Consider the following 288,358-nt stretch of genomic DNA (forward strand, 5'->3'; position numbering starts at 1 on the left):
TCATTTCACAAAATATGTACTACTACTTTTGCCAAAATACAAGTTTAAATCTTAAATTCGAATGCTATTTACTAACTGAAAAGACATGCATGTATTACATCTTTAATTTGTGACATTAGGTAATATTTACGATTCGGAATGTACCAATTACCGACTCAGAAGTATACCTTGAAAAGAGAAAAAGAAGTAAAACTATATTTTCAATATATAAAGGCCGAGCCTGTTTTGCATCACCAAGGAAGTAGGAAAAAATATTAGTCCTGAAAACCCTCTCAAGCCGCTCCTCGACAATTTCCTCGACAGAGCTAGCCTTGTGCTGCTCAGCCGCATTGTTGACAAGGATATCAATTTTCCCAAATGCAATCACCACTTGCTCAACAACCCTCTTGCAATTATGGTCATACCCAAGGTCTTCTGTGGCAATCGCAATTGGATCCTTTGCATCCGGGGTTTTTTCTTTCCATAGTATCTCAAGGGTATTCTTTGCATCCCTTTCTTCATGTCCCTTGACATAGGTGAAGGCCACTGTTGCACCTTCCATAGCAAAGTACTCAGCATGCAGATCGACCTATGCCCGAATCACCTCCAGTTACAAGTGCCACCTTACCCTGCAGAATATATAATTCCCTTGTCAATAATTTTCGTCAGATTAATATTTAAACCAATTATCTTCTTTAAGCAGGAAAAATATTTGTGAGAAAGAATCATGAACGTTACTCTGTGCAAGTATCATAGACTTGATAGAAATTGATATAAGGTTAGTGAAAGATTACAATAAGCTTGTTAGATGGTTTGTAGCCCTTTTGAACATGTTGCGGAGGAGGGTGCATAAGATACTCCTTTCCATGCTGACAATGCTGTGTCTGGGGTGGAAACGCCATGCTCTCAATCACTATGATCCGTAGGCTATATATAGCAGCAAAATATATTGTATACTGCTCCTGATTTTCGATTATCAGGTACACCAGGACAATATATAGCGACAGGTAGCTGTAAACGTCACCGTATTTGGATTAAATTTCCTTGTAAGATACTCTATATTTTTGTTAAATAGTTTTGAGCCTTTTCAATTTGGATTGGTACACTACACATTTTTCGACAATTGCAAACTTGAAACGTATTGTTATTCACTATTTTTGGTCTTGTTTTTTTTCCATTTTAAGCACGTCTTGCTTTGGCGTATCTTTGTTAGAACTTTGGTTGGTTTATCAAATTGTGTGTTTTTCTGTTGATGCTAAGCTCATTTCTTTGGTAACCTGTTTAAGCCATTCGTAATGTTTCTAACTTGTTGAAATTAATTTAGCAGCTTGAAATGACTACTCAATCTCTTTTTTCAGGTCACAAGATATAAGTTACGTACTCTAAATCCGAGAAAACTTCAAGAAGCGTTATTCATTTAATATAACCAACAATCTGCCGAAGTCTTGATAAATACGGTAACTAATTTGTGACTAGATTCAACTCAATACACAGATTCTAACATATATAACTAAAATTCAAAAGCTGCCTTCCTATCTTGGTCCTCTGAATTTATGCTGTATAAATAGAACAAGATGACGGAATATCAATATGTTCTACACATTTTCCACGACTAAACTGTGTATAATTCTAGTAAAATCCTCATTACGTACAAGAAAAATGTTGGCCAATTTCTTGACCATTTTAAACCTACGTGTTTTACAACTTCCATCTGCATTACAGTTAGGCAGTAACTTCCCGGTGAACCAACATCAAGAAGTTATCATCATTTCTACAGAAGTATTTAACGAACCCCGAAGCAAGCGCAATACCAACATTTGGGTTTTATAGACCTATAGGTGCAACAGGGTCATTGGGTTGATGTATATTGGCAGCCTCCCCAGCTACGACAACTGCATGCCTCCTTTGTCGCTCCCGAAGATAGAGTACAGTTAAGAGACAAACAAAGAGTGTGAGGATTGTGGCATTTCCTTCTTCCATGATCACATTCTCCACCCATGATTGCACTTTTGGAAAAACTTTAGGCAGGGAATTTATGACATCAACCTACAAGCAAACACAGAAACTATTTGAGGAACAGGTATCTTCTTACACGTTCATAAAATAATATTCTATTCCTAAGAAAAATGAATGAGACCGACACTGATATTTAGCTTGCTAGTTGCTAGGTAAAAGAACCTAATTGATTATGAAACTAAATTACAATATAGCGTGCATGAGGAGTAATATATTTGTTTCCTACTTTCAGCAATAATATGTGCATGCCAGTTCTTACTGTGCAGATAAACACCAAAAGCATGTATGCTAGATAAAATGAACTCACCAGGAAGCTGTCAGCACAGTTTTTCCTTACCCACAAGCTACCGAGAGCCAGGGTTACAGGAAGCTTAGCTGCCGGATCAATCTCTACTGCTTGATCATAATATCGCTTGGCAAGATGAAGATCAAATGGAAGTCCTTGACCATGTTCGTGCATGTACCCGAGATTAAACATAGCCTGCGAATTCGATTGGGACTTGGCATGCATATAAGCCTCTGCTGCACGATCATAATCTCGCTCTGTTCCCTGACATCATGATTAACAAATCAGTTTATGTATGAACTGAAAGACATCTACTAGTTTTAAAAGAATATATCAAGCAAATAGGCATTTAATTTTAAAAAGACGTACCCGACCATAGTAATATGCATCCCCAATCAGCAGTGCAGCATGTTCATTACCCTGCTCAGAAGCTTGCCACCACAAAGAGTGGGCACACTGATGTCTCTCCGCATCTGTACAAAATCCAGATTCTCCTATGCACATGCTTTTTTCCCCATACTTGTCAAGTATCCAGGCAGCATTACTTTGTGCCACCTCATATCCCAACTCTGCCATCCTTGAGTACAAGAGGAAGGCCTTTCCAACATCACCTTTTAGGTATGCTTCGAGGGACCATCTAGATAAAGAACTCCAAGGTCCTCGTTCTGCTACTAATTTGTACAATGCAGTTGCCTGGAACCAAGTGAGATCCAGAGCATTATAAGGACACACGTAGATGTTATATTCAAGCCATTCAGGATTAAGAAAGAAAGACATAGCGCAAAAAACATATAACACCATAGGAACATGATTAATCTTCTTCTATGGTCTTGTAAAAACTGCATTCAATTTGTCTAATTTAGGATTAGTAAACTTTTAAGGAAGTGCAAAGTTTTATACTCTTTTTTTCTAGTAAATCAGGCTAAATCAGCGAATTTCAGCTAAAGCAAAACTTAAGTTTGTTTATAAACAATGAACCCTGCTCTTAAAGACAAAATAGGTTTTGAGATCAGAGAAAAAGGCCTTGTGATCCATCCACTATGCTACAAAAACAACTCTCCGTAAAATTCATTACAAATATTAAATTTAGTCAGTCCCTTGCACCATTTTAAATATAACCATATCAGAACAAAAAAAAAATATTAAGTAAAAATTTATTGATGTGAATCAAAGAGCTTATTTAAAGGGTGTTTAGTTACTGGTATTTTAGCCAAAAATAAAGAGATTTGAATTTCATGCCCATGTGTTTAGAAGGGGATTCCACTCCCTACTTAACCCATGGTATCCAAATCAGTAATGTTCCTTTATCCACCCCCCCCCCCCCCCAATCCCATTCTCTTCATTTTAGTCCCGGTTCTCATCAGCAGTTCAACCACCCACTTAGATGGGGCACTATTACATGCAGTGGAGTCCAACAACAACGAAAGAAATCAACTCCAAAGCATCTCTAAATTTTGTTTAATTTATATGTATTACAAAAACACATATAGGCAATTTCATAGTGATGCTGTGATAAAATGACAACAATACCAACCACATACCTGCTTCTAATAGAATAAAAAGCAACATGAGCATGGAAATGTATAGGGGAAAACCATTTAAAGACTTACCATAGGAAGATTTTTCTTGAGCCCCACCCCTGTGTGAAACATCTTTGCCAACTGGTAGAATGCTTTTGGCTGACCTGCATTAGCAGCAATTATAAAGTACTTGCAGGCTACCTTCACATCTCTCTTAACTCCAATGCCTTTCAGATAGAGAACCCCTAAATTGTAATGCCCACCCGCTTCCTCATTGTCAGCAGCTTTCTCAAAGTATTCTTTTGCCTGAAAGAAAGGAGATCAGCTTTGCGTAATTAGTTGCAACAACATATTAGTAAAATTTTAAAACAATGCATTAAGGGAGTAGAATTTTCATGGAATAAAATAACCCTGTAGCCCTTGTACCTATACACCATTCTACACGTGTAAAAATAAAAGTTATATGCCTTCAAACAACATAGTTTATTCATGGTTTTCGAAGACTACTTTCGTGAAATGCATATGATATAAACCATATATCATATGAATGTCTAATTGTACATACCTTGTTAAGAACTATCCATGCCATGGTTTATAGCCTATAAACCATTATTAAGAATTATCCATGTTGTGAATGCAATTCTTAGCCATGGATAAGCTAGGAGAGAAATATATAAGTTTACTTCTTAACAATGCTTCTAATCACAACTGCTACTGAAATTGACACAATTAAGTTTTTCCTTACCCACCCTCCCTCCTCCCCCCGCCCCAAAAAAAACACCAAAAAAAAAGATCAAGCATGGAAAATTCATTGCAATCTCCAAAAAGATCAAGCATGCAAATTCAACGAAAATGTAATGAAAAAAACTATGCCTCTTACTTTGGTAAAGTTCTTCTTTTCCACTCCATAACCTTTAACATACAAGTATCCCATTCCATTATAAGCTGAATAAAGTTGCTGTTTTGATGCAAGCGTTAGCCACTCGAGTGCCTTCGTGTAGTTTCGTTCAACACCAGCCCCTCTTGCGTAGATCTCCCCAAGAAGTTCCATGGACCTTGGCTCCCCCTTATCCACTGCCTTTAAAAACCAATACAATGCCTTGGCATGATCACGCCTAAGACCTCTAAGTCCAAAGTAGTAAAATATTCCAATCTTGTACATGGCTCCTGCATTCCCTTTCTGTGCCTGGTATTCCAAAATCTGGAAGTCCTCATCCTCTTCCCCTCTAGACTTCCTTAGAGCCTCCTTATTCTCCTCTGCTCCATTGTGGATCCTGACTGGCTCAATCACCGGAGAGTCCTTTGATATCAAAAAGCTATTTACTGCTACCTCTGCTAATTCAGCATATAACTTAACTGCTTTTTCATGCATCTGAAAAGTAGATTAAGCTACATTAGCTACCAGAACAGAACATTTAGCATCTAAATTCATTCCTATAACTACCGAATCTAGTACAAAGTGTAAGACAACAGTAAGCGATGCATAAATTCGGAACACGTGCATAATACGAACATTAAGCCCTCCAAAAACCTTATTGTTTTGGATTTTTCATAATTTAATTCAACCTGCATGTCTCAAGTTCAAAACCTCGAACCCCATACTTTCCAAGTTTAATGTTGACACTACATCAATTATCATCCTAAACACGATTTGCATCCACTCATCAGTCCTTAAAAAATGGGATTTCAAGTGAGAGGAAATTTTAAATTAATCATAATATACATACCAAGACATTTTCCTAACTCTTCAATCTTTTTCATGAGTTCCTAACTTAAAAACCAATTAACAAATTAGTCCATCTCAAATCTACACTTAATCAACCAACTATATTCGTGAAATCAAGATATACATATTAAATCCACCAAACACCTTAAAGTTCTCAAAGATTTGGTAATCTAACACTTACTTTACCCGTAGAGCTGAGTTCTAACCCTCACCCCTCCCTCCCCTACATTCCCGTAATTCAAACACAATACACATTTAAAACTTGTCCTAAATATAGCTTCTCTCCACTAATCAAAATTATCAGCATTACGTAACACTTCAAAACTATCACAATACACAAATTAACAACTCTTTCTAGCTCATTAAACCTTAAACATCATCCTAAATTTAAACTCAACTAGCTTCCTACAAAAAATCCAATCTTTCGAATTAGTTCCTAAAACTACAAAAACCGCAAATGGGGTTCAATTCACCTACCAAAAAATCGACAAAAAACGAAATAACATAAATTTTAACATTAACAAATAAAACAACATTATACAAAACACATACATCTTGTCGAGTATAAGTATAAGCAAGCGCCATTTTCGACTGCATATTCCCAGCTTCAGAAGAAAAATAATGATACATGAACCCCTTTCCTTTACTCCTCTCTCTCAACACCCCCATATTATACAAAAACCCCATCATTGACTGCGCATGCGCGTGTCCCCCACGCGCCTCCTCCTCTATCAACCTCACCCCTTCTTCCATCATTTTGACGTCACCCCTGCTCACCGCCCCCACCATCTTCCGGACCCCCAAGTAGTACCCATCTTCCCGGGTCGGGTCATGGGTCGGGTCGGATTGAGATTCGGGTTCAAAGATGGAGCGCCAGGAGCCCGGGTCGAGTTCGTCGTCGGATTTAGAATCGGAGTCGCCGAACTCGTCCCAGTCCGAGTTGGAATCGGACGAGTCAGAGGCGAGTGGATCGGAGGGAGATGGGTCTTTGAGATCGTCTTGAGAAAGGACGAGAACGAAGGGTCTCGAGTGAATAGATACAGGATAGATACAACAAAGTGTGAGAATTAAGAGGATTTTAAGATGGATTTTTACTCGCCGGGGCATTTTTTTCCGGTTACATATAATTTACAACTGTGTGTTTTTGGTGTGTGTTTTCATATACGATATATGTGCGTCTGCGTGTGCGTGTAATTAATTGGTGGGGGTCTTACACATGGATTTGCGTGTTGTGGCTAATAGGAGCTTGACACGTCAGGTATATGGGTCCATTTTTAAAATTTACACATTAACGTTTTAAAATTAAAACCTTCATTTCTTAAAAGAAAATTAAGCTTCATAGGATTTTATGTTCGACTTAATTTCTTACATAATCAATAGATTCTACATCCATGAAGACCCCGTAGTTTTGATTTATATATATGTCATCAAAATTATCTCGATTATATAAAAAGTTGAGTGAAGGCGAAAAAATATCATTTTTTGGTATAATTCATTAAAATACCTATTTTAAAAATACATGATTAAAATATCAAATACATTTTTAATTGGGTAATGATAATACTCATTTCTAGTTGGATATGTCACAAAGTTATAAAGGATACGCATTTTCAGCTTGGCTATTTTTTTAGACATCCAACTATCAAATGTGTATCAAAAAAAAATTATATTTTTTAATACACATTTGGAAAATGCGTATCTAGTAAAAAATTATGATACTCAAGTATTTCAAATGGTAAAATCAACACCACCCCGTTAGAATTAGTATTTTCGTTAATTTTCACCAAAAAATGTAATTTATAACATTCTTTCTAAAAAATAAACGAGACACTTAAAAATTATTTAATTATCAATATATTCCCAATTTCTGCTAGCATTAGGATTTCAAAATTACTCGTTTTACCCTTCCTTACTTTTTGTCCTCATAGTCGCTTCATGTCCTTCTTGGTCCTCCTGAAAATTATAAATGGATCATTCATCTATACCCGTTGGTTGACCCAAAACTAAAATTTGCACTGGATTAACACTAAAATACTCGGACTATCCATAAAATCTTGGTATATAACTTGTTTTCAAAATCAACAGATCCATCTTCAGTATACTGAGTGATTTTATCTAACATGGTAACTACCCAAAAAACTTCTTAAACACTTCTTTCTTGCTGAACACAATGTTCATCATCTTTTTCTGAGCATCCTTGATATTATAGTGTACTGATTCTTCTCTATTTACACAAAATCGTAGTGAGATGGACAAACCAATTTTGTTTACCTTAAGCATATTCGTTTTCACGTGTAACCACTGTATCTGTAATATAATTTTGATCATCACATACCTGTATAGGATGTAAGCATTTGTCTCTTGGATCATTATCTCCATTATCGGTAAATAATGGTTTGTCTAATTATGTTCTTCTGCTGTTTGGTACATCTTTTTTCTTGGTATAACTTCATAATTTTATGTTGTTAGGTTCGAAGAAAAGATAAAGTCATCTGCCTCTCAGTGCGAATGGTAAAGGCGACTTAACTCTGCAGTCTATAGTAGATGAAAACATGGACCCGACTGTTATGTGCTCAACTAATATTGGTATATTTTCTTATTTAGATTGTGAAGTAAAATTCAAGATGATTGATCCGAATAGTATATTTATCTTTTCCCAGACATATCAAATCCATCAACAATACAGCATGTTGATACATTACAGAGGATATTGATACAATCTGATGGCTCTCAATGGAGTTCGAATAGCCATAAGCATACTTCATCAATAACTGTTCATTAGGTTTGGACATTTGTTTATCGAAAAATATAACCTAATATTTGTCTTTATCAACCAGTAATACCGCCTAACCATATATTTACAAAGAAATGGTATTGATGCAGTGAAACAAATAACTCTATTGCAAAAAAATCTTACTGCAACAGAAAGTGCATATCATAGTGTTATAACCCAACGACATAGATCATCAGGTGTTGCCATCTATAACGAGCAATAATCATTTAATGAACATTGATTTGGCCATTAATTACTATTATGTTCACGTACACATTAAAAATATTTCTGTTCATTCTGATTATTTTGTTACAGACTCTAATGCGGCAAGTACTGTAAGATCTCAACATCACACGATAAAAGAAAATAATGTTTAGTCTCCGGTCGATGGATCCATACAGTTTCAGAATCCCTCGGGTTATTAATCGTTTTGCATTTTCATTTTTTTAATTATTTATCTTTTAGTTGTGTTTTTGGCCCATATTTAACTAAAAGTTACCAAATGACTATCACTAGTTAAATATTGAATTTTTAATTATGTATGATCTTCTGACTATCATGGTAAGAAAAAATGACTCATCATCCAAATCATAACATTTCATATGTAACAACCTCACCAGGTTTATGTCTTAACTTAATAGATTTAGTAGACTGACATTTTATTTTGTACATAATGTATTGATAATTTATTTGAACAAGTAATAGTTGTTTTTCTTTTGTTTTACTTGATATACGAAAAAATACACCAGTTACTGTGAGATGCAATAATTTGTTGGTGTAATGCAAAATCCTTTAACAAACATTATCAACAATAAGTCAGGATCCCAAAACAATCATGTTAGGTTTCAGCTCCCTGCTTTGCGGATATTATTCTTATTGTGATATTGGTCGACAAATTATGGATGATACATTCAACCAAGGTAAAATTATTTTTTCCTGGATTCTACAGTACTATGAAAAATATATTGGTGTGTTGTTTTTCTAATAAATATTTGGTTTCACGTGTGTAGGTCGCAAGAGACTGTCTCTTGGACCATTATCTCCATCATCATCACTAAATGGTACGTCTAACCTAGTTCTTTGTATATGACATATGTGTGTTTCCTTTGCCATACTAAAATTTTATGTTTGGTATTAGGTTCAAAGAAAAGATAGAGTCATCTGTCTCACTGTGGGAATGTTAAGGGAGGCTTAAATTAACAGCCTATAATAAAAGAAAACACATTTCCGAATGTGCAGTCCTCCCCTGATTTTAGTAGTTTTTATTCATTTAGATCATTATGTAGAAACACTTGCAGTCAATATCTAAAATTCTCTTACATCTCCTCAAACATATCAACTTCATCCACACGGTAACATATTAATTAATCAGCTAGGACGTTGATACAATCTATTAGCTCTCAACGGAGTATGATTATGCATGCGCAAAAAATTCAGATTTAGTAAATTGTATATGATGGAGTTATCGACTCCTAATAAAGAATTGCCTTCATTCTGTTCATTTTCCAATAAGTTATTTCCATTCAATTTAATTATGTATTGATACACGTTATACATAAAATCTTAACTTTTTTACTATTTTTTTCTCAGAGCCTATTATTGCATCTTTAAAAATTACCATTAACATTATAAATGAATTGAATGATGAATCCATTAACAATTGTATGTTTGTATTCTTATATATTTCAGACTGATGTCGGAGAAATTTCTGACTTTGGATATACTCCAGGCTCTGCCAAGTCTATCGATATGAAAATAAAAGTGGTAAGATTTTTGGCCTTTTTACGCAAATATAAATTGTTACTCCCAAACAATCTAACAATAGAATTACAGAAGGGGGGTTGAATGTAATTCTTGATTTTTTTTGGAAATTAAGAAAACTCTTTACCAAAATATATATGTGTTTGAATATGCAAGTGTGTGGAAATGAAATATATATGTATTCAAGACACAAAGTAATTAAACACAAGGATTTAAAAACTTTCTGGTGGATTGATCTTTTCCATCAGAGATATATATATTTATTGAGAACTCTATGATGGAAGAATACACACAACTGCTTACAAGTAAAGTTACAAAGAAAGAACATAGAAATTCCTAACAGATGTGGCTTTTTCTATTTCTCAGTTCAATCGATAATTTTAATCTACTTGCTACTCTTGATTTATATATCACCAAGTTACATATGAAAAAGACAAACATATAAAACAAAATGTCTAAGTCTAATCACACGTTTCTTCATCTCTCAATCCAGCATCTTTGTATTTCTTCAAGTAAGCATGGAAATGAAAATGCTTCTTTGTTCTCAAAAACCTGCAAATAGGCTGCAACATTCCTTTTGTATACAATCAACCTATGTGATTATCAAATCACTATCAATTGCTATTTGAATTTGTTATCTTTCGAGACTTTGTAGATTATCCGTTGAGTCTCTATATCCGTTGAGAGTATCTTGAGTCATCCGTTGAAGCCTTGTAGAATCATCCGTTGAAAATATTTCCATAGCAGTTGACACAATTTCATTTATGCAAAATTACAAGGCATCTAATATTTACAATTAGCCAACTTATTTTAGCATATCATTCTAGTAGTGAACATGACTTAGAATATCCTACAACCTTTAATCCTTCAAGACATTATACTATGCAAGAATGTGCTACAAAAACTTATTTAAACATAAGCTACTCTTTCAACGGATGACAAAGTAAAATTATCTGTTGAAAATTACAAACACACTTAATTAAATATACTAAGGTGTTTTGGTGAAATATCATCAAGCTTACAACATATTCCTAACAATCTCCCCCAATTTATGTCTACTAGAGTTTTAGGCATAAATTTAGAAGGACTTGATGATAACAAAACACCTTATACAAAAAGATCATTCAATAGTAGATAAAATGATAAGTGTTGCAAATTTTATTGAAATTGATAGAAGAAATTCACAGAAATCTGACAAGCCTTGTTCGAGGTGCTCCTCTAGACTGAGCAAATTAATTATTTTTCCTTGAGTGTCTAGTCTTCTTTCCCAGCTTCTCATTGTTCTTTTCTGTCTGGTATTGGAGTTGTCTGTTGAACTCAGATTCATCTTCATTAGATATATCCAGCATATCCTGTATTTCCTTGAGAGTCTCATTGCTTGATATTTTTAGTTGGTCTTCTAGTCTGAAGAATCTTCTGGTATTTCTTTCATCTCTAAACTCCATCAACCAGTATGGCCTCAAGTGCACTCTGCTTCCAGTGTAAGGAATAGTTAAGATTCTTGGTAGTGCACTTGGGTCTCTCCAGCTTTGTCTTATTTGTTGAATTTTATTAAGTATCTCTGTTTTGGCCACCTTGGTGAATCCAAAATCCTTCTTGATTGCAGAGAATACTTTAACTAAGACATTGTAGCCTTCATTGAGAATCCTATAAAGAGGCCAAGTGATTTTCTTTCCACCCATTTACCTGAACACCAACCTTTTTGGGAGTCTGTTGTGGGCATCAATTGCTCTTACTTCATCTAGCTCATCCAGGTAAAGTTTAATGTCTGAGAATTCCTTCATGTCACAGTTAAAGAGTTGATCTTCTTTGTCGATAGTTGGCTTGGGTTTAGATGAGATTTTCGATTGAAATGAGACATACTTGACTTGCTTGCTCTATTCTTTCTTCTTTTTGAAATGATTGGAATTGAGATGTTTAGCTTATGTATAGGTAAGCTTTCCCAGTCTATTTGTTCATCCTTAGGAATGATTGGCTCACCATTAAAGTTCACCCCATGATGGACCTTGATTCCAACTTGCTCCATTATGGGCATAGTTTGTTGGTTTGTGGTAGTAGACTGAGTTGGCTTGGGTTCTTCCTTTTCTTCTTCAAATATTAGCTTCCTTTTGGCTCTCTCCTTCCTATACCTTTTTCCTGATTTCGTTGGTTCTTGCTTCTCAGTTTGAGTTATGGTAGCAGGCTTCTCAGTTTCTGACTTGGTAGCAGGCTTTTCAGCTTGTTTCTTTGCTTCTAAGTCAGCCTGCTTTTTCTGAGATTTGAGCCTCAATCTCTCTTCTCTTTTGTCTTCTCCAAATTGAGGATGTCCAGCCATCACACAAATCAGTTTGCCATGCCTATAGATCTTTGTTATCCTTTTTCTTCAAAACTGAGTCTCTTGGATCTTTGTGATTTGCAATAGAGTGACCAAGTAGCTTCTTTTCATTAGGTTTATGAGCTGAATAGACTAGATCCATTGGATTTTTGCTTGAGTGTTTTGATGAGTGTTTCTTAGGTTTCAAAATCACACTAGCATGTTGATGTCTTTTATATGAGGTTTGACCTCTTTCCATGTTTTCCAACTTTATTTCATCTATTGGAATTGGTCTCAATTGAGTGGAGTGCTTCACAAATTTGTCTTGATTGGTAATTGGACCAAATTTCTTCTCAATTCTTTTATCAAGTTTCTTCATTTGCTCTTTCAGCTTGAGTTCAGCTGCTGCTATGTTGATTAGATCAATACTATCTAACACTGGTGGCTTTGTGAAGGTAATGGCTGGAACAATTACCTTACTGACTTGGACATGGACATGCATATCCTTCTCCCCCTTTTTATTATCATCAAGTAAGGCAGGGTTGGATGTTTGAGCAGCCACCAATTGTTGAAGAAGATGTGTTTGAGTTTCTTGATTGGAAAGTATCTTGGCAACTGAGATCTCCACTTGTGTCAGTCTAGAATCCAATGCCTGAACCTTTCTATTTAATTCAGCTTCCTTCCTGCGTTTCTGTTGAATGTCTATCATTGTTGACTCGGGAAGATTGAACTCAATTCTTTCATTGATGTTCTTTTTAACCACTTTAATAGTGTTCTTGATATCATCCACATCTTGATTATGTTTGAGAGCCTGAATTTTGTGCAGTTGTAGAGATTCAAGATGGGCTTGTAGAAGACTTTTGGTACTGGCATTGGTGGTGGCTTGGATGGTTATTTGAGTCTGATGAATGAGCTTGAATAGAGTGGACGTGAAGTGATGATAGTTGTAGTCATTTGTGAACATCCAGACCGGAGTTTCTACATCTCCCCCTATATTCTTGCCAACCTCTTCAGCATCCTCTTTAAGAGATTTATCCCAATTGAATCACCAGAAGCACCATAAGGATAATCAAAATAATCACCAGCTGTAGGTGGAAGAGAATTGATTACATCATTTACCCTTAGCATGGAAGCTATAGTGTGCACCAAGTGTAGAGTCTTCTCAGCATGCTCATTTCCCTGTTCGGTTAGAATCTGATATGCTGGAACAGGGTGAGTAAATGTCTCTGCATCAAAAGAGATAGAATTTAGAACAACTCGATATTCTTGCTAAAATAGCTTCTCTTTATCTACATCATTGACATCCATTAACTCACTAGCAATGGGATCTTCCCATTCTTCTGTTCCTGCCTTTCTCTCATTTTCTCTCTTATTTTTCATCAAGGGTTCCCCTTGGCTCCCCACCCTCACCTTCACCATCTAAGATGGGGCTCCTCTCACTTTCTTTTTCCATGCTAGAAGAAATAACATGCATATGTTCACTCTTTTTCTCTCCTTTTGCCTGGGAGCAACCCAGCCTCTCACTCATATCACTCCCTTTCCTCAGTCCTAGAAGTGATTTTACAGCTACTAAGTCGTCTACACTTGTCACAATTTTAGAAATTTCAAGCTGTGTAGAGATTTCCAAAGGATAAGAGATATCCATCGAAATAGCAGTTGTGAGTATCAACGGATGACTTATGTTAGGCTTATCCGTCGAAGGACAAACACTGATCAACGGATGAGGAATATCCATCGAGGAGGTAGAAATGAAAGAGTTAGGAGTGAAACTACAGTTGAGTTTGTGGTGATTAATTTGAGATTTGTATGCACAGACTAATCAGTAGTTTCAGAAAGAAAGGGCAAGTGAGCCAACAAATCATCAATAAGATGATGCTCACTTGCTTTAGATTTTGGCTCCTCCATGAGTTTCAAAGATGGAGAATCAGGAATTGATGTGTTTATCATATCCATATCTAGTGAGTTTGTGGGAGAATTATGTGTGTGAGGTGTTTCGATTGTGAGAGAATTTGGCCGTGACTCCATATTTATTGGAGCCACATCAACCTGAATTTGAGATGGTTCATTAACCGAGTCTTTGACTGCAGTTGGCACTGTGTGTGCACCCTGTGACTCCCCCAAAGTTTTTAATTTCTTCTTTCAAATGTAGGTTTGAGTTTGGCCTGTAGTGTCCCTACCCCTTTTGTTCTATGCTCTTGGAGATGAGCTATTTTCAATGGACAATGGATACATTCTTTTGGGAGGATACATCTAGCAATGTGCTACTTTCCTTATTAATCACCACTGCTTGATGGGAGACTATGGTGTGGCTAGGCTGGGATTCACTAACCTCTCTCACCTTATCCCTAGGGCTTCTTTTATGTTCACCATGTCCCTCACATTTCTTACTACCCTTCACACTCTCCTCATGTGTTGTGGTAGTTTTTAAAACTAGTTTCTTTTGAGAGGAACTATAGTATTTTTTCTTTGATTTGGATTTATAAGTTTTTGGTTTTGTGGCTTGGTTAGGTATCTGTTTGGTCGCAGTCACAGATACCATAACCATAGTTGAATGCAAAGAAACTGGAAGTCGGGAAAGAGTTGTGACGAAAACAGTTACCTCACTTACCTGAGGTGCTTTCATGATTGGCAGAAAGTTGAGAGGCACTTCACTATAAAGACTGTTCCCGTTCAGATCAGCAAGTACCCTCTTTTCTTGGACCCAACAATCAAGCTTATTTGTTGGGTTCTCAATCAAGAGGTCCTTAGAAATATGGTTTGCTAGTATCATAAGAAACCTAGCATAGTATATGTTCTTTGACCTTTTCTTGATATTTCTTAATTTATACCCTAATTCTATCATGACAAAGTTACTAAAATTAAATTACTTGTCATTTAAAAGCATATAGAGCTTCTTAATCATTGAATAAGTAACTACATCAAAGTTGCTAATTTTAGTAGAAAAGACTTTTATAAAAGAATCACAGAGAAAGCTCCATTCTTTTCGAAGGCCCATTCTCCTAATCTCACCTAGTTTGACAGGAATGAGAGAATAGCCCATAAACATAAGCATGGTGCTCACATATATGTCTGGGTGTGGAACACTAGTGTTAGGAATATGTTGCGTACTTGATGATAAGTCAATCAAAACACCTTAGTAGATTTAACTTAGTGTATTTTGTAGCACCTGACGGATAATCAATTATAGTCCCGACGGATGGTTCAATATAGTCCCGACAGATGACTAATTGATATCCATCGGGTGAGTAGCTTATGTAACAATAAGTCATGTAGCACAATTCTGCAAACAACTTTGTATAAGATTCTGTAGTAGCTTATGAATCATGTAGACTACTAGTAGATGTGCAGAATAGGTTGATTAAATATAAATATAAGATGTCTTGTAATTCTGCATAAATGAAATGGAGTTAAGTGATAAATGGCTACCCAACGGATGATCAACAAAGCTACCCGACAGATGATCAACAAGACTACCCGACGGATAACAAGCATGTACCCGACGGATGATCAATTCAAATATCTGTTGACAGTGACAACATAGTCACATGCGTTGGCTGTTTGCAAAAGGAATGTGGTAGCCTGTTTAGCAGGAAAATAAGAACAAAGAAGCATTACCATTTCCATGCAAGTTATGAAGATTTTGAAAGATGCTGAAATAGAGTAGTGAAGCAACATGGAATTAGACTTGATAGGTTTTGTTTTATTATCTTGTCTTATTCTATGTAATCTTGTTAAAGCAGAGAAATATTTGTAAGCTGTATTCTGTAGAATTTCTCTATAGTTTGTTTGTTCACTTGTAAATATAACACCCTCCAAATCCGGGGTATAGATTTGGGGCATTATTAACAACAATTACCAATTAAACCTGCACAAGCGGAATATAAATATAATAATTACCCCGAACTATCACTACTCGGGATCTTTTAAGGTCTGAGTTGAAAACAAGAACCACATACTACACTTTATTACAAACCCAAATAAATAAAACCTGTCTCAAGAACTCTCTTTGTTAAAAAACTTTATTCTATCTACAATCTCACCACACAACTTTTATTCAAACTACACAAGACTTTTATTCAACCCAACATTACTACTTATCCTGCTACACCTGATCTGGCAATTCAAAGCTCTCTTCAGGAATGGGAAGGAACACTCTTGGTATAAGAGGGTCCCGCTGCTTGACCCGCTTCTTGACTATGCGGGTCCTGATGGGTTTCATTCTCTACCTTAACTGTAAAACAATAGGAATAACAATAAAAGGGGATGAGCCAAAATTGCTCAACAAGCCTGCAACAATATATATAGTATAAGAGAGAAATAAGTGAACCAATAAGCTGCTGGTTGGAACAACCATCTGAATCTGTATAGGATAGTAATTTGCCAATGCTGGCGAGTACCAAATGAACAAGACTGGAAACAAGAACCAACATATGCACTATAACCTGCTGATCAGTCAGAATATAGTGCAGATCTATACCCAACTGCATACACCCAACCAACATAAAGAGTACTCAGGCAACTATGGCCTATTAAATAATGGTCTGGGTAAAACCCAGCCCGTATAGTAACCATCCAGTCCAAGGCTTAGCATCCGGAACAATCAGAATGCTTTTGATATATCCCAACACCAGGATATACCAGAGTATATGTAACAAGGGTAAAAAGGATTGAAATATGAAAAGGGAATTCAATAAATTGGGTGAAATCAAAAATCGAAATAAAATTGAAACAAGCAATAATAAATGGGTAACAGTGTATATGAACAATGATTATCAAAGGTAACTGATACGATAAAAGGAAATATAAATCACTATTCTGAATTTAGAATAGGGGAAAAACTTGCCTTGCGCGTACTTAACCTGGTTCAACTCATCGTCTTCTGATCCTAACTTGCTCTGCCTTGCTAACACTGAACCAATCATGGAAAGCTAGTCGTTTAGATAACTTACTATATACGTGTATCTTGAATTGATATCACGCAACCTTATCAGTCTACCCATGCATTTCTATCTGACTCGCATATATACACATACATTTATACAGCACAGATATTCACATAATCACGTAAAGCACGTAGCACATAAAGCACATAATCAATTTTTAGACTTATAATTATTTTTATAATCGATTCTAGACTCATACCTGCATTAATAGTCCTATCTGATTTTATTATAATTTTTCGGGATTTATTCGACTCAATTATACCCCTATTAGGACCTACGAACTATTAATTATCACCAAACCACTCTTTTTTCGGAAGAAATTATAACTTACAACTATTTTTATTGAATTCATCTCATTTTTCTGAGTCTAGGGGTCTTCGTTTCGCTCAAATCGGACTAACGGTTGAATTATTATGAATTAAACAAGATTTAATTAATTAATAATTAATTATAAATAATTAATTATAATTAAACAATCCTTAAATATATTTTTAAATAATTAATTAATAATTATTATATTTTAAAATAATTAATCCCTAATTATTAGGAATTATTATTATTTATTACAAATTATTATTACTTATTCGATCAGATCGATTATTTACAAATAATCAATCGATTTAATTAACTGATACGCTATTTATCGAATAACTACGAATTACTCGAATTATAAACCAACTTGACGATTAATCACTCGTATAACTACGAGCTACTCGCAATTCTCGCATAATTATCGAACTATTATATTATTATTGAAACTCATACGATTCGCTAATCAATTAGTTACCGATATTTAATTATACGCTATAAATAATTACCGCAATATTATTCGAATAACTATCGCTCGAATACTAATTCTAATTATCGAATTACTATTCGAATTATTAACTAATTATTAGATTATTAATCATATCACTTATTTATTTCTAATTCTTATTTATTAATTAATTACCTAATTATTAATTAATTACCCAATTATTAATTAATTAGATAATTAATAAATAATATGATAAATAATTAAATAATTAATTAAATAATTAATTTCGAATTTATAATTTAATAAAATAATTTAGAAATTAATAATACTATTTTTCAGAATTTAAAACTAATTTTTAATTAATTTTTAGAATTATTAAAAACTGATTTTAATTACTAAAATATAAATAAATAATTAATTACTCAAAAACACAAAATCAGAACAGAGTTTAGGTTCTGAAAGATCAAACCCGGGTCGTTTCCGGGTTGCAAACCAGGTCGACCTCGGGTTAACGGGTCACGAAGAACAGCCGTCACCGTCCCAGAATCCGGCGACGGCGACGGTTTTCGGCGAGGCGAAAACACTCGATTCCAGGCTCGTTCTTCTGCGGTTTCGAAGCACAGCAACTCAACGACGCTCCTAGCACCTTCCTCCTCCTTCCCCCGTCCTCCTCTCGACGAAACGCGGCCGGAAACGCGAAGAACACGGCGGCGGCGGCGTCTAAACTCCGGCGAGCACGAAACCGAAGCCAACGAACACAAACCCGGTGCCAATCGATCCCAAATTCAACGATCTAAACGTCTATGCTAACAGGATCATGAAACAATTAACAGAACTACAAACCCGAATTCAAGAAATTAAACCCGAAAATACAAATTTCAATTCAATCAATCAAACATCAAAAACAATTACATAATCGAAAACTACAGATCATAAGCTTCAAAACGAGTACTCACACGCTCGATTTGGACTCCGGAATCACGATGAAAATCAGCTTTGATCCTCCTGCTCTGTTCTTCACAAACCCTAACCCTAATTCCCTTTCTAATTTTCTTTTTATTTTTCTGATTTTTAATTATAATTAACTGATTTAATTAATAGTAAATCAGGTTTTTATATTTATGAAAATAATACCCCTAAGTAAAATTAAGGGTCTAATTACACTCCTAATAAAAATATTTGGCCCCAATTTTTATAATTTTTGGGTATTAATATTGAATTTTTTAAATATCCAAAAATTACAAAATAAATGCTAAAAATTCCCAAAAATTGTGAATATTACAAAAATACAAAGAAAAATGATATATGATAATTTCATGATCATATAAAAATAAAAATGAATTTTTTGTGGGGGGTTTTTGGTACCCGAAGGGGTCCGGAAAAGTCGTTTTTCGCGAAAAAGGTCAATTTTTAAAACGTCTAAGGGTTCAGAATAGCGATATGGTATAGGGCATTTTAAATAAAATAGGGCCAATGATTTTGTTTGAAATACGGGATTTTAAAACATAGTTTTGAGCTGTACGGGTTTTGATATAAAATATATAACTGACGATAAAATGCTCAATAAATATCCAAAACACGTTTGGATCAAAACAGTCAACACATAACACATAGCAGTTAGGGTTTAATGACTTAACACATTTAATCACATAATAATACACATAATTTATCATTATTATAATATAATATAAACGTAATTTCTCGGTCGTTACATTCTCCCTCCCTTAACAGGATTCTGTCCTCAGAATCACACTATGCAAATAACTGAGGATACTTTTCTAACATTTCACTCTCAAGCTCCCAGGTTGATTCTTCAACCACTGGGTTTCTCCACAAGACTCTCACTAATGACACAGACTTATTTCTTAATACCCTCTCTTGCCGATCTAGAATCCTTATCGGCTGCTCTACATACGACAAATCTGCCTAAAGTTCTACTGGTTCATACTCTATTACATGCCTTGTATCAGGATTGTACTTCTTAAGCATGAATACATGAAATACGTTGTGAATGTGCTGCATATGGGGTGGTAAAGCTAACTCGTACGCAACCTTCCCAATTTTCTTCAAAATCTCAAATGGTCCAACATATCGTGGCTTCAATTTCCCTTTATTGCCGAATCTGGTCAATCCTTTCCATGGCGATATTTTGAGCAATACGTGTTCTCCTTCCTGATAATCCATATCCTTCCTTGCTTGGTCTGCATATTTGCTTTGCCTGTTTTGCGCTGCCTCGATTCGTTTTCGAATAAGTTCAATCTTTTCTTTTGTCTGCCGAATTAATTCTGGACCCAAAATCTTGTGTTCTCCAACTTCATCCCAATACACTGGTGATCTGCATTTTCTCCCATATAGTGCTTCATACGGTGGCATTCCAATACTGGCGTGATAGCTATTATTATAAGAAAATTCCACTAGGGGTAAATGTTCATCTCAACTGCCTTCAAAATCGATCGCACAAACTCGTAGCATGTCTTCAATTGTTTGGATTGTCCTTTCGCTTTGACCATCGGTTTGCGGATGATAGGCTGTACTCATGTTCAACTTCGTTCCTAGACATTCTTGGAATTATCTCCAAAATCTTGAATTGAAATGAGGATCTCGATCCGATACAATCGATACTGGTACTCCATGACGCATCACAATTTCTTTAAGATATAAGTGTACTAACTTGTCCAGTGAAAATATTTCATTAATCGGAAGAAAATGTGATGATTTCATCAATCGATCAATAATAACCCAAATTGCATCGTGATTTGCTTTCGTCCTTGGAAGTCCCACTACGAAATCCATTGCCAGATGTTCCCATTTCTATTCTGGAATGTCTAATGGTTGCAATAACCCACTCGGACGTTGATGTTCTGCTTTAACTCGCTGGCATGTGTAGCATTTACTCACCCATTATGCTATCTCCTTCTTCATATTCGGCCACCAAAAGTTTTCCTTTAAATCGCGATACATTTTTGTGGTTCCTGGATGAATGGAATACTTCGAATTGTGCGCATCTCGCATAATTTCTTCTTTTAACTCTGCCACGTTAGGGATCCAGATTCTTGACGCAAAACGTAAAATTCCTTCATTATCTTTCTGAGTTGTAATCTCTTCTCCCGTTAAGTCGTCGTCTTGACTCATCACTTCATCTTGACAACGGCGAATCTTTTCTAGCAACCCTGGTTGGAAAGTCATAGCGTAGATAGTTCCTACAGATTCATGGGGAATACGAATCTTGATTTCCAATTTGTCGAATTCCTTAACCAATTCTTCGCATGAAGTTAACCGATTCAATCTTTCTTTTCTACTCAACGCATCCGCTACAACATTTGCTTTTCCTGGATGATAACTGATTGTAACATCATAATCTTTAATCAATTCCAGCCATCGATGTTGTCGCATGTTCAGTTCCTTTTGCGTGAGGATATACTTCAGACTTTTATGATCCGTGTAGATTTCGTATTTTTCACCGTACAAATAATGTCTCCAAAGCTTCAATGCAAATACAATTGTTGCCAATTCCAGATCATGCGTAGGATATTCTGCTCATGAGGTTTAAGTTGTCTCGAAGCATATGCAATGACGTTACCATGTTGCATCAATACACATCCTAGCCCACGATACGAAGCGTCACTGTATATGACGAAATTTCCTTGCTCGTCTGGCAGTACTAATACTGGTGCGGTCACCAATCGATTCTTCAACTCTTGAAAACTTTCTTCACACTTACCATCCCATTCGAACTTTTCACTTTTTCGAGTTAACTTGGTCAGCGGTGTTGCTATCTTCGCAAAATCTTTGACAAATCTTCGATAATATCCTGCCAATCCTAAGAAACTTCGAACTTCTGTCGACGTCTTTGGTCTTTCCCAATTCAACACAGCTTCAATCTTTACTGGATCAACTTGAATGCCTTCTCTACTGATGATATGCCCTAGAAATTGTACTTCTTTCAACCAAAATTCGCATTTTGAAAATTTTGAATAAAGCTGCTCCTTTCGTAATATCTCCAATGTCGTTCTTAAATGCGCTGCATGTTCTTCTTCTGTCTTTGAGTAGATCAAGATGTCATCAATAAATATAATGATAAACTTATCCAGATACTTCTTGAATACTCGATTCATCAAATCCATAAACGTTGCAGGTGCATTCGTCAATCCAAAAGCCATCACATGAAATTCATAGTGTCCATACCTCGTTCTGAACGCTGTCTTTGGAATATCTTCGGCCTTGATCTTTAACTGATGATAGCCTGATCGTAAGTCGATTTTTTGAAAACCATGCTGCTCCTTTTAGTTGATCAAATAAACCATCGATGCGAGGGAAAGGATATTTATTTTTGATAGTTAACTTGTTCAGCTCACGATAATCAATACACAGTCGCATACTACCATCCTTCTTTTTCACGAACAATACTGGTGCGCCCCATGGGGATACACTTGGCCTTATGATTCCTTTGTCGAGAAGTTCTTGCAACTGCTTTGCTAATTCCCTCATTTCAATAGGTGCCATTCGATATGGAGCTTTCGAAATTGGTTCAGTCCCTGGCGTCAAGTCAATAGTGAACTCGATTTCTCGATCTGGTGGAAGTCCTGGTAGTTCGTCTGGAAAAACATCAAGAAACTCACAAACTACAGGAATATCTTCAATCTTCGGATTACCCTTGTCAGTATCCCGTACATAGGCTAAATAAGCTTGACATCCTTGGCGTAGCAATCATCTCGTCTGCATTATTGATAAGAATTTCTGCTTTTGCTTCTCACCTTCAAATATTACCGTTTTATTTTCTTCAGTTTATAATTTCACTTTCTTATTTGCACAATCAATCTGAGCATTATTACTAGATAGCCAATCCATTCCTAAAATAACATCAAACTCCCCTAGCCTAAAAGGTATCAAATCAACTGAAAAATGACATCTCCCTATCTCAATATCACAACTCGGGCATACTCGATCTACTACAACCTGATAATCATTCGCTAATTTTATGACTAACACTGCATCTAACCACTGAACCTCACAATTTATCTTAGAGATAAAATCTTCAGAAATAAAAGATCTAGTAGCTCCTGAATCAATCAATACTAGAGCATTTACGAAATTTACAGGGAGTGTACCTGCAACCACATTCGGACTCTATACCGCTTCCTTCATTGACATATTGAAAGTCCTTGCTCTGGGCTGATTTTGTTGTGGTAGTGGAGGTGGAGGTAATGCTAAAACTCTTGGAATACTAGCGGCCATTGCAACTCCTTTGTAGTCTCTAGTGATATGTGCTTTTCTCCCACATTGGAAACAAGTAACTTCTGCTTTTCCCATCGGACATTCTCCAGAATAGTGTCCCCTTTGCTTTCACTTAAAACACGTGATATTTGGCTTGTTGCAAATTCCCGTATGCTTTTTACCACACGTTCTGCAATCAGGTATAGGCGGTCGAATAAGCCTTTGCTGCATGGGGCAGGAAGTCGATTACCCATCCTCTGGTTGTTTTATTCTGGTCTCCTAAAGTTTACTTTTCCTCGATCTTGAAATCCCGGCCTTTTGTTGAAACGATTTTGAAAATTTCCTGGTTCTTTCTCTTTCTGTGCTGCTTCACTTTCACCTTCAATAATCATAGCCTTCTGAACAACAGCCGTATAAGTTGTCAGTTCAAACACAACTACTCTGCTACGAATCCATGGTTTCAGTCCTTGCTGGAATCTCTTGGCCCGCTTCTCATCCGTATCCACTTGCTCTGGAACAAATCTAGCCAATTCAGTGAACTTGGTCTCATAATCCGCCACTGATAAGTTGTCTTGCTTCAGCTCCTAGAACTTGATCTCCATCTGGTTCTTCATAAAATGAGGAAAATATTTCTCCAAAAAAAGATCAGTGATTCTATCCTAGGTCACCACACCTTCTCCTTCCAAAGCTTTCTTCGATTCTCACCAGTAATTGGCTTCGCCTTTCAGAAAGTAGCTAGCAAAATCCGTCTTCTGTTCTTCCTCAACCTTCACCAACGAAAAAGCCTTTTCTATCTCTTTCAGCCAAGCTCTCGCCTTTGTAGGATCCGTGGAACCCATAAATTCTGGAGGCTTTACCGACTGAAATTGCTTGAAAGTGACCGTAGGTACTGCTGGTGGTACTTGATGTCCTGGATGAGCGGCTTGCTGTAACATCTGTTGCTGGAACTGCTGCTGTTGCTGCTGTATTTGTTATTGCATCATCAACATCTGCTGTTGCATGAGATTAAACATCTGATCCATCTGGTTATTATTGTTTTGGCCCTCGGTGTTTCCATTTGATGAGTCGGGTTGTGCTTTTCTTTTAGGTGCCATCTTTCTGGTAAATAAACAATGGGTCTTCTTTAATAACAGTATATTAAACATGTATTAAAACAGTTGATTTGGAAAAATAAAACAGCTTATTAAATAGCTAAATAAATAAAATAGTATAATGTGTAAATAAATAAATAAATAAATATATATATATTTTTAATACTTTAAAATCTTTTTGAAAACATAAGGGTACAACATGATCGTAAATAAAACAACATTTGTAAATATGCAATGGTACTGAAATAAATGTAAATGCTTAAACGACTGGAAATAAAATAAAGAAAACGTGCAAAAGACCATCTCATATATATATATAGGTAGAACACCAGCTGCAAATATCAGTGCTTGGTACAAAAACCTATGATATAACAGTCGTACTGCTACTACTATCAGTCAAGGTCAGTAGCTACACTCATACAAACTAGTCATACAATACTATGCTACCTCTATCTACAAAATGTACATGATACAACACTCCTCGATCTGCTAGTCTCAAAATCCTGGTGGCACGTGGCTCAACTCCTCCTGCAATGCCTCTAGCACTGCCTCGGTAAGTCCCAATGCTCTACGATATGCTGTCTCCACACTAAGATCCTGCTGTCTCAAATCCATAAGCTGCTGAGAACTAATCCGGTGAATCTGATGTAGCCTCTCTCTCAGTATATAATCTGGTCGTAATGCTCTGACAGGACCATCTGCCTGCGTCTCATACAATCCAAGGATCTCTCTGCACTGGTTCTGCCATCGAATCCTCTCCTCTCTCTCCGCCTGAAAGCGCTGATAAGTCACTGTATGATGCTCATGAAGATCCGTGCTAGAACCTCGAGAAGGTAACTGCCCATCTACCACTATCTCATCCATAAACTCTGGCTGAGGAAACTGATAAACTCCAGGAACAGGGCATAAATGGCTAATGGGGCAGGAAATAAGACAGGCTGCTCTATAGGTGCATACACTAGCGGCTCTGCCTCTGGCTCCATCTGTGGCATATCTGGAATCTCAACTGGTGGCATAGGAATTTGAGGCTCTAAATCCTCCCACTGCGGAAGATCAACCATGTCAGGAATATCGAACATCGGAAACTCTAATGGTGGAAAATCTGGTATCTCTGGCTCAAAATATGGAAAATAATCTGCAAAACCTGGTACCTCTGGGGGAGGTGGTATCTCTGGTGCTGGTCCAGGTGGCAATGGTGGAGGTGATGGCAATGGGGTAAGATCTGCTCTGACACTGGAGCTAATACCGGTGCAACCACTGGATCTGTCTCGGTCCGCTCCGTAGACAATGATAAAGAAGCCATCTAATATACATAAAAATAATAACACAAAAACAATCAAATCACAATCCTAAAACTCATAACTTCTAATCACATAAACAGACAATCCTAAAACTCTTACTTTTATCCTATCTCATTTTCCTATCTTATCTTAGCCCTAACGTTCTTGTTTTCAAAGGTCAAACCTAAGCTCTGATGCCAACTATAACACCCTCCAAATCCGGGGTATAGATTTGGGGCATTATTAACAACAATTACCAACTAAACCTGCACAAGCGGAATATAAATATAATAATTACCCCGAACTATCACTACTCAGGATCTTTTAAGGTCTGAGTTGAAAACAAGAACCACATACTACACTTTATTACAAACCCAAATAAATAAAACCTGTCTCAAGAACTCTCTTTCTAACAAAACTTTATTCTATCTACAATCTCACCACACAACTTTTATTCAAACTACACAAGACTTTTATTCAACCCAACATTACTACTTATCCTGCTACACCTGATCTGGCAATTCAAAGCTCTCTTCGGGAATGGGAAGGAACACTCTTGGTATAAGAGGGTCCCGCTGCTTGACTCGCTTCTTGACTATGCGGGTCCTGATGGGTTTCATTCTCTACCTTAACTGTAAAACAATAGGAATAACAATAAAAAGGGATGAGCCAAAATTGCTCAACAAGCCTGCAACAATATATATAGTATAAGAGAGAAATAAGTGAACCAATAAGCTGCTGGTTGGAACAACCATCTGAATCTGTATAGGATAGTAATTTGCCAATGCTGGTGAGTACCAAATGAACAAGACTGGAAACAAGAACCAACATATGCACTATAACCTGCTGATCAGTCAGAATATAGTGCGGATCTATACCCAACTGCATAGACCCAACCAACATAAAGAGTACTTAGGCAACTATGGCCTATTAAATAATGGTCTGGGTAAAACCCAGCCCATATAGTAACCATCCAGTCCAAGGCTTAGCATCCGGAACAATCAGAATACTTTTGATATATCCCAACACCAGGATATACCAGAGTATATGTAACAAGGGTAAAAAGGATTGAAATATGAACAGGGAATTCAATAAATTGGGTGAAATCAAGAATCGAAATGAAATTGAAACAAGCAATAATAAATGGGTAACAGTGTATATGAACAATGATTATCAAAGGTAACTGATACGATAAAAGGAAATATAAATCACTATTCTGAATTTAGAATAGGGGAAAAACTTGCCTTGCGCGTACTTAACCTGGTTCAACTCACCGTCTTCTGATCCTAGCTTGCTCTGCCTTGCTAACACTGAACCAATCATGGAAAGATAGTCGTTTAGATAACTTACTATATACGTGTATCTTGAATTGATATCACGTAACCGTATCAGTCTACCCATGCGTTTCTATCTGACTCGCATATATACACATACATTTATACAACACATATATTCACATAATCACATAAAGCACGTAGCACATAAAGCACATAATCAATTTTTAGACTTATAATTATTTTTAGAATCGATTCTAGACTCATACCTGCATTAACTAGTCCTATCTGATTTTATTATAATTTTTCGGGATTTATTCGACTCAATTATACCCCTATTAGGACCTACGAACTATTAATTATCACCAAACCACTCTTTTTTTCGGAAGAAATTGTAACTTACAACTATTTTTATTGAATTCGTCTCATTTTTCTGAGTCTAGGGGTCTTCGTTTCGCTCAAATCGGACTAACGGTTGAATTATTATGAATTAAATAAGATTTAATTAATTAATAATTAATTATAATTAAACAATCCTTAATTATATTTTTTAATAATTAATTAATAATTATTGTATTTTAAAATAATTAATCCCTAATTATTAGGAATTATTATTATTTATTACAAATTATTATTACTTATTCGATCAGATCGATTATTTACAAATAATCAATCGATTTAATTAACTGATATGCTATTTATCGAATAACTACGAATTACTCGATTTATAAACCAACTTAACGATTAATCACTCGTATAACTACGAGCTACTCGCAATTCTCGCATAATTATCGAACTATTATATTATTATTGAAACTCATACGATTCGCTAATCAATTAGTTACCGATATTTAAGTATACGCTATAAATAATTACCGCAATATTATTCGAATAACTATCGCTCGAATACTAATTCTAATTATCGAATTACTATTCGAATTATTAACTAATTATTAGATTATTAATCATATCACTTAATTATTTCTAATTCTTATTTATTAATTAATTACCTAATTATTAATTAATTACCCAATTATTAATTAATTAGATAATTAATAAATAATTAGATAAATAATTAAATAATTAATTAAATAATTAATTTCGAATTTATAATTTAATAAAATAATTTAGAAATTAATAATACTATTTTTCAGAATTTAAAACTAATTTTTAATTAATTTTTAGAATTATTAAAAACTGATTTTAATTAGCAAAATATAAATAAATAATTAATTACTCAAAAACACAAAATCAGAACAGAGTTTGGGTTCTGAAGGATCAAACCCGGGTCGTTTCCGGGTTGCAAACCGGGTCGACCTCGGGTTAACGGGTCACGAAGAACAGCCGTCACCGTCCCAGAATCCGGCGACGGCGACGGTTTTCGGGGAGGCGAAAACACTCGATTTCAGGCTCGTTCTTCTGCGGTTTCGAAGCACAACAACACAACGACGCTCCCAGCACCTTCCTCCTCCTTCCCTCGTCCTCCTCTCGACGAAACGCGGCCGGAAACGCGAAGAACACGGCGGCGGCGACGTCTAAACTCCGGCGAGCACGAAACCGAAGCCAACGAACACAAACCCGGTGCCAATCGATCCCAAATTCAACGATCTAAACGTCTATGCTAACAGAATAATCAAACAATTAACAGAATTGCAAACCCGAATTCAAGAAATTAAACCCGAAAATACAAATTTCAATTCAATCAATCAAATATCAAAAACAATTACATAATCGAAAACTACAGATCATAAGCTTCAAAACGAGTACTCACACGCTCGATTTGGACTCCGGAATCACGATGAAAATCAGCTTTGATCCTCTTGCACTGTTCTTCACAAACCCTAACCCTAATTCCCTTTCTAATTTTCTTTATATTTTTCTGATTTTTAATTATAATTAACTGATTTAATTAATAATAAATCAGGTTTTTATATTTATGAAAATAATACCCCTAAGTAAAATTAAGGGTCTAATTACACTCCTCATAAAAATATTTGGCCCCAATTTTTATAATTTTTGGGTATTAATATTGAATTTTTTAAATATCCAATAATTACAAAATAAATGCTAAAAATTCCCAAAAATTGTGAATATTACAAAAATACAAATAAAAATGATATATGATAATTTCATGATCATATAAAAATAAAAATGAAAATTTTGTGGGGTTTTTGGTACCCGAAGGGGTCCGGAAAAGTCGTTTTTCGCGAAAAAGGTCAATTTGTAAAACGTCTAAGGGTTCAGAATAGCGATATGGTATAGGGCATTTTAAATAAAATAGGGCCAATGATTTTGTTTGAAATACGGGCTTTTAAAACATAGTTTTGAGCTGTACGGGTTTTGATATAAAATATGTAACTGACGATAAAATGATCAATAAATATCCAAAACACGTTTGGATCAAAACAGTCAGCACATAACACATAGCAGTTAGGGTTTAATGACTTAACACATTTAATCACATAATAATACACGTAATTTATCATTATTATAATATAATACAAACGTAATTTCTCGGTCATTACAGTAAAGCAATTGTGAGCTATTCGAGTTGCAAAATGCTTCATCCGTCGGGAGACAATCTGCTTTATCCGTCGGGAGACAATCAGCTTCATCATTGGTGATGTATCTTCTAGAGTTAATCTATCTCAACAAAGAAAATGGACAAAAGATCACCCATTTGAGCTCATCATTGGTGATGTATCTTCTAGAGTTCAAACAAGGAGAGCAACTCAAGAAGAATGTCTATATAGCATCTTCCTATCTAAGGAAGAACCAAAGAAGGTAGAAGAAGTTTTGTTGGATCCTGATTGGATTTTAGCTATGTAGGAGGAGCTAAATCAATTTGAAAGGAATAAAGTATGGAAGCTGGTACCCAAGCCTAAAGGAAAGAATCCAATTGACACCAAATGGGTATTCAGAAACAAGATGGATGAAAATGGCATAGTGGTCAGGAACAAAGCTAGATTGGTTGCTAAGAGCTATTGTCAACAAGAAGGAATAAATTTTGATGAAACTTTTGCTCCTGTTACAAGACTTGCAGCCATCAGAATTTTCTTAGCCTATGCAGCCCATGCTAATTTCTAGGTCTATCAAATGGATGTCAAGAGTGCTTTTCTGAATGGAGATTTGGAGGAGGAAGTCTATGTCAGTCAGCCTCCTGGTTTTTTAGATCCAAAATTCCCAAATCATGTCTAATATCTTTTGAAAGCACTCAATGGACTGAAGCAAGCACCTAGAGCCTGGTATGACACTTTATCAAAGTTTCTTTTGGAAAATCACTTCACAAGAGGTACTGTGGATAAAACTTTATTCTTTAGAAATATTAATGGATCTAGTATACTTGTTCAAATTTATGTAGACGATATTATATTTGGTTCTACAGATGAAAAACTTTGCAAAAATTTTGCCAAATTGATGGAAAGTAAGTATGAAATGAGAATGATGGGAGAACTAACTTACTTTCTTGGTTTACAAGTTAAGCAAGTTAGTGATGGAATATTCATTAGTCAAACTAAATACAATCATGATCTTTTAAAGAAGTTTGATCTAATGGATTGCACATCTGCAAAAACTCCCATGGCGACTGCAACCAAGCTTGAAGTAAACACTACTGAAAAGTCTGTGGATATTTCAAGTTATAGGGGCATGGTTGGTTCACTTCTGTACTTAACAGCTAATAGGACAGATATAATATTTGCTACCTGTCTTTGTGCTAGATTTCAGGCTGATCCTAGAGAATCTCTTTAGTAGCTTTTAAGAGAATTTTCAGATATCTCAAGGGAACACCAAAACTTGGCATTTGGTACCCTAGAGATTCTGGTTTTGATCTAACTGGTTACTCAGATACAGACTATGCAGGTTGTAAAATAGACAGAAAAAGTACAACAGGAACCTGTCAATTTCTAGGAAACAAGCTTGTGTCCTGGTTCAGTAAAAAGCAAAATTCAGTTTCTACTTCTACAGCTGAAGCTGAATATATTTCTGTTGTGTATAGATTTTGTGGATGAAAAATCAGTTGTTAGATTATGGTCTACAAGTGGATAGGATTTTTATTTTCTGTGATAACACAAGTGCAATTGCCATCACTGAAAATCCAGTACAACATTCAAGAACAAAGCACATAGACATCAAGTACCACTTCATAAGGGAACATGTGATGAATGGTACTGTGGAACTGCATTTTGTTCCAAGTGAAAAACAGCTTGCAGATATATTTACCAAGCCACTGGATGAATATACCTTTTCAAGGTTGGTAAGTGAATTAGGTATGCTAAATTTTTCTTGAATCATTTCAAATATTTTGCAAGTTGTTATGAAGCCAGAAATTTAATTAATTTTTCTATTTTGGATGAAATTTTGGCTAAGTCAAAATTTACATCCCGACGGATGATCATTATCCATCAAGTTTGATCATCCGTCGGAATACAATTTGTCAATCAAAACAATTATTTTTCTGGAATATTTTATAACTCGACGGATAACTGGATTATCCTCATCCGTTAAATTTTCTCAATCCTAGCCGTTAATTCCCTAAACATTATCCATAGAGTTTACTTACAGACTGTAAGCATGACACGACGGATAAGTGGCGGAATTTTTATAGTTTATTTGTTTTTAAATGGCTATTTTGGGAAATTTTTATTGGCTACTTTATTTTACTTTATTATTTTTGACAATTATTTTCTGAGATAGTATAAAAGCAAATTCACTTTTATTCATTTCTTTTATCATTCTCAAGATTCAATTGCTCTAATTTTTTTCTTCTCAAAAGCAAAACTCTCTCTCTGCAAATTCCAAATCTCTAACAATGGCACCTGTAGTGAAAATCATGTCTCAAACCGGTTATATCTATGAGAAAAATAACTTCTCAGCTTTGGTGAACAAGGAGATTCAACAGTCTGGTGACTATCATAAAATGATGGATTTTGTGAAGAACTGCAAACTCAATTATGCCATGCTGGAATCACCCACCATTTACAGTGAGGTTGTTGAAGAGATATAGACAACTGCAGTGTACAACTCGACAGACAAGACCATCACATTCACTCTGAAAGGTAAGCAGTTTTGCATAAATAATGATATTGTTAAAGCATGCTTGAAGAATCCTGATAATACTGTAACTGCTCCACACACAAACACTGACATTAATATGCTTAATTCCATGGGCTATGCACTCACTACTTCTAAACTAAATGAAATTAGGAGGTTGGGTCTTAGGAAATAATGGAGTTACCTGTGTGATGTAGTAACTAAGGTGTTTTCTGGTAAGTAACTTTGACTCTATAAACATTTATATGCTTAACATGCTTTACATGCTACTTACTGATAAGTACTTCAATTTCAGTGATTTAGTTTTGTTTGAGTTAGGCTTTAAGTTAGGAGAGATCAATAAGAGAGGTAAAAGTGTCTATTATGCTAGATTCTTTATGATGCTTGCTAACCATTTTATTGAAGATATTGTGATTGAGAACCCAACCAACAAGTTAAATTGTTGGGTTCAAGAAAGAAGGATCATTGCAGATTTAATCAGAGCAAACCATCACAAGGAGGTTCCCTTATACTACTTCCAGTAATGGAGGGACCTCAGGTAAGTGAGGTAATTTTTTCTGTCTCCACTCTTCCAACCTCAAAAATTTCTTTGTTTTCTAGTATAGCTATGGAAACTGTAACACCCCCAAATCCGGGGTCGGGGATCCGGGTTGTCACGAGTTCCATTTTCCTTAATAACACACAATCTTAATAAATAATCAACTACTCTGTACTGTGACCCCACCATAAACACACACACCACAAGTTATAGTCTCAGAGATGAATATCCAAAAATAATCACAAGACGTTTTATTCCACCATTATATGCCAATACACTTTAAAAGGGTTTCTAAATAAATTTACATTTCTTTGCCATTATTACAATTCATAAATATACATAAATCTGGTACATCAAAAGTTGAAAGCCTAGCCTATTGGTAGTTCCTACCTCAGCTACAACGACATCAACGCCTAAAGGAAACTGCGGAACGTTTCCTATCCGCTCGCGAATTGGGAGCTTGGTCCTGTTCATCTTGTCTATCTGATGTTGTGTGATGAAAGAAGAAAGCAAGGGTGAGCAACAAGCCCACCAAAATAATATGTATAATGATTAACAATATATGAGCATTCTCATAGTACTCATGAAAGTCTTGGTCAAAAGAAATGAACCAAGTTTGATATCTTACCGCGACCAAGTCGCAAAATATTCAGTATATATGTATATATACTTTTCAAAATCTTGGAAGTCCTCTTCCATGCATAATATACACAGAGTTCCAGTTTATAACTGTATAAAAAATATCGTTGCAAGGTGATCTCATATATCTAACCTTGTCTCAACGTTTTTCTGAAAATCTTTGTCATGCATAAGATAATCAATAACCAGATATAAGTTGAAAAGATGAAGTTACAAGATACCCCAATATACTTATATCTTTCCCAAATACTACTTGAACTACCACCGTTCAAGTTATAATCAGTTTCAAAAGTTCATCACATAGATGAGACTACAAGATAAGACTTGAATAGATTCAATCCTTGAAATATTATTATAAATAATGAAGTTACGAGATACTTCATTAAGTCCCGATATATATATACACCTATATATATACATTCATACACTCCTTTAAAACCTCTGTTATGAAAATAATAAACAGAGTTGCAATATCCAATGAATTTGGAAAGGAGAAAACCTTGGCATAAACCTGATATCTTGCTGATCAGGCAAAGATACCAATAAGTAACCTTTTCTACTAGTAGATGGACGAATCCCCCCCTGGTCATCACCCTGGCCGCAATAGGACCTTATGCTGGACTGCCACTCAGCCACTTACGCATTTGATGGACTCCCACTGAGCCACTTACACTTTCATGGACGCCCACTGAGCCCATGTTGCTTATGCCGACTCGATAGATGGACTTACTTCCCGAACGTTGGGTAAGTAATCAATTCATTTATCAAAACAGCAACCTCGTTGCGAATATAAAATACACCACAGAGCCGGATCCCTTAATTTAAAAGCGAGTATTTAAATCCCCTTCGAAAGGAAAATCTTAAATTTGAAAACGAGTTTTGGGATCCGCTCTAACTTTTAAAATTATTTTGAAGACTCGAAAACATTTTTAAGAATGTTTGGAGTAATGCTGATTTAATGAAATAAATCAGTCCCGATATATTAGAAAATATCTGAATATTATCATTTAAATAATATTCCCTTAAAGAATAATCTTTATACAAATAATTGAAGTAGAAGTTGTAAAACTTATACTTGAAATGAGTATTAAATAACCAAAGATATACTTATACGAAAGTACTATCTTTATTTGAATAATCAAAAGAATAAGTTTGATTATCGACACCTTATTCTTTAGTAAAATAAAGAATACAATTCAGAAAATAATCGGAGTCATAGGTCCTCATATGAATATTCAAATAATATTCAATTAAATAATATAAGCGGAGTCATCTGTCCTCGAATGAATATTCAAGTAATATTCATTAAATGATATAAAGTGAGTCACAATTCCTCGAATGAATATTCAAGTAATATTCATTAAATAATATAAAGTTATCGAATAAACCTTATTTGATCAATAGTTTTGAAAACTGTATCTATATATATAAATATATATATATATATAATATACTCGGGAACATCGACTCCCGGTTTAGAAATATGTTCACCTTGGGGTCCCCTTTACTAAGGGTATATACAAATTACCGCTTATCTCTAGCATAGGTATTATGTAACTAATAAGCATTTGAACCAACATATATATAAATCAAGAATACGAAACAGGCATGCATATATACCATATCACATGCTCCAATATATCGCAAGAATTTGCTAATAACAAATATGCATTTATCACAAGATCATGCATATACACATATACATCACACAACAGTTATACGGGTAGAAAACTTGCCTGAGTGCTCCCGGATGGACTTAAGCTTAGAGTGGGTCCGATAACCTATGAACAACAACATAAGTCGGAATTAAACCTCGGTCGCTTAAGAAACTAGACTTTAGCTATTTAGAGTCCTAACGTTCGCTTTCGCGCTTAACGATTCACTTAAGTCGCTCGAGTACCCTCGGCTCCACTATTTTTAATAAATTAACCATTAAGGGTTTTAAGGCGATTCTTTTGCGAGTACCTTACCAACTGCCTAATCCACTTTACATAAATGTTTCATACCCCAATTAGTCATTTAAGGTCCTTAACCAAGGTTTCAAAGTAAGGCGAGGGATAATGGTTCGGTCGCGAAACGTCGTTACTTAAAACGACCGTTTCTCCTAAACCGTACATCGGAATCAAACGAACTACATATCAAAACGAAGCTCGTAACATGAACTATCGAATCATGGCAATGGTCAAAACCTAGCAGTGAGTTCACGGGTCCTAATGTTAAGAACAAAAACAGCCTAAAGTAAATCGAACATTACGACGGCTATGTTTACGCGATTTCCCAAATTTATACCATTCCAAATCAACCACCAAACCATCACCAATCAATCCCAATACAACCATATGACAATATCACTCATCCACCACTTTAAACCATTTAAACGAAGCCCAAATCATACCATGAATCATCAAGAACAACTTGTGCTAATCTTAACTCCCAAAATCAACAAAAACACTTAACAACTAAGATCCTAACATGACCAAACAACTACTACACTTAACCTATCATTCCATCATCATAATCATTTATACCAAACAACTTAATGCTAAGATAATTTAGAGTTATACCTTCCTTGAAGCTTTTAATCAATGAAAGATCCTTGGAATGCCCATGGAAGCCTTGATCTATGCCTAAGCTACCTTGAACTTTCATAAAAAAATCAAGAAAACCAAAGTTATTTCTTGAAGGTTACTATTCACCATCTTCTTCCTTGATTTATTGGAAGATATTGTTAAGGAATTAGAAGCTTAAACTCATGGGATAGCTATATCTATGTATAAGGAACCTTAGATAATTACCTCATGATTTAACAAAGCTTGGATCTTGGTTTTGGATTTTTCTTTCCTTTGAAAATGTAAAAAGCCGAGAGCTTGATGAAGAAATGAGATAGCTTTTTGTTTTTTTTGGTGAAAATGAAATTTTTTGGCTTGGTTGGTTGCTTTTGATTTGCTTTGTTACCTTTTTACCATGGTAATTTTTATGTGGTTCACAATCATCCAACAATTCCTTCCCTTATGTCATGCTTATGTCATCATGTGATGTCACCCTCCCTCCTTTTTCCTCTTCTCATTGGTTGGATGACATCATCCCCTCTAATCTCTTTGATTAGCTTCTAATTACTTGGATAATGACCGCTGATATGTTATACGGTTCGCTTAACTTTCGTTTTTGTTTATCGTTTGAGGGATCATACCCGAGATCTTATTACTTGGGTTTCCTTAACCTTTCTCAATACATTATAATGCTTTTATGATCCTCTCTTATAATCCTTTAATTTAAATCCTTTTTATCCTGTTACCTTATACTCAATTCTTTCCATATCTAGTGGATTTCCGGGAAAAATCAAAGTGTTCGGATCTGGATTCTGACGATCTTTACATACACTTATATACCACATAGAGTACTAATAATATCCCAGAAGTTCAATAAAAGAACCCCTACATAGTGTGGCATGAAAGGTTTTCTTATTCAGCATAATCTGCAAAATCACTATTCATAAGGGTTTCAAAAATTTCCAAAAATTGGGGTTATTACAACAACTGTGTCAATGACCCAATAGTTGCCTACCCAAGCTACCAAACCAACAAAATTTCCTAAATCCAAAGCTAAAAAAGCCCCCTCTGATTTCTTTCAAAAGAAATCAGTTGTAAAATCCACCAAACCTAAAGAAGGGAGTGTGAAAGTGGGCAAGAAAGGTGAGGGATAGGGTGAAAATTAAAGAAGCCCTAAGGAAAAGGTTGGAGAGGTGAGTGTTTCCCAGCCTAGCCATACTGCAGTTTCTCAAGAAACTGCAGTGCTTAATAAGGATAGGAATATGTTGCGTACTTGATGATAAGTCAATCAAAATACCTTAGTAGATTTAACTTAGTGTATTTTGTAGCACCTGGCAGATAATCAATTATAGTCCCGACGGATGGTTCAATATAGTCCCGATGGATGACTAATTGATATCCATCGGTGAGTAGCTTATGTAACAATAAGTCATGTAGCACATTTCTGCATACAACTTTGTATAAGATTCCGTAGTAGCTTATGAATCATGTAGACTACTAGTAGATGTGCAGAATAGGTTGATTAAATGTAAATATAAGATGTCTTGTAATTTTACACAAATAAAATGGAGTTAAGTGATAAATGGCTACCCGACGGATGATCAACAAAGCTACCCGACAGATGATCAGCAAGACTACCCGACGGATAACAAGCATGTAACCGACGAATGATCAATTCAAATATCTGTTGACAGTGACAACATAGTCACATGTGTTGGGTATTTGCAATAGGAATGTGGCAGCCTATTTAGAAGGAAAATGAGAATAAAGAAGCATTAACATTTTCATGCAAGTTATGAAGATTTTCAAAGATGCTGGAATTGAGTAGTGAAGCAGCATGGAATTAGACTTGATAGGCTTTGTTTTATTATCTTGTCTTATTCTATGTAAACTTGGTTATATATAAACCAAGTGTAGCAAGTAGAACATAACAACTAACAAACTAAGAAAATACATTTTTAGCAGGGAAATATTTGTAAGCTGTATTCTGTAGAATTTCTCTGTAGTTTGTTTGTTCACTTGTAAAGCAGCTGTGAGCTATTCAAGCTTCACAGGGTTCTCTTGATATATATATATATATATGGTGGATACATTCAAATCCACCAGAAAATTTTAAAGACCTGAGTTTTTATTACTTTATGTTTGATTAACTTAACTCTGCATTCCGTACTTTGCAAATCAAACAGTTAGAACCATTTTTCATAAATCTCAAAAAGAAGCCAGAATTACATTCAACCCCCCTTCTGTAATTCTTGTTGTATTGTTAGGGAATAACACAAAGCACATTGACATCAAGAACCATTCCATTCGAGAACATGTCATGAATGGTACTGTGGAACTTTATTTTGTTCCAAGTGAGCAGCAACTTGTAGACATCTTTACCAAGCCACTTGATGAGTCAACCTTCACTAGGTTGGTAAGTGAGTTAGGTATTCTTAATTATTCCTAAGTTATTTTGATGTCTAAGTAATTTGTAATGCAGCTAGAAATAAATTTGACTTTTCCTAAAGAAATGAAATTTTGGCTAAGTCAAAATTTATATCTCGGCGGATGTTCATTATCCGTTGAAAATGAATATATGTTGAATTTCATTATCTGTTGAAAATCAAATATTTTTCTGGGTACTTTATATCTCGACGGATAATTGTTTAAACTATATTAGCTGAATTGCTTTAATCATAGATGTTAATTCTATACCATATCCGTCGAATTTACTTACAATATGTATGTATATGTCGATGGATAATCTTTAGAATTTCTACAGTTTATTTCATTTTTAAACGGCTATTTTTGGCAATTTTCATTGGGCACTTTAATTTTTTATCTATTTCTGAGAAAGTATAAAAGCGCATTATAACTTTTCATTTTACTTTTTATCTTTCTCTTCATTCTCAAAGCAATTTTACTCTCTTCATCTCCAAAACCCTCTTTCTCTCTAACTGCTTTTATTCTCAAAAATGGCACCTGTAGTCAAGATTATGTCTCAGTCTAGATTTGTCTATGAGAAGAACAACTTCGTGGTACTGGTGGACAAGAACATTGCTGCTTCTGAGGACTATCACAAGATGATAGACTTCATTCGCAACTGCAAACTAAGCTATGCTATGCTTGAGTCTCCAGTAATCTACTGTGAAGTTGTGGAGCAGATCTGGACTACGACTGTGTACCACTGCAAGGATAAAACCATTGCCTTCTCTCTCAAATATAATGATTACTGTGTTAATTGTGATGAAATACAAGCTTGCTTTCATTTTCCTGAAAATAACACTAGTTGTTTCCCTAACAATACAACAAGAATTACATAAGGAGGGTTGAATGTAGTTCTGGCTTCTTTTTGAGATTTATGAAAAATGGTTCTAACTCAATTTATATCTAACTGTTTGATTTGCAAAGTGCGGAATGCATAGTTAAGTTAATCAAACATAAAGTCATAAAAACTCAGGTCTTTAAAACTTTCTGATGGATTTGAATGTATCCACCATATATATATATATATATATATATATCAAGAGAACCCTGTGAAGTTTGAATAGTACACAGTTGCTTTACAAGTGAACAAATAAACTACAGAGAAATTCTACAGAATACAGCTTACAAATGTTTCTCTGCTAAAAATGTGTTTTCTTAGTTTGTTAGTTGTTATGTTCTACTTGCTACACTTGGTTTATATATCACCAAGTTTACATAGAATAAGACAATATAATAAAACAAAAGCAATCAAGTCTAATTCCATGCTGTTTCACTATTATATTTCAGCATCTTTGAAAATCTTCATAACTTGGATGGAAATGGTAATGCTTCTTTGTTCTCATTTTCCTGCTAAACAGGTTGCCACATTCCTTTTGCAAACAACCAATGCATGTGACTGTGTTGTCACTGTTAACAGATATTTGAATTGATCATCCGTCGGGTACATGCTTGTTATCCGTCGGGTAGTCTTGTTGATCATCTGTCGGGTAGCTTTGTTGATCATCCGTCGGGTAGCCATTTATCACTTAACTCCATTTCATTTGTGCAGAATTACAAGACATCTTATATTTACATTTAATCAACCTATTCTACACATCTACTAGTAGTCTACATGATTCATAAGCTACTACAGAAGCTTATACAAAGTTTTTTGTAGAAATATGCTACATGACTTATTGTTACATAAGCTACTCACCCGATGGATATCAATTAGTCATTTGTCGGACTATATTGAAACATCCGTTGGGACTATAATTAATTATCCGTCGGGTGCTACAAAATACACTAAGTTAAATCTACTACGGTGTTTTGATTGACTTATCATCAAGTGTTAGGCCTCAATGATACTATAGAAGGGGGTTGAATATAGTATCTACAATCAGTTCGATAATGAACACAAGTATGTAACACAAAACAAGTTTATTCAATATATCAAACTCTGTTATAGTAGGTTAATCTACTCTCTCAGTGATGTATGATATCACTAAGAGCTGTTAGGGTTACAAAGAATAATCTTTCTCGTGAATGATAATACATCTAGTGTAAACCCTAATCTGTGTTTATATAGTACACATTTACAAGATATCTTCTAAGTAATATGAAATATATCTCTTTGTAAAATATATCAATCAGATATTATCTTCTGGAGTCCTTTAGCTATCCAACTCTCCATGCATATCTTTATTTGTTTAAATCTAGATCCTCTCCTATAAATCAGCCGCTTTTCATCCCTGAAGTGTATCTGCACTTAAGTTCTGATATAAGTTCTGACAACTTCCTGTCTTTAGTAAGTTCTGATTTCCAGTTAAGTTCTGATATTCTGATAATAAGTTCTAAAACTAAACAAATCATATTAGACATGACATCACAAATATATCTAATAATCTCCCCCAACTTGTAAATTATGAAAAATATACAAGTTAATAGATTTGATGATGTCAAAAACATTTAAGTACAAATGCAATGAGATATTATTTTAAACAGCTAAATACAACTTACAGTACATGTAGCTTTACCAATATCACTGGATCAATCTGTATCCAAAGTGATTTCTTGTAAAGTCTGTTACTAGCTTGTCCTCAGCATTTCTCAGAACTTCAACTAACTGTGCTTTGACTTACATCAGTTCTTTATCTTCAGTATCACCAATCTGATAAATGGCTGCTCTGAGTGCATGAATTGATGTTCTTTCAAGTCCATCTCCAAGTTTGATAACTCTGGGATGTGAAGAGTCTTCATTGTAACATAAACATCTTCCTTTCAGAATTACTTCTACCTTAGCAGAATTCTTCCTCATAGGAATTTCTCTTCCATCATCTTCAACTATCTTTGGAATAAATTCTGCAAACCTAGATCCAGAGATTCTGGCTTTATCCCTTATGGTCTTCATCAAGAAATTTGACCATCTTCTGGTAACCTCAGACTTTATCTCCAAAAGATAATGAATGAATTGAAGTTCTTTAAGAGATTTTTTCAGCACATCTGATTCTGACCTTCTGTATGTTCTTCCATCTTTAATAAATAGAATCAGCTTTTCCTTGACTTTACTCTTATCATGAGTGTAATAACCCCAATTTTTGGAGATTTTTGAAACCCGGATGAATAGTAACTTTTGCTGACAATGCTGATTAAGAAAAATTATCAGACCACGATATATAGGAGTACTGTTATGGAAATTCTAAGATCGTATTAGTATTCCATAAAGAAAATAAGTGTAAGTAAAAGCTGTCGGATTTTGAAAACGAGCACTTTTATTTTTCCCCGAGATTTCCACCAGACATTAAGGGATTTAACGAATTAATATTAAGATGAAGGATTTTAAATTCAAGGATTATAAAGGAGAATTAATATAGGTATTAAAAATACCAAGAAGATTTTATCAATAAAACCATTAAGGTATTTAACCAAACGATCAACGAGATTGAGTGATAACCGGACAAAGAAATGAATAACGACTCTTGTAAATACCTTTGCAAGTGGCAAGGCAAGTGGATGGTTGATCAAACAAGAAACCAAGTGATAGTTAGGAAGGAATGGCTAGTTAATTATATAGTTAACTAGGGATGATCTCATCTCACCACAAATCACCAACACATGGCAAATGGTGAGATCATCTTCCACTAACTCCTTTGTTTATTATTAACCTAGCAAAATATCAAGACAACCCATCATTATCCACCACATTATTCCACCAACACAAGAAAGCAAAAGCATTTCCTCCCCCATTTCCATTGCTCTCGGCCAAAACAGAACCAGCACACTAAAACTGCTGTATCTCCTTCATTTCTCACTCCAATATTGTGTTCTATAGCTCATTGGAAAGGTATTGAGATGGCCTACAACTCTTGTTCACAAGTCTTGTCCAAATAATCATGGTAAGACCCTCATTTTTACAGTTCTTTAAATCAGACTTTTAGAAACTTCAAAGCCTAACTTTATGTTCTTGATTTCTTTGGAAAGATCAAGCTTGTAGGAGGCTCCCTAAGGCTTCCTAGCAACTTAACACCTCCCAAGGAAGGTATAAACTTCAAACCCTAGCCTTTACTTTATTTGTTAGTAAGTTTAATGGTTGGTTTTGTGAAATGAGAAGCATGGATTGTGATTATTAGTAGTTTGGTTTGATTTGGAAGTGTTTTGGTAATTGAAGCTTGATTACAGTTCATAGGTCTTGATTGTGGTTGTTTGAGTTGAAAACCTTGGAGATTATGGACTGATGTGGTATGGTTTAGGTGAAGTTTTGTTGTATTGATGGTTATGAGTTGGTTGGTGGTTAATTGGAGTAGTTTAAACATTGGTAATCGCGTAAACATAGCCGTCGTAATGTCCGATTTACTTTAGACTGCTTTTCTTCATAACATTTGGACCCGAGAACTCCCTTCTAGATTATGACCATTTCCATGTTTAGATAGTTCATGTTACGAGCTTCGTTTTGATATGTAGTTCGTTTGATTCTGATGTACGGTTTAGGAGAAACGACCGTTTTAAGTAACGGCGTTTAGCGAACGAAACTTTTCCCCTCGCCTTACTTTGAAACATAGGTTAAAGACCAAAAATGGTTAATTAGTGTATGAAACAATTATGGTAAGAGTGTTAGGCAGTTGGTAAGACACTCGCGAAGGAATCGCCTTAAAACTTGTAATGGTTAAATTATAAAAAATGGTGGAGCCGAGGGTACTCGAGTGACTTAAGAGAATCAGTGAGCGCAAAACGAGCGTTAGAGTCTAAGTTGGTTAAAGTATAGATTTACAAGTGACTTTGGTTTAATTCCAACTTACTTGTTGTTTATAGGTTACCAGACTCGTCCCGAGCCATTCGTAACCCCCAGTCGCTCAGGCAAGTTTTCTACCCGTTATACTGTTGTTGTGATGTATACACTTGTATATGCATTATCTTGTAATAGATGCATGATGGTTATATTAGCAAATTCTTGCGATATATTGTAGCATGTGATATGGTACATATGCATGCCTGTTTCGTATTCTTGCCATATATATCTGTTGGTTCAGTTGATAATACCTATGCTAGAGAATAGCGGTAATTTGCATATACCCTTAGTATAGGGACCCAAAGGTGAAAACATTTTCTAAAACCGGGAGTCGAGGATCCCGAGTAGATTTTATATATATATATATATATTTATATATATATGGTTATAGTTTTCAAAAACTATTAATCGAATAAGGTTTATTCCATAACTTTATTTTATTAATGAATATTATCTTGAATATTCATTCGAGGATTTATAACTCCTTTTATTTTATTTAATGAATATTACTTGAATATTCATTCGAGGATTTATGACTCCTTTATATTATTTAATGAATATTACTTGAATATTCATTCGAGGACTTATGACTCACTTTATATTATTTATTGAATATTATTTGAATATTCATTTGAGGACCTATGACTCCGATTATTTACTGAAATATATTCTTTATTTTATTAAAGAATAAGGTGTCGATAATCAAACTTATTTTTGATTATTCAAATAAAGATAGTACTTTCGTATAAGTATATCTTTGGTTATTTAATACTCATTTCAAGTATAAGTTTTATAACTTCTACTTCAAGTTATTTATATAGAGATTATCCTTATGGGAATATTATTGAATAATATTCAGATATTTTCTAATATATCGGGACTGATTTATTTTAATAAATCAGCAGTACTCCAAACATTCTTAAAAATGTTTTCGAGTCTTCAAAATGATTTTTAAAGTTAGAGTGGACCCCAAAACTCATTTTTTTATATTTAAGATCTTCCTTTCAAAGGGGATTTAAATACTCGCTCAAAACCTGGGGGATCCAGCTCTGTGGTGCATTTTACATTCGCAACGTGGTTGCTGTTTTGAGAAAACAAATGAATTGATTACTTACCCAACGTTCGGGAAGTAAGCCCATCTAATTGAGTCGGCATAAGCGACAGGCCGGGGTACGGTCTATCAAAGTGTAAGTGGCTGGGTGGCAGTCCATCAACGCATAAGAGGCCGGGTGGCGGTCCAGCACAAGGTCCTTATGTGGCCAGGGTGATGACCGGTGGGGGATTCATCCATCTACTAGTAGAAAAGGTTACTTATTGGTATCTTTGCCTGATCAGCAAGATATCGGGTTTATGCCAAAATTCTTTTCCTTTCCAAAATTCATTGGATATTACAACTCTGTTCATACTTTACATGACAGAGATTTTCAGGAAATGTATGAGATATATATATATATGGATATATATATCAGGACTTAATGAAGTATCTCGTAACTTCATTATTTATAATGATATTTCAAAGATTGAATCTATTCAAGTCTTATCTTGTAGTCTCATCTGGGTGATGAACTTTGAAACTGATTATAACTTGAACGGTGGTAGTTCAAGTAGGATTTGGATATAAGTATATTGGAGTATCTTGTAACTTCATTTTTTTAAACTTATATCTAGTAAATGATTATCTTATGCATGACAAAGATTTTCAGAAAAACGTTGAGACAAGGTTAGATATATGAGATCACCTTGCAACGGTATTTTTATACAGTTATACACTGGAACTCTGTGTGTATTATGCATGGAAGAGGACTTCCAATATTTTGAAAAGTATATATGTATATATATATACTGAATATTTTGCGACTTCATCGCATTAAGATATCAACTTGGTTCATTTCTTTTGACCAAGACTTTCATGAGTACTATGAGAAGGCTCATATATTGTTAATCATTATACATATTATTTTGGTGGGCTTGCTGCTCACCCTTGCTTTCTTCTTTCATCACACAACATCAGATAGATAAGATGAACAGGACCAAGCTCCCAATTCGCAAGCGGATAGGAAACGTTCCGCAGCTTTCTGGAAGCGTTGAGGCCGTTGTAGCTGAGGTAGAAATTACAATAGGCTAAGTTTTCAACTAATGATGTACCAGACTTATGTATATTATGAGTTGTAATAATGGAAGAGAAATGTAAATTTATTCAGAAACCTGTTTAAGGTGTATTGGCATGTAATTATGGAATAAAACGACTTGTGATTATTTTTGGATGATCATCTCTGAGACTATAACTTGTGGTGTGTGTGTTTATTGTGGGGTCACAGTACAGAGTAGTTGATTAATTATTAAGATTGGGTGTTATTAAGGGAAATAGAACTCGTGACAACCCGGATCCCCGACCCCGGATTTGGGGGTGTTACAGAAGTGGTATCAGAGCTAAGCGTTATAAACCTCAGAGATGATGTGACGTTAAGATAATAACTAAGATAATAAGAACTCTTGCCAAGTTCATAGTCGGGCTACCTAACGTAGTACTGACAGTTAAAACCCTTATGGGAACCCTTATAAATATCGTGATAGAAGAGTAGTTCATTATCGTATATGGTAGCGGGACTCCGAACCCTGAGGTTGAGGAGCAACAACGCGATGACGTTTTATTACTAATTGGAGATCGGATTGTGGATCCGATAGAGCGTCCTAACGCAGGACCGAATGATGTTTATATTGAGGATGTAGCGGTTGAGGATGTTGTCCTAGAAAGGGATTATTGCTGAGGAGGATCCTGTGGAGGATCCTGACAAGAATGAATAAAGGACCACTGAGGAATTGATGACCATGGTTAGGGAAACTACCAGAGGTAGGATTGGCCGGTCACTACCGGAGGTTCGTTCAAGTTTGTAAAGATAGTAGCCCCTTTAACGCGGCTTACTCGTAAGACTGAGAAGTTCGAATGGACAGAGAAATGCGAGAACAACTTTTAAGAACCGAAGCAAAGGTTGGTGACGTTCCCTATGTTGGCGTTGCCGGATGGAAAATGAGATTTTGTGATGTGTAGTGACGCTTCGCATAAGGAATTAGGGTGCTTCATATACAGCACAACAAGGTAATCGCGTACGCGTCAAGACAATTAAGGGAATATAAAATTCGATATCCCCACCCATGAGCTTGGGCTCGTGGTAATAGTTTTTCCCTAAAGATTGGAGGCACTACTTGTATGGAGAGAAGTGCAAGATTTACACAAACCATAGGAGCTCTAGTACATTTTTACGTAGAAAGAGCTCAACATACGCCAGAGGAGGCGGTTAGAGCTAATCAAGAATTATGATTGGGAGATTCTTTATCATTCGGGGAAAGCCAATGTGGTGGCTGATGCCCTTAGTAAAAAGGAGAGACCCAAGATGATAATGTCTTTGGGATAGTTTATAAGAGATTTTGAGAAAATGGAAATAGAAGTGAAGGTAACCGGAGCCGGTACCGAAAAGTTGTTTGAGATTGCAATACAGACCGAATTTTTGGAAAAGAACATATTGTGCCAGAAAAAGTGATGAATGAAGGCAGAGAGTCAATGACTGGAGAAGAGATCCACACCGAGAAAGATGATAAGGGGATAGTGAGGTGTTCCTACAGAAATTGGGTTCCAAAAGTTCAAGAGCTTAAGGATGAGAACTTAGATGAGAGCCATAGTTTGAGGAATAAGATTTAGGGCAAACCCTGAATGTGATAGTCAGGGAGGTTGCCATCAAGAAAGAAAGAACTCATAACATAATAGAGTGGAAAACAAGGTTTTTAATGTATAAGATGACCCCAATTATGGGGAGTAGGAAGAAATATTTAGACTGAGAAAACAGAAGTCGAGCGAGGTCAGGAGACCCGAGACGGTACTCCTATACGGAAATTCATGGACCTGTCTAAACAGAACTTATACTTTATTCCCAACCACCACCTTGAGGGAAACAAGGTAGTGGGAAATTCTTTCAGGACCTCTAAGTCGCTAAGCTCTCCGAGTTCCAAGGAATAAGCTGGCCCAGTCGAGGCAAGAGCCTGGCTAAAGGAAATATAGGAATCATTTGAGATTCTAAATGATGGACGAACGACAAAATACTATTTTTGTCACTTACCCTCCTAAAAGAGAGGCCACCCGCTGGTGAAAGGCCAAGGAAGGCACGGAGCAAGAGATTATAATAAACTGATTTAAGTTCAGACAATTATTTTCGGGAAAGTACTTCCCAAGGTTATGGAGGTAGTGTAAAAGCTTTGGAGCTAGAAAAAAAGCGGATGAGTATGATGAATTATGAATCTAAGTTGTTAAAGTTATCAAGATTCGTTCTGAGGACACGAATCCAGAATGACGGGATATTTGAAATCAATGCTTATGTTGTGTTAGTTCATGAAATAATGATAAGAGAAAGGAAATTAAAAAGAAACTGAAGTGGAAAGGAATATAAAGGCAATAGAGTTTGAGGAATGATAAGGAAGTTGGGTATGAGGAAACCCTAAAGACTCGTAGCAATAGAAATAGAAAAGTATGTAATCGTCGGGATGAGGGTGATTCACCATGAGTTAAAATTGATGGTTGAGGGCATAAGAGATACATATATATTATCCCCTGTAAGTTGGGAGGATTCGAAGAAACCTTGAGATAGTTCGAAGGATAAATAATGAGACGCGGATAGACTGAGGAGACAAGAAAGTAAGAAATTAAGAAAATTGGATGAAGGAAGTGACCTTCAAGAATGTGAAGTGTAAGACCGGTGGCTTGATACCCAGGAAGGGAGACGCCAGGTATGAAAGATATCCCAACATTGAGATGACTGTTGAGATAAACAACAAAAGTAAATAAGGATTTATTAAGAAGAAGTTCACGTTGAACACGACCAATATCTTCCAGATCATCCATGTGATCATTACCAAATCAGGAAAGAAAAGCGGATAACCATTTTTATCTTTTGGAGGCCATGTGGATTGACCTTAACTTGAACAAAGGATGCTATTGTGAAATTCGGTATAGACTATCGAGGTGGAAATGATTGAATAAGATACCCTTATCAGGGATATATGACTTTATTTATCCATGGAAGGATGCTTGTACCTTTTTAAAGGTGGAATTAAGGATAGAACATCGGTAACTTAAAACGAATCCTAGGGGAATGCATAAAGGTTGGCATTTCACCCTTAATAGGGATAGTATGAGTTTTGACAGTATGAATTGGAAAGGATTAAGGTAATAATAACCTTTAAGGATCAGTGGAGAAATTTTTCAGAAGTATATAGACAATGGTTCTATTATTAGTAAATGGTATTTTGATATGCCCTGTATATAGGGAATACAGGAGGAACGATTGAAGGATAACCTTAGAGGTTTTACAAGGAGAAAGGAAATATTCGAAATTCTCAAGAATAAAAATGTTGATAAAGGAAATATGACATAATTATAATGATGCCAAGTGGGGCACGTGTTAAACCACGAGAAAGTATGGATCGAACCAGTAAAGGTCAAAATTGTTCAGGGCAATTAGGACCTAAGATAAAAGATGTTCTAAGTATGATTGAGAGTCAGTCGTGACAGTGATTAACCTCTAAAGACCGAGGCAATAACTTATGGAAAAATGGTGATATTTTTTTTTTTTACTCATCAGATTTTAAGGAATACATCTTCACAAAAGCAGTGATTGAAATAAGGTAGAAAATTTATTTGGAGGTGGTTAAAATGACATTGACTGTAAGGAAATTTTACTATCAGGAAAGGCCAAAGAGGTGGCCGACACTTTAAAGGTAAGAGGATAATTATAGGCGCTTGTGCCAGAGGAGTACAGTGATAATGGTTGAAGCCGTAAAGGTTGTATTATGGTTTGAAAGATTGACATTCCTTCTGATGACTGTGCAATACCCAACCGTAATAGTAGTTGGTAAAGGTTTAATTCGTGTAATCGCCATGAGCGGGCTATCTATCTCAGGAGATACTATCTTGAGAATGAGCCTGGACCATGTTTCAAAAAAAAAAGGACTAAACAAACCTTTGAGTTAGGTCTTCTATTGAAGGCATATGATTAAGAATGGTATTAACCTGCTATCATTGCTTTCATTGAAACTCTTCTACAATTTTATCTGTTTCACGTCATGAATGTACGTCAGGATCAGGAGTGTTCTTCATGAATCAAGAACGGTGATCATGTTACCTCCTTAGAAGAATTCGATATGATATGAATGGACTCCGTATGGTTAGCTATTAAAACTTCATGGAAAACGAATGACTACAGTAGGTCAACGGTGGGCCATAGTAATGCAGCAATGATTCTGCGAGTAATGAGCTGATTACAACCGTGAGAGTTGTATTGGAATGGATGTTGAGATTGAGTACCACTAATCGGGTCGTGGTAGTGTATAAGTTATCATTGATAGACTAATTAAGTAGAGTATCTACCTATTGAATATTTATTCCCTCTTATGAAAAGAGAGTCGTATTACTATATGAGGAATGATGCGGTGCAAGCATAGAATTCTAGTAACGATGATGTCTAGAATGAGATCCCGGATTCGATTTTCGATATCGAGGGAGTTTCAAAGGTGATTGTGTATAAGCTCGAGGAAGAGCATGGGTCCATAGAATGATGGACGGAATAGCAAAAATATTAAGCATGTGAAATACGATGCTATAATACTTGATGTTGATATAAATACATTTATGTTTTGTTCTCCTATGACAAACCTCTATAGTTCAGAGGTAGGTTCCAAGCCAGATATTTTGTGGCAGTATATTTTTTCATATATACAATTCTCTTCAATTCGTTCTTTTCTCTTCTTTTCATTTCATGTAAGCTGAGAAGAACAACCCTTCCAGAAAGGGGAGGTATTGCCGAATGACTATCTATCTGTGTGATAGAAGCCTAGTAGGATACCATCTATTGTTTAATTGCTTGTCAAGTACTAAAGGCTGGCCACCTTCTGTACTAACTATGCGATATAACAAGTGTTCATGATCATATTGATCTCTCAATAAATTTTTTTACTTCTATATGAAGGATTAAGCTTTCGAAAATAGAAACAGCTGAAAAAGGAGTAATAAAGTTGTGGTAGTATTCGGAATGGAAACAATTCATGATACTAAGGTTGGCATGGTTATTAAAAGGTTATAGAACGCTAACGAGCAAAAGTATAACCAGTATAATATTAGGAACGGAAGGTAGTAGCGATTACGAACTGGAAAAGAATGGGTATTGAGAAGCAAAAGCTCTAATGTTAAAAGCTATAATGAGAGTCTGTGCAATAGACTTGAAAGAATTTGGAATGATCACTTAACACGGATTGAGTTTTCTTACGATAATAGATCATATGTCAGTATTGAGATATCGCCTTATGAGATCCTTGAGGGAAGACAATGTCGATCTCCCTTATGTTAGGATGAAGTTGTAGAGCGCAAGATGCTCGGACCCGCAGTAGTCCAAAGGATCAAGGATATAATAGATTTTAATCAAAGGACGGCTGGTAGTATCCCAAGATGGGAACACGAAGTATGTTGATTTGACACGAAAGGACAAGGAATAGGAAGTGGGGGACCTAGTGTTGTTATAGGTATTCCCTTGGAAAGGAAGGATGAGGTTCGGAAAGAAAGGGAAGCTAAGTCCACGAATTGTTGGACCCTTGGATATATTAAGACATATTGGGAAGATAGCATATGAGCTAGCCCTACCCCCGAATATGTAGCAAGTTCATAACGTGTTCCACGTATCAATGTTAAGAAAATGTAATTCGGATGCCAGATAAATAGGGGCATATGAGCGCATAGACATGCAACCAGACGTAACCTATATGGAGCAACCAGGAAGGGTTATAGATCGAAAAGGGACAAGTGCTTAGGAGAAGGGTTATCAAACTAGTCAGAGTTTGGTGGTAGAACCATAATGTGGAAAATTGACTAGAGAGTTAGAAGGCACAATGCTAGAAAAGCATCCCCAACTGTTTTCTATCTGATTCCGGGACGGAATCCTTTTAAGGAGGGGAGACTGTAATAACCCCAATTTTTGGAGATTTTTGAAACACGGATGAATAGTAACTTTTGCTGACAATGCTGATTAAGAAAAATTATCAGACCACGATATATAGGAGTACTGTTATGGAAATTCTAAGATCGTATTAGTATTCCATAAAGAAAATAAGTGTATATAAAAGCTGTCGGATTTTGAAAACGAGCACTTTTATTTTTCCCCGAGATTTCCACCAGACATTAAGGGATTTAAGGAATTAATATTAAGATGAAGGATTTTAAATTCAAGGATTATAAAGGAGAATTAATTTAGGTATTAAAAATACCAAGAAGATTTTATCAATAAAACCATTAAGGTATTTAACCAAACGATCAACGAGATTGAGTGATAACCGGACAAAGAAATGAATAACGACTCTTGTAAATACCTTTGCAAGTGGCAAGGCAAGTGGATGGTTGATCAAACAAGAAACCAAGTGATAGTTAGGAAGGAATGGCTAGTTAATTATATAGTTAACTAGGGATGATCTCATCTCACCATAAATCACCAACACATGGTAAATGGTGAGATCATCTTCCACTAACTCCTTTGTTTATTATTAACCTAGCAAAATATCAAGACAACCCATCATTATCCACCACATTATTCCACCAACACAAGAAAGCAAAAGCATTTCCTCCCCCATTTCCATTGCTCTCGGCCAAAACAGAACCAGCACACTAAAACTGATGTATCTCCTTCATTTCTCACTCCAATATTGTGTTCTATAGCTCATTGGAAAGGTATTGAGATGGCCTACAACTCTTGTTCACAAGTCTCGTCCAAATAATCATGGTAAGACCCTCATTTTTACAGTTCTTTAAATTGGACTTTTAGAAACTTCAAAGCCTAACTTTATGTTCTTGATTTCTTTGGAAAGATCAAGCTTGTAGGAGGCTCCCTAAGGCTTCCTAGCAACTTAACACCTCCCAAGGAAGGTATAAACTTCAAACCCTAGCCTTTACTTTATTTGTTAGTAAGTTTAATGGTTGGTTTTGTGAAATGAGAAGCATGGATTGTGATTATTAGTAGTTTGGTTTGATTTGGATGTGTTTTGGTAATTGAAGCTTGATTATAGTTCATAGGTCTTGATTGTGGTTGTTTGAGTTGAAAACCTTGGAGATTATGGACTGATGTGGTATGGTTTAGGTGAAGTTTTGTTGTATTGATGGTTATGAGTTGGTTGGTGGTTAATTGGAGTAGTTTAAACATTGGTAATCGCGTAAACATAGCCGTCGTAATGTCCGATTTACTTTAGATTGCTTTTGTTCATAACATTTGGACCCGAGAACTCTCTGCTAGATTATGACCATTTCCATGTTTAGATAGTTCATGTTACGAGCTTCGTTTTAATATGTAGTTCGTTTGATTCTGATGTACGGTTTAGGAGAAACGACCGTTTTAAGTAACGGCGTTTCGCGAACGAAACTTTTCCCCTCGCCTTACTTTGAAACATAGGTTAAAGACCAAAAATGGTTAATTAGTGTATGAAACAATTATGGTAAGAGTTTTAGGCAGTTGGTAAGACACTCGCGAAGGAATCGCCTTAAAACTTGTAATGGTTAAATTATAAAAAATGGTGGAGCCGAGGGTACTCGAGTGACTTAAGAGAATCAGTGAGCGCAAAACGAGCGTTAGAGTCTAAGTTGGTTAAAGTATAGATTTATAAGTGACTTTGGTTTAATTCCAACTTACTTGTTGTTTATAGGTTACCAGACTCGTCCCGAGCCATTCGTAACCCCCAGTCGCTCAGACAAGTTTTCTACCCGTTATACTGTTGTTGTGATGTATACACTTGTATATGCATTATCTTGTAATAGATGCATGATGGTTATATTAGCAAATTCTTGCGATATATTGTAGCATGTGATATGGTACATATGCATGCCTGTTTCGTATTCTTGCCATATATATCTGTTGGTTCAGTTGATAATACCTATGCTAGAGAATAGCGGTAATTTGCATATACCCTTAGTATAGGGACCCAAAGGTGAAAACATTTTCTAAAACCGGGAGTCGAGGATCCCGAGTAGATTTTATATATATATATATATATATATATTTATATATATATATGGTTATAGTTTTCAAAAACTATTTATCGAATAAGGTTTATTCGATAACTTTATTTTATTAATGAATATTATCTTGAATATTCATTCGAGGATTTATAATTCCTTTTATTTTATTTAAATAATATTACTTGAATATTCATTCGAGGATTTATGACTCCTTTATATTATTTAATGAATATTACTTGAATATTCATTCGAGGACTTATGACTCACTTTATATTATTTATTGAATATTATTTGAATATTCATTTGAGGACCTATGACTCCGATTATTTACTGAAATATATTCTTTATTTTATTAAAGAATAAGGTGTCGATAATCAAACTTATTTTTGATTATTCAAATAAAGATAGTACTTTCGTATAAGTATATCTTTGGTTATTTAATACTCATTTCAAGTATAAGTTTTACAACTTTTACTTCAAGTTATTTATATAGAGATTATCCTTATGGGAATATTATTTAATAATATTCTGATATTTTCTAATATATCGGGACTGATTTATTTTAATAAATCAGCAGTACTCCAAACATTCTTAAAAATATTTTCGAGTCTTCAAAATGATTTTTAAGGTTAGAGTGGACCCCAAAACTCATTTTTTTATATTTAAGATCTTCCTTTCAAAGGGGATTTAAATACTCGCTCAAAACCTGGGGGATCCAGCTCTGTGGTGCATTTTACATTCGCAACGTGGTTGCTGTTTTGAGAAAACAAATGAATTGATTACTTACCCAACGTTCGGGAAGTAAGCCCATCTAATTGAGTCGGCATAAGCGACAGGCCGGGGTACGGTCTATCAAAGTGTAAGTGGCTGGGTGGCAGTCCATCAACGCGTAAGAGGCCGGGTGGCGGTCCAGCACAAGGTCCTTATGTGGCCAGGGTGATGACCGGTGGGGGATTCATCCATCTACTAGTAGAAAAGGTTACTTATTGGTATCTTTGCCTGATCAGCAAGATATCGGGTTTATGCCAAAATTCTTTTCCTTTCCAAAATTCATTGGATATTACAACTCTGTTCATACTTTACATGACAGAGATTTTCAGGAAATGTATGAGATATATATATATATATATATATATGGATATATATATCAGGACTTAATGAAGTATCTCGTAACTTCATTATTTATAATGATATTTCAAAGATTGAATCTATTCAAGTCTTATCTTGTAGTCTCATCTGGGTGATGAACTTTGAAACTGATTATAACTTGAACGGTGGTAGTTCAAGTAGGATTTGGATATAAGTATATTGGAGTATCTTGTAACTTCATTTTTTTAAACTTATATCTAGTAAATGATTATCTTATGCATGACAAAGATTTTCAGAAAAACGTTGAGACAAGGTTAGATATATGAGATCACCTTGCAACGGTATTTTTATACAGTTATACACTGGAACTCTGTGTGTATTATGCATGGAAGAGGACTTCCAATATTTTGAAAAGTATATATGTATATATATATACTGAATATTTTGCGACTTCATCGCATTAAGATATCAACTTGGTTCATTTCTTTTGACCAAGACTTTCATGAGTACTATGAGAAGGCTCATATATTGTTAATCATTATACATATTATTTTGGTGGGCTTGCTACTCACCCTTGCTTTCTTCTTTCATCACACAACATCAGATAGATAAGATGAACATGACCAAGCTCCCAATTCGCAAGTGGATAGGAAACGTTTCGCAGCTTTCTGGAAGCGTTGAGGCCGTTGTAGCTGAGGTAGAAATTACCAATAGGCTAAGTTTTCAACTAATGATGTACCAGACTTATGTATATTATGAGTTGTAATAATGGCATAGAAATGTAAATTTATTCAGAAACCTGTTTAAGGTGTATTGGCATGTAATTGTGGAATAAAACGACTTGTGATTATTTTTGGATGATCATCTCTGAGACTATAACTTGTGGTGTGTGTGTTTATTGTGGGGTCACAGTACAGAGTAGTTGATTAATTATTAAGATTGGGTGTTATTAAGGGAAATGGAACTCGTGACAACCCGGATCCCCGACCCCGGATTTGGGGGTGTTACAATGAGTATCCAGTACCACTTGAGCAGATATAACCTTGTCAAGGTGTTTCTGTATAACTTCCTCAAGTGGTTTGTCAGTTAATAAAAATGGATCTTTGATAGTTACTTCAACTCATGTTTTGATCTTGGCTTCGCTTGATCCTAACCCAGATTTGTCTCTTGCTTCTCTAGCATTCAATCCAACAGTCATGAAATCAGATAGCAATTGACTTTTCTTAGGATCTGATGGTTTAACATTTTTCCATAGGAGTTTCTTCTTATCAGCAATTGTCATCTTGTTCAAATCAACTTGAGCTCTGTCAGAGGTTGATGTCTTGATGACTTGTTCAAGATTTGCAGATTCTTCTGTAGCTTGCTGTTCTAAAATATCTTCACTCTGAACAACTTGAGCTATGTCAGAGGTTGTCTTAGATTCTTCTGTCATCTTCTTTCTCTTCAGAGTTTCAACAGTTTCATCTTCAGCAGCTATATCATCAAAGACTTGAACCATCTTGCACACAGGATCCATCAGAATTTGAGGAATCTTCATTTTTTGCTTCTTGACTGTCTCCCCAACTTTTCCTTTTCCCTTGTCTTTGGGATCAGTAGTAGTTTGAGATCTAGTCCTTGATGTAGAAATCTCTGTGGCAGATCTTTCTTTTATCACTATACCTTTCTCCTTAGGTCTGGGAGGATTCTTTACATTAGAAGCTTTAGATTTAGGATTTGTCTTCTCAGCAGCAAATCTAGCTTCTTCCTCCTTTGGAGTCTCTAAATCCATTCCAGGATTATGCTTGACAAATAATCTTTTAGCAATTTCTTCATCAAGAGTCTGAATCTTGGGATCCTTATAGTAGACAGTAGTCTCCCTTTCCTTAAGCTTCAGAGTTCGTAAAAACTTCTGAGAGTCTTGACTTCCAGACTGAATCAGAATATCAAAACTTGATATCAGAGTTTGAGCATTCACAACTTCAGAACTTGTATTCTTCTGTATAGAAGATTTGCTAGAATCAGAAATTAGTTTCTGTGAAGAAACTTTGTTGCGTTGCTTGCCTTGACTTTGACCTTTGCCCTGACAAGGGTGTCCCTGGTCATCTTCAAAATCATCCTTTTTCTTCAGTGTTTGGTTTGGTGAGCATTTGGACTTAACTACCTTCTCCCCCTTTTTGGCATCATCTGACAGGAGTAGAGAAAGAAGGAGTTCCACTGAAGATTGGATTTCATTGAGCTTTGTTTGTTGAGAGGCTTGATTCTGCAAGACCTCATCCAGTTGTGCCTGCTGCTTTTCTTGAACAAGCTCAATAGCCTCCACTTTTTCTTGAATTGGTCTGATAAACCTATTCTTTTCTAGTTTAAGCATCAGGTCTAGCTTATCAGCTGCTTCCTAAAGTTTATCAACCTTTTCATGAGTCTTGGAGTGTAGACCTTGAAGATTTTTAGTACCGAGAGCAGTGAATTTTAGTTGGTTCTTGAAATCAGAACTTGTCAGCAACTCATCAGCTTTTGAAATATGTTCTGACAGAACATGTGAGCTGGGAATGAAGTCAGGTTCATTCCACTTCTTTGTCCATTCAATTCCTTTAAAGGTTTCCTCCCATGGAACAGGAGCATCTTCTTCATTAAATTTAAGTAGTGCCTCCTTGCCAAGAATTGGAGCATTTACTGGAGCACTTGCTGGAGCACTATCTCCAGAATCTGATAAAATCTCATCATTTTCTGATAACACCAGAGTGTGTGTTACTGAAGGAGATTCTGGAGCTTCTATTTTTAAATTATGATCTTCAGGTTCCAAATTCAGAACTGGTGTAGTAGGAATTTCAGCCTATAGAAATGGTGAAACAGGAGATGTTGGCTTTTTTGCTGGTGGAGCTTCTAGATAGAGTACAGAAGGTATATTCAACCTGTGAATGTCAATTTCAGGACTTAACCCTGAATCTTCAACTGGAGCAGTTTCTTGGAATGGAGAGATAGGAGGTGTGATCACTGTGTCATGAACAATGTCTTTAGGTTGAGGTGGAGCTGTCAAAGCTTCAATGGCTGTAGGTTCTGATGAGATCAAAGATTCCTGATCCCCTTCCTCAGCATCTTCAATATACTCATATTGAATTTGTGCAATATGCACACCTGCTCTAGTCTTCCTTGATCTTCTAGATGGAGGAGTGACTTTATCTGCATCAGAACTTGAAGGTCTTTTCCTTTTCAAAATTCCAGAACCCTCAGCTTCATTCTCTTTTTGAAGAGTTGACTCTTCAGCTTCTACTGTCACAGGTTCTAATGCAGGACCTGGACTTTTTCTTCCTCATCAGATTCATCTCTCAGAATCATCCTTCTTCTCCTTGGTGGAGATTTAGGCACATAGATAGTTCTTTTTGTTTTGGGCCTAGAGGATGTATCAGATTTGACAATTGGCACCTTTTGAGAAGTACCAGAGGTTGGATTGGTTTTGGATTTGAGAGGTGAGGTTCTGATAGTAGGTTATGGTTGAGTATTGGAAGGCTGGGTTGGTAGAGGTTGAGAAGTAATAGGCTGTGTAGGTGCAACATCAGGATATATGGTTGTGTATGTGTGAGGATCAGAATTCACTAAGAACTATTTTACAGATTGAAGAATTTGAAGAGATCTTAGTATGTCTTTCTTATTATCAGCAGATAACAAGTCTGTGAAGCCCTTTTATGAAGTTTAAAAGGTTGAATCAAGTCACTAAAGGCTTGGGGCTTATCAGAACAACAAAAACTATAAATAAGCTGACGAAACCTAGCAAAGTAAACAATATTTGGGTCCTCCTTCAACCTATCCCCAATAAAATTCAAAATAACAGTTGCATAATCAAAATGAGTTTGATTAAGAAGTGCATACCCTATTTGCTGACCTAGAATTGGAATAGCATCAAAGTTTGAGCATTTGTTGGCAAAGGCTCTGGTGATGCAATCGAAAAAGAAGCTCCACTCCCTTCTGATGTATGGCCTCTTAAGTTGTCCCAGCTTGGACATAATTTTCTCGTAGCCAAGACTGGCCATCATACTCTGTAGAAGTGGATCCTTAATCTGAGCATTGAAAGTACAAGTTTCTGGCAAATGCAGAGCTTGTCAAACAGTAGACAGGGTAACCAGGTGCTCATCTTCTCCAGTTGTAAAAATGATGCTTGGAGACCCATCTTCACCACCATCATCATAGACTGCAGTCCTCCAAAACTCCAGAATTTGTGTTCCTGAGAGTGCTTGTGGTTGGGTCAAAGCATACCCAATCTCACTGTGAGCCAAAAAATCTTAAATAAAGTGAAGATCTGAAGGAGCATCGTCCTTGCTGAGAATAACCATATAGTTGTTGGGGACGAACTTAGCTCCATTAAAGATAACGTCCTTTGGTGCCATTTCTGTGAGAAATTAAGTGAAATAATGTGTGTTCGCAAGGTGTTTGATAAAATGCATGTAAGAAAGTCCGTCAGAAAATAGAGAGAGAAAGAGAGAGAGTAAAAGAAATAAGAGATAAGGTAAGGGAGAAGTTAAAAGATTTGTATAATCTTTTATCTCTAATATTTATACTCTTTCCACTCAACATCTCTTTTTGGAAGTAAAACCGACATAGTTACACCTGTCACGCAGTAAATAGTCAAGGCAGTAATTAGTGGGCACGAGAAATGTGCAGTAATTATTGCACACATGCATATGCAAAAACCAACATGCAACCTATTAACCAAATGATTATCACTGTATTTATCTCACTTAATTATTTTCTGAAAATATGACCGTTACAGTAAATATCAAGAATAAGTCAAGTAAATAAATAATGCCATGTAAGCATCAGAGTTTGCATCATAACTTGACTATTATCAGAATTTAAAGGTCATCTGAACATGACTTTTGTACTCAAAAAGTGAATGACTGTTTCTGTAATTCTTCACACAAATACTGACTGATTTCTTCAGAGTTTAATCATCTGAACATAATCAGAACTTGTCCTCAAAATTTATGCAAATAATGCTTAACTATTTATCAGAAACAACTTAATCACCACAGTAATTTTCATCATTCATATGGAGTGATAGTGTGTGTATGTGCAAATGTTCAGATAAAGATTAAAGTATGATAAACTTCAGTATATCTTAGAAAAAAGGCATAACTAAGAAAAATGCTTAAAATCTATCTTGAATTTTGAAGTCTACTATAGAATAAAGTCATGTCAGAATCCACCTCAACTGTTTGTGCTTATTTTATGCATCTTTTGAAATTCTTTTGACAATGGCTTCTCAATGTAAATGAGTTACAACTGCCGTAAGAATTTATGCTGTTATCATAATATTTCTCCAGTAATCAGAGAATGTGAAAAGTCACCAAGAAAAATAAACTTGCTTTTCTAATGCATATTACTTAATACCAGCAATGCACTTGGATCTTCCCTTTCACATATTTACTCTAGATCTCAAAGGAGTACCTGATTTCAATTTTTCTTGTCTTTTATTTTCTTCAGATACGTGAGGCTTATCAAGCATGTAATTCATCCTTAAGATTTACTGACAACAGAATTTGATAGATAAGAAGCAATAATCTAGTTTGTGACTTAGTAATAAGATACACAAAGTAAATTTGACTAAGATCAAAATCATAATTTTACTTGTGTTATTGATTTCCACATAAATAACTAATTCAAACATGGGACACATAGTTTGTTAAAGACTACTAAGTCAGTATTTAACAAGATAATCCTCATTGGACTGAATAGTCACAGAATATTCAAAACACTTTCAGAGTTTATAGAATCACATCTGATAATAAGCAGTGTTTAATATGTTACAATTTAAGTACATATTACATTGAGATAAGAAAATCTGTAAACACTGATCATAAAGTCTGATGTATGAGAACAAAAACTAAACAGATTTTGAGAAAGAACCTAAAACCATTCCAAGTTCATTTACCAGTCTTGTAAAAGTAGCTTCATATAGTGGTTTTGTGAAGATATCTGCTAGTTGTTGATCTGTTAGAACAAAATGCAATTCCACTGTACCTTCCATCACATGTTCCCTTATGAAATGGTACCTAATGCTGATGTGCTTTGTCATTGAGTGTTGAACTGGATTTCCTGTCATAGCAATAGCACTTTGAGTATCACGGTAAATAGGTATTTTAGAAAATTCTAACCCATAGTCCAGTAACTGATTCTTCATCCAAAGAATCTATGCACAACAACTTCCTGCAGCAATATATTATGCTTCTGCAATTGATGTCGAAATTGATTTATGTTTCTTTCTAAACCAAGAAACTAATCTGCCTCCAAGAAATTGGCAGCTTCCACTAGTTCTTTTCCTGTCTATTTTGTATCCTGCAAAATCTGTATCTGAGTAACCTATTAGCTTAAAATCTGATTCCCTAGGATACCATAATCCTAGATCAGCTGTACCCTTGAGGTACTTGAAAATTCTTTTCACAGCTATTAGATGAGGTTCTCTTGGATCTGCCTGAAATCTTGCACAAAGAAAGTAGCATACATGATATCTGGTCTACTTGCAGTTAAATAGAGTAAAGAGCCAATCATACCTCTGTAGTTAGTAATATCTACTGATGCTCCAGTATCTTTATCTAACTTGGTGGCTGTGGCCATAGGAGTGGATGCAGTTGAACTGTCTTGCATTCCAAATTTCTTGAGTAAATTTCTGGTGTACTTGGATTGATTTATGAAAGTACCTTCTTCAGTTTGCTTGACTTGAAGTCCCAGAAAGTAACTTAACTCTCCCATCATACTCATTTAATATCTTGACTGCATTAACTTGGAAAATCTTTCACACAGTTTTGTATTTGTAGAGCCAAAGATGATATCATCAATATATATCTGTACCAAAAGTAAGTCATTTCCATGGTTGAGGTAGAATAAAGTCTTGTTAATTGTGTCTCTCTGAAATCCACTTTCCAGAAGGAATTGAGTCAGAGTCTCGTACCATGCTCTTGGAGCTTGCTTAAATCCATAAAGTGCTTTGGAAAGCCTATAGACATGATTTGGAAATTTTGGATCTACAAAGCCTGGAGGTTGTTCAACATATACCTCTTCTTCCAATTCTCCATTGAGAAAAGCACTTTTCATATCCATTTGAAAGACTTTAAACTTCTTGTGAGCAGCATAAGCCAAAAAGATTCTTATTGCTTCCAATCTAGCAACTGGGGAAAATGTTTCATCATAGTCAATACCCTCCTATTGAGAGTAACCTTTAGCAACAGCCTTGCTTTGTTTCTTGTAATTATGCCATCACTGTCAATTTTGTTTCCGAACACCCATTTTGTGCCAATAAAGGACCTATTCTTGGGTCTTGCACTAGGGTCCAGACTTTATTTCTTTCAAATTCATTTAACTCTTCCTGCATTGCTTGCACCCAATCAGCATATTAAAGAGCTTCTTCTGCTTTCTTTGGTTCAGTTTGTGATAGAAAGGAATGATAGAGACATTCATTCATTATTGCTGTTCTAGTTTTGACACCTGCTTCAGGATCTCCAATTACTAAGTCAGGTGTGTGTGATTTAGTCCACTTCCTTGCAGATGGAAGTTGATCTCTAGAACTGGATCCTCCCCCATGATCCATGCTGTCTCCATCAGCATTTTCTAATTGATAGGGATAAATAAATCCTGATTGTATAATTAAATATTGCATTAATTGTACAAGGTATGGGCTGCTAGGCCCAATAAGAAGATGTATGACATTCAAGACCAGAAATGTTAACATGTCGATCAGGCCTGATGGACCAGATCAGGCCTGATGGAACAAAGAAGGCCCAAAAACCCTGATTATTTATTAATTTCGTAATTAATAAATAAGCGAGAAAAACAACTATTAAGATAAGTCCTAGTGAGGATATAAATCCTTGTTGATTGGCCTCCAAGGAACCTCATGGGATAAGGAATCAACTTCCTACTCCCCAGGACTCCTAAGTCTATCATAATTCAGAGACTTGACCACCAAGTCTCCTATACCAAGTCCAATTCAAGGACTCCCAACATCTATATAAGGGGCCTCACCCCACAGATCAGAACTACATTTTATGACTTGATCCTTGGCAATCAGCAAGGTACGTAGGCATCTTGTTAAGGCAGATTGAGTCACGAAACACAAGAGCAGTCAAAATCGAGCCTTGAAGCTCACATTCCTTAGTATTAAATACAACAATTATATATATTAGTTTTAATCCATAACACTAATACTCCCCCTAAAGTTATGCTCTCTGAGATTCCAAAATTTGAGTTGGATTCTTCAGGAAATAAAGAATCGGAGTTTCCAGAATTGTTAGAATTTGGCTCATCAGCACTTGATGAATCAGAACTTCAAGAGCCAGTGACTGGTTCTGATGCTTCTTGAGAGTCTTGAGATGTGGTATGATCATCAACTTGCTCCCCCTGAACAAATGCATTTTCCTTTGGAGCAGTTACCACAGTTTCAATGACATCAGAATTTAACTCATCAGAACTTACAGGATCAGGATTTAGGTCATCAGAATTTACAGAATCAGAATTTATATCTTCATTTTCAAATCTCAGCTGATCATGATCATTGAAATCTTCAAGTCTAGTAATCTTTTTATCATCAAAAGATATATTGATAGATTCCACGACAACCCTTGTTCTTAAATTGTAGACACTGAAGGCTTTTGTGGAAAGTGGATATCCAATAAAAATTCCTTCATCAGCTTTTAGATCAAATTTTGACAGCTGTTCAGGATGAGTCTTAAGAACAAAACACTTGCATCCAAATACATGAAAGTATTTCAGGTTTGGCTTCTTTTTCTTCATCATCTCTTATGGTGTTTTTCCATGTTTGTTTATGAGTGTAGCATTCTATGTAAAACAAGTAGTCCGCACATCTTCAGCCCAAAAATAGGTTGGTAGCTTTGCTTTATCAAGCATAGTTTGTGCATCTTCAATAAGAGTCATGTTATTTCTTTCTACAACTCTATTCTGCTGTAGAGTTCCAGGTACAGAAAATTCCTGCTTTATTTCTTGCTCTTTGCAGAACTCTTCCATGATTGAATTCTTGAACTCAGTGCCATTATCACTTCTTATTATTTTAACAGAATCTTTGACTAACTTGTCCAGCTGTTTGACATGATCAGATAGAGTAGATGCAGTTTCATTCTTCTTGTGCAAGAAATACACCCAAGTGTATCTGGTGAACTCATCCACTATAACCATAGCATATTTTTTCTTTGCAATAGACATGACATTGACTGGACCAAATAGATCAACATGCAGTAAGTGATAAGGCTCAAGAATTGAGGATTCAGTTTTGCTCTTGAATGAAGATTTTCTTTGTTTTGCCTTTTGACATGAGTCACAAAGACCATCAGGAGCAAATATTGATTTTAGCAGTCCTCTCACAAGATCTTTCTTTACTAGCTCATTTATGTTGTTGAAATTTAAATAAGAGAGTCTCGTGTGCCAATTCCAGCTTTCTTCAATTGATGCTCTGCTTAACAGACAGATTGCAGAACTATCATAATTTGTTGAAAGTATGGCTTCATAAATGTTACCATATCTGTAACCTTTCAGAACCACTTTGCCTGTAGAATTACTTACAACTTCACAGTGTTCTTCAGAGAAATCCACATGATAACCTCTGTCACAGATTTGACTCACACTTAGCAGATTGTGTTTAAGTCCTGAGACAAGAACCACTGTTTCAATTATGACATTCCCAAGATTGATATTGCCATATCCCAGAGTCTTTCCCATGTTGCCATCTCCATAAGAAACTTCTGTGCCAGCTTTCTCCATAAAGTTTGATAGGAGGGCTTTATTTCCAGTCATATGTCCTGAACATCCACTGTCCAGAACCGAGATGTTTTTCCTGTTTCCCTGCAATCACAAAAGCCACTATTGATTAGTTTTAAGGACCCAGACTTGCATGGATCCTTTGGCCTTGTTAAGTTTGTTAGCATTTGCAGTGGATTTAGTTTCAGAGTTTATGCTAACATGCTTTTTATCAGACTTTATATAAGACTTTGCATTAGAATTTACACTAGAAGGAATTACACTAACTTTATTTAAAGAAGATTTTATTTCATAATAATCATAGTACAAACTATGATATTCCTTACAAGTATAAATAGAATTCCATAAAAAACCACAATGAAAACAAGGATTTTGTGGTTTAAACCTAACAGACTAACTCTTAACTCCTGATCAAGGAGGTAAAGAGTTTATATCTTTATTTTTCCTGTAAAAAGAAGCAAAATGGTTAGAGTTTCCACAATTATAGCATTTCTTTCTAGGAGCATTAGGAATAGGCATATAATTGTTACTTTTATTCACACCTTCTTTTCCATTCCTATTTTTCTTAGCTTCATTTACCTTGTTTACATTTCTAATCTCTTTCAGCTTATACTTAAGCTACTTCTTTGTCATTAAGCCTATATTTACTACAACTGGTTTATCCTGTTTTAATTTGTCAGAAGTTGACTTTTCTTTGACTTTTGTCTTAGAGTCTTTCACCTTTTCAGAATCAGACACAACAGTTTTTGCAACAAATTTAATAGGATTTACCTTTGGCTTAATTGGCATAGTCCCTTTCTCATTTTTGCCATCTTTATAACGTAACCCCTCTTTCCAGTTTCCACTACTTAGAATATTCTGAGTTGTTTTGCCTGAGTTAGTCCAAGTCCTGATGATTTCTCTTTTTTTTTTCTAATTCAGATTTTAGATAATCATTATGTTTAAGCAATTCATTCTTAACATACATAGCATTATCTCTCTCTGTATGAATAGTGTTCTAGTGGACTAACTCTTCTTCAAGATAGTTATTTCTATTTTTGTACTTTAGATTTTCAGATTTTAATCTTTCATTCTCTAAAGTCTGATCTCTATAGCTAATATAAATGTTTTTTAGAAATAATCTCAACTCAGTAATATCATCTGTATCAAAAGAAAGAGTTGATAGAGGTACCTCTAGTTTAGTAGCATCAGAACTGCTATCAGCATTTGCCATTAAGGCATAATTCACCCCTTATTCAGATTCTGAAGTGTCTGCCCAGTTTTTCTTCTTTGTGATAAGTGCCTGACCTTTATCACCTTTTCGCTTCTTGCAATCAGGAGAGATGTGGCCTCTTTCATCACAATTGTAGCATTTGACATTTGAGTTGTCTCCTCTGTCAAACTTTCCTCCTTTGCCTTCAGACTTTCTGAACCATTTCTTGTCAGAACTTCCACCTTTCCTGGAAAACTTCTTACCATTTCTGAATTTCTTGTAGGCTATATTTGTGATACCCTTCACCATAAGAGCACACAATTGTATCATCTCTGCATCAACATCCACTTCAGATAAATTTTAGGTTCTGAATCATCATCATCAGAATCTGATGACTCCGAATCAGACTGTATGATTAGAGGCTTTCCTTTTGCTTTCCCAGAGACAATTGGCTTTTCTTCAGCCTTTAAAGCAACTGTCTTAGACTTCCCTCCATGCCTCTTCTTTCTTTGCTCCATCTCAAGTTCATGAGTCTTGAGCATCCCATAGATTTCATCAAGAGACATATCAGCAAGTTCATAGTTGTCTCTTATTGTAGTAGCTTTCAAATCCCACTTTTCAGGAAGAGCTAGTAGGAATTTTAGATTTGAATCTTCTTGATCATATTCCTTATCCACTAGTGACAGATCATTTAACAGCTTTGTGAATCTGTCATATATATCAGTCAGTAACTCATCAGATTTTGAGTCAAAGTGCTCATACTCTTGTGTGAGTATTGTCTTTCTGTTCTTTTTTATGGCATTGGTTCCTTGACATCTCACTTCTAATGCATTCCAGATTTCTTTTGCATTCTTGCATACAATCACCCTGTTTGACATGACATTGTCAAGTGCACTATGAAGCAAGTGTTTTACTTTTGCATCCTTGCCTAGTGAAGAGATGTCTTCAGTGGTGTATTCTCTTTTTTCATTGGGAATCATCCTTTATGGCTCATTCCCAACTGCAACAGAAAGTTTTGTGGGCTTGTGTGGACCATCATGAATTCTATCTAAATATTCTGGATCTGTAGCTTCCAGAAACATGGCCATCTACACACTCCATATAGGGTACTCAGACACCCTGAGCAAAGGAACCCTGCTAGTTTCATATCTACTGGTGTTTTAAATGGGTTGAACCTTTGCAGGTTCTTGAGGGTCTGGTATTTTTGCTTGTTGAGACATGATTGATTGTTTGTTTGGATCTTAACTGTTTGTAAGCTTAACAGATTGGCTCTGATACCACTTGTTAGGCCTCAATGATACTATAGAAGGGGGTTGAATATAGTATCTACAATCAATTCGATTATGAACACAAGTATATAACAGAAAAGAAGTTAATTTAATATATCAAACTCTGTTACAATAGGTTAATCTACTCTCTCAGTGATGTATGATATCACTAAGAGCTGCTAGGGTTACAAAGAATAATATTCTCGAGAATGATAACACTTATAGTGTAAACCATAATATGTGTTTATATAGTACACAATTACAAGATATCTTCTAATTGATATGAAATATATATCTTCCTAAAATATATCAATCAAATATTATCTTCTGTAGTCCTTTAGCTGTCCAACTCTTCATCTATATCTTTATTTGTTTAATCCAGATCCTCTCCTATAAATCAGCCGCTTTTCATCCCTGAAATGTATCCACACTTAAGTTCTGATATAAGTTTTGACTCCTTAAGTTCTGATAACTTCCTATCTTCAGTAAGTTCTGATTTCCAGTTAAGTTCTAATATTCTGATAATAAGTTCTGAAATTAAACAAATTAGATTAGACATGACATCACAAATATATCTAACATCAAGTACGCAACATATTCCTAACAATCTCCCCCAATTTATGTCTACTGGAATTGTAGCCATAAATTAAGAGAAACTTGATGATAACAAAACATCCTAAAGATACAGATTGAAAAATAGTAGATAAAACTGATAAGTGCTACAAATTTTCTGAAAGTTGAACAATGCAAAGTACACAAAGAAATTGCTCACAATTGTTATCAAGATGCTCATCTAGTCTGAGCAGATAGATCTATTTCCTTGATTGTCTGGATTTCTTCCCAAGCCTTCTGTTGTTTTCTTCAATTTAATTCTGAAGTTGTCTGTGGTATTCAAGTTCATCAGCTTCTGAGAGATTTAGCATTTCCTGCATTTCCAAAAGAGTCTCATTGCTAGAGATACTCAATTGGTCCTCCAATCTGAAGAATCTTCTAACACTTTTGTCATCCATGAATTCCATCAGCCAATAGGGCCTTAGATGCACTCTTTTTCCTGTAAAGGGAATAAATAGAGTTTTTGGAAGTGCATCTTTGGCTCTAATACTTCTTAGTTCCTCAATCCTCTTTAGAACTATTCTTCTTGCAGTCACATTGTATCCAAAGTTCTTTTTGAAGGATGAGTAGACTATAATCAGAATAGATTGGCTTTCTTGGAGATTCCTGTGAAGAGGCCATGTCATCTCTTTCCCTCCCTTGTATCTAAATACGAGTCTTTCAGGAAGATGTCTGTAAGCATCAATTTTGCTTACTTCTTCCAGTTCATCCAAGTAGAGATTCAAGTCTGAAAATTCCTTGATATCGCAAATGTACATGATATCTCGCTTGTTGACTGTGGGTTGGGATTTGGTTAGAGCTTTGGATTTGAGAGATACAGGCTTCACTTTCTTGCTAGCTCTAGTCTTTGTCTTCTTTGTCTTGAAGATGGGTAAATTTAGCTCAGGAATTGGTAAACTATCCCAGTCTACAGGCCCATCCTTAGGAACAATTGGTTCACCATGGATATTTCTTGTTGGATCAACCACTTTGAATTCTTTAAATACCATTGAGGGTTTTGATGTCTGAGTTGTAGTTGTAGGCTTTTTGGGAAATTGGTCTTCCAATTCCTCATCATTAAAGTTCACTTTCCTCTTGGAATGGAGTTTGTATCTAAATCTTCTTTTCTGCTTTGATTCTTCTTGCATTTTCAGATCCTTAGGTTCAGTAATTACAGTTGGTTGTAAAGGAAGTTCTGTTGTGGTTTTTAGAGCTTGAAGCTTGGCCAAGATAGCAGCTTGTTCTTTCTTTTGCTTTTGCTTCTTAGCATCCAAAGCAGCTTGCTTCTTTTCTAGCCTGATTCTTTCTTTCTCTTCCTTCTTAGCTTCCATAAACAGTGGGTGTCCAACCACCACACAAATCTCCTTATCATTTCTATAAATCTTGGCAATTCTTCTTTTCAATGCTGAATCAGGTGGATCCTTGTAGAATGCAATAGACCAAGCCAGCAGCTTCTTCTCATCTGGCTAGGTGTTTCAAATACTGTATCCATAGGATTCTTTTCTGAAAACTTAGAGTAGTTCCTTTTGGCCTTCATGATGAGATCTTTCTTTGGAGATTTGATGCAGGAAGTTTGACCTCTTTCCAGATAGTTCATACTTATGTCATTCACATAAATTTTCATGACTTTAGAATGATGATTGAAGACTTTGTCTGGCTTCTGAATTGGCCCAAACTTTTATTGAATATCTGCATCTATTTTTCTCCGTTTTTCTTTTATTTCCTTCTCTAGAGCTGTAACATCAAGCATCTTGGGATTTGATTTCAACTCAAGCTTTTTAGCTGCTCTTTGGATTAGATCAATTATATCCAACACTGGTGGCTTTGTGAAAGCAATTGTTGGCACAATCACTTTGCTGACTTGTATGTTTAGCACTTTTTACTCCCCCTCACTTCTTGATTCCCCTTGACTGAATAAGATAATTGAGCTTGCTTTATCCCCCTTAGAAAAGGTTTCTTTCTCCCCCTTTTTATTATCAGCAAGTTGAGTAGAAGAAGGGATTTGTGCTGCCACTAGCCTTTGAAGCAAGTCTGTTTGTTGTGCCTGATGTAGAGGTATAGCTGTTAGAGAGGCTTCCATTGCTGTCATTCTTTTCTCCAAGGATGACAAGATCAATGTGCTTCCTTAGTTATCTTTTGATATCAAGCATTTAGCCTCTGAAAGTTTTGAATCTAATCTATCAGCTATATCCTTCTTCACTTGAGTGATCTCTGTTTGAATAGAAGTGATATCCTGATTGTGTTGGAAGCCTTGGATTTGCTGTAGTTGGAGAGGAGCAAGATGTGCTTGTAGAAGCTTTTTGGTGCTAGCATTTTTGGATTATTGAAGAGCAGACTGTGTTTGACTAATAAGTTGGATTAGTGTGGTTTTGAAATGATGTTCATCACATTTCTTTGAGAAGGCCCATGATGGCATGCCTGATCTGGAACTAGGGCCTACTTCTCCCCTATGTCCAATGGCTCTTCTTCACTTTCTTCATCCTCACCACCAAAGAAATCTTCTGAACCACCAATTTCATAGTCAATATCACCAGCTATAGAGGGTAGAGCTGTGATTACATCCTTTTCTCTTTGCATAGACTGTGTGGTGTGCACCATGTTTAGCATTCTTTCTGCATTGTCATTGCCCTGTTCAGCTAGAAGTTGATATGCTGGAACAGGGTGAGTAAATGTCTCAGCATCCAAGGAGGTAGAATCTATAACAGCTTGACTTTGCTGAGATAGTCCCTCCCTGTCTGCATCCTGGACATTCATTAACTCACTTGCAAAGACATCCACCCTTATTTCTCCCGTACCTGTATTTCTCTCATTATCTCTCTTTTCTTGCATCAAGGTCTCACCTTGGCTCCCCACCCTCACACCCTCACCTTCACCATCTAAGGTGGGACTCCTATCACTCACTTTTTCCAGTCCTGAAGAAATGGACTGCATTAGATCACTCTTTTCCTCTCCTTTTTCCTGGGAGCAACCCAGACTCTCACTCAAATCACTCCCTTCCCTCAGTCCTAAGAGTGATTGAACTACTACTAAAGTCTCCTGTACTTGTAAGAATTGATGAAATTTAAAGTTGTGCAGAGACGCCCGACGGATGAGGAATATCCATCGGGTTAGCTATTTGACTATCCGATGGATGACTGCTGTTAAGCTTATCCGTCGGGATACAATCACTACTCGACGGATGATAAATATCCATCGGGATAGAAGAAATAATTGAGTTTGGAGTGGAGACTATTGTAGACTCTGTGCAGATTGTTGAAAATTTTGGCACAGATGTCTCAACAGTCTCAGAAAGAAATGGCAAGTGAGACAACAAATCATCTAGAAGATGATGCTCACTTGCATGGATTTTTGGCTTCTCCAAGAGAGTTATAGTTGGAGAATTTGGAAGTGATGTATTGATCATGTCAACATCCAATGAGTGTGTGGGAGAGTTTGGTGTATCAGGTGCTTCAATTATTAGAGATTTTGGCTGTGACCACATTTATTGGAGCCACATCAACCTGACATTGAGAAGGTGCAGTGACTGGGTCTTGTGTACCACTTTGCACAGTGTGTGAGCCCTGTGCATCCCCAAGGGTTTTTGGTTTCTTCTTTCTGGTATAAGTTTGGGGTGAGCTTGTGTCCCTTACCCTCTTGGCCTGTGCTCCTGGTTGGGAGCTTGTTTCAATGGTAACACCCTTTTGGGAGGATGAAACCAGTAATGAGCTAGTATCCTTATTAAGCACTGCAGTTTGTTGAGAAACTGCATTGTGGCTAGGTTGGGAAACACTCACCTCTCCAACCTTATCCTTAGGGCTTCTTTAATTTTCACCCTGTCCCTCATCTTTCTTGCCCACCTTCACACTTCCCTCTTTAGGTTTGGTGGATTTTATAACTGATTTCTTTTGAAAGAAATCAGAGGGGGCTTTGTTAGCTTTGGATTTAGGAACAATTGTTGGTTTGGTAGCTTAGGTAGGAAACTGTTGGGTCATTGACACAGTTGTCATAGCTACACTAGAAAGCAAATAAATTTGTGAGGTTGGAAGAGTGGAGATAGAAGAAATTACCTCACTTACCTGAGGTCCCTCTATTACTGGAAAGTAGTATAAGGGAACCTCCTTATGATGGTTTGCTCTGTTTAAATTTGCAATGATCCTTCTTTCTTGAACCCAATAATTTAACTTGTTGGCTGGGTTCTCAATCACAATATCTTCAATAAGATGGTTAGCAAGCATCATAAAGAATCTAGCATAATAGACACTTTTACCTCTCTTATTGATCTCTCCTAACTTAAAGCCTAACTCAAACAAAACTAAATCACTGAAATTGAAGTACTTATCAGTAACTAGCATGTAAAGCATGTTAAGCATATAAATGTTTATAGAGTCAAAGTTACTTACCAGAAAACACCTTGGTTACTACATCACACAGGTAACTCCATTCTTTCCTAAGACCCAACCTCCTAATTTCACTTAGTTTAGAAGTAGTGAGTGCATAACCCATGGAATTAAGCATATTAACAATGTCAGTGTCTGTATGTGGAGCAGTTACAGTATTATCAGGAATCTTGAAGCATGCTTTAACAATATCACTATTTATGCAAAACTGCTTACCTTTCAGAGTGAATGTGATGGTCCTGTCTGTCGAGTTGTACACTGCTGTTGTCTTTATCTCTTCAACAACTTCACAGTAAATGGTGGGTGATTCCAGCATGACATAATTGAGTTTGCAGTTCTTCACATAATCCATCATTTTGTGATAGTCACCAGACTGTTGAATCTCCTTGTTCACCAAAGCTGAGAAGTTATTTTTTGCATAAATATAACCGGTTTGAGACATGATTTTCACTACAGGTGCCATTGTTAGAGATTTGGAATTTGCAGAGAGAGAGAGTTTTGCTTTTGAGAAGAAAGAAATTAGAGCAATTGAATCTTGAGAATGATAATAAAAGTGAATTTGCTTTTATACTATCTCAGAAAATAACTGTCAAAAATCATAAAGTAGCCAATAAAAATTTCCCAAAATTGCTGTTTAAAAATAAATAAACTGTAAAAATTCAGCCACTTATCCGTCGTGTCATGCTTAGAGTCTGTAAGTATACTCGATGGATAATGTTCAGGGAACTAACAGCTAGGATTGAGACAATTCGACGGATGAGGATAAATCAGTTATCCGTCGAGTTTTAAAATATTCCAGAAAAATAATTGATTTTATTGACAAATTATATTCCGACGGATGATCAAACTCGATGGATAATGATCATCCGCCGGGATGTAAATTTTGACTTAGCCAAAATTTCATCCAAAACAGAAAAATTATTTAAATTTCTGGCTTCATAATAAGTTGCAAAATATCTGAAATTATTCAAGAAAAATTTAGCATACCTAATTCACTTACCAACCTTGAAAAGGTGGATTCATCCAGTGGCTTGGTAAATATATCTGCCAGTTGTTTTTCACTTGGAACAAAATACAGTTCCACAGTACCATTCATCACATGTTCCCTTATGAAGTGGTACTTGATATCTATGTGCTTTGTTCTTTAATATTGTACTGGATTTTCAGTGATGACAATTGCACTTGTGTTATCACAGAAAATAGGAATTCTATCCACTTGTAGACCATAGTCCAACAATTGGTTTTTCATCCACAAAATCTATGCACATCAACTACCAGCAGCAATATATTCAGCTTCAGTTGTAGAAGTAGAAACTGAATTTTACTTTTTACTGAACCAGGACACAAGCTTGTTTCCTAGAAATTGACAAGTTCCTGTTGTACTTTTTCTGTCTATTTTACAACCTATATAGTCTGTATCTGAGTAACCAATTAGATCAAAACCAGAATCTCTAGGGTACCAAATGCCAAGTTTTGGTGTTCCCTTGAGATATCTGAAAATTCTCTTAATAGCTACTAAATGAGATTCTCTAGGATCAGCCTGAAATCTATCACAAAGACAGGTGGCAAACATTATATCTGGCCTACTAGCTGTTAAGTACAGAATTGAACCAACCATGCCCCTATAACTTTAAATATCCACAGACATTTTAGTAGTGTTTACTTCAAGCTTAATTGCAGTGGCCATGAGAGTTTTTACAGATGTGCAATCCATTAGATCAAACTTCTTTAAAAGATCATGAATGTATTTAGTTTGACTAATGAATATTCCATCACTAACTTGCTTAACTTGTAAACCAAGAAAGTAAGTTAGTTCTCCCATCATGCTCATTTCATACTTACTTTGCATCAATTTGGAAAACTTTTTGCAAACTTTTTCATTTGTAGATCCAAATATAATATCATCTACATAAATTTGAACAAGTATACTAGAGCCATTAACATTTCTAAAGAATAAGTTTTTATCCACAGTACCTCTTGTGAAGTGATTTTCCAAAAGGAACTTTGATAAAGTGTCATACCAGGCTCTAGGTGCTTACTTCAGTCCATAGAGTGCTTTCAAAAGATAGTAGACATGATTTGGGAAATTTGGATCTTCAAAACCAGGAGGCTGACTGACATAGACTTCCTCCTCCAAATCTCCATTTAGAAAAGCACTCTTGACATCCATTTGATAGACCTTAAAATTGGCATGGGCTGCATAGGCTAAGAAAATTCTGATGGCTTCAAGTCTTGCAACAGGAGCAAAAGTTTCATCAAAATCTATTCCTTCTTGTTGTCAATAGCCTTAGCAACCAATCTAGCTTTGTTCCTGACCACTATGCCATTTTCATCCATCTTGTTTCTGAATACCCATTTGGTGTCAATTGGATTCTTTCCTTTAGGCTTGGGTACCAGCTTCCATACTTTATTCCTTTCAAATTGATTTAGCTCCTCCTGCATAGCTAAAATCCAATCAGGATCCAACAAAGTTTCTTCTACCTTCTTTGGTTCTTCCTTAGATAGGAAACTGCTATATAGACATTCTTCTTGAGTTGCTCTCCTTGTTTGAACTCTAGAAGATACATCACCAATGATGAGCTCAAATGGGTGATCTTTTGTCCATTTTCTTTGTTGAGGTAGATTAGCTCTAGATGAAGAGGCCTCATTGTTGTCTTGATGTGTAACTGAGTTTTGATTATTAGAAACTCCCCCTGGGTTTATGGATTTTTAATTTGAGAAAGGGGAACTTTCTGTAAGTTATCTATTATGATTTTCAGCTTCTTTTGATGACCCGGCGGATGGTGCATTTTGAGTTCCGACGGATGAAGCTGATTGTCTCCCGACGGATGAAGCATTTTGCAACTCGACAGATGCTGAATTTTGTGCTTCATTAGTAGTAGATTTTTCTGCATTATCCTTTGCCATTGTTTCATGTTCACTTTCATCATCACTGTCATCACTAACCATCTCCACATTATCAACTTTGAGGCTCTCATGAGAATCTTCATCTTACAGTCCTTCAATCTTTTTATCATCAAACACAACATGTACTGATTCCATAATAATGTTGGTTCTTAGATTGTAGACTCTATATGCTTTTGCCACAGCATATCCAACAAAAATTCCTTCATCTGCTTTAGCATCAAACTTCCCATGATGATCGGTTTGATTTCTCAAGATATAACATTTGTAGCCAAAGACATGAAGAAAATTTAGAGTTGTCTTCTAGATCTTGAATAATTGGTAGGGTGTCCTACATTTTGCTTGATTAACCAAAGAAATATTCTGAGTGTAGCATGCAGTATTTACAGCTTCAGCCCAGAAGTATGTTGGTAACTTTGATTCTTCAAGCATTATCCTTTCAGCTTCAATAAGTGATCTGTTCTTTCTTTCTACTACTCCATTTTGTTGTGGAGTTCTTGCTGCTGAAAACTCATGCATAATCCCATTCTCTTCACAAAATACCCTCATAACAGAATTCTTGAACACAATTCTATTGTCCTTCTTCTAACTTTGAAATCAGGATGATTGTTGACTTGCCTTATGTGATTGATGATGATTTCACTAGCCTCATCTTTAGACTTTAGGAAATATGTCCAAGAGAACTTTGAAAAATCATCTACAATCACTAGGCAAAATCTTTTTCTTGAGATGGACAACACATTGACTGGTCCAAACAAATCCATGTATAACAATTGCAGAGATTCTTCAATTGTTGAATCAAGCTTCTTCCTGAATGATGCTTTAATTTGCTTTCCTTTCTGGCATGCATCACACAATCCATCCTTAGAAAACTCCACTTGAGGAATACCTCTAACCAGTTCTTTCTTGACAAGCTCATTCATGGTCTTAAAGTTTAGATGGGACAACTTCTTGTGCCACAACCAACTTTCATCTTGACTTGCTTTACTGAGAAGACAAGTGATATATTCTGCATTTGATGAGTTGAAGTCAGCTAGGTACACATTTCCTTTTCTCACTCCAGTGAGAACCACTTTGTTGCTCCTTTTGTTTGTCACAACACAGGCTTCTGAATTGAAGGTTACTGAATTGCCTTTATCACAAAGCTGACTGATACTCAACAAATTGTGCTTGAGACCATCCACTAAGGCAACCTCTTCAATGATGACATTGTCTTTAGAAATCAATCCATATCCCACAGTATAACCCTTGCTGTCATCTTCAAAAGTAATACTTGGGCCAGCTCTCTCCTTGAACTCTGTGAGCAGGGTAGAATCTCCATGCAGGTGTCTTGAACAACCACTATCCAAATACCACAGATTCTTTCTGTTTCCCTGCACACATCAAAACCAAATCAAGTTGATTTTGGTACCCAAGTTTCCTTGGGTCCTGCCTTGTTAGCTTTCTTTTTTTGTTTCTTAGGTTTGATCTCATTTGACTTGGGGATATGAGATTCATCCTTAGTCATTTGAGTTGGACCTTTGAAACCAGTCATTAAAACAAAATTATCACGCACATTTTAATTAACAGGAAAATGCATGTTGTTTGCAAACATGTTATTCCCGTAGGGCATGCTAAATGGCATCTGAGGCATACTAAATGCAGCATAATAAGGATTAGGTACAAATGGCATATTAGCAAATTGTGCATTCATATTCTGTGCAGACATATCATTCATAGGCATATAAGGCATGGCATTCATGTTGGGAAAAGAAGATGGTACAAATATAGGAGTAGGCATAACAAGTTTGCAATTAACAGACATATGATTAACACTACCACACTTAGCACAGATTTTTCTTGGAGCATATTTATCAGGTGTGTAGTTGTTATGTTTGTTAAACCCTACTTTCCCATTTCTATTATTTTTCTTTTTAGTTTCTGTTTTAACCTCAATCTTTTCTAATCTGTCATTCAATTGCTTGATAGAAAGATGACCAACATTCACTCTCTTCTCCTTCTTCACTTGACTTGATTCTCCTGGAACAAAGTTTTTGGAAACTGATCCATACTTATCATTTAACTTGGCAAGTTTGGCTTTGATCACAGGTTTGCACACAGCCGACGGATGAGGATTTGTGTCACTCGACGGATAATCCTTTTGATTATCCGACAGATGACTCTCATCATCCGTCGAGTCCACATCTGTTAGCAATCCTTCAACCAAATTGGATTCCATCTTCTCCTTACTCTTTTTCCAGGCTGCATCACAAAAGGACTCAATACCTTGAACTTTAGTGATTTGAGCATGAACATCTCTAGATGATTTCCATGCCTTAATCACCTCCTGTTCTCGTTCAAGTTGCTTCTTCAAAATCTCTTTTTTCTTCAAGGACTCAGTTAATTCCTCCTTAGCAATATTACAGTCTAATTTCAATTTCTCAAAGTCAATAAACTAAGACTCTAGCACATTATTCCTCTCACTTAAAAATAGATTATTTTATTTGATTTTAGCATTTTCCTTAGTGAGAGACTTAAGTGTAACACGCAAATGATATAATTCTATAGACATGTCATTAATTGCATCATTACACTCAGCTTTAGATAAATGTGCTAGGTTAGTGGTGATTACCTGATTACTTGAAGAACTTGTTTATGTTTCATCAGATTTGGCCATTAGGGCTAGATTTACATAGCTGACATCTTCATCCTCATCCAAACCATCTGTTGCCCAGTCATTTTCTTGTGTAATAAAAGCCCCTTCCTTTTGTTTGAGCAATCAAAATAATTCTGTTTATAATCCACATGCTCAAACTTCTTCTTGCTGGAATCTGACTTTCTACACTCACTGGCAAAATGCCCTGCCAAGCCACATTTGAAACATTTGAATTTTGATTTATCCACCATGTTTCTGTTTGGCTTAGATGCTCCAAAGTTCTTCTTGAACTTGAGCTTGGAAAATCTCCTGAAAAGGAATGCAAGATGTTCATCAATATCATCCATATCATCTTGGCTCAAAGAATCTTCATTTTCAGCTACCAGCCCCTTGCCCTTGTTTTCACAGACCTTTGTTGTAGACTCAACAACTTCTACCTTCACCTCTTTCTCTTTCTCCAACTCAACAACCAGTGCTATGGACCCTCCTTTCTTCCTTTCTTTCTCCATCCTCTCATCTTGCTCTATTTCAAGTTCATAAGTTTTCAGGATGCCATACAGTCTCTTCAAAGTAAACTCCTTGTAATCTTGAGAGTTTCTCAATGAGACTGTTATTGGTTTCAATTCCTTTGGAAGAGATCTAAGGAACTTGAGATTTGAGTCTTTTGTCTGATAGACTCTTACATGCAACTTCAGAGCATTTAGCAGTTTTTAAAATCTACTAAAAATGTCAGTGAGAGACTCACTATCTTCACAATGAAAGTGCTCATATTGCTGAATTAGCAGCTGCATTTTATTCTCCCTTACTTGCTCAGTACCATCACAGATAATTTGAACTGTCCCAAACCTCCTTGACTGTTTTGCAGTTAATGATGTTATCAAACATATCACCATCAACTCCATTGAATAATATATTCATGGCCTTCTTGTCTTTCTTGACTTGCTCAATATCAGGATCTGACCATTTATGCCTAGGCTTGGGAACAAATGGTTCATTGCCTGTTGCAGCTCTCATTGGCACATGAGGACCTCTCTCTATTCAATCCACATAGGCCTCATCTTGAGAAAGAAGATGTAGGTGCATCTTCACCTTCCAGTGGTGATAATTGTCTTTGTCCAGAAATGGAATCTTGACTCCAACATCATTCTTGTTCATCTTGCTGTTTTGTTGTGATCTTTAAACTCTTTGTACTTCAAGATCTTGCTCTGATACCAATTGTTATTCCCTAACAATACAACAAGAATTACAGAAGGGGGTTAAATGTAATTCTGGCTTCTTTTTAAGATTTATGAAAAATGGTTCTAACTCAATTTATATCTAACTGTTTGATTTGCAAAGTGCGGAATGCAGAGTTAAGTTAATCAAACATAAAGTAATAAGAACTCAGGTCTTTAAAACTTTCTGGTGGATTTGAATGTATCCACCATATATATATATATATTAAGAGAACCCTGTGAAGCTTGAATAGCTCACAGCTGCTTTACAAGTGAACAAACAAACTATAGAGAAATTCTACAGAATACAGCTTACAAATGTTTCTCTACTAAAAATGCATTTTCTTAGTTTGTTAGTTGTTATGTTCTACTTGCTACACTTGGTTTATATATCACCAAGTTTACATAGAATAAGACAAGCTAATAAAACAAAACCTATCTAGTCTAATTATATGCTGCTTCACTACTCTATTCCAGCATCTTTGAAAATCTTCATAACTTGCATGGAAATGGTAATGCTTCTTTGTTCTCATTTTCCTGCTAAACAGGCTGCCACATTCCTTTTGCAAACACCCAACACATGTGACTATGTTGTCACTGTCAACTGATATTTAAATTGATCATCCGTCGGGTACATGCTTGTTATCTGTTAGATAGCCTTGTTGATCATCTGTCAGGTAGCTTTGTTGATCATCCGTCGGGTAGCCATTTATCACTTAACTCTATTTCATTTGTGCAGAATTACGAGACATCTTATATTTACATTTAATCAACCTATTCTGCACATCTACTAGTAGTCTACATGATTCATAAGCTACTACAGAATCTTATACAAAGTTGTTTGCAAAAATGTGCTACATGACTTATTGTTACATAAGCTACTCACCGATGGATATCAATTAGTCATCCATCGGGACTATATTGAACCATCCGTCGGGACTATAATTGATTATCCGTCGGGTGCTACAAAATACACTAAGTTAAATCTACTAAGGTGTTTTGATTGACTTATCATCAAGTACGCAACATATTTCTAACAATTTGTTCTTGAATGCTATACAAGATTTTCAGTAATGGCAATGGCACTTGTGTTGTCACAGAAAATTGGAGTCTTGTCCACATGTAGACCATAATCCAATAGTTGATTCTTCATCCATAAAATCTGTGCACAAAAGCTACCAGCAATAATGTATTCAGCCTCATCTACGGAAGAAGAAACTGGGTTTTGTTTCTTACTAAACCAGGACACTAGTTTGTTTCCTAGAAACTGACAGATTCCTGTTTTACTTTTTCTATCTATTCAACAACCTGAATAACCAATTAGATCAAAACCAGAATCTCTAGGATACCAAATGCCAAGTTTTGGTATTCCTTTGAGATATCTGAAAATTCTCTTAATAGCAACTAAGTGAGATTCTCTAGGATCATCCTGAAATCTAGCACAAAGACAAGTAGAAAACATTATATCTTGCCTACTGGCTGTTGAATATAAAAGTGAACCTACCATGCCTCTATAAGTTGAAATATCCACCGACTTTTCAGTTGTGTTTATTTCAAGTTTAGTGGCAGTGGTCATGGGAGTTTTTGCAGATGTGCAATCCATTAAGTCAAACTTTTTTTAAAGATCATGAATGTATTTGGTTTGACTAATGAATATTCCATCACTAACTTTCTTAACTTGGAGACCAAGAAATTAAGTTAGTTCTCCCATCATGCTCATTTCATATTTAGCATTAATTTGGCAATCTTTTTCATATGTAGATCCAAAGATAATACCATCTCCATAAATTTGAACAAGTATACTAGAGCCATTAACATTTCTAAAGAAAAATGTTTTGTCAACAGTACCTCTTGTGAAATAATTTTCTAAAAGGAAATTTGAAAAGTGTTCATGGGAAAGAAGGAAATAATTTTCTATAAGATGACAAAGTGAAATACCAGGCTCTAGGTGTTTACTTCAATCCATAGAGTGTTTTCAAAAGGTATAAACATATTCTGGAAAGTTGGGGTCTTCAAAACCTGGAGGTTGACTAACATAGGCTTGCTCCTCCAAATCTCCATTTATAAAGGCACTCTTTACATCCATTTGATAGACTTTAAAATTGGCATGGGCTGCATAGAATAGAAAAATTATGATAGCTTCAAGTCTTGCAACAGGAGCAAAAGTTTCATCAAAATCTATCCCTTCCTGTTGACAATAGGCTTTAGCAACTAATCTAGCTTTGTTCCTTATGACTATGCCATTCTCATCCATCTTGTTTCTGAATACCCATTTGGTGTCAATAGGATTCTTGCCTTTTGGTTTGGGTACCAGCTTCTATACTTTTTTCCTTTCAAATTTGTTTAGCTCTTCTTGCATAGCTAAAACCCAATCAGGATCCAACAAATCTTCTTCTACCTTCTTTGGCTCTTTCTGTAACAGGAAGCTGCTATAAAAACATTCATCTTGAGTTATTTTCCTTGTTTGCACTCTTGAAGATGCATCACCAATAACTAGTTCAAATGGGTGATCTTTAGTCCATTTCCTTTGTTATGGTAAATTAGTTCTAGATGAAGAGGCCTCAAAGTTGTCTTGATGTGTGACTGTGTTTTTATTAGGAAAAACTCCCCTGAGTTTGTGGATTTTTGACTTGAGGTTGGGGTCATTTCTGTGTGTGATCTAAAATGATTTTCAAAACCTATTGATGGCTTCGGATGTTGAATTTTGCCTTTCGACGGATGATGTAGTTTGTTTGTCAACGGATGATGCAATTTGTCTTTCGATGGATGTAGAATTATGTGCTTCATTTGTTGCTAATTTTTCTACATTTTCCTTGGAAATTATTTCTTGATCACTTTCATCACATTTTATCTCAATATTGTCAAATTTAAGGCTTTCATGGAAACCTTCATCTTGCAATCCTTCAATCTTCTTATCATCAAACATGACATGTACAAATACCATAATAATGTTGGTTCTAAAATTGTATACCCTATATGCATTTCCCATAGCATATCCAACAAATATACCTTCATCAGTTTTGACATCAAACTTTCCATGTTGCTCAGTTTGATTCCTTAGAATGTAGCATTTGCACCCAAAGACATAAAGAAAGTTAAGTGTTGGTTTCACGTTCTTGAATAATTGATAAGGAGTCATGCATTTTGCTTGATTGACCAAAGAAATATTCTGAGTGTAGCATGCAGTATTTATAGCTTCTGCCCAAAAATAAGTTGGTAACTTTGATTCTTCTAGCATTGTCCTTACAGCTTCAATAAGAGATCTATTTTTTCTTTCCACCACTCTATTTTATTGTGAAGTCCTTGCTGCTGAAAACTCATGCATGATCCCATTTTCTTCACAAAACAACCACATTGCAGAATTCTTGAACTCAGTTCCATTGTCACTCCTGATTCTTCTAACTAAGAGATCAGGATGATTATTGACTTGCCTTATATGATTGATAATGATTTCACTAGCTTCATCTTTAGATTTGAGGAAATATGTCCAAGTGAACTTTGAGAAATCATCCACAATCACTAGGCAATATCTTTTCTTTGAGATTGATAACACATTGACTGGTCTAAATAAGTCCATGTGCAATAGTTTTAGTAATTCTTCAATTATAGATTCAAGCTTCCTTTTGAATGATGCCTTGATTTATTTTCCCTCTTGACAAGCATTACACAATCCAACCTTTGAGAACTCAACTTGAGGAATCCCTCTTACTAGGTATTTTCTGACTAATTCATTCATAGTCTTGAAGTTCAAATGGGACAGCTTCTTGTGCCATAGCCAACTTTTATCTTGACTTGCTTTGCTAAAAAAGACAAGTAATAGAGTCTGCTTTTGATGAGTTGAAGTCAGCTAGAAACACATTTCCTTTTCTCACTCCAGTAAGAACCGTTTTGTTGTCCTTCTTGTTTATAACAACACGGGCTTCTGAATTGAAGGTTGTAGAGTTGCCTTTGTCACATAGCTGGATGACACTCAAATGATTGTGTTTGAGTCCATACACTAGAGCAACTTTTTTAATGATGACACTCTTATTAGAAATCAAGCGATATCCCACAATATACCCTTTGTTGTCATCTCCAAAAGTAATACATGGGCCAGCTCTCTGCTTGAACTCAGTAAGCAGGGTAGAGTCTCCAGTCATGTGCCATGGGCATCCATTATCTAGATACCACAAACTTTTTTGTTTCCCTACACACATCAAAATCAAATCAAATTGATTTTGGTACCCAAGTTTCCTTGGGTACTGCCTTGTTAGCCTTCTTTTTAGGTTTCTTGGGCTTTTCCTCACTTGACTTAGTTGATTGAAATTCAATCTTGGTCATTAGAGTAGGGCTTTGAAAACCATTCATAATTGCAGAATTATCATACACATGTTGGTTAACATGAAATGGCATATTATGTGCAAACATGTTATTCGAGTATGGCATGCTAAATGGCATTTGAGTCATATAGAATACAACATAGTAAGGATTTTGTGCAAATGGCATATTAGCAAATTGTGCATTCAAATTTTGTGCAGACATAACATTCATAGGCATTGTGGGCATGTTGAGAAATGAGGGAGGTGTAGATATGGGTGCAGACATAGCAGATTTGCAACTAATAGACAAATGATTAACACTACCACATTTAACACATATTTTTTCTAGGTGCATATTTATCAGGTGTGTAGTTGTTACGTTTGTTAATTCCTACTTTTCCATTCCTGTTGTTTTTCCTTTTGGAGTATGTCTTGACCTTAATTTTCTCCAATCTTTCATTCAGTTGCTTCATTGACAGATGCCCCATATTCACTCTTTTGTTCTCCTTTACTTGACTTGATTCTCCTATAATAAAGTTCTTGGAAACTGGTCCATATTTCTCATCGAGTTTAGCAATTTTGGCTTTATTAATTGGCTTCTATTCTTTCAATGGATGAGCATCCTTTTTTTCACCGGATAATTTCATTTATCTTTTGATGGATAAACTTCATCATCCGTTGATTCCACATCCATCAATAGTCCTTCTACCAACTCAGGATCCAGTTTCTCCTTACACTTTTTCCAGGCTTCTTCACAGAATGATTCCATTTCTTGAATTTAGCAATTTGGGCATGTACATTTCTTGATTACTTCCAAGCCTTGATTACCTTTTGCTCTCGTTCAAGGTGCTTTCTCAAAGTTTCCTCTTTTTTCAAAGATTCAGTCAATTCATCTTTTGCAATCTTACACTCTATCTTTAGTTTCTCAAACTTAATAAATTGAGTTTCTAACACAGTATTCCTCTCACTTCAAAATAGATTATTATCTTTAATTTTTTATGTTTTCTTTAGTGAGTAACTTAAGTGTAACACGCAAGTGATATAATTCTATTGACATGTCATTTATAGCATCATTACACTCATCTTTAGAAAGGTGTGCTAGATTAGTATGATTACCTGATTGCTCGAAGAACTGACCTCTGTTTCATCTGATTTGGCCATTAGATCTAGATTGACATAGCTTGTTTCTTCATCTTCATCTACCTCATCAGCTACCCAGTCATTTTCTTGAGTATGGAAAGCCCTTTCCTTTTGTTTGAGCAAATCAAAATATTTCTTTTTATAATCCACAGGTTCAAACTTTCTTTTCTCAGAATCAGGCTTTTCGCATTCATTTGCAAGGCACATTTGAAACACTTGAATTTAGATTTATCCACCATATTTCTATTTGGCTTGGTTGCTCTAAAATTCTTTTTGAATTTGAGCTTGGAAAATCTTCTTGATAGTAAAGCTAGATATTCATCTATGTCCTCCATGTCATCCTGACTAAGATGATCTTCATGCTCAGCCATGATCCCTTTTCCTTTGCCTTCACAAACCCTTGAGTTTGGTGCATATTGCACAGCTTCAATCTTCATCTCGTTCACTCTCTTGTTTAGCTACCAATGCAATAGATCCTCCCTTCTTTCTTCCTTTCTCTAAATGCTCATCTTGTTCCAACTCAAGCTCATAAGTTTTTAAAATTCCATGCACTCTCTCCAAAGTAAACTCCTTACAATATTGAGAGTTTCCAAGAAAGACAGTCATAGGCTTCCAGTCTTTTGGTAGAGATATAAGGAATTTCAGGTTTGAATCTTTTGTCTGGTAGATTCTTCCATGCAGCTTCAGTGTATTTAGTAGTTTTTGAAACCTACTAAAAATGTCACTTAAAGATTCATTGTCTTCATAATGAAAGTGCTCATACTGCTGGATTAGATGCATCTTATTTTCCCTCACATGTTCAGTTCCATCACATATGATTTGAATTATATCCCAAATTTCCTTATCAGATTTATAGTTGATGATATTGTCAAACATATCTCCATCAAGACCATTGAACAGAATGTTCATAGCCTTTTTATTTTTGTGCACTTGCTCAATGTCTTCATCTGTCCATTCTAATTGTAGCTTTGGAATGCTTTTCTCATTGCCTACAGCTCCTTCAATATCTGTAGCATCTCTTTGAGGAACATGAGGGCATTTCTCAATGCAATCAACATACCTTTCATCTTGAGAGAGATGATACATGTGCATTTTCACCTTCCAATGGTGATAATTGTCTTTATCCAGAAAGGGGATCTTCACTCCAACATCCTTCTTACTCATGTTGTTAGTTGTTTTGATCTTTAAACTCTTAGTGTGTCAAGAGTGTGATCTGATACCAATTATTACTCCCAAACAATCTAACAATAGAATTACAGAAGGGGGTTGAATGTAATTCTTGCTTTCTTTTGGAAATTAAAAAACTCTTTACCAAAATATATTTGTGTTTGAATATGCAAGTGTGCGGAAATGAAATATATATGTATTCAAGACACAAAGTAATTAAACACAAGGATTTAAAAAATTCCTGGTGGATTGATCTTTTCCACCAGAGATATATATTGATTGAGAACTCTATAATACAAGAATGCACACAACTGCTTACAAGTAAAGTTATAAAGAAAGAACAGAGAAATTCCTAACATATGTGGCTTTTTCTATTTATCAGTTCAATCAATAATTTTGATCTACTTGCTACTCTTGGTTTATATATCATTAAGTTACATATGAAAAAGACCAATATATAAAACAAAATGTCTAAGTCTAATCACATGTTTCTTCATCTCTCTATCCAGCATCTTTGTATTTCTTCAAGTAAGCATGGAAATGGAAATGCTTCTTTATTCTCAAAAACCTGCAAATAGGCTGCCACATTCCTTTTGTATACAATCAACCCCCATGTGACTGTCAAGTCACTATCAACTGCTATTTGAATTCATTATCGGTCGAGAGTTTTTAGATTATCCGTTGAGTCTCTATTGGATCATCCATTGAGAGTATCTTGAGTCATCCGTCGAAGCCTTGAAGAATCATCCGTTGAAAGTATTTCCATAGCAGTCGATACAATTTCATTTATGCAAAATTAAAAGGCATCAATTAGCCAAATTATTTTGCATATCATTCTAGTAGTCAACATGACTTATAATATCCTACAACCTCTAATTCTCTAAGATATTACAGTATACAGGAATGTGCTACAAAAACTTATTTATACATAAGCTACTCTTTCAACGAATGACAAAGTAAGATTATCCGTTGAAAGTTACAAACACGCTTAATTTAATCTGCTAAGGTGTTTTGGTGAATATCGTCAAGCCTACAACATATTCCTAACATAAATGTACAATAACAATCCATATTTTTGATTTATATATCATTGTTTATTATGTTGTAATTTTTTCCATATGTTTCTTATGAAGGAGAAGTACATGGGATCTATTATCTGGTCGGGTTTATGCTTGGCGCCAAAGTTGTGACCAACAATTGCAGCATTCTGACCTTCTAGTCTTTTCTCATTGTTAAAACTATGATATTTACATGTTCTTAGATTATTATTTTCTAATTTAATTTGTTGTATTCAAACTTTGTTGACGTGACATATGTTGTGAAAGACATGACTGTACATAACAAGACTAAGTCAAATTGACATCCCTGAGATTAAGTTGTATGATAATCTATAATTGTCTATTGTAACTATATTCCTTGAGTCTGTAAAAATGTTTAGTAGATGAGAGACTAGAGGATTTCTCTGTGAACAACCTTTAAGCTAAGGAATAAACTCTAGAAGAAGATCAATTCCTGATCATGCCTCAGAGAGAAGTGTAGCAGCTTGGATTTGAATAAAACTATGCTTAGAAAAATGTTTTAAATCATATATCGACAAGTCACAGATCAAGGGATATAGAGAAGTATGTCGAGAAGTATAAAATGACTTGTAGAGAAGTATTCGGAGATATCGACAAGTCCTTTCTGCATGTAGAGATCTCAGAGATATCGATAAGTCATTTCTACATGTAGAGATCTCGAAGATATCGACAAGTCGAACTCTTTATGTAGAGATCTTAGAGATATCGATAAGTCATTTCTGCATGTAGAGATCTCAGAGATATCGACAAGTTAAATTCTTTATGTAGAGATCTCAGAGATATCAAGAAGTCATTTCTGCATGTAAAGATATTGACAAGTCAAATTCTTTACGTAGAGATCTCAGAGATATCGACAATTCAAAAACACATATAGAGAACTCAAGATATCGATAAGTCATTTTACTTATCGATATATCACTTCTCTACAGAACAAAATGAGATCTCAAAAAACTATCTCAAATTTAGAATACAGACAAGTTCAAGATTCAAGATTATCAATCAGCAAACAATTCATTTACTAAATTGGAAAGACTACAAAAGCAGCTTGAAGAATACAAGATCAATGGTCAAGATTTACTGGACAAAGGATGGTCACAGACCTACAAGATTCTTCACATATTTGCTAACACCAGAAAAGGAAATAGACAAGATAGCTTTAGAAAATATTTGGTACATTTTAGTGCAAATTTTGTAATCCCATATTGTTGGTCTATGAAACATGCACGGGCCCTTATTTTAGAGGTAACAAATAGATCTAGAAAAGTCTTGTATTCTCTCTCAAAATTTGTGGCTGAGTTCTTATTTCCAAGAACACAGTTTTGTAGTAAGATAAACTTAATTGATACAATTAAGTGGGTTTTTGATAAATTGTTCTGTGTGTTTACTGTCAGATAATTTATCTTTACGAATTCATATTTGCTTTGTTCAGAATAAGCCAAACACTTTAAAAAGAGGATTAAAATTTAAAAAACAGATTCACCCCCCCCTGTGATATATTTTTTTTATCCCAAACAATTTAACAATAGAATTACATAAGAGGGGCTGAATGGAATTCTGGTTTATTTTGGAAGTTTTAAAACTCTTTTGAATATATATAATCGTGAATGAATATGCAGAAGTGCGTATTAAAAGAATTCAAGTATTCAAACACAAAGTAAATAAATAAGACTGTATAAAAACTTTCTGGTGGATTGATCTTTTCACCAGAGATATATATAGATTAGAGAACTCTGTGATGCAAGAATGTACACAGCTGTTTATAAGTACTTTTTAAAGATAAAACAGAGAGAATTCCTAACAGATGTAGCTTTTTTTATTTCTCTTTTCTTGGTCATGCTTTAACTACTTGCTACACTTGGTTTATATACTACCAAGATACCTATGAATAAGACAAATAGTAAAAACAAGTATCTAAGTTTATTCACATGTTGCTTCATTTCTCTATCCAGCATCTTTGAATATCTTCAGTTAAGCATGGAAATAGAAATGCTTCTTTATTCTCTAAAACCTGATTCCAGGCTGCCACATTTCTTTTGTATACAATTAACCCATATGACTGTCAAGTCACTATCAAGTCACTTTCAACTGTTATTTGAATTGATTATCAGTTGAGGCTTCATAGGTGTTATCCGTTGAAACTTTATCTAATATCCGTTGAAACTTGACTTGACTTATCCTTAGCAGTTGATACTCTTTCACTTATACAAAATTACAAGGCATCTTCTATTTACAGTTAACCAACTTATTTTGTATATCTTTCTAGTAGTCAACATGACTTTGAATTTCCAACAACTTCTAAACCTCTAAGTAATTACAGTATACAAGAATGTTCTACGAAAATTTATTGAAATATAAGCTACTCTATCAACGGATGAACAAGTGTGGTTATTTGTTGATAGTTATAAAATCATTTAACTTATCTACTTAGAGTGTTTTGTTAAGTTATCATCAAGCCTACAACATATTCTTAATAATCTCCCCCAATTTATGTCTAATAGAATTATAGGCATAAATTTAGGTTAACTTGATGATAACAAAACACCCTATTAGAACTAATACATTAAACAATAGATATATTGCTAAATGCTTCAATTAAAATTTGAATAAAGGAAGTGAAGTATAGCTACATGTCATTTCAAGGTGCTCCTCTAGTCTGAGCTGATCATTACTGTCTCCTTGAATCCCTAGTCCTCTTTCCCAGCCTCTTATCATTTTCCTTAATTTGATTTTGAAGTTGTTTAAAGAATTTAGCCTCATTTTCATCATTGAGATCTATCATCTACTGCATGTCTTTGAGTGTGTCATTGCTTAATATTTGTAGCTGATCTTCAAGTCTGAAAAAACTTCTGACACCCTTTTCATCTCTGAACTCCATCATCCTATAAGGTCTCAAATGCACTGTATCACCATTTTATGGGATAGTTAAAACTCTAGGCAGTGCATTTGGATCTCTCCAACTTTGTCTGATTTGACTGATCTTGCCGAGTACTTCTGATTTGGCAACTTTGGTGAAGCCAAAATCCTTCCTCATTACAGAGAACACCTTCACTGGGATAATGTAGCCTTCATTGAGAAATCTGTGTAGATGCCAATGATCTTCTTGCCTCTATTATAATTAAACACCAATCTTTCTAGAAACTTTGTAAGTATCAATTCCTTTACTTCATCCAGCTCATCTAAGAAAAGATTGATATCTGAGAATTCTTTGATGTCATAGATGAATAGTTAATCCTCTTTGTTGACTTTGGGCTTAGCTTAGAGACCACTTTGAATTGAGGTGGGTTTGACTTGACTCCTTTACTTTTCTGCCTTGGATTTCTCTTTTTGGCGGGTAATGGTAGATTGAGCTCAGGTAAAGGAAAACTGTCCCAATCTATTGGTTCATCCTTGGGAATTATTGGCTCACCATGAAAATTCGCATCATGATGGACCTTAAGTCAACTTGCTCTATTGTTGGCACAATTGTTTAATTTGAGGTTGTAGATTGTGTTGGCTCAGCTTCCATTTCTTCATCATCAACAATCTTCCTTTTTTCCCTAACCTTCCAATACCCTTTTCGCAACTTCTTTGGTTCTTGCTTTTCTTTAGATAAGGGTTTCTCAGTTTTAGTTGAAGTTTCAAGCATTTCCAATTTTCTTTTTACTCATTTAGTGGCCCGCTTCTTCCTTCTATTATGAGCTCCTAGTCTTTTATTTTCCTCATCTTTAGCTTCTTCAGATTGAGGGTGCCCAGTCATCACACAAATCATCTTGCCATATTTGTAGATTCTTGCAATTCTTGTTCTTAAAAAGACATCTTTCGTGGTCTTGAAACTTGCAATTGATGTACCCATTATTTTATCTTTATCTGGCCTAAGAGGAAAATAATCAACCAACAATGGGTGCTTTTTTTTGATATTATGATACTTGCTTGTTGTCACACCCCAACTACATCACACACACACACACACACACACACTGAATAAAAGAGAACCATAATTATTACAAACTTATAAGTCCAAAGGACGATAATGATCTAATAAACCCCAACCAAAATAATAACAATTCCAAGATCTTTACAAGTTTAGAGTTTGGAACAACCCTTCTAACTAATACCACGATTACATACTAGCGGATTTCACCTAAACTATATATATTCTACCTGCACCCTCAAATGGTCTTCACCCTGCCTAGCGGTTGACTTACGGGCGGTCTGCTTGGTATGAACCATGATTGCTAGCTGTAGATCATGGTTAAACACAAGAAAGTGAGCTACAACGCTCAGCAAGTACTAATCATTCTACTAAGAATGACATTATCTCAAAATCACGAGTTCATAAATCAAGGGGGATGTGGATACTTGTGAAAATGACAATAAGAAACATGAAGTTATAATATGAAGACATGGTAGAACTATAGCAATTAAAATAGGGTATACAGAATCATGATATCGGGCAATATGCAATACTATAAAGACATGGTATAATCAAAATAATCAAAACATGACATATGGTATCATGACATCGGGCAATCATGTTATAAATATCAAATCATCAAAATCATTTTAGGACGTTACAGATTACAGTCGGTGATCAGCCGCGAAGTAATCCCAAACCGCGCTGGGTTCTCAAATATAATGGGATCCCTAGGCTATATGTGAGCCTATCAATAACGTGAAAAGGACTTGCGTCTGGGTCCAATCCACTAAGATAAGAAAACATTTATTTTATTTTTATTGATTTATAACATGGATGCCGGGGAAAGATTGAGTATCAACTTAACTGAATTAGATTCAAGGGAAGAATATTTGAAGGTAAAGTTCGAATCAAGCTAAGAGTGATTAACAGAAGTATTGGAAATAATTTTGGTCATGGGGTTGTTATAACTAAGCATTCATGGGAAATGTATGTATGTGCAACGATTATAAGAATAAAGAGGTAAGTAACTTGCCAATAATTTTAAGTATAAGAAATTAGTAACTTGCCTACAATTTTAAGAATAAGAATGTAGTAACTTGCCTTCCAATAGTTCTAAGATTATTTGATCTTGACGGCACGAGTCTTCCCCTTCGCTTCGGAACCTACACATTATATTAATCTCATTACTATTCATTTTTTATCGACTAACCTTTACCCCTATTATAATTATGATCACACAAACTTAGGATTACACATAACTTAATCTCATACAAATCAATTAATTCCACATAGTCACATAATCACATAACGGCATTGGCATATACTACTAGTTATTTATACTATAATATCATCTAAACACCTAAGCATATAAGCAAGTAACACATATGAACTATTATTGGCCTTAACTTAACCCTAAAGATGATGTGCAACACTCGGACTCTTCACTTCTAAGTCCTAATTACAATGAACACCGCTAAGGTTTCCTAATGCCACTCGAAAGGGTGCTCTCGAGTTTCTTGGTGGAAATGGGGTGTCTCCACCTTGGGCCTTCATTCCAAACCACTTCCTACAGGTTGTCAAGACTCTAAAATAACTTCTAAAGTTGGTGAGACTCAAAGGCCTCACTCCTAAAGGTTTACAAAGGTCAAGACTCTCACCGAAGTCCCCTGCGAGCAACAGTTTGCACATCCTGTGCTCTTTAGCTGATATCTCAACTTCTCCTCGGGGAATTCTAACAAAACCAATTCCCATAGATTCTTAGGACATGCACCTAACTCTCAGACTTTGTTTCAGGCCAAGGTCTCACCTAGGCCTCTCTAGACTTCTGCCCAAAGTTAACACTTGACCAGCCTCCCTCGAATTCACTCTGCCCTGTTTTCACTCACATAAAATTCACTTTTTTCATTCAACTTTTAATTCTAAAGGTTTTTTAAGCTTCCTAGGGATGAATTACACTTAATTAAGCCAATTCCTCATGAAGGCCTAGCTCAGGGCATGGTTAAAGTTGACCAAAGCTCAAGCTTACGCAATTATGCCCTATTCTAAGTTACTCTCAGAAATGTGTGTGTGCCTACCTAAATGCAAGTTTCTTGTTGAACCAAGGCTACTGGACTCAAGTATAACTCAATTCCTAAATCCAGTACACTTGGGCCTAGCAAGGCCTTACCACAACTCACCTAAAACAGCCTATACTTGTGGTGAAAAATTCTGCTACAAAGTGCCTAGTGTACCTCCTTCCACTTTAACTCCCAAATCAACGCAAAAACCAACATGCAAGCCCACAAATCTATCCTACATTGTATAAAACCCTACTAAATATCATTCTATGGAAAAATACGAGCATAAAATTAAACATAATAGTCATTAACTGAGGCAAAAACAAAGAGCATAGCAGAACAGATTTTACATATGAACTTCTAAACAAATTTTCGAACTAAAAATACAAGGTAACAACTAGATGGCTACAAGATTAAATCCTAACTCATTAAAGCACATAACATAATAGCATTTTAGAGCGAAAATCGTGGCATGCATTGCACAAAATCTCATATTCAAATCATATAGCACATTTGTTCGAAATATCACTTATACTACGACATGCAAGCATTAACTTCTACTTTTAGTGTAAAAATAATAGCATGCAAGGATAGAAACTTTGTGAAAACACATTTTAAAAGATCATAGGTTCTTTAAAAGTCACATGCAAAACTTCTTTCTTTTTGAAATCAAATAAAACTAACACACAAGGCACAAATACTCATTCGGCTCCTTGGAGTCATTGCTAAATGCTTGAGGCCAAGATTATGGCTCGAAAGTAGAAACATAACACTTCATCAAGACCATCTCTTGCTCAAGTTTTATAAGCCACAATTAGTTCAACTCTAGATTCACAAGAATCAAAGTTAAACCCTTGGCTTTAGCTACATGCAACTAAGAAAAACTCACCTTAAATGATGATATAAAACCAAGTGAAATTAACCTTGCTTAGAGGGGTTAAAAGATGCAAGAGGATGAAGAAATGAAAAAAAAAATGAGAGGGGATGGGTTTTAGGTTCGGACGAGAGAGAGAGGAGAAAGAGAGAAGAAGGTGAGGTGAAGTGGTGGTGGAGAAAATGAGGTGAGTGGAGTGTATATGTTTCTTTATATTCCATTAAAATGGTAGTGGATGTTGAACTTACCAATTTGTCCTTTATCCACTAATAGCCAACTATTGCATGCAAGGTTTTATTGGTCTTTTGCTTGATCAAATAGAGTTAGTGGGGAGTGAATTGATAATCCTATCCTTGACTTCTATTTGAGTGGAAATTGCATGCAAGGGTATGCTTGTAATTTGATAATTAATAAAAGTAAAATTTAAAAGAATGATTTTTAGTAATTAAAATACAAATCCATAAACCACCAAATAAATACCATAAATACTATGAGATTTTAGAAATTTAATAAAATTGTTTTCAAGAATTGTGAATAAAATTTATATTAAAATAATTTTTCGAATATTAATATACTACCAAAATAAATCATGAAAAATATAATTAACACACTATAAATAACACAAATAATTGCAAGTAACTTGATTATATCCCATAATAATAAAATAAAAATTTATCGCCTAATCGCAACTATTCAAATATTACTATATCGCTAGAAATCTCTATTATTTACTAATCGCGTAGCGAAAATCCTACTCGTATACGAAAATTACACGCTTAAAATATTTCAGCAATACTCGCAATGCCATACAACTAAATTACACACAATATATAACGAATTCGCATAATCAGCCTTATAATACAAAATATTTACGAATATATATATATATATATATCGTATTTATAGAAAAAAACTCTAATATTTACCTGTTGTCACATCCTCTCCCCCTTATAGGATTCTGTCCTCAGAATCTAGGAGAATAATTGAGGATACTGATTCCCAATTTCAGATTCTAATTCCCACGTTGCTTTTTCGACTTTAGGATTCCACCATAATACTTTTACCAAACTTACTGATTTATTCCTAAGAATTCTCTCTTGTCGATCCAGTATCTGCACAGGTCACTCTTCATACGATAAATCAGCCTGAATCTCTACTGGCTCAATCTCTATCACATGATTGGCATCTGGATTATACTTCTTTAGCAATGAGACATGAAACACATTATGCACGTGCTGATATTGTGGCGGTAAGGCTAACTCATAAGCAACTTTACCTACTTGGTTCAAGATTTCAAAAGGTCCAATGTATCTTGGCGCTAACTTCCCTTTCTTACCGAATCGGGTCAAACTCTTCCATGGTGATACTTTTAGTAACACAGCTTCCCTAATTTCAAATTTCACATCTTTCCAGGTGAGGTTTGCGTACTTCCTTTATCTATCCTGAGCAGTAATGAGTCTCTTCTTGATCACAGTGATAGTATCCTTCATTTGCTGAATCAATTCAGGTCCTTAAATCTTTCCTTCTCCAACTTCATCCCAACTCGTCGGTGTTCTACACTTTCGTCCATATAACGCTTCGTATGGTGGCATGCCAATACTGGAATGGTAACTATTGTTATACGAGAATTCTACGAGTGGTAGATGATCGTCCTAACTTCTCAAAAATTCAATTGCATAGCTTCACAACATATCTTTAATGGTTTGGTTTGTTCATTCGCTTTGGCCATCGGTTTGTGGATGATATGCCATACTCATATCTAAATTCGTTCCAAGGTTTTCTTATAATTGCCTCCAGAATCTTGAGTTGAATCGCGGGTCTTGATCCGAAACTATTGATATGGGTACACCATGATGTAACACGATTTCGCATACATACATATAAACTAGTCTGTCTAACGAAGACTTCTCATTGATTGGAAGAAAATGAGCCAATTTCCTAAGGCAGTCAACTATCACCCAAATCACGTTGTGTCAAGAATGTGTTCGCGGTAAAACCACTACAAAATCCATGGAAATATTTTCTCACTTCCATTCTGGAATCTTCAATGGTTGAATTAAACCACTTGGTCTCTAATGTTCTGCTTTCACTCTTTGGCACGTGTCGCATTTTGAAATCCACTCCGCAATCTCCCTTATCATGTTCGGCCACCAAAAACTCTTTTTCAAATCATGGTACATTTTGGTACTTCCCGGGTGAATCAAAAATCTTGAGTTTTGTGCTTCTTTCAAAATATCATTCTTTAATTCAGTCACATTTGGGATCCAGATTCTTGTTGAAAATCTCAACACACCTTGTTCATCTTTTTGGGTACATATCTCTTCTCCTGTTAACTGATTATTCTCTTGAGTCATTACTTCATCTTGGTATTTCTTTATCCTTTCTAGTAGTGTCGGTTAAAAAGTAATGGTATACCACATTTTTTTCACTCTTCCATGATCATAAAGCTCTAATTGCAATTTTTCAACTTCATCAAATAATTCCTTCGACATTGTTATCATATTTAACCTTTCCTTCCTACTTAAAGCGTCCGCTACCACGTTGGCCTTTCCCGGATGATACTGTATCGAACAATCATAGTCTTTGATCAATTCCAACCATCGACGCTGTCTCATAGTCAGCTCATTTTGAGTAAAGAGGTACTTCAAACTCTTATGATCTGTGTATATCTCACACTTTTTCCCATATAAGTAGTGTCTCCAAAGCTTCAAAGCAAACACTATCGCAGCTAACTCTAAGTCGTGAGTCAGGTACTTCTGTTCATGTGGTTTAAGTTGTCTCGAAGCATACGCTATTACCTTCCCGTATTGCATCAATACGCATCCAAGTCCTTTGTGAGAGGCATCACTGTATATCACAAAATCTCCCTTGTCATCTGTAATGCTAAAACCGGAGCAGTTACCAATCTTTAACTCTTCAAAACTATTTTCGCACTTCTCCGTCCATTCAAACTTTTCATTCTTCCTTGTCAATTTGGTCAGTGGTATGGCAATCTTCGAAAAATCCTTTACAAACCTTCTGTAGTATCCCGCTAGTCCCATAAAACTTCTCACTTCTATTGGCGTCTTCGGTCTCTCCCAATCATTACAGCCTCGATCTTTTCAGGATCTACTCTAATTCCTTCTCTTCCAACAATGTGTCCTAGAAATCTTACTTCGGTTAACCAAAACTCACAATTCGAGAACTTGGCATACAATCTCTCCTTCCGCAGCACTTCCAAGAGTATTCTTAGATGTTCTGTGTGATCAGCTTCTGCCTTTGAATATACTAGAATATCAACAATGAAAACTATGACAAACTTGTCCAAATACTCCTTGAATACTCGATTCATTAAATCCATGAAAGCAGCTAGTGCATTCATTAACCCAAAAGCCATAACGAGAAACTCGTAATATCCATATCTTATTCGAAAAGTTGTTTTCTGTATGTCTTCAGACTTAATCTTTAATTGGTGGTATCCCGATCGCAGATCAATCTTTGAAAAATAAGAGGCTCCCTTGAGTTGGTCAAATAGATCATTAATTATAGGAAAAGGGTATCTATTCTTAATCGTCAACTTGTTCAATTCTCGATAATCCATACAAAGTCGCATGCTTCCATCCTTCTTCTTCGCAAACAACACTAGCGCGCCCCATGGTGAAACACTTGGTCTTATAAATCCCTTTACTAGTAATTCTTGTATTTTCTTTGTAATTCCTTCATCTCCGTTGGTGCCATCCTATATGGAGCTTTCGAAACGGGTTCGATGCCGGGTGCAAGATCTATTGTAAACTCAATTTGTCTCTCCGGGGGTAAGCCAAGAAGTTCTTCAGGAAAAATGTCCAAAAATCCCTTACCACTGGAATATCTTCCGGATTTGAAACTTCTCTACCTTTATCAACTACATACGCCAAATACGCCTCGCATCCATTTCGAATCAACTTATTTGCTTGCATCAAGGTGAGAAATGTCTGAGTTTGCTTTTGGCCCTTGAACGTCACCTTCTTACCTTGAGGTGTACTTAATACTACTCTTTTATCCTTACAGTCTATTTGAGCATTAAAACTTGTCAGCCAATCCATTCCTATAATCACGTCGAATTCACCTAACTGGAAGGGAATAAGGTTCGCAGGAAAAAAGTGTATGGCTATCTCTTTCGAACAATGAGGGCAAATACGATTTACAGATACTCTATATTGATTAGCTAAGATAATGGATAAGGGTTCATGCATCAATTGGGTTTTACAATTTAACTTATCAACAAAAGATTTTGAAATAAATGATCTGGTGGCTCCCGAATCAATCCGTACTTTAGCACTAGCGGCATTCACAGAAGGCGTACCTGACACCACATCGGTACTTTGAATTGCATCCTTCACATTCATATTGAAAGTTCTTGCTTGAGCTGGATAAGTCAGAGCTGGGCGATTTGAAGATGATGTTATTTGGGGTTGATTGAAAAATATTGAGAATGATGGGGTTGGTATTGAAGTTACTTGATTCACATGGTAGGGTACAATAGTCAGTCGCATCAATTGGTTATTAACCACTCCTTTGCATTCTCGTGACACATGTCCTGGTTTCCCACACTTATAACACGTGATGTTGGCCTTCTGATTCTTATATTCATGAGAATAATGGCCCTTCGTATGACACTTGAAACAAACTATATTCGCCTTATTGCAGATTCTCGTATGTCGCCTATTACAAATCTTACATTCCGAAACTGATCCTTGCGGGGGGTTCTGTCCACTGGTTGATTGAGATCTTATTTCTTGTGACTTATTCCAAAATTCTCTCTTCTTAAAGTTTTCGGGTCCACTCCGAGGTTTAAACCTTTGATTAATCCTCTGATTCTGGCCCTTATAACTTGAGCCTTCTTCTCCTGTTTCAAATCTTCTCTTCTTGTTGCCTTTCTCCTTGATTTTGCTCACTCTCGCCTTCAATTACCATCTCCTTCTGAACCATTTCAGCACATGTGGTCAACTCAAAAGCTGCCACACGACTCCTAACCAAGGCTTCAGTCCCTGCGGGAACCTTTTTGCCCTTTTCTCTTCAGAATCAACATACTCTCCCACAAACCTAGAAAGTTCTGTAAACTTCTTCTCATATTCACCGACCGTCATGTTGTCTTGCTTTAACTCAAATAATTTCATCTCCATTTGTGTTTGCATATAGCGAGGAAAATACTTATCCAAGAGCATTCTCTTAAACCTATCCCAAGTAATAACTTCAGCAGCTTCTAAAGCTTTCGCCAACTCCCACCAATAGTTTGATTCACCTTTAAGAAAATAAGTGGCATGCTCCACCTTCTGATTATCTCCAACATTTGTTAAGGAAAAGGCCTTTTCTATTTCCTTAAGCCAAGCATGAGCTTCTACCGGGTCTTATGTTCCTTTGAATTCTGGGGGTTTTACAGATTGAAATGTTTTGAAAGTAGTGACACCTTCTGGGGGTGGTTGAGGGGGTTGTATTTGTTGAAGAAGTAGTTGTTGTTGGGCTATGGTAGCGGTTTGTTGGCGTACCAACTCCACAAGTTGTACTATATCGGGGTTTTGGTTTTGTCCGTCATTTTCTTGGTTATTTATAGGTCTTCCTCGGGCTCTTCTAGGTGCCATTTTCTGAAATAAGAGTTATACAGTTTGAGGGATACATAATTAGGGTATTATTTACAGTTATCATGGTAAGCAGTTTTCAAACAATAAGGGCGATGCATGGTGATAAACAAGAGATTTCAAAGGAATCAAAGAAAGTGCATAACTGAATTTAACATGGTTCAAGTCAAAAGGTACGAATCACAGGGTTCAAATACGATTACAGATCCGAATTAAACAGTACGAGGGTCTAGAATTGGAAACAAATGACGTGGTAAATAAAAGGAACAACCTAATCCAAGCAACTAAAGGTCAAGCCCCCTAGAACTCATCCCAAGCCTCCTCCTTATATATGCCTCCTCCTTGGACTGCTCCTCGGGTTCCTCCTCAGACTCCTCCTCATGGGTTCTCGCAATGTCGGGGGTAGTATCCTCACGTAGCATCTTAACCACACTCCCAAGCTCATCCACTATCATCTGCACAGTAATCTGGCTGGTCTGGTCGCGGTGCACGGGCATCTCCTCTAATCTTGATGTGGCCACCTGGATCAATGATTCAAGCCTCGAAATGGTTTTCCCCTTAGGTCCATCACCCATTACTTGCTTACTAGCATAGAGCTCCTAAAGACGTTCCATCCTCCTGATATACTTTCCTTGGAGAAAGTCATGATGCATCCTTAAGTCAGCATAGACAGAGAAAGCAATTGTGTCGCTCGGCGAAATCGAAGATGAAGAATGCGCACATTGCTGTCAAGCAATACATATATACAAAGGTCAGATATGGTCTATTCGAATATCGCGTATTAGCACTCCTGATATAATAATATATACTTATACTTCCTATGGTCCTAATTGGGCTGTCCAGGGACTCTAAACCTAGGCTCTGATGCCAAAAATTGTCACACCCCAACTATATCACACACACACTGAATAAAAGAGAACCATAATTATTATAAACTTATAAGTCCAAAGGAAAATAATGATCTAATACATCCCAACCAAAATAATAACAATTCCAAGATCTTTACAAGTTCAGAGTTTGGAACAACCCTTATAACTAATACCACGATTACATACTGGCGGATTTCGCCTAAACTATATATATTCTACCTGCGCCCTGAAATGGTCTTCACCCTGCCTAGCGTTTGACTTACGGGCGGTCTTCTTGGTACGAACCATGATTGCTAGCTGTAGATCAGGGTTAAACACAAGAAAGTGAGCTACAACGCTCAGCAAGTACTAATCATTCTACTAAGCATGACATTATCTCAAAATCACGAGTTCATAAATCAAGGGGGATATGGATACTTGTGAGAATGACAATAAGAAACATGAACTTATAATATGAAGACATGGTAGAATTATAGCAATTGAAATAGGGTATATGGAATCATGATATCGGGCAATATGCAATAGTATAAAGATATGGTAGAATCAAAATAATCAAAACATGACATATTGTATCATGGAATCGGGCAATCATGTTATAATTATCAAATCATCAAAATCATTTTAGGACGCTACGGATTACAGTCGGTGATCATCCGCGAAGTAATCCTGAACCGCGCTGGGTTCTCAAATATAATGGGATCCCTAGGCTATATGTGAGCCTATCAATAACGTAAAAAGGACTTGCGTCTGGGTCCAATCCACTAAGATAAGAAAACATTTATTTTAATTTAATTGATTTATAACATGGATGCCGGGGAAAGATTGGGTATCAACTTAATTGAATTAGATTCAAGGGAAGAATATTTGAAGGTAAAGTACGAATCAAGCTAAGAGTAATTAACGGAAGTATTGGAAATAATTATGGTCATGGGGTTATTATAACTAAGCATTCATGGGAAATGTATGTATGTGCAACGATTATAAGGATAAAGAGGTAAGTAACTTGCCAACAATTTTAAGTATAAGAAATTAGTAACTTTCCTAAAATTTTAAGAATACGAATGTAGTAACTTGTCTTCCAATAGTTCTAAGATTATTCGATCTCGACGGCACGAGTCTTCCTCTTCGCTTCAGAACCTACACATTATATTAATCTCATTACTATTCATTTTTTATCGACTTATAAGCCTATAAGCTTCTAGACTAACCTTTACCCCTATTATAATTACGATCACACAAACTTAGGATTAGACATAACTTAATCTCATACAAATCAAGTAATTCCACATAGTCACAAAATCACATAACGGCATGGCATATAGTACTAGTTATTTATACTATAATATCATCTAAACATATAAGCACATAAGAAAGTAACACATAATAAATATTATCGACCTTAAATTCACCCTAAAGATGATGTGCAACACTCGGACTCTTCACTTCTAAGTCCTAATTACAATGAACACCACTAAGGTTTCCTAATGCCACTCGAAAGGGTGCTCTCGGGTTTCTTGGTGGAAGTGGGGTGTCTCCACCTTGGGCCTTCATTCCAAACCACTTCCTACAGGTTGTTAAGATTATAAACTAACTTCTAAAGTTGGTGATACTCAAAGGCCTCACTCCTAAAGGTTTACAAAGGTCAAGACTCTCACCGAAGTCCCTTGCGAGCAACAGTTTGCACGTCTTGTGCTCTTTAGCTGATATCTCAACTTCTGCTCGGGGAATTCTAACAAAATCAATTCCCATAGATTCTTAATACCTATACCTAACTCTCAGACTTGGTTTCAGGCCAAGGCCTCACCTAGGCCTCTCTAGGCTTCTGCTCAAAGTTGAAACTTGACCAGCCTCCCTCGAATTTACTCTGCCCTGTTTTCACTCACATAAAACTCACTTTTCTCATTTAATTTTTAATTTTAAAGGTTTTTTAAGCTTCCTAGGGATGCATTACACTTATTTAAGCCAAGGACCAATGAAGGCCTAGCTCAGGGCATGGTTAAAGTCGAACAAAGCTCAAGTTTATGCAATTCTGCCCTTTTCTGAGTTACTCTCAGAAATGTGTGTGTGTGCCTACCTAAATGCAAGTTTCTTATTGAACCAAGGCTACTGGACTCAATTATAACTCAAGTCCTAACTCCAGTAAACTTGGGCCAAGCAAGGCCTTACCAAAACTCACCTAAAACAGCCTATACTTGTGGTGAAATTTTTTGCTACAAAGTGCCTAGTGTACCTCCTTCCACTTTAACTCCAAAACCAACATGCAAGCCCAAAAATCTATCCTGCATTGTATACAACCCTACTAACTATTATTATATGGAAAAATACGAGCATAAACTTAACCATAATAGTTATTAACCGAGGGAAAAACAAAGAGCATAGCAGAGCAGATTTTACATATGAACTTCTAAGCAAATTTTCAAACCAAAAACATAAGGTAACAACTTGATGGCTACAAGATTTAATCATAAATCATTAAAGCACATAACATACTAGCATTTTAGAGCAAATAATTGCAAGTAACTTGATTATATCCCATAATACTAAAATAAAAATTTATCGCCTAATCGCAACTATTCAAATATTACTAAATCGCGAGAAATCTCTATTATTTACTAATCGCGTAGCGAAAATCCTACTCGCGTACGAAAATTACACGCTTAAAATATTTCAGCAATACTCGGAATTCCACATGACTAAATTACACACAATATATAATGAATTCATATAATCGGCCTTATAATACAGAATATTTACAAATATATATATCACATTTATAAAAATAACTCTAATATTTTCCCGTTGTCACATCCTCTCCCCCTTATAGGATTCTGTCCTCAGAATCTAGGTGAATAATTGAGGATACCGATTACGCATTTCAGATTCTAATTCCCACGTTGCTTCTTCGACTTTAGGATTCCTCCATAATACTTTTACCAAACTTACTGCTTTATTCTTAAGAATTCTCTTGTGTCGATCCAGTATCTGCACAGGTCGCTCTTCATACAATAAGTCAACCTGAATCTCTACTGGTTCAATCTCTATCACATGATTGGCATCTGTATTATACTTCTTTAGCAATGAGACATGAAACACATTATGCATGTGCTGATATTGTGGATGTAAGGCTAACTCATAAGCAATTTTACCTACTTGGTTCAAGATTTCAAAAGGTGCAATGTATCTTGGCGCTAATTTCCCTTTCTTACCGAATCGTGTCAAACCTTTCCATGGTGATACTTTTAGTAACACAGCTTCCCCAATTTCAAATTTTACATCTTTCTGGGTGGGGTTCGAGTACTTCCTTTGTCTATCCTGAGCAGTAATGAGTTTCTTCTTGATCACAGTGACATAATCCTTCATTTGCTGAATCAATTCAGGTCCATAATTATTTCCTTCTCCAACTTCATCCCAACTCGTCGATGTTCTACACTTTCGTCTATATAACACTTCGTATGGTGGCATGCCAATACAGGAATGGTAACTATTGTTATACGAGAATTCTACGAGTGGTAGATGATCGTCCCAACTTCTCGAAAAATCAATTGCACTGTTTCACAACATATCTTCAATGGTTTGGATTGTTCGTTCGCTTTGGCCATCGGTTTGTCGATGATATGCCGTACTCATATGTAATTTCGTTCCAAGGTTTTCTTGAAATTGCCTCCAGAATCTCGAGTTGAATCGCGGGTCTCGATCCGAAACTATTGATATGGGTACACCATGACGTAACACGATTTTGCGGACATACATATGAACTAGTCTGTCTAACTAAGACTTTTCCTTGATTGAAATAAAATGAGCCGATTTTTTAAGGTGGTCAACTATCGCCCAAATCGCGTTGTGTCCAGAACGTGTTCGCGGTAAACCTACTACAAAATCCATGGCAATAATTTCCCACTTCCATTCTGGAATCTTCAATAGTTGAATTAAACCACTTGGTCTCTGATTGTTCTGCTTTCACTCTTTGGCACGTGTCGCATTTTGAAATCCACTACGCAATCTCCCTTTTCATGTTTGGCCACAAAAAACTCTTTTTCAAATCATGGTACATTTTGGAACTTCCTGGGTGAATCGAAAATTTTGAGTTGTGTGCTTCTTTCATAATATCATTATTTAATTAAGCCACATTTGGGATCCATATTCTTGTTGAATATCTCAACACACCTTGTTTATCTTTTTAGGTACATATCTCTTCTCCTGTCAACTGATTAGTCTCTTGAGTCATTATTTCATCTTGGTATTTCTTTATTCTTTCTAGTAGTGTCGGTTGAGAAGTAATGGCATAACAAATTTCTTCCACTCTTTCATGATCACAAAGCTCTAATTACAATTTTTTAACTTTATCAAATAATTCCTTCGGCATTATTATCATATTTAACCTTTCCTTCCTACTTAAAGCGTTCGCTACCACATTGGCATTTCCCGGATGATACTGTATCAAATAATCGTCTTTGATCAATTCTAACCATCGACGCTGTCTTATATTCACCTCCTTCTGAGTAAAGAGGTACTTCAGACTCTTTTGATCTGTGTATATATCACACTTTTTCCCATATAAGTAGTGTCTCCAAAGCTTCAAAGCAAACACTATCGTAGCTAACTCTAAGTCATGAGTCGGGTACTTCTGTTCATGTGGTTTAAGTTGTCTCAAAGCATACGCTATTACCTTCCTGTGTTGCATTAATACGCATCCAAGTCCTTTGTGAGAGGTATCACTGTATATCACAAAATCTCCCTTGTCATCTGGTAATGCTAAAACCGGAGCAGTTACCAATCTTTAACTCTTGAAAACTATTTTCGCACTTCTCCGTCCATCTCACTTCTGTTGGTGTCTTCGGTCTCTCCCAATTCATTACAACCTCAATCTTTTCAGGATCTACTCTAATTCCTTCTCTTCCAACAATGTGTCCTAGAAATCTTACTTCGGTTAACCAAAACTCACACTTCGAGAACTTGGCATACAATCTCTCCTTCCGCAGCACTTCCAAGACTATTCTTAGATGTTCTGCGTGATTAGCTTCAGAATATCATCAATGAAAATTATGACAAACTTGTCCAAATACTCCTTGAATACTCGATTCATTAAATCCATGAAAGCAGTTGGTGCATTCATTAACCCAAAAGCCTTTACAATCTTGCCATTAATTTTTCTCCTCCTTTTCTCTTTTATCTTGAGCTCAGCTGCTGCAAGATTGATTAGATCAATATTTTCCATGGCTGGTGGCTTAGAGATAGTAATAGCTGGCACTATCATTTTGCTGACTTGAATATGCACATCCTTCTCCCTTTTTTGTTATCATCAAGTAACACAAGGTTTGAAGTTTGAGCAGCCACCAATTGTTGAAGTAGCTGAGTCTGTGTATCTTGTCCTTCCAGTATCTTGGCCACAGAGTCTTCAACTCTTGATAATCTTGCAGTGATGGCCTCAATCTTGCTTGACAAATCACTTTCTTTTCTTAACTTCCGCGGTACTTCCTTCATTATGGCTGCTGGAAGTTTTTCCTTAATCTGTTCAGATAGCTTCTTCCCAACTTCCTCAATAGTATTCTTCATATCATCCACATCTTGAGTATGTTTTAGATTTTGAATTTTATGTAGCTGGAGAGACTCAAGAAGGGATTCAAGAAGAGCTTTGGTGCTTGGATCCGTAGTAGCTTGGAAGGTGTATTGAGTCTGATTGATGAGTTTAAACATTGTGTGAGTGAAGTGATTATAGCTGTAATCCTTTCCTAGTATCCATGCTGGAGTTTGATTAGAAGAACTAGGGCCTTCATCTCCCCCAAGTTCCTGTCACCCTCATCTCCATAGCTTTCACCATCACTTTCACTATCATCATACTGAAACTTTAACCAACATTAGAAGGTAGAGAGGACAAAGCATCTTTGGACCTTTGCATTGATGTTGTTGTGTGTACTAGATTAAGTGCCCTCTCAGCCTCCTCATTGCCCTGACCAACCAATTATTGATAGGCTATAATAGGGTGAGTAAAAGTCTCAGCATCTAAAGAGATAAAATCTATAACAGCTTGTTATTCTTGCTGATATAGCCTCTCTTTTTCAATATCACTGACAATCATTGACTCACTTGCAATGACTTCCATCCTTATCTCTCATGTACCTACCTTTCTCTCATTTTCTCTCTATTATTGCATCAAGGGCTCCCCTTGGCTCACCATCCTCACACCTTCACATTCATTATCTAAGATGGGACTCCTCTCACTCACTTTTACCATGCTGGAAGAAATAGCATGTGGAAGTTCACTCATATCCTCTCCTTTTTCCTGAGAGCAACTCAGCCTCTCACTTAAGTCACTCCCTTCCCTCAAACCTAAGAGTGATTGAACAACTACTAAATCATCTACACTTGTAACTAATTTAGAGATTTCAAGTGGTGCAGTGACTGTCAACGGATAAGAGATATCTGTTGAAATAATAGTTGAGGTCATCAATGGATAACTGTTATAAAGCATATCCATTGAAGGGCAATCACTTGTCAACGGATGAAGAATATCCGTTGATAAAGTAGAAACAATGGAAGTAGGAATTGAAACTATTATTGAATCTGTAGAGATTGATTTTAAGTTTAAATGCACGATTCCTTAATAATTTGAGCAAAAATGGGCAAGTGAGCCAACAAATCATCAATAAGATGATGCTCACTTGATGTAGATTTTGGCTCCTCCAAGAATTTTAAAGATGGAGAATCAGGAATTGATGTGTGTATCATATCCACATCTAGAGAATTAGATGGATAGTTTTTGTATGTGGTGTTTCGATTATGGGAGAATTTGTCCGTGACTCCACATTTATTGGAGCTACATCAAACTGACTTTGAGATGGTGCTGTAACTGAGTCTTTGACTTCAGTTGGCACTGTGTGTATGCCCTGTGACTCCCCCAAGGTTTTCAACTTCTTCTTTCTAATAAAAGTTTGAGTTTGGTCTTTGGTATCCCTACCCTTTTGTTCCGTTCTCTTGGAGAAGAGCTATTTTCAACGGTCACATCCTTTTGGGAGGATGGAACTGGTAATGTGCTAATTTCCTTATTAAGTACCACGACCTTTTGGGAGACTGTGGAGTGGCTTGGCTGGGAAACACTAACCTCTCTCACCTTATCCTTAGGGATTCTTTTATTTTCACCATGTCCTCACTTTGCTCACTACCCTTCACACTCCCCTCAGGTGATGTGGTAGTTTTTAAAACTAGTTTTTTTGAAAGAAACTAGAGTGTGGCTTCTTTGATTTGAGTTTAAAAGATTTTGGTTTAGTAGCTTGTGTAGGCATCTATTTGGTCACAATCATAAATGCCATAACCACAGTTGAACTCAAAGAAATAGTAGGTTGGGAAGAGTTAGAGACATGAACATTTACCTCACTTACCTGAGGTGCCTCCATGATTGGCATGTAGTGAAGAGGCACTTCATCATTGAGATTGTTCCTGCATAAATCAACAAGCACCCTCTTTTCTTGGACCCAACAAGCAAGCTTGTTATTTGGGTTCTCAATTAAAAGATCTTTAGATACATGATTAGCTAGCATCATAAGAAATCTAGCATAATACACATTCTTTAGTCTTTTATTAATGTCTCTTAACTTATACCCTAACTCTAGCATGGCATATTTTCTAAAAATTAAAATACTTATCATTTAAGAGTATGTATAACATATTAAGCATGGAAGAAGTAATTGCATCAAAATTACTTATTTTACCAGAAAATACTTTTATGAAAGAATCACACAGAAAGCTTCATTCTTTTCCAAGACTCTTTCTCCTGATTTTACCTATATTAGCAGAATCAAGAGAATAACCCTTAAAATTAAGCATGTTACTCACATCATTGTCTGTGTGGAACAGATGTTTTATTTTCAGGAAATTTAAAACAAGCTTGAAATTTATCACAATTAACACATAAATCATTACCTTTTAGACTGAAAGCAATGGTAATGTCTGTAGATTTGAAAACGGTTGTGGTCCAAACTTGCTCCACAACCTCGCAGTAAATCACAGGAGACTCGAGCATAAAGTACTTCAACTCGTAGTTACTAATGAAATCCATTATCTTGTGAAAGTCTTCAGAAGAAACACTCTTATCCACAAGTGCCACGCAATTGTTTTTCTCATAGAAAAACCCAAATTGAGACATAATTTTGACTACTGGTGCCATTTTTGCTTAGTATGCAGTTATAGAGCGAAAGGGGTTTTTGGAGATGAAGAGAGTGAAATTTGCTTTGTAAATCCAGAGAAAGATAAAAGTGAAATACATAAATAGAAGGGGTTTTTATACTTTATCAGAAGAGACAGACAAATAATTAAAAGTAAAATAAAGTACCCAATAATAATTGCCAAAAATAACCGAAAATTAAAGCAGTCTGTAAAAATTCCAAAATGTATCAATAGACATATACATACACACCGTAAGTAAATTCGACGGATAGGGTTTAGAATTAACGGCTATGATTGGAGAAATTCTATGGATACATAATGTACCATTACCCGTCGAGGGATAAAGTACCCAGAAATATGTTTAATTTTCAACGGATAATAAAATTCAACGAATATTCATTCTCAACGGATAGTGAACATCCGTCGAGAGATTAATTTTGACTTAGCCAAAATTTCATCTTTTCAGGAAAATTAAATTTATTTCTGGTTGCATTCCAAATTGCATGGACATAAAAATGAATTAAGAATAATTAAGCATACCTAACTCACTTACCAACCTAGTAAAAGGTGAATCATCAAGTGGCTTGGTAAATATCTCTGCAAGTTTTTGCTCACTTGGAACAAAATGAAGTTCCACAGTACCACTCATAACATGCTCTTTTATGAAGTGGTATATGATGTTGATGTGCTTTGTCCTTGAATGTTGCACATGATTTTCAGTAATGGCAATGGCACTTCTGTTGTCACATAAAATAGGAATCTTGTCCACATGTAGACCATAATCCAATAGTTGATTTATCATCCATAGAATTTGTGCACAACAACTACCAGCAGCAATATATTCAGCCTCAACTGTGAAAGTGGAAACGGAATTATGTTTCTTACTAAACCAGGACACAAGCTTGTTTCCTATAAACTGACATGTGCCATTTTTGATTTTCATGTCTATTTTGTACACTGCATAATCTGTATCTGAATAACTAATTAGATCAAATCCAGAATCTCTAGGGTACCAAATGCCAAGTTTTGGTGTACCCTTGAGATATCTAAAAATTCTCTTAATATCTACTAAATGAGATTCTCTAGGATTAGCCTGAAATCTAGCACAAAGATAAGTGGCAAATATTATATCGGGTCTACTAGCTCTTAAATATAAAAGTGAGCCAACCATGCCTCTATAGTTTGATATTTCCACAGATTTTTCAGTAGTGTTTAATTCAAGATTAGTAGCAGTGGCCATGGGAGTTTTTGCAGATGTGCAATCCATTAAGTCAAACTTCTTTAAAAGATCATGAATATATTTAGTTTAACTAATTAATATTCCAACACTAACTTGCTTAACTTGTAAACCAAGAAAGTAAGTTAGTTCTCCCATCATGCTTATTTCATATTTACTTTGCATCAGTTTGGAAAACTTTTTGCAAAGTTTCTCATCTGTAAAGCTAAATATAATATCATCTATATAAATTTGAACAACTATACTAGAGCCATTAACATTTCTAAAGAAAAGAGTTTTATTAACAGTACCTCTTGTGAAATAATTTTCTAAAAGGAACTTTGATAAAGTATCATACCAGGCTCCAGGTGCTTGCTTCAATCCATCAAGTGCTTTCAAAAGATAATAGACATATTCTAGGAAATTGGGGTCTTCAAAACCAGGAGGCTTACTGACATAGACTTCCTATTCCAAATCTCCATTCAGAAAGGCACTTTTTACATCCATTTGATATACTTTGAAATTGGCATTTGCTGCATAGGCTAGAAAAATTCTGATGGCTTCAATTCTTGAAACTGGAGCAAATGTCTCATCAAAATATATTCCTTCTTATTGACAGTAGCCCTTAGCAACCAATCTAGCCTTATTTGGGTACCAGTTTCCATACTGTATTCCTTTTAAATTGGTATAGCTCTTTATGTATAGCTAAAATCCAATCAAGATCCAACAAAGCTTCTTCTACTTTTTTTGGCTCTTCTTGTGACAGAAAGCTGATATATAGACATCCATCTTGAGTTGCTTTTCTTGTTTCCACTCTTGAAGATGCATCACCAATAATTAATTCAAATGGGTGATATCTAGTCCATTTCTTTTGTTATGGTAGATTAGCTCTAGATGAAGAAGCCTCATAGTTGTCTTGATGTATGACTGAGTTTTAATTTGAAGAAACTCCACCCGAGTTTATGGATCTTTGATTTAAGGTAGGGGTCCTTTCAGTCTGTGATCTACAGTGAATTTTAACTCCTATTGGGGGTACAACAGATGCTGAATTGGAGGTTCAACAGATGCTAATTTTTTCTTTCAATGGATGATGCACATGTCTTTCAACGGATTCCGTACTCGATCTTTCGACGGATACAACATTTTGTCTTTTAATGGATGTAGAATTTTGTGCTTCATTTGTTGTTGATTTTTCAACATATTCTTTAGTAATTATTTCTTGTCACTTTCATCATCACTGTCATCACAATTCATCTCAACATTGTTAAATTTGAGGCTTTCATGGAAATGTTCATCTTGCAGTCCTTCAATCTTCTTATCATCAAACACAACATGTACAGATTCCATAACAATGTTCGTTCTTAGATTATAGACTCTATATGCTTTTCCAACTGCATATCCAACAAAGATACCTTCATCTGCTTTGGCATCAAACTATCAAACTTTCCACAGTTTGATGCCTTAGAATGTAGCATTTGCATCCAAAAATATGAAGAAAGTTCAGTGTTGGCTTCCTATTCTTGAACAATTGATAAGGAGTCATGCATTTTGCTCGATTAATTGAAGAAGTATTCTGAGTGTAGCATGCAAGATTGACATCTTCAGCCCAAAAATAAGTTGGTAACTTTGATTCCTCTAGCATGGTTCTTGCAAATTCAATTAGAGATCTATTCTTTCTTTCCACAACTCCATTTTTGTGTGGAGTTCTTGCTGCTAAAAACTCATATATGATCCTATTTTCTTCAGAGAACAGCCTCATTGTAGAATTCTTGAACTCAGTTCCATTGACACTCCTAATTCTTCTAACTTTGTGATCATGATGATTGTTGACTTGCCTTATATGATTGATAATGATTTCGATAGCTTCATCTTTAGATTTAAGAAAATATGTCCAATAGAACTTTGAGAAATCATCCACAATTACTAGGCAATATCTCTTTTTTGAAATTGACAACACATTGACTGGTCCAAATAAGTCCATGTGCAACAGTTGTAGTAGTTCTTCAATTATAGATTCAAGCTTCCTTTTAAATGATGCTTTAATTTATTTCCATTTTGGACAAGCACCACAAAAACCATCCTTTGAGAATTCAACTTGAGGAATGCCTTTTACTAGGTCTTTCTTGACCAATTCATTCATAGTCTTGAAGTTCAAATGAGACAGCTTCTTGTGTCATAACCAACTTTCATCTTGACTTGCTTTGCTGAAAAGACAAGTAATAGAATCTGCATTAGATGAGTTGAAGTCAGCTAGATACACATTTTCTTTTCTCACACCAGTGAGAACCACTTTGTTTTTTTTCTTGTTTGTAATAACGCACACTTCAGAATTGAAAGTTACAGAGTTACCTTTGTCATATAGCTGACTGACACTCAAAATATTATGTTTAAGTCCATCCACTAGAGAAACTTCTTCATAGTGACATTCTAATTTCAAATCAAGCCATATCCCAGAATATACCCTTTGTTATTATCTTTAAAAGTAATACTTGGTCCCGCACTCTCCTTGAACTCAGTGAGCAGGGTAGAATCTCCAGTCATGTATGTTATTCCCTAACAATACAATAAGAATTACAAAAGGGGGGTTGAATGTAATTCTGGTTTCTTTTCAAGATTTTAAAATAGTTCTAACTTAATACATATAACAGTGTTTGATTTGCTTTAGTGTGGAATAGAAAGATAATGGAAATCAAAACACTAAGTAATAAAACACAAGCTTTAAAACTTTCTGGTGGATTAGAAAGTATCCACCAGAGATATATATATCATTTTTAGAACTCTGTGAAGTTTTGAATGGCTCACAGCTGCTTTACAAGTTGAACAAACAAACTACATAGAAATACTTACAGAATACAACTTGATATGTTTCTCTGAGAAAATGTATTTGCTTAGTTAATTATTCTACTTGCTACACTTGGTTTATGTAACACCCCCAAATCTGGGGTCGGGGATCCAGGTTGTCACGAGTTCCATTTCCCTTATCAATACTTAATCTTAACAGTCAACCAACTACTGCGTACTGTGACCCCACAATATACACACACACCACAAGTTATAGTCTCAGAGATGAATACCAAAAATAACACAAGTCATTTTATTCCACAATTATAAACCATTTCACCTTAAAAAGGGTTTCTGAATAATTTACATATTCTTTGCCATTATTATAATTCATAAATATACATAAGTCTGGTACATCGAAAGTTGAAAGCCTAGCCTATTGGTGATCCTACCTCAGCTACACGACATCAACACTTACAGGAAATTGCGGAACATTTCCTATCTGCTCGCGAATTAGGAGCTTGATCCTGTTCATCTTGTCTATCTGTTATTGTGTGATGAAAGAAGAAAGCAAGGGTGAACAACAAGCCCACCGAAATAATATGTATAATAATTAACAATATATGAGCATTCTCATAGTACTCATGAAAGTCTTGGTCAAAAAGAAATGAACCAAGTTTGTTATCTTAACGCGACCAAGTCACAAAATATTCAGTATATATATACATATATACTTTTCACAATCTTTGAAATCCTCTGACATGTATAATATACACAGAGTTCTAGTTTATAACTGTATAAAAATATCGTTGCAAGGTGATCTCATATATCTAACCTTGTCTCAGCGTTTTTCTGAAAATCTTTGACATGCATAAGATAATCATTTACTAGATTTAAGTTTAAAAGATGAAGTTACAAGATACTCCAATATACTTATATCTTTTCCGAATACTACTTGAACTACCACTGTTCAAGTTATAATTAGTTTCAAAAGTTCATCACACTGATGAGACTACAAGATAAGACTTGAATAGATTCAATCTTTGAAATATCATTATAAATACTGAAGTTACGAGATACTTCATTAAGTCCTGATATATATATACACACCTATATATATATACATTTTATACACTCCTTGAAAACCTCTGTTATGAAAATTATAAACAGAGTTGTAATATCCAATGAATTTGGAAAGGAGAAAACCTTGGCATAAACCTGATATCTTGCTGATCAGGCAAAGATACCAATAAGTAACCTTTTCTACTAGTAGATGGACGAATTCCCCACTGGTCATCACCCTGGCCGCAATAGGACCTTATGCTGGACTGCCACTCAGCCACTTACGCATTTGATGGACTCCCACTGAGCCACTTACACTTTCATGGATGCCCACTGAGCCCATGTTGCTTATGCCGACTCAAATAGATGAACTTACTTACCGAACGATGGGCAAGTAATCAAGATTTTTTCTCAAAACAGCAACCTCGTTGCGAATGTAAAATACACCACTGAGCCGGATCCTTCAGGTTTTGAGCGAGTATTTAAATCCCCTTCAAAAGGAAGATCTTAAATATCAAAATGAGTTTTGGGATCCGCTCTAACTTTTAAAAATCATTTTGAAGACTCGAAAACATTTTTAAGAATGTTTGGAGTAATACTGATTTAATGAAATAAATCAGTCCCGATATATTAGAAAATATCTGAATATTATTATTAAATAATATTCCTATAAAGGATAATCTTTATAAAAATAATTGAAGTAGAAGTTTTAAAAAAACTTATACTTGAAATGAATAACGAATAACCAAAGATATACTTATACGAAAGTACTATCTTTATTTGAATAATCGAAAATAAGTTTGATTATCGAAACATTATTCTTTAATAAAATAAAGAATAATATTTAGTAAATAAGCGGAGTCATAAGTCCTCAAATGAATATTCATAAATAATATTCATTAAATAAAATAAATGGAGTCATAAGTCCTCGAATGAATATTCAAAAATAATATTCATTAAATAAAGTAAGCGGAGTCATAAGTCCTCGAATGAATATTCAAAATAATATTCATTAAATAAAATAAAGTTATCGAATAAACCTTATTCGATTAATAGTTTTGAAAAATATATCAATATATATATATAATATAATATATATATATATTATACTCGGGAACATCGACTCCCGGTTTAGAAAATGTTTACCTTTGGGTCCCCTATACTAAGGGTATACGCAACTACTGCTTATCTCTAGCATAGGTATTACGCAACTTATAAGCAATTGAATCAACAGATAGATAACCAGATTACGAAACAAACATGCATATATATACCATCTCAGCATGCTCCAATATATCGCAAGATTTGCTAATAACCAACATGCATCTATCACAAGATAATGCAGATACATATATACATCACAACAACTGTATAACGGGTAGAAAACTTGCCTGAGCGACTGGGGGTGGTAAAAGGCCTGGGACGAGTCTTGTAACCTATAAACAACATATAAGTTGGAATTAAACCAAAGTCGCTTAAGAATCTAGACTTTAACCAATTAGACTCTAACGTTTGCTTTTGCGCTTAACGATTCACTTACGTCGCTCGAGTACCCTCGGCTCCACCATTTTTAATAAATTAACCATTAAGAATTTTAAAGCGATTCTTTCGCTAGTATTTTACCAACTGCCTAATACACTTAACATAATTGTTTCATACCCCAATTAGTCATTTAAAGTCCTTAAACAAGGTTTCAAAGTAAGGTGAGGGGTAATGGTTCGGTCGCGAAACGCCGTTACTTAAAACGGTTGTTTCTCCTAAACCGTACATCGGATTCAAGCGAACCACATATCAAAACGAAGCTCGTAACATGAACTATCTAATCATGGCAATGGTCAAAACCTAATAGTGAGTTCTCGGGTACTGATGTTAAGAACAAAAACAGTCTAAGGTAAATCGGGCATTACGACGACTATGTTTACGCGATTACCAAGTTTTAAACCACCCCAAACAACCACCATCAACTCACAACAAATAATACAACCAACCCTCATCCAAAACTTACTACATCAGTCCCCAAACCTCAAGATTTTCCAATTTATACAATCCCACACATGAACTACTAGCTATACTTGAGTTTCATTAACTATAAACAAGATTTCAACATCCAAATCACTACAAATCCAATCCAAACTCTAAACACACAAGCATCATGCTTCTCATTTACTATAAACATCAAAACCATCTTAATACTCAATGTAAAGTTAGGGTTTGGAGGTGTTATACCTTCCTTGGAGTGATTAGAGTAGCTAGGAAGCCTTAAGAAGCCTTGAGAAGCCTTGAGATAGCTTAGGAATGCTTGGATCTTAAAGGAAATCAAAGAAAATAAAGTTAGTAATCTTGAAAACACTATTCATCATCTTCTTCCTTGATTTATTGGAAGAGATTCATGAAGAAATAGAAGCTTAAACTCCTAGGATATGCTTATCTAATCATAAGGGACCTTGGGTAATTACCTTGCAAATAAACAAAGCTAGAAACTTGATTTTTGGAATTTTTCTCCTTGAAAAAATGAAAAAGCCGTGAGCTATGTGTTCTTGGGAGAGTATTTGCTTTGTTGAATGTTTTTGTGGTGGAAAATGAAGTGAATGGGATATTTGGATGATTTGTTGGTTGTTTAAAGTGAGTGGAGTATGACTAAGCATGACATCATCTTGGTGACTTCATCTCTTGCCACTTGTCATCACTTGGTGGTGGAAGCATCTTCTTATGCTAATCCTTGCTTAATTGTTTGGTTAATGACCGCTTATCTGTTATACGGTTCGCTTAATTTTCGTTCTCGTTTATCGTTTGAGGGATTATACCCGGGATCTTATTACTTGGGTTCCCCTAAACCTTTCTCAATATATTATATTTCTTATATGATCCTCTCTTATAATCCTTGAATTTAAATCCTTTTTATCCTGTTACCTTATACTCAATTCTTTCGGTATCTGGTGGATTTTTGGGAAAAAATCAAAGTGTTCGAATTTGGATTTCGACGATCTTTACATACACTTATATACCATATAGAGTACTAATAAGATCTTAGAATAACAATAAAGAACCTCTACAAAGTGTGGTATGAAAAATTTTCTTATTCAGCATAATCAGCAAAATCACTATTCATAAGGGTTTCAAAAAATTCCAAAAATTGGGGTTATTACAGTTTATATATCACCAAGTTTACATGACAGTAAGACAAGATAATAAGACAAAATATACCCAGTCTAACTCCATGCTACTTTACTACTCTATTCCAGCATCTTTGAATATCTTCACATTTGCATGGAAATGGTAATGCTTCTTTGTTCTCAAAATCCTGCTTAACAGGCTGCCACATTCCTTTTGCAAACACCAAACGCATGTGATTGTGTTGTCACTATCAAAAGCTATTTAAATTTGATCATCCGTCGGGACTATATTTGTCATCCGTTAGGAGTCTTGATGATTATCCGTAGGGAGCTTAGTTGATCATCCGTTGGGAGTATTTTAGATCATCTATCGGGAGTCTATCTGCCACTTGACTCTATTTCATTTACACAGAATTACAAGACATCTCATATTTATAATTGGTCAACCTATTCTGCATATCAATCTAGTAGTCAACATGAATTAGATAACCCTTTACAATCTACTAGACTAAAACATGTTGTTTGCAGAGATGTGTTACAATACTTATTTGTTATATAAGCTACACTCTCGATGGATGATCAAATTATCATCCCCCGGGACTAAAAGTTCATCCGTCTGGACTATATTAGATCATCCGTCGAGAGCTACAAATTTTCACTAAATTAAATCTACTAAGGTGTTTTGTTTTGACTTATCATCTAGTCCATAACATATTCTTAACAATCTCCCCCAATTTATGTCTACTGCAATTGTAGCCATAAATTAAGAGAAACTTGATGATAACAAAACACCCTAAAACACAGATTAAAAAGTAGTAGATAAGACTGATAAGTGCTACGATATTTATTGAAAATTGAACAAAGCAAAGTGTACAAAGAGTTCTCACAATCATTATCAAGGTGCTCCTCTAGTCTGAGCAGATAATTCTATTTCCTTGATTGTCTGGATTTCTTTCCAAGCTTCCTGTTATTTTTTTCTATTTGATTCTGGAGTTGTCTGTGGAATTCAAGTTCATCAGCTTCAGATAGATCCAGCATTTCTTACATTTCCAATAGAGTCTCATTGCTGGAGATACTCAATTCGTCATCCAGTTTGACGAATCTTCTAACTCCCTTATCATCCATGAATTCCATCAGCCAATAAGGCCTTAAATGCACTCTCTTTCCTGTGAAGGGAATTGTAAGAGTTCTTGGAAGTGCATTCTTGGCTTTATCACTCCTTAGATCTTCTATCTTCTTTAGAACCAACTTATTTGCAATTATATTGAAACCAAAATTATTCTTGAAGGATGAGAAGATCTTAATTAGTACAGAGCAGCTTTCTTGAAGAATCCTGTGAAGTGGCCATGCGATTTCTTTCCCTCCCATGTACTTGAACACCAGTCTTTCAGGAAGATATCTGTGAGCATCAATCCCTCTTACTTCTTCCAATTCATCCAAGTAGAGGTTTATTTCAGAAAACTACTTGATGTCACAGATGTATAAGAGATCCTCCTTATTGACTGTGAGTTAAGATTTGGTTAGGGTCTTGGATCTAATAGTCACAGGCTTCACTTTCTTGGTTGCTCTAATCTTTATCTTCTTTGGCTTGTTGAAGATAGGTAAGTTGAATTCAGAAATTGGCAGACTTTCCCAGTCTAATGGCTCATCCTTGGGAATAATAGGTTCACCATGAAAGTTCTTTATTGGATCCACCTTGAATTCCTCATGCACCGCTGAGGGCTTGGATGTTTGAGTTGAAGTTGTAGACTGTTTGGGAATATAGTCTTCCATTTCCTCATCACTGAAGTCCAATTTTCTTTTAGAATGAAGCTTGTACCTGAATTTTCTTTTCTGTGGAGGTTCATTTTACATTTATTGATCTTGAGCTTTAGTAAATCCAGGTGGTTTTTCAGAGATCTTAGTTGTAGATTTGACAGCTTGAAGTTTGGCCAAGATAGCAGCTTGCTCCTTCTTATTTTTAGCTTCTTAGCATCTAAAGCAGCCTGCTTTTTTTCTTGTTTGATCCTTTCTTTTTCTTCCTTCTTAGCTTCTACAAAAAGGGGGTGTCCAGCCACCACACAGATCTCTTTTCCATTCCTGTAAATATTGGAAATCCTCTTATTTTAAACTGAATCAGATGGATCCTTGTAAAATGCAGTTGACCTTGCCAACAACTTCTTTTCATCTGGCCTAGCTGTCTCAAAGATAAGATCCACGGGATTGTTGTCTGAGAACTTTGAATAGTTCCTTCTAGGCTTCAAAATCATATTAGCTTTTGGAGATTTGATGCATGAAGTTTGGCCTTTTTCCAAGTTGCCTAGACTCATTTCATGCACTGAGATATGTTTGACTTGAGAATGGTGATGAAAAGTCTTTTCTGTTTTCTGTAGATGACCAAATTTCTTTTGAATATCTGTATCAATCTTCTTCCATTTTTCATCTAGTTCCTTCTCAACAGCTGCAACATCAAGCATCTTTGGATTTGTCTTTGAATCAAGTTTAGCAGCTACTATTTGGATCAGATGAATGCTATCCAATACTGATGGCTTTGGCAGAGTAATTTCTGGAACAATTACTTGACTGATTTGAACATTTACCACATGCTCCCCGTCACTGGTTGGCTCTGTATGATTGACTTGGATTGTTGATTCTTTCTCCCCTTTTTGTTATCATCAAGTAGAGTAGAGGTAGAAGTTTGTGCAGCCACCAGCTTTTGTAGCAACTGAGTTTGCTGTGCTTGATAAAGATGAATAGCTGTTAGAGAGGCTTCTACTGCTTACAGTCTAGTTTCCAAGGAGTCCACTTTGGTTGCAAGATTAGAATTTCTCCTCAACTGTCTATTGATGTCCAACATTGTAGTATTTGGAAATGTAGCATCCAATCTTTCAAAGACACTCTTTTTGACTTGGTCAATCTCTGTCTTGATTGAAATAACATCTTGGTTGTGTTGAAGAGCTTGGATTTAATGGAGTTGCAGAGAGTTAAGATGTGCCTGTAGAAGCTTCTTGGTGCTAGCATTGGTAGTGGCTTAAAGAGCATTGTATGTCTGTTGGATGATATGAAAAAGAGTTGTTTTAAGATGCTGCTCATCACACTCTTTAGAAAACACCCAAGGAGGAATGCTTGATCTAGAGCTAGGGCCTGCTTCTCCCCCTATGTCCATGAACTCTTCACCATCATCACCATCATCTCCAAAGAAGTCTTCAAACTCACCAGTACCATAGTCAACATCATCACCAGCTCTAGGTGGCATGGCTGTTGTTATTCCCAGTGGACTAACAATGAGATTTACAGAAGGGGGATTGAATGTAAATCTCAAAACTTTTTCAAGTTTTGAGCAGTTTGTAAGGCTAAGTGTTTGAGTGATCAAATATGTGTGAATTGCTTGGAGCTGATGCAGACAGATATATATTCAAACACAAATGTAATGAACACAAAGAACTTAAAAACTTTTCTGGTGGATTTGTTGTTCCACCAGAGATGTGTTATTTCAGAAAATCTGTGATTCAAAATTAAATCACAGCTGCTTCCTAGTACAAACTAGATGATTTTCTCTCTTGATATTTCTAAACAGCTCAGGGAAAATTCACATCTAATTACTAGCTACTACTTGGTTTATATATCACCAAGTTTACAAGTGAAGACAAAGATAAAGTACAATAAGAAAATAGTTCTCCACTTGTTTCTATTCCATTTTTATCCAGTGTAATATGAAATTATCTGTTGACTTTCCATTTTGAACCAGACTAAAAACGGCTGCTTTTTCTGCTGTTCCTGAAATAGGCTACCACATCTCTGTCAATCCATGTGCCTCTGTCAGCTTTGTTAACTGTCACTATCAACTGCTATGAGATTGAGCATCCGTTGAAGCTTTCATCCGTTGATGGCTTTATCCGTTGATGCTCTAGCAGTTGAAGCTTTATCCGTTGAAGCACTTATCCGTTGATGGATATTTATCCGTTGAAGCATTAGAGACATCCGTTGAAGCTTTGTTTCTTATCCGTTGAAGGTCTTCAATATCCGTTGACACTTCTTCACTTATACAAAATTACAAGGCATGAAATATTTACAATTAGCCCTCCTATTTGTACATCCATTAGTAGTCAACATGACTGATTATTTCCTAACAACATCTAAGAATTACAGCTTGAAACCAGAGAGTGAAATGTGCTACAATACAAAACTTATTGCTAAGTAAGGCTACTCCTTCAACGGATAGCCAAGATGGTCTTATCCGTTGAGGCTACAAACACTAGATTTCTACTTAAGTGTTTTGCTTAACTTATCATCAAACTAATACACATATTCCTAACAATCTCCCCCTATTTATATCTACTAGAACTGTAGGCATAAATTTGGGTTTAGCTTGATGATAACAAAACACTTAACAAATATATAAACTATAACAAAGCAGAAATTCAAAAGTGCTACAAAAGTGTATATGCTGAGATGAAATTGAAGAAATACATTATTTCCAAGGGTGCTCCTTTAGCCTGAGCAAATTACTTTCTTTTCCTTTGATCCCTGGTTTTCTTTCCTAGCCTCCTGTCATTCTCCTCTATTTGAAGTTGAAGTTGTCTGTAGAATTCAGCTTCATCTTCTTCATTGATATCTAACTTAGATTGCATATCCTTGAGAGTTTCATTACTGGCAATCTTTAGCTGATCTTCAATTCTGAAAAATCTTCTGACTCCTTTGTTGTCTCTGAACTCCATCAACCAATGAGGTGATTTGTGAATTGTAATACCTCTCTCTTGAATGAGTAAAGTTCTAGGCAAGGCATTGGGCTCCCTCCAAGTTTTCCTTATGTTGGCAATCTTGTTGAGAATCTCAGTCTTGGCAGTCCTGGTAAAGCCAGAATCCTTTTGTATGGCTGAGTAGACTCTAATCAAGGTAGAGTAGCCTTCATTCAGAATTCTGTGAAGAGGCCATGTTCTTTCCCCAGCTCCTTTGTATTTGAACACTAGTCTTTCTGGTAGCTGTCTGTAGGCAGCTATTCCCCTTACATCCTCCAGCTCATCCAGATAGAGTTCAATGTCTGAAAATTCTTTTATGTCACAGATGTGAACATAATCATCTTTAGAGGTTTGAGGTTTAGGCTTAGGCTTCTGTGTGAATTTGATTGAGGCTTTAGGGGGTGTTGATTTGATTCTTCTTTTCTGCTTCTTTGATGGTGTAAAAGAGGTTAGGAAGGTGGGCAATTTGATGGTGTCCCAATCAATTGGTTCCTCCTTAGGAATGATTGGTTCACCATGAATGTTTATGAAGGGGTCAGGCACAATGGGTTCAGGAATAGAGGGTAGTGGTTTGGATATTGATTGGTTTTCTTCAGTCTCATCTACCATCTTTCTCTTTGCATTGACCTTCTTTCTATTCCCTTTCTGCCATTCTTCCTTACTTCTTTCCTCCATCTCAGTACCAACCATGTCCCCCATAGCTCTATCTTCACCTTTGTCTTCAATTTCTTTCTGTTCTTCAGCCTGACTTAACTTTAGCTGTTCTTCAAGCTTTGCTTGTGCTCTTTTGTTAGCCTTTAGCTGTTTGGCTTCTTCCTTCAACCTCTTGGTTTCTTCCCTCTTGGCTATTGAGAATTTAGGATGTCCTTGCATCACATAGATGCTCTTTCCCTCTCTAAAGATAACAGCCATGTTCCTCCTTACAGCCTCATCCATGTTCTCTTTGAGCTTTATGATACTTCTACCCAAAAGCTTGTCTTCATCAGGCTTTGGAAGAGGAAAATCCACTCCTTTCATCTGAGCAAGGCTTAGAGGGTTCTTTGTAGAGTCCTTGTTGAAGCTGTTGTTGGGTTTGAGAACCATAGGTTGCAGATCTTTGGAAGAAGTTTCTCCATCCTTATGCCTCCCTACTGGCTTGAGTTCCATAATAATTGATTCCACTTTTGTGCTATGCTTCACAGATTGTGATTGAGAAGTTGTAGAACCAAATATTAGTTGCATCTTTTCATCAATCTTCTTTCTTTGCTCTTTGACTTGTAATTCAGCTGCTGCTATCTGGATTAGATCAATTCCATCTAGCTTTCCTTTGACTTGAATTGGTGGAGAAGTTGTGATGACAGGAACTAGCACTTGAGAAATCTAAACTGTTGTAGATGGCTCTCCTTCCCCTTCCCCTTTACTCTCCCCCTTTTTGTTATCATCAAGGGTAGGGGTCAAGCCTTGTGCTTTTTCCAGCTGCATGAGTAGATTTGTTTGAGTTTGTTGATTCTGAAGAATGGTGACCATAGAGTCTTCAATGATTTGAACCCTATCTTCCAATCTGGCCAGCCTCTTGTCAGCATCAGATGCTTTCCTCAGTCTCCCCAACAAATCTTGCATAGTACCATAGGGTATAACTGAATCCAATTTCTCAGCATTGTAGGATTTCAGATCAGCAATGTCCTGCTTGAGCTCATCCACACTTAGATTTTGCTGGTAATGCTGCAACTGCAAGAGATGCAGAGATTCCAGATGAGCTTGAAGAATTGCCTTGGTACCAGCATCTTGAGTCTCCTGAAAGGCCTTCTGAATTGTCATGACTTGTCTGACCAAAGTGACACCAAATTCTCCTGGTGTTGGTGATTTGGCCAGTGCCCATTCAGGAAGAGCAGGAACAGAACTTGGGCCTTCTACCCCCCCTAAGTTCATGCTCTCATTCAAAGAATTAGAGTCATCATCATTAGAATTTACTCCAAATTCTTCAGATGGCTCACCAGCTTGAGAAGGCAGCCTGTTGACAGCAGCTTTGTCTCTGAGAAGAGATTCTGAAGTGTGTACAATGTGTAGTGTCTGTTCTGCCTCCACATTGCCCTGAGCAGCCAAAATTTGAAAGGCTGAAACAGGGTGAGTAAAAGTGTCAGCATCCAAGGAAATGTTATCAATGACAGCTTTGTAATGTTACTGAAATTGTCTTTCCTTATCTGCATCATCCACTTTCATTAACTCACTGGCAATGGCTGGATCCACCCTTATAGCTTCTGTACCTGCCTTTCTCTCAATTTCTCTCTGTTCTTGCATCAGGGGCTCCCCCTGGTTCACACACACCCTCACACCCTCACCTTCACCTTCTAAGGTGGCACTCCTCTCACTTATTTTTGCCATGCTGGAAGAAATAGCATGCATTTGGTGACTCTCAACCTCTCCTTTTGCCTGGGAGCAACCCAGCCTCTCACTCAAAAAATCACTCCCTTCCCTCAAACCTAAAAGTGATTGTACAGTTGCCATGTCCTCTACAGTTGGAATTGGTTCTGTTAAGTGTGTAGAGGCCATCAACGGATAGGGAGTATCCGTTGAAGTAGAAACTGATGGTATCAACGGATAACTGCTGTTAAGCTTATCCGTTGAAGAACAACCACTTGTCAACGGATGAGAGATATCCGTTGAAGAAGGAAATGATGTAGAGATAGAAAGTGACATAATTATTGAATCTGCGTGGATTGATTTTAAGTGAGGTAACACAGAATCTTCAACTACATCTGAAAGAATTGGCTGATGATCCAACAAATCATCAAAAAGATGATGATCATCAGGTTTTGAGTGGGGCTCCTCCCTGAGTTTTAATGAGGGAGAATCAGGAATTGATGTGAATATCATGTCCACATCCAGAGAGGGTGTTGGAGAGCTTGATGAATGGTGTGTTTCTATATTAAGAGAATGGGACTGTGATTCCACATTTGCTGGAATCACATCAAGCTGAATTTGAGAAGGCACAGATACTGGTGGATGTATCTGTGCTGTGTGTGTCCCTTGTGTGGAAACTAGGGTTTTGGCCTTCTTCTTCCTTGAAAAGGCTTTAATTGGTGAATGTGTAGCTTCAGTGTCCCTCCCTCTTTTGTTCTGTGTCCCTGGTTGGGGACTATTTTCAATAGTTACATCCTTTTGGGAGGATGCAACTAGGGATGTGCTGGACTCCTTTTGAACCACCACAGTCTTTTGAGAGACCGTGGCTTGGCTGGTTTGGGTACCACTCACCTCTCCCACCTTATCCTGAGGGGCTTTTTGATGTTCACCCCTCCCCTCACCACTCACACCCTGTTCACTCCCTTCAGGGTTTATGGTAGTTGTTACAACTGTTGTCTTTTGAGAAACAACAGAAGTAGGTTTCTTTGACTTGACTTTGGAAACTTTAGATTTGGTGGCTTTGGTAGGAGCCTGTTTGGACAAAGACACAGGTTCCATAGCCACACTAGAAGGCAAAGAAACATTGGGGTTGGAAATAGTAGGAGTTATAGAAACATTTATATCACTTACCTGTGGTGCATTCATGATTGGCAAGTATACCAATGGCACTTGGCTGTTGAGGTTCATTCTCAAAAGGTCTGCAAGGACCCTTTTCTCTTGTGTCCAGCATTTGAGTTTATTATTCTCATTGGATATAACCAAACCTTCAGCAACATGGTTAGCCAATAACATAAAGAATCTAGCAAAGTAGATGTTATGTGGTCTATTAGCTTTGTTGCCTAATCTGGAACCTAATTCTAGCATAACACAGTTGCTAAAATTAAAGTACCTATCAGAAACTAGCATAAAGAGCATATTAACAAGAGATGAAGTGATAGCATCAAAAATGCTAATCTTCCCAGAGAAAACCTTAATAAAGGCATCTCCAAGAAAACTCCATTCTTTCCTAAGGCCTTTCCTTCTAATACTGCCTAAACTAGCAGAATCAAAAGCATAGCCTATGGAATCTAGCATTGCAGAGACATCTTTATCAGTGTGTGGTGTCATGGCATTATTCTCAGGCAACTTAAAGCAAGATTGTATATCATCACAATTAATGCAATAGTCCTTACCTTTGAGAGAGAAGGCAATAGTCATATCTGTGGAGTTGAACTCTGCAGTTGTCCAAATCTCCTCAATCACCTCACAGTAGATGGTTGGGGCTTCCAGCATTGCATAGCTCAGTTTGCAGTTCTTGATGAAGTCCATCATCTTGTGATAATCAGAATGGGCTTCATTCTTTTCAACCAAGACTATGAAATTATTCTTTTCATAAACAAATCCTGTTTGAGACATAATTTTGACTACTGGTGCCATTGTTGTGAGTAGAGGTTGCAGAGAAAAACTTGAGAATTGAGAGAGAAGGAGAAAGATAATTGCAAGAAAACGTAAAGTGAAAATAAGAATTCAATTGGGCTTTTATACTTTCTTGAATTAAAACATAAATAAAATAATTAAATGATACTTTTAAGTAAGTGACAGCCGTTCAGGAATAAATAAAACTGTAGAAATTCTGAAAACAACCGTAAATACAAATACATACAACACTGTATATTTGTATCAACGGTTGAGTAAAAGAATCAACGGTTGTGACTCACTGACGTGACACATCAACGGATAAGGTAAATAGTTATCCGTTGATGAACAACACCATTTTATCCGTTGAAGGATAAAATTACCAGAAATGTATTTGTCTTTCAACGGATGACGAATATCCGTTGATAGAACAATTTTGGCTTTCAACGGATAGGGAATATCCGTTGACAGGATAAGTCTTGATTAAATCCAACTTTGTTCTTGCAGCAAATTCATTTCAGGCTACAAGACAGATTACATAGATGACATAGATTATGAATAGTTAAGCATACCTAACTCACTTACTAATCTTGTGAATGTTGATTCATCAAGTGGCTTGGTAAATATGTCTGCAATCTGCTTTTCACTTGGAACAAAATGAAGTTCCACTGTACCTTTCATCACATGTTCCCTAATGAAGTGGTACTTGATATCAATGTGCTTGGTTCTTGAGTGCTGCACTGGATTTTCAGTAATGGCAATGGCACTTGTGTTATCACAAAATATTGGAATTTTGTCAACAGTTATACCATAGTCAAATAACTGGTTCCTCATCCATAATATTTGTGCACAGCAACTACCAGCTGCAATGTACTCAGCTTCAGCTGTTGATGTGGAAACAGAATTCTGCTTTTTGCTGAACCATGATACAAGCTTGTTCCCTAGAAATTGACAGGTGCCTGTTGTGCTTTTCCTGTCTATTTTGCAACCTGCATAATCTGCATCTGAGTAGCCAATTAGATCAAAACCAGACTCTCTAGGGTACCAAATTCCTAGATTTGGAGTCCCCTTGAGATATCTGAAAATTCTTTTAATAGCCACTAAGTGAGATTCTTCAGGGTCAGCTTGAAATCTAGCACAGAGACATGTAGAAAACATAATATCGGGTCTACTGGCAGTTAAATATAAAAGTGAGCCAACCATGCCTCTATAACTTGTAATATCCACAGACTTTTCAGCCTTGTTTAATTCAAGCTTGGTGGCAGTGGCCATGGGAGTTTTTGTAGGTGAACAATCCATTAAGTCAAACTTCTTTAAAAGATCATAAATATATTTAGTTTGACTAATGAAAATTCCACCACTAACTTGTTTAACTTGTAAACCAAGAAAGTAAGTTAGCTCTCCCATCATGCTCATTTCATATTTACTTTGCATTAATTTAGCAAACTTTTTACAAAGTTTATCATCTGTAGATCCAAATATAATATCATTTACATAAATGTGTACAAGTATCTTAGAGCCATTAACATTTCTAAAGAAGAGAGTTTTGTCAACAGTACCTCTTGTGAAGTGATTATCTAGAAGGAACTTTGACAAAGTCTCATACCAGGCTCTAGGTGCTTGCTTTAGTCCATAGAGTGCTTTCAACAAATAATACACATGGTCTGGAAAATTTGGATCTTCAAAACCTGGAGGTTGGCTTACATAAACTTCTTCCTCCAATTCCCTATTTAGAAATGCACTCTTGACATCCATCTGATAGACTTTGAAATTAGCATTAGCTGCATAGGCTAGAAAGATTCTGATGGCTTCAAGTCTGGAAACTGGAGCAAATGTTTCATCAAAATCTATTCCCTCTTGTTGAGAGTAGCCTTTAGCAACCAATCTGGCTTTATTCCTTATGACAATGCCATTTTCATCCATCTTGTTTATGAATACCCATTTTGTGTCAATAGAACTCTTGTTCTTTGGCTTGGGTACCAGCTTCCATACTTTGTTCCTCTCAAATTGATTTAGCTCTTCTTGCATTGCTAAAATCCAATCTGGATCCAAAAGAGCTTCTTCCACTCGCTTAGGTTCGTCCTGTGATAGAAAGCTACTATACAGACATTCATCTTGAGTAGCCCTTCTAGTTTGTACTTTTGATGTAGCATTACCAATGATCAGTTCAAAAGGATGATTCTTGGTCCATTTCCTTTGAGGTGGTAGATTAGCCCTTGATGAGGTTGCCTCAGTATTGTCATGATGTGAGATAAAATGTTGATTTGTTGAAACTCCCCCTAAGTTGCTGATCCTTTGAAAGGAATTGGGAGTTCTATCAACTGATGAGGTGAATTGATTATCCGTTGACAGACTGTGATCAACGGATGCTTCGTTATGAACTTCAACGGATGATGCACTTTGTCTTTCAACGGATGCTGCATTGCTTCTTTCAACGGAAGCTGAATTATGACTTTCAACGGATGTAGCATTCTGTGCATTATCCAAAGGCAGACTCTGGTTTCTTCTTGAGATGCCTTCTTCATCATTCTCATCTTCACTATCATCACAATATATCTCAATATTGTCAAATTTGAGTCCTTCATGATGTCCCTCATCTGTTAGTCCATCAATCTTTTTATCATCAAACACAACATGTACAGATTCCATGACAATGTTGGTTCTTAGATTGTAGACCCTATATGATTTTCCAGCAGAATAACCAACAAATATTCCTTCATCAGCCTTTGCATCAAACTTTCCTTTGTGATCAGATTGATTCCTTAAGATGTATCATTTGCAACCAAAGACATGTAGAAAGTTTAAAGTTGGTTTTCTTCTCTTGAATAATTGATAGGGAGTCATGCATTTTGCTTGATTGATTAGAGAAATATTCTGAGTGTAACATGCACAGTTAACAGCCTCAGCCCAAAAATAAGTTGGGAGTTTTGACTCCTCAAGCATTGTCCTTGCAGCTTCAATTAGTGATCTGTTCTTCCTTTCCGCCACACCATTTTGTTGTGGAGTTCTTGGAGCTGAGAACTCATGCATGATCCCATTTACTTCACAGAACATCTTCATGGTTGAATTCTTGAACTCAGTTCCATTGTCACTCCTAATATTCCTTACTTTGAAATCAGGATGATTATTGACTTGCTTGATATGATTGATGATGATTTCACTAGCTTCATCCTTTGATCCAAGAAAATAAACCCATGAAAACTTTGAGAAATCATCTACAATCACCAGGCAGTATCTTTTCCTTGAAATTGACAATACATTGACTGGTCCAAAAAGATCCATGTGTAGAAGTTGCAGTGGTTCATCAATTACAGATTCAAGCTTCTTACTGAATGATACTTTCTTTTGCTTTCCTTTCTGACAAGCATCACACAGTCCATCCCTTGTGAATTCCACTAGAGGCATTCCTCTAACTAAGTCCTTTTTGACTAGATCATTCATTGTCTTGAAATTCAAATGGGACAGCTTCTTGTGCCATAGCCAACTTTCAACTGGACTTGCTTTGCTGAGAAGACAAGTAATGGATTCTGCATCTGTAGAGTTGAAATCAGCTAAGTACACATTCCCTTTTCTAACTCCAGTTAGAACCACTTTATTGTCCTTTTTACTTGTGACAATACAGGCTTCAGAATTGAAGGAAACAGTATTCCCTCTATCACATAGTTGACTGATGCTCAATAAATTGTGTTTGAGACCATCAACCAATGCAACTTCATCAATGATGACATTTTCTCTTGAAATCAAGCCATATCCCATAGTGAATCCTTTGTTGTCATCTCCAAAGGTTATGCTAGGGCCAACTCTCTCCTTAAACTCTGTGAGCAGGGTGAAATCTCCTGTCATGTGTCTTGAACAACCACTGTCCAAGTACCATAGATTCCTTCTTTGTCCCTGCACACAACAAAATCAATCAAGTTGATTTTGGTACCCAAGTTTCCTTGGGTCCACCCTTGTTAGTCTTTTTCCTAGACTTCATTCCTCCTGCATCTTTTGACTTAGGTAACTTTGGGTCAACCTTGGTCTCAGATGTGGTTGGTTGAAGTGTAGGGTTAGTCACAGAATCATTTAACACATTTGATTGAATTTGATAAGGCATATATTGTGCAAGCATGTTATTCCACATAGGCATACTGTATGGCATTTGAGGCATACTAAATGCAGTAAAATAAGGATTGTTAATGTATGGCATGTTTACAAAATGTGCATGGGGATTCTGGTGAGACATAACAGGCATAACATACAGAGATGACATAGACATGTTAGGTATGGAGGGATTTGAAGGCATGTGAGCATTTTTAACAGATTTGCAATTATCAGATAGGTGATTAACACTTTTACAATGCACACAGCTTTTTCTAGGAGCATACCTATCAGGTGTGTAATTGTTGTGGTTATTAATCCCTACCTTCCCATTTCTTTTAGATTTTCTTTTAGTTTCCTTCTTATCCTCAACCAACTTAAGCCGATCTTTTAGCTGATCTAAAGTCATATGTCCTATATTCACCTTACTAACATCTCTGGATGTGCTAGCTCCTTCTTTGACAAAGTTCTTGAGAGTTGAATCATTCTTTTTATTTTTAAAAGAACTTGCCTGTTTTAATTGATGAGCCTTCAACGGATGCTCCTTTTCTTCCTTCAACGGATAACTTTCATCATCCGTTGACAATCCATCAATTAATTCTAACTTCTTTTTGTTTTTCTTCCAGGCATCCTCACAGAGTGATTCAATTCCCTGGACCTTTACAATCTGAACACTGACATCCCTAGATGTTTTCCAGGCCTTGATTACCTCTTGCTCACTTTCTAACTGTTTAGAAAGAATTTCCACTTTCTTAACAGCTTCTACTAGTTCACTCTCAACAGTCAGGCATTTAAGTTTTGTCTTTTCAAGCTCAATTACCTGATCCTCTAACACAACATTCCTATCACTTAAAAACACATTATTCTCCTTGATCCTAGTGTTTTCTTTTGCTAGAGATTTAAGGGAAACACGCAAATGATATAATTTATTGGTCATATCATTTATGGCTTTATTGCATTCATGTTTAGAGAGCTGAGAGAGATCAGTAGTAATTATTTGGTTGCTTGATGAACTAGTTTCATTTTCATCAGAATTAGCCATCAGGGCTAGGTTGACATATTCCACATCATCATCTTCGTTTGCCCCATCTGCTGCCCAATCATCTTGAGTGAGAAATGCTCTTTCCTTTTGTTTGAGCAAATCAAAATACTTCTTTTTGTAATCAACTTGCTCAAATTTCTTTTTCTCAGAATTTGGCTTCCTACACTCACTTGCAAAGTGTCCACTAATGCCACAGTTGTAATATTTGAACTTTGATTTGTCCACCATGTTTTTGTTTGGCTTAGTGAACTTTGTATTTTTCCTGAACTTCATCTTTGCAAACCTCCTGGACAGAAAGGCCAAATGTTCTTCAATATCATCAGATTCATCCTGACTGGAATTGTCTTCATCCTCAGCAACTTGCTCTTTACCCTTGCTTGATTCTGATTTGCTTGTGCCAACTTTGAGACTTGGCATTGTCTTCTCCTCATTCCTGGCTTCCATCTTCTCACAGTCAGCTACAAAAGCAATTGTTCCTCCTTTTCTCTTTCCCTTTTCCAACAGCTCATCCTGCTCCATTTCAAGTTCATAAGTCTTCAAAATTCCATATAATCTTTCAAGTGTGAAGTTCTTATAATCTTGAGAGTTTCTCAAAGAAACAGTCATGGGCTTCCATTCCTTTGGCAGAAACCTAAAAAATTTTAAGTTGGAATCCTTGACTTGGTACACTCTACCATACAGCTTCAATCCATTCAACAGTTTCTGAAACCTGTTGAAGGTATCATTTAATGATTCACCTTCTTCAAAGTGAAAATATTCATACTGTTGAATAAGAAGCTGCATTTTGTTCTCTCTGACATGCTCAGTACCTTCACAGATGATTTGTACAGTGTCCCAAACTTCCTTTGCAGTTTGGCAATTGATGACATTGTCAAACATATCTTGATCTAAGCCATTAAACAAAATGTTCATGGCTCTCTTATCCTTGCGGATTTCTTCCATGTCTTCAATAGTCCATTATGCTCTTGGCTTGGGAATATACTGTCCAACAGCAACTGTTGCAGTAGTAGCTGTGGCTACCTTGTGAGGGATGTGAGGACCATTTTCAATACAGTTGATGTAGCTTTCATCTTGAGAAAGAAGATGTAAATGCATCTTCACTTTCCAGTGATGATAATTATCCTTTTCCAGGACTGGAATCTTTACACCAATATCCTTCCTATTCATGATGGTAACAGGAGAGTTCTTCTGTGCACTCATGATGTTAGCAGAATAGATCTTTAAACTCTTTATATGTTAAGAGCTTGTTCTGATACCAATTGTTATTCCCAGTGGACTAACAATGAGATTTACAGAAGGGGGGTTGAATGTAAATCTCAAAACTTTTTCAAGTTTTGAGCAGTTTGTAAGGCTAAGTGTTTGAGTGATCAAATGTGTGTGAATTGCTTGGAGCTGATGCAGACAGATATATATTCAAACACAAATGTAATGAACACAAAGAACTTAAAAACTTTTCTGGTGGATTTGTTGTTCCACCAGAGATGTGTTATTTCAGAAAATATGTGATTCAAAATTAAATCACAGCTGCTTCCTAGTACAAACTAGATGATTTTCTCTCTTGATATTTCTAAACAGCTCAGGGAAAATTCACATCTAATTACTAGCTACTACTTGGTTTATATATCACCAAGTTTACAAGTGAAGACAAAGATAAAGTACAATAAGAAAATAGTTCTCCACTTGTTTCTATTCCATTTTTATCCAGTGTAATATGGAATTATCTGTTGACTTTCCATTTTGAACCAGACTAAAAATGGCTGCTTTTTCTGCTGTTCCTGAAATAGGCTACCACATCTCTGTCAATCCATGTGCCTCTGTCAGCTTTGTTAACTGTCACTATCAACTGCTATGAGACTGAGCATCCGTTGATGGCTTTATTCGTTGATGCTCTAGCAGTTGAAGATTTATCCGTTGAAGCACTTATCCGTTGATGGATATTTATCCGTTGAAGCATTAGAGACATCCGTTGAAGCTTTGTTTCTTATCCGTTGAAGGTCTTCAATATCCGTTGACACTTCTTCACTTATACAAAATTACAAGGCATGAAATATTTACAATTAGCCCTCCTATTTGTACATCCATTAGTAGTCAACATGACTGATTATTTCCTAACAACATCTAAGAATTACAGCTTGAAACCAGAGAGTGAAATGTGCTACAATACCAAACTTATTGCTAAGTAAGGCTACTCCTTCAACGGATAGCCAAGATGGTCTTATCCGTTGAGGCTACAAACACTAGATTTCTATTTAAGTGTTTTGCTTAACTTATCATCAAACTAATACACATATTCCTAACAGCTGTGATGACATCCTTTGCTCTTTGTATTGATTCGGTTGTGTGTACCAAGTTAAGCATCTTTTCTGCAGCCACATTATCCTGTTCAGCTAGAACATGATATGTTGACACAGGGTGAGTAAATATCTCAGCTTTAAAAGAGACATAGTCTAAAACAACTTGATATTCTTGCCGAATTAGATGTCTCTTGTCAGCCTCATTGACATCCATTAACTCACTTACAATGGGCTCTTCTCATTCAGATGTACCTGATTTTCTCTCAATTTCTCTCTGTTTTTGTATCAAGGGCTCCCCTTGGTTTCCCACCCTCACACCCTCACCTTCACCATCTAAGGTGGGACTCCTCTCACTCTCCTTTTCCAGGATGGAAGAAATAGCCTGCATGTTTTCTCTCTTTTCCTCGCCTTTTTCCTGGGAGCAACCCATCATTTCACTCATTTCACTCCCTTCCCTCAGTCCTAAGAGTGATTGCACAATTACTAACTCATCTACACTTGTAACAATATTTGAAATTTCAGTGTGTGTAGAGAGTACTGACAGATGAGGAACATCCATCAGGATAGTAGTTAGGCTAACCGACGGATGACTGCTGTTAAGCACATCTGTCGGGATACAATCACTAGCCGATGGATGAACAATATCCGCCGGGATAGAAGAAATGAGTGAGTTTGGAGTGGAGACTATTGTAGACTTTGTGCAAATTGATGAAAATTTGGGCACAGATGTCTCAATAGATCCTGAAAGAATTGGCAAGTGAGCCAACAAATCATCCAAAAAATGATGCTCACTTACACCAGATTTTGGCTTCCCCAACAGAGTCAAAGAAGGGGAATCAAGAATTGATGTGTTTATCATATCCATATCCAGAGATATTGTGGGAGAGTTTGGTGTTTGAGGTGCTTCTATTACAAAAATTTTTGGATGTGACTCCATATTTATTGGAGCCACATCAAGCTGAATTTGAGGTGGTGCAGTGACTGAGTCTTTTGCTCCAGTTTGCACTGTGTGTGTTCCCTGTGCATCCCCAAGGGTTTTAGATCTCTCCTTTTTGGCATAGGTTTGAGGTGAACTTGTGTCCCTTGCCCTCTTGGCCCGTGCTCCTGGTTGAGAGCTTGTTTCAATAGTGACATCCTTTTGGGAGGATGAAACTAGAGTTGTACTAATTTCCTTATTAATCACCCCAGTTTGTTGGGAAACTATGGTGTGGCTAGGATTGGGTGCGCTAACCTCTCTAACCTTTTCCTTAGGGTTTCTTTGATTTTTACCATGTCCCTCACTCAACTCACTACCCTGCACACTCCCCTTTTTAGGTTTGGTAGATTTTGCAACTGGTTTCTTTTGAGAGAAACCAGAGGGGGCTTTCTTTGTTTTGGATTCTGAAGATTTTATTTTGGTAGCTTGGGTAGGAATCTGTTGGGTCATTGACACAGATGCCATCACTACACTTGAAGGCAAAGAAATTTGTGAGGTTGGGAAAGTAGAGACAGTGGTGTTTACCTCACTTACTTAAGGGCCGTCCATGATTGGAAAGTAGAAAAGGGGCACCTCTTTGTGGTAACTTGCTCTGTTGAGATCTGCAATGATTCTCCTTTCTTGAACCCAACAATTCAGTTTGTTGGTTGGGTTCTCAATAACAATATACTCAATAAGATGGTTAGCAAGCATCATAAATAATCTAGCATAATAAACACTTTTACCTCTCTTATTAACTTCCCCTAACTTATAACCTAACTCAGACATGACGATGTCACTGAAATTAAAGTACTTATCAGTAACTAGCATATAAAGCATGTTAAGCATGGCAATATTAACAGAATCAAAATTACTTACTTTACCAGAAAATACTTTGGTAACTACATCACATAAATAACTCCACTCTTTTCTATGACCTAGCCTCCTAATCTCACTTAACTTAGATGTAGAGAGAGCATAGCCAATAGAATTAAGCATGGTAACTAAATTAACATTTGTGTGTGGAACATTAGTAGTGTTATCTGGAATTTTAAAGCATGCTTTGATAATGTCACTATTAATGCAATGCTCCTTAACTTTAATGGTGAGAGTGATGGTTTTGTCTGAAGACTGGTACACAATAATTGTCCACATCTCATCCATAACTTCATAGTAGATTGTGGGTGATTCCAGCATAGCATAATTGAGTTTGCAATTTTTCATAAAATCCATCTTTTGTGAAAGTCTTTAGATGCCGGAATTTCCTTGTTCACAAGAGCTACAAAGTTGTTCTTTTCATAGATGAATCCAGACTGAGACATGATTTTGACTACTGCTGCCATTGCTAAAGTAGAGAAATTTACAGAGAGAGAGAGTATTTGCTTTGGAGAGGACGAGAGTTAGAGCAATTGATTTGAGAGTGATTAAAGAAAAGAATGAAAATGAATTTTACTTTTATACTGTCTCAGAAATAAACTGTCAAAAGTAATAAAGTGAAATAAAGTAACCAATCAAAATAGCCCAAAATAGCCATTTAAAATAAATAAATTCTCGAAATTCTATCAATTATCCGTCGTGTTATACTTACAGACTGTAAGTATATCCGATGGATAATGTTCAGAGTTCCAACGGCTAAAATTGAGAAAATCGACGGATGAGAATAAAACAATTATTCGTCAGGTATAAAATAATTCAGAAAAGTAATTGATTTTTATTAAGAAATTCTATTCCGACGGATGATCAAACTCAATGGATAATGAGCATCTGTCGGGATGTAAATTTTGACTTATCCAAAATTTCATCTAATCAGAAAAATCAATTAAGTTTCTGGCTGCATCATAACTTGCAAGAAAATATCTGAAATGATTTAAGAATAATTAAGCATACCTAACTCATTTACCAACCTTGAAAAAGGTGGATTCATCAAGTGGCTTGGTAAAGATATCTGCAAGCTACTTTTCACTTGGAACAAAATGAAGTTCCACAGTACCATTCATCACATGTTCCCTAATGAAGTGGTACTTGATATCAATGTGCTTTGTTCTTGAGTGTTGTACTGGATTTTCAGTGATGGCATTTGCACTTGTGTTATCACTAGAAAATAGGAATTTTGTCCACTTGTAGACCATAGTCCAACAATTGTTTTTTCATCCACAAAATCTGTGCACAACAACTACCAGTAGCAATATATTCAGCTTTAGCTATAGAAGTGGAAACTGAATTTTGCTTTTTACTAAACCAGGACACAAGCTTGTTCCTTAGAAATTGACAGGTTCCTGTTGTACTTTTTCTATCAATTTTATAACCTGCATAATCTGCATCTGAATAACCAGTTAGATCAAAACCAGAATCTCTAGGGTACCAAATGCCAACTTTTGGTGTTCCCTTGAGATAACTGAAAATTCTCTTAATAGCTACTAAGTGAGATTCTCTATGATTAGCCTGAAATCTAGCACAAAGACAATAGCAAATGTTATATCTGGCCTACTAGCTATTAAGTACAGAAGTGAACCAACTATGCCCCTATAGCTTGAAATATCCACAGACTTTTCAGTAGTGTTTAATTCAAGTTTAGTTGCAGTGGCCATGGGAGTTTATGCAGATGTGCAATCCATTAGATCAAACTTCTTTAAGAGATCATAAACATATTTGGTTTGACTAATAAATATTCCATCACTAACTTGCGTAACTTGTAAACCAAGAAAGTAAGTTAGCTCTCCCATCATGCTCATTTCATACTTACTTTGCATCAATTTGCAAACTTTTTATAAAGTTTTTCATCTATAGAGCCAAATATAATATCATCTACATCAATTTGAACAAGTATACTAGAGCCATTAACATTTCTAAAGAATAAAGTTTTATCAACAGTACCTTTTGTGAAGTGATTTTCCAAAAGAAACTTTGATAAAGTGTCATACTAGGCTCTAGGTGCTTGCTTTAATCCATAAAGTGCTTTCAAAAGATAGTAGACATATTCTGGAAAATTTGGATCTTCAAAACCATGAGGCTGATTGACCAAGACTTCCTCCTCCAAATCTCCATTCAGAAAGGCACTTTTGACATCCATTTGATAGACCTTGAAATTGGCATGGGCTGCATAGGCTAAGAAAAGTCTGATGGCTTCAAGTCTTGCAACAGGAGCAAAAGTTTCATCAAAATCTATTCCTTCTTGTTGACAGTAGCCCTTTGCAACCAATCTAGCTTTGTTCCTGACCACTATGCCATTTTCATCCATCTTGTTTCTGAATACCCACTTAGTGTCAATTGGATTCTTTCCTTTAGGTTTGGGTACCAACTTCCATACCTTGTTCCTTTCAAATTGGTTTAGCTCCTCCTGCTTAGCTAAAACCCAATCAGGATCCAACAAAGCTTCTTCTACCTTTTTTGGTTCTTCCTTGGAAAGAAAGCTGCTATATAGACATTCTTCTTGAGTTGCTTTCCTTGTTTGAACTTTAGAAGATGCATCACCAATGATGAGCTCAAAAGGGTAATCTCTAGTCCATTTTCTTTGTTGAGGTAGATTAGCTCTAGATGAAGAGGCCTCATTGTTGTCTTGATGTGTGAATGAGTTTTGATTATGAGAAACTCCCCCTGAGTTTGTGAATCTTTGATTTGAGAAAGGGGTATTTTCTGTAGGTGATCTATTCTGACTTTCAGCTTCTCTCATTGTTCCGACGGATGATGTACTTTATATCTCGATGAAGCTGATTGTCTCCCGAAGGATGAGGCAGATTGTCTACTGACGGATGAAGCATTTTGTAACTCGACAGATGTTGAATTATGTGCTTCATTAGTTGTAGATTTTTCTGCATTATCCTTAGCCAATGTCTCTTGATCACTTTCATCATCACTGTCATCACTAACAATCTCCATATTATCAAACTTGAGGCTTTCATGGAAATCTCCATCTTGCAGACCTTCAATCTTTTTATCATCAAACACAACATGTATGGAATCCATAACAATGTTGGTTCTTAGATTATAGACTCTATATGCTTTTCCAACAGCATATCCAACAAATATTCCTTCATCTGCTTTAGCATCAAACTTTCCATGTTGATCAGTTTGATTCCTTAAGATATAACATTTGCAGCCAAAGACATGAAGAAAATTTAGAGTTGGCTTCCTATTCTTGAACAATTGGTAGGGTGTTATGCAATTTGCTTGATTAACCAAAGAGATATTATGATTGTAGCAGGCAGTATTCACAGCTTCAGCCCAAAAATATGTTGGTAACTTTGATTCTTCAAGCATTGTCCTTGCAACTTTAATAAGAGATATGTTCTTCCTTTCCACTACTCCATTTTGTTGTGGAGTTCTTGCTGCAGAAAATTTATGCAAAATCCCATTCTCTTCACAAAATGATCTCATCATAGAATTCTTGAACTCGGTTCCATTGTCACTCCTGATTCTTCTTACTTTAAAGTCAGGATGATTATTGACTTGCCTTATGTGATTGATGATAATTTCACTAGCTTCAACTTTGGACTTTAGAAAATATGTCCAAAAGAACTTTGAGAAATCATCCAATTACGAGGAAAAATCTATTTCTCGAGATGGACAACACATTAACTGGTCCAAACAAATCTATGTGCAATAATTACAAAGGTTCTTCAATTGTTGAATTAAGATTCTTTCTGAATGATGCTTTGATCTTCTTTCCTTACTGTCAGGCATCAGACAATCCATCCTTAGTAAATTCCACTTGAGGAATACCTCTAACCAGTTCTTTCTTGACAAGCTCATTCATGGTCTTGAAGTTTAGACGGGACAATTTCTTGTGGCATAACCAACTTTCATCTTGACTTGCTTTACTGAGAAGACAAGTTATTGATTCTGTATTTGATGAGTTGAAGTCAGCTAAGTACACATTTCCTTTTCTCACTCCAGTGAGAACCACTTTGTTGTTCTTTTTGTTTGTCACAACACAAGCTTCTGAATTGAAAGTAACCGAGTTGCCCTTATCACAAAGCTGGCTGATACTCAACAGATTATGTTTGAGACCATCCACTAGGGCAACCTCTTCAATGATGACATTATCTTTTGAAATCAAGCCATATCCCACACTATAACCCTTGTTGTTATCTCTAAAAGTAATACTTGGTCCATCTCTTTCCTTGAAATCAGTGAGCAGGGTAGAATCTCCAGTCATGTGCCTTGAGCAACCACTATCCAGATACCAGAGACTCTTTCTGTTTCCCTGCACACATCAAAATCAAATCAAGTTAATTTTGGTACCCAAGTTTCCTTGGGTCCTTCCTTGTTAGCTTTCTTTTTTGGTTTCTTAGGTTTGATCTCATTTGACTTGGGAATTTCTGATTCATCCTTAGTCATTTGAGTTAGACCTTTGAAACCAATCATTAAAACAGAATTATCATGCACATTTTGATTAACAGGAAAAGGCATGCTATTTGCATACATGTTATTCCAGTAAGGCATGCTAAATGACATTTGAGGCATACTAAATGCAGCATAATAAGGATTAGGTGCAAATGGCATATTAGCAAATTGTGCATTCATATTGTGAGTAGACATAACATTCATAGGTATCGTAGGCATGGCAGTAATGTTGGGAAAAGAAGAGGATGCAGACATGGGAGTAGGCATGGCAATCTTGCAATTAACAGACAGATGATTAACACTACCACACTTAACACATAATTTTCTTGGTGCATATTTATCAGGTGTGTAGTTGTTATATTTGTTAATTCCTACTTTCCCATTTCTATTGTTTTTTTAGTTTCTGTTTTAACCTCAATCTTTTCTAATCTGTCATTCAATTGCTTGATAGACAAATGACCAACATTTACTTTCTTTATTTTTCTGGCTTGACTTGATTCTCCTGGAATAAAGTTCTTAGAAACTGATCCATATTTCTCATTCAATTTAGCTAGCTTAGCTTTGCTAACTGGTTTACTCACAGCCGACGGATGTGGCTCCTTGTCACTCGACGGTTAATCCTTTTGATTATCCGACGGATGATTTTCATCATCCGTCGAGTCCATATCTGTAAACAATCCTTAAACCATTGGACTCCAAGGTGAACTCCTTGTAATCCTGTAAATTTCTGAATGAGACGGTCATTGGCTTCCACTCCTTTGGAAGAGATCTAAGGAACTTGAGGTTAGAGTCTTTTGTTTGATAGACTCTACCATGCAACTTCAGAGAATTTAGTAGCTTTTGAAATCTACTAAATATATCAGTGAGAGACTCACTTTTTCACAGTGGAAATGCTCATATTGCTGAATCAGTAGTTGCATCTTGTTCTCCCTTACTTGCTCAGTACCATCACAGATAATTTGTATTGTGTCCCAAACCTCTTTGGTTGTTTTACAATTAATGATGTTATCAAACATATCACCATCATCTCCATTGAATTATATATTCATGGCCTTCTTATCCTTCCCGACTTGCTCAAAATCAGGGTCTGACCATTCATGCCTAGGTTTTGGAACAGATGGCTCATTGCCAGTTGCAGCTCTCATTGGTACATGAGGACCTCTCTCTATACAGTCCACATAGGCCTCATCTTGGGAAATAAGATGTAGGTGCATCTTCACCTTCCAGTGGTGATAATTATCTTTGTCCAGAAATGGAATTTTAACTCCAACATCCTTTTTGTTCATCTTGTTGTTTGTTGTGATCTTTACACTCTTTGTACTTCAAGAGCTTGCTCTGATACTAATTGTTATTCCCTAACAATACAACAAGAATTATAGAAGGGGGGTTGAATGTAATTCTGGTTTCTTTTCAAGATTTTAAAATACTTCTAACTTAATACATATAACAGTGTTTGATTTGCTTTAGTGCGGAATAGAAAGATAATGGAAATCAAAACACTAAGTAATAAAACACAAGCTTTAAAATTTTCTGGTGGATTAGAAAGTATCCACCATATATATATATATGTCAGTTTGAGAACTCTATGAAGCTTTGAATGGCTCACAACTGCTTTACAAGTTAAACAAACAAACTACAGAGAAATACTTACAGAATACAGCTTGATATGTTTCTTTGAGAAAATGTATTTGCTTAATTAATTATTCTACTTGTTACACTTGGTTTATATATTACCAAGTTTACATGACAGTAAGACGAGATAATAAAAACAAACTTATCTAGTCCAACTCCATGCTACTTCACTACTCTATTCCAGCATTTTTGAATATCTTCACATTTTCATGGAAATGGTAATTCTTCTTTGTTCTCAAAATCCTGCTTAACAGGCTGCCACATTGCTTTTTCAAACATCCAACGCATGTGACTGTGTTGTCACAGTAAAAAACTATTTGAATTTGATCATCCGTCGGGACTATGTTTGTCATCCGTCAGGAGTCTTGATGATTATCCGTAGGGAGCTTAGTTGATCATCCATCAGGAGTCTTTTAGATCATCTGTCAGGAGTCTATCTGCCACTTGAATCTATTTCATTTACACAGAATTACAAGACATCTCATATTTACAATTGGTCAACCTATTCTGCATATCAATCTAGTAGTCAACATGACTTAGATAACCCTTTACAATCTACTAGACTAAAACATGTTGTTTCCAGAGATGTGCTACAGTAATTATTTATTACATAAGCTACACTCTCGATGGATGATGAAATTGTCATCCGTCGGGACTATAAAGTTCATCCGTCGGGACTATATTAGATCATCCGTCGAGAGCTACAAATTTTCACTAAGTTAAATCTACTAAGGTGTTTTGTTTGACTTATCATCAAGTCCACAACATATTCCTAACAATGTACCTTGCGCGACCACTATCTAGATACCAAATATTATTTCTGTTTCCTTGCACACCTCAAAACCAAATCAAGTTAATTTTGGTACCCAAGTTTCCTTGGGTCCTGCCTTGTTAGCCTTTTTCTTAGGTTTCTCAGGCTTTCCATCATCAGACTTAGGTGATTGAGAATCAACCTTAGGCTTAGGGGATTGACTGTGAATCCCTTGATCAATTTTAGAATTATCATGCACATTTTAATTAAGATGATATGGCATGGATTGTGTAAACATGTTATTCCAATAAGGCATGTTAAATGGCATTTGAGGCATATTAAATGAAGCATGATAAGGATTGTGTGCAAATGATATATTGGCAAATTGTGCATTTAAATTCTGTGCAGGCATAACATGAATGACATTCATTGGTAATGTGGGCATGTTGGAAAAGGAGGGAGGTGCAGATATTGGTGTAGGCATAACAGATTTGCAATTAGCAGATAAATGATTAACACTACCACACTTCACACAAGTTTTTCTAGGTGCATATTTATCAGGTGTGTAGTTGTTATGTTTGTTAATTCCTACTTTCCCATTCCTGTTGTTTTTACTCTTAGAATCTTCCTTGACCTCAATTTTCTCGAATCTATCATTCAACTGCTTCATTGAGAGATGCACCACATTAACTTTCTTTGTATCCTTGACTTGACTTGATTATCATGTAACAAAGTTCTTAGAAACTGATCCATATTTGCTTTACTAATTGGCTTCTTTTCTATCAACGGATGTGCATCGTTGTCTTTCAACGGATATTTACTTTCATCTTTTGACGGATAAGCTTCATCATTCATTGACTCCACATCCATTGATAAACTATCAACTAAAACAGGGTCCAGTTTCTTCTTGTCCTTTTTACAGGCTTTTTCACAGAAAGACTCAATTTCTTGAACTTTGGCTATTTGGGCATTTACATCTCTTGATGATTTCTAGGCCTTGATCACCTATTGCTCACGTTCAAGCTGCTTTCTTAAGATTTCCTCTTCCTTCAAAGATTCAATCAGTTCATCCTTTGCAATATTGCACTCTATTCTTAGTTTCTCAAACTCAATAAGTTGAATTTTTGACACAACATTTATCTCACTTAAAAACAAATTATGATCTTAAATTCTTGTATTTTCTTTAGTGAATGATTTAAGTGTAACATGCAAGTGGTATAATTCCGTGGACATATCATTTATGCCATCATTATACTCATCTTTAGAAAGGTGTGCTAGGTTTGTAGTTATTACCTGATTGCTTGAGGAACTGACCTCTGCTTCATCTGATTTGGCCATTAGAGCTAGGTTGACATGGCTTATTTCTTCATCTTCATCTTCCCCATCTGCCTCCCAGTCATTTTCCTGAGTCAGGAAATCCTTTTCCTTTTATTTGAGCAATTCAAAGTATTTCCTTTTATAATCTACTAGCTCAAACCTCTTTTCTCAGAGTTAGGCTTTCTGCATTTATTGGCAAAATGACCACTCAAGCCATATTGATACAAATCATATTAATTGAGTCTTTTGATAATGTGATATACAATAACATTATTAATGCGAGTCTGCTAAACAGATTTGGGAGAAAATATAAATATTATGTGAGGGAACAGAAGAGGTTAGATCTAATCAAAGAAGGATCTTGGTTTCACAGTATGAGGGTTTTATGGAAATTATGCTCTTATGGCTCTAGAGAAAGGAGAATCATCTGCATCCAAATCAGAGGTACCAATTATGACAAAAATTGAATTAAATGTCACTCAATATAAAGAAAATGTTGAGAAAATAAGCATAGAGATGTTTACTATTCACACAAACATGATGGCAGCTACTGGGAAGTGAGTAGACTACCAAAAATAAATGAGAAGCTTGAGATTAAAAAACAGGAGCTAGAACTGTAGTTTGTTGGTCTTGAAATAGTCAAATAGGAAAATGAGTACCTCAAGAACAAGCTGAAGTGTGCTAGAGAAGTAGAGGCAGTGTTAAGAGAAAGAATTAAGAAAAATGATTTGAAGCTCAAATCATTCAAGAATGCATCTCAATTGATTGATCAGTATCATGAGAAAAACAAACCATGTGCTAACATAGCTATTGGTTTGGACTATGAGGCCCTAAACTCTCACAAGAAAATTGAAGCTGACAAAGGAAAAGAAATTGAGAACCAGGATGTTCCTGTGATGCTGAAAGAGTAAATGCACCTTTGTTTAAAGCTTGTGAAATACTATTCAGTGAAGTGGAGTTGGAAATCATGTAAGAAATTGCAGATGAAGACAAAAAAATGATAGATGTATAATCTACTCCCATAATTAAATGTGAGAAGAAGCCTGTAGTGAATCAAGCTACTAAGAAACCAACCAAAGTGATCAAGACTGAGAACACTGGGAAAAAGAAAAAGAACATGAAGGGAAAAATTGGTGTAAACAAAAGTAACAATTATTTCTATCTTGCAGATGCTCCAAGGAAAAACTTTCAGAAATGTGGCTCAACAAATCATCTAACTCACCTTTGTAGAAAGGCTGTTAGTAAGCCAAAAGTTGGAAAATGCAAGTACAATGAGGCTGTGGCTGAGGACCCCTATTCCTTCTGTAATAAGTTTGACTACATTCCTTGCAATATAAAGGTTATGAAAAGTTGTCATAAATTGAGAAAAGATCTCAAGGAAGCCAATCTTTGATCTGAGATTAAAAAAGACAATGCTAATCAAACTATGAATGTTGTTCTTTTTGAGAATTCAAATTCTACTTCTGTAAATTCTGTGAAAAAAAAGAAAGTTCCCAACACTATTTGGGTAGCTAAACACACTTAATCCTCATTGTGTGCAGGAAAATAAAAATAAAGTCATATGGATAATTGACAGTGGATGTTTCAGGCATATGACAGGTGATAAAGCTCTGTTATCACAATTTGAGGAGATGGCTGGCCCATTGGTGACTTTTGGACACAAGAGCAAAGGATTCACAATGGAATATGACAAGTTCATTTCTGGAAATGTTGTCATTGAAGATGTAGCACTGGTTGCTGGTCTTTAGTTGAATCTTCTAAGTGCCAGCCAATTTATAGACAGAGGTTTCAAAGTAATATTTGACAAAGAAGACTGCTTAATTACTAGCAAAAAACTGGTGAAGTTGCTCTGAAAGGAGCAAGGAAAGGAAGCCTGTTTGTTACAAACTTGAATTCAGTAAAAAACGATGGAATATGTTGCTTCTACACCAAAACATCCATTGAGCAAAGCAAAATATGGTACGAGAAACTCTCACATAAATTATAAAGAAATCAATACCTTGGTAAAAAAAGAATTAGTGAGAGACATTCCAACTCTGGAATTTTCTCAAGATAAAGTTTGTGAGGCTTGTCAAAAAGGCAAAATGAAGAGGTCCAGTCACAAGAGCGAGACTGTATCTATAAGTGCTCCATTGCAGCTTATTCACATGGACCTATTTGGAGCAGTTAATGTCTTATCTATATCTAGAAAGAAATATGCATTGGTGATGGTGGATGACTACTCAAGATACACTTGGGTGGAATTTATACATTCAAAAGATGAAACTCCGCACATCATCATTGGACACATAAAGAAAGTTGAGAAGCGGGCTGAGGATCAAAATTGTGTTAAAAGATTGAGAAGTGATAATGACACAAAATTCAGGAATGTAGCCTTAAGTGAATTCTGCAAAGACAAGGGCATTGTTCAAGAGTTCTTAGCTACAAGAACACCTCAACAAAATGGCGTGGTTGAAAGGAAAAATAGAACTCTAGTTGAAGCTGCAAGAACAATGCTGCAAGATGCCAATTTTCCAACAAATTTTTGGGAAGAAGCAGTCAACACTGCATGCTACAATAAAAAAAGATATATAGTCAACAAAAACCTTGTCAAGTCACCTTAATCAATTTTATCAAAAAGAAAGCCTACTGTAAAGCATCTCATGTGTTTGGAAGCAAATGCTTTGTGCTCAAAGACTACTCTAAATATGTTAGAAATTTGACTCTAAAGTATTTAAACCTATTTTTCTAGGATATTCATTCGAAAGAACTGCCTACAAAGTTTATATGGAAAGCAAAGATGTGAACTTTGATGATGATAAGTATCCATGCTTGGAATGCCTTAATGAAAATGAAATTGAAGCTCTTAAATTTAAAAATCTGAACATTGATAGTGATTCTGAAGATAATGCTGAGATCAACATAAATAATAGGATGAATGATGAATCAAATGAACCAGTGAACTATGAATATGAGAATTCATCTAAAGGTAGAAACTCACTTGAATTTGATGGCACAAACTCAGGGGGATGAAGAGATGATAGTTCTGCAAGTTATGCCAATAATGAAAAAATGCAGACAACTCTAGTCAACAAGATCACACCATAAAATGGGATAGGAGTCACACAAAAGATGTTATTATTGGTGATCTAAATACTGGAGTGAGGACTAGGAGTGCCACTGCAAATTAATGCTTCCATACATGTTTTTTTTTCACAAATTGAGTCTAAGAAAATTGAGGAAAAGCTCCCCTTGATCCTGACTGGATAACTTCCATGTAAGAAATAAAGTTTGGGAAATGGTTCCTGCACCAAAGAATAGAAGTATCATTACGAACCAAAATGGGTGTACATGAATAAAATAGATAAAAATGGAATTGTGACAAGGAACAAAGCAAGACTGGTTGCCAAAGGATACTTACAAGAAAAAGGAATTGATTATGATGAAACTTTTGCTTCAGTTGCAAGACTTAAAGCAATAAAAAATTTTCTTGCATTTGCTACACATTCAAATTTCAAGTTGTATCAAATGGATGTGAAAAGTGCATTCCTTAATGGTTAATTGGAAGAAGAAGTCTATGTGCAACAACCACCTGACTTCGAAGATCCATAATTTCCAAACTTTGTGTATAAACTATTGAAGGCTCTTTATGGATTGAAGAAAGTACCTAAAGCATGGTATGACATACTGTCAGAATTTCTACTCAAACATGGATTCACCAGGGGGCAATAGATAAGACTCAATCCTACAAACAACATGGTGATGACGTTATCCTAGTTCAAATCTATGTGGATGATATCGTTTTTGGCTCTACAAATAAAAAGCTATGTCAAAGATTTTCAAAACTCATGCAGAGTGAATATGAGATGAGCATGATGGGATAACTAAGTTACTTCCTTGGTCTTGAAGTTAGCCAAAAAAGTAATGGAATCTTTATCAGTCAAACCAAGTATGTCAAAGATCTGTTAAAGAAATTTGGAATGGTTGACTGTTCACCTGCATCAACACCTATGTCTACAGCTACCAAGCTGGATGAAGATAAGAAAGGAAAAAGTGTAGACATTTCAGGTTATAGAGGAATGATTGGAACTTTATTGTACTTAACTGCTAGTAGACCAGACATCATGTTTGCAACATGTCCGTGTGCTAGATTTTAAGCAAATCCTAAAGAATCATATTTGATGGCTATCAAGAGGATTTTCAGATATTTAAAGGGGACAACAAACTTGGGATTATGGTATCCTAAGCGAACTAGTTTAGAAGTTGTTGGATACACAGATGCATATTTTGCTGGATGCAGGGTAGACAGAAAAAGTACAAGTGGAAGTTGTCAATTCCTTGGTGAAAGACTTGTATCTTGGTATAGTAAGAAACAACAATCTGTGTCAACTTTCACATCTGAGGCTGAATATATAGCTGCTCAAAGTTGTTGTGCTCAAGTGCTTTTGATTAAAATCAATTAATGGACTATGGCCTAGTGTGACATAAAATTCCAATCATGTCTGGCTATAATAGTGCCATATCTACTGTTGTTAATCCAGTTATTCATTGCAGAACTAAGTAAATTAATATAAGGTACCATTTTATTAGAAAAATATGCTACAAATCGTACTATTGAGCTTATTTTTGTTCCAACAGAAAAACAATTAGCTGACATTTTTACTAAATCTTTGGATGAAGCAACCTTCACTAGACTTGTAGGTGAAATTAGTATGTTAAACTCTTCATCCTAAAGGTAAGAACTCAGCTAATGTGTTGAAGCAGATTAATTCCTAAAAATTCAAAATTAATCGGATTTAATTGGAAATTAACTGGAATATGATTTATAAATATTTCAAAATTCTCTATATATTTATTTTTCAAAATTCAAAATCAACTTGGAATTTTTCAAATTCTAAGAAAAATAGTCTAATTGTTAATTCACATTTTTAATATGTGAAATTAATATAAGATAAAACTGAAAAAGAACAAAAGCATGTAGAGAACTGAGTTCTCGATAAGTCTAAATGACTTCTTGACAAGGTATTTTGAGACTTCTCGACAGAGTTCTTGATAAGTCTTTTTCATGACTTCTCAATGGACTTCTCGACATGCCTCTTTATGACTTCTCGATAAGTATTGTAAAGATCTTGATATAAGTATCAATAAGGAGTTCTCTAAAAGTATAAATTTTAGACTTATCAATAACTCAGAACTAGAATTATTTAATTCAATAAATTATTTCAATAAAATACTTTTGACATAAAATCAATTATAATTGTATGTTGATTTATTCAATATAAATTGGAATAATTCAGTCCAATTAGGACAAACTGTGTATTTATTCTACATCTCGATAAGTCAATATCTAGTTCTCGATAAGAGTCATGATAGTGGCACCTTGACATAAGTTTTCTAATTCATGTGACTTCTTGATAAGCAAATATCAACTGTTTATTCCTACTTCTCGACAAATCACATCTCTAGCCTATAAATACCCAGACATCTCGACATACCCCTCTTTATGCTTTCGAGATCTCAATTGACCTAATTTTTGCAAGTTTCCACCGGTCTCACTCTCTTCAAGCTCTTTCTTCCTCTAACCACTTACCCACTCAAATTCAAACACTTTCAATGGTTGCCAACAATGTTAGAGCTATTATCCCCAATGATGGAACCAACTACTTGGCATTTGTGGATGCAAATCAAGCACTTGATAACTTCAAGTGTTTTGTTAAATTCCTTTCTGAATCCTATCTTGCAGGAGCTTTGACTTATAATCTTGTGCTGTACTTGGATGTGCTTAATGAGTTTCGGAATTCAGCTATTGTAAACACAATTATCCATGAGAGTAAAGCAGTCTCATTGGTGGTTAACTGCACAATTCAAGGTGTTGCTGTGGAGTTTGGTGCTGATGATGTTAACCACGCCTTGGGCATACCCACAGACAGTATCGTGGAGGCTCCAACAACATAGGAGTTGGATGGGTTTATGGATTTCATAAACTAAAGTGAGAAGATTAATATGGCCAAGCTGAAAAAGAAGAATCTCAAGAGAGAATGGTCCTTTATCTTTGACTCCATCGTTAGAGCTTTCACATGCAGAAAGACTGGATATGACAAAATCTCCAGTGTGGTGCAGAAGTTAGTGCATTTCATAGAATATAATATGCACCTCAATGTTGGTATGTTGATCCTGGAAGAACTCAGCATAAAGTTGACCATGCCTTTGGTAAGTAGAGGTAAAGAAATGTTCTTTCCTAGGTTTATCATGTCCACTTTAAATAATAAAGTAGCTAAAATTCATATGCTTGAGGAAATAGATAGCAATCAAATAGGCAATTGTAAACAGGTGTCCAAAATTTTATTTGGTTCATTGACTACAAAGAATCAGGTAAAGGTAGCTCTAAATATCACTGACTTCATGTTGGAGAGATTTAGAACCTACCCTCACCCTATGCCTGACATGAGATCAAGTGCTATAACTAGTACAACTATGGCCTTTGCACCTGTAGAAGTACAAAAATAAGATAGCATAAAGGGGCCTTCCACTGCTGAGACCTTTCTATCGCAATCATTAGAAACTAGGAAGCCAACCGCTTCATCCTCTCAAAAGGATGGAGTTAGTTAAAAAATAGAGAAAACAAACACCTTTGGTAGTTGTGACTGAGAGTGGTGAAGATAAAACAAACATTGAGTCAACCCTGGTCAGAAAGCCAAAGAAGCTAAGGAAGTTTGATTTGACCACTCAAATAGCCACCTCTGCATCTTCTCAAAAAGATGATGTTGTAACAAAAGGGCATCAACAGACTCTAGCAGCACCTTCTCAACAAGGTGTCACTATTGAATAAAGCATTTTCCACAATACATCCTTTATTGAGTCTGCACCAACTCTTGAGCACTCTCAAGAGGTTGAAATAAGTCATTTGGATGGTACACACAGTAAGAGCACATCAATTGAAACTCCCTCATCAAATCAGGGGGAGTTGCCAAAAATCAATCTTGAACTCACTCATCTCATCTCAGAAATTTCTTCTTTATATAATGAAAGGCTTGAATCCACTTCTCGAGCCATGCCAATATCATGTAAAATAGTTCAAAAAACTGTGGTTACCACTCAGAAACAATAGTTCGATGGTGAGGAGCTACATGCTGAGGTAGACCTTGATGACACCATAAAAAATACAGGGGTTTCATCAGTTTTTACTAAAGACCCTATGCAGGTTCCTATTGCACCTTCATCTGCACCACAGTTTTCAGAGACTGCTAGGTTTGAGGGTAGTACCCTTAAGGGGGAGCTACTCAAATCCTCTCCAATTCAATTAGAGGTTTCTCAAGCAGGAACAACTCCCCTCATAACCCTGGCTGAAATTGCTTTGCCAATTGAAGCTGGGAGTCCAATTGCCAATAATCCAATCATTGAGGAGGCAATTCTAGCATATTCAGGTGCTAGTTCCTTGCAATACAAACAAGGGTTTGAGGCAATGGTACATGATAGTAACATGGTCAAATTCCCTCCAATTTAAATGGAGATTCACTTCTCTAGTGAACAACACACTATCACAATCACAGTTCCTATTGTGAGTCAAACTGTGACACCTGTCACAGAAATAGGTACCACCTCTATCCTATCCACTTCAAACACTTCCAACCAACTATCAACATCAAACACCACACACCAACCTGAACACCTCATTTCTCAATGGATGCAAGATGTCAAGCCCAACCAACCATAGTCAATGATCTTTTGGTTGATCAACTTGCAGGCCTAGCCAACATAACCCATAAACTCCTTACCACTGACATGTCTAACCAAGACTATCAGGCCATTCTGCTCTCATACAAGGAGGATGTTAAAGAGTAACAAAAGAATATTGCAGATGAAGCAGATGGTAATGTGGATGCATAATTGTCAAAAGATTTCACAGTAAACATGGAGGAGGCTTTGGCTAAATTTAGAGAGGAATATGTCACCATTCTGGGAAGCAATTCCAAGGTCCTCACTCCTCAAGAGGTTTATGATGCTATAACTTAGGTGTACAAAGCTCAACTGAAGGCCTTTCATCATATTGGAAGAGCTGTGGAAAACACTCTAGACAAGCATCAAGCTAAAGTCAAGAAAATTATAAATAATAGGATTGATGAATTAATGCCTACTTTCTCAGCCATAAAGTCACAGTTCAACAAGTTTTCAGATAAGCTTCAAGCTCTCTCTCTTACACCAGTTAAGAAAGTGTTACAAAACTGATGGAATCTTTCATAGCCTTGCATGAGGTGATCCGGAAGCAAATAACTCAGAATAATGACTCCAAGGTCAAACTGGATTAATTGTACAAGGCTATGTATGAACCATCATCTTTGGTAATGTAGGAGATCTAGAATGCCGTTCAGAATTCTTTTGGAACTTTATCTACATCAAGTTCACAACCTATACCTTCCACCTCAACCAACCTTCAAATCCAAAATCTACAAACACAAGTCTCAAATCTCCAAACCTCAAATGACTCTGTATCTGCTCAAGTTTCTCAGCTAACTTCTCTTGTACAAACCAGCAACAGGACATCAAATCCTTAAAAGACTCCCACAAATATCTACAAATGCAGAATTCAGTATTTTTGGGAGCTATATGGGAGCCTTGAAAATACCCCCTTAGGAAACACCTCAAGCTATAGGGACCCAAATCTCTCTACCTACAACTACTGTTCCTGCTATCAAGACTTAGGGGGAGATGAAGTCTCAGCTATAATCCAGCCAGGCTATTATTGAAAACTAGGAGGATGTTGGTATGGAGAGGCTCATGAAGGCAGCTGAGGGACCTTGTCTTGATAAGGAATTTGATGAACTCTTAAAAGACCTCAAAATATCTATAAATAATAATCACTTTACATACAAGAAGGCTTTGGATAGAATCATAAATTTCCTGAGGGTGGTGATGGTGATTAAGGAAAACTTCAGGGAGAAGAGGATTGTTGCCAATGTGAATGACTCAGGTGTTGACAGATGCATGCAGGTGTCTTTCTTCAGGGAGAAGAGGATTGTTGCCAAGAAAAACATTTGAGCTGGACATCTTTATTAACAAGGTGAACATGGTGATTTCAGAGGACACTCTCTTGCTCAATGAACTCTAAAAGGGTCAAATGGCTGTATGCCAGAAGCCTACCTTCAACCAAGCAAGGGAGAGGTCTACATATGTTGTAACACCAAATAGTACAAACAGTTTCAAATTCCAAAGTACTGTGTCATGGGGAACAAGAAATTGCTGATGATCATAGAGACAGATCTAAAGTCAAAGAAAAATAAGACTTTTGAAGATAGAGAAGCCTTGAAGATTATTGGAAAATATATAAAGAATGCTGAGACTATGTTGATAAAAGCTCAAGTTAACACAAAAGATGACTTGGATGATGATGAGCAGAAAAAAGATGAGCACAAATCTTATGGCTCAAATCCAAGTCAGTCTAGCAGGGCAAGTGGCAGCAAAATGGATGATAAGAAGAAAGGGAAGGAGGAGAAGAAAGGGATGATGGAAAGAAAACAAGAAATGATGGAGAAGAAGGAGAGACGATTCAGAATGTCCCAAAAATCCAAATGCCAAAAACTCTACCAACTCAAACCTCTAAACCTAGCCAAACAAACACTACACTATTCAAACCTCAAAGCCTAATTACATATACAAGCCAAATACACATTCCCTACTCAAAATACCTTTTACAGCTAGCCAAATCTCACTCAAGAAAATATCTAAACCACCCTTATTTAAACCTCCAACTAAAACTCACTTCAAGACGAAAGAAAAACAAAAGAAATTCAAGCTAATACTAGTGCTATCTGGAACTGCTTCAATCATGATAACTTTCTACCGGTTTCTAAGAGCATAACAGATAATGATTATCACCAACAATTAGCTGAGGAGATAGTCAAATTTTATGTGGTTTCTCTGAGAGAAGTCAGAATTTACTACAAGGATGTCACCTTTATTTTGTTGAATAGAGAAGTCATTGAAACATCTTCAACTGCAAAATTGGAGAGAGTGATTAGATTAATAAATGCAAGGGATTCTAGTATAAGTATATGGAAGGCAGTATTGGCTGAGAGGTTAAGAAAAAGGGATATTAGGCATGCAAAACAAAAAGCTGAAATGAAGGAAAGAGAAAGGAAATATACTGAAGAGATTGAGATGTTTGAAAGAAGATCTAATGAACGAAAGGCAAAGGGGTTGAACATAGTTTCTAAAGATGGAGATTTTTTTAAAATATTAAGGCAGGAAGAGTTTCAAAATTCAAGATTTATCTTCTCAATAGTTACTCATTAGATGAATGGCTCAAACTAGTGGAAGCTCTAAGAGGGACATAGATTATTCAAGAACTTGGATTACTAGTTAAACTCAAGGACCTCATTAGAAAAGAACCTAGTTATGAGAAATTTACCTAAGCTTTGTAATAATGTATTGATGTAACTATAAATTGTATGAAAATTGTATTTTTTTTAATCTGTCAATCTTACTATAATTAATTTTAGCATGGGGTTAGTCTTGTTATCAGACATGAATTTGTGATAAGCAATCTTCTCACAAATTGGGGGAGATTGTTGTGCAAGACATGCATGTACATAACAAGACTAAGTCAAATTGACAACCCTGAGATTAAGTTGTATGATAATCTATATTTTTATTTTGTATAATTTGTAATTGTATTCATCTAGTTTGTAAAAATGATTAGTAGATGAGACTGGAGGATTTCTCCGTGAACAGCCTTCAAGCTAAGGAATAAACTCCGGAAGAAGATCAATTCTTGATCATACCTCAGAGAGAAGTTTAGCAGCTTGGATTTGAATAAAACTGTTATAGGAAAATTAATCTAAGTCAGATATCGACAAGTTACAAATCAAGGGATATAGATAAGTCTATCAAGAAGTCCAAAATGACTTTTAGAGAAGTCTCGGAGATATCGACAAGTCATTTCTGCATGTAGAGATCTCAGAGATATCGATAAGTCATTTATGTATGTAGAGATCTCAGAGATATCAACAAGTCATTTCTGCATATAGAGATTTTAGAGATATCGACAAGTCAAATTCTTATGTAGAGATCTCAGAGATATCGACAAGTCATTTCTGCATGTAGAGATCTCAGAGATATTGACAAGTCAAATTCTTAATATAAAGATCTCAGAGATATGGACAAGTCAAACATGTACATAACTCAAGATATCAATAAGTCATTTTAATTATCGATATGTCACTTCTCTACAGAACAAAATGAGATCTCGACAAACTATCTCAAATACAAAATACAGAAAAGTTCAAGATTCAAGAATATCAGTCAATAAACAAGTTATTCACCGAATGGAAAAGACTACAAAAGCATCTCGATGAATACAAGATCAAGGGCCAAGATTCACTGGACAAAGGATGGTCTCGTACCTACAAGATTTTGCACAGATTTGCTAAAACCTGAAAAGGATATAGACAAGATAGCTTTAGAAAATGGGTTAGTACTTTCTAGTGCAAGTTTTATAATTCCGTGATGTTAGTCTATAAAACATGCATGGGTCCTTAGTTTAGAGGTAAAAAATAGATCTTAAAAAATTTTGTATTCTCTCTCAAGATTTGTAGCTGTATTCTTATTTCTAAGAACATAGATTTGTAGAAAGACAAACTTAATTAATACAGTTAAATGAGTTTTTGATAAATTGTTCTGTGTGTTTACTGTCAGATAATTTATCTCTACAAAATCATATTTTCTTTGTTCATAATAAGTCAAACACTTTAAAAAGAGGATTAAAATTCAACAAACACATTCACCCCCCGTGTTATATTTCATTGCCCTCAATATCTGACAACATGCTTTAATCAATTTTATCAAGTACATTTGGATAACATTAATAATTTTGTGATACTTGGAAGTAGATATCATATTGTCTAATTTTGTTCATTTTTTTACCACAAAAAGTCGAGTAAATTATGTTCGCCGTAAACATTTTTTAATGTAACATATTGACTCATCAAATTTGCGAAGCATTATTAATAACATTTTTCTACAGCATATCCCTCTATATTTCAGTTGCAAAATTTGCATTTTACTGCCTTATTAGTTGGCGTTTCTTTGTCATTTTAAGCAAACAAATATGCAGCGTATTTATACTAGATTAGATGCCTTATTAGTAGTATTTGCATTTATATGTTTATGCTACATATTCAAGCATCAAATTTGGTATTTTTTTCTAGTGTAATATAACAACATCTATCTGCAAATTAGAAAAGGTAATTCTGTGCATTTTATAGAAGATTTTTTGTTTTTCTACATCCATGGTAACACCCCCTTCTTAAAATTGGAAGAAGCTCACTTAAAATCCATAAACCGGCAAACAAAGTACTAACATATTCTCTTAATAAAATTTAAACAGTCTAAAAATCTCCATAGTAATTTATTAAATCTCTAAACAGTTCAAACCAATAATATAAATTTTAAAATCTCTAGTAAATAATTCAGTCTAAATAATGATAGAAGTCAGAAATCCTAAAATGAAATAAAGGGGGAGCTCTCCATCACACAGCCCTAGATCTCCGTAAGCACCTGCCAGAAAAAGAATACGACATGAGCCAAACGCCCAGTACGGATTTGGATTACAGTTTATAAAACAAAAAATTAGAATTGAATATTTCACGGTTTATAATAAAATAACAGTTTTAAAATAAAGTATGGCTGAAACAACGAGGGGTTATGATATTTCATATCGAGATCAGGACAGATATAAATACAGACATCATAGGGCACCTAATGCTTGCAAAAGACTGGATAACGTGTACGGCATATACAAAGTCATCATAAATCAAATCATAAATCAAACTCTGGATGCACCCACATATCTAGAAAAAATAACAAATGGCCAAAACTCCTCACAAGAGGTAACAGAAGGATACGCCGTGACCAATCACACTGTCACGGAAGTGTCATGTCACTTGTGCCACAATGACATGGTTGTAGTACCCCTACAGTTGGTTAACTCGGTATACCCTATATCACACTAAGAGTCTAAATTAAAAATAATATTTTTCACAAAATTTAAAAATCAACTGAGACAAATAATTTAGATTTCCTAAGCATACAGTGTCATAAATAATTTATGAAAACCACATAAACAGATATTTAAAATTTTCCAAATTAATTTTAAAATAATTTTCGGAAGTAAAAATGATCAAAAATTATTAATGAAGTGAATAAAATATGGAATTGAAAAAAAATCAGAGATACTTAATTTCTAAAAGGGATAGCGCCGAATAAAAAGGGGACGTAATCTATACCTCAAATATCGCAAACTATAACAATCACGACATCCGCAAACAGTCTTCTAAACTCTAAGCTCCCGACCCAATTACAAAATTAAAATTTATTATTAATATAATTATTTCTTAGATTAATTTGCAGGTAAACGTTATTTAAAGTTTATGAGCTATTCCTGCATGGATCCTAACTATTTTTATGTTATCAAATTTGACACCAAAACCCGAGACCATACCATCTTTAAATTCAGAAAATAAAGCCAATAAATATATGCACTAGTCCTACTCTCTGTTAACTAATACAATTCCCTACAATAACTTGACATAGCTAGATAGCAAATTAAATATTATGGTACGCAAACACCAACTAAAGGATCTTTATGACAACTTATATATTAATAGAATTAACTTGAACTAATTAATAAATTTAGAGTATAAAGTAGTGAAATAACCTCCATAATTTCTAATATTGCGTAAGTAATTTGACTAAGTTTAATGGTCATGAATTTTAAATAACATATTTGACACATTTTAATTGTAATTTAAGAATATAAAAAATTAAGTCATATTAACATGAAACTTGACATTGAACAAAACTTAACCATTTAAGCAAATATAATATAATAATTAGATAGAAAAATCATGTGCAACAAAATTTAATTGTAGTCATATACTTTAACTGAGGTACGATACATAATAGATTGACTTCACCTTGTTTTATAATAAAGTAAATGGTATGGCCTCAGTCTTAATAACTAAACAAATTAATGCTTTAATATAACTCTAATTGTATAGATTTCACTAGAGCGACTTGAACTCATTACGTTATACTAAAGTGTTACGTATGAAGTGTAATAAGGAGGGGGTGAATGTATTTTCTTAATTTTCTTGATTATCAGATAGTATTTTTGGATTTTGGAACTTAATAGCTAGATTTGAATCTGTAGTGATAATGACTGAATGTCACTACTAGAAAAAGTAGAATAGATATCGCCTATTAGACATCAGTTGTTGATAGCACCGATGTAAAATGTAGTTTTTACATCAGTTTATGACAACCGATGTCTTTGAGTAACATTGACATCAGTTTTTTAATTTTAACTGATGTTGTAAGTTTATTTTAAAAAATTGAATCCACACGTTCCTTCCCCGTAACCAAATATTTCAACTTCCTCTTAAATCTCCCCCTTCCGCCTTAGAATTGTTTCAAACTCCCCCCACTTTTCAACTTTACACCCCTTTTTAACTTTACACATTAAAATTAAAACATAAACACAGATCTGATATCACTCTCTCTCTCTCTCGTAACCAAATATTTCAACTTCCTCTTAAATCTCCCCCTTCCGCCTTAGAATTTTTTCAAACTCCCCCCCACTTTTCAACTTTACACCCCTTTTTAACTTTACATATTAAAATTAAAACATAAACACAGATCTGATATCACTTAAACACAGATCTGATATATCTATCTCTTTCTCTCTCTCTCTGAAACTCACCCCTTTACGGAAAAACCTAAATTTCACCTAACTCTATATCTATCTCGACTTCCATATACCATCAAGCTAAAGCTACTACACCCTAACTTGAATTTGGAATCTCGAAACTCAATTTGTTCGAGTAGATTAGTTAGAAACTCAATTCGATTTGTTCGAAGCTACAAAGCTTGAATTGGTTAGTGGGTAATCTTGCATTTATATGTAAAACCAATTTAGTTTCATATAGTGGAATTTTTAATCCAAACTTGTAGTTTTTTTAATTTGTTCTTTCTTACTTTTGATACTTGAAGGAGGTTGTGAGAACCCTAACCTTTTGTTTAACTAATATCTAAATTTCTAATTTTTGATTTTTTTGTCCTTTAATTTTTACAAAATTTCGTATATGTTTTGTTAGTGTTTGAAAGCCCTAATTGGTATTGTGCATCTAGATTTCTAGGGTATGAGATACAAATTCCTTGCTTTCTTTTATGTTTAACTTGTATTATTGCTTATGTACCGTTGTGGTTGAATTCAGGAAGAGGAAAAGAGTTGCGGAAAATGAAGGTTGAAATAATGGTGAAGTTGATTCTATAATTATGGTGAGTCTTTAATATTTACAGTGATCACTTACTGTCTTACTGAAGATATAAGGAACGCTGAGCAACTACACAATGTGTATTCTCTTATTGTACCTGGTGCAGAAAGCACCATTATGGCCAAGCTTGCTGAGTTGAATAATCTCGTTTCGACATTAATTTACATAATGCTGACCTTTCATTGCTGGGAGTTTGTTGTTTTGGTAATCTATCTATGTGTGTTTGTGTACTATGTATTGATGAATATAGTTGAATGCATTTCTTGTAATTTGTGTTTAGATCCATGTATGTTGTCATTGCTATTGATTGATTTTACAAATTATGTTAATGTATGTTGTTGTTCTAGTAGGTAAAGTTTGAGAATTTTACATATATTAAAGACTTGCTTTCTAGAATTCTGATATTTGTGTTCTAATTTGACTTTAATACCTTTTTGTTAAGGTTTTTAATCTAAAACAACCATCCATGTTTATCCTTCATGCTATTGTGGTACCCATTTTGAGATGAGCTGCTTCTAATTTGGCTGTTTCGAGATTATAACTGTTTGGTTTAGCCTTTTCTTGACTTTTATTTCAAGAACCGTTGCTTTGTGGGTTCTAGATTATTTTTCTGTTATAAATTTCAGAAAATTAAATTAGAATGCTTAGTATTTGAGATAGCCTGCAGACCATATCTTGTTTCGAAAAAGTATTTTTTATTTTTTGTATTTGCAATTCACATTAATGGTTATGCCTGAAGCCTCGAGCGTTTGATATTGTTCTCTTTCACATATGAACACACATCATGCAACTTCCTATACTTTATGCACCATTTAGTTCCCTGTGTTGATGTAATTTATTTTACTTGAGATTAGCATTGATGTTTATTGCTGAAGCCATATGTTTCTATTTTACATATGAACCTATGTCATTGAGGTTCTTTAAAGTTTATGCATTATATAGTAACATGTGGTAATGAATATACTAACTTCTTACCTGTTGCTTACTGATTTCACACTTGTAGGAAAGGTGCTGGAGAGGGGTTTCTGAAGTTACCTGGCATTAAACTTCCTGATGCAAAATTTTCTAGATTTTATGGTAATCTCAGCTTACAACAGTGTGAAGAAGTTTGTTTAAAGAGCTGCAACTGCACTGCCTATGCCAGCGCAGATGTCAATGTTGGTGGTCGTGGTTGCTATGCATGGTTCGGGGAGCTTAATGATGTCAAACAATATCATTATGTAGATGGACAAGACTTCTACTTAAGATTAGATGCAGCAGAACTCGGTTTGTACATCTAATTAGCTCAATCTTTAGCTCGTTGTCATTATCATTAAAATTAGTATTTTGCAATTTCTTGTAACAGCAGCTAATCTGATGCTGAAGAGGAAGAAAAGTAACAAAAAGAGAATGCTTATAATCATCATTGCAGTGGTTGTTCCTGTAGCATTTCTATTCTCTTATTTTTCGCTTTACTGGTGGAAAAATAAAGGATATAATGAGGAAAGGTAAACCAAATCTTTAACTTGTTTCTTTGTAATAGTAGAAGAGGCCTTAAGGATTTTTAAAAAGATTATGTAGTATGAGTTATCAAATATATCTAATATTTACAGAAAGAAATAAAATCGCTGAGGGCAGAAGAAAACTTATTGAGAAAAGATATTTTCAGATTTAGTAATCTAATATAAACTTGTCTGGTAGCCAAACTTTGAAGAATGACATCAACATAGAGTTGACATTTTTCAGTCTGGAAACTATCTTGATAGCAATTGCTAATTTTTCTTCTCCAAACAAGCTAGGACAAGGTGGTTTTGGCCCAGTTTACAAGGTAATGATTTGGCTTAATGATCACTTTAACCTGCAGTTTTGGTCTTAATTAATTGATACCGATACTTGAATCATAAAACATATATAATATAAGGCACCACCGTTTAAAAACTGTATAAATGGAACTGTTAAACAAAGGAATGTAGCAACTTTGAATGAGTTTTAGTGAATTTAGGGATAATTTAAATCCGTGGAACTGACTTTAGGAAGCCAAGAATTAATAAAACCAGGGGAATGCAATGTAAAATTCCCAGTCGTGTTCAGTATGTCCATTTATGGTCTAATGTACATGTTTTACGTCTACTGACATAACGAATCCCTCCTCATGTGCAGGTTTTCTTATAATATCCAAACATGATAGGATCATAATATAGGCACATTTTAAACTTGATATATGGCAAGAGAAGCTTGTTATTATTACTTATTCTCAAGTACAACACGCTTACAAAACCAGCTTCCAGATTATATGTCACTCAATAGTACTGCATTTACCTGTCTAAATTCTACCAATTCAGAAGGACAAAATGTGAGTGTAGGTATTATGCCTCAATCTAGTTATGTTGTTGCGCAAAACCTTCTTCATCACAGTGGACAGAATTTTGAGCTTGTATGGGCGTCTTCAATGATTAGTTCTTCTGGAGTTGGTCCAATCCGACAAAGTGAACCCGCAAATGTTTATCCTATGAATCCTGTTAGTTACAGTAATAATCAGATTGCAAATAGTCCAATGTTTGTGCAGATTTCTGTTGTTTCTCAGGATTTTAACATGAATGCAGGATTTGGGGAACATGGTAGCGAGGGTAGTTGGATCAACAAATGCTAAAGAGCACAGTAGTCGATCCCATTGGTGAGTTTACTAATATGAATATCATTACTATTAAAATCATTCTTGAAGTTCAGTTTACTTTACTTTGTCATATATCGTGTTATGGTGAAGGGGGAGAATATTAATCGGTCTCTTTCTGCACTTGGAGATGTTATATCTTCTCTTGCAACCAAGAGTCCTCATATTCCTTTCAGGTAGAAAATAAGAAATGCAAGTCTTTACTTATGGCTTAGATTCAATTTTATTTTTGTAACTTATTCTTTGTGTGTAGGAATTCCAAGCTTACTCACTTACTTCAAGACTCATTAGGTACTTTGTCCATTTTTGGTTCTGAGTTGAGGAATAAGGAACTTTTTTCTGTATTCATATTAATAAACTGTTATATATGTAGGCGAAGATTCGAAAACATTAGTGCTGGCACAAATCAATCCTAATGAAAATGACTTGAGTGAAACTCTTCGTGCTCTCAACTTTGCAAGTAGAGTAATTGGGATAGAGTTGGGGCGTGGAAAGAAGCAATTCGATAGCACTGATCTTATCTAATCTTCACAACTCCTGGAAAATTTTGCTTACTTTCCAGTTTGGTTTTTGTTGTTAGTATTGCCAGTACCAAGTCAAATTCTTTATATAGACAGTAGTAGAATATATGGATGGATATGTGTAGTATTTGATGTTTGGACTAGATGAATCTGTTGTACCAGATGTTTGAAAATTGGTAGTTAGATTTATAGAATACTGGTATTGTGCAATTTTTGGTAGTTCATTGGTATGGAAAATTTTTGGTATCTATATTTTTAAAATGTGCATTAATAAAATAGGTATATACATCATTACAATGGAAAATGATGTATGTCAAAGCTTAATACATCAGATTTAGACATCGGTATTACCGATTAAAATCGATGTTAAATACTACAATAAAAAAAATCTTAAAATAGAAAACCGATGTTATTATGCTTTATAGACATCGGTTTGTCACCAATAGATATCGGTTTGAAATAAATAACTGATGTCAAAAGTTATGTTTACATTGGTTTATCTTGAAAACCGTTGTTACTGGTATTAGTAACATCAGTTTAATGGGTAAATAAAAATATTTTGCTTATCTCACATATGTTTAAATTGATAAAAATATCATATTATGATAATATATGAAAATTAGATATGCATTAAAAATTTAACATCTTTGAAAATTGATGTTATACGTCTTCTTTAACATTAGTTTAAAACCGATATTAAATGAGAGGTCTTTAACATCACCCACGAAGACATCAGATTTTTTTGTTCATAGACATCGGTTTTTAGCCGATGTCTAATCTGTTTTTTCTAGTGGTGTGTAAAGACACAAGTAATTTATCAAAACTTAGTTGATTCATACTAAATCAAATTTGTTTATGCTACAAATCCATTTTCTTGAAAATAAGAACTTAGCTACTTCTCTTTAGATAATACAATATTTCTAGATCTATTTTTGTTACCTCTAAACAAAGGACATGTGACATGTTTTATGGAATAACATGCACAGCTTACAAAGATTACACTGAAATGGACTAACACATATTCTAAAGTCCATTTATCTATTTCTACTTTAAGTGCAGCAAATCTTCATACAATCTTACAGATCTGTGACCCACCTTTGTCCAATTCATCTTTTCCCTTGATCTTGCATTCTTCAAACTGCATTTGTAGACTTTCCAATTCAATGATAGAATTGTTTGTTGACTGATAATCTTGGATCTTCAATTTGTCCGTATTCTGAATTCTGAAGTTGTTGTTGAGATCTATTTTACTATATAGAGAAGTCACATATCGATAAGTAAAATGACTTCCCGATATCTCTACTTTTCTATAAGTATTATGACTTATCGAGATCTCCAGTTTTCTACAAGTAGATTGGCTTGTCGATATCTTTAGTTCTCTACATAGGCTTTTGACTTGTCGATATCTCCAGTTCTCTACAAGTAGATTTTGACTTGTTGATATCTCCACTTCTCTACAAATAGATTTTGACTTATCGATATCTCTAGTTCTCTACATGAACTTTTTGACTTATCGATATCTTCACTTCTCTCAAAGAAAATTTACTTGTCGATATCTCTTTGGACTTCTCTATAAGTCATTTTTGACTTCTCAACATACATCTCTATACTTCTTGATCTGTGACTTGTTGATGTGTGACTTAGAACATTTTTTTAAGAACAACATTATTCAATTTCAAGCTTCTACACTTCTCTCTAAGGCATGATCAGGATTGAACTTCTTCCAGAGTTTATTCCTTAGCTTGATGGTTGTTCATAGAAAAATCCTCCAGTCTAATCTCCTTAGCATTTTTACAGACTCAAAATATATAAATACAAATACAATAAGATTATCATACAACTGATTCTTAGGATTGTCAAAGTGACTTAGTCTTGTTAGTGCATGCATGTCTTGCACAATGATCTCCCCCAATTTGTGAGAAGATTACTTGTCACAAATTCATGCCTGATAACAAGACTAAACCCAAGCTAAAATTTAAACAAAAACTGAGAGATTGATAAAGTACAGATTTTATACATTCTTGTAGTTACATTCATAATTGAAATTACAGAATCATCTAAATGTCTCAAATCCTGGTTGTTCTCTAATCAAATATTTGAGTTTGACAAGGCACTCAAGTTCTCCAATTATTTCAGTTTCTCTTAGAGCTTCCACCAGTTTGAGCCATTCTTTTAATGGATAACTATCAAGATATTTTATTATGAACCTTAATAATCTATGAGTCTTAATATTCAGAAACACACTATCAGGAGAAACTCTACTCGACCCTTGTGCTTTAAGCATATTTGACCTTTGCTCAAACATCTCAATTTCCATAGCATAATTCATCTCATTTGCTTCCCTCTCAGCCTTCTCCCTTGCATGCCTTTTGTGACGGCCTCAACCCCGGGGTCAGGAGATGATGTCATCCACAACACAACAAGTAACATAATAAAGTTCACTTCACTGATAAAACATAATCACGACCCCTCTTACGAAGATCTTTTCCAGGTTTAAGTATGACTTAGGTTATAGTTTACCACATTAACTAATTCATGACAACCACCTTGACATTACTATCTTAGTACAGCAACTCAACAAACCATTTCTGGTTTGTCACAACCACCTCAGAGGAGCCTGAAACGGAAAGAATTGGAACTTTGCCCCGACTACTACTGAAGAATCTCCTAGGTATCTGCAATACATATATAAAATATTTTGCAAGGGTGAGCAATCAATTGCTCAGTAGTACCACTATATGAATAATAATCAAAAACAATTTATGCTAAACATTTATAGGAACAGAAATCATAACTCGTATATAGAACAAGTAAACATGTGAAAACCGATAAAACTGATGAAAACTGGATTACCAATAGCTAGCATGCTCTATAAAACATTTCATTAATTGTGCTGTGTAAATACCAGAGTTAAATTTTTAGCATGCTACTTTCATTTTCAAATCTTCCGTCCCATCACAGGACCCATAAAACCATTTGTCCCGTCACGGGGACCATAAAACTCATCCCATCACAGGACCCATAAAACCCGTCCCATCACACGACCCATAAAATCACTTGCTCATATATAAATGTATTGGATGATCCCTGGTGAGACAGCTGATCAGGTTATCTCCATTGACAACTCTATCTTGGCCATCCTATGAAATTTGTTCCCAAACTCGGAGACTAGCTAGGTCTCTGTCACGCTGGGCTGGTGGTTATAATAGGGTGTGCAACCACTTCGCCTCTTACGATATCTTCCTGGATGTTACGAACCCTTGCGCACGCTCATCCAATTATCTGATCATTTTTATCCAGTTTTCCAAATCACTTACCTATCTCTTGTCAAAACAATTATATCACAGCACACTTTCCAAACCATTTTCATTTTATTCAAAATTTAGAGATAGGCATTTTCAAAAGTTACTTTTCCCTCAAAACAGAAGTTAACAATTTGAACACAGGGGATACGTAACTTAAAACATTCTGTTCCATTACGATATTAAAACATTATCTATTCATATATATTGAACCTTAAAGAATGGTCAGGGGTACTTGCCTTGCAGAGTTTTACAAATATTAACGATTGACCTTGAGCCGACACGGACGCTCAGGCTTTATCGCCTAACCACTAGATCACCCTGGATTCGACTTTCACACTCAGGTCCTTCAATTGGAACCTTACTGAGCTCGTCGACTGTCCACTAGGCTATCATTAGACCAACGCCAACTCTTGGGCCTTCCGACTTGAACCTACAGAGTCGAAATACCCTAATTTAGACATTCGATTATGCTTGACATATCCTCGCTATAATCTACCCGTACCTTAACAAAACCCGACTCGTAACATACTCAATATTATAATACAGGTATCAATTATGGTTCACGTTCTCGAAAGTCAGTTCGGTGTTCGTTTTCAAAAAAATACGTATACTCGTCATTGTACGAAATTAGGGTTATTGGTTTTGGCAAAATATTTCATCACAACATACAATCAGGTTTCACATAAAATATTTATATATATTTATGCATATTCGTTCGACATCCCGATAATTGCCAGCTACGCTCCCGTATTTCCATAGTTCGATTTCCTGGAAATCGGCAGCGCTTCCTTTGTTTATGGGACTACCCGTCGAAACAATTCGACGTCGAACAAGTCAATTACAACCAATCACAATCCAATTCCTAACCACCGATTTCAACCATCAATATAAGTCCAAAATTCTCAATTACCAATTAAAAACAATTATCAATTAATACTCGCATTTTTACGTTTTAATTCGTATTTTATATTTTTAAATCATAGGACTAAAAAATACTCATCATAGTCCACCGTCGGCTCGCCGATGCTCATTGCCAACGGCGGCGAAATCGCGATTACCCCATAAAATCGGGTTTCCAACACAGATTTCACCGATATAACTTCGAATAATTAAAACAATTAGTCGAATAATCATCATAATTCCATTCGAATATTTTGTGAATAATTCAAATAAATCAGATACACCAATCGACACCACATCACAAAAACAACGGAACCGCATCAAACAAACACACAGAACCATACACCACGCGCCACCGCCTCGTAGGAAAACAGCGAGGGGCGGCGGCGGAACAAGGGGAAAAATGGAGCAAGGAAAAAACGGAGATGAAAGACACAGGCACACACATATACACACGTATAAACACGCATCACCGTGACCAAAAAGAAACAGACCGAAACAATAACAAGAGTGGTCGGAAAAATGAGAAACGGCCGGGAAAAACAGAGGCGTTACCACTCACCTGAACCGAAGGAATAAACGGGGAAGAAAAGGGCGAAATAAGGAGGGATCGAAGGAGAGGAATTGAGAGACAACAGAATGAAGAAATTAGAGAGAGGGCTGAGATAGAGATGAGAGACGGGGGTTACAGGGGAGGGTTTTATTATTTTTTTTCTTTGTCCGCAACTCGAACTCTGAAATGCCCGGAAAACACGAAACACATATACCTTAACGAGCAAATTACGAGTAAAAATAATTCTAAAATTTTACCGAAATAACTTTAAAATTATCGTATTAATTAAAAATTAATTAAAAAAGTTTTTACGATTTTTAAATCATTTTTAAGACGTACCTTTAACCCACATTTTTACAAATAAACGAAATAACACGCGGGTCAAATAAATCCTAAAAATCTCAAAACTAATTTTAAAACTCCCGAAATATTCCAAACTTAATAAAATATAAATTTCGTAATTTTTGAAGAATTCTAGAATCAAATACTGATTTTACAATTAAATGAAATAAGAAAATCATTTAAAGATAAGTAAACAATAAAATATTAATTTCTAAATTTTATAAAGTCCTAAAAATAATAAATAAAATTGTAAAGTGATAAAAATGATTTTAGAGACAGTCCAAATATTTATGGAAGTAAATTTTGAGTAAAATCACCTTTAACTATAAAGCAAATAACATAACATCACAACTAAATACACAAATGACCCCCGAACACCAACAATCACACATAATTAATAAAAATATTAACAAAAATAATATCCAGCTGACAGAACCCATATACATATTTTATTTATTTACTTATTTAGTAATTACACATTTAAATAATATAGAAATATACGAGTCATTACATCCTTCCCCCTTTAAAAAGATTCTGGCCTCAGAATCTCATATAATTAAACAAATGAGGATATTTGTCAAGCATATCTGACTCTAACTCCCAAGTGGACTCTTCTACTCGAGGATTCCTCCACAATACTTTAACTATGTGAATAGACTTATTTTTAAGGAGTCGTTCTTTGCGATCTAGGATCTGGATTGGCCGTTCCATGCAGGACAAATATGGCTGAAGCTCGATTGGTTCATATTCAATAACTCGGTTCGAATCGGGGATGTAACGCTTCAGCATAGACACGAGGAACATATTATGGATATGTTGTAACTGCGGTGGCAATGCCAATTCATAGGCAATTTTATAAACTTTCCTCAATATTTCAAAAGGTCCGATATATCTAGGACTTAACTTGCCTTTTTGCCCAAATCTAACCAATCCTTTCCAGGGTGACACTTTTAGCAACACCAACGATCCTATCTCCATATCCATATCTTTTCGATAAAGGTCCACGTTCTTTTTCTGTCTATCTTGAGCTGCTTCTAACCTTATTCGAATCAATACAACTGCGTCCTTGGTTTGTTGAACGAACTCAGGGCCTAATAATTTCTTTTCTCCTACTTCATCCTAATAGAGAGGAGATCTACACTTACGTCCATACAAAGCTTCGTAGGGCGGCATGATAACTTTTATTATAAGAAAACTCAATTAACGGCAAGTGATTATCCCAGCTTCCTTTAAAATCCAAAGCACAAACCCTAACATGTCTTCTATTGTTTGAATTGTTCTTTCACTCTGGCCATCTGTCTGGGGATGGTAGGCGGTACTCATCTTCAACTTAGTCCCTAAACATTCCTGGAACTTCACCCAAAATCTTGAATTAAATCTCGGATCTCGATCAGACACAATTGGAACAGGGACTCCATGCTTGGTCACAATTTCATCCAAATACAACTTGACTAGCCTGTCCAAAGAATATTTTTAATTGATCGGGAGGAAATGTGCAGACTTGGTCAATCTATCGATAATTACCCAAATAGCATCATGATTCGATTTCGTCTTTGGTAGTCCTACTACAAAATACATTGTGATTTCTTCCCATTTCCATTGTGGAATCTCCAAAGGTTGCAATAATCCACTTGGTCTTTGATGTTCTGCCTTCACTTTCTGGCATACATGGCATTTGTTAACCCAATTTGCAATTTCCTTTTTCATTCCTGGCCACCAAAAGTTCTTCTTCAGATCTTGATACATCTTAGTGCTCCCCGAGTAAATGGAAAATCTAGAATTATGAGCTTCTCGTAAAATCTCATTCTTCAGTTCAGTCATATTAGGGATCCACTTTAATTCCATCTTTTCCCGCTACATGACCTAAGAATTGCATTTCATCTAACCAAAATTCGCAGTTCGAAAACTTTGCATACAACTGCTTCTCTCTTAGCCTTTGCAGGGCAATCCTCAGATGGTTAACATGATCTTCTCTAGTCTTTGAATAGATGAGGATGTCATCAATAAATAAATTACAAACTTATCCAAGTACTCTTTATACACTCGGTTCATTAAATCCATGAAAGCAGCTGGTACATTGGTCAATCCAAACGACATCAATAAGAACTCATAATGTCCATATCAGGTTCTGAATGCAGTCTTTGGTATGTCTTCAGGCTTAATCTTTAACTGATGGTAGCCCGATCTCAAGTCAATCTTCGAAAAACAACACGCTCCCTTAAGTTGGTCAAATAGATCGTCTATCCTTGGTAAGGGATACTTATTATTGATGGTCAATTTATTTAACTCCCGATAATCGATACACAATCTCATACTCCCATCCTTCTTCTTTACGAATAGTACTGGAGCACCCCACGAAGATACACTTGGCCTAATTACGCCTTTGTCCAATAATTCCTGGAGTTGCTTAGCTAGTTCTTTCATTTCTACTGGAGCCATGTGATAAGGAGCCTTTGAAACTGGTTCTGCTCCGGGAACTAAATCAATGGAAAACTCAAATCATATCAAACTCCTCTAGTCCGAAGGGTGTCAGATCAGCTGCACTATGTCCGAATTCTAAACGCTCGATCTTTTGGTCACTCTGGAAGTTTTGCCTCTAGCCGTGCCGGATATTGGCCCTTGTGATGTAGTACCTTGAGTAATCATTCCACAACTCCTTGTAATATACCCAACCTTACCACAATGGTAACAAATAACTCCTGGATTTTCTGGGTTGCATTCCGGCGCATAATGACCCTTATGACCACATTTAAAACATTGAACATTATTTGTTTTCGGATCTGAAAATCATATCAGAATTTAACTTAACCTAATTGAAACCAACTTCTATCTAACCAACCATTAGATGGTAAAATTAACCAACTCTTCCTTTTAATTGACCAATTGGAGTATCAACCGAAATACCACTAACACACAAAAGTATACGTTGTATCCTTAAAAGTAGGGTATTTTTCCAAAAATTTTGGTAGCATCTCCTCTGTATTATTGATTACCAGTCGGACTCAAGCCGACACCAACAATCAACCAACAACCATATCCATCCATCAACATCAACCAAACCACTAACAAATATACTAACCAACTACCACCACTCTACTCCATGATTTATAATACTGTGACACATAACATACTAATAACCACATGTATCACTACCCAACATAACAAAACGGGGTTGACTATATCAGCCACAACTACCAAAAAGCAGCCTCGCAAACCAGGTCAGATTTAAGGAACTTTGAATCCTGCTGGACATACTAGTCCCATTTCAACCACCCATTCTTCTAAGGGCGGTTCCTTATCATTTTCCATAGACTCGCGTACCACTAAATTAACTTTTTTAAAGATGAAAACCTTCTCCAATGGATCACCAATCCTCTGCTATCGTTATTCTAAAATAGCAACCAGATACAGAACTTTTAATTTTCCTGACGGTCAACTCTTCATTTAATTTCCATAACTAGGACGGTCTGACCACAGAAGTTACCGAAGGAAATTCATTGCCATAAAATGCCAAATAAAATTTTGAAATCAAGGTAATCCATTCTGAAAGAAAAGTGAAAAAAATGCGGATATGACTGGGAGCAACCATACAAGTACGTAAGATGGCCAATCTTAGTACTATACAGTTTATAACATATAATTCGGTGGCGTCCCACCAAACCCTTTTCCATACAGACAAATAGTCAAATTATATGTATTGTTTGCCCCAATCAACCGATAGAACCTCCGAGGAAAGAAATATAAGGATTCAAGATATAAACCACAGTACTGATCCACATTTACTATGAGACTCGGCTGTCATAGCAGCCCCTGACTATTACTATTCCATCTGAACTTCATGGCCAGACTCGCTTTCTCGAGAAAGAAAACTAAAACCTCTACCAGGCATTGCCAGTGATACCTATATACAAGGGAGACTTACTACAACTCGGGCAGTTCCAGCTAATACTCAAAAGACATCAGGATTACACCTCTGAAACCCTTAACTGAACTCATAGACTCGCTCCTCTGATTGAGTTGCTGATTCACATCTATTTAAACATTCCTGTAATCTTTTAACTCTATTACTAACCTAAATTAGGGACTCAAACCTGTACCTCTGATACCAACTGTGACGGCCTCAACCCCGGGGTCAGGAGTTGATGTCATCCACAACACAACAAGTAACATAATAAAATTCACTTCACTGATAAAACATAATCACGACCCCTCTTACGAAGATTTTTTCCAGGTTTAAGTATGACTTAGGTTATAGTTTACCACCAAAACTAATTCATTACAACCACCTTGACATTACTATCTTAATACAGCAACTCAACAGACCATTTGTAGTCTGTTACAACCACCTCAGAGGAGCCTGACACGGAAGGAACTGGAACTTTGCCCTGACTACTACTGAAGAATCTCTTAGGTATATGCAATACATATATAAAATATTTTTCAAGGGCGAGCAATCAATTGCTCAGCAGTACCACTATATGAATAATAATCAAAAATAATTTATGCTAAACATTTATAGGAACAAAAATCATAACTCGTTTATAGAACAAGTAAACATGTGAAAACCGATGAAACTGATGAAAACTGGATTATCAATAGCTAGTATGCTCTATAAAATATTTCATTAATTGTGCTGTGTAAATACCAGAGTTAAATTTTTAGCATGCTACTTTCATTTTCAAATCTTTTGTCCCATCACAAGACCATAAAACTAACAGGGACCATAAAACCTGTCCCATCACAGGACCCATAAAACCCGTCCCATCAAAGGACCCATAAAATCACTTGCTCGGATATAAATGTATTGGATGATCCCTGGTGAGACAGGGATCAGGCTATCTCCATAAGACAACTCTATATTGGCCATCATATGAAATTTGTTCCGGAACTCTGAGACTAGCTAGGTCTCTATCAAGCTGGGCTGGTGGTTATAATAGGGTGTGCAACCACTTTGCCCCTTACGCAATCTTCCTGGCCGTTACGGGCCCTTGCGCACTCTCATCCAATTATCTTATCATTTTTATCCAGTTTTCCAAATCGCTTACCTATCTCTTGTCAAAATAATTATATCACAGCACACTTTCCAAAATGTTTTCATTTTATTCAAAATTTAGAGATAGGCATTTTCAGATTTTACTTTTCCCTCAAAACACAAGTTAACAATTTGAACACAGGGGATACGTACCTTAAAATGTCAAGTTCCATTACGAGATTAAAACATTATCTATTCATATATACTGAACCATAAAACACTACGCCATAAGTTGGCTATTTTAATGCCTAAATGGTGTTACAATAGGCCCTAAAAGTGTTACAATAGGTCTATTGTAACACCAGGGGGCATTACATATACGAGCATTACAATAGACACCCTAATGTAACACTTCACTGATCTATTATAACAGAGAGGAAAACGTTATAATAGGCACCTAATGTAACACTAACTGACCCAAATGTAATACAAAATGAGTGATACAATAGCTTGATCAATATTGCATAAGTGGGACCACCTGTGGGTCCCATATAACTTATTGTAACACTATTTTCAATCAATTGTAACACCAATCTTTTTAATTAAGCAGCACTAGCATATCTAATATAACACTATATGTAAACATATATTACACTTGAATAGTCAAATGTAACAGTTATTTTTAATTTTTTTTTAATAATATACTCAATCCAAAGAACAATCCCATAATCAATAAAATATCAAATTTACATACATAAGCCTCAATTTTTCAAACCAAATTATTCAATAACAGTCTCAATTCTCCAAACTATACCACTACATAGGAGTCTCATTTCTAACGCTAACAACTACATCATAACATCCAAGCTATCCTTGGATAGGAAAAAACTGCTCTTCGATATCAGCAAATCCAGCACAATGAACAAAGTGTACCTGCATCAAGGAAAGAGTTCCAGTCAATCTATGTTAACTTGAAAAAATTTCACTTAGACTAGCAAGTACCAACTAGAAAGGGTACAATAAATGTGCATTCTCTAACAAAAATGTCAAATCTGAGGTAAGTGAGGATAGGTGGTGATGTACCAAAGCAATTCAAAGCATAATTTGGGTACCTTACAACCTGTTATATGAATCAGTTACCAGATCAAGGTAATGTTGATACGTAACTGAAAAGAATTATCAGGATAAAAATGCCCCTAGTCGTGTGTGGTTCCTCTAAAAAAATGGGACTTGCAGTTGCACTTTCACAGAACAATAGAGATATTAACAGTGAACAAGCTTTTCGTCTTTTAAACCGAATATCAGATATATACTAGCTGAATATGCACTTTTGACAGTCTGATTTACTGATAATAACTGCCTTTATAGTGGCAAACCATGCATAACATTTTACGCATTCTATCTTGTTCAATGTTGCATTTAGATTTTTCATATATTTCTTCATAACATTTAATGGAAATGAAATCTTGTTGTAGTAGTCTAGATTGGCATTAATCTTGATATGAACCAAAACAAATAGCAAAACTCTTCATCTAAAGGTACCACATAGCAAATAACGTCAACCAGATTTGCAAATTGATTATAATCAAATTAAACATAGATTTAGATTATCAGTTTTAACATACAATCCCCTGTAGAGAGGGATGAAGGGGGATGCTACCTCAGTGATGCACCATGCAACAAATATTATAAAAATGGATGTATTCTCCTGCACCTACATACAAAAACATAGAAAGTAACACAGTAAATAACAAATAAACCAACCTATCCTTTAACAAGTGAAAAATAGTCAATAACACAGTAAAAATACTAATTGACAAAGTTCAAGCCACACTGCTACAAAACCAGATTTTAGTGAGCCACATGTTTCATCATTTTAATAATCCTCTGAAACAAATACACTTTGGTATATCATATATAGCCTATATTATCAATTAATGAAACTGTTATTATTTGAGGTGGTTACACTTACATGTATTTTATAACAAATCATAGCTACATCTATCCTATACAGGACCAAGACCTATATTTCAAGTTTACAATATCTTTATAATGGAAGTCAGGAGGGCAAAAGCTATTAGAAGGAAGCGGTGTTGGCGAACTATAATTCTTAAAATTCGTGCAACTGGTTAAAATGTAATATAAGCTTACTGATTATCATAAATCCTACTGGGAAGTTCAATAAGGAGGGGGGCTTCTGGAATTTTAAAGATAACAACTGCTCTTTCCTGCACCAAATTAATATTTAGAAATTAGTATCAGGCATAAAGACAATGACAATAAAATTTAATTATCCAGTATATAAACAAAAAAAAACACACATTATATAGATAGAAAAGTTTGCAATGAAGTTATGGAAATTTGTACAGATATAGCAGGCTAATTATCTATTTTAGTTATTTTCTTTGCATTTAGTCGACTATAGTTACAAAAATTACCCACCCTGTTCTAAGTAATTGGAAATGAAGTTAGGATTGATTATGTCTCGCGGGATTATATAGAATTCTAGTTCTAAATTTGTGAAGTTAATTTTCTATCATTTTGTGGAACTTGAATACTTGATCAGGGTGTCATAACATGCAAATCAGTCCATTGCGACAAAATCACCAACACCACAACTGGTATTCTTCAAGTCCTGAAGATGAACAATGTATTATTCAGAAAAACCTACCTTGAGACTATTTGAAAAGAGCAACTCCTGGTGCATAGAAAAGTCGTCAAAAGTATCAGGTTCACGAGAGTGGGGGGGGGGAGCAGTAGATGATTTCATTATTTCCATTCTTGAAATATTTGTACTTGGTATCTCTTATCCTGAAACCACCACTTTCAACAATATAGGTACTAACCAGTAACATGCCCAATAATCTTAAAGGCTGACTTGTAATACTAGTTCTAATTTTCTGCAAGACCCGGTAATTTACTTGGTCTTCATATCAATATAACAACTTCAATTCTGCAATTAGAGTTATGAACTCGACCTCCTATAGGAAACAAGTATTAGAATGCAACATCAGACTGAATTCCATTTGTTTGCCTAGGTCAGCTACACACTACTTACAAATCAACCAAAAAATGAGTTTTATTACTTACTACTTGCTAGTCGTAGTCTGTAATAAATAAGTCCATTTTTTATTTTGTACACACTATTTTACAAAATGAATTGTCAAAAAATTCAGTATCATAATAGCTTGAAAAGGTTTAGAAGAGGCCAACTTATAGAGAACATATTATGTAAAATAGCAAAGGCAGCAACATTCCTTAATCTTACCCTTCATGTACAACCTTGTTATAATGCAGTTGCAGAAACTTTCTGGACATAGTGCAACGCAGCAGACTACAGTTAGCTTCAACTTTTTTTGCCTCTTCATTGCTGTAACAAATATCACAGCAAATCGCTGACTCATGCTTTTCCACGCAAACCATTCAATGTCTTTGTGTTATAAAAGCGAATTTCGATAAAACAGAGACCTTTCGTGAGTAAACAAGTAAATATAATATTTCAGAGAGGAAGACTAAAACTAATACTAAATGATTTCATACCTGCCTAATGTGAAGTGTCATACCAAATGTATTGACCAAAGACTGAAAAAAATTCTCTACCAGCTACATATAACAACAATGCTACATATCAGTTAGGCACAAGTAGACAAGGAAATCAAATAAAAATACGCAACTTATACAGCACACTGATACTTACTAGTTATAAAACCAATGCTACTTTGTGAAAACATTGCCTAAAGTATACAGATAGAATTAATGCCTGCTGGTTCTCCACTGGGAGATTAGGCTTTTTATCAAAATTTTCTAATTCAGCACATAGATAAAGTATACAGATAGAATTATAGATATTGACATAAAAGCATACCTTAGCACATGAAAAACGAGCTGTAAGAGTGTATCTCCTCCCTGTATCAATTCTTAGCTTCTCAATGTACCAAAAACTCCTAGTATCTACAATAAAAGGTAAATCAAATTATATGAGTAAAAACCAAAGACAGTCACCAACCCATCAGCTATTAGTAAAACAATACTTTATACGGGAATACTTTCAGTATGACAAAGAAACTTGCAAGGACCTCTCTAAGCAGGAAACTCCTTAATAATTAGTACACAACTTAAGCAACCAACTCAATTACCCAACTCGACCAAAAAATAAACAAAACAAAGGTAAAATTTAATTACCCAACTGAATACAAATCCCTAGCCAGTCAAATAAAAAACAATTACTAATTGAAGCTTGATGGGGAAGAAGGATGCTAAGAAGTTCCAAGCCCTAAATATTACCTGCAAAATCAAATTAAAAATTAGAAAGTCTATTGGGAAGAAGAAGATGTTGAAAAGTTCAATTATCAGGGAGGGAAGATGTTCGTCAAAAGAGAGATATGATAAGGAGGAGAGAGGATAAGGGTGAGTGAGAGAGGCGAGGGTGAGTGAGAGAGAGGAGGGTAAGGAAGAGAGAGACTTGTGAAAAAGGGGTAAATATTAGGGCAAAATTTTTGCAGGGGAACTATTTTTATTAAAGCGGGAGAAATGCCGCCCAATATTTCACATACTAAAATATGTATAATTTTTTATTTTTTTCTTATAACTTTTTTATTTTAATTAAAAAATTATTATTTATTAAATAAATAACTAAAAAAAGTCTTTTATATTTTTATATATAATATATTTTATATTTTATATTACATTCTACATTCATTAATTAACCAAAATATAATTTTAATACTAGTTTATGATAATAATTTCACTTTAATATTTTAAAAATTAAAAAAAGTACCTAATGTAACACCAGGTGCTTGTGTTATATGTTATGCAACACCGTCATTTCAATGCAACACTAGATTTATAGTTATTGTAACACTAATTAAGAGGTGTTACAATAGGACAAAATTTTTTAGCTAATGTAATGCTGCTTGTAACACTTGCATTACAGTAGCCCACTTATGGCGTAGTGAAAGAATGGTCAGGGGTACTTGCCTTGCACATCTTTACAAATATTAACGATTGACCTTGAGCCAACACGGACACTCAGGCTTTATCGCCTAACCACTAGATCACCCTGGATTTGACTTTCACACTCAATTCCTTTGATTGGAACCTTATTGGGCTCGTCGACTGTCCACTAGGCTATCATTAGACCAACTCCAACTCTCGGGCCTTCCGACTTGAATCTACAGAGTCAAAATACCCTAATTTAGAAATTTGATTATGCTTGACATATTCTCGCTATAATCTACCCGCACGTTTACAAAACCCGACTCGCAACATACTCAATATTATAATACACGTATAAATTAGGGTTCACGTTCTCGAAAGTCGATTCAGTGTTCATTTTCAAAAAAATACGTATACTCGTCATTGTACAAAATTAGGGTTATTGGTTTTGGCAAAACATTTCATCACAACATACAATCAGGTTTCACATAAAATATTTTTATATATTTATACATATTCGTTCAACGTCCCGATAATTGCCAGCTAAGCTCCCGTATTTCCGTAGTTCGATTTCCCGGAAATCGAGCAGTGCTTCCTTTGTTTATCGGACTACCCGTCGAAACAATTTGACGTCGAACAAGTCAATTACAACCAATCACAATCCAATTCCCAACCACTGATTTCAACCATCAATATCAGTCCAAAATTCTCAATTACCAATTAAAAACAATTATCAATCAATACTCGCATTTTTACGTTTTAATTCATATTTTATATTTTTAAATCATAGGACTCAGAAATACTCATCATAGTCCACCGTCGGCTCGCCGATGCTCATTGCCGACGGCGGCGAAATCGCGGGTACCCGATAAAGTCGGATGTCCAACACCGATATAACTTCGAATAATTAAAATAATTAGTCGAATAATCATCACAATTCCATTCAAATATTTCGTGAATAATTCAAATAAATCAGATAAACCAATCGACACCACATCACAGAAATAACAGAACCGTATCAAAGAAACACACAGAACCATACACTACGCGCCACCCCCTCGCCGGAAAACAGCAAGGGGAGGCGGCGGAACAAGGGGAAAAACGGAGCAAGACAAAAATGGAGATGAAGGACACGTGTGTGCACATATACACACGTATAAACACGCATCACCGCGACCAAAAAGAAACATACCGAAACAATAATAGGAGTGGCCGGAAAAATGAGAAACGGACGGGAAAAACAGAGGCGGTACCACTCACCTGAACCGAAGGAATAAACGGGGAAGAAAAGGGCGAAATAAGGAGGGATCGAAGGAGAGGAATTGAGAGACAACTAAAAGAAGAAATTAGAGAGAGAGGGCTGAGATAGAGATGAGAGACGGGGGGTTACAGGGGAGGGTTTTATTATTTTTTCTTTGTTCGCAACACGAACTCTGAAATGCCCGCAAAACACGAAACACATATACCTTAACGAGCAAATTACGACTAAAAATAATTTTAAATTTTACCAAAATAATTTAAAATTATCGTATTAATTAACAATTAACTGAACAAAGTTTTAAATATTTCTAACTCATTTTTAAGACGTACCCTGAACCCACATTTTTATAAATAAATGAAATAACGCGTGGGTCAAATAAATCCTAAAAATATCCAAACTAATTTTAAAACTCCCAAAATATTCCAAATTTAATAAAATATAAATTTCGTAATTATTGAAGAATTCTAGAATCAAATACTGATTTTACAATTAAATGAAATCAGAAAATCATTTAAAGATAAGTAAACAATAAAATATTGATTTCTAAATTTTATAAACTCCTAAAAATAATAAATAAAATTGGAAAGTGATAAAAATAATTTTAGAGACATTTCAAATATTTATGGAAGTAAGTTTTGAGTAAAATCACCTTTAATTATAAAGCAAATAACACAGTGTCACAACTAAATACACAAATGACCCTCGAACACCAACAATCATACATAATTAATAAAAATATTAAAAAAAAATAATATCCAGCTGGGGGAATCCATACACATAATTTATTTATTTAATTATTTAGTAATAAGACATTTAAATAATATAGAAATGTACGAGTCGTTATACCTTTCATCTCTTTCTCTTAACCTTCCTGCTAATTCAACCTTCTTCATCTTGGTAAAAGCATCATTTCCATTCATCAAGCTAATTACTTTTTCAGGTTCTACAGTTGAGTAATTTTCAATCACTTCTCTGTTGAGCAAGTTGAATGTGCCATTTTAAAAATAAATCTTCACTTCTCCCAGAGTTTCTACATAGACTTTGACTATTTCTTCAGCTACTTGTTTGTTGTAGTCATGCCGAATTGGATCAGTTTTATTAATACTTAGCTATTAAGAATTCTATTTTTATATCCGGTATGATTCAACGGGGTACCAATATTCCGTAAATATAAATAGCATTTATTGTACGTTATTCTGTACAGATAAACACAACTAGACAGTAAAATTCTACAATTATTGAGAGAAAATATAAGTATTGGTCGCGTTCTTTATAATCAAACTAAGATTCAAAGGCGTTAGCGAAGTCCGTTTCCGAAGTACAAGTAACCGAATCAAAGCTTTCGACAAGTAGAATCAAGTTCTAGCAACCATATCACTGCATAAATTTCTGGTAATTTTTTATTTTTTTATATAATTGGAATTAGTTAGGATTAAAATAGGGTTTTAAAATATAGAAGTGTTTGATATGATTTGATGATTGCATGTTGTAGATTTTTGAATTTTGATCATTTTGGTATGTCATATGATTGATTTGGAGTTCCCTATTATGTCCAAAAGTGTGTTTCATTCTTTGAAATTGAAATTACGTTCTTGAATAGTATGAATATTTTCAATTAAAATTTGGGGTTTTCTTACCTAGGGGTTATTGATGAAATTGGTTGATACCATCATGTTTAGAATGATTCCAAGAGTCGAATCATATCTTTTAATTCATGGGAGGGTACCATAATCAAGATGACCGGAGAAAAGAAGAACTCCCCGGTCGACGAGTTTTCTTCGAGTTTTTCGGCCAACCCAGAGATTGTTTGATGATTTTGATTGCATGTTTAGATTCCTTGTAGTCTGTATATTAAATATGGAGCTTGTAGTGGCCTGAGGTGGCCATAATCGTCAACTCCGGCGACCTCCGGCGAAAACGACGACGACCACTGTAAAATTGCAGTTTGGTCCATATAGTTTGGAAAACAATGCAATTCAGTCCCTAAAGTTTCCAGTATTTGCATTTTTAATATTGTCTTTTTAAAATCTTTTAAAAATTGTTTTATTTATTTATTTTAATTTCAAAAATACTTTTTAATTATTTATAAATTCCAAAAATATACCTGAATTAATTAATTAATTTTAATTAGTAATTAATTATTTAAATGGTCAAATAACTTAAATATTAATTGATTAATTAATTTAATTATTTATTAAATAATTTTAGTTGATTATTGAATTGGATTTAATTATTCTTTTTTATTTAAAAATTATGGAAAATAGTTTGAAGTCTTAAATATTTTTCTAAATTATGTTTAATGTTTGATAATTATTTTAAAGCTAATTTGAGGTATTCAAACTTCGTTATATATTTATAAAATGATTCTTTTACCTATTTTAGTTCCTAAAAATCTTCAAAAATTCATATTAAATGCCAGAAAAATCATTTTGACCCTAAACCTTCTTTGTAAAATTATTTTTATCAAATACCTTACGTGTTATATGTTATGTGCTATCTGATTAATTTGTTATATACTTATGTGATTGTAGTTGGACTGTTTTGATTGTATCTTTTAAACCGTTAGTCGGATTTGGGTGAAACGAAGGGTAGATAGAAGTTTGTGTCGACTGTGTGACGATTAGAATGCTATGGGATTAAGTATTAATAGATGATTATTATGTCTAGCAGAAGAAGCGAGGCAAAGGTGTAAAGTCCCATAAGAGGGTTATTTTAAGCTAGAAGGGGAGTTGAATAGTCTAATTACCAATTTCAATATTGTTATGGCATTTTTAAAATAATTTATCCCTTTTTAAAACTTAACCGGGTGGTTATGCACTTTACATGTGCAGAAAATAAAGTGCAAGAAAAGAAAATACCACAGGGTGATTTTATCTTGGTTCGCGATGGCGCAACCTCTAATAGATTCGCTCACCCCTACGTCCTGTCCACGAGCTCCTCTCCCGGACTCAGGATTTTCCTTTATAATAACTCGCTCCTTTAGTAGGCGGAGAAGCCTGTACACCCTTACAAGTATTTGTCTTGGTGCGTAACACAAGGGTCACCACCTCAAAATAAATATAATACGTAGACAACTTATCTTAGACAATAACTCCCCGCTATTTCTTCAAAGTTGATTTAGAACCTTTGTGTGGACTTGGCTTCCTTAGCTTTTGTCAATCTGGGATCTTAGTGATCTGGTCTTGGGTCTTTCTTCTTCCCCACGGTGTGAAGACTACTAACTCCCTGTTAGTACGTCTAGGACTTGGGTCTTAGAACGAGAATCACCTCACGTCACTTCACTTTACTACAAAACTAATAAGACAATCCACAAAACAAACCAAGTAGCAAATGATTTTTTTGAACTAGTATGTTACGGTACTATCCCACAAGATAGTATAATATTCAAATAAGAATATTAAAACTAAATAAGAATACTTGACTTAAGATTATAAATAACTAATAGTCCAAGTATATTTATGATTACTCATTTATAGATTAAATAGATAGATGGAGTAATATGAGAAGTCTTTTTATATAAAGCTCTTATGGCTTATGACTTATTTAGTATTCTTCTTCTTTTGATTATGTATTTATAGATCGAAGAATACTTAAATTACAACCTCGGAGTTGTAATTTACCTTTAAGTATGTTAACTTAAGGTGTTAAACTATACTTGCATATTGACGATTATATGGTTAAAGTATACTCTTTAACTTCAAGCACGGTTTATAAGATTTATGAGTCTTAGCCAAGATCCAAATAAGTTAAGTGCAAGTAATTGGCTTAAGATTGTGCTTTCGAAGTTTGGACGAATAATTACGAGTATTTTATAGATATCGTATTATAACCCCGCGGAACATTGAAGATGTTAGAAGGGGCTTATATGATATGACTCGTAATTGTTTATATACACAATATGTGTTAGCCAAGATCCAATTAAATAGCGTGAAATTAATTGGCTAACTCGTGGATTTGATTCGTCCATAAATTTAACGGATGATTACAAAGTGTTTATAGATTGAGTTATAATCCCCTGGAACACTAAAGATGTTAGGAGGGATTAAACTATGCTTCTTGATATTTTATGTGCATGAAATTTGTTAGCCAAGATCCAATTAAATAACGTGAAAGTAATTGGCTAACTCGTGAACTTAATACATTTTTATATTTGACAAATTACGAAGTGTTTAATGATCGAGTTATAATCCCCTGGAACACTAAAGATGTTAGAAGGGATTAAACTATGCTTCGTAATTATTTTATGTGCACGAATATTTGTTAGCCAAGATCCAATTAAAGACCATGAAAATAATTGGCTAACTTGTGAACTTGTGTCAAACATAATCTCACCTTTGGATATTAAGTACTTATCTTTATAGATCTTCTTGATGAAATGATTTTTTGAAGATCAGGTACTTATTCGAATTCCGAGTTCAAATCTTAGTTCTCTTTTTGCTTGAGAACTTTCTTTACAAGAGATCTCGTATTAGAGCTTAAGATGAAGTAGAGAAGTTAAGTACAAAGCTCAAATAAAAAAAACTCAAATTAGAAGCTAAAAGTTACCACTTTTGAGAAACAGTCGGAAAAGTTTGTCGGAGGTTCGGCCGGATTTTGACACTTTGGTCGAACTTGGGCAGCCCTTCGGGAGGCCGGGAAGTGGTAGTGGATGAGCTTAATTGGTAGGATAAAGCTTGGTTGGGTGAAGCTAAGCTTGGGTTTCAAAAACTTTGTATATATGCAAGTATATAGAAGAGAGAGAAGGTTTTTGAGAAGAAGTGTGTGTATAGAATTTGAAAGAGATGAAGAGAAGCACGTCTTGAAAAAATCCCAGCAACTTTGTGGCTTTTTAGCTCGAAGAAAATGGGTTGGGGTGGGGGGTTATTTTTAGGAGAAGTTGGGTGGATTGAATGGTGGAGATTTGAGGAAAATGGATGGCGGATGTTGTATGCCACATGGATTGATGACTTGGAAAGTAGGTTGTGTTTCTTTGACATAGCCATATAAGACAAACAACTCTATGGGTTTAAAAACTCAGCTGATATATTTGAATAAATATATATTTTCCTTTTCTTTTAATCATTATTTAATCACTTAATTAAGGATTAAACACCATTAATTATGATCACCTTAAAAACTCCTAAATAAATACCATAAAAATTGTGATAATTACTTAAATAATATAAAATGATGTCCTGAATGGTTTGGTCAACTTTGGTCAATGGTAGCTAGGTCAAACATGGTCAACTGTGGGACCAATTGCCTCGATTTTTGTTCCCAGACGAAAATTCTCTGAATATTATGAAATTTTTACCATACTTATAAAATACCATTTAAATGATCCATACAAAATTACAAGTCATTTTAGGATGTGAAAGTATTTTATCTAGATTTAAAATGATTCAATCAGCCTTTTTCTTCCGAGTAAAAATACCATTGGTCTTGAAATGAAGGAGATGGATCGTTTGACCAAAGTTTTGACTTGAATAAATACTTAAAATATATTTCCTAATATATAAAATACATTTGGATGATATGAAATGTATTTAAGTATTTTTGAATACTTTTCTCCTGAAAATGCTGATTTTACGAAACGGGAGAAAATTACTGTAATTATACATTAATGAGTTGTAGAACCAGATATTAATATTCCAACCATGAATATTAATAAACTTTGAATAAAACTCATTTTGATTGATGTGAGAATATATTTTTGAGCGAAAAGTAAAATTTGTTTGATATAGCACGAGATCTCTAAAGAATATTTCTGCAATATTCCTTTTTCGAGCTTGTTGCCATATTCCTGTTGCAGTACAGATCTAAGAAATGTCATATCTTGATATTTCTTCTTTCATCATATTGCCTTAGAGATATATTACATAATAGATATAATTTTGATATTTTAAAAAACTGGAATATCTCTTTTATATGTTTAAAAGAAATAATTTTGCTAGTTTGAATTTTTGACTTTGATTTGGAGCTATTAAATTCATGTCCTAATGGAAAGGATCTACGTGTAATTAAATTTTATATTTAATCGTACAAATACAAAAATAAATAACATATCGATGACATCCTTTCAATCTTCCCCTTTTTGGTATTTTCCAAACAAACATAAAATTTAATTTTTGCAAGTGTATCATTCCCCTTGGTGTATGCATGAATTTTTGAAAAATAATATTTTGCACATAACACATTTAATCACTTAGAGGGTTTAAGCTCTTCTTTAAATCCTGCAAAATAATTTGTTAGATGTATCATAAAGTATATAAGCACATGCCAAAAGACTATATATATAGTTTATCAATGCATATTTGAGGAAGAGTTTAAGAAATAGCAACTTTAAAAGCTTGGCATTTAGTTGTACTATTTATGTTTAAGGTATGCATGGCAACAACAAGTCATGCATTCATCTCATTATGTGTGTTAAAATTAAATCAAATTGATTATAATGTGAGTGGTATTATTTTGACCAGATGTAATGCTAGAAAGTCATGTTCAGGTTGTTCTTCAAAAAACACTTTGATGGTATAATCCGTAATATGAACTTTATCAACTGCATAGATGGTACTTAAAATTATTTTAGGTACAACATTCATTTTAACTTATACTTTTGAGTCAATTATGAACAGACGTGTTTACACTATGCATGACAGATTATTTTGGACTTTGTAAAATTCTGTTTCTTAAAAGAATTTACTCGATTTAACATAAAGTGATGATATCGTGTATTATACCTGCTTGAAATGAATTATTAACATAAGTTCAATAAGAGAGTTATAATAAAAATTATATTTCGAGTTCAAGTTAAAGAGATTTGGAATTATCACAAACTGTACTTTAAGTAAGTATAAATTTTTACAGTCTTGAGAAACTAATACATTTTAGTTGATATCATTACATTGCACAAAGTCTAATACAATTTAGAGTTGAGGTTTCAACTTGATACAAATCATTGACTAATACATTCTAAGTTGACTGATTTTCTTAAACATATACTTTCACTAGCACAAACTGTTCAAAGCCAGAAATCATACACAATACATTTTATGAACTCAAGATACAATGTAGGGTTGGTTTAATTTTAAAAATCCAATATATCAGTCTTGTGAGCATAGGAAAATAAGATCAGGATTGAGTGAATAATTTACCTTTCATACCTTAGCCGAGAGGTCTGAGAGTAAGGCTTGCAGATTTAATCAGAATGCTTCAGGAAACTGAGCTGATCAGACTTGCATTTGGAGCTCACTAGGTGCCTTTGGTTGACCTGCAGTTTAGATTAGATGGCACAAGAATACTAGTTGTCTATTTCCTGCAATCTCGACTTAACCAAGAGCAAGTGAATCAAGCAAATTAAGTCATAGATTTCAGCATGAATTACTAAGTGCATTGAATATTAGTAGTATAGTACATGGACATATATATGTGCAACAACCTGTTAGAGAATATTAGTAGAACAGTTTAAAACAAACATGCCATATATATTATAGTGAACTAAAGAGTTCTTTTCAATCAGTGTAGTTCACTGGTAAACACATATTTCAATGATATATCAAGTATGAATCCTGCACAAGAACTGAATTATACAAGTTCATGTATTAATACCAGAAAGATAAGTTTTTAAAGTCATATTTAACTTTTTTCCTGCATATACATATTAATCATTACATAATAAAGAGTCAGAATCAAGATAAGCTAGCAGGTCATGATATATTAACAAAAGTGTTCTCAATAATCAGTGTTGTTGACTGATTATCTAGAATAAATCCTGAATCCGTTTTAAGTTATTACAGACCAGAGAGGTGCATACACTTCTTAAATTCAAGTACATAAATGAAAGTTTAGATTAACAGCAGATCATTACAAACAAGTCTTCAGACAACACAAAGTCTGTTAAGCTACAAATACATCAGAAAATAGCAAAAGAGGTACATAACTGTAAGTACCAGCACAACATCACGAAGCAGACCTCATCAAACAGCAGAATCAGGCAAACTTAACCAATCACATTTCCATCAGCATTACAGAGATGGATTAAATCAGGTAGATTATCAATCAATTGACCTCCAGCTCCCACACCTACTTCTTCTAACTCATGAATCATTGCAGTGTTCTCACTTAAAGGGACTTGATAGGAATTGACAATTTATTGGTTAGTCATGCAATTGGTTCCTAGTGTAGATGCAACTACATTTTCTAAATAGGCAATCCTATGTTTGCAAGATACAGTGATACCCTCTAGTTCTCCTACCTTTTCCTTAACCTCATCATTTTTAGTTTTTACTCTCTTAAGTTCCATTTTTAGTTCATTAAACATGGCCTTGACAAACTCAAATTTAGAGAAAAATACATCTTCCTCTCTGATGAACTGAGAAATGACAACAGGAGTGACCTCTTGAGGTTCACAGTGCATAAGGGGCACTTGTGGCCTAAAATGGTCATTGGTGATTTGAGAATCAACCAGATTTGTAAAGATTTCAGGCATTGGAATATTGTATATTGCAAAGAGAGAAGAAATTAACATACCATGTAGCATATAATCAATAAGATGAGCATTTATCATGTTTAAGAGAATAAAATAGGAGATAGTGAAATTGATTTTGTTATTGTAACGCAGATGCATGATTTTCATATCAAAGAAGTCAAAATACTTGGTCTGATTAGGTTTAGGCATAACATTAGACCATCACAGATATCATCAGACACATAAGACTTACAAAATATACCTACCATAAGTTCAAATTCAGACTTATTAAACACAAAAAGAGAGAATATGTCCTCACATGGCAACTCACACCGATGAAGAGGTAAATGCAGTGCTCTATTGATGCTTTTGTTATCTACACTGATAACCTTCCTATTCACTGTAGTAGTGAAATGCAAGATGCCCTCTACCCCTTTTATTATGTTCATGTTGTAATAAAATTCCCCCATTAGATGAATGAAATACGGCTTTCCTAGATTGTACATTAAACCATCCTACTTAGCCCTTCTAATGATAAACTCCACTTCACCTTTAACATCCACACAAGTGTCAGGTTGGACATTTTTTATGAGTTTAAGAAACTTTTTAGAGTTTGATGGATTTGACAGTTTTGGTGGTAGTGGTTTTGTTTTGTTCATGTTTGGGCTTGGGTTTGGTTATTGTCTGAGATTGGCTTTTCTGGTGTAAACCTTTGCTTGGAAAGGTTTAGTTGGTCTAGGGTTAGAGGAATGAGGATTTTGAAATTTTCTGTTTTGGTAGAAAGGAATGGTGTGATTTTTATATCCCTTTCTGATTTATCTAGGTGGAAAGTGTCTTGTGTGATAGTGTTTAGGATAAGAGGATTGAACAATTTTGATGGCAGAGGTTTTGTGATGGTGAAACTGATTTTTCTCCATATCTTCAAGAAGATATGGATTTTCAATTAGTGCTTTGGGCTTGGGGTAATAATGATTGACATTTGGATTCATGCTTCAGGTGGAGTGGAATTGACTCAAGTGTTCAGTGTGTGTGAATGCAATTATGCAGCAAGTAAAGTGCATATATATATATATATATGAACCACATACACAAATTTTAAGTGTAAAGTAATTTTTCTGAGAAATTTTACTGTTTATGAACAGTACAGTTTATTAACTTTTGATGCAATAATCATGGTTGTGTATGCATAAGTCCAAAATGTAGAGTGCATGAGGACTAAATGTTGCAGCTATATGAGGTGATGCAATGCAGACAGTAGCTGACCCTACTTGAATCAGTCTATACATATTAGTGCAAACTGCATATATTACACAAAATCATTTGTACAAATGGTCATTTAATCCCAATGATTTTTAGAAATTTAATGCTATAAAACTTGGATTTTATGTGTATGAATGCAACTAACATATTTATGGATCAGTTAAGAATTTTTGAAAAGTTCTTATTTATGATACTAGAATATATTGATTACAAGATATCAAGAGCATACCCTAGTTATAATACACAAGTAGTCCTAGGTCTGAGAAACATTTAAGGATTTAGGATTTTGAAATTTGTGCAAGGGACAACTAGGCTTTTTGTTATTTTTTTTAAAGAAAAAGTACAAGTATAGGTAAGATGTAATCCGGATTATGCATGCATATTGTACTTGACAGAGAATGAGAACAAGAATATCCATTTGTTTTTAAAAGAAGGTACTGGTCATGAACAGTTAAGACAGACATGTGTGAAATCAACCAAGACAGATGATATCAGTTCAAGGTAGACTCTATGTGTTAAAGCCTATAAGTGAATAGTGTTTTAGTACATTTCATTTAATGATATTCACATCAGTTGAGGTAATATAGAAAGGTGATGCACATTAGTTGTATCAATAAATAAAGTAGTACAATTTTTATAACACAAAGATCACAAATACATATAACTATTGTTCAGCAAATTTTAATCAAGCAATCAAAAGAACAATGTGGCCGTTTATCACAATGGTGATCCAGATAAAGAATAGCTCAAGACTTTTCTGCCAGGTCCTATTGTGAGGGCTTGTGTGTGCTTGTGTTAAAACATCAATCCAAAACCTTATTAATCTCAAATAACAATGTTATACAACTGTATTCAACACATCAATTTCCTCTTACTAGGCAATTTCATCATTTAAAAACATAGGGATTATGAAATACCATAACATGTTTTTAAGATCATCAAGGAACTTATAATTATTTTAGTCATCAAATCAACCAGCACACCGAATATACCGGACTAAAGTTGATAGGGATAAATAAATCCTGATTACATATTATTATAGTTTGGGCTGCAAGGCCCAATAAGAAGATGTATGACATTCAGACCAGAAAGGTTAACATGTTGATCAGGCCTGATGGACCAGATCAGGCCTGATGAAATAAAGAAGGCCCAAAAACCCTGATTATTAATTAATTTCGTAATTAATTAATAAGGAAAAAATCAGCTATTGAGAAGAGTCCCGATAAGGATATAAATCCTTACAGATTAGCCTCAAGGGGACCTAAAAGGATAAGGAATCAGTTTCCTACTATCTAGGACTCCAAAGTCCATTCTAATTATGAGACTTGCCCACCAAGTCTCCTATACCAAGTCCAATTCAAGGACTCCCAACATATATATAAGGGACCTCACCCCACACATCAGAACTACGTTTTTTGGCTTGATTCTCTGATTCATAGAGATACATAGGCATCTCGTAAAGGCAGAATTAAGCTACGAAACACGAGAGCAGCCATTAAAGGCCTTGAGCTCCCGAATCTTAGTAATAAATACAGCAAATAATAACCTTAGTATTTTATCCATAATATTTGGCACCGTCTATGGGAAGCACAACAACAATCATGGCGAGAACACGGAGAACAATTAGAGCTCTAGAGGAAGGAACACCATCAGAGACAACCCAGGTGATTTCGTCAACCGTGGAGGTTCCTCCCCATTCAACTTATGCATCTACTCAGGGGGAAGCCCAAATAAGGGCAACTCAACCTCAGCCACAAGGGACAACTCCCCCGACTATTCAAGGTACGAATCCTCAAGTTCAACAAGTACATATACCTGTGAATTCTCGACCCATCGGGTATGAATATTCAACTATTGTTACTACTAACCCCCCTTATGGGATGCCCCTTCACCCTGAGGTTGGAGGAAGTGGATATGCTGGGCGAAGCGAAGCACGAGGGCAGTCGCCCCCCTATATACGAGGTTTGGCTCCTATCCCCGAGGATCAGGAATTTTCTGGTCCTTACACTGAGAGAGACTCTGAATCTTCGGATGATGAAGTGGCCCCGAGAAGGAGGCGTCCTGGAAAAGAGCCAATGGCCGATGGAAGGCAACGCCCTCAAAGCACCCCAAGGGCGAATCCCCAAGAAGTGCAGGAAAGGATCAGGGCTCATGAGGCTGAAATCCAAAGGTTGAGGCGTGATTTAGAGGCTCACCAGGCCACCATACCCCAGATACCTCCTAGGGGGAGAAATCCTCCTCCTGTCATAGACCTGGATGGTCTGGTACGAAGAAGGGCTGTTGTCCCAAGAACTGATCCAAGCAATCTCCTTCCCCTTGGAGATCCTGATGATCCAACTCCACCCTTCACAGAAGAGATAATGAATGCCCATATCTCAAGGAAATTCAAGATGCCCACTATCAAAGCCTATGATGGCACGGGAGACCCCGCTAATCATGTTAGGACATTCTCTAATGCACTGCTGCTGCAACCCGTGAATGATGCTATAAAGTGTCAGGCTTTCCCTCAAACCCTGTCGGGTATGGCTTAAAGATGGTACAGTCGCCTTCCCCCAAACTCTATTGGATCATTCAGAGAATTAAGTCAGGCTTTTATTAAGCAATTCATCAGTGGAAGAGTCCATGAGAAAAGTTCGGCATCTCTTATGAGTCTTGTGCAGGGATCTAAGGAATCCTTGAGAGATTACCTGAATCATTTCACAAAGGAGGCTTTAAAAGTCCCGGACCTTGATGATAAGGTAGCCATGATAGCACTGCAACAAGGAACTAGGGACGAGTTTTTTAAGATGTCCTTGGCCAAACGTCCCCCTGAAAGCATGTTGCAGCTCCAAGAGAGGGCAGGGAAGTATATCAAGGTTGAAGAAAGTATGAGGAAGACCGTAGTAAGTAATGAGCCCACTGGAGGCAAGAAGCGGAAAACTGATTTAGAATATATTGCAAAGGACAAATATCCTAGAACCGAACAAAACCCTGATTCAACCCCCAAGAAGGGAGGACCTGGGCAAAAGTTCACTGAATACGCTAAGCTGAATGCTCCTAGAAGTCAGATTTTGATGGAGATTGAGAAAGATAGAGATATTCGCTGGCCTAAGCCCTTGAAGGCTGATCCCGCCAAGCTAGATAAGAGCAAGTATTGTAGGTTTCACAAGGATGTTGGCCATGACACCGATGAGTGTAGGCAATTGAAAGATGAAATTGAGTTTTTGATTTGAAAAGGAAGATTAAACAAGTATACTGGAGATGGAGGGGACAGAAACAATAATGGAAGGAAGAACTTTGAAGATCGTAGGAGGGACCAAGACGATCAGGGGCGGAATCCCCAACCTAGAGGGCCGGTTATAAATGCAATTTTTGGAGGACCGTGACGCCCTCGAGGACCTGTGATAAACACGATCTTTGGAGGTCCAACTGCTGCTGGATTGTCCAAAAATTCCAGAAAGGCATATACTAGGGAGGTTATGCATATTATTGGAGAAGCCCCGAAGAGGGCCAGGACAGAAGTAACATTGGCTTTTGATGATTCCGACCTAGAGGGTGTGAAGTTTCCCCATGACGACCCGCTGGTCATAACACCGATAATAGGAAATAGCCCGGTTAAGAGGGTCCTTGTGGATAATGGTGCTTCTGTGGATATCTTGCTCCACAACACCTTTCTAAGGATGGGGTATAACGACTCCCAGTTGACACCAACCGACATGCTGATATATGGATTTGCTGGAGTAGAATGTCCTGTGGAAGGGATAATCAAATTGCCGACCACCATAGGTACGGAACCAAGGCAAGCAACGCAGATGCTGGATTTCGTGGTGGTAAAGGCTAGTTCAACTTATAATGCTATCATGGGGAGAACAGGGATACATGCCTTCAGGGCAGTCCCCTCTTCCTACCATTCAGTCATGAAGTTTCCCACTCGAAACGGGATTGGAGAAGAGAGATGAGATCAAAAAATGGCTAGAAGCTGTTATGTGGCCTCTTTGAGGGCTGATGGAGTCGGGGGGCAGGTTCTTCCTATTGAAGATATGGATGTTCGAGAAAATGACGAGAATAGAGGAAGGCCAGCAGAAGAATTGGTTTCGGTTCCTTTAGACCCCGAGAATCCTGAGAGGATGACTTTTATTGGAGCCACGTTAGGGGAGCCCCTTAGAGGGAAGTTAGTGAAATTTTTACAAGAAAATAATGATGTGTTTGCATGGTCAGCAGCTGATATGCCAGGCATAGACCCGGAGTTAATTACTCACAAGCTAAACGTGGATCCAAGCCGGAAGACAGTGAAACAAAAGAAAAGAAATTTTGCCCCGGAAAGACAAGAGGCTATAAAACAGGAAGTAGAAAAGCTCTTAGAGGCTGGTTTCATTGAGGAGATCCAATTTCCGGAGTGGTTAGCAAATCCTGTAATGGTAAGGAAGGCTAATGGAAAGTGGAGGATGTGTATAGACTTTACTGATCTGAATGATGCATGCCCTAAAGACTGTTTTCCGCTGCCAAAAATTGATACTTTGATTGATGCCACTGCTGGACATGAGATGCTGAGTTTCATGGATGGATTTAGCGGATATAACCAGATCAAAATGCATAAGGATGACATTCCAAAGGTATCATTCATCACTGACTTTGGTGTTTATTGTTATCTTGTTATGGCGTTTGGTCTCAAGAATGCAGGAGCCACCTATCAAAGGTTGGTAAACAAAATTTTTAAAGATCTTATTGGTAAGACTATGGAAGTCTATGTTGATGACATGTTAGTCAAGAGTCTAGTAAAGACTGATCATATAACCCATTTGAGGGAAGCTTTTGAGGTCCTGAGGTACAAGATGATGTTGAATCCTACGAAGTGTGTTTTCGGAGTAGGATCTAGAAAATTCTTGGGATTGATGGTCTCAAAGAGGGGAATTGAGGCTAACCCCGATAAAATAAAGGCGATCCTGGACATGGAAACACCAAAAATTGTCAAGGATGTTCAGAAGCTCACAGGAAGGGTTGCTGCGCTAGGACGATTCATCTCCAAGTCAGGAGACAAGTGCTTGTCATTCTTCAAGTCACTAAAGAACATCAAAGACTTTGTATGGAGTGAGGAAAACCAGAAGGCATTTGAAGAGTTAAAGAAGTATATGGCCCAGGCCCCGTTGTTGGCCAAGCCAGTTCTGAGTGAAGTTTTATTCTTGTACTTGGCTGTTTCAGAGAGCGCCTTGAGCGCGGTGTTGGTTAAGGAGGAACTGAAAGTCCAGAAACCCGTATACTATGTCAACAAAATTTTGCATGGTGCTTAGTTGAATTATTCAGCTATTGAGAAATTCGCTTTAGCCTTGGCAATGGCTTCGAGAAAGCTGCGTCCTTATTTTCAGGCTCACCAGATTGAGGTGCTAACAAATTAGCCCCTGAGAAATATCATTCACAGTCCCAAGGCAAGTGGGAGATTGATTAAGTGGGCAATAGAGCTGGGAGAGTTCGATCTCAAGTATAAGCCACGTACGGCAATAAAAGCCCAGGCACTAGCTGACTTCGTGGTGGAATGTACCATACCCAACCAAGAAGTCGGGGGGCAGGAAGATGCCATACCTCAAGACAAGGGAGTCGATAATGGGGGCAAAGAGAAGGATGATAGAGAATATTGGGTTCTCTATTTTGATGGAGCATCAAAAACGAACTCCAGTGGACCAGGATTAGTTTTGCAAAGCCCTGATGGGTTCTTAATTGAGTATGCTATGAAGCTAGACTTTCCAACCACAAACAATGAGGCAGAATATAAAGCCCTGATAGCTGGCCTTGGCCTAGCTGGAACACTTAGAGTCAAAAACTTAAGGGTCCGTGGAGACTCGAAGCTGGTCATATCCCAGGTAAAGGGAGAATTTGAGGCAAGGGATGAGACGATGGCTAAATATGTCCGCCTAGTAAGGGCTGTGATGACCCAATTTAATGAATGTCATGTTGAGCACATTCCAGGGGAAGAAAATGCTAAGGCAGATGCGTTATCAAAGTTTGCTTCATCTGAGATTGAAGAAAGTTCAGGAAGTGTGTACTTTCATATTTTAAAGACACGAAGCATAGATGTTAAGCTTGTGGCTCCCATAGGCCTAGGGACGTCATGGATTGATCCCATCAAGGCTCACATTTAGACCGGTTGGTTGCCAAGTGATGCAACTGAAGCACGGAAGTTAACTATTCGAGCACTAAGGTACTCTTTGATAGATGGGATTCTGTATAAAAGATCTTTCGTGGTTCCTTACTTAAGGTGTCTCAGGCCCGATGAGGCACGCTTGGCTCTTGAGGAAGTGCATGAAGGTATTTGTGGGCAACACTTGGGGGGCAGGGCCTTGGCTCCTAAGATAACCCGTTTAGGCTTCTATTGGCCAGAAATGATGGATGATGCCAAAGAATATGTGAAGAAGTGTGATCGCTGTCAGAAGCATGCACCAGTTGTTAGACAACCCCCCGAGATGCTGACCTCTATCAACTCGCCTATTCCCTTTGCTATGTGGGGGATGGATATTCTAGGGCCTTTCCCTATGGCCACGGCACAAAGGAAGTTTCTGATTGTAGCCATTGATTATTTCACCAAGTGGATTGAAGCCAAGCCCTTAGCCAAAATCACAACTAAGCAGGTTGCACAATTCCTGTGGGAAAATATTATGTGCCGATATGGAATTCCCCGTATCCTCGTCACTGACAATGGAACACAATTCAACAATGAGGAATTCAAGAAGTATTGTGAAGAAAATGAAATTGAGTTACAGTTCACCTCTGTGGCTCACCCGCAAGCCAATGGGCAAGCGGAGGTAGCAAATCGGATAATACTGGATGAACTAAAGAAGAGGATCGAGAAGTCAAGAAATAATTGGGTGGATGAAATACTTCCAATATTATGGGCCTACAGGACTACCTGTAGAGTCACGACAGGAGCAACTCCCTTCATGTTGGCATATGGGGCAGAAGCAATTGTTCCAGTAGAGATATCACATTCCTCTCCAAGGATTCAGGCTTTCAATGCAGAAGAAAATGAAGAAGGGCAGAGGTTAGCCCTGGATTTAATCGATGAAGTGCGAGACAAGGCACATGCAAAGATAGTAGAATATCAGAAAAAGGCTTCATTCTACTACAACCTAAGGGTTAAAGAGAGGTTTTTCAAATAAGGTGACCTAGTCTTGAGAAAGATAGAAGCTTCTGGTGTCGGACAAAAAGGAAAGCTTGCCCCGAATTGGGAAGGGCCGTACAAAGTCAAGAGCGTTCAGGGTAGAGGAACCTACAAACTGGAAACTATGGATGGTTTTGAAGTCCCGAGAACCTGGCATGCATAAAACCTGAAGGTTTACTATGTGTAAGATAGTCGAAGTATGATTCTTGCTTGTCATTATGACAAGCAGGTTTAAAAGCACCATGAAGCTTTGCTTGCGTAGGACTTTATATTCTATTAGAGTTTACATTGTCAAGTTATTATTGATTAGGGTCGAACCCATGTTATGTAAGGTTTTGGAAAACCAGACTTCGTATTAAAGAGTTTGAAATTATTTCAATCTAAGGATGCTTAAAGTTTAAGTGCATATTAAGTATTGTAAAGAAGAAAGAGGCAAATAAGGAAAACAGCATATCTAATATAGCCCCAAAGGGTAACAACTTCTGAAAAACTAAATTCACATATTGTCTCGAAAAAAAGATATACAAAAAAAACTTAGGCCTCGAAAGGCTGAGATTCTTCGGAACCACTATCCGAGGTCTCCTCGGACGTCTCAGTGGTCCCTTCAGAAGTCCCTGCAGAGGTTCCGTCAGAACTGCCTTCAGATGCTTTGGAGGATGCGGGAGATACTGGATTCTAAGGCGCAGCCCTTGGAGGCTCTTCGACCCTTATCTTCTTCGCAGCAGGCGTAGGATCTTCTTCGGATGAAGCCTCCTCCTCCCCAGAACTGAACTCCAGTTCTTTCCTCTTGTGGCCTGGGCTCCCTGAAGGGCCGTCTTTGATCATATCAGCTAGCTTGTTAGTAACACCCCCAAGCTCCGGAACTCGCACAGGGCAAGGAAAGGAGGACTGCTCGAGGACCTCTGGAAAATCATCCTGGATGGCCTCCACAGCAGCATCCCAACCCTCTTTATAGCTAACTGGGTGAAGAAGGGCATCATGCTCCACCATCAAGTCTTTGAATTCCTGGGTGTCCATTCAGCCGTCAAAGGCTTTGTCCTTCTGCGCCTTCAGAATAACATTTTCGGCCCGGGCCGTTTCCAGGTCAGAAGTGGAAGAGGCCAGTTGAGCTTCAAGGGCCTCTATTCTTTGGTTGGCCTCCTCCAACTTCTTGTTAGCATCTTCCAGGCCAACCTTCCAAGCCTTAGCTTGGTGAATTACCCCTTGGAAATGGGCGTTAGCCTGTAAGAGAAGCAGCAAAAGTATAAGAAAAGAAACATGAAAAGGCAAGTATGAAGGGCATAGGTAAAGGACGTACCGTCGCCAAAGCCTGGGCTCCAAAAAGCTCATTCCCCTCTAAGTCCTGTTGAAGGACAAAGTCTTGATAGTCCACCGGGGAGATGGAATGCTTAGACCATTCCTTGGAAAGCGTCATGCCGCCCACGATTGAATCCTTGCCCCGGATCCCCCAAGCAGGTTAAAAATAGGCCCCTGGCCTCTGCTTGGTGCGCAAAACTTGGCTGGGGCCTTCCTCGCTTGGCTCCTTTACCTGGAGGAGGAACTCAGGGAAGCGGTCACCAAGGCGAGGGTCTCTAAAGACCTTCCCAGCCCTCTTCATCCTGGTTGTCTCCAGGTCCTTAGGCTTGGTAGCCTCCTCAATCTTCTCAGCCACTGCAACAAACGAAGTCAGTTGAAAAATCAATGGAATAGAAAATGAAGGAAATAAAAAAGAGGTAAGAAAGGGAACTTACTTTTCTTATGAATGGGCGAGAGGCCGCGTTCTACCAGGACGGTCTCCCGGGTAAGGTCCCAAGAATGGGAAGTCCCATTGTCTTGCGTAAGGAGGTTGAAAGCTCTAGCCTCCTCCTCAGACAAAGTTATATCATTTGGGCTCCCATCCACGGCCAGCCCAAAGGACGATCGAAACAGGGAGCCCCAATCTCCACCTTCCCAAACAATGAACAAAAAATCTTTCTTCCACCCCAAGTTGTTGTCGGGGATGGACTTCCCATTCACGATATGGGGAATAGTGGGGCGCTGGTTTAGAGAAACCCAACCCGGACTTTTATCAGGGCTGTTCTTGAACTGAAAAATCTTTCTGAAGACAGCAACAGAAGTGGGGACATTGTGCTTGGCGCATTGCGACAGATAGCACAGAATGAGCCTCCAAGAATTAGGGGGGTGTTGGCAAGGGCTGATGCCCACATCAGCCAGTAACAAAGGAATGAATGGATGAAAAGGGAGTCTGATACCTGCCATTAGAGTATCCCTATAGACGCATAACGCGTCCTTTTTCCACTGATAGACCCTGTCGGCCGGACCTGCAAGAACCAGCTTAAAAGGTTCCTTGATTTTGAAGCAGCTGCTCAACTTTTCCAGCTCCTTGGGGTCCCGTAAGGCACTAATATGATCGTGCGCGTCCAGATGTGCATCAGATGGGTACTCGTCCCCTCGGGTGTTGATCATGTCGATTAAAGAAGTGTACCTCGATCGGATAGGGAACTCATTGGACTTTCTAGCCACGTTCATCTTGGCCAAGCGAGTCATTTTCTTGTCGATCCCATTGGTGAGTTTACTAATATGAATATCATTACTATTAAAATCATTCTCAAAGTTCAGTTTACTTTACTTTGTCATATATTGTGTTATGGTGAAGGGGGAGAATATTAATCGGTCTCTTTCTGCACTTGGAGATGTTATATCTTCTCTTGCAACCAAGAGTCCTCATATTCCTTTTAGGTAGAAAACAAGAAATGCAAGTCTTTACTTATGGCTTAGATTCTATTTTTATTTTTATAACTTATTCTTTGTGTGTAGGAATTCCAAGCTTACTCACTTACTTCAAGACTCATTAGGTACTTTGTCCATTTTTGGTTCTGAGTTGAGGAATAAAGAACTTTTTTCTGTATTCATATTAATAAACTGTTATATATGTAGGCGAAGATTCGAAAACATTAGTGCTGGTACAAATCAATCCTAATGAAAATGACTTGAGTGAAACTCTTCGTGCTCTCAACTTTACAAGTAGAGTAATTGGGATAGAGTTGGGGCCTGGAAAGAAGCAACTCGATAGCACTGATCTTATCTGATCTTCACAACTCCTGGAAAATTTTGCTTACTTTCCAGTTTGGTTTTTGTTGTTAGTATTGCCAGTACCAAGTCAAATTCTTTGTATAGACAGTAGTAAAATATATGGATGGATATGTGTAGTATTTGATGTTTGGACTAGATGAATCTGTTGTACCAGATGTTTGAATATTGGTAGTTAGATTTATAGATTACTGGTATTGTGCAATAATTAGTTTTGGTAGTTCATTGGTATGGCAAATTTTTGGTATCTATATTTTTAAAATGTGCATTAATAAAATAGGTACATACATCATTACAATGGAAAATGATGTCTGTCAAAGCTTAATACATCAGATTTAGACATCGGTATTACCGATTAAAATCGATGTTAAATACTACAATAAAAAAAATCTTAAAATAGAAAACCGATGTTATTATGCTTTATAGACATCGGGTTGTCACCAATAGATATCGGTTTGAAATAAATAACCGATGTCAAAAGTTATGTTTACATTGGTTTATCTTGAAAACCGTTGTTACTGGTATTAGTAACATCAGTTTAATGGGTAAATAATAATATTTTGCTTATCTCACATATGTTTAAATTGATAAAAATATCATATTATGATAATATATGAAAATTAGATATGCATTAAAAATTTAACATCTTTGAAAATTGATGTTATACGTCTTCTTTAACATTAGTTTAAAACCGATATTAAATGAGAGGTCTTTAACATCACCCACGAAGACATCAGATTTTTTTGTTCATAGACATCGGTTTTTAGCCGATGTCTAATCTGTTTTTTCTAGTGGTGTGTAAAGACACAAGTAATTTATCAAAACTTAGTTGATTCATACTAAATCAAATTTGTTTATGCTACAACTCCGTTTTCTTGAAAATAAGAACTTAGCTACTTCTCTTTAGATAATACAATATTTCTAGATCTATTTTTGTTACCTCTAAACAAAGGACATGTGACATGTTTTATAGAATGACTTGCACAGCTTACAAAGATTACACTAAAATGGACTAACACATATTCTAAAGTTCATTTATCTATTTCTACTTTAAGTGCAACAAATCTTCATACAATATTACAGGTCTGTGACCCACCTTTGTCCAATTCATCTTTTCCCTTGATCTTGTATTCTTCAAACTGCATTTGTAGACTTTCCAATTCAATGATAGAATTGTTTGTTGACTGATAATCTTGGATCTTCAAGTTATCCGTATTCTGAATTCTGAAGTTGTTGTTGAGATCTATTTTACTATGTAGAGAAGTCACATATCGATAAGTAAAACGACTTCTCGATATCTCTACTTTTCTATAAGTATTATGACTTGTCGAGATCTCCAGTTTTCTACAAGTAGATTGGCTTGTCGATATCTTCAGTTCTCTACATAGGATTTTGACTTGTCGATATCTCCAGTTCTCTACAAGTAGATTTTTACTTGTTGATATCTTCACTTCTCTACAAATAGATTTTGACTTATCGATATCTCTAGTTCTCTACATGGACTTTTTGACTTATCGATATCTTCACTTCTCTTAAAGAAAATTTACTTGTCGATATCTCTTTGGACTTCTCTATAAGTCATTTTTGACTTCTCAACATACATCTCTATACTTCTTGATCTGTGACTTGTTGATGTGTGACTTAGAACATTTTTTTAAGAACAACATTATTCAATTTCAAGCTTCTACACTTCTCTCTAAGGCATGATCAGGATTGAACTTCTTCCAGAGTTTATTCCTTAGCTTGATGGTTGTTCATAGAAAAATCCTCCAGTCTAATCTCCTTAGCATTTTTACAGACTCAAGATATATAAATATAAATACAATAAGATTATCATACAACTGATTCTTAGGATTGTCAAAGTGACTTAGTCTTGTTATGTGCATGCATGTCTTGCGCAATGATCTCCCCCAATTTGTGAGAAGATTACTTGTCACAAATTCATGCCTGATAACAAGACTAAACCCAAGCTAAAATTTAAACAAAAACTGAGAGATTGATAAAGTACAGATTTTATACATTCTTGTAGTTACATTCATAATTGAATTTACAGAATCATCTAAATGTCTCAAATCCTGGTTGTTCTCTAATCAAATATTTGAGTTTGACAAGGCACTCAAGTTCTCCAATTATTTCAGTTTCTCTTAGAGCTTCCACCAGTTTGAGCCATTTTTTTAATGGATAACTATCAAGATATTTTATTCTGAACCTTAATAATCTATGAGTCTTAATATTCAGAAATACACTATCAGGAAAAACTCTACTCGACCCTTGTGCTTTAAGCACATTTGACCTTTGCTCAAACATCTCAATTTCCATAGCATAATTCATCTCATTTGCTTCCCTCTCAGCCTTCTCCCTTGCATGCCTTTTGTGACGGCCTCAACCCCGGGGTGAGGAGATTATGTCATCCACAACACAACAAGTAACATAATAAAGTTCACTTCACTGATAAAACATAATCACGACCCCTCTTACGAAGATCTTTTCCAGGTTTAAGTATGACTTAGGTTATAGTTTACCACATTAACTAATTCATTACAACCACCTTGACATTACTATCTTAGTACAGCAACTCAACAAACCATTTCTAGTTTGTCACAACCACCTCAGAGGAGCCTGAAACGAAAAGAATTGGAACTTTGCCCCGACTACTACTGAAGAATCTCCTAGGTATCTGCAATACATATATAAAATATTTTGCAAGGGTGAGCAATCAATTGCTCAGTAGTACCACTATATGAATAATAATCAAAAACAATTTATGCTAAACATTTATAGGAACAAAAATCATAACTCGTATATAGAACAAGTAAACATGTGAAAACCGATAAAACTGATGAAAACTGGATTACCAATAGCTAGCATGCTCTATAAAACATTTCATTAATTGTGCTGTGTAAATACCAGAGTTAAATTTTTAGCATGCTACTTTCATTTTCAAATCTTCCGTCCCATCACAGGACCCATAAAACCATTTGTCCCGTTACGGGGACCATAAAACTCAACCCATCACAGGACCCATAAAACCCGTCCCATCACACGACCCATAAAATCACTTGCTCATATATAAATGCATTGGATGATCCCTGGTGAGACAGCTGATCAGGCTATCTCCATTGACAACTCTATCTTGGCCATCCTATGAAATTTGTTCCCAAACTCGGAGACTAGCTAGGTCTCTGTCACGCTGGGCTGGTGGTTATAATAGGGTGCGCAACCACTTCGCCTCTTACGATATCTTCCTGGATGTTACGAACCCTTGCGCACGCTCATCCAATTATCTGATCATTTTTATCCAGTTTTCCAAATCACTTACCTATCTCTTGTCAAAACAATTATATCACAGCACACTTTCCAAACCATTTTCATTTTATTCAAAATTTAGAGATAGGCATTTTCAAAAGTTACTTTTCCCTCAAAACAGAAGTTAACAATTTGAACACAGGGGATACGTAACTTAAAATGTTCTGTTCCATTACGATATTAAAACACTATCTATTCATATATATTGAACCTTAAAGAATGGTCAGGGGTACTTGCCTTGCAGAGTTTTACAAATATTAACGATTGACCTTGAGGCGACACGGACGCTCAGGCTTTATCGCCTAACCACTAGATCACCCTGGATTCGACTTTCACACTCAGGTCCTTCAATTGGAACCTTACTGAGCTCATCGATTATCCACTAGGCTATCATTAGACCAACGCCAACTCTTGGGCCTTCCGACTTGAACCTACAGAGTCGAAATACCCTAATTTAGACATTCGATTATGCTTGACATATCCTCGCTATAATCTACCCGTACGTTAACAAAACCCGACTCGTAACATACTCAATATCATAATACAGGTATCAATTATGGTTCACGTTCTCGAAAGTCAGTTCGATGTTCGTTTTCAAAAAAATACGTATACTCGTCATTATACGAAATTAGGGTTATTGGTTTTGGCAAAACATTTCATCACAACATACAATCAGGTTTCACATAAAATATTTATATATATATTTATGCATATTCGTTCGATGTCCCGATAATTGGCAGCTACGCTCCCGTATTTCCATAGTTCGATTTCCTGGAAATCGGCAGCGCTTCCTTTGTTTATGGGACTACCCGTCGAAACAATTCGACGTCGAACAAGTCAATTACAACCAATCAGAATCCAATTCCTAACCACCGATTTCAACCATCAATATAAGTCCAAAATTCTCAATTACCAATTAAAAACAATTATCAATTAATACTCGCATTTTTACGTTTTAATTCGTATTTTATATTTTTAAATCATAGGACTCAAAAATACTCATCATAGTCCACCGTCGGCTCGCCGATGCTCATTGCCGATGGCGGCGAAATCGTGATTACCCCATAAAATCGGGTTTCCAGCACAGATTTCACCGATATAACTTCGAATAATTAAAACAATTAGTCGAATAATCATCACAATTCCATTCGAATATATTGTGAATAATTCAAATAAATCAGATAAACCAATCGACACCACATCACAAAAACAACGGAACCGCATCAAACAAACACACAGAACCATACACCACGCGCCACCGCCTCGTAGGAAAATAGCGAGGGGCGGCGGCGGAACAAGGGGAAAAATGGAGCAAGGAAAAAACGGAGATGAAGGACACATCCACGCACATATACACACGTATAAACACGCATCACCGTGACCAAAAAGAAACAGACCGAAACAATAACAAGAGTGGCCGGAAAAATGAGAAACGGACGGGAAAAATAGAGGCGTTACCACTAACCTGAACCGAAGGAATAAACGGGGAAGAAAAGGGCGAAATAAGGAGGGATCGAAGGAGAGGAATTGAGAGACAACAGAATGAAGAAATTAGAGAGAGGGCTGAGATAGAGATGAGAGACGGGGGGTTACAGGGGAGGGTTTTATTATTGTTTTTCTTTGTCCGCAACTCGAACTCTGAAATGCCCGGAAAACACGAAACACATATACCTTAACGAGCAAATTACGAGTAAAAATAATTCTAAAATTTTATCGAAATAACTTTAAAATTATCGTATTAATTAAAAATTAACTAAAAAAAGTTTTTACGATTTTTAAATCATTTTTAAGACGTACCTTTAACCCACATTTTTACAAATAAACGAAATAACACGCGGGTCAAATAAATCCTAAAAATCTCAAAACTAATTTTAAAACTCCCGAAATATTCCAAACTTAATAAAATATAAATTTCGTAATTTTTGAAGAATTCTAGAATCAAATACTGATTTTACAATTAAATGAAATAAGAAAATCATTTAAAGATTAGTAAATAATAAAATATTATTTCTAAATTTTATAAACTCCTAAAAATAATAAATAAAATTGTAAAGTGATAAAAATGATTTTAGAGACAGTCCAAATATTTATGGAAGTAAATTTTGAGTAAAATCACCTTTAACTATAAAGCAAATAACATAACATCACAACTAAATACACAAATGACCCTCGAACACCAACAATCACACATAATTAATAAAAATATTAACAAAAATAATATCCAGCTGACAGAACGCATATACCTATTTTATTTATTTAATTATTTAGTAATTACACATTTAAATAATATAGAAATGTATGAGTCATTACATCCTTCCCCCTTTAAAAAGATTCTGGCCTCAGAATCTCATCTAATTAAACAAATGAGGATATTTGTCAAGCATATCTGACTCTAACTCCCAAGTGGACTCTTCTACTCGAGGATTCCTCCACAATACTTTAACTATGGGAATAGACTTATTTTTAAGGAATCGTTCTTTGCGATCTAGGATCTGGATTGGCCGTTCCACGCAGGACAAATATGGCTGAAGCTCGATTGGTTCATATTCAATAACTCGGTTCAAATCGGGGATGTAACGCTTCAGCATAAACACGCGGAACATATTATGGATATGTTGTAACTGCGGTGGCAATGCCAATTCATAGGCAATTTTATAAACTTTCCTCAATATTTCAAAAGGTCCGATATATCTAGGACTTAACTTGCCTTTTTGCCCAAATCTAACCAATCATTTCCAGGGTGACACTTTTAGCAACACCAACGATCCTATCTCCATATCCATATCTTTTCGATAAAGGTCCACGTTCTTTTTCTGTCTATCTTGAGCTGCTTCTAACCTTATTCGAATCAATACAACTGCGTCCTTGGTTTGTTGAACCAACTCAGGGCCTAATAATTTCTTTTCTCCTACTTCATCCTAATAGAGAGGGGATCTACACTTACGTCCATACAAAGCTTCGTAGGGCGGCATGATAACTTTTATTATAAGAAAACTCAATTAACGACAAGTGATCATCCCAGCTTCCTTTAAAATCCAAAGCACAAACCCTTAACATGTCTTCTATTGTTTGAATTGTTCTTTCACTCTGGCCATCTGTCTGGGGATGGTAGGCGGTACTCATCTTCAACTTAGTCCCTAAACATTCCTGGAACTTCACCCAAAATCTTGAATTAAATCTCGGATCTCGATCAGACACAATTGAAACAGGGACTCCATGCTTGGTCACAATTTCATCCAAATACAACTTGACTAGCCTGTCCAAAGAATATTTTTCATTGATCGGGAGGAAATGTGCAGACTTGGTCAATCTATCGATAATTACCCAAATAACATCATGATTCGATTTCGTCTTTGGTAGTCCTACTACAAAATACATTGCGATTTCTTCCCATTTCCACTGTGGAATCTCCAAAGGTTGCAATAATCCACTTGGTCTTTGATGTTCTGCCTTCACTTTCTGGCATACATGGCATTTGTTAACCCAATTTGCAATTTCCTTTTTCATTCCTGGCCACCAAAAGTTCTTCTTCAGATCTTGATACATCTTAGTGCTCCCCGAGTGAATGGAAAATCTAGAATTATGAGCTTCCCGTAAAATCTCATTCTTCAGTTCAGTCACATTAGGGATCCACTTTAATTCCATCTTTTCCCGCTACATGACCTAAGAATTGCATTTCATCTAACCAAAATTCGCAGTTCGAAAACTTTGCATACAACTGCTTCTCTCTTAGCCTTTGCAGGGCAATCCTCAGATGGTTAGCATGATCTTCTCTAGTCTTTGAATAGATGAGGATGTCATCAATAAATAAATTACAAACTTATCCAAGTACTCTTTATACACTCGGTTCATTAAATCCATGAAAGCAGCTGGTACATTGGTCAATCCAAACGACATCAATAAGAACTCATAATGTCCATATCGGGTTCTAAATGCAGTCTTTGGTAAGTCTTCAGGCTTAATCTTTAACTGATGGTAGCCCGATCTCAAGTCAATCTTCGAAAAACAACACACTCCCTTAAGTTGGTCAAATTGATCGTCTATTTTGGTAGCATCTCCTCTGTATTATTGATTACCAGTCGGACTCAAGCCGACACCAACAATCAACCAACAACCATATCCATCCATCACCATCAACCAAACCACTAACAAATATACTAACCAACTACCACCACTCTACTCCATGATTTATAATACTGTGACACATAACATACTAATAACCACATGTATCACTACCCAACATAACAAAACGGGGTTGGCTATATCAGCCACAACTACCAAAAAGCAGCCTCACAAACCAGGTCAGATTTAAGGAACTTTGAATCCTGCTGGACATACTAGTCCCATTTCAACCACCCATTCTTCTAAGGGCGGTTCCCTATCATTTTCCATAGACTCGCGTACCACTAAATTAACTTTTCTAAGATGAAAACCTTCTTCAATGGATCACCAATCCTTTCTGCTGTCGTTATTCTAAAATAGCAACCAGATACAGAACTTTTACTTTTCCTGACGGTCAACTCTTCATTTACTTTCCATAACTAGGACGGTCTGACCACAGAAGTTACCGAAGGAAATTCATTGCCATAAAATGCCAAATAAAATTTTGAAATCAAGGTAATCCATTCTGAAAGAAAAGTGAAAAAAATGCGGATATGACTGGGAGCAACCATACAAGTACGTAAGATGGCCAGTCTTAGTACTATACAGTTTACAACATATAATTCGGTGGCGTCCCACCAGACCCTTTTCCATACAGACAAGTAGTCAAATTATATGTATTGTTTTCCCCAATCAACCGATAGAACCTCCGAGGAATGAAATATAAGGATTCAAGATATAAATCACAGTACTGATCCACATTTACTATGAGACTCGGCTGTCATAGCAGCCCCTGACTATTACCATTCCATCTGAACTTCACGGCAAGACTCGCTTTCTCGAGAAAGAAAACTAAAACCTCTACCAGGCATTGCCAGTGATACCTATATACAAGGGAGACTTACTACAACTCGGGCAGTTCCAGCTAATACTCAAAAGACATCAGGATTACACGTCTGAAACCCTTAACTGAACTCATAGACTCGCTCCTCTGATTGAGTTGCTGATTCACATCTATTTAAACATTCCTGTAATCTTTTAACTCTATTACTAACCTAAATTAGGGACTCAAACCTGTACCTCTGATACCAACTGTGACGGCCTCAACCCCGGGGTCAGGAGTTGATGTCATCCACAACACAACAAGTAACATAATAAAATTCACTTCACTGATAAAATATAATCACGACCCCTCTTATGAAGATTTTTTCCAGGTTTAAGTATGACTTAGGTTATAGTTTACCACCAAAACTAATTCATTACAACCACCTTGACATTATTATCTTAATACAGCAACTCAACAGACCATTTCTGGTCTGTTACAACCACCTCAGAGGAGCCTGACACGGAAGGAACTGGAACTTTGCCCTGACTACTACTGAAGAATCTCTTAGGTATCTGCAATACATATATAAAACATTTTTCAAGGGCGAGCAATCAATTGCTCAGCAGTACCACTATATGAATAATAATCAAAAATAATTTATGCTAAACATTTATAGGAACAAAAATCATAACTCGTTTATAGAACAAGTAAACATGTGAAAACCGATGAAACTGATGAAAACTGGATTATCAATAGCTAGCATGCTCTATAAAATATTTCATTAATTATGCTGTGTAAATACCAGAGTTAAATTTTTAGCATGCTACTTTCATTTCAAATCTTTTGTCCCATCACAGGACCATAAAACTATTTGTCCCCTTACGGGGACCATAAAACCTGTCCCATCACAGGACCCATAAAACCCGTCCCATCACAGGACCCATAAAATCACTTGCTCGGATATAAATGAATTGGATGATCCCTGGTGAGACAGGGATCAGGCTATCTCCATAGGACTACTCTATATTGGCCATCCTATGAAATTTGTTCCGGAACTCTGAGACTAGCTAGGTCTCTGTCAAGCTGGGCTGGTGGTTATAATAGGGTGCATAACCACTTCGCCCCTTACGCTATCTTCCTGGCCGTTACGGGCCCTTGCGCACTCTCATCCAATTATCTTATCATTTTTATCCAGTTTTCCAAATCACTTACCTATCTCTTGTCAAAATAATTATATCACAGCACACTTTCCAAAATTTTTTCATTTTATTCAAAATTTAGAGATAGGCATTTTCAGATTTTACTTTTCCCTCAAAACACAAGTTAACAATTTGAACACAAGGGATACGTACCTTAAAATGTTCTGTTCCATTACGAGATTAAAACATTATCTATTCATATATACTGAACCGTAAAACACTACACCATAAGTGGGCTATTGTAATGCCTAAATGGTGTTACAATAGGCCCTAAAAGTGTTACAATAGGTCTATTGTAACACCAGGGGGCGTTACGTATACGAGCATTACAATAGACACCCTAATGTAACACTTCACTGATCTATTGTAACAGAGAGGAAAATGTTACAATAGGCACCTAATGTAACACTAACAGACCCAAATATAACAAAAAATGAATGATACAATAGCTTGATCAATATTGCATAAGTGGGACCACCTGTGGGTCCCATATAACTTATTGTAACACTATGTTCAATCAATTGTAACACCAATCTTTTTAATTAAGCAGCACTAGCATATCTAATATAACACTATATGTAAACATATATTACACTAGAATAGTCAAATGTAACAGTTATTTTTTTTTTTTTAATAATATACTCAATCCAAAGAACAATCCCATAATCAATAAAATATCAAATTTACATACATAAGCCTCAATTTTTCGAACCAAACTATTCAATAACAGTCTCAATTCTCCAAACTATACCACTACATAGGAGTCTCATTTCTAACGCTAACAACTACATGATAACATCCAAGCTATCCTTGGATAGGAAAAAACTGCTCTTCGACTATCAGCAAATCCAGCACAATGAACAAAGTGTACCTGCATCAAGGAAAGAGTTCCAGTCAATCTATGTTAACTTGAAAAAATTTCACTTAGACTAGCAAGTACCAACTAGAAAGGGTACAATAAATGTGCATTCTCTAACAAAAATGTCAAATCTGAGGTAAGTGAGGATAGGTGGTGATGTACCAAAGCAATTCAAAGCATAATTTGGGTACCTTACAACCTGTTATATGAATCAGTTACCAGATCAAGGTAATGTTGATACGTAACTGAAAAGAATTATCAGGATAAAAATGCCCCTAGTCGTGTGTGGTTCCTCTAAAAAAATGGGACTTGCAGTTGCACTTTCACAGAACAATAGAGATATTAACAGTGAACAAGCTTTTCGTCTTTTGAACCGAATATCAGATATATACTAGCTGAATATGCACTTTTGACAGTCTGATTTACTGATAATAACTGCCTTTATAGTGGCAAACCATGCATAACATTTTACGCATTCTATCTTGTTCAGTGTTGCATTTAGATTTTTCATATATTTCTTCATAACATTTAATGGAAATGAAATCTTGTTGTAGTAGTCTAGATTGGCATTAATCTTGATATGAACCAAAACAAATAGCAAAACTCTTCATCTAAAGGTACCACATAACAAATAACGTCAACCAGATTTGCAAATTGATTATAATCAAATTAAAAATAGATTTAGATTATCAGTTTTAACATACAATCCCCTGTAGAGAGGGATGAAGGGGGATGCTACCTCAGTGATGCACCATGCAACAAATATTATAAAAATGGATGTATTCTCCTGCACCTACATACAGAAACATAGAAAGTAACACAGTAAATAACAAACAAACCAACCTATCCTTTAACAAGTGAAAAATAGTCAATAACACAGTAAAAATACTAATTGACAAAGTTCAAGCCACACTGCTACAAAACCAGAGTTTAGTGAGCCACATGTTTTATCATTTTAATAATCCTCTGAAACAAATACACTTTGGTATATCATATATAGCCTATATTATCAATTAATGAAACTGTTATTATTTGAGGTGGTTACACTTACATGTATTTTATAACAAATCATAGCTACATCTATCCTATATAGGACCAAGACCTATATTTCAAGTTTACAGTATCTCTATAATGGAAGTCAGGAGGGCAAAAGCTATTAGAAGGAAGCGGTGTTGGCGAACTATAATTCTTAAAATTCATGCAACTGGTTAAAATGTAATATAAGCTTACTGATTATCATAAATCCTACTGGGAAGTTCAATAAGGAGGGGGGCTTCTGGAATTTTAAAGATAACAACTGCTCTTTCCTGCACCAAATTAATATTTAGAAATTAGTATCAGGCATAAAGACAATGACAATAAAATTTAATTATCCAGTATATAAACAAAAAAACACACATTATACAGATAGAAAAGTTTGCAATGAAGTTATGGAAATTTGTACAGATATAGCAGGCTAATTATCTATTTTAGTTATTTTCTTTGCATTTAGTCGACTATAGTTACAAAAATTACCCACCCTGTTCTAAGTAATTGGAAATGAAGTTAGGATTGATTATGTCTCGCGGGATTATATAGAATTCTAGTTCTAAATTTGTGAAGTTAATTTTCTATCATTTTGTGGAACTTGAATACTTGATCAGGGTGTCATAACATGCAAATCAGTCCATTGCGACAAAATCACCAACACCACAACTGGTATTCTTCAAGTCCTGAAGATGAACAATGTATTATTCGGAAAAACCTACCTTGAGACTATTTGAAAAGAGCAACTCCTGGTGCATAGAAAAGTCGTCAAAAGTATCAGGTTCACGAGAGTGGGGGGGGGGAGCAGTAGATGATTTCATTATTTCCATTCTTGAAATATTTGTACTTGGTATCTCTTATCCTGAAACCACCACTTTCAACAATATAGGTACTAACCAGTAACATGCCCAATAATCTTAAAGGCTGACTTGTAATACTAGTTCTAATTTTCTGCAAGACCCGGTAATTTACTTGGTCTTCATATCAATATAACAACTTCAATTCAGCAATTAGAGTTATGAACTCGACCTCCTATAGGAAACAAGTATTAGAATGCAACATCAGACTGAATTCCATTTGTTTGCCTAGGTCAGCTACACACTACTTACAAATCAACCAAAAAATGAGTTTTATTACTTACTACTTGCTAGTCGTAGTCTGTAATAAATAAGTCCATTTTTTATTTTGTACACACTATTTTACAAAATGATTTGTCGAAAAATTCAATATCATAATAGCTTGAAAAGGTTTAGAAGAGGCCAACTTATAGAGAACATATTATGTAAAATAGCAAAGGCAGCAACATCCCTTAATCTTACCCTTCATGTACAACCTTGTTATAATGCAGTTGCAGAAACTTTCTGGACATAGTGCAACGCAGCAGACTACAGTTAGCTTCAACTTTTTTTGCCTCTTCATTGCTGTAACAAATATCACAGCAAATCGCTGACTCATGCTTTTCCACGCAAACCATTCAATGTCTTTGTGTTATAAAAGCGAATTTCGATAAAACAGAGACCTTTCGTGAGTAAACAAGTAAATATAATATTTCAGAGAGGAAGAATAAAACTAATACTAAATGATTTCATACCTGCCTAATGTGAAGTGTCATACCAAATGTATTGACCAAAGACTGAAAAAAGTTCTCTACCAGCTACATATAACAACAATGCTACATATCAGTTAGGCACAAGTAGACAAGGAAATCAAATAAAAATACGCAACTTATACAGCACACTGATACTTACTAGTTATAAAACCAATGCTACTTTGTGAAAACATTGCCTAAAGTATACAGATAGAATTAATGCCTGCTGGTTCTCCACTGGGAGATTAGGCTGTTTATTAAAATTTTCTAATTCAGCACATAGATAAAGTATACAGATAGAATTATAGATATTGACATAAAAGCATACCTTAGCACATGAAAAACGAGCTGTAAGAGTGTATCTCCTCCCTGTATCAATTCTTAGCTTCTCAATGTACCAAAAACTCCTAGTATCTACAATAAAAGGTAAATCAAATTATATGAGTAAAAACTAAAGACAGTCACCAACCCATCAGCTATTAGTAAAACAATACTTTACACGGGAATACTTTCAGTATGACAAAGAAACTTACAAGGACCTCTCTAAGCAGGAAACTCCTTAATAATTAGTACACAACTTAAGCAACCAACTCAATTACCCAACTCGACCAAAAAATAAACAAAACAAAGGTAAAATTTAATTACCCAACTGAATACAAATCCCTAGCCAGTCAAATAAAAAACAATTACTAATTGAAGCTTGATGGGGAAGAAGGATGCTAAGAAGTTCCAAGCCCTAAATATTACCTGCAAAATCAAATTAAAAATTAGAAAGTCTATTGGGAAGAAGAAGATGTTGAAAAGTTCAATTATCAGGGAGGGAAGATGTTCGTCAAAAGAGAGATATGATAAGGAGGAGAGAGGATAAGGGTGAGTGAGAGAGGCGAGGGTGAGTGAGAGAGAGGAGGGTAAGGAAGAGAGAGACTTGTGAAAAATAGGTAAATATTAGGGCAAAATTTTTGCAGGGGAACTATTTTTATTAAAGCGGGAGAAATGCCGCCCAATATTTCACATACTAAAATATGTATAATTTTTTATTTTTTTCTTATAACTTTTTTATTTTAATTAAAAAATTATTATTTATTAAATAAATAACTGAAAAAAGTCTTTTATATTTTTATATATAATATATTTTATATTTTATATTACATTCTACATTCATTAATTAACCAAAATATAATTTTAATACTAGTTTATGATAATAATTTCACTTTAATATTTTAAACATTAAAAAAAGTACCTAATGTAACACCAGGTGCTTGTGTTATATGTTATGCAACACCGTCATTTCAATGCAACACTAGATTTATAGTTATTGTAACACTAATTAAGAGGTGTTACAATAGGACAAAAATTTCATAGCTAATGTAATGCTGCTTGTAACACTTGCATTACAGTAGCCCACTTATGGCGTAGTGAAAGAATGGTCAGGGGTACTTGCCTTGTACAGCTTTACAAATATTAACGATTGACCTTGAGCCAACACGGACACTCAGGCTTTATCGCCTAACCACTAGATCACCCTGGATTCGACTTTCACACTCAGTTCCTTTGATTGGAACCTTACTGGGCTCGTCGACTGTCCACTAGGCTATCATTAGACCAACTCCAACTCTCGGGCCTTCCGACTTGAATCTACAGAGTCGAAATACCCTAATTTAGAAATTCGATTATGCTTGACATATTCTCGCTATAATCTACCTGTACGTTTACAAAACCCGACTCGCAACATACTCAATATTATAATACACGTATAAATTAGGGTTCACGTTCTCGAAAGTCGATTCGGTGTTCATTTTCAAAAAAATACGTATACTCGTCATTGTACGAAATTAGGGTTATTGGTTTTGGCAAAACATTTCATCACAACATACAATCAGGTTTCACATAAAATATTTTTATATATTTATACATATTCGTTCAACGTCCCGATAATTGCCAGCTAAGCTCCCGTATTTCCGTAGTTCGATTTCCCGGAAATCGGGCAGTGCTTCCTTTGTTTATCGGACTACCCGTCGAAACAATTCGATGTCGAACAAGTCAATTACAACCAATCACAATCCAATTCCCAACCACTGATTTCAACCATCAATATCAGTCCAAAATTCTCAATTACCAATTAAAAACAATTATCAATTAATACTCGCATTTTTATGTTTTAATTCATATTTTATATTTTGAAATCATAGGACTCAGAAATACTCATCATAGTCCACCGTCGGCTCGCCGATGCTCATTGCCGACGGCGGCGAAATCGCGGGTACCCGATAAAGTTGGATTTCCAACACCGATATAACTTCGAATAATTAAAATAATTAGTCGAATAATCATCACAATTCCATTCAAATATTTCATGAATAATTCAAATAAATCAGATAAACCAATCGACACCACATCACAGAAACAACAGAACCGCATCAAAGAAACACACAGAACCATACACCACGCGCCACCCCCTCGCCGGAAAACAGCAAGGGGAGGCGGCGGAACAAGGGGAAAAACGGAGCAAGACAAAAATGGAGATGAAGGACACGTGCGCGCATATATACACACGTATAAACACGCATCACCGCGACCAAAAAGAAACAGACCGAAACAATAATAGGAGTGGCCGGAAAAATGAGAAACGGACGGGAAAAACAGAGGCGGTACCACTCACCTGAACCGAAGGAATAAACGGGGAAGAAAAGGGCGAAATAAGGAGGGATCGAAGGAGAGGAATTGAGAGACAACTAAAAGAAGAAATTAGAGAGAGAGGGCTGAGATAGAGATGAGAGATGGGGGGTTACAGGGGAGGGTTTTATTATTTTTTCTTTTCTCGCAACACGAACTCTGAAATGCCCGCAAAACACGAAATACATATACCTTAACGAGCAAATTACGACTAAAAATAATTTTAACATTTTACCAAAATAATTTAAAATTATCGTATTAATTAACAATTAACTGAACAAAGTTTTAAATATTTTTAACTCATTTTTAAGACGTACCCTGAACCCACATTTTTATAAATAAATGAAATAACGCGTGGGTCAAATAAATCCTAAAAATCTCCAAACTAATTTTAAAACTCCCAAAATATTCCAAATTTAATAAAATATAAATTTCGTAATTTTTGAAGAATTCTAGAATCAAATACTGATTTTACAATTAAATGAAATCAGAAAATCATTTAAAGATAAGTAAACAATAAAATATTGATTTCTAAATTTTATAAACTCCTAAAAATAATAAATAAAATTGTAAAGTGATAAAAATAATTTTAGAGACATTCGAAATATTTATGGAAGTAAGTTTTGAGTAAAATCACCTTTAATTATAAAGCAAATAACACAGTGTCACAACTAAATACACAAATGACCCTTGAACACCAACAATCACACATAATTAATAAAAATATTAATAAAAATAATATCCAGCTGGGGGAATCCATACACATAATTTATTTATTTAATTATTTAGTAATAAGACATTTAAATAATATAGAAATGTACTAGTCGTTATACCTTTCATCTCTTTCTCTTAACCTTCCTGTTAATTCAACCTTCCTCATCTTGGTAAAAGCATCATTTCCATTCATCAAGCTAATTACTTTTTCAGGTTCTACAGTTGAGTAATTTTCAATCACTTCTCTGTTGAGCAAGTTGAATGTGCCATTTTTAAAATAAATCTTCACTTCTCCCAGAGTTTCTACACAGACTTTGACTATTTCTTCAGCTACTTGTTTGTTGTAGTCATGCCGAATTGGATCAGTTTTATTAATACTTAGCTATTAAAAATTCTATTTTTATATCCGGTATGATTCAACGGGGTACCAATATTCCGTAAATATAAATAGCATTTATTGTACGTTATTCTGTACAGATAAACACAACTAGACAGTAAAATTCTACAATTATCGAGAGAAAATATAAGTATTGGTCGCGTTCTTTATAATCAAACTAAGATTCAAAGGCGTTAGCGAAGTCCGTTTACGAAGTACAAGTAACCGAATCAAAGCTTTCGACAAGTAGAATCAAGTTCTAGCAACCATATCACTGCATAAATTTCTGGTAATTTTTTATTTTTTTATATAATTGGAATTAATTAGGATTAAAATAGGGTTTTAAAATATAGAAGTGTTTGATATGATTTGATGATTGCATGTTGTAGAGTTTTGAATTTTGATCATTTTGGTATGTCATATGATTGATTTGGAGTTCCCTATTATGTCCAAAAGTGTGTTTCATTCTTTGAAATTGAAATTACGTTCTTGAATAGTATGAATATTTTCAATTAAAATTTGGGGCTTTCTTACCTAGGGGTTATTGATGAAATTGGTTGATACCATCATGTTTAGAATGATTCCAAGAGTCGAATCATGTCTTTTAATTCATGGGAGGGTACCGGAATCAAGATGACCAGAGAAAAGAAGAACTCCCCGGTCGACGAGTTTTCTTCGAGTTTTTCGGCCAACCTAGAGATTGTTTGATGATTTTGATTGCATGTTTAGATTCCTTGTAGTCTGTAGATTAAATATGGAGCTTCTAGTGGCCTGAGGTGGCCACAATCGGCAACTCCGGCGACCTCCGGCGAAAACGACGGCGACCACTGTAAAATTGCAGTTTGGTCCATATAGTTTGGAAAACAATGCAATTCAGTCCCTAAAGTTTCCAGTATTTGTATTTTTAATATTGTCTTTTTAAAATCTTTTAAAATTTTATTTATTTATTTATTTTAATTTCAAAAATACTTTTTAATTATTTATAAATTCCAAAAATAAACCTGAATTAATTAATTATTTTAATTAGTAATTAATTATTTAAATGGTCAAATAACTTAAATATTAATTGATTAATTAATTTAATTATTTATTAAATAATTTTAATTGATTATTGAATTGGATTTAATTATTCTTTTTTATTTAAAAATTATGGAAAATAGTTTGGAGTCTTAAATATTTTTCTAAATTATGTTTAATGTTTGATAATTATTTTAAAGCTAATTTGAGGTATTCAAACTTCGTTATATATTTATAAAATGATTCTTTTACCTATTTTAGTTCCTAAAAATCTTCAAAAATTCAAATTAAATGCCAGAAAAATCATTTTGACCCTAAACCTTCTTTGTAAAATTATTTTTATCAAATACCTTACGTGTTATATGTTATGTGCTATCTGATTAATGTGTTATATACTTATGTGATTGTATTTGGACTGTTTTGATTGTATCTTTTAAACCGTTAGTCGGATTTGGGTGAAACGAAGGGTAGATAGAAGTTTATGTCGACTGTGTGACGATTAGAATGCTATGGGATTAAGTATTAATAGATGATTATTATGTCTAGCAGAAGAAGCGAGGCAAAGGTGTAAAGTCCCATAAGAGGGTTATTTTAAGCTAGAAGGGGAGTTGAATAGTCTAATTACCAATTTCAATATTGTTATGGCATTTTTAAAATAATTTATCCCTTTTTAAAACTTAACCGGGTGGTTATGCACTTTACATGTGCAGAAAATAAAGTGCAAGACAAGAAAATACCACACGGTGATTTTATCCTGGTTCGCGATGGCGCAACCTCTAATAGATTCGCTCACCCCTACGTCCTGTCCACGAGCTCCTCTCCCGGACTCAAGATTTTCCTTAATAATAACTCGCTCCTTTAGTAGGCGGAGAAGCCTGTACACCCTTACAAGTATTTGTCTTGGTGCGTAACACAAGGGTCACCACCTCAAAATAAATATAATACGTAGATAACTTATCTTAGACAATAACTCCCCACTATTTCTTCAAAGTTTATGTAGAACCTTTGTGTGGACTTGGCTTCCTTAGCTTTTGTCAATCTGGGATCTTAGTGATCTGGTCTTGGGTCTTTCTTCTTCCCCACGGTGCGAAGACTACTAACTCCCTGTTAGTACGTCTAGGACTTGGGTCTTAGAACGAGAATCACCTCACGTCACTTCACTTTACTACAAAACTAATAAGACAATCCATGAAACAAACCAAGTAGCAAAAGATTTTTTTGAACTAGTATGTTACAGTACTATCCCGCAAGATAGTATAATATTCAAATAAGAATATTAAAACTAAATAAGAATACTTGACTTAAGATTATAAATAACTAATAGTCCAAGTATATTTATGATTACTCATTTATAGATTAAATAGATAGATGGAGTAATATGAGAAGTCTTTTTATATAAAGCTCTTATGGCTTATGACTTATTTAGTATTCTTCTTCTTTTGATTATGTATTTATAGATCGAAGAATACTTAAATTACAACCTCGGAGTTGTAATTTACCTTTAAGTATGTTAACTTAAGGTGTTAAGCTATACTTGCATATTGACGATTATATGGTTAAAGTATCCTCTCTAACTTCAAGCACGGTTTATAAGATTTATGAGTCTTAACCAAGATCCAAATAAGTTAAGTGCAAGTAATTGGCTTAAGATTGTGCTTTTGAAGTTTGGACGAATAATTACGAGTATTTTATAGATATCGTAGTATAACCCCGCGGAACATTGAAGATGTTAGAAGGGGCTTATACGATATGACTCGTAATTGTTTATATACACGATATGTGTTAGCCAAGATCCAATTAAATAGCGTGAAATTAATTGGCTAACTCGTGGATTTGATTCGTCCATAAATTTAACGGATGATTACAAAGTGTTTATAGATTGAGTTATAATCCCCTGGAACACTAAAGATGTTAGGAGGGATTAAACTATGCTTCTTGATATTTTATGTGCATGAAATTTGTTAGCCAAGATCCAATTAAATAATGTGAAAGTAATTGGCTAACTCGTGAACTTAATCCATTTTTATATTTGACAAATTACGAAGTGTTTAATGATCGAGTTATAATCCCCTAGAACACTAAAGATGTTAGAAGGGATTAAATTATGCTTCGTAATTATTTTATGTGCACGAATATTTGTTATCCAAGATCCAATTAAAGAGCGTGAAAATAATTGGCTAACTTGTGAACTTGTGTCAAACATAATCTCACCTTTGGATATTAAGTACTTATCTTTATAGATCTTCTTGATGAAATGATTTTTTGAAGATCAGGTACTTATTCGAATTCCGAGTTCGAATCTTAGTTCTCTTTTTACTTGAGAACTTTCTTTACAAGAGATCTCGTATTAGAGCTTAAGATGAAGTAGAGAAGTTAAGTACAAAGCTCAAATAAAAAGAACTCAAATTAGAAGCGAAAAGTTACCACTTTTGAGAAACAGTCGGAAAAGTTTGTCGGAGGTTCGGCCGGATTTTGGCACTTTGGTCAAACTTAGGCAGCCCTTCGGGAGGCCGGGAAGTGGTAGTGGATGAGCTTACTTGGTAAGATAAAGCTTGGTTGGGTGAAGCTAAGCTTGGGTTTCAAAAACTTTGTATATATGCAAGTATATAGAAGAGAGAGAAGGTTTTTGAGAAGAAGTGTGTGTATAGAATTTGAAAGAGATGAAGAGAAGCACGTCTTGAAAAAATCCCAGCAACTTTGTGGCTTTTTAGCTCGAAGAAAATGGGTTGGGGTGGGGGGTTATTTTTAGGAGAAGTTGGGTGGATTGAATGGTGGAGATTTGAGGAAAATGGATGGCAGATGTTGTATGCCACATGGATTGATGACTTGGAAAGTAGGTTGTGTTTCTTTGACATAGCCATATAAGACAAACAATTCTCTGGGTTTAAAAACTCAGCTGATATATTTGAATAAATATATATTTTCCTTTTCTTTTAATCATTATTTAATCACTTAATTAAGGATTAAACACCATTAATTATGATCACCTTAAAAACTCCTAAATACCATAAAAATTGTGATAATTACTTAAATAATATAAAATGATGTTCTAAAAGGTTTGGTCAACTTTGGTTAATGGTAGCTAGGTCAAACATGGTCAACTGTGGGACCAATTGCCTCGATTTTTGTTCCCAGACGAAAATTCTCTGAATATTACGAAATTTTTACCATACTTATAAAATACCATTTAAATGATCCATACAAAATTACAAGTCATTTTAGCATGTGAAAGTATTTTATCTAGATTTAAAATGATTCAATCAGCCTTTTTCTTCCGAGTAAAAATACCATTGGTCTTGAAATGAAGGAGATGGATCTTTTGACCAAAGTTTTGACTTGAATAAATACTTAAAATATATTTCCTAATATATAAAATACATTTGGACGATATGAAATGTATTTAAGTATTTTTGAATACTTTTCTCCTGGAAATGCTGATTTTACGAAACGGGAGAAAATTACTGTAAGTATACATTAATGAGTTGTAGAACCAGATATTAATATTCCAACCATGAATATTAATAAACTTTGAATAAAACTCATTTTGATTGATGTGAGAATATATTTTTGAGTGAAAAGTAAAATTTGTTTGATATAGCACGAGATCTCTAAAGAATATTTCTGCAATATTCCTTTTTTGAGCTTGTTGCCATATTCCTGTTGTAGTACATATCTAAGAAATGTCATATCTTGATATTTCTTCTTTGATCATATTGCCTTAGAGATATATTACATAATAGATATAATTTTGATATTTTAAAAAACTGGAATATCTCTTTTATATGTTTAAAAGAAATGATTTTGCTAGTTTAAATTTTTGACTTTGATTTGGAGCTATTAAATTCATGTCCTAATGGAAAGGATCTACGTGTAATTAAATTTTATATTTAATCGTACAAATACCAAAATAAATAACATATCGATGACATCCTTTCAATCTTCCCCTTTTTGGTATTTGCCAAACAAACATAAAATTTAATTTTTGCAAGTGTATGATTCCCCTTGGTATATGCATGAATTTTTGAAAAATAATATTTTGCACATAACACATTTAATCACTTAGAAGGTTTAAGCTCTTCTTTAAATCCTGCAAAATAATTTGTTAGATGTATCATAAAGTATATAAGCACATGCCAAAAAGACTATATATATAGTTTATCAATGCATATTTGAGGAAGAGTTTAAGAAATAGCAACTTTAAAAGCTTGGCATTTAGTTGTGCTATTTATGTTTAAGGTATGCATGGCAACAACAAGTCATGCATTCATCTCATTATGTGTGTTAAAATTTAATCAAATTGATTATAATGTGAGTGGTATTATTTTGACCAGATGTAATGCTAGAAAGTCATGTTCAGGTTGTTCTCTAAAAAACACTTTGATGGTATAATCCGTAATATGAACTTTATCAACTGCATAGATGGTACTTAAAATTATTTTAGGTACAACATTCATTTTAACTTATACTTTTGAGTCAATTATGAACAGACGTGTTTACACTATGCATGACAGATTATTTTGGACTTTGTAAAATTCTGTTTCTTAAAAGAATTTACTCGATTTAACATAAAGTGATGATATCGTGTATTATACCTGCTTGAAATGAATTATTAACATAAGTTCAATAAGAGAGTTATAATAAAAATTACACTTCGAGTTCAAGTTACAGAGATTTGGAATTATCACAAACTGTACTTTAAGTAAGTATAAATTTTTACAGTCTTGAGAAACTAATACATTTTAGTTGATATCATTACATTGCACAAAGTCTAATACAATCTAGAGTTGAGGTTTCAACTTGATACAAATCATTGACTAATACATTCTAAGTTGACTAATTTTCTTAAACATATACTTTCACTAGTACAAACTGTTCAAAGCCAGAAATCATACACAATACATTTTATGAACTCAAGATACAATATAGGGTTGGTTTAATTTTAAAAATCCAATATATCAGTCTTGTGAGCATAGGAAAATAAGATCAGGATTGAGTGAATAATTTACCTTTCATACCTTAGCCGAGAGGTCTGAGAGTAAGGCTTGCGGATTTAATCAGAATGCTTTAGGAAACTGAGCTGATCAGACTTGCATTTGGAGCTCACTAGGTGCCTTTGGTTGACCTGCAGTTTAGATTAGATGGCACAAGAATACTAGTTGTCTATTTCCTGCAATCTCGACTTAACCAAGAGCAAGTGAATCAAGCAAATTAAGTCATAGATTACAGCATGAATTACTAAGTGCATTGAATATTAGTAGTAGAGTACATGGACATATATAAGTGCAACAACCTGTTAGAGAATATTAGTAGAACAGTTTAAAACAAACATGCCATATATAGTATAGTGAACTAAAGAGTTCTTTTCAATCAGTGTAGTTCACTGGTAAACACAGATTTCAATGATATATCAAGTATGAATCCTGCACAAGAACTGAATTATACAAGTTCATGTATTAATACCAGAAAGATAAGTTTTTAAAGTCATATTTAACTTTTTTAATGCATATGCATATTAATCCTTACATAATAAAGAGTCAGAATCAAGATAAGCTAGCAGGTCATGATATATTAACAAAAGTGTTCTCAATAATCAGTGTTGTTGACTGATTATCTAGAATAAATCCTGAAGCCGTTTTAAGTTATTACAGACCAGAGAGGTGCATACACTTCTTAAATTCAAGTACATAAATAAAAGTTCAGATTAACAGCAGATCATTACAAACAAGTCTTCAGACAACACAAAGTCTGTTAAGCTACAAATACATCAGAAAATAGCAAAAGAGGTACATAACTGCAAGTACCAGCACAACATCACGAAGCAGACCTCATCAAACAGCAGAATCAGGCAAACTTAACCAATCACATTTCCATCAGCATTACAGAGATGGATTAAATCAGGTAGATTATCAATCAATTGACCTCCAGCTCCCACACCTACTTCTTCTAACTCATGAATCATTGCAGTGTTCTCACTTAAAGGGACTTGATAGGAATTGACAATTTATTGGTTAGTCATGCAATTGGTTCCTAGTGTAGATGCAACTACATTTTCTAAATAGGCAATCCTATGTTTGCAAGATACAGTGATACCCTCTAGTTCTCCTACCTTTTCCTTAACCTCGTCATTTTTAGTTTTTACTCTCTTAAGTTCCATTTTTAGTTCATTAAACATGGCCTTGACAAACTCAAATTTAGAGAGAAATACATCTTCCTCTCTGATGAACTGAGGAATGACAACAGGAGTGACCTCTTGAGGTTCACAGTGTATAAGGGGAACTTGTGGCCTAAAATGGTCATTGGTGATTTGAGAATCAACCAAATTTGTAAAGATTTCAGGCATTGGAATGTTGTATATTGCAAAGAGAGAAGAAATTAACATACCATGTGGCATATAATCAATAAGATGAGCATTTATCATGTTTAAGAGAATAAAATAGGAGATAGTGAAATTGATTTTGTTATTGTAACGCAGATGTATGATTTTCATATCAAAGAAGTCAAAATACTTGGTCTGATTAGGTTTAGGCATAACATTAGACCATCACAAATATCATCCGGCACATAAGACTTACAAAATATACCTACCATAAGTTCAAATTCAGACTTATTAAACACAAAAAGAGAGAATATGTCCTCACATGGCAACTCACACCGATGAAGAGGTAAATGCAGTGCTTTATTGATGCTTTTGTTATCTACACTGATAACCTTCCTATTCACTGTAGTAGTGAAATGCAAGATGCCCTCTACCCCTTTTATTATGTTCATGTTGTAATAAAATTCCCCCATTAGATGAATGAAATACTGCTTTCCTAGATTGTACATTAAACCATCCTACTTAGCCCTTCTAATGATAAACTCCACTTCACCTTTAACATCCACACAAGTGTCAGGTTGGACATTTTTTATGAGTTTAAGAAACTTTTTGGAGTTTGATGGATTTGACAGTTTTGGTGGTGGTGGTTTTGTTTTGTTCATGTTTGGGCTTGGGTTTGGTTATTGTCTGAGATTGGCTTTTCTGGTGTAAACCTTTGCTTGGAAAGGTTTAGTTGGTCTAGGGTTAGAGGAATGAGGATTTTGAAATTTTCTGTTTTGGTAGAAAGGAATGGTGTGATTTTTATATCCCTTTCTAATTTATCTAGGTGGAAAGTGTCTTGTGTGATAGTGTTTAGGATAAGAGGATTGAACAATTTTGATGGCAGAGGTTTTGTGATGGTGAAACTGATTTTTCTCCATATCTTCAAGAAGATATGGATTTTCAATTAGTGCTTTGGGCTTGGGGTAATAAGGATTGGCATTTGGATTCATGCTTCAGGTGGAGTGGAATTGACTCAAGTGTTCGGTGTGTGTGAATGCAATTATGCAGCAAGTAAAGTGCACATATATATATGAACCACATACACAAATTTTAAGTGTAAAGTAATTTTTCTGAGAAATTTTACTGTTTATGAACAGTACAGTTTATTAACTTTTGATGCAACAATCATGGTTGTATATGCATAAGTCCAAAATGTAGAGTGCATGAGGACTAAATGTTGCAGCTATATGAGGTGATGCAATGCAGACAGTAGCTGACCCTACTTGAATCAGTCTATACATATTAGTGTAAACTGCATATATTACACAAAATCATTTATACAAATGGTCATTTAATCCCAATGATTTTTAGAAATTTAATGCTATAAAACTTGGATTTTATGTGTATGAATGCAACTAACATATTTATGGATCAGTTAAGAATTTTTGAAAAGTTCTTATTTATGATACTAGAATATATTGATTACAAGATATCAAGAGCATACCCTAGTTATAATACACAAGTAGTCCTAGGTCTGAGAAACATTTAAGGATTTAGGATTTTGAAATTTATGTATGGGACAACTAGGCTTTTTGTTACTTTTTTTTAAAGAAAAAGTACAAGTATAGGTAAGATGTAATCCGGATTATGCATGCATATTGTACTTGACAGAGAATGAGAACAAGAATATCCTTTATTTTTAAAAGAAGGTACTGGTCATGAACAGTTAAGACAGACATGTGTTAAATCAACCAAGACAGATGATATCAGTTCAAGGTAGACTCTATGTGTTAAAGCCTATAAGTGAATAGTGTTTTAGTACATTTCATTTAATGATATACACATCAGTTGAGGTAATATAAAAAGGTGATGCACATTAGTTGTATCAATAAATAAAGTAGTACAATTTTTATAACACAAAGATCACAAATACATATAACTATTGTTCTGCAAATTTTAATCAAGCAATCAAAAGAACAATGTGGCCGTTTATCACAATGGTGATCCAGATAAAGAATAGCTCAAGACTTTTCTGCCAGGTCCTATTGTGAGGGCTTGTGTGTGCTTGTGTTAAACAATCCAAAACCTTATTAATCTCAAATAACAATGTTATACAACTGTATTCAACACATCAATTTCCTCTTACTAGGCAATTTCATCATTTAAAAACATAGGGATTATGAAATACCAAAACATGTTTTTAAGATCATCAAGGAACTTATAATTATTTTAGTCATCAAATCAACCAGCACACCGAATATACCGGACTAAAGTTAATAGGGATAAATAAATCCTGATTACATAATATTATAGTTTGGGCTGCAAGGCCCAATAAGAAGATGTATGATATTCAGACCAGAAAGGTTAACATGCTGATCAGGCCTGATGGACCAGATCAGGCCTGATGAAATAAAGAAGGCCCAAAAACCCTGATTATTAATTAATTTCGTAATTAATTAATAAGGGAAAAATCAGCTATTGAGAAGAGTCCCGATAAGGATATAAATCCTTACAGATTAGCCTCAAGGGGACCTAAAAGGATAAGGAATCAGTTTCCTACTATCTAGGACTCCAAAGTCCATTCTAATTATGAGACTTGCCCACCAAGTCTCCTATACCAAGTCCAATTCAAGGACTCCCAACATCTATATAAGGGACCTCACCCCACACATCAGAACTACGTTTTTTGGCTTGATTCTCTGATTCATAGAGATACGTAGGCATCTCGTAAAGGCAGAATTAAGCTACGAAACACGAGAGCAGCCATTAAAGGCCTTGAGCTCCTGAATCTTAGTAATAAATACAGCAAATAATAACCTTAGTATTTTATCCATAACATTTGGCGCCGTCTGTAGGAAGCACCACAACAACCATGGCGAGAACACGGAGAACAATTAGAGCTCTAGAGGAAGGAACACCATCAGAGACAACCCAGGTGATTTCGTCAACCGTGGAGGTTCCTCCCCATTCAACTTATGCATCTACTCAGGGGGAAGCCCAGATAGGGGCAACTCAACCTCAGCCACAAGGGACAACTCCCCCCACTATTCAAGGTATGAATCCTCAAGTTCAACAAGTACATATACCTGTGAATTCTCGACCCGTCGGGTATGAATATTCAACTATTGTTACTACTAACCCCCTTATGGGATGCCCCTTCACCCTGAGGTTGGAGGAAGTGGATATGCTGGGCGAAGCGAAGCACGAGGGCAGTCGCCCCCCTATATACGAGGTTTGGCTCCTATCCCCGAGGATCGGGAATTTTCTGGTCCTTACACTGAGAGAGACTCCGAATCTTCGGATGATGAAGTGGCCCCGAGAAGGAGGCGTCCTGGAAAAGAGCCAATGGCCGATGGAAGGCAACGCCCTCAAAGCACACCAGGGGCGAATCCCTAAGAAGTGCAGGAAAGGAACATGGCTCATGAGGCTGAAATCCAAAGGTTGAGGCGTGATTTGGAGGCTCACCAGGCCACCATACCCCAGATACCTCCTAGGGGGAGAAATCCTCCTCCTGTCATAGACCTGGATGGTCCGGTACGAAGAAGGGCTGTTGTCCCAAGAACTGATCCAAGCAATCTCCTTCCCCTTGGAGATCCTGATGATCCAACTCCACCCTTCACAGAAGAGATAATGAATGCCCATATCTCAAGGAAATTCAAGATGCCCACTATCAAAGCCTATGATGGAACGGGAGACCCCGCAAATCATGTTAGGACATTCTCTAATGCACTGCTGCTGCAACCCGTGAATGATGCTATAAAGTGTCGGGACTTCCCTCAAACCCTGTCGGGTATGGCTCAAAGATGGTACAGTCGCCTGCCCCCAAACTCTATTGAATCGTTCATAGAATTAAGTCAGGCTTTTATTAAGCAATTCATCAGTGGAAGAGTCCATGAGAAAAGTTTAGCATCTCTTATGAGTCTTGTGCAGGGAGCTAAGGAATCCTTGAGAGATTACCTGAATCGTTTCATAAAGGAGGCTTTAAAAGTCCCGGACCTTGATGATAAGGTAACCATGATAACACTGCAACAAGGAACTAGGGACGAGTTTTTTAAGATGTCCTTGGCCAAACGTCCCCCTGAAAGCATGTTGCAGCTCTAAGAGAGGGCATGGAAGTATATCAAGGTTGAAGAAAGTATGAGGAAGACCGTAGTAAGTAATGAGCCCACTGGAGGCAAGAAGCAGAAAACTGATTTAGAATATATTGCAAAGGAAAAATATCCTAGAACCGAACAAAACCCTGATTCAACCACCAAGAAGGGAGGACCTGGGCGAAAGTTCTCTAAATACGCTAAGCTGAATGCTCCTAGAAGTCAGATTTTGATGAAGATTGAGAAAGATAGAGATATTCGCTGGCCTAAGCCCTTGAAGGCTGATCTCGCCAAGCTAGATAAGAGCAAGTATTGCAGGTTTCACAAGGATGTTGGCCATGAAACCGATGAGTGTAGGCAATTGAAAGATGAAATTGAGTTTTTGATTCGAAAAGGAAGATTAAACAAGTATACTGGAGATGGAGGGGACAGAAACAATAATGGAAGGAAGAACTTTGAAGATCGTAGGAGGGACCAAGATGATCAGGGGTGGAATCCCCAACCTAGAGGGCCGGTTATAAATGCAATTTTTGGAGGACCGCGACGCCCTCGAGGACCTGTGATAAACACGATCTTTGGAGGTCCAACTGCTGCTGGATTGTCCAAAAATTCCAGAAAGGCATATACTAGGGAGGTTATGCATATTGTTGGAGAAGCCCCGAAGAGGGCCAGGACAAAAGTAACATTGGCTTTTGATGATTCCGACCTAGAGGGTGTGAAGTTTCCCCATGATGACCCGCTGGTCATAACACCGATAATAGGAAATAGCCTGGTTAAGAGGGTCCTTGTGGATAATGGTGCTTCTGTGGATATCTTGCTCCACGACACCTTTCTAAGGATGGGGTATAACGACTCCCAGTTGACACCAACCGACATGCCGATATATGGATTTGCTGAAGTAGAATATCCTGTGGAAGGGATAATCAAATTGCCGACCACCATAGGTACGGAACCAAGGCAAGCAACGCAGATGCTGGATTTCGTGGTGGTAAAGGCTAGTTCAACTTATAATGCTATCATGGGGAGAACAGGGATACATGTCTTCAAGGCAGTCCCCTCTTCCTACCATTCAGTCATGAAGTTTCCCACCCGAAACGGGATTGGAGAAGAGAGAGGAGATCAAAAAATGGCTAGAAGCTGTTATGTGGCCTCTTTGAGGGCTGATGGAGTCGGGGGGCAGGTTCTTCCTATTGAAGATATGGATGTTCGAGAAAATGACGAGAATAGAGGAAGACCAGCAGAAGAATTGGTTTCGGTTCCTTTAGACCCCGAGAATCCTGAGAGGATGACTTTTATTGGAGCCACATTAGGGGAGCCCCTTAGAGGGAAGTTAGTGAAATTTTTGCAAGAAAATAGTGATGTGTTTGCATGGTCAGCAGCTGATATGCCAGGCATAGACCCGGAGTTAATTACTCGCAAGCTAAACGTGGATCCAAGCCGGAAGACCGTGAAACAAAAGAAAAGAAATTTTGCCCCGGAAAGACAAGAGGCTATAAAACAGGAAGTAGAAAAGCTCTTAGAGGCTGGTTTCATTGAGGAGATCCAATTTCTGGAGTGGTTAGAAAATCCTGTAATGGTAAGGAAGGCTAATGGAAAGAGGAGGATGTGTATAGACTTTACTGATCTGAATGATGCATGCCCTAAAGACTGTTTTCCGCTGCCAAGAATTGATACTTTGATTGATGCCACTGCTGGACATGAGATGCTGAGTTTCATGGATGGATTTAGCGGATATAACCAGATCAAAATGCATAAGGATGACATTCCAAAGGTATCATTCATCACTGACTTTGGTGTTTATTGTTATCTTGTTATGGCGTTTGGTCTCAAGAATGCAGGAGCCACCTATCAAAAGTTGGTAAACAAAATTTTTAAAGATCTTATTGGTAAGATTATGGAAGTCTATGTTGATGACATGTTAGTCAAGAGTCTAGTAAAGACTGATCATATAACCCATTTGAGGGAAGCTTTTGAGGTCCTGAGGTACCACAAGATGATGTTGAATCCTACGAAGTGTACTTTCGGAGTAGGATCTGGAAAATTCTTGGGATTGATGGTCTCAAAGAGGGGAATTGAGGCTAACCCCGATAAAATAAAGGCGATCCTGGACATGGAACCACCAAAAACTGTCAAGGATGTTCAAAAGCTCACAGGAAGGGTTGCTGCACTAGGACGATTCATCTCCAAGTCAGGAGACAAGTGCTTGTCATTCTTCAAGTCACTAAAGAACATCAAAGACTTTGTATGGAGTGAGGAAAACCAGAAGGCATTTGAAGAGTTAAAGAAGTATATGGCCCAGGCCCCGTTGTTGGCCAAGCCAGTTCTGAGTGAAGTTTTATTCTTGTACTTGGCTGTTTCAGAGAGCGCCTTGAGCGCGGTGTTGGTTAAGGAGGAACTGAAAGTCCAGAAACCCGTATACTATGTCAGCAAAATTTTGCATGGTGCTGAGTTGAATTATTCAGCTATTGAGAAATTCGCTTTAGCCTTGGTAATGGCTTCGAGAAAGCTGCGTCCTTATTTTCAGGCTCACCAAATTGAGGTGCTAACAAATAAGCCCCTGAGAAATATCATTCACAGTCCCAAGGCAAGTGGGAGATTGATTAAGTGGGCAATAGAGCTGGGAGAGTTCGATCTCAAGTATAAGCCACGTACGGCAATAAAAGCTCAGGCACTAGCTGACTTCGTGGTGGAATATACCATACCCAACCAAGAAGTCAGGGGGCAGGAAGATGCCATACCTCAAGACAAGGGAGTCGATAATGGGGGCAAAGAGAAGGATGATAGAGAATATTGGGTTCTCTATTTTGATGGAGCATCAAAAATGAACTCCAGTGGAGCAGGATTAGTTTTGCAAAGCCCTGATGGGTTCTTAATTGAGTATGCTATGAAGCTAGACTTTCCAACCACAAACAATGAGGCAGAATATGAAGCCCTGATAGCTGGCCTTGGCCTAGCTGGAACACTTAGAGTCAAAAACTTAAAGGTCCGTGGAGATTCGAAGCTGGTCATATCCCAGGTAAAGGGAGAATTTGAGGCAAGGGATGAGACGATGTCTAAATATGTCCGCCTAGTAAGGGCTGTGATGACCCAATTTAATGAATGTCATGTTGAGCACATTCCAAGGGAAGAAAATGCTAAGGCAGATGCGTTATCAAAGTTTGCTTCATCTGAGATTGAAGAAATTTCAGGAAGTGTGTACTTCCGTGTTTTGAAGACACGAAGCATAGATGTTAAGCTTGTGGCTCCCATAGGCCTGGGGACGTCATGGATTGATCCCATCAAGGCTCACATTCAGACCGGTTGGTTGCCAAGCGATGCAACTGAAGCACAGAAGTTAACTATTTGAGCACTAAGGTACTCTTTGATAGATGGGATTCTGTATAAAAGATCTTTCGTGGTTCCTTACTTAAGGTGTCTCAGGCCCGATGAGGCACGCTTGGCTCTTGAGGAAGTGCATGAAGGTATTTGTGGGCAACACTTGGGGGCCAGGGCCTTGGCTCATAAGATAACCCGTTTAGGCTTCTATTGGCCAGAAATGATGGCTGATGCCAAAGAATATGTGAAGAAGTGTGATCACTGTCAGAAGCATGCACCAGTTATTAGACAACCCCCCGAGATGCTGACCTCTATCAACTCGCCTATTCCCTTTGCTCTGTGGGGGATGGATATTCTAGGGCCTTTCCCTATGGCCACGGCACAAAGGAAGTTTCTGATTGTAGCCATTGATTATTTCACCAAGTGGATTGAAGCCAAGCCCTTGGCCAAAATCACAACTAAGCAGGTTGCACAATTCTTGTGGGAAAACATTATGTGCCGATATGGAATTCCCCGTATCCTCGTCACTGACAATGGAACACAATTCAACAATGAGGAATTCAAGAAGTATTATGAAGAAAATGAAATTGAGTTACGGTTCACCTCTCTGGCTCACCCGCAAGCCAATGGGCAAGCGGAGGTAGAAAATCGGATAATACTGGATGGACTAAAGAAGAGGATCGAGAAGTCAAGAAATAATTGGGTGGATGAAATACTTCAAATATTATGGGCCTACAGGACTACCTGTAGAGTCACGACATGAGCAACTCCCTTCATGTTGGCATATGGGGCAGAAGCAGTTGTTCTAGTAGAGATATCACATTCCTCTCCAAGGATTCAGGCTTTCAATGCAGAAGAAAATGAAGAAGGGCAGAGGTTAGCCCTGGATTTAATCGATGAAGTGCGAGACAAGGCACATGCAAAGATAGTAGAATATCAGAAAAAGGCTTCATTCTACTACAACCTAAGGGTTAAAGAGAGGTTTTTCAAACAAGGTGACCTAGTCTTGAGAAAGATAAAAGCTTCTGGTGTCGGACAAAAAGGAAAGCATGCCCCGAATTGGGAAGGGCCGTACAAAGTCAAGAGCGTTCAGGGTAGAGGAACCTACAAACTGGAAACTATGGATGGTTTTGAAGTCCTGAGAACCTGGCATGCACAAAACCTGAAGGTTTACTATGTGTAAGATAGTCGAAGTATGATTCTTGCTTGTCATTATGACAAGCAGGTTTAAAAGCACCTTGAAGCTTTTCTTGCGTAGGACTTTATATTCTATTAGAGTTTACATTGTCAAGTTATTGTTGATTAGGGTCGAACCCATGTTATGTAAGGTTTTGGAAAACCAGACTTCGTATTAAAGAGTTTGAAATTATTTCAATCTAAGGATGCTTAAAGTTTAAGTGCATATTAAGTATTGTAAAGAAGAAAGAGGCAAATAAGGAAAACAGCATATCTAATATAGCCCCGAAGGGTAATAACTTCTGACAAACTAAATTCACATATTTTCTCGAAAAAAAGATATACAATAAAAACTTAGGCCTCGAAAGGCTGAGATTCTTCGGAACCACTATCCGAGGTCTCCTCGGACGTCTCAGTGGTCCCTTCAGAAGTCCCTGCAGAGGTTCCGTCAGAACTGCCTTCAGATGCTTTGGAGGATGCGGGAGACACTGGATTCTGAGGCGCAGCCCTTGGAGGCTCTTTGACCCTTATCTTCTTCGTAGCAGGCGCAGGATCTTCTTCGGATGAAGCCTCCTCCTCCCCAGAACTGAACTCCAGTTCTTTCCTCTTGTGGCCTGGGCTCCCTGAAGGGCCGTCTTTGATCATATCAGCTAGCTTGTTAGTAACACCCCCAAGCTCCGAACTCGCACAGGGCAAGGAAAGGAGGACTGCTCGAGGACCTCTGGAAAATCATCCTGGATGGCCTCCACAGCAGCATCCCAGCCCTCTTTATAACTAACTGGGTGAAGAAGGGCATCATGCTCAACCATCAAGTCTTTGAATTCCTGGGTGTCCATCCAGCCGTCAAAGGATTTGTCCTTCTGCGCCTTCAGAATAACATTTTCGGCCCGGGCCGTTTCCAGATCAGAAGTGGAAGAGGCCAGTTGAGCTTCAAGGGCCTCTATTCTTTGGTTGGCCTCCTCCAACTTCTTGTTAGCATCTTCCAGGCCAACCTTCCAAGCCTTAGCTTGGTGAATTGCCCCTTGGAAATGGGTGTTAGCCTGCAAGAGAAGCAGCAAAAGTATGAGAAAAGAAACATGAAAAGGCAAGTATGAAGGGCATAGGTAAAGGACGTACCGTCGCCAAAGCCTGGGCTCCAAAAAGCTCATTCCCCTCTAAGTCCTGTTGAAGGACAAAGTCTTGACAGTCCATCGGGGAGATGGAATGCTTAGACCATTCCTTGGACAACGCCGTGCTGCCCACGATTGAATCCTTGCCCCGGATCCCTTAAGCAGGTTGAAAATAGGCCCCTGGCCTCTGCTTGGTGCGCAAAACTTGGCCGGGGCCTTCCTCACTTGGCTCCGTTGCCTGAAGGAGGAACTCAGGGAAGCGGTCACCAAGGCGAGGGTCTTTAAAGACCTTCCCAGCCCTCTTCATCCTGGTTGTCTCCAGGTCCTTAGGCTTGGTAGCCTCCTCAATCTTCTCAGCCACTGCAACAAACAAAGTCAGTTGAAAAATCAATGGAATAGAAAATGAAGGAAATAAAAAGGAGGTAAGAAAGGGAACTTACTTTTCTTATGAACGGGCGAGAGGCCGCGTTCTACCAGGACGGTCTCCCGAATAAGGTCCCAAGAATGGGAAGTCCCATTGTCTTGCGTAAGGAGGTTGAAAGCTCTAGCCTCCTCCTCAGACAAAGTTATATCATTTGGGCTCCCATCCACGGCCAGCCCAAAGGACGATCGAAACAGGGAGCCCCAATCTCCACCTTCCCAAACAATGAACAAAAAATCTTTCTTCCACCCCAAGTTGTTGTCGGGGATGGACTTTCATTCACGATATGGGGAATAGTGGGGCGCTGGTTTAGAGAAACCCAACCCGGACTTTATCAGGGCTGTTCTTGAACTGAAAAATCTTTCTGAAGACAGCAACAGAAGTGGGGACATTGTGCTTGGCGCATTGCGACAGATAGCACAGAATGAGCCTCCAAGAATTAGGGGGAAGTTGGCAAGGGCTGATGCCCACATCAGCCAGTAACAAAGGAATGAATGGATAAAAAGGGAGTCTGATACCTGCCCTTAGAGTATCCCTATAGACGCATAGCGCGTCCTTTTTCCACTGGCAGGCCCTGTCGGCCAGACCTGCAAGAACCTGCTTAAAAGGTTCCTTGATTTTGAAGCAGCTGCTCAACTTTTCCAGCTCCTTGGGGTCCCGTAAGGCACTAATATGATCGTGCGCGTCCAGATGCGCATCAGACGGGTACTCGTCCCCTCGGGTGTTGATCATGTCGATTAAAGAAGTGTACCTCGATCGGATAGGGAACTCGTTAGACTTTCTAGCCACGTTCATCTTGGCCAAGCGAGTCATTTTCTTGTCAGCCATCTACAAAAAGGACACATACAGGATATTATAAAAGGGCACACAATAAAATAAATAGACACGAAAAGTAAAGGGAGGGATTTTACCTGAAGAAGCGCTCCTAAAAAAGGCTTTGAGCTTTGACTTGCTGTTATTGCTTTGAGAATCTTAGCAGGAGGAGAAAGAAGAAAACTTAGAAATGAGAAGGTGATAAGTAGTAGCCTCTCCTCAGTCCTTTATATAAGAGAAAAAGGAAGTTGAAGGGACAAAAGCCCATTAAGGACAAGGGCCCATGAGAAAAAGCCCAAAAAAAGGGAATATTCCAGAATATTCCTAGGAATTCTAGAGGATCTGAACAGGGAATATTAAGCCCAGTAAGATTTGGAAAAAGCCCAATAAAAGAGGCCCAGTAAATTTTGGAAAAGCCCAATAAAAGAGGCCCAGTAAGATTTGGAAAAACTCAATAAGGCCCAATAAAAAAGGCCAGGCCCAAATCCAATTAGGATTTGGAAAATACAATACCTTAAATTAAAGCCAAATAAAAAAGGCTAGTGGAAGACCAGGATTCAGGTCGAAATCCAGGTCGTGAATCCTGCTCGAAAACTTTCGAGCAGGCACCCGAAAATAACGGGTAAAAAAGACCAGGATTCAGGTCGAAATCCAGGTCGTGAATCCTGCCCGAAATTTTTCGACTAGACAAACGAAAACAATGGAAAAAATAGGACTGAATTGAGGTCGAAACTTCGACCAGGAATGAGGTCGAATAAACCAAGCATCTTTTAACAATGAGGATTAAAAATCCAGATCGAAATTCGACTAGGATCCTGGTCGAATTCCAGGTCGTGGATCCTAGTCGAAATCCTTCGACCAGGAAGCAAGAGAGACAAAGAATCTTCGAACAGGATTCAGGTCGAAATGTCGACTAGAATCCTAGTCGAAATCCTAGTCGATAGGCTCAAGACCAGGAGCTAAAAAGTGGGGGAATTTTTGACTTAGATCCAGGTCGAAATTTCGACTAGGATCCTGGTCGAATTCCAGGTCGTGGATCCTAGTCGAATTCCTTCGACCAGGATGGCAAGGCTGACCCCTATTTCGACTAGGATCCAGGTCAAAATTTCGACTAGGATCCTGGTCGAAAAAGGGGTAGAAATCTGAAAAATCCAAAAATTGAGGATAAATCCCAGAAAATTAGGGAAAAATCCTAGAAAATTAGGGAAAAATCCCAGAAAATTAGGGAAAAATCCAGAAATTGAGGATAAATTCCAGAAAATTAGGGAAAAATCCCAAAAAATTAGGGAAAAATCCAGAAATTAAGGATAAATCCCTGAAAATTAAGGATAAATCCTAGAAAATTAGGGAAAAATCCCAGAAAATTAAGGGAAAAATCCAGAAAATTAAGGATAAATCCCGGAATTAAGGGAAAAAATTCCTGGAAATTAAGATAATTCCTGAATAAAAGGAAAAATCGTTGTAAACGTGTAGGTCGCTCCACACTTTACGCAAAAACGAAACCCTGTAAGGGAATGAATAGACTTAACTTCTGCGAAACCTAATCAATGTTTCCCAAAAGTTGGGGGGCAAATGATAGGGATAAATAAATCCTGATTACATAATATTATAGTTTGGACTGCAAGGCCCAATAAGAAGATGTATGACATTCAGACCAGAAAGGTTAACATGCTGATCAGGCCTGATGGACCAGATCAGGCCTGATGAAATAAAGAAGGCCCAAAAACCCTGATTATTAATTAATTTCGTAATTAATTAATAAAGGAAAAATCATCTATTGAGAAGAGTCCCGATAAGGATATAAATCCTTACAGATTAGCCTCAAGGGGACCTAAAAGGATAAGGAATCAGTTTCCTACTATCTAGGACTCCAAAGTCCATTCTAATTATGAGACTTGCCCACCAAGTCTCTAATACCAAGTCCAATTCAAGGACTCCCAACATCTATATAAGGGACCTCACCCCACACATCAGAACTACATTTTTTGGCTTGATTCTCTGATTCATAGAGATACGTAGGCATCTCGTAAAGGCAGAATTAAGTTACGAAACACGAGAGCAGCCATTAAAGGCCTTGAGCTCCCGAATCTTAGTAATAAATACAACAAATAATAACCTTAGTATCTTATCCATAACAAAAGTTATTTAGCACATAAACAATAATCTATTTTCACAGTTATCATCAACATTTATCCAATTATCAATAAATCTTACATCATTTTTCTTTCGAATTTCATAACTGATTTAACAAATAATTTCACAGACACCTTAATAATTCACTTCGATCACAGATTTTAACTCAACCAAGCACATTAGTTCCACGAATTTAAATACAGTTGACTTATCAATTTCCCAAGTAAATTATCAAATAAATTAAATTAAAAACTTACCTTTTCTCGGTGGCCCTTGACACGTTACACCTGGTTGCCGAGGCACCGCGTCATAAAGGGGCGTTAAATAGCCTAGCCAAGCATACACAGGACTTACCTGGTTGATTCGGTCACGGACTGAGTCAACCTCCGAGTTAGTGAATTTCAAACCGCATGCAACTCGCTCCTGTAATCATTCGAATATATCAAACCTTTTTTCGTCTTCTCCCATCTTATCAACACATAAATTAGGTTAGGGTTTCATGAATTAACCGAATAAAAACAAAAGAAGTGAGTGTGTATTTGTGTGTGAGTGAATCGTATGTTCGATTTAATGTTTTTCAACAATTTATAGAGAAATTATTGATTTGAGTACGGCGAATTCATTTTTGATTTAACCAACCCAACACTATTGTCATCAATTAGATCAAGTAATTGATGAAATAGATGTATATATATGTATAGTGTTTCAAAAATTTAGTTTAAGAGTCGCCGAAATAGTGTTTTTGATCAGAAACGACTAGGGTTTCGAAGAGAGAGGACGAGAGCGGCGAGAGAGAGAGAGACGAATAGGTTAGGGTTTGATGTGTGAGAGATGTACTGTAGATACAGTTTTAGGGGTATATATATTTTATGATATAAACGGCTGGGATTAATCCATTTCTAAGATGAACGGTTCAGATTTGGGATTTTTAACTGGGTTTTTTATTTTGGGACTGGGCCTTTTTTTAAAAATCAATTTGGGTCAAAAATAGTTGGATTATTATATATTTATCCTTATATAATTTTGCTGAATTTTTTTTGGACTTTATAAAAATATAGGCCTAAAAGATTTCCTTGTTGGGCTGGTCCAAAAAAATATTTCAGAAAATATTTATATATATATATATGTATATATTTATATGTTTATAAAATTGTTTTTCAAGAAAATATTTATATATTTATATGTAAGTAAATATGTGAGAATAATTATATATACATATATATTTGTAATATTTTTCAAGATCAAATAGGTACGTATATATATTTGAGATATCAATATAATATTTATTTTTATGAGAGTACATTAGTTGCATTTAAAGAATCTCATGGAATAATAATATTCACTCTATTAGGTGTATTTTCCCGGTTAATCTGGGCTATTTAAGTTACCTTAACCCGATCAATAAATTTTTTTATTGATAAATCTGAGTTTTAGACAAACTTAATAACTTGATCGGGAAAATATCCTTATCGCTGAGATTACTTTATAATTCTCAACTGTTCTTTATATAAACCATTATTTCACAGATTCCAACATTCCTAAATCCAAGCGGAGTTTAGTGAATCTTTCGGAATTTAATGGTTTTGTGAATATGTCAGCGAGATTGATCTCAGTATCAATATGAGTCATTTTTATATCGCCTTTATTGACATGATCACGTAAAAAATGATGTCTCACATCTATATGTTTAGATCTTGAATGTAATACGGGATTTTTGCTAAGATCAATAGCACTCGTATTATCACGTAAGATTGAGATCACATCAAATTTAATATTATAGTCAGCTAGTGTTTGCTTCATCCATAGTATTTGAGCATAACACTTTGCAGCTGCTATATATTCAGCCTCAGTTGTTAATATGGATACGGACTTTTGTTTCTTTGAAAACCAAGAAACTAAACATCCATCGAGAAACTGACACGCACCATTAGTACTTTTTATGTCGACTAAATGCCCGGCATAGTCCGAATCAGAAAAATATACTAAGTCAAATGGCATTCCTTTTGGATACCAAAGACCAACATCAGTGGTTCCTTTAAGATATCTCAATATCCTTTTAACTGCGGATAAATGAGATTCTTTTTGTGCTACTTGAAACCTAGCACACTTATAAACACTATATTGAATATCGGGATGACTTGCAATTATATAGAGCAAGCTACCAATCATTCCCTGATATTTCTTGGTGTCTACATGAATTCCTTTTGGATTTTCCGTTAATTTATCGGATGTAGACATAGGACTAGATATGGGTTTGGCATTATCCATTTCAAATTTTTTCAACATCTCTTTACAATACTTGGATTGAGAGATATGGATGCCTTCATCAGATTGCCTTATTTTCAATCCTAAAACGAAATTTAATTCTCCCATCATACTCATTTCGAATTCTTTACTCATGTTTTCAGGGAATTCTTTACATAGTGCATCATTGGTTGAGCCAAATATGATGTCATCTACGTATATTTGTACGAGTAATATATCATCTTTATCTTGTCTTGTAAATAAGGTTTTATCGGCCGTTCCCATCTTAAATTTATTGTCTAGTAGGAACTTGCTCAACCTTTCATACCATGCTCTTGGGGCTTGTTTTAAGCCATATAGAGCTTTATACAATTTATAGACATAGTCGGGATGTGTTGCATTTTCAAACCTGGGAGGTTGTTTCACATATACATCCTCTTCCAAAATCCCATTTAAGAATGCAGATTTCACATCCATTTGATAGACTTTGAAGTTTTTATGACAAATATAAGCCAATAGCATTCAAATTGATTCAATTCTTGCTACCGGTGCATATGTTTCATCAAAGTATATACCTTCTATTTGGGTATATCCTTGTGTAACTAATCTTGCTTTATTTCGGATTACCGTTCCATTTTCGTCTAATTTATTTTGAAATACCCATTTTGTACCAATTATGGAAGTATCATGAGGCTTTGGGATAAGTTCCCATACTTTACTACGAGTAAATTGGAGTAATTCATCTTACATGGCAGAGATCCAATCCTCATCTAATAAAGCCTCTTTCGCAATCTTAGATTCTATTTGAGATAGAAAACTAAGATGATTCAGAACGTTTTGAATTTGTGACCGCGTTTGAACTCCCTTCCTTTAGTCTCCAAGCACATTATCTAGTGGATGACTTTTTATAGTGAGACTTGCTTTAAGAAGTTCATCTTTCTTTTCATCCAATTCTAATGGATTTTTATGTACGGGAGTCCTGAGATCCATATTTTTGAATTGTCGAATAACCTTTTCAATATCATCTTGTTCAACATTTTCTTGATCAACAAGATCTCTATATTTCGCCGGTGGTTTACTTTCATCAAAAGCGAAATTCCTAGATAGTCTTCGTCTGATTTAAACACTCGGAAAGCTGTACTATTGTTCGAGTATCCAAGAAATATACCTTCGTCTGATTTAGGATCAAACTTTGTAAGGTAGTCTTTTGAATTTAATATGAACCACTTGCTTCCGAATACTCGAAAGTATCTTAGTTTTGGAGTTTTGCCAAAATATAGCTCATAAGGAGTCTTTTGTTTTATAGGTCGTAGCAAAACCCGATTAAGAATATGGCAAGCGGTTGACATAGCCTCGACCAAAAAATATTTAGGTCGACGATATTCATTTATTATTGTGCTAGCCATTTCTTGGAGTGTTGTATTTTTCTGTGCAACTACTCTGTTGGATTGAGCAGTGTATGGAGCGGAAAAATTATGTGTGATGCCATGTTCATCACAAAAGTTGGTGAAACTAGAATTCTCAATTTTTTTACCATGATCAGTCTTTATATAGACTATGGTTTTATTTTATGGATTTTGAATCATTTTACATAAAGATGACAAGGATTCAAAAGCATCACTTTTGGCTTTGAGAAATTTAGTCCATGTAAATTGTGAATAATCATCCACAACTACCAACGTATATGAACAACCTCCGAGATTTTGTATAGGAACTGGACCGATAAGATCCATATGTAGTAGCTCGAGAGGTCTCGAGGTACATACCATAAACTTTGCTTTGTGAGATGCTCGAATTTGTTTACCAACTTCGCAAGCTTCACAAGTATGATCTTTATGATAGTTTAGTTTTAAAATTAATCAGACATGGTCTTTAGTTGATATATTTTTAATCAAATTTATGTTGGCATGTCCTAATCTTTGATGTCATAGCCATGGATCATCATTTATAGTGATTAGGCACACTTTCACTTGCTTACTCATGTCACATGTATAGACATTTTTATTTCTGGGGCAAGTGAGAACCAACTTTCCAAATTTATCTAATATAGAACAATGAGTAGTGTAGAAAATTACCTTATATTCATTTTTGCATAATTGACTAATAGAGAGAAGATTGTACTTTAATCCGATGCCTAACTGTATGTCAGAAATTTTAACCTTCTCTATCCAATATCTCTGATGCCGACGATGTTTCCTTTACTACTATTACCAAATGTTATGCTCCCCGCGATAACCTTTTTAATGTTATTCAAGAGTGACTTGTTACCGGTCATATTTCTTGAACATCCACTATCAAGGTACCATATGTCTTGTTTCGCGACAAGACAAACCTACAAACATGATTAGTTAAATTTATAGGTACCCCTTTTTCTTGAGGGTCCTGGGGTTAGTACATCATATATAATATTTTATTTTTCATCAAAGAATCTAGGCATGATATTATTATCATTAGGCACATAAATATTTCTAGATGCATACTGCCTAGTTTGAGGTTGATAATATCTAGAGCTATCATGAAATCTTGATGGAGCATGATAAATAATATATCTATTATTAGCATGGTAAGTAACATAAGAATTTCTATTAAGAGGTTGTTGCCTTCTAAATATATTACCATTTACGTGATATTTTGTGTTTCTATTTTGAAACATAGTAGGTTGATAAGACCTCTGTTGCCTTGGATTTTTATATTCTATATTTTTGTAAGGCACATGTTTATCATCTTTCTTGTATGATTCCTTGTGAATCAATACATGCTTCCCCTTAATTTCACCATTCTTGAATTTGAAATATTGAATGGTATGTCCCATTTTATTGTAATACGAACATTTATAAGATGGTCATTCGGGTGAAGTCTTTATTGGTGATACAAATATCCAAGTATTTCCTCTAGGAGGAGAATTCTTATTATATCCCAAATCTTCATGATTATATGAGGTTTTTGAATGCACCATTTGATCCAACATCTTATTGCTTTTTGTAAATCTTTGAATGACTTCTTCAAGATTTTCATTTTCTTTCTTTAAGGCATCAATCTTGTTGTTAGGGATTCTTTCTTGATCCTTAACTTGAGCTATGCGTTTATGATTTTCTTCTTTTAACCTTAGAGCTTCACTTTTAAGTTCATTTGTTTCTAATATCTCCTTTTCTTTATCAAGATTGTCTTTATAAGATGTTTCTTTATCTTGAACATTTGATTCGTTTAAAATTTGTAAGTTTAATAGATCAACGTGAAGTTTACAAATATTATCAATCAATTGTATCTTTTAACGTTCCATCTCTTCGTCTTTGAGGATTAATGATCTATTCTCCGTCTCAAGATTGAGTATATTTTTTTGAAGTTTATTTACCTCAATCTTGATGAGATGGTTTTGATCTTTTAAAGATGCAATCTCATTCTCATCTTCGACTTTTGAGTCCATCATCCGAGTATATTCTTTATTTTGAGTATGATGAATTTCCTCAATTTTAATTTTCTCGGACCATGGCAAGTGAAACCTTTGTTCAACATCTTTATACTTATTTTTAAAACTTACTACAAGTTCAATTAAATCATGCTTATTCATATCAAAGAGGGATAAGTTAGATTCATATAATAAATATTTAATTGAGACATAGTTAGATGTTACCTCTTGATTTAAAGAGGAGATTTCATTTGAGGTAGTTTCATCTCCGAGAGCCATTAAGCATAGATTGACCACTTCTTCACTAGCTTCAGGAGCTTCTTCATCTTCACTTAGATCCCAACCATTTTCGGCCACGAGACTTCATCCCTTTGAGAGTTTAAGACATTCTCTTTATAATGACCGAGTTGTTTACACTCAAAACACACGTCTTATGTTTCCTCCGAACATGGATCTTTAGGTTTTGGAGGAGTGTAAACAGATGGTTTGTAGAGGCATTGGCATTACTATAGGTATTTATATTTTTATTACCTTTGCTTGTATTTTAGCTCGTTGACGGATAATTACTTTTATAGTTGGAAGAATAATTTTGAGAGTAATTTGGCCTTCCATTAGAGTTAAAAACTCTTTGTTGATTATTTGATTTTAGGAAACCTTTTCCGTATCTTTGAGCTTTGCTTTGAAGCACACGACAAAGTTGTCTCGTGAGTAGAGCAATTTCACTCTCATCAAGATTTTGGAGTTCCTTGTTTAACTCCTTATCATTTTCATCTTCATTAATTAATATGGCCTTTAGAGCCATATTTTTATTTTTATCCTCCACTTTTGGAGCAACCTTTTTCGGAATATTATCTTCTTCGTAAGCACGAAGATTTCCGAATAGGTTATCAATATTGTACTCATTTAAGTTGTGTATCTCTTTTATAGTAGTGACTTTAATTTTCCAACTAGGAGGTAGAGATTTGAGCATTCTTCTATTCTTTTCATTTTGAGTATAATTTTTTCCAAGTTGAGATAACTCATGAATAATACCAGTAAATCTTGTTTCCATATCGATGATATTTTCTCCTTCTTGGAGTTTAAAGTTCTCGTACTCTTGGATCAATGTATTCATCCGAGGATCTTTTATACCAGTGGTTCTTTCGTAGGTTATCACTAATTTGTTCCACATTTCTTGTGCCGACTTGCAATTATTTACTCTTTTATATTCTTTTTCTGCAAGTGCACTTGTGAGAACCATTTCCGCCTTCGCGGCTATATTCATTGTGGATTCTTTCTCTAAGTTGTATTTACTAACCTTCTTTTTGACGATGATGTCATCGACAGTTTTGATAGGTGTTAGGTCACACACACTGTAGAGGGGGGGGTGAATACAGTGTATAGCACAATCAAATCGAACTCTAATAACTCAAGTAACAGAAAACAAACTTTATTCAAAACAATAAACTCTGTTACAGTATGGAACTGTCCTCTCTCAGTGATGAACAAATATCACGAGAGCTGCTAGGGTTACAATGAATAATCTTCTCGATAATGATAACACTTATAGTGTAAACCCTATGTCTGTGTTTATATACTACACAGTTACAAGATAATCACTAATTGATATGGAATATAATTCTGCTTCCTAAAATATATCAATCAGATATCTTTTCTTCCAAGTATTCCATTCTTCACGGAATTCCTTCTTCATACATATCTCTTCTTACGTTTGCCTAGATCTTCTCTTCCTGTAAATCAGCTGCCTTCCTTATCTGAATATTTCCTTCAAGTCCTGATATTATCTTCTAATAAATATCTCCTGAACCTTAAGTACCGATGAATTAAGTTCTGACTTCAGTATAAGTACTGATTTCAGTTAAGTACTGATTTGTCCTGTTTAAGTAAAATCTGAAAAACTAAACATAAATCATATTAGTCATGACATTATCAAATATATCTAACAATCTCCCCCAACTTGTAAATTAGCATAATATACAAGTTTAATAGATATTTGATGATGTCAAAAACATTAAGTACAAATGCATGAGAATTTGACTAGATAACTACAACTTACAGTCCTTAAAGCTTTACCAATTTTAACTTCTGATAACAACTTCAGTCTGCATACATATCATAATTTGAGCAGTTGTAGATCTTGACTTGGCTTCACTTTCTGATCTCTCTGATGTCAGGTGTTGTTCTGAGATAGTTCTTTAACAAACATCTCTCATCATATCTGAGTTCATCAATGATCCTCCTTTTAGCATCTTTAAGTTCTGCAGAATCTTCACCAGTTTGAAAGATTGCAGCCCTGAGATCATTAATTTTAGCTTTCCTTATGTCCTGATCCAGTCTGATCAAATATGCCTTGTCAGACTCAAGATTGAATTCCACAGCCTTGTAACCCAGAAAGGTAGTTATAATCTTAGCAGAGTTAGGCTTCATCTCAACAATATCACCCTTGTGATCTCTGTACTTTGGAAGATATGTGCTGTCAGACTTTACAGAGTAAAGCCTTTTCTGTCTCCGAATTTGACTCTTCAAATAGTTTGTAGCACTTTCTGTTATTTTGTCATTCACTTGAAGTAAGAATAATACATGTTCCAATTCTTCAAAATACTTCAGTGGAATGGCATTTTCCCTTATATGATAAACCCTACCATCTGTCATGAAGTACAACAAGATATGTTCTCTCAAGTAGGTATGATAAACCATCTGTACAGATTCTAGTTGATTCAATCTTTCAGGAGTTGCTCCAATACCTGGTTCACATAAGGAAGTTGGATCATTGGTTGTGTTCTGTATTCTTCTTTCATCAGCACTACCCAATCCAGATTTATCTCTTGCTTCCTTTCTAGTAACAACTCTTGCTTCAAAACCACTTGCAGCAGTCTTCAAAGGTTGAGTCTGTTTGGCTTTGGTGAATCCTGGTAGGAGTATCTTTGAAGGTTTAATATGAGCAATGTTAGAGGTTACGTTTGATTTATCTTCTGATATCAAGTTAACTTGAGATATGTGAGAGGCTACTTGCTTCTTTGAAATATCAGAACTAACTATATCTTTACTCTGAACAACTTGAGCCATGTCAGAGGTTGTCTTAGAAATTTTTCTTGAAGTCGGAGCAAGATCAACATCTTCAACAGTAATTTCTTCATCCACAGGAGGCACATAAACCTTGATAGGTTCACCAACTTTCTCTTTGCCCTTGGACCTTGGATCTATCTGCAATTGTGATTTAGCCTTGGTTGCTTCAGGATTTGTTCTTTCTTTTATCACAATGCCTTTGGCCTTTGGAAGTTTCTTTTTACCAACAGAAGCTTCAGATTTAGAATTGACTTTTTCTGACTTAAGTCTAGATTCTTCTTCCATCAGACTTTCCAAGTCCATTCCTGGATTTTCTTTCAGAAATAACTGTCTTGATATTTCTTCATCAAGATCCAAAAGTTCATCAGAACTTATCCTTTTACCAGTAGCAGAAGTAATTCTTTTTCCAACATCAGAACTTGACCTGTGACTTGTAATTTCAGCTCTTCTTGATGAGAAACTTCTACCTTGACCATGACCTCCACCCATTCCAGAGTTTCCCTGGTCATCTTTTTCATCATCCTTCCCCTTCAGTGTCTTTACAGTTTTGCATTTGGACTTAATTACTTTCTCCCCCTTTTTGGCATCAGCAGGTAAGAGAAGAGAGACAAGCAATGCCACTGAGGCTTGGATTTCATCGAGTTGAGATTGCTGAGAAGCTTGATTTTTCAAAATATCATCAATCTGAGATTGTTGCTTCTCTTGGGTCTTCTCAATGTAAGCAACTCTGTCAAAGGTAGGTTGGAAGAATTTTTTCTTATCAATTTTCTGAGTCGTTTCTTGCTTGAGCAATTCATCCTGAATTTTATGTAACTCTGCATGAGTTGTTGAATGGAGACCTTGCAGATGTCTAGTACTCAATGCATTGACTCGAAGCTGTTTCTTGAAATCATCATTAATTAACATTTAATCAGCTTTTTCCAAGTGCTCGGCAAAAATCTTTTTAGATGGGACAAAGGTAACTGAGTTCCATTCCTTAGTCCACTCCTGTCCTCTAGGAGTTTCACTCCAAGGTACTGGTGCTGCTCTTGTAACAAACTTCTTAACTAGTTCAGATTTATGAACAGTTTGTTGAGATGCATGTCCTGAAGGACCAGCTTCATCAGCATCTGCATTAATAGCGACATTACCAGTATCATCAGCATTTGAAGCATCAGAACTGACAGAATCAGCATCTTCTGATAAAACAACAGTATGAGAAACAATTGAGGCTTCAGCATCATCCTCTAAGTGCTGATCTGTTTCCAAGTTCTGATCAACAGCCATATCCTGATGCTCACCTATATTCTGATCATCAACATCTAGATGCAGAGAAGGTGTTGTAGAAAATTCTGGAGTTTGAGCAGCATCAGGAGAAGGTGTTGTTGATGGATTAATTGATGTTGGAGCTTCTAAGTAGAGAACCTCAGGCACAACCAGGTTGTGAATATCAATTTCAGCACTTGTGCCTGGGTCTACAGGAGATATAGTTTCATGTACAGGAGACACATATGGTGTGTTTGCCTTATCTGTAGCAGCTTCCTGAGTTGGGGACAATGAAGAGGGAGATGCAGTAGCTTCAGCAAATTATGGTTCTTTTGAGATCAGAGATTCCTGATCTCCTTCCTTAGTTGCTCGCTTCCTCATCATCTGAAGCTGGCCTTTTAGCTCTCTGTTTCTTGTATCTCTTTGAAGGTGGGGATTCCTTGGGAGGTTCAGCAGAAGTCATTCTTCTAAGCCTTTTGAGAAGCTTAGATCCCCCAATTCCAGAATCCTTCTGAGAAGGGACCTTCTCAGCTTCTTTAACAACAGGTTCTGATGCAGAAACCTGTTCCTCACTGTCTGACTCATCTCTCAGAACAATCCTCCTTCTCTTCTGTGGTGTCTGAGGAACAGTCTTTGTCCTCTTGGGCTTGGAAGATGAAGGCTTCACAGTAGGTGCTGAGGATGAAGGTTGAGCTGTCTGTGAAGGTGTGAGATAAGTTTTGAGTATGTTCTGAGAGAGGGTTGAGGTATAGATGTATGTGTGGTATGTTCTGATGGTTGGTGTGGTGTTTGGGATGTGGTTGTAGGTTGAATATCAGGATAAACACATCTATAGGTTTGAGGATCAGCAGTTACCAGGATCTGTTTTACAGACTGAGGAATCGGTAAAGGTCTAACCACCATTTTCTTAAGGTCAGCATTTACCAAGTAATTAAGGGCCTGTTTTGCAAGTTTAAAGGGTGGAAATTGAAAGAGATATGTTCTAAGTCCAATAATGTATGAGGATTTAGGAATAACTTTTATGTAATCTGTTTTGATTTCATGATATTAATAAAAGACTTGTTTTGTTTTTATTGCGGGCTCTATCTATTTAAATGTTTAAATAAGATATACCACAGTTTAGAGTAAAGCTTTTTATGGATTGTAATGAGACCATAATAATGAGACCTAAAAAATGATAACTCTAAACTTAAATAGTTCCTGGTCGTAGGATTACTAACTGGTAATTAATAATCCGCAAAGATCGGTACATACTATGCTTGCTTCATTATGAAGGATGTCTGTTCTCATAGACATTTGTGTGGTGACACTATAGCTAGTATGTAGGTTCTTATTATAGAATAAGTTCACTGAACATGACTCACACAGCTGAACAACTGATGGAGTTCACTCACGTGTCAGCAGTTGTTCACATAGTGATAGTTGTACAAGTATCCTTAGACTTGAGGTCATCATAGTCATCTTGTGTACACTGAACTATGCTTTGGTTTAGTTCTTAGTCTCAAGGGACAATTAGAAGGGCTCTACTGGGTATAGGAATTTGTACACGAATATAGTGTATGATCAATAAAGGATCTACCCCTTCCAGTGTAGGAAGAGAATGTTCAATGCTGATCCACTTATGTTAGTTCAGGAATCTCTGGCCAGAGTGAATGAAATTAGAAAGGAGTTTCTAATTTACATTAAATAGAACTAAGCATAGTGAATGGGAAAGCAAGTGATTAAATAAGATAGGCTTGACACAAGTTCCATGTCTTGTATTTAATCATGACATTGCAGGGTAAAAGGAATTAATTGTACGGTAACTACTCACTGAATAGGTTCTTGGTATTCTAAGCAGTGAATTTGTATTATCCGGATAGTCGCGATATGCTGAGAAATATCCCTCACGATATAAAATAAATATGATTAATTAATTAATCATATTTAATGAATTAGAGAATTTATATAAATAATGATAAAATAGTTTTATTATTATTTATTTCTACTACCGGCTTAATATTGAACCTACAGGGTCACACTATAAAAGAGAATGATTTAATGGTGGAGAAATTAATTAATAATGACTGATAATTATTTATTTATGAAATAAATAAATTGGAAAATTTAATAATTGAATAAATGAGATTTAATTGATTATAAATAAATTAAGAAAAGGTTCTTAATATTATTAATTAAGAATTTAATTTTTGGAAATTAAATCAAGTGAGAGAATTATTTCTAAAGAGTTTAGAAAAAGGATTAATAATTAAAAGATGTTTTAATTATTAGTGAGAATAATAAAGGGTTAATAATAATAATATTTTATGGGAAAATTTTCAGCTGAAAATTTTGCCTATAAATATACTATTATAGACCCTATTTTTGCCTCAACCAAAAGATTTACAAAACCCTAATTCTCTCCATCTCCTCCTCCTTCATTACATTGTTTTCTTGGTGGATACCGGTGGAGTGCTGCACACTTGAGGAACAACTGCTAAGGATCTCCGTTCATCATTTTTGGATTGCCATTAAAGACCTCCATCTTTCCATTAACGTAAAGCTTCTTAAGGTAAACATACTGAACTACGAATTAAATATTATTTTTCACATGGATCCTGCGGAGGGTTTCGGTTTTTTAAGATTAAATTTACGTTTTCGCTGCGTTTATGTGCTATAAACCCTTCAATGGCATCAGAGCTACTTGCGAAAAGTTTTTAATTCATTTATGTGTTTAACTGTTTTCGATATATGAGCATGTACGTGATTCGCCATGATTTGATGTTGATATAATATGCTTATATATGTATGATTTTGAATATATGATATTCATGTGAGTTGTATAATCATAAGATGATTATGTAATCTGTATATATACTGATATATACATAATTTATGTTTGTTCTAATTATGAGAATAATATTAGATACGGATTCTGAATTGGCTGTTGCAGATTTGCTGAAATATGTGTCTGGTGTCCGATTTACGCAAACGAATACCCTATTCCATAGGTAAACGAGCGTCTGAACAAAACTGATAGCTAAAGCTATTAACGACTCGTCGGTAAGGCGTTTGACGTCATTTACTGCCCGCAAACAGTGATTCTTATTTTTCTGATTTGATTCTGATTTTTGTCATATTTTCTTTTTATGATTAGATCAAGGATAATATGATATGTTAAGATCAGATAATGTGTTTTAACATGCTTTTATGTGTTGTATGAGCATGGTGGATGGTTATGGCCTTTCAACTTTAGTGTAATGGTTTTGGTTTTGGTTTTAAATACGACTTGCATGTCATCAATCTTTGTAATCATAAATCTCGAATGTAACTCAAGTTATTCTTGTAAGTTCATTAGATTAGTTTTACTTTCAATCATGTAATGTAATTGAAGACTCAAGAAGGCTATCCAATGGAGGTGATACAAAGAAGAAGACGAGGCATACAAGAAGTCTAAACAAAGAAGAAGACTTATGTAATAAGTAGTTGTATTTATTTCCATCACCATATTAGATTGACCTTGATCTTTATCATAAGCTTGATAAAGATCACATAGGATGGGGCCATAACCAAACACATTTACTTTATTGCACTTTACATTTACTTGTTGATTTAATTTTATATATTAGATATATGCCTATGTTTACCATGCGATGATAGATTTAGGTGAACTTAAATCAATATAAGGCGTGCTCTATAAAATCCAGAATAGGAATCGTTTCTTGCCTTACCAATAAATATTATGAATATGATCATGAGATTTTTGTGTTTATGAAACACGTAATTGAATATGAATTTTCAATATTAAGAGAAAGGATGATTCTGTCAATAACATATTTCAATCTGTAAGAAAGGGTTATTAAGTGACGTCTCTTGACAATGCTCCACCCGATCTGGGAATCATCTGATTATCGATTATTGATTTGAAGTATTTAATTTAAAAGGAAGAATCTCTTTATAATATGATTATGATTGTAACGTAATACAATCCCTCTAAAATTAAATAACATCAAGTAGTAATTGGCCAATGACACAACGGGCTTATGTCGGTCATAGCCTTCCAACATGGTAGAAAGTGGTTCTTATTTTTAAATCATTGTCATTTCGTGCTATAGCCGAGGGCTTTGATTTCGAAATAAGAAATACTTGTCTATTACATAGAGATGTGTACATTGAATTAGAATCTATAGGTCGGTACGTGCTACAGCCGTGGGCCGTTGGAGACTGATTCAATTATACGAAATGTTGGGTTAGACTTGACTTAGAATATTGAGTTTGTCGTGCCACAGCCGTGACTCAATTATTCAAGAGGCTAAACTTATATTAGGGAATAACATAAGATGTAATTGACAAGAGTTGTCAGCCTATTGAACATCACATGACGTTTCGTGCCACAGCCGAGGTTGTGTGATGGAATGTAGGATCCCTATTCCCACTAGCATTATGAATGCTTAATTTTCACTTAGGGGGTTGTAAAAAAAAATTAGATAAACTAGTGGGAGACACTTATGAATAAAGACCCGATTCATTTAGTGTTTTGAAATGAAATTGAATATTTGCTAAGTGTTGTTATGTGTTTATCATTTACAGATTTACTATATTCGTCATGTCTTCTGCACTATCACTCCGGAGCATACTAGATGCTCACAAGTTGACTGGTCCTAATTTAGCTGTTTGTTTTCACTGTAACAAGTTGGGGCACTGGAAGAGGAACTGCAAGGTTTACCTTGCAGAATTGAAGAAGAAGAAGGGTAGTAAGACTACCGCTTCTGATTCAGGCATGTTCATGATCGAAGTTAATATGTCACTAGGTCAAATTTCTACTTGGGTATTAGATACCACCTGTGGTTCTCATATTTGCAATTCATTGCAAGGACTAAAGGGAAGTAAGACTCTTGAAAAAGATGAGGTGATTCTACGTATGGGCAATGAAGCAAGGGTTGCGGCCATATCTGTAGGATCATTTAGTTTACATATGCCTACGGGCAAGCCTATTATTTTGAATAATTCTTATTACGTTCCCTCTATTGTGAGGAATATTGTTTCTATTCCTATGTTGGATGTGGATGGTTTTTCATTTATTATTAAGAATAATGAATGTTCTATCCTTAGAGATAATATTTTTTTTGGATGTGGTATTTTAAATAATGGTCTGTATGTATGTGACGTAGAGCATGATTTATTTCAGATTGAACAAACTAATAAAAGCAAACGAGATGATGAAAATCTGACCTATTTATGGCACTGTAGGCTAGGTCATATTAGTGAAAATAGACTACGGACATTACATAAGGAAGGGTTACTTGACCCCTTTGATTTTGAATCATATCCTACATGCGAGTCTTGTCTATTGGGTAAAATGACCAAATCTCCATTTAGTGGACATGGAGAGAGGGCTTCAGATTTGCTAGGATTGGTACACACATATGTATGTGGACCAATGTCTACGCAAGCCATGGGTGGATTTTCGTACTTCATTACTTTCATAGATGATAGATCTAGATTTGGATATGTGTATTTGATGAAACACAAGTCTGAAGCCTTTGAAAAGTTCAAAGAATATAAACATGAAGTGGAGAAACAAAACAAACACAGTATAATAACTCTTCGATCAGATCGAGGTGGTGAATACTTGAATGGAGAGTTTCTAGATTATCTCAAAGAAAATGGTATAGTCTCCCAGTGGACTCCTCCATATACTCCACAGTTAAATGGGGTATCTAAAAGGAGAAATCAAACTTTATTAGACATGGTTCGGTCCATGATGAGCTATGCGAATCTTCCAGTATTCCTATGGGGTTATGCATTGGAAACCTCAGCATATTTACTGAATAAGGTGCCTTCCAAATCTGTTCCTCAAACACCATATGAGATATGAAAAGAAAGGAAACCGAGTCTTAAACACGTTAAGATTTGGGGATGTCCAGCTTATGTCAAGAAAGTTGACCCAGATAAGCTGGAATCTCGATCCGTAAAATGTAATTTTGTGGGATATCCTAAAGAGACTTTGGGGTATTACTTTTACACCGATCATCGGGTGTGTGTCTCCAGACATGCTACCTTCTTGGAAAAGGAGTTTATCCTTGAAGGAAACAGTGGGAGTAAAATTGAACTTGATGAAGTTCAAGAAGCACAACTACTACGGATCAAGTGGAAACATCTGTCCAGACTGAACAACCTTCTGTGGAACAGCCCATTCGTAGGACAGGGAGAGTGTCTCGCCAACCTGAGAGGTATTATGGCATTGTCATTGAGAATGACAATGAGTTGTCAATCATTGATGATGACGACCCTGTGACCTATAATGAGGCTATGAGTAGTGTTGACTCAGAGAAATGGCATAGTGCCATGAAATCCAAAATGGAATCTATGTATACCAACCAAGTATGGACTTCTGTTGAGGCGCCTGAAGGTGTTAAGCCTATTGGGTGCAAGTGGGTATACAAAAGAAAGATTGGAGCAGATGGCTAGGTGGAGACCTATAAGGCCAGGCTCATGGAAAAAGGATTCAAACAAAGGCAAGGGATTGACTTTGATGAAACTTTTTCACCTGTAGCCCTATTAAAATCAATTCGGATTTTGCTTGCGATTGCTGCTTACTACGACTATGAGATCTGGCAAATGGACGTGAAAACGGCCTTCCTCAATGGGGAACTTGAGGAGGAAGTGTATATGACACAGCCAGAGGGTTTTCTTTCCAAGGGAAATCAATACCTTGTGTGTAAGCTACTGCGAACCATATATGGTTTAAGGCAAGCTTCTCGTAGATGGAACATCCGTTTTGATGAGACAATCAAAGAGTTTGGTTTTATCAAAAACATAGATGAACCATGTGTCTACAAGAAGGTTAGTGGGAGCGCGGTAACATTTCTTGTATTGTTTGTGGATGACATACTTCTTATAGGAAATGATATACCGATGCTACAATCAGTCAAAGTATGGCTATCAAAGAACTTCACCATGAAGGACTTGGGAGAAGCATCCTACATTCTCGGTATGAAGATCTATAGAGATAGATCTAGAAGAATGATAGGTCTTACCCAGGGTAAATACATCCAGAAAGTGCTTAAAAGGTTTAGCATGGAAAACTCCAAAAGAGGTCTCATATCGATGAGCCATGGAGTGTCCCTTTCCGAAAAAATGTCTCCTAAGACACCTGAGGAAAGAGAGCGTATGAGTAAGATTCCTTATACTTCAATAATAGGATCTATCATGTACGCGATGTTGTGTACAAGGCCTGATGTTGCTTATTCAATTAGTGTGACGAGCAGATATCAGTCCAATCCGGGTGAAGACCACTGGAAAGCAGTGAAAAACATCCTTAAGTACTTGCGAAGGACTCATGACATTTTTCTTGTTTTTGGTGGTGAATCTGAGTTGAAAATAGAGGAGATGTCAACGTCGAGAGAGTTGACACACATAACAACGTAGCAGACCCACTCACAAAGCCACTTTCTCAGAGTCACTTTGATCATCACAAAGACAAGATGGGTATTAGATACCAGAGTGATTGGCTTTAGTACAAGTGAGAGATTGAAAGAGATATGTCCTAAGTCCAATCATGTATGAGGATTTAGGAATAACTTTTATGTAATCTGTTTTGATTTCATTGATATTAATAAAAGACTTGTTTTGTTTTTATTGCGGGCTCTATCTATTTAAATATTTAAATAAGATATACCACACTTTAGAGTAAAGCTTTTTATGGATTGTGATGAGATCATAATATTGAGACCTAAAAGATGATAACTCTAAACTTAAATAGTTCCTGGTCGTAGGATTACTAACTGGTAATTAATAATCCGCAAAGATCGGTACATACTATGCTTGCTTCATTATGAAGGATGTCTGTTCTCATAGACATTTGTGTGGTGACACTATAGCTAGTATGTAGGTGCTTAGTATAGAATAAGTTCACTGAACATGACTCACATAGCTAAACAACTGATGGAGTTCACTCACGTGTCAGTAGTTGTTCACATAGTGATAGTTGTACAAGTATCCTTAGACTTGAGGTCATCATAGTCATCTTGTGTACACTGAACTATGCTTTCGTTTAGTTCTTAGTCTCAAGGGACAATTATAAGGGCTCTACTGGGTATAAGAATTTGTACACGAAGATAGTGTATGATCAATAAAGGATCTATCCCTTCCAGTGTAGGAAGAGAATGTTCAATGCTGATCCACTTATGTTAGTTCAGGAATCTTTGGCCAGAGTGAATGAAATTAGAAAGGAGTTTCTAATTTTCATTAAATAGAACTAAGCATAGTGAATGGGAAAGCAAGTGATTAAATAAGATAGGCTTGACACAAGTTTCATGCCTTGTATTTAATCGTGACATTACAGGGTAGAAGGAATTAATTGTACGGTAACTACTCACTGAATAGGTTCTTGGTATTCTAAGCAGTGAATTCGTATTATCCGGATAGTCGCGATATGCTGAGAAGTATCCCTCACGATGTAGAATAAATATGATTAATTAATTAATCATATTTAATGAATTAGAGAATTTATATAAATAATGATAAAATAGTTTTATTATTATTTATTTCTACTACCGGCTTAATATTAAACCTACAGGGTCACACCATAAAAGAGAATGATTTAATGGTGGAGAAATTAATTAATAATGGCTGATAATTATTTATTTATGAAATAAATAAATTGGCAAATTTAATAATTGAATAAATGAGATTTAATTGATTATAAATTAATTAAGAAAAGGTTCTTAATATTATTAATTAAGAATTTAATTTTTAAAAATTAAATCAAGTGAGAGAATTATTTCTAAAGAGTTTAGAAAAAGGATGAATAATTAAAAGGTGTTTTAATTATTAGTGAGAATAATAAAAGGTTAATAATAATAATATTTTATGGGAAAATTTTCAGCTGAAAATTTTGCCTATATATATACTATTATAGACCATATTTTTGCCTCAACCAAAATATTTATAAAACCCTAATTCTCTCCATCTCCTCCTCCTTCATTACATCGTTTTCTTGGTGGATACCGGTGGAGTGCTTCACACTTGAGGAGCAACTGCTAAAGATCTCCGTTCATCGTTTTTGGATCGCCATTAAAGACCTCCATCTTTCCATTAACGTAAAGCTTCTTAAGGTAAGCACACTGAACTATGAATTAAATATTATTTTTCACATGGATCCTGCGGAGGGTTTCGGTTTTTAAGATTAAATTTACGTTTTCACTGCGTTTATATGCTAAAATCCTTCAGAAATAAGTCAGTGGTAGGTTGGGGTTCATCAGCACAATATAAATTATATATAAGCTGACAGAATCTAGCAAAGTAGACAACATTCCTATCCTCTATCATCCTATCCCCTATAAAACCTAGCACAGCACTTGTAAAATCAAAATGAGCCCGCAAGGGTTGGCTCAGTTAGTTAAAGAGAGGAAAACTAACCTCTTGGTCACAGGTTCGAATCCCACGGGAGGAGAATTTATGATTATGCCTCCTGAGACAGAGCCTATCGCTTAAATGCGGTTTACCTTGGTTCACGTGGTTTGCAGGCTATTACCTGAACCCGTAGGGTTTACCCAGTGCGCACCCGAAGGGTAGCGGCTGCAGGTTACCTACGATAAAAAAAATCAAAATGAGTTTGGTTAATAATAGCATACCCGATGTGCTGACTCATTATTGGAATGGCATCAAAGTTGGAACACTTATTCCCGAAGGCTTTAGTGATGCAGTCGAAGAAAAAGCTCCATTCCTTTCTGATATGTGCTCGTTTCAACTTTCTAAGCTTAGCCAAACTCTGCTCATACCCAAATTGGCCATGAGCTTCTGTAGAGCTGGTTCCTCCGGTGTTAAGAAAATGCAGCCTTCTGGTAAATGTAAAGCCTTGCGAACTGTTCCAGGAGTTACCACATGCTCATCATCATTGACTTCAAAAATAATGCTGGGAGTACCAGTTGCACCACCATTATCAAAATGCCCAGTCCGCCAAAACGTCAGAACTTGTTGGCTTGAAAAGACTGAAGGCTGAGTCAATGCATACCCAATTTCACTGTGTGCAAGAAGATCTTGTACAAAATGCAACTCAGATGGAGCTTCATCATGGTTTAAGATTGCAGCATAGTTGTTGGGAACGAACTTGGCTCCATCTATGATCAAATCCTTAGGTTCCATGAGAAAAATTGAGAATTAAGTTTGCCTGTAAGGTGTTTGAGAAATTGTCTGTATGAAAACCAACGTCAGGAGATGAGAGAGAGTAAAAGTAAAGAAAGAGAGATAAAGTTTAAAAGTAAATAAAAGATTGCATAATCTTCTCTCTCTTACTTATACATGGCTAAAAAAATAACCGTTGGACACCTGTCAGACATGCAGCAATAATGAAGAGTTAATGGGCACGGGAAAACAGTAATCATTACGTATCACATGCAGTTTTTCAAGGAAAACCGTTCCACTTACAAAGTTATCCCATTAATTGAGGTAAGTCAGTTTTAATTCAAAATTTAAACTGTTCCCTCTTATTTAATCATTGTCACTGCAAAACCAATATTCTTTAAAAATATTCAAGTGTGAGAATGACCAAAAAAATAAATCAAGTAAACAAGTACTGACATTTCAGAATCAGAACTTAATTTATATCAGCAATTAAGATGGTCATCAGAATATGGATATATCAGGATTTGAAAATACAGTAGAATTTGATACATCATAGAGACAAAATCTTGCAGAAATAAGAAATTCCATTAATATATTAAGAGAATACATCCATGAAATTGAAATTACATCAGAACATTACAAGACTGTCCTAAGCTTCTAAACCTAACATCAACAGCTTTTATCCTTGGCTAAGAAGCCGGACAAAGCTGACGATGAAGAAAAACAGGAAGAAGAAAACTAATTATTTCTTCTTCCGACTCTCTACAAAAAGAATAGCGAGTCGAATGATTCGCTCTTGTTGGCGGAGAGCTTCCAATCTTTCTTCCTCCAATCGCTCGAGATGGCGATAGTAGTCCATGTAAAAGAACAGGAGGTGTGTGAGAACCTCCTGGGGAACCGAGTCCCAAATCTCATCAGGAATGACAGTTACGTGCCAATCCTGCTGCCAGTTCTCACAGCTCAACTCCATGTTGAAGGTCTCATAGTTTAAAAACATATTGTGGTTAACCATGATTGTGTTGGTATAAAGGAAAAAAGAGTGAGTATGTGAGAAAAGAAATGATGTGTAGGCTGATTTGAGGTGTTGGTTTATATTGGAAATAGAACGCCAGGAGACACAAGGAAATTTAATGCTGACAGGTAGAAATAATTCTACCTCGTCTCCCTAGACTGGGAAGAAGAAAAACAGGCATTGGAAGTGTAAAACAGGGTTTAATGCGCACAAGAAACAAGTAAATATTACTGTGCATGTACGTGTTCCACTAACCCTGATTATATTGACCGTTAATATTCTACCCAAACATATTCTGAATTAAAATAAGACTGTTGCAGATTTTAACCACAAATAAGTCAAGTAAAGAATCAGAATCTAATATCAGCACTTAGACTTATATAAGAACTTAACAGTCATCAGAACATGATTTCTTAACTCAAAAAGTGAATGCCTATTTCCGTAATTCTTCACACAAATTCTGATGTTGATTCTTCAGAACTTAATCATCAGAACTTCCATTAGAACTTGTCCTCAAAATTTATGCAATTTGACACATAAACGGTTCATCTAAAATAACATTGAACGCCACAGTAATTTTCATCATTCATATGGAGTGTAAGTGTGTGCATTAAGAAAAATATCAGACAAAGAGTAAAGTCTGATTCACTTCAGTACATCTTAGAAATAAGGCATAACTAAGAACTTTACTTAAAATCTGTCATTATTCTGAGGCCTACTTTTGAATGAGTTCATGTATGAGTCCACCTCAACTGTTGTTGTGCTTATTTTATGCATCTTTTGAAATTCCATTTTATAGTGGCTTCTCAGTGTAAGTGAGTTACGACTGCTTATCAGAATTTATGATATTATCAGAGTATTTCTCCAGTAATCATAGAGTGTGAAAAGTCACCAAGAAAAATATTTATTTTTGCTTTTTTTTTCTGATGCATTTTACTTAATACCAGCAATGCACTTGGGTCGTCCCTTCCACATTTTTACTCTAGATCTCAAAGGAGTACCTAATTTTTATTCCTTGTTTCTTTTCCTTTTTCCTTTGATAAATGAGGTTTATCAGCACTTAGTACATTCAGCAGATTTACTAACATCAGAACTTAACAGATGAGAAGCATTATTCTAGTTTTTGACTTAGTAATAAGATAGACAAAGTACACTTCACTAAGCTCAATATCAGAATTTGCTTGTGTCAATAGATTTCCACATAAATAATTACTTCTAACATGGGATCTCTGGTATGTTAAAGACTACTGGGCAGCATCGAGCACAGTTATCCTCATAGGATTGAATAGTCACAGAAACAGTCAGTTCACTATCAGATTTTAGAAATTTACATCAGACAACAATCAGTACTTAAACAATTTTCAATTAAGCACAGAATACACAAAGAGAGTAATTTCTGTAAATACTGATCATAAAGTGTGATGCATCAGAATAAAAACTAAGCAGATTTAGAGAAAGAACCTGGAACCATTCCAAGTTCATTTACCAATCTTGTAAAAGTAGCTTCACACAGTGGTTTTGTGAAGATATCTGCTAGTTGTTGATCTGTGGGAACAAAGTGTAATTCCACTGTACCTTCATCCACATGTTCCCTTATGAAGTGGTACCTAATGCTGATATGTTTTGTCATTGAGTGTTGAACTGGATTACCTGTCATAGTAATAGCACTTTGATTATCACAGTAAATAGGGATTTTAAAATATGTTAACCCATAATCCAGTAATTGATTCTTCATGCAAAGAATCTGTGCACACCAGCTTCCTGCATCAATATATTCTGCTTCTGCAGTTGATGTGGAAATTGACTTTTATTTCTTGCTAAACCAAGAAACCAATCTGCCTCCAAGAAATTGCCAGCTTCCACTTGTGCTTTTCCTGTCAATTCTGCAACCTGCAAAATATGCATCTGAGTAACCTATTAGTTTAAAATCTGATTCTCTGGATACCATAATCCCAGATCAGCTGTTCCCTTAAGATACTTGAAAATTCTTTTCACAGCTGTTAAGTGAGGTTCTCTTGGATCTGCTTGAAATCTTGCACAAAGACAGGTGGCATACATGATATCAGGTCTACAAGCAGTTAGATAGAGTAGAGAGCCAATCATACCTCTATAATCAGTAATATCTACTGATTTACCAGTATCCTTATCCAGTTTTGTTGCAGTGGCCATGGGAGTGGATGCACTTGAACAATCTTGCATTCCATATTTCTTCAGCAAATTTATGGTGTACTTGGTTTGACAAATAAAGGTGCCTTCTTCATTCTGCTTGATTTGAAGGCCCAGAAAATAGCTAAGTTCCCCCATCATACTCATTTGATATCTTGACTGCATCAGTTTGGCAAACTTCTTGCAAAGTCTGTCATTTGTAGAACAAAGATGATATCATCAACATATATCTGAATCAGAAGTAAGTCCTTTCCATGGTTGAGGTAGAACAGTGTTTTGTCTATAATTCCTCTGTTAAATCCACTTTCCAGAAAAAACTGAGCTAATGTCTCATACCATGCTCTTGGAGCTTGCTTAAGGCCATAAAGTGTTTTATCAAGCCTGTAGACATGATTAGGATATTTGGGATCTACAAAGCCTGGAGGTTGTTCAACATATACTTCCTCCTCCAATTCTCCATTGAGAAAAGCACTTTTCACATCCATTTGAAAGACTGTAAACTTTTTGTGAGCAGCATAAGCCAAAAATATCCTTATGGCTTCTAATCTAGCAACTGGTGCAAATATTTCATCATAATCAATTCCCTCATGTTGAGAATATCCTTTTATAACCAACCTTGCCTTATTCCTTGTAATTATGCCATCACTATCAGTTTTGTTTCAAAACACCCACTTTGTACCAACAACAGATCTGTTCTTTGGTCTTGGCACTAGGGTCCAGACTTTGTTTCTTTCAAATTCATTTATCTCTTCCTGCATTGCTTGCACCCAATCAGCATCTTGAAGAGCTTCTTCCACTTTCTTTGGTTCAGTCTGAGAAAGAAAAGAATTATAAAGACATTCACTTGAAGTAGTTGTTCTAGTTCTGACACCTGCATCAGGATTTCCAATTATTAAGTCAGGTTTATGTGATTTAGTCCACTTCCTTGCAGATGGAAGGTTTTCTCTAGAACTGGATGCTCCCCCATGTTCCATGCTATCTTCATCAACATTTTATGATGCTCCCCCTGAAACTATGCTCTCTGAGTTGGATTCTTCAGAATTTAAATTTTCAGAATTATCAGAACTTGGCTTATCAGAACTTGACGAATCAGAACTTGAAGAGCCAGATGTATGTTCTGATGCTTCTTGAGATGTGGTTGTATCTTGAGTATGATCCCCCTGCATAGGTGCATCTTCCTTTGGCGTAGTCACCACAGTTTCAATAACATCAGAGTTTAATCCATCAGAGTTTGCAGTATCAGGATTTAGACTGTCAGGATTTTCAGTATCAGAATTTAAGTCTTCATTTTCAAATCTCAGCTGATCATGATCATTGAAATCTTCAAGTCCAGTAATCTTCTTATCATCAAAAGAGACATTGATAGATTCCATGACCACTCTTGTTCTCAAGTTATAGACTCTGAAGGCTTTTGTGGAAATTGGATATCCAACAAAGATTCCTTCATCAGCTTTTAGATCAAATTTGGATAGCTGTTCAGGATGAGTCTTAAGAACAAAACACTTGCATCCAAATATATGAAAATACTTCAGATTTGGCTTCTTTTTCTTCACCATCTCATATGGTGTCTTTCCTTGCTTGTTAATGAGTGTTGCATTCTGAGTAAAACAAGCAGTCTGCACAACTTCAACCCATAAATAGGTTGGAAGCTTTGCTTCATCAAGCATTGTTCGTGCAACTTCAATGAGAGTTCTATTCTTTCTTTCAACAACTCCATTTTGATATGGAGTTCCAGGAGCAGAAAATTCCTGCTTGATTCCATGGTTTTTGCAGAACTCTTCCATTATCAAATTCTTGAACTCAGTACCATTATCACTTCTTATTATCTTCACTGAATCTTTGACCAATTTATCTAGTTGCTTGACATGATCAATCAAGATAGATGCAGTTTCACTTTTTGTGTGCAAGAAAAACACCCATGTGTATCTGGTGAACTCATCCACTATGACCATAGCATATTTCTTCTTTGCAATAGTCATGACATTTACTGGACCAAATAGATCAACATGTAGTAGGTGATAAGGCTCAAGAATTGATGATTCAGTCTTGCTCTTGAATGAGGATTTCCTTTGTTTAGCCTTCTGAAAAGAATCACAAAGGCCATCGGGAGCAAATAATGACTTTGGCAGTCCTCTCACAAGATCTTTCTTGACTAATTCATTTATATTGTTGAAATTTAAATGAGAGAGTTTCTTGTGCCAATTCCAGCTTTCTTTAATTGATGCTCTACTCATCAGATAGATTGCAGGACCATCAGTACTTGTTGAAAGCTTGGCTTCATAAGTGTTACCACGCCTGTATCCTTTCAGAACAACTTTGCCTGTAGATTTACTTACAACTTCACAGTGTTCTTCAAAGAAATCCACATGATAACCTCTGTCACAGATTTGACTAACACTCAGCAGATTGTGTTTAAGTCCTGAGACCAGAGCTACTTCTTTAATGATGACATTTACAAGATTGATATTTCCATATCCCAATGTTTTTCCAATGTTGCCATCTCCATAAGAAACACTTGGGCCAGCCTTCTCCACAAAGTCTGATAGCAGGGCTTTATTTCCAGTCATATGTCCTGAACATCCACTGTCCAGAACTAGGATGTTTTTCCTATTGCCCTGCAATCACAAAGACCACTGATGATTAGTTTTAAGGACCCAGACTTGCTTGGATCCTTTGGCCTTATTAATTTTGTTAACATTTGCAGCGGATTTAGCATCAGAGTTTATGTTAACATTTTTCTTATCAGAATTTACACTATCAGACTTTGAATCAGAACTTACACTAGAAGGAACAATGGTAACTTTTTTTAAAGAAGGTTTTATTTGATAATAATCATAGTACAAACTATGATACTCCTTACAAGTATAAATGGAATGCCATAAACTACCACAATGAAAACAAGGATTTTGTGGCTTATATCTAACATAATGACTCTTAACTCCTAACTTTGAAGGTAAGGAGTTTATGTTCTTATTCTTCCTGCAAAAAGAAGCCAGATGGTTAGAACTTCCACAGTTATGACACGTTTTTCTAGGAGCATCAGGAATAGGCTTATAATCATTGCTTTTATTCACACCTTCCTTTCCATTCCTATTTTTCCTAGGTGATTTTACCTTGTTTGCATTCTTAACATCTTTCAGCTTATGCTTAAGCTGCTTCTTTGTCATTAAGCCTACGTTTACTTCAGTTGTCTTTTCCTGTTTTAGTTTGTCAGAAGTTAATTCTTTTTTAACTTCTGATTTCTCAGTATCAGACTTTACAGCTACAAACTTAACATGTTTTAACTTTGGTTTTTGTTTAACAACTATAGGCTTAATATTTACAGTTCCTTTATCATTCTTATCCTCTCCATAACCTAAGCCCTCTTTCCAGTTTTCACTACTTAACAAATTCTGAGTTGTTCTGCTAGAGTTAGTCCAAGTCCTGATAATCTCTCTTTCCTTTTCTAACTCAGCTTTTAGAGATTCATTCATTTTAAGCACTTCATCCCTAACATAGAAAGCATCATCTCTATCTTTCTGAGTTTGATGGAATATGACTAACTCTTTTTCTAAATAATCATTCCTCTTTTTACAAGCAAGATTTTCAGAAGTTAATCTTTCACATGTTAAAGTTTGATCTCTATAGCTAATGAACATGGTTTTAAGATATCTTCTCAACTCATTAATATCATCAGTATGAAAGGCATAATTAGTTTGAGGTACCTTTAACTCAGCAGCTTCAGAACTTCTTTCAGCATTTGCCATATCAGCATTTGCCATCAAGGCATAATTCTCCTCACTTTCAGAATCTGAGGTGTTTGTCCAGCTTTTGTTCTTTGTGACAAGAGCCTTGCCTTTGTCACTCTTCACTTTCTTGCAATCAGGAGATATGTGGCCTTTCTCACCACAGTTGTAGCATTTGACATTTGTATAATCTCCTCTGTCAGACTTTTCTCCTTTGCCCTCAGATTTTCTGAAATTCTTCTTATCAGAACTTGCACCTTTCCTGGAAAACTTCTTTCCCTTCCTGAACTTTCTGTATGCAATCTTTGTGATTCCTTTCACCATAAGGGCACACAACTTCATCATCTCTTCATCAGCATCCGTCTCAGGCAAGCTTTTAGATTCTGAGTCATCATCACTATCAGAACTTGATGACTCAGTATCAGACTTTGTGAAGAGAGCTTTACCCTTGCCTTTCCTTAAGGTAGCTGCCTTGGGGGATTCTTCTTCAGCCTTAAGAGCAACTATCCTTGACTTTCCTCCTTTCCTCTTGCTTCTTTGTTCCATCTCAAGTTCATGAGTCTTGAGCATCCCATATATTTCATCAAGAGTCGTTTCATCAAGATTATAGTTGTCTCTTATTGTTGTTGCCTTCAAATCCCAGCTTTCAGGAAGAGCCAACAGGAATTTAAGGTTTGAATCTTCAAGGTCATACTCCTTATCAACCAGTGACAAATCATTCAAGAGTTTGACAAATCTATTATATAAATCAGTCAATGACTAATTAGCCTTTGAGTCAAAGTGTTCATACTCTTGAGTGAGTATTGTCTTCCTGTTCTTCTTAATCGTATCAGTTCCCTGACATCTTGTTTTCAAGGCATCCCATATCTCCTTTGCAGTCTTGCAGTTTATTACCCTGTTTGACATTACATTATCAATGGCACTATGCAGTAAGTGTCGTACCTTAGCATCCTTAGCAATTGATACGATATCTTCAGCAGTGTAATCACTCTTCTCCTTTGGTACTGACTTTGCTGCTTCACCTGCAACTGCAACTGCGAGCTTGGTTGGTTTGTGAGGCCCTTCCTTGATTCTATCAAGATATTCTGGATCTGTAGCTTCCAGAAACATAGTCATCCTCACCTTCCATATGGGATATTCAGATGGTCTCAATATGGGAACTCTAATTGTCTCATATCGGCTTTGGATTTGTGTCTTTGGAGGTTCTTCAGTTTTGGTGGGCTTAGTTGGAGTTTCCACTTCAGATATGGTTGTTTTTGGATCTTAAACTGTTTGTGTATTAACAGATAGGCTCTGATACCACTTTTAGGTCACACACTGTAGAGGGGGGTGAATACAGTGTATAGCACAATCAAATCGAACTCTAATAACTCAAGTAACAGAAAACAAACTTTATTCAAAATAATAAACTCTGTTACAGTATGGAACTGTCCTCTATCAGTGATGAACAAATATCACGAGAGCTGCTAGGGTTACAATGAATAATCTTCTCGATAATGATAACACTTATAGTGTAAACCATATGTCTGTGTTTATATACTACACAGTTACAAGATAATTGCTAATTGATATGGAATATAATTCTGCTTCCTAAAATATATCAATCAGATATCTTTTCTTCCAAGTATTCCATTCTTCACGGAATTCCTTCTTCATGCATATCTCTTCTTAAGTTTGTCTAGATCTTCTCTTCCTGTAAATCAGCTGCCTTCCTTATCTGAATATTTCCTTTAAGTCTTGATATTATCTTCTGATAAATATCTCCTAAACCTTAAGTACTGATGACTTAAGTTCTGACTTCAGTATAAGTACTGATTTCAGTTAAGTACCGATTTGTCCTGTTTAAGTAAGATCTGAAAACTAAACATAAATCATATTAGTCATGACATTATCAAATATATCTAACAATAGGAATGCGAACACCGTCTTCGATAACCATCCAAACTTTGACTCCTTGAGATCTAGCATAAATGTGAAACCTCATTTTCCATGTTACAAAGTTGGTGCCATCAAATAGAGGAGGCCATGAGCTAGATAGAGCTTTAGCACAACCAACGGGATTAATATACGACATTCCGAATCACTTTTTATTGTGCCTGTAAATATGCAAATCACTTAACAAACACGTTAAAAAGCACCGCTCTGATACCAATTGTAAGGTCCCGTAAGAGGGCTATTTTAAGATAAAAGGGGGGTTGAATAGCTTAATTACCAATATAAAATTGTTATGGCATTTTTAAAATAATTTATCCCTTCTTAAAACTTTACCGAGTGGTTATGCAGTTTATATATGCGGAAAATAAAGTGCAGGGAAAGAAAATACCACACGTTAATTTTATCCTGGTTCGCGATGGCGCAACCTCTAATAGATTCGCTCACCCCTAAGTCCAGTCCCTGAGCTCCTCTCCCGGACTCAGGATTTTCCTTTATAATAACTCGCTCATTTAGTAGGCGGAGAAGCCTGTACACCCTTACAAGTATTTGTCTTGGTGCATAACACAAGGGTCACGACCTCAAAATAAATGTAATACCTACACAACTTATCTTAGAAAATAACTCCCCGCTATTTCTTCAAAGTTGATGTAGAACCTTTGTGTGGACTTGGCTTTCTTAGCTTTTGTTGGTCTTGGATCTTAGTGATCTGGTATTGGGTCTTTCTTCTTCCTCACGGTACGAAGACTACTAACTCCCTGTTAGTACGTCTAGGACTTGGGTCTTAGAACGAGAATCACCTCACGACACTTCATTTTACTACAAAACTAATAAGACAATCCATGAAACAAACCAAGTAGAGAAAGATTTTTTTTGAACTAGTATGTTACGGTACTAGCTCACAAGATAGTATAATATTCAAATAAGAATATTAAAACTAAATAAGAGTACTTGACTTAAGATTATAAATAACTAATAGTCCAAGTATATTATAATTACTCATTTATAGATGAAATAGATAGATGGAGTAATATGAGAAGTCTTTTTATATAAAGCTCTTATGACTTATGACTTCTTTAGTATTCTTCTTCTTTTGATTATGTATTTATAGATCGAAGAATACTTAAATTACAACCTCGGAGTTGTAATTTACCTTTAAGTATGTTAACTTAAGGTGTTAAGGTATACTTGTATATTGACGATTATATGGTCAAAGTATACTCTTTAACTTCAAGCACGGTTTATAAGATTTATGAGTCTTAGCCAATATCCAAATAAGTTAAGTGCAAGTAATTGGCTTCAGATTGTGCTTTCGAAGTTTGGACGAATAATTATGAGTATTTTATAGATATCGTATTATAACCCCACGGAATACTGAAGATGTTAGAATGGGATTATACGATATGAATCATAATTGTTTATATACACGATATGTGTTAGCTAAGATCCAATTAAATAGCGTGAAATTAATTGTCTAACTCGTGAATTTGATTCGTCCTTAAATTTAACGGATGATTACGAAGAGTTTATAAATCGAGTTATAATCCCCCGGAACACTAAAGATGTTAGAAGAGATTAAACTATGCTTCGTAATATTTTATGTGCACGATATTTGTTAGCCAAGATCTAATTAAATAACATGAAAGTAATTGGATAACTCGTGAACTTAATACATTTTGATATTTGACAAATTACGAAGTGTTTATAGATCGAGTTATAATCACCCGGAACACTAAAGATGTTAGAAGGGATTAAACTATGCTTCGTAATTATTTTATGTGCACGAATATTTGTTAGCCAAGATCCAATTAAAGAGCGTGAAAATAATTGGCTAACTCGTGAACTTGTGTCAAATATAATCTCCCTTTTGGAGATTAAGTACTTATATTTATAGATCTTCTTGATGAAATGATTTTTGAAGATCAAGTACTTATTGGAATTCGAATTTCGAGTTCGAATCTTAGTTCTCTTTTCGCTTGAGAAAATTCTTTATAAGAGATCTCATATTAGATCTTAAGATGAAGTAGAGAAGTTAAGTACAAAGCTCAAATAAAAAGAACTCAAATAAGAAGTTAAAAGTTACCACTTTTGAGAAACGGTCGGAAAAGTTCGCTGGAAAAATTCGCCGGAGGTTCGGCCGGATTTTGGCACTTTGGTCGAACTTGGGCAGCCCTTCAGGAGGCCGAAAAGTGGTAGTTGATGAGCTCACTTGGTGGGATAAATCTTGGTTGGGTGAAGCTACGCTTGGGTTTCAAAAAACCTTGTATATACGTAGGTATATTGAAGAAAGAGAGGGTTTTTGAGAAGAAGTGTGTGTATAAAATTTGAAAGAGATAAAGATAAGCACTTCTTGAAAAAAACCCAAAAAAGTTTTGCCTCTTTATCTTGAAAAAAATGGGTTGGGTGGGGGTTTATTTATAGGATAAGTTGGGTGGATTGAATGGTGGAGATTTGAGGAAAATTGATGGTGGATGTTGTATGTCACATGAATTGATGACTTGGAAAGTAGGTTATGTTTCTTTGACATATCCATATAAGACAAACAACTTTATGGTTCAAAAACTCAGCTGATATATTTGAATAAATATATATTTTTATTTTTTTAATCATTGTTTAATCACTTAATTAAGGATTAAATACCATTAATTATGACCACCTTTAAAACTCTTAAATAAATATCATAAACAATTTAATAATTACTTAAATAATATAAAATTATGTCCTTCAAGTTTTGGTCAACTTTGGTCAATGGTAGCTAGGTCAAACATGGTCAACTGTGGGACCAACTGCCTCGATTTTTGTGCCCGGACAAAAATTCTCTGAATGTTACGAAATTTTGACCATACTTAGAAAATACCATTTAAATAATGCAAACAAAATTTCAAGTCATTTTAGCATGTGAAAGTATTTTATCTAGATTTAAAACGATTATGTCCACTTTTCCTTCCGAATAAAAATACTATTGGTCTTGAAATGAAGGAGATGGATCTTTTGACTAAAGTTTTTACTTGAATAAATAATTAAAATATATTTCCTAATATAAAAAATATATTTGGATGATAGGAAATGTGTTTGAGTATTTTTGAATATTTTTCTCCTAGAAATGCTGATTTTACGAAACGGGAAAAAATTACTGTAAGTACACATTAATGAGTTGCAGAACTCGATATTAATATTCCAACCATGAATATTAATAAACTTTGATTAAAACTCTTTGTTATTGATGTAAGAATATATTTTTGAGCGAAGAGCGGTATATTTCTGATATAGCATGAGACCTCTAAAGAATATTTCTGCAATATTCCTTTTTCGAGCTTGTTGCCATAGTCCTGTTGCAGTACAGATCTAAGAAATGTCATATCTTGATATTTCATTTTTGATCATACTGCCTTAGAGATATATTTTATATTAGATATAACTTTGATATTTTGAAAAACTGGAATATCTCTTTTATATGTTTGAAAGAAATGATTTTGCTAGTTTGACTTTTTGACTTTGATTTGGATCAATTAAATTCATGTCCTAATGGAGATGATCTATGTGTAATTAAATTTTATGTTTAATCGTACAAATACCAAAATATATAACTTATCGAAGATATCTGTAACACCCCCAGATCCGGGGTCGGGGATCCGGGTTGTCACGAGTTCCATTTCCCTTATTAACACCCAATCTTAATAATTTCTCAACTACTCTGTACTGTGACCCCACAATAAACACACACACCACACGTTATAGTCTCAGAGATGAACATCCAAAAATAATCACAAGTCATTTTATTCCACAATTATATGTCAATACACCTTAAAAAGGTTCTAAATAAATTTACATTTCATTGCCATTATTACAATTCATAAATATACATAAATCTGGTACATCAAAAGTTGAAGCCTAGTCTATTGGTAGTTCCCTACCTCAGCTACAGTGACTTCAATGCCTATAGGAAGCTGCGAAACGCTTCCTATCCGATCGCGAATTGGGAGCTTGGTCCTGTTCATCTTATCTATCTGATGTTGTGTGATGAAAGAAGAAAGCAAGGGTGAGCAGCAAGCCCACCAAAATAATATGTATAATGATTAATAGTATATGAGTCTACTCATAATACTCATGAAAATCTTGGTCAAAAAAAATGAACCAAGTTTGATATCTTAATGCGATGAAGTCGCAAAATATTCAGTATATATACATATATACTTTTCAAAGTAATGGAAGTCCTCTTCCATGCATAATATACACAAAGTCCCATTGTATAACTGTATAAAAATATCGTTGCAAGGTGATCTCATATATCTAACCTTGTCTCAACGTTTTTCTGAAAATCTTTGTCATTCATAAGACAATTATTAATTAGATATAAGTTTAAAAGATGAAGTTACCAAATACTTCACTACACTTATATCATTCCCAAATACTACTTGAACTACCACCGTTCAAGTTATAATCAATTTCAAAAGTTCATCCCACTGATGAGACCACAAGATAAGACTTGAATAGATTCAATCTTTGAAATATTATTGAATGAAAAAGTTATGAGATACTTTATTTAGCCCCGATATATATATGTATCCACATATATATATATCCCTTTAAACATTTCCTGGAACCTCTGTTATGCAAAGTATGAACAGAGTTTGAAACATCCAATGAATTTTGGAAAGGAAAAGAATTTTGGCATAAACCCGATATCTTGCTGATCAGGCAAAGATACCAATAAGTAACCTTTTCTACTGTAGATGGATGAATTCCTCACCGGTCATCACCCTGGCCGCATTAGGACCTCGCGCTAGACCGTACCCCGGCCCCTCACGCGTTGATGGACTGCCACCCAACCACTTACACAATAATAGACCGTACCCCGGCCTGTCGCTTATGCCGACTCAATTAGATGGGCTTACTTCCCGAACGTTGGGCAAATAATCAATTCATTTACCAAAACTGCAACCTCGTTGCGAATATAAAATACACCACAGAGCCGGATTCCCCAGGTTTTGAGCGAGTATTTAAATCCCCTTAAAAAGGAAGATCTTAAATATAAAAATGAGTTTTGGGATCCGCTCTGACTTTAAAAATCATTTTGAAGACTCGAAAACACTTTAAAGAGTGTTTGGAGTAAAGCTGATTTAATGAAGTAAATCAGTCCCCAGAATATTAGAAAATATCTGAATATTATTAATTAAATAATATTCCCATAAAGAATAATCTTTATAAAAAATAATTGAAGTAGAAGTATTAAAATTTATACTTGAAACGAGTATTAAATAACCAAAGATATACTTATATGAAAGTATTATCTTTATTTGAATAATCGAAAATAAGTTTGATTATTTACACCTTATTCTTTAATAAAATAAAGAATATATCTCAGCAAATAATCGGAGTCATAGATCCTCAAATGAATATTCAAATAATATTCATTAAATAATATAAACTGAGTCATAAGCCCTCGAATGAATATTCAAATAATATTCAATAATAATATATAAAAGAGTCATAAGCCCTCGAATAATATTCGAAATAATATTCAAATAAATAAATAAAGTTAAAGTTATCGAATAAACCTTATTCGATTAATAGTTTGGAAAACTATAACCATATATATATATAAATATATATATATATATCCATATCCATATATACAAAATCTACTCGGGATCCTCGACTCCCGGTTTTAGAAAATATTTTCACCTTTGGGTCCCTATACTAAGGGTATATGCAAGTTACCGCTATCCTCTAGCATAGGTATTATCAACTGAACCAACAGATATATTTCAAGAATATGAAACAGACATGCATATATACCATATCACATGCTACAATATATCGCAAGAATTTGCTAAATAACCAATATGCATTTATCGCAAGATCATGCATATACAAATGTATACATCACAACAACAGTATAACGGATAGAATACTTGCCTGAGCGACTGGGGGTTACGAATGGCTCGGGACGAGTCTGGTAACCTATAAACAACAAGTAAGTTGGAATTAAACCAAAATCACTTGTAATTCTATACTTTAACTAACTTAGACTCTAACGCTTGTTTTGCGCTCACTGATTTGCTTAAGTCGCTCGGGTACCCTCGGCTCCACCATTTTTAATAATTTAACCTTTACGAGTTTTAAAGTGATTCCTTCGCGAGTGTCTTACCAACTGCCTAACACACTTACCATAAATGTTTCATACATTAATTAACCCTTTTTGGTCTTTAACCTATGTTTCAAAGTAAGGCGAGGGGAAAAGTTTCGTTCGCGAAATGCCGTTACTTGAAACGGTCGTTTCTCCTAAACCGTGCATCGGAATCGAACGAACTACATATCAAAACGAAGCTCGTAACATGAGCTATCTAAACATGGCAGTGGTCATAATCTAGCAGGGGGTTCTCGGGTCCTAATGTTATGCACAAAAACAGTCCAAAGAAAATCGGACGTTATGACGGCTATGTTTACGCGATTACCAATGATTAAACTACTCCAATTAACCACCAACCAACTCATAACCATCAATACAACAAAACTTCACCTAAACCATACCACATCAGTCCATAATCTCCAAGGTTTTCAACTCAAACAACCACAATCAAGACCTATGAACTATAATCAATCTTCAATTACCAAAACACTTCCAAATAAAACCAAACTACTAATAATCACAATCCATGCTTCTCATTTCACAACACCAACCATTAAACTTACTAACAAATAAAGTAAAGGCTAGGGTTTGAAGTTTATACCTTCCTTGGGAGGTGTTAAGTTGCTAGGAAGCCTTAGGGAGCCTCCTACAAGCTTGATCTTTCCAAAGAAATCAAGAACACAAAGTTAGGCTTTGAAGTTTCTAAAAGTCCGATTTAAAGAACTATAAAAATGAGGGTCTTACCATGATTATTTGGACGAGATTTGTGAACAAGAGTTGTAGGCCATCTCAATACCTTTCCAATGAGCTATAGAACACAATATTTGAGTGAGAAATGAAGGAGATACAGCAGTTTTAGTGTTCTGATTCTGTTTTGGCCGAGAGCATGAAGAACAATGCCTTGGTTTCTTTTTGATTTTGATGAAAAATGATTTGCTTGGCTTGGTTGCTTGGTTTTTGTGCTTGCTTTAGTCAATTACCTTCTTGCCCTTGAATTTGTGTGGTTACAAAGCCACCACACCTCCTTCCTTCCCATGTCATGCTTATGTCACCTTGCACATGTCATAATGCTCCCACTTGTCCACACCTTGTGGTTTGATGATGTCACAATCCCTGGCTTCTTGTACAAGCTTGTCTCTTGGTCACTTATTTGTTTTACGGTTCGCTTATCTTTCGTTCTCGTTTATCGTTTGAGGGATCATACCCGGGATCTTATTACTTAGGTTCCCTTAACCTTTCTCAATATATTATATTCCTTTTATGATCCTCTCCTATAATCCTTTAATTTAAATCATTTTTATCCTGTTACCTTATACTCAATTCTCTCCGTATCTTGTGAATTTCCGGGAAAAATCAAAGTGTTCGGATTTGGATTCTGACGATCTTTACATACACTTATATCCCATATAAAGTACTAATAAAATCTCAGAATATCCATATCAGAACCCCTACATAGTGTGGCATGAAAAGTTTTCTCATTCAGCAAAAACACTATTCATAAGGGTTTCAAAAATTTCCCAAAAATTGGGGTTATTACAGTCTCCCCTCCTTAAAAGGATTCCGTCCCGGAATTAAATAGAAAACAAATGGGGATACTTTCTTAGCATTACACTTTCTAACTCTCGAGTAAATTTTCCCATATTGTGGTCCTGCCACCAAACTCTGCCTAGTTTGATAATCCTTCCCCTAAGCACTTGTTCCTTTTCACTCTATAACCCTTCCTGGTTGCTCCATATAGGTTACGTCGGGTTGCATGTCTATGCGCTCATATGCCCCTATTTGTCTAGCATCCGAATTACACTTTCTTAACATTGATACGTGAAACACGCTATGACTTGCTACATGTTCTGGGGTAAGGCTAGCTCATATGCTAACTTCCCAATACTCCTTAATATATCCAAGGGTCCAACAATTGGTGGACTTAGCTTTCCTTTCTTTCCGAATCTCATCAATCCTTTCCAAGGGATACCTATAACATTACTAGGTCCCCTATTTCGTACTCTTTATCCTTTTGTGTCAAATCAACATACTTCTTATGTCCATCTTGGGTTACTACCAGCCGTCCTCTGATTAGATCTATTATATCCCTGGTCCTTTGGACTACTGCGGGTCCGAGCATCTTGCGCTCTACAACTTCATCCTAACATAAGGGAGATCGATATTGTCTTCCCTCAAGGATCTCGTAAGGCGATATCTCAATACTGACATATGATCTATTGTCGTAAGAAAACTCACTCCGTGTTAAGTGATCATTCCAATTTCTTTCAAGTCTATTGCACAGACTCTCATTATAGCTTTTATCATTAGAACTTTTGCTTCTTAATACCCATTCTTTTCCAGTTCGTAATCACTACTACCTTCCGTTCCTAATATTATACTGGTTATACTTTTGCTCGTTAGCGTTCTATAACCTTTTAATAACCACGTCAACCTTAGTATCACGAATGTGTTCCCATTCCGCATACTACCACCACTTTATTACTCCTTTTTCAGTTGTTTCTATTTTCCAAAATTTGATCAATCAAATAGAAGTAAAGGAATTTGTTGAGAGATCACTATGATCATGAACACTTGTTATATCGCATAGTTAGTACAGAAGGTGGCCAGCCTTTAGTACTTGACAAGCAATTAAACAATAGCTGGTATCCTACTCGGCTTCTATCACACAGATAGATAGTCATTCGGCAATACCTCCCCTTCTGGAAGGGTTGTTCTTCTCAGCTTACATGAAATGAAAAGAAGAGAAAAGAACGAATGGAAGAGAATTGTATATATGAAAAAAATATACTGCCACAAAATATCCGGCTTGGAACCTACCTCTGAACTATAGAGGTTTGTCATAGGAGAACGAATCATATGAGTATTTATATCAACATCAAGTATTATAGCATCGTATTTCCCATGCCTAAATATTTCTATTCCGTCCATCATTCTATGGACCCATGCTCTTCATCGAGCTTATACACAATCACCTTTGAAACTCCCTCGACATCGAAAATCGAATCTGGGATCTCATTCTATACATCATCGTTACTAGAATTCTATGCTCGCACCGCAACCTTCCTCGTATAATAATACGACTCTCTTATTGATAAGAAAGAATAATTATTCACTAGGTAGATACTCTACTTAATTAGTCTATCAATGATAACTTATACACTACCACGACCCGATTAGTGGTACTCAATCTCAACACCCATTCTAATACAACTCTCACGGTTGTAATCATCTCACTACTCGCAGAATCATTCCTACATTACTATGGCCCACCGTTGACCTACTGTAGTCATTCGTTTTCCATGAAGTTTTAATAGCTAACCATACGGAGTCCATTCATATCATATCGAATTCTTCTAAGGAGGTAACATGATCACCGTTCTTGATTCATGAAGAACACTCCTGATCCTGACGTACATTCATGACGTGAAGCAGATAAAATTGCAGAAGAGTTTCAATCAAAGCAACGATAGCAGGTTAATACCATTCTTAATCATATGCCTTAAATAGAAGACTTAACTCAAAGGTTCGTCTAGTCCTTTTGGAAACATGGTCCTGGCTTATCCCAAGATAGGACCTCCTAAGATAGATAGCCCGTTCATGGCGATTACACGAATTAAACTTTTACCAACTACTATTACGGTTGGGTATTGCACAGTCATCAGAAGGAATGTCAATCTTCCAAACCATAATACAACCTTCACAGTTTTAACCATCATCACTGTATTCCTCTGGCACAAGCGCCTATAATTATCCTCTTACCTTTAAAGTGTCGGCCACCTCTTTGGCCTTTCCTGATATTAAAATTTCCTTATAGTCAATGTCATTTTAACCACCTCCAAATAAATTTTCTACCTTATTTCAATCACTGCTTTTGTGAAGATGTATTCCTTAAAATCTGATGAGTAAAAAAAAAATATCACCATTTTTCCATAAGTTATTGCCTCAGTCGTTAGAGGTTAATCACTGTCACGACTGACTCTCAATCATACTTAGAACATCTTTTATCTTAAGTCTTAATTGCCCTGAATAATTTCGACCTTTACTGGTTCGATCCATACTTTCTCGTGGTTTAACACGTGCCCCACTTGGCATCATTATAATCATGTCATATTTCCTTTATCAACATTTTTATTCTTGAGAATTTTGAATATTACCTTTTTCCTTATAAAACCTCTAAGGTTATCCTTCAATCGTTCCTCCTGTATTCCCTAGATACAGGGCATATCACAATACCATTTACTAATAGTAGAACCATTGTCTATATACTTCTGCAAAATTTCTCCACTGATTCTTAAAGGTTATTGTTACCTTAACCCTTTCCAAATCAAACTGTCAAAACTCATACTGTCCCTATTAAGGGTGAAATGCCAACCTTTATGCATTCCCCTAGGATTCATTTTAAGTTACCGATGTTCTATCCTTAATTCCACCTTTAAAAGGTACCTGCATCCTTCCATGGATAAATCAAGTCATATATCCCTGATAAGGGTGTCTTATTCAATCATTCCCACCTCGATAGTATATGCCTAATTTCACAATAACATCTGTATTCAAAATGAGGTCAATCAATATGGCCTCCAAAAGATAACAACGGTTATCCGCTTTTCTTGCCTAATTTGGTAACGATAACAAGGATGTTCTGGAAGATATTGGTCGTGTTCAACGTGAACTTCTTCTTAATAATTCCTTATTTACTTTTGTTGTTTATCTCAACAGTCACCTCAATGTTGGGATATCTTTCATATCTGGCGTCTCCCTTCCTGGGTATCATGCCACCGGTCTTACATATACTTCACATTCTTGAAGGTCACTTCCTTCATCCAATTTTCCTAATTTCTTACTTCCTTGTCTCCTCAGTCTATCCGCGTCTCATATTTAACCTTCGAACTATCTCAAGTTTTCCTCAAATCCTCCCAACTTACAAGGGATAAAATATATGTATCTCTTATTCCTTCAATCATCAACTTTAACTCATGGTGAATCACCCTCATCCTGACGAATGCATACTTTTCTATTTCTATTGCTACGAGTCGTTAGGGTTTCCTCATACCCAACTCCCTTATCATACCTCAAACTCTATTGCCGTTATATTCCTTTCCACTTCAATTCCTTTTTATTTTCCTTTCTCTTATCATTAATTCATGAACCAACACAACATAAGCATAGATTTCAAACGTCCCGTCATTCTGGATTCGTGTCCTTAGAACGAATCTTGACAACTTTTTACAACTTAGATTCACAATTCATCATACTCGTCCGCCTTTGTTCTGGCTCTAAAGCTTTTACACTATCTCCTTATCTTTGGGAATTACTTTCCCGAAAACAATTGGCTGAACTTTAATCAGTTTATCATAACCTCTGGCTCCGTGCCTTTCTTGGTCTTTCACCAGCGGGTGGTCTCTCTCTTAGGAGGGTAAGTGACAAAAACAGTCCTTTGTGGTTCGTCAATCATTTAGAATCTCAAATGATTCCTCTATTTCCTTTAGCCAGGCTCTTGCCTCGGCTGGGTCAGCTTGTTCCTTAGAACTCAGAGAGCTTGGCGACTTAAAGGTCCTGAAAGAATTTCTCACCGCACTGTCTCCTCAGGGTGGTGGTTGGGGATAATAGTCTAAGTTCTTTTTAGACAGGTCCATGAATTGCCGTATAGGAGTACCGTCTCGGGTCTCCTGTCCTTACTCGACTTTTGTTTCCTCAGTCTAAATATTTCTTCCTACTCCCCATAATTGGGGTCATCTTACATAATTTAAATCCTCATTTTCCACTTCATCATGTTATGGGTTCCTTTTGTCTTGGTGGCAACCTCCCTGACTATCACGTTCAGGGTTTGCTCTAACTCTTATTCCTCAAACTAGCTTTCATCTAAGATTTCATCTTTAAGCTCTTAAACCTTTGGAACCCAAATTCTATAGGAATACCTCATTATTCCCTTATCATCTCTCTCGGTATTAATCTCATACCTATTTGTTGGCTCTCTGCCTTCATTCATCACTTTTACTGGCACAATATGTTCTTTTCCAATAATTCGGGCTATATTGCAATCTCGAACAGCTTTTCGGTACCGGCTCCGGTTACCTTCACTTCTATTTCCATTTTCTCAAAATCTCTTATAAACTCTCCAAAAGACATTATCATCTTGAGTCTCTCCTTTTTACTAAGGGCATCAGCCACCATATTGGCTTTCCTCGAATGATAAAGAATCTCCCAATCATTATTCTTGATTAGCTCTAACTGCCTCCTCTGGCATATGTTGAGCTCTTTCTACGCGAAAATGTACTAGAGCACTTATGGCTTAGGTAATTCTCGCACTTCTCTCCATACAAGTAGTGCCTCCAATCTTTAGGGTAAAACTATTGCCACGAGCCTAAGCTCATGAGCGGGGATATCGAATTTCATATTACCTTAATTGTCTTGACGCGTACGCGATTACTTTGCTGTGCTGTATATGAAGCACCCTAATTCCTTATGCGAAGCGTCACTACACATCACAAAATCTCATTTTCCATCCGGCAATGCCAACATAGGGAACGTCACCAACCTTTGTTTCGGTTCTTAAAAGTTATTCTCACATTTCTCTGTCTATTCGAACTTCTCAGTCTTATGAGTAAGCCACGTTAAAGGGGCTACTATCTTTACAAACTTGAACGAACCTCTGGTAGTGACCGGCCAATCCTACCTCTGGGAGTTGCCCTAACCATGGTCATCAATTCATCAGTGGTCCTTTATCCAATCTTGCCAGGATCCTCCTTGGGATCCTCCTCAACAACTATCCCTTCTAGGACAACATCCTCAACCGCTACATCCTCAATATCAACATCATCCGGTCCTGCATTAGGACACTCTATCGGATCCACAATCCGATCTCCAATTAGTAATAAAATATCATCGCCATGTTGCTCCTCAACTTCAGGGTTCGGAGTCCCGCTACCATATACGATAACGAACTACGCTCCTATCACGATATTTATAAGGGTTCCCATAAGGGTTTTAACTGTCAGTGCTACGTTAGGTAGCCCGACTATGAACTTGGCAAGAGTTCTTATTATCTTAGTGAACTTATTATCTTAACGTCCCATCATCTCTGAGGTTTATAACGCTTGGCTCTGATACCATTTCTGTAACACCCCCAGATCCGGGGTCGGGGATCCGGGTTGTCACGAGTTCCATTTCCCTTATTAACACCCAATCTTAATAATTTCTCAACTACTCTGTACTGTGACCCCACAATAAACACACACACCACACGTTATAGTCTCAGAGATGAACATCCAAAAATAATCACAAGTCGTTTTATTCCACAATTATATGTCAATACACCTTAAAAAGGTTCTAAATAAATTTACATTTCATTGCCATTATTACAATTCATAAATATACATAAATCTGGTACATCAAAAGTTGAAGCCTAGTCTATTGGTAGTTCCCTACCTCAGCTACAGTGACTTCAATGCCTATAGGAAGCTGCGAAACGCTTCCTATCCGATCGCGAATTGGGAGCTTGGTCCTGTTCATCTTATCTATCTGATGTTGTGTGATGAAAGAAGAAAGCAAGGGTGAGCAGCAAGCCCACCAAAATAATATGTATAATGATTAATAGTATATGAGTCTACTCATAATACTCATGAAAATCTTGGTCAAAAGAAATGAACCAAGTTTGATATCTTAATGCGATGAAGTCGCAAAATATTCAGTATATATACATATATACTTTTCAAAGTAATGGAAGTCCTCTTCCATGCATAATATACACAAAGTCCCATTGTATAACTGTATAAAAATATCGTTGCAAGGTGATCTCATATATCTAACCTTGTCTCAACGTTTTTCTGAAAATCTTTGTCATTCATAAGACAATTATTAATTAGATATAAGTTTAAAAGATTAAGTTACCAAATACTTCACTACACTTATATCATTCCCAAATACTACTTGAACTACCACCGTTCAAGTTATAATCAATTTCAAAAGTTCATCCCACTGATGAGACCACAAGATAAGACTTGAATAGATTCAATCTTTGAAATATTATTGAATGAAAAAGTTATGAGATACTTTATTTAGCCCCGATATATATATGTATCCACATATATATATCCCTTTAAACATTTCCTGGAACCTCTGTTATGCAAAGTATGAACAGAGTTTGAAACATCCAATGAATTTTGGAAAGGAAAAGAATTTTGGCATAAACCCGATATCTTGCTGATCAGGCAAAGATACCAATAAGTAACCTTTTCTACTGTAGATGGATGAATTCCTCACCGGTCATCACCCTGGCCGCATTAGGACCTCGCGCTAGACCGTACCCCGGCCCCTCACGCGTTGATGGACTGCCACCCAGCCACTTACACAATAATAGACCGTACCCCGGCCTGTCGCTTATGCCGACTCAATTAGATGGGCTTACTTCCCGAACGTTGGGCAAATAATCAATTCATTTACCAAAACTGCAACCTCGTTGCGAATATAAAATACACCACAGAGCCGGATTCCCCAGGTTTTGAGCGAGTATTTAAATCCCCTTAAAAAGGAAGATCTTAAATATAAAAATGAGTTTTGGGATCCGCTCTGACTTTAAAAATCATTTTGAAGACTCGAAAACACTTTAAAGAGTGTTTGGAGTAAAGCTGATTTAATGAAGTAAATCAGTCCCCAGAATATTAGAAAATATCTGAATATTATTAATTAAATAATATTCCCATAAAGAATAATCTTTATAAAAAATAATTGAAGTAGAAGTATTAAAATTTATACTTGAAACGAGTATTAAATAACCAAAGATATACTTATATGAAAGTATTATCTTTATTTGAATAATCGAAAATAAGTTTGATTATTTACACCTTATTCTTTAATAAAATAAAGAATATATCTCAGCAAATAATCGGAGTCATAGATCCTCAAATGAATATTCAAATAATATTCATTAAATAATATAAACTGAGTCATAAGCCCTCGAATGAATATTCAAATAATATTCAATAATAATATATAAAAGAGTCATAAGCCCTCGAATAATATTCGAAATAATATTCAAATAAATAAATAAAGTTAAAGTTATCGAATAAACCTTATTCGATTAATAGTTTGGAAAACTATAACCATATATATATATAAATATATATATATATATATATATATATATCCATATCAATATATACAAAATCTACTCGGGATCCTCGACTCCCGGTTTTAGAAAATATTTTCACCTTTGGGTCCCTATACTAAGGGTATATGCAAGTTACCGCTATCCTCTAGCATAGGTATTATCAACTGAACCAACAGATATATTTCAAGAATATGAAACAGGCATGCATATATACCATATCACATGCTACAATATATCGCAAGAATTTGCTAAATAACCAATATGCATTTATCGCAAGATCATGCATATACAAATGTATACATCACAACAACAGTATAACGGATAGAATACTTGCCTGAGCGACTGGGGGTTACGAATGGCTCGGGACGAGTCTGGTAACCTATAAACAACAAGTAAGTTGGAATTAAACCAAAATCACTTGTAATTCTATACTTTAACTAACTTAGACTCTAACGCTTGTTTTGCGCTCACTGATTTGCTTAAGTCGCTCGGGTACCCTCGGCTCCACCATTTTTAATAATTTAACCTTTACGAGTTTTAAAGCGATTCCTTCGCGAGTGTCTTACCAACTGCCTAACACACTTACCATAAATGTTTCATACATTAATTAACCCTTTTTGGTCTTTAAACTATGTTTCAAAGTAAGGCGAGGGGAAAAGTTTCGTTCGCGAAACGCCGTTACTTGAAACGGTCGTTTCTCCTAAACCGTGCATCAGAATCGAACGAACTACATATCAAAACGAAGCTCGTAACATGAGCTATCTAAACATGGCAGTGGTCATAATCTAGCAGGGGGTTCTCGGGTCCTAATGTTATGCACAAAAACAGTCCAAAGAAAATCGGACGTTACGACGGCTATGTTTACGCGATTACCAATGATTAAACTACTCCAATTAACCACCAACCAACTCATAACCATCAATACAACAAAACTTCACCTAAACCATACCACATCAGTCCATAATCTCCAAGGTTTTCAACTCAAACAACCACAATCAAGACCTATGAACTATAATCAATCTTCAATTACCAAAACACTTCCAAATAAAACCAAACTACTAATAATCACAATCCATGCTTCTCATTTCACAACACCAACCATTAAACTTACTAACAAATAAAGTAAAGGCTAGGGTTTGAAGTTTATACCTTCCTTGGGAGGTGTTAAGTTGCTAGGAAGCCTTAGGGAGCCTCCTACAAGCTTGATCTTTCCAAAGAAATCAAGAACACAAAGTTAGGCTTTGAAGTTTCTAAAAGTCCGATTTAAAGAACTGTAAAAATGAGGATCTTACCATGATTATTTGGATGAGACTTGTGAACAAGAGTTGTAGGCCATCTCAATACCTTTCCAATGAGCTATAGAACACAATATTTGAGTGAGAAATGAAGGAGATACAGCAGTTTTAGTGTTCTGATTCTGTTTTGGCCGAGAGCATGAAGAACAATGCCTTGGTTTCTTTTTGATTTTGATGAAAAATGATTTGCTTGGCTTGGTTGCTTGGTTTTTGTGCTTGCTTTAGTCAATTACCTTCTTGCCCTTGAATTTGTGTGGTTACAAAGCCACCACACCTTCCTTCCCATGTCATGCTTATGTCACCTTGCACATGTCATAATGCTCCCACTTGTCCACACCTTGTGGTTTGATGATGTCACAATCCCTGGCTTCTTGTACAAGCTTGTCTCTTGGTCACTTATTTGTTTTACGGTTCGCTTATCTTTCGTTCTCGTTTATCGTTTGAGGGATCATACCCGGGATCTTATTACTTAGGTTCCCTTAACCTTTCTCAATATATTATATTCCTTTTATGATCCTCTCCTATAATCCTTTAATTTAAATCCTTTTTATCCTGTTACCTTATACTCAATTCTCTCCGTATCTTGTGAATTTCCGGGAAAAATCAAAGTGTTCGGATTTGGATTCTGACGATCTTTACATACACTTATATCCCATATAAAGTACTAATAAAATCTCAGAATATCCATATCAGAACCCCTACATAGTGTGGCATGAAAAGTTTTCTCATTCAGCAAAAACACTATTCATAAGGGTTTCAAAAATTTCCCAAAAATTGGGGTTATTACAATATCCTTTCAGTAGGAAATGAAAGCAAGTGGCCCTTGGGTAGTGTTGTTAGATGAGTACAAGGGAAATTGAAATCATTGAGATAAGGAAAGTATTCTAAAAAATTCTTGTGATATATTGCAAGTACCCTGAACCGTTTTCGTGCTATATTGCAAGTGATTTGAATATACTTGAGATATATCATATAATAGCATGTGTTAGTTAAATTGCTTAGACCTAAACCCTGACCAGATGATTTGATATTGGAGCTGTAAACCATATATATTGAGAATCATTGATTGTTAAATTTCCAGATACTATACCACACAAAAATGATACTATTCCACAAATACATCTACACCAAATACCAAACACTGAAATAGAACTACCGGGCATACGATAGCACCTAAATCCTACAAACACTATAACATCAAGAAACCTAATTCTGTATAACCTTTAAACCATTTTTCCATCTTTTATCTGATTCTTTTTTAGACTGGAAGCCATTCTTCATATACACTTTGATATACCCTTGTGATACTCATGAATTGCATTATACTTTTAGAAAAATGTTTTATAAACATTGATTATGATCCTATTTTATTGAATTACATTGTTTATCATATTAAATTGCTATAGAAAATGATGGTTTTCTGAATATGGACCAGATTCGTGGTCAGACCAGATTCGTAGTTATATTAGGCCAATGCGTTCCTTGGATCCAGTATAGAGAACATGGTTTTGTGCCTTGTTCGGAGTAAGTGCATAATTGATCAGCAGCCTAACCATGGTTTTCAAAATTAAATGTGAATATCCAATTCTAATAATTGCTTAATAAGAAACTTTATTTCTCTGAATCATTTCATTTGATCATTGTTTAACCTCAGTCATTGTTTATATGACTTGCTGAGCTGGTTAGCTTGTGATCCTTTTTGTGTTCTTTTCTCGTTAAGAATGAAATTATCGGTAGAGATTTGGTTCTCGTGGTTTGCAGGCTATTACATGAGCCCGTAGGGTTTACCCAGTGCGCAACCAAAGGGTAGCGGCTGCGGGTCACCTACGATAAAAAAAGAAGATCCCCAAACTAGTATTCGAGCTAGGATTCTAGGTTGAGTGTTGGAAAGAGCTAGCAGGAGTGTAACGATTCATATATTTTTAGTATTATTTAAATGCGTAGTTATGGAATTATTAAATAAATAAAATATATGTATGGGTTCTGTCAGCTGGATATTAAATTGTTATTATTTATATGTGATTGTTGGTGTTCGAGGATCATTTGTGTAATTAGCTGTGGAGCTGTGTTGTTCTGATTTTATCTTTAAAGGTGATTTTATTCAAGATTTATTTCCATAAATACTTGGGTTATCTCTAAAATTATTTTTATTGCTTTACAATTTTATTTATCATTTTTGGGATTTTATAAAATTTAGAAATCATTGTTGTAAGACTTAAAGCCATCAGAATTTTCTTAGCCTATGCAGCTCATGCCAATTTCAAAGTCTATCAAATGGATGTCAAAAGTGCCTTTCTGAAGGGAGATTTAGAGGAGGAAGTCTATGTCAGTCAGCCTCCTGGTTTTGAAGATCCAAATTTTCTAGAATATGTCTACTATCTTTTGAAAGCACTTTATGGATTGACGCAAGCAACTAGAGCCTGGTATGATACTTTGTCAAAATTTCTATTAGAAAATCACTTCAAAAGAGGTACTTTTGACAAAACTTTATTCTTTAAAAATGTTAATGGCTCTAGAATACCTATTCAAATTTATGTAGATGATATTATATTTGGCTCTATAGATGAAAAACTTTGCAAAAAGTTTGCCAAATTGATGTAAAGTAAGTATGAAATGAGCATGATGGGAGAACTAACTTACTTTCTTGGTTCACAAGTTAAGCAAGTTAGTGATGAAATATTCATTAGTCAAACCAAATAAATTTATGATCATTTAAAGAAGTTTGATCGAATGGATTGCACATCTGCAAATACTCCCATGGCCACTGCAACTAAACTTGAATTAAACACTACCGAAAAGTCTGTGGATATTTCAAGCTAACGAGGCATGGTTGGCTCACTTTTGTACTTAACAGCTAGTAGGCTAGATATAATGTTTGCTACTTGTCACTGTGCTAGATTTCAGGCTGATCCTAGAGAATCTCATTTAATAGCTATTAAGAGAATTTTCAGATATCTCAAGGGTACACCAAAACTTGGCATTTGGTACCCTAGATATTCTGGTTTTCATCTAACTGGTTATTCAGATGCAGATTATGCAAGGTGTAAAATTGATAGAAAAAGTACAACATGAACCTGTCAATTTTTAGAAAATAAGCTGGTATCCTGGTTCAGTAAAAAGCAAAATTCAGTTTCTACTTCTACAGCTGAAGCTGAATATATTGCTGCTGGCAGTTGTTGTGCACAAATTCTATAGATGAAAATCCAATTGTTGGACTATGGTCTGCAAGTGGACAAAATTCCTATTTTATGTGATAACACAAGTGCAATTGCCATTACTGAAAATCCAGTATAGCATTCAAGAACAAAGCACATAGATATCAAGTACCACTTCATTAGAGAACATGTAATGAATGGTACTTTGGAACTTCATTTTGTTCCAAGTGAGAAGCAACTTATAGATATCTTTACCAAGGTACTTGATGAATCCACCTTCACTAGGTTGGTAAGTGAGTTAGGTATGCTTAATTATTCCTAAACCTTTTTTTTAATAATTTTGCAAGTTGAAATGAGCCAGAAACTTAATTGATTCTTCTGTTTTGGATGAAGATTTGGCTAAGTCAAAATCTACATATCGACGGATGTTCATTATCAATCAAGTTTGATCATCGGTACAAATATAATAGCTTGGTAAAAATCAATTACTTTTCTGGATTATTTTTAACCCGACGGATAATTGCTTTATTCTCATCCGTCGAATTGTCCACATCTTAGCCGTTAAAGGTCTGAACATTATCCATCAAATTTACTTATAATCTGTAAGTATATCACGACGGATAATTGATAGAATTCTAACAGTTTATTTTACTTTTAAACGGTTATTTTGGGAAATTTTCATTAGGTCTTTAATTTTTACCTTTAATTTTTAACCCATTTTATCTGAGAATATATAAAAAGCCTAATTTCAAGTTCATTTTAGCTTTTATCTTTCTCTATTGCAATTAACTGCTCTCTTCTTCCTCAAAGCAAAACCCTCTTTCTTTCTACAAATTTCCTTGCTTAACAAAGGCACCAGTAGTCAAGATCATGTCTCAATCAGGATTCATTTATGAGAAGGACAACTTCGTGGGCCTTATGAACAAAGAGATTCCAGCCTCTGAAGAATATCACAAAATGATGGATTTTGTGAAAGGATGCAAGCTTAACTATGCCATGCTGGAATCACCTACAATCTACTATGAAGTTATAGAGGAGATATGGACCACTACTGTGTATCAGGCAACTGACAAAACTATAAATCTCTCCATTAAAGGTAAGGAATGTTGTATTAATAGTGATACTATCCAAGCATGCTTTAAAATTCCTGAAAACACTTCTACTAAACCACACACAGATGCTGATTTAGTTAACTTGCTTAATTTTATTCACTATGTACTTCCTACCACTAAATTAAGTGAAATTAGGAGACTACGTCTTAAAAAAGAGTGGAGCTTTCTGTGTGATGTAGTTACCAAGGTATTTTCTGGTAAAATAATCAACTTTGATTTTATCAATACTACTCTGCTTAACATGCCTCATATGTTGCTTACTGATAATTACTATAACTTCAGTGATGCTATCATGTTTGAGTTAGGCTACAAGTTAGGGGAGATTAAAAAGAGATCTAGAAATGTTTATTATGCTAGATTCTTTATGATTATTGTTAACCATATTTGTAAGGATCTTGTGATTGAGAACCCAACCAACAAACTGGATTGTTGGGTTCAAGAAAGAAGAATAATTGCAGATTTAAACAGAGCCAATCACCACAAGGATGTGCCTCTTATTTATTTGCCTATCATGGAGGGCCCTCGGGTAAGTGAGGTAAATACTTATGTCCCTACTTCTTAAACCTCTCAAGTTTCTTTGCCATTGACTGTGGCTATGGCATCTATGTCAATGACCCAACAGATGCTTACCCAAGTCACAAAACCCAAACCTTCAAAATCTAAATCAAAGAAACCATACTCTGGTGTCTCTCAAAAGATGACAGTTTCAAAATCTACCAAAAATAAAGAGGGGAGTATGAAGGGGGTGAGATTGGTGAGGGACAGGGTGAACATCAAAGAAGCCCTAAGAATAAGGATGGTGAGGTGAGTGTACCCAAGCCTAGCCACACCACAGTTTCCCAACAAACTGTGGTACTGAATAAGGAAATTAGCACATCTCTAGTTTCATCCTCCCAAAAGGATGCTACTATTGAAACAAGCTCCCAACCAAGAGCACATGACAAAAGGGTTAGGGACACAGACTCACCCCAAACTTATATATAAAAGAAGAAGTCTAGTGTTAGTCGCTAAACACGCGCTAATATTCACGCAAGTACGCGTTCGCAAGTAATATAGAATTATTTCTAGTTCATTCCTACAGAGACTGGTTTAGATTAACTTTGTGATTTATACACTTATGCAATAATGATATGGCTATTATTCAATGCTAAGACGAATAACAATTTGAGTTTTGATTATACTACGATTAACTAATGAGAATTATACTAGAGAACATTAACTAAAGAGAGTAAATAGAGTTGAATAATATATGACACAAACATGGGATTCTAACTTCATTAAGTACTTCATTCAATAGCCTTTTCGTTCTTAACCTTAGCATGTAATGGTGATGACACTAATCAGATAACACGAGTCTGATAAACGCCAACTTTTTGTTGTACGAGTACCATACTACCAGACATCCATAAAAGTGATAGAAGCTGAATAGACACCAATTATATTGAGACCCTATATGTCTATAGAATTTGAAAACGTAACGGTTTAATGCACAAGTTATCTATCGTGATTACATAGGGCAAGTAAGATGGTTAAAATTATCTACAAATCATGCATACCAATAACACATGAACCTATGCTAGCATGGCAAGTTCTAAATCCTTAAATTCACTTCCGCTTCATTAAGAATTAACACACTATCTAATAAGCTCGCTACGCTCATAAGACGAATAAGCACAACCAATACTAGGTTATCATACAATCACCACACACTAAGGCATCGAAATGAATTAACTAAAGAAATCCATAAATAAATCTGCTAGAACCCCACGATAACGATTAGCCCATAATCGAACTCATCATCAATGTGGGTTCCGATGAAAGCATGGTATAATAAACGTAGTCTTTATACTTAATAAAACCAAGTACGAAACACAAGTAAAGGTTCAAGAATAAGAAAACTAGCATCCAATGTTACAACTTAAACAAAGAATCACAAGAATAAACTAGATCTTCTTCGCTTTGGTTGAATTGTGCTCTCCAGTCTTCTTTACTCCTTCTCCTTAGCTTTTGTATGTCTCTCCCTTTAAAAAACATCTTTATTTATGTATATATATGCTGCAGAATTGATCAGGGCTTCAAACTCTCAAAATCCTAATATAAACAGAATTCTGCTACCCTGACCTGGCGCGACCGCGCGCTTGGTTTCTGTTCTTTGGGTGCGGCCGCGCGCTTGACATGCGCGGGCGCGCCGTCCTCCTGAATAAAATTCTGAATTCTTCTTTCGCCTTGCTAATTTGAGCCGGTCTTTTCACGAGCCTTTATTCCAACACCATCCAAACACCAAATTAGCACCACAACCATGCTAATTTACCTAAGTACCTGGAAAATGCCTGCAATGCAAAACCACTACAAAAACACGTAAAAACACGTAAAAACACCAACAACTTGAGTACAAATACACCAATTCAAAGCTTTATGGAGCGTAATAAAGTGTCATAAATGCCACTCAACATCTAGAAAACTTGGGGATGCACAGGAATCACACACAGTGCAAACTGCAGCTAAAGACTCAGTCACTGCACCTTCTCAAACTCAGTTTGATGTGGCTCCAATAAATATGCAGTCACAGGCAAAATCTCTAACAATAAAACATCTCACACACACTAGATACACAAAACTCTCCCACCAATTCTCTGGATGTGGATATGATTCACACATCAATTCCTGATTCTCTTTCTTTAACTCTGTTAGAGAAGCCAAAATTCAGTGCAAGTGAGCATCATCTTCTAGATGATCTGTTGGCTCACTTGCCAATTCTTTCAGGAACTATTGAGACTTCTTTGCCTAAATTATCATCAATATGCACAGAGTCCATAATATTTTCTACTCCAAACTCTATCATTTCCTCTATTCTGATGGATATTGGTCATCTATCGGCTAGTGATTGTATCCCGACGGATGTTCCTAACAGCAGTCATCCGTCGGCTATCCTAACTACTACCCCGACGGATGTTCCTCATCCGTCGGTACTCACTACATAAGCTGAATTTTCAACAATTGTTACAAGTGTGGATGAGCTAGTAGTTGTACAATCACTCCTAGGATTGAGGGAAGTGAGTGAACAGAGTAAGAGGCTGAGTTGCTCTCAGGCAAAAGGAGGGAAAAGAGAGAAATTATACAGGCTATTTCTTCCAGCCTGGTAAAAGTGAGTGAGGGGAGTTCCACCTTAGTAGGTGAGGGTGTGAGGGTGGTGAGCCAAGGGGAGCCCTGATGCAAGAATATAGAGAATATGAGAGAAATGCAGGTACTGAAGTTTGGGAAGAGCCCATTGTTAGTGAGTTAATGGATGTCAATGAAGTTGATAAGAAACAACTATTTCAGCAAGATTATCAAGTTGTCTTAGATTTTGTTTCTTTTGATGCTAAGGCATTTACTCATCCTGTTCTAGCTTATCAACTTCTAGCTGAACAGGGCAATGAGGCAGCTGAGAGAACTTTGAATCTGGTGCACACAACTGCTTCTATGCAAAGGGCCAAGGATGTAATCACTGCCTTGCCTACCACAACTGGTGTAGATTCTGATTCTTTCAGTGGTGAATTTGGAGACAGTGGTGGAGATGATGAAGAGGAGGAGCCCATGGATTTAGTGGGAGAAGTTGGTTCAAGCAGGAATGCAAACACTCCATCATGGATGTTTAGCAATGAATGTAGTGAGCATCATTTTAAGTCAATCCTGATCTCTTTCATCAAACAGACCAATACAACTCTTCAAGCCTCCACAGACGCCAACACCAAAAGTCTGCTACAGGCTCATCTCAACTCCCTTCAATTACATCAAATATCAAAACTCAAACAGACTTGGGAGGTAGATGCACTCAAAGGCTCCATAGCTGATATCAAGGGTATGTATCTAACAGACTGGAGTATAAGCTTCCTGAAGCTACAATGAGAGATCTACATCAAAGACTTAGGAAGTATTCTGAAACAAACTCCAAAATTGATGTTGTTAGCAGAAGGGTGATTAACCTAGAGAGTGAGCTCACTAAAATCATACTCAATCAAGCTCATCAAACTATGCTTCTTCAACAGCTGGGGGCTACACATACTAAACCTAAAACTTCTCAACTTGATGCTAACAAAAAGGGGGAGAAAGGCTCAATTACCTCAGTTAGTCAATGTGCTACAAGTGAGGGGAAGACAGTGCTGAAGATAAATGTCAGCAAGGTAATTGTTCCAGGAATCACCTTCACTAAGCCACCAGTAATGGACAGTATAAATTTGGTCAATCTCAAGGTAGCTGAACTGAATGAAAAGAGGGAGGAGTTTGACAAGAAGATTGAGCAGAAATTTGGTCAAATAGAGAAACCAGACAAGATCTTTCATCAATTATCTCAAGTCAAGCAAATCTTAGTGAATTGCATGAGTCTGGGTAATATGGAAAAGGGCCAACCTTCATGTATAAAGTCTCCAAAAGCCAACTTGGTTTTGAAGCCCAAAAGAAATTATCCAAAGTCATCTAACAAGAACCCCTTGGATCTTATGTTTGAGACTCCAAGGCCAGATGAAAAGAAGTTGTTGGCAAGGTCCATTGCATTCTTCAAGGATCCAACTGACTCTGTACTAAAGAGAAGAATTTCTAAGATCTATAGGAATGGGAAAGAAATCTGTGTGGTGGCTGGACACCCTCAGTTTGCGAAAGCTAAAAGGGAAGAAAATGAGAGAATTAAACAAGAAAAGAAGCAAGCTGCTTTAGATGCTAAGAAGCTTAAATAGAAGAAAAAACAAGCTGTTATAGTAGCCAAGCTCCGAGCTGTGAAAACTGCAACTGAGATTTTTGAGAAGGAACATGTGATAGCTGAAGCTCAGGATCCGAAAATGCAGAAGGAACCTCAACAGACAAAGAAGCCAAGATACAAAGTCAGGGTTAAAAGAAGATTGGACTTTAGTGATGATGAGATGAAAGATTACATTCCCAACCAGTTTACCTCTACAACTCAAACATCCAAGCTTTCAGTGGTGCAGAAGGAATTTAAGGTGGATCCTACAAGGAATTATCATGGTGAGCCAATAGTCCCCAAAGATGAGCCAGTAGAATGAGATAGCTTGCCTCTTCCTGAGCTCAATTTATAAATCTTCAACAAGTTAAAGAAGACAAAGACAAGAGCAATCAAGAAGGTCAAGCCTGTGAGACTCAAAACCAAAAGCTTAACTAAAACTCAACCAACTGTCAACAAGGGAGATCTTTTATATATCAGTGACATCAAGGAATTTTCAGATATAAATCTCTACATGGATGAGTTAAAAGAAGTAAGAGCAATTGATGCTCACATAAATCTCCCTGAAAGACTA

At 35.8% G+C, this 288,358-nt stretch overlaps 1 protein-coding gene and 1 pseudogene across 1 annotated transcript; both read right to left on the bottom strand.

Annotated features, from left to right (window-relative positions):
• Positions 1–964, bottom strand: part of LOC141719947 (glucose and ribitol dehydrogenase-like) — a 1,687-nt pseudogene extending 723 nt beyond the window's left edge.
• Positions 965–1,462: 498 nt separating this feature from the next.
• LOC141664373 (ERAD-associated E3 ubiquitin-protein ligase component HRD3A) lies at positions 1,463–6,706 on the bottom strand. Its single transcript, XM_074470315.1, has 6 exons — positions 6,080–6,706; positions 4,682–5,173; positions 3,892–4,107; positions 2,651–2,974; positions 2,303–2,545; positions 1,463–2,025 (listed from the first exon to the last, which is right to left on the bottom strand). Exons 1-6 carry the CDS (start codon positions 6,632–6,634, stop codon positions 1,804–1,806), a joined length of 2,052 nt encoding a protein of 683 aa, XP_074326416.1. The 5' UTR covers positions 6,635–6,706; the 3' UTR covers positions 1,463–1,803.
• Between the last annotated feature and the right edge of the window lie 281,652 nt (positions 6,707–288,358).

The sequence above is a fragment of the Apium graveolens genome, chromosome 1 (genome assembly GCF_009905375.1).
Source record: "Apium graveolens cultivar Ventura chromosome 1, ASM990537v1, whole genome shotgun sequence".
Lineage (NCBI taxonomy): Eukaryota > Viridiplantae > Streptophyta > Magnoliopsida > Apiales > Apiaceae > Apium > Apium graveolens.

Coding starts and splice junctions, on each gene's coding strand:
- LOC141664373 (XM_074470315.1), bottom strand. CDS start 6,634: ATGCCCCGGCGAGTAAAAATCCATCTTAAAATCCTCTTAATTCTCACA. Junction 2,975..3,891: donor TCAAGAAAAATCTTCCTATG/GTAAGTCTTTAA, acceptor ACTTGGTTCCAG/GCAACTGCATTGTACAAATT. Junction 2,026..2,302: donor ACTGTGCTGACAGCTTCCTG/GTGAGTTCATTT, acceptor GTTTGCTTGTAG/GTTGATGTCATAAATTCCCT.